The sequence below is a fragment of the Crinia signifera genome, chromosome 11 (assembly GCF_055691185.1).
Source record: "Crinia signifera chromosome 11, ASM5569118v1, whole genome shotgun sequence".
NCBI classification, from domain to species: Eukaryota; Metazoa; Chordata; class Amphibia; order Anura; family Myobatrachidae; genus Crinia; species Crinia signifera.
Genome location: NC_139227.1, coordinates 59,605,328 through 59,893,685, shown reverse-complemented (window position 1 = coordinate 59,893,685; position 288,358 = coordinate 59,605,328). Strand labels below are relative to the sequence as shown.

At 45.3% G+C, this 288,358-nt stretch overlaps 2 protein-coding genes and 1 long non-coding RNA gene across 5 annotated transcripts; all 3 read left to right on the top strand.

The window, feature by feature from the left end:
* The first annotated feature begins 37,075 nt into the window (after positions 1 to 37,075).
* On the top strand, positions 37,076 to 45,714 carry LOC146045907 (uncharacterized). Of its 2 annotated transcripts, none has more exons than XM_083165030.1 (3): positions 37,076 to 37,653; positions 40,384 to 41,317; positions 44,754 to 45,714. In XM_083165030.1, exons 1-3 carry the CDS (start codon positions 37,311 to 37,313, stop codon positions 44,956 to 44,958), a joined length of 1,482 nt encoding a protein of 493 aa, XP_083021156.1. In that variant the 5' UTR covers positions 37,076 to 37,310; the 3' UTR covers positions 44,959 to 45,714. The 2 variants fall into 2 exon arrangements, with proteins under 2 accessions (XP_083021156.1, XP_083021155.1); XM_083165029.1 differs by having other exon boundaries at positions 44,751 to 45,714.
* A 61,101-nt stretch (positions 45,715 to 106,815) lies between these two features.
* On the top strand, positions 106,816 to 113,771 carry LOC146045656 (uncharacterized). The gene is made up of 3 exons (XR_014465541.1): positions 106,816 to 107,602; positions 112,723 to 112,835; positions 113,533 to 113,771. It is a non-coding gene; the product is annotated as an uncharacterized LOC146045656 (long non-coding RNA).
* A 19,420-nt stretch (positions 113,772 to 133,191) lies between these two features.
* ACTN3 (actinin alpha 3) lies at positions 133,192 to 269,714 on the top strand. 2 transcript variants are annotated; one of them, XM_083165272.1, is made up of 21 exons: positions 133,192 to 133,540; positions 183,835 to 183,949; positions 203,879 to 203,998; positions 210,644 to 210,730; positions 216,923 to 217,010; positions 237,186 to 237,264; positions 238,429 to 238,510; positions 238,599 to 238,684; positions 238,823 to 238,915; positions 241,032 to 241,262; positions 241,567 to 241,714; positions 243,668 to 243,818; positions 245,678 to 245,786; positions 245,896 to 246,036; positions 254,682 to 254,864; positions 254,969 to 255,103; positions 255,336 to 255,515; positions 258,374 to 258,520; positions 260,237 to 260,302; positions 264,821 to 264,979; positions 268,256 to 269,714. In XM_083165272.1, the coding sequence occupies exons 1-21, from the start codon at positions 133,409 to 133,411 to the stop codon at positions 268,412 to 268,414; spliced, it is 2,691 nt and encodes an 896-aa protein (XP_083021398.1). In that variant the 5' UTR covers positions 133,192 to 133,408; the 3' UTR covers positions 268,415 to 269,714. The 2 variants fall into 2 exon arrangements, with proteins under 2 accessions (XP_083021398.1, XP_083021399.1); XM_083165273.1 differs by lacking the exons at positions 133,192 to 133,540; positions 183,835 to 183,949; positions 203,879 to 203,998; positions 210,644 to 210,730; positions 216,923 to 217,010 and adding an exon at positions 236,423 to 236,443 and having other exon boundaries at positions 268,256 to 269,713.
* Positions 269,715 to 288,358: the final 18,644 nt, after the last annotated feature.

Genomic DNA, 288,358 nt, shown 5'->3' with positions numbered 1-288,358 from the left:
ATAAAAAATGATGCTACTTAAGTGTTGCTTACCAACATGTTCATTGCCAGGGGTTCCATGCTTATTGCCAGGGATTCCATGCTCATTGCCATGTGGGATTACATGCTCATTGCCAAGGGGGAATACATGCTTGCGGTAACTGGGGATAGCCGCCGCCGGGCAGAAATGACAGCCATTGACAGCTGGGCAGAGAGCAGGGGGCTGCCTGGCTGTATTCAGAGCACTGCATGTCCCGGCTATTTGTAATAATACCCCTTTCACACCAGAAAATGCAGGGATTTACCCGGGAATATGGCCCCAAGATCATGCAGGGATATTCCTGGACTGGACCGTTTTACACCAGCCTAGTCCCTGCATTTTTTTGTGTGAGGGGGAGAGAAAACAACCCCCGTCCCCCTTTAAACAACCAGCTACATCTTCGGAACCAACTGACCGATTTACATGTAGGCTTCAAATGATTTTGGTCCCGTGAAACTGGGCCATTTGGTTCCAAAGAAATCTGTCAAACAATATGAACAGCCATGAAATTACATTTCAGAAATGAAAAAAAATTGGTTTACCCGCAATATCTCTAGAACCAATGAACCCATATGGACCAGGTATCAGATTGAAGGCCCAGCGATTTGGGTTCGACTGAGATCAACCTCAAGCTTCTGTGATGCCGGAGGGGGAACTGGCAGCCGTTGGAACAGGGTGGAGGTCGGAATTAGCGGGTCCCATGTTATCCTATGGGGAAAACGTTCCAGGTTTGCCTGTCAGTATCTCTGGTTCCCGGGGGGCTACCAACACGGGGCTGGGCTCGTTGGAAAGCTCTGGCCCTCAGCTACAGAATGGGCCTATTTGGAGAATGGGCCTGGAGCTGTAGCTCCATCAGCCCCATTGTTAATCCGGCCCTGGGGGCAGTGAGGGGGGGACATTATAGACACAGGGGCAGTGAGGGGGACAATATATAAGAAACTGTAAATAAATAAATAAATAAATAAATATACACACGGGGACAGTGAGGGGGGACAATATACACACAGGGGCAGTGAGGGGGGAGGAAATATACACACGGGGCAGTGAGGGGGGGACAATATACACAATGGAGCAGTGAGGGGGGGGACATTATACACAATGAGGCAGTATGGGGGGGACATTATACACAATGGGGCAGTGAGGGGGGACATTATACACAATGGGGCAGTGAGGGGGGGACATTATACACAATGGGGCAGTGAGGGGGGGACATTATACACAATGGGGCAGTGAGGGGGGACATATCCAGCAGTGGCCGCCAGAGCAGCATTGGGGCAGCGACGGGACAGGAGACACAGGGAGGGAGCGGCAGTAGCGGCAGCCGGAGTTAACATGTTGGCAGGGGAGAATGGACACAGGGGCGCCGCTCCACAATTGAAATCAATGCCTCCAGCGTGTGTCTGGTCACACACAGCGTGACAACCTCCCAGCCGCGGCTCTCTTAAACAGCTCCATGACACCCTCCCCAGGTGACCGCACTGTGCACAGCTATATAACCCCCTGGTGTGACTGGTGTCACCTCATCAGCGGCCATCTTGGTACACCCAAGTGAAGCTTATTAATTACTCCGCATGCGCAACAAGTTGAAAACCCCTATCTCTATAATGGGGCATGTTTCACTAAATTATAAAAAAACTGTACCTATCTGAAAAGCCTAAACCCCAAAAGGCACTACACTGGGACAATATCTACCTAATAAAACAAGCCCCAAATCTCAATTGTTCCTCTACCCTGAGTTATGCCTTCCCAAAAAAACCCTCATAGACTAACATGGGTGACAAGTTGTCATTTCTGAAGTGGCAGAAAAAAAACTGACAGTTGGAAGTTTAGATCGCTCCCAATTGCTCATTTTTTAATATTTCGCCCTGAAATGGCATGCAGCACCGGTTGACGATTCTACGCATACATGCCAAATTTCAGCTCAGTACGTCCAGTCACTTTTGAGGTGTAGTCCCTCAAACACCATGCCCCCATCCGAAAAGTTCCCTATGGGAAAAATCCGTTTGTTGGATTCAGCCTTAATATGAGGGGACTACCGTGCCCTTTTAATACACACACACACACACACACACACACACACACACACACACACACATATATAGGATAGTGAAGAAACAACAGCGGCACTCTGGGGATTTTTAGAAAAAATATATTTTCAGCAAAAAAAGCTTCCAACGTTTCGGGGTATGTGACACCCCTTTGTCAAGGTTATACTTGACAAAGGGGTGTCACATACCCCGAAACGTTGGAAGCTTTTTTTGCTGAAAATATAATTTTTTCTAAAAATCCCCAGAGTGCCGCTGTTGTTTCTTCACTATCCTGTACTTCTGTTCCTGAAGGCACCTGGGTTACCTGTACTGCTGGAGGAGTGCCAGGCCTACACCTCTACCTCTATATATATATATATATATATATATATATATACGTGTAGCAGGGCCGGGCACAACCTCCGGGTATGGTTGCTCAGTCGGGTGCCCTCGTCAGAGTAGATACAGACTTTTGTAGAGATGGACGCGGCACTCCAGGCTTTGGTGAACAGCAAATTTCTTTATTCGAGTGAACAAGTAACGTTTCAATGCAACAGCATTATCATCAGACTCCTGAGTCTGATGATAATGCTGTTGCATTGAAACGTTACTTGTTCACTCGAATAAAGAAATTTGCTGTTCACCAAAGCCTGGAGTGCCGCGTCCATCTCTACAAAAGTCTATATATATATATATATATATATATATATATATATATATATATATATATGAATCCAGTTAGCCAGCACCCTCCTATATCAGCATATTCAGCTACCGCGGTGCACAGCCCCATATATATTCATACAGACCAGTCCAATCAGGGGGCACCCATCGGGTTTGACAGCTGTAGAAATTCACAGGAACGCCAAGTTTTGCAAGCTTTCGGATTTTATTATCCTTCGTCAGGCAGCATACATAGTACAAAGACAAATTATCACACACAAGTGCTCACCTTAAATGTGCTGAAGAGACCAATGCAGCGTGTGGGGCTGGCTCAGCGTCCGGAAGCAAGTCGCCGGGAGGACTTCCGGGCATTCCCGTCCGTCACTTCCGGGTTGCCGTCCGTGCACTGGTAACCATAACAACCGCACAAACATACTGCGTCATACACATCATTGATAAATAACCATAACCATGGTGACAATAATAAAAGACAATTTTTAAAAACAGAGAACATATGTATCAACAATACACTTATAGATAGAGCATCTCAATATAGATTTAGTGTCCCAGCCGGGATCATTTATAACCTGCATATTAAGCGTCTGGCATCTATAAGCGGGGCACATTTTAGCTCAAAAAAGCAATAACATATTATATCACAGAAAGTTTTAATTACTTGGATCACAGAAAGATATTTAAATTTAACTGGTCATTAAGACCACGTGGTTTAACAGTGTCTAGGGTGAAAATCCATTTTGCCTCTAGACGTAGTAATTGTTTATGTCTGTCCCCCCTCCTCTTATTAGCAGGGACATGGTCAATAACAATGTGTTTAAAATTAGCCATATTGTGTCTGGCCTCAAAGAAATGATGGGCTAAAGGTTGATCTGAGGGTTTACCTTTTAATGCATGTCTAATAGAAGTACGATGCATTGCCATGCGTTCTTTAAAACATCGTATCGTTTTCCCAATATAGCAAAGGCCACACGGGCACTTTACCATATAAACAACATATGAACTATCACACCCCAATGGATAACGGATAGTAAATTTTTTCCCAGTATGAGGGTGAAAAAACCATTTAGAGGCGATCATATGCCCACAGGTGGTACATCCCGTGCATTTATGACAACCGGGACTTCTCACCTGTCGCATAGGGTCATATTGGGCAAGAGGTGTAACATCTGTATGGACAAGCCAATCTCTCAAATTTTTGCCTCGCCTATAACTAGACATAACCTTGGTGTTTTTCAATTTAGGCAATTCTCTATCAGTAGAGATGATTGGCCAAAGTTTTTTTGTCTGTTGCCGTACAGTGTTGCTAGATAAATTGAACTGTTGTACCCAGTGGATGGTATCCTTAGTTGATTTCTTGGCAGAACGTTTAAGTGTTTCTGAGCGGTCAATTAACGCTAGTTTATTTTTGGCTTGAGATAAAGTCGACAAGGAATACCCTCTAGCCACAAATTTGTCAGACATTTCCTCAATTACTTTGTCTAGTGTCAAAGGGTTACTAACAATTCTTTTAGCCCTTAAAAACTGCGAGTAAGGGAGACTATCCAAAGTACTCATTGGGTGAAAGCTTTCTGCACGCAACAACGTGTTACGGTCAGTCGGCTTCACATATAAAGTAATTGAGGAAATGTCTGACAAATTTGTGGCTAGAGGGTATTCCTTGTCGACTTTATCTCAAGCCAAAAATAAACTAGCGTTAATTGACCGCTCAGAAACACTTAAACGTTCTGCCAAGAAAACAACTAAGGATACCATCCACTGGGTACAACAGTTCAATTTATCTAGCAACACTGTACGGCAACAGACAAAAAAACTTTGGCCAATCATCTCTACTGATAGAGAATTGCCTAAATTGAAAAACACCAAGGTTATGTCTAGTTATAGGTGAGGCAAAAATTTGAGAGATTGGCTTGTCCATACAGATGTTACACCTCTTGCCCAATATGACCCTATGCGACAGGTGAGAAGTCCCGGTTGTCATAAATGCACGGGATGTACCACCTGTGGGCATATGATCGCCTCTAAATGGTTTTTTCACCCTCATACTGGGAAAAAATTTACTATCCGTTATCCATTGGGGTGTGATAGTTCATATGTTGTTTATATGGTAAAGTGCCCGTGTGGCCTTTGCTATATTGGGAAAATGATACGATGTTTTAAAGAACGCATGGCAATGCATCGTACTTCTATTAGACATGCATTAAAAGGTAAACCCTCAGATCAACCTTTAGCCCGTCATTTCTTTGAGGCCAGACACAATATGGCTAACTTTAAACACATTGTTATTGACCATGTCCCTGCTAATAAGAGGAGGGGGGACAGACATAAACAATTACTACGTCTAGAGGCAAAATGGATTTTCACCCTAGACACTGTTAAACCACGTGGTCTTAATGACCAGTTAAATTTAAATATCTTTCTGTGATCCAAGTAATTAAAACTTTCTGTGATATAATATGTTATTGCTTTTTTGAGCTAAAATGTGCCCCGCTTATAGATGCCAGACGCTTAATATGCAGGTTATAAATGATCCCGGCTGGGACACTGAATCTATATTGAGATGCTCTATCTATAAGTGTATTGTTGATACATATGTTCTCTGTTTTTAAAAATTGTCTTTTATTATTGTCACCATGGTTATGGTTATTTATCAATGATGTGTATGCCGCAGTATGTTTGTGCGGTTGTTATGGTTACCAGTGCACGGACGGCAACCCGGAAGTGACGGACGGGAATGCCCGGAAGTCCTCCCGGCGACTTGCTTCCGGACGCTGAGCCAGCCCCACACGCTGCATTGGTCTCTTCAGCACATTTAAGGTGAGCACTTGTGTGTGATAATTTGTCTTTGTACTATGTATGCTGCCTGACGAAGGATAATAAAATCCGAAAGCTTGCAAAACTTGGCGTTCCTGTGAATTTCTACAGCTGTCAAACCCGATGGGTGCCCCCTGATTGGACTGGTATATATATATATATATATATATATATATATATATATATATATATATATATATATATATATATATATATATATATATATATATATATATATATATATATATATATATATAAATGTGAGGCAGGCTGCATTATTTATTATTATTTCTGGCACTTTACCTCCTGTGGCTGCCCTCAGAGTCAGCAGTCAGACTTTTTCTGCTGCTGACTGGCTGCTGCTGCCGCCGCTGCCCATCAGGTCCGGCTCCCCAGCCCAGTGCACAAAACAGTCCGACTCCTGGACGCTGCTGTAGCTGGGGAGCATCACGGGTAGGCAGCGCTGCCATACTTCATCCAGACCGCGGGAGCAGCTGTGTGCGCTCGCGCATGCGCACCAGCCCTCCCATGGCCATTTTAACTTTGGGAGCAGCCGAGGCCGGCCGCGGCCATCTTCAATTAGGGAATAGTGCTACGGCCGCGGCCCAGCACGGAGACAGCTGTTCAGCGGGCCGCGGCCCAGATAAGGAGGATGGGCGGCCACTTCTGCTTTAAAATGTGCCGGCCCACCGGGAAACAGCCCGGTTTCCCGGTGGGCCAATCCACCCCTGACTGTGTTCAATATAAAGATATCCAAGTACTCTCATTTATTTCAACCCTAAATACCACTATTGATGACTGGATTACCCAAAACAGTCTGATCTTGTATGTCAAGCAGTGATAGGCCAGGTCAGTACTTGGCTATTTGACTCCCAAATAATACCTGTAAGGTTACAAACAGCAGGTAAAATGGTTTAGCCATCATATTTTACTCACCATCACCTTCATATCTCTGTTAACACAGGCCTCCTACCTATTCACAATTTCGAACAAGAGTGGTATTTCTGATCCACCAAGTCATATACGGTTAACCAATATCACCAGATATAATCTTGGAGCAGTTGGTGACAATGTTGGACCCATATTAACAAATTGAAGGGGTTATGTAACCAGTAGAATTACATAGGGTCTGCATTGCAGACTCCGCAATTATTTTTCAACACACCTCCAGCTACCGGCTCATGATTTATCTTAATTGTGTTTGTTAAGGGTAAAGTGGGCCAGAATGAGGCGGAACTGCATTCTGTCAGTTCAAATTTGAGGCGGAACAGTCTGTCTGCCCACCCACCAACAGCAGCGCAGCAGTGGTTAAGCATAATCTAGCCTGTGCATAGTTTTTCCACTATGCACAGGGCAGGGCCGGCCTGCCCATTAAGCCAGGTACATGGCTGAGTAAGGCACCACAGTGAGCAGAGCGCCAGGCAGCCTGGACCATGCCTCCCGCAGATTACCTTCTCAGCAGGTCCACCTCAGCCATGCCAGGCAGATTGATCATGGCAGCATCACAGGCTCCTAGTCACTGCTGCTTAATAAAATAAAAAAAAACCTGCTGAGAATATGGGTCACTATGTGTGTTAACATGCATAATATGAACTGGGCTTCTATTGTGTTGTCACTTATTTTTTGTGATATTACACCATTTTTCTAGGGGGTGTACGCTACTCCTTACGTGCGTTTGGGTAGTGGGGCACAAATTTATAAATTGTAGGGGGTCCCAAAAAAGCACCAGCCCTGGCTCTGCCTGCTTGGAGGTGTGGGGGGTTGGGGGCGTGTCGGCGGGGTCAGTGAGTTCCACCACCTCCCAATGACCACTTTAAGGTCTTAACTAAACAACATTATTTCAACTACAATTTCTCTGTGTGGCCATAATCCCCAGATTTTCTCTGAGCGAAATTGTAGTTGAAATAATGTGGTTTAGTTAAGACCTTAAAGTGGTCATTCTGGGCATACCATGGACATGGGAAGCACCTTCTTGGCTTTCCACTGAATGGATTTGGATGAGAACTTCAGATTGGTATGGCAAATGGTCTGGGATGCCTTTTGAAGTAGCCAGGACCTCTGTCCGATGTCAAGTTGGTGTACACCAGGCAGACCTTTGACCCAAGTAGCGTCCTCTGGGACGTACACGAGATGGATTTCGATGGAAATGTCACAGATGGATGACAAATGATTTGGGATACCTAACTATGTGCTTGGGTTCCTCATGTGACTTTCTGTTGATGGGAGCAATGCAGAAAATTGACACAGGGAGCCTGTTTTGAGTCTTTCAGTGGGCAGTTTCTTTTATTTATATCTATAGTCTATAACTAGTGTGCTAGCTGGCTGTAAGGAGAAATCTGTGCTGACTTGCACAGGGATTGTGGTTATAATTGGATTTATGGTTCAGAGTGAATGTCTTCTGCGTAAACCACACCTTGGATAACAATAGCACATGAAAAAGGAAGTTAAAAGTTGTCTTGCATGGGCATTTTAAGTGTTTAACAAACTTTCTGGTACTTATGTATTATCTGGACTCCCATGTTAAATGCACCCCATTTTTTCATACCCCTACTATCCAACTACGCATGGAGTTGATTTTATATAGTGTGGCAAACGCAGCGAGCCACCGTGCCTGAAGCGTGGTGAGTGCAGCGAGCCCCGCGAGGGGACGCGGTTTCATAAGAAAAACGTGAGTCCAGATATTACATAAGTACAAACTTTCTCTTTCTGATTTTATCTTGGATTATTGATTAGCGACATTGATCCGCCGCGGATTTTAACACAGTACTCTCACAGTCTCCGACACGCCGTCTCCCTTGGAAGTCAGCCAGCGGCTCGTCTGAGGTCCTGTGGTGCCTTGGAAGGTGGTAGGAGTTTTGCCTGGGTGTTTAATATTGAACCTTGTGGTAACCAGCCCACAGTGGTTACCCGCTCGGTATGCGTCTTCATTGATTTTATGTACCTTACACAATTTTGTGTTTTATTAATAAAAAAAACTGTTTTACACTATGAAGTGCACCTCTGTACATGTAGACATCCTCCACTCTTCACATGACACTGTAACCAAATCAACCAGCCCCTTCCTCCTCACACACACTTACTAACAGCATAAGAGTAAAAGAGTAAAGTCCTACTTCTGTGTCCAGTGGTAGCACACCCTAATACTATTTAAGTATACAAAAAACTCATTATATGAAGTCCTGAGGGTCCTTTAATACCACATGACTGTGTAAAATTTACAAATCCTGTGCGACTGACCTTCCCCCATACCCCCCACCCTGTTTTTTGTTACTAACAGCATACAAGTGACAACTGGTACAGATTCCATGGGAGTTCACCCTAAACTCACCATGCCATTTCAGCAGAATGACTCCCTGCCGACGGCTCCAAGTCATTAGCTGTAGCAGTGGTCGTTTCCGGCGACCAAACTAGAGGGACCAGCCAAGGGGTCTGTGGGTCCATCCTGGAAGGCCTATCCGCCCCCGTGCAATGCTTCCTTCCATTGGAGGAGGAGCTACTGCTGCTTGTCATGCACAGCAGACCTCCAGGAGCAGCAGCCATACTTGTTAGGGGCAGACAGGAGCTCCATTCCCCCCACTGTGAATACCCACCCGGCACACTGCTCTTGGTCCAGGCGCTACCGCTGGCGGCTCAGCGATGTCAGCAGCGGCACTAATTATAGGATGCCTTATAGCTTAGCCACCCTTACTTAGGCATAGGCAAATGCCCTAGGCAATTGCCTAGTATGCCTATGCCTAAGACCGGCCCTGGGCTATCCAATGTATTGTTCTGGGGGGGGGGGGGGTGGCGGCTCTCCAAGCACTGTCAGTAATCCACCGAAATAAATGATGCGGCTAGGCTGTCAATATGGAGGGGAAGAGGGGTGGCACTCGCAGAAAAAACTCAAACCACACCAGGTGGATATAACCCAACATTTCAAGGCTTAGGTTGCCTCTTTATCAAGGTGCTCAAACGTGAAAATCATTACATCAAGTGAACAAACACATTAAATACCTGATACAGTCCTGTCGGGACTCGCGGCACGGGCCGGCACCTCTGGCATCTGAAGATGACGTCACTCGAGTTCCGTCCCGGCCGGGAGCCCGAGAAGGGGATACCACATCTAAATATATCTGAAAAATATAAAAATTGCAATGCAGCATAAATGTCGAGTGCTAATGTGCTTCAAATGTGCTAAAAAATTTGCTGCATTGCAATTTTTGAACTCAGGTGTGGGATCCACAGGAAGTATCCGATCTTGATCTTGATGGAAGCATTAAAAGATTGAGGATCGAAGGTCGATCTGGGTTGAATTTTTTTTAGCTGAGGAGGTATTGGAGGCATGAGTGTGGGGTTGGGTGGAGTCTTATGGAAATATTCCTTTAGTTTTAGTTGGCGAGATAGCAGTTGTTGTTCAATACTTCATTCTAACTTCATTCTTGTTGAGCGATGATGAAGGAATAAAAGACAATCCTCTAGCCAACACTCTGGATTGCGGCCGCCTTGCATGTACCTCCCTCCAGTCTGTGTCTGAGATTCTAGTCCTTTTCAGGACTCTGATGTTATAATTATACCTAAACTTGTGTCTGTAATACTAGTCCTTTTAAGGACTCTAATGTACCATTATGTACCTTAATGTATGATACTACCCTTCGGGCAAAGACCTAACAGCCTGACCCGCCGGGGGACTCCTTTGAGCACCGCTGAGGGGATGAGACGTAGTCTCTGGAATAAAGCCAAACTACGTTTAATCCAATTATATATATGTACCTGAACCATTTAGCGGCGCAATAATTCTATATGCATTTGAACTATCCCCGGTATTATAAACTGCAGCACAATACAGAGCTGCCACCCTATTTAATATACACGTGCCTGTCACAATAAATAAATACACTCACGGCAAAGTGTTCACATGGTTAATTTGGCAGTATCACACAGGTCTGCCATCCCACCACTGAATCTGCCTGTTAGTTTACAATCCCGAAAATACATCAATTCGTATTCCTAAAGATGGAACATTTGTATTTGTATTTACAAATACGAATGTCTACACCATCGATAGAATACGACAGGAATCACCATTCAAAAGAATGGTGGTTCCTGATTTACTAAGCAGCCGTACTGATAATACGGCTGCTAAGTGGTGTAAAACACCCACGCAAATACGACAGGAAAATACACCTTGATTGTCCTGTCGTATTTGCTTTAAGCCTGCACGGATCAGTCAGATCCGTGCAGGCTTTAGTGTAAAAAAATATAAAAAAAAAACCGGAGTGGGGTACCCCCCACAGCCGTAACCAGCACCAGGCTGACAGAGCCGGGGCCGGTAATTAAAAATCAGGGAACCCGACAAATAGGGGTTCCCCGATTTTTAACAACCAGCCCCAGGCTCCAGGTCCGGGGCTGGTTCCCAAAATACGGGGGACAAAATGAGTAGGGGTCCCCCGTATTTCAAGAACCAGCCCCAGGCCAAACCAGCCAGCAGGGTAATGCCACAGCCGGGGGGAGACTTTTTATACAAGTCCCCCCCGGCCAAAGCATTAATCCCTACCGACCAGTCAGCCTGGCCAGGGGCCCTGGGGGAGTGGGGACCCCCTCAATGAAGGGATCCCCCCCCTCCAGGACTTACCTGACCAGGCTGAAGCCTGGTGCTGTCCCCGATGCCCCTGGGCGGTGGGCATCGGGCTGATTCAAGTGTAAAAAAAAAGATTAAACTATTGTTTTTACTGTGGCAACACAGGACACCGGACACCAGGACAGAGGGCTACCTACGGGATCAAGAAAGGTAAGTATCAGTATGTGTGTAATGTATGTATTAAACTTTTATTTTCATTGTGTCAGTGTGTTTATTGTACTATTTTTTTAACTGTGGAACTACAAGTGCCAGCGGGCCCTTTAATGCCCAGCAGGCTGGGACTTGTGGTTCTCTAAGTCCCAGCTTGCTGGCACTTGTAGTGCCACAGTAAAAAACAATCGTTTGTTCTATTTTTTACACCGCTATCAGCTCGATGCCCACCGCCCAGGGGCATCGAGGACAGCACCAGGCTTCAGCCTGGTCAGGTAAGTCCTGGAGGGGGGGGCCCCTTCATTGGGGGGGTCCCCACTCCCCCAGGGCCCCTGGCCAGGCTGACTGGTCGGTAGGGATGAATGCTTTGGCCGGGGGGACTTGTATAAAAAGTCTCCCCCCGGCTGTGGCATTACCCTGCTGGCTGGTTTTGCCTGGGGCTGGTTCTTAAAATACGGGGGACCTCTACTCATTTTGTCCCCCGTATTTTGGGAACCAGCCCCAGAGCAGGAGCCTGGGGCTGGTTGTTAAAAATTGGGAAACCCCTATTTGTCGGGTTCCCTGATTTTTAATTACCGGCTCCAGGCTCTGTCAGCCTGGTGCTGGTTTTGGCTGTGGGAGGGACCCCACGCCGTTTTTTTTTAAATATTTATTTATTTTTCAATTTTTTTTTACACTCTGCAGCCTGCACGGATCTGACTGATCCGTGCAGACTGCTAGAAACATTCGTATTAGCGGCCGTATATATGGCCAGCTAATACGAATGAATACGACATCGGAGGGTTAACAAAGCAGTCGTATATGACTGCTTTGTAATTTCCCCTCCGGAACACGACTTTGCATACGACTGAAACAGTTGTATGCAGTCGTAGGTGAAATACCAATACGAAAAACTAGGTTTTTCATATTGGTAAATTTCCCCCATTGCAACAAAAAAGGCCAATAAAACTCTAGCATGTATTAAAAGGGGCATGGAAACTAGGGATTCAAAAGTAATTATGCCTCTGTACAAATCATTGGTTAGACCGCACCTCGAATACGGAGTACGATTCTGGGCCCCACATTATAAAAAGGACATCATAGAATTAGAAAAAATCCAAAGAAGAGAAACAAAGTGTATTAGGGGAATGGAGAATTTAAGCTACGAGGAGAGATTTAGCAAGCTGGGACTATTTACACTAGAGAAGAGACGTTTAAGGGGGGACATGCTCAACATGTACAAATATATTAGGGGCCAATATAAGGAACTGTCAAACACCCTTTTTTCTGCTAGACAGGAATCTAGGACGCGAGGGCACGAGTTTAGATTAGAAGAAAAAAGATTTTGTTCATCTAGAAGAAAATATTTCTTTACAGTCAGAACAGTCAAACTTTGGAACTCTCTTCCTGAAGAAGTGGTGTCGGCAGACACTATAAATACGTTTAAAATAAGGTTGGATAAATATTTATTGGTTAAAAACATCCACGGGTATGAATAAGTAACAAAATTTGTCTTTAAAATATCAGAACATACTATACAACAAGGGATTAGCTACTATAAACATAGGTTGAACTAGATGGACGCAAGTCTTTATTCAGCCTCACCTACTATGTAACTACTGACTATGTGCTAAGTCATATACATTAATATATATATATATATATATATATATATATATATATATATATATATATATATATATATATATATATATAAGCCTGATTGCACCATGTATCATCTGTACCATGAGTAGCTATCCTTTTCCTGTTTTATATTGATTTTTTGCATTATTTTTTGCATATGCCATGTCTCAATAAATGTTTTGCATTTTTAACTAAGATGTTGCTGGCTTCTTAAAGTGTACCTTTATCATAACATTATATGAGCTACAGCATCCATTTTAATTGTTGTTAGCGTGTGCAACCTGGTCTCATGACATAGATAGATATATAGATATACAGTGCTCAACGTGGGGTGGTATACACCGGTACGGCATATCGCCACTTTGAGAATAGTAATACATTGTATCAGGCTGAGATGCAGAGGGACTGGCTGAGGTGGTTACCCTGCAGAGAAACTCCTGTGGGCTACGTGAGCCGGCAACTCAGGAGCAGCGAGCTAAGAAAATCGTCTTGAAGCAGACCTCTCCGACCTCGCTGCCACCAGGGTGCCGCTCAAGGCGCCGGGTCCAGGAAGTTTTTCTCTGCCGCCAGGCTGCTGCTCAAGCACGGATTGTCACTGGCCTGACAGATGCACACCCAGAACCAGGAATCCCCCTGCAATCAATGACAGCAGCACACTTGTAAAAGGACTGGGAATCTAGAGATCATGGGTATCACTGCCAGGCTGCCTGTCCCTGTGTGCTCTGTGGGGTGATACTGTGTCCATCAGCTGACCGCAGGTGGAGCTGCCCCAGTACTGTGGCTTCACATATGCTACTCATCAATGAGTAGTAGGTACTGCAGGCAGTCCATACAGTAGCAGCTAGAGAGTGGTTCTTATAAAAGCTTCTAGGACAGAATTAAATCACACCAAACACAAAGACAGTGCATAAGACAATTTTTATATTCTTTATTCACTTTCTTTCAACACTTTAGACATTTTCAATGATATCTCGCTGGCTTTTAGTAAAAAATAATTTTATGTACATTTTAATAAAATTTCTGGTCTGTAAATATCCCTTGCAATATAAGCCCTTAAATACGAATAAACAACTAGTCCAATGAGTGCCCAAATTTAGGAATATATTTTTCTCTCTTGATTCTGTATGAATATCTAATATTCCAGGGAGCACCTCCAAGAACACTTTCATACAGTGAAACATAGTCTGATCTATCCGGATAATATTATTAGGAATGGACTAACAAATATTAATAATAGAAGAGATCAAAGATCTGGCGACTTAATCCCTTGGGTATCGGTCGTATATGTCTGGGGTACCCAACCCTAGTCCTCGAGAGCTACCAACAGTGCATGTTTTGCAGGTCTCCTCACAGAATCACAAGTGAGCTAATTAGCTCCATCTGTGTATCTTTTAACCCCTTCCCGACAATTGACGTACATTTACGTCATGGTCGGGAAGTACTTCCCGACACATGGCGTAAATGTACGTCATGGCATTTAACTGTCACCGCGTCTATAGACGCGGTGACAGTTTCAACATGTCTGCTGTCCCTGACAGCAGACATGTCCGTGCATGCCCAGGGGGGGCTGCGATGCCGCCCCCCCGTTGGCGATCGCTGTGATTGGCTGTTCAGTGTGAACAGCCAATTACAGCGTTTTCTGTGTCACCGGCGAATAACGTTCGCCGGTGACACGCGATCGGAGGTGATTGGTGCTGTAAAGTACAGCACCAATCACCGCGGGGTGTAAGGGTGACACTGGTGTCACCCCACCTCACCCCGCCCGCCCCCAAAGGCCGTGATTGGTCCGTCGGACCGACGGACCAATCACAGCCATGGAGGGGGGTTTAAACTAACGGTGACTGCACTGCAGACGCCATTCCGGTCTGGAATTGCGTGCAGTGCGGTCACCGTGCCTAGCTGCCGCGATATACTGACCAGAACCTTGCAAAATACTTACCTGATCCTTGCAAATATCTTGCCTGCTTGTAGTGTGCTGGATGCTTCCTGGATCCTGTTACTTGTGACTTCCTGTGTTGTGAACTTGTGCTGCTGCAGTGTAATAGCGTTAGTTAGATAGAGAGAGATAGAGAGAGATAGTGTCAGAGAGTGCTATATTTTGTGCTGCTGCAGTGTGATATAGTTATAGAGAGAGAGATAGAGAGAGATAGAGAGAGATAGAGAGAGAGAGATAGAGGCCTAGTGACAGAGAGTGCTATATTTTGTGCTGCTGCAGTGTGATAGTTATAGATAGAGAGATAGAGAGAGATAGAGAGAGATAGAGAGAGAGAGATAGAGATAGTGACAGATTGTGCTATATATTTTTTATATAACTGACTGCTGCCCCCCCTTTTGTGCTGATCAGTATAAATTAACTGATCAGCAACTTTTTGGGGGCGCAGGTTTTTTTTTATATATATATATATACCTGTCACTGCTGCCGCTGCAGTGTCATAGAGTGTTAGATAGTGAGAGATAGAGAGAGATAGTGACAGAGAGTGATAGAGAGTGCTAAATTTTGTGTCTGCTGCCCCCGCCTTTTGTGCTGATCACTATATCTGAGGTGATCAGCAACTTTTTGGGGGTGCAGAGGTTTTTTTTTTTTTATATATACCTGCCAGTTGCACCAAAGGTTGTGCACCTGCTGCCCCTCACTGGTAATCAGTGTCGCATCACTGATCACCTTTTTTTTTTTTTGTGTGTGCTGTGGGGTCTTTTTTTAATTTTTTTTTTACACACACTGTGATTTTGTGGGTGTCCTGTGGCCGCTGTGCGCTGATCAGTGACGTACATCACTGATCATCTTTTTCGGCACAGGGTTGATCTATTTTTTTTTTGATCAAATTCCTGTTGCCTTTGAGCGCTGTTCAGTGACGGACGTTACTGACCAACATCTGTGCTCAATTTTTGGCGCAGGACCTTTTTTTTTTTTTTTTTTTTAACCCCTTCAATTTTTTTTTTTAACCCCTTCAATTTTTTTTTTAACCCCTTCAATTTTTTTTTTTTTTAACCCCTTCAATTTTTTTTTTTTGTATAAAGTATTTTTTTTTTCTGCACTACATACACACTACACACTACATACCCCCCGGGTTGAAATAAAGTTTGTACCCCCCCCTACACTATACACGTGTTGAAACATTTCACTACCAGTAACACAAAAATAAAAATGGCATCCCAAATGTCATCCCAAATGTCATCCCAGTCATCCAGAAGAATGTATTCAGTGGAGGAGGCATATGCCATGCTTGCTTCTGACTCTGACACAGCCAGTGATGCAAGCGGGGAATTTGAAGGATTCGCCTTAAGCTCCTCTTCCTCCTCTGGTGATGAGGGTCCCCCTCAAAGACGCCCCCGTAGAGCAGCTGAGACCCCCCCCCCAATAATTGATCTCGTATGGACCCCACCACCAGACAATTTTGAGCCCCAGGTTCCTGAGTTTTTGGCCATGCCAGGAATCCAATTTGATTCCACAGGTCTCAGAGAAATTGACTTTTTCAAATTATTTTTCTCTGATGATTTTATAAATTTAATGGTGGACCAAACTAATTTATATGCCCAGCAGTTTATTGCTCAAAACCCCACGTCATCATTTGCTAGGTGGACCCCTGTAGATGCAGTAGAGATGATGACGTTTTGGGGTCTGGTGTTTCATATGGGCATAGTAAAAAAGCCAGAAATTAGGCAATATTGGAGTACAGATGTTCTGTACAGCACCCCATTTTACCGTATGGCCATGCCCCGGGCTCGATTTGAGACGATCCTTAAATTTTTGCATTACAACGATAATGCACAGTGCCCACCCAGAGATGATCCCACCTTTGACCGGCTATTCAAAGTCAGGCCGGTCATTGATCATTTCAGTGCCAAATTTGAAGACATGTACATCCCAGATAAATTCATTTGCATAGACGAGTCCCTTATACATTTTAAAGGAAGGGTTAAATTCCGCCAGTACCTTCCCAGTAAGAGGGCAAGGTATGGCATAAAAATGTATAAGCTGTGTGAAAGCACCTCAGGGTACACTCACAGGTTTAGGGTATATGAAGGGAAGGATTCAAGAATTGAACCGCCAGAATGCCCCCCCTCCCTCGTAGGTGTTAGTGGAAAAATTGTCTGGGATTTAGTGCACCCCTTCCTGGATAAAGGTTATCACCTATGTTAATGGTGATTAAAATATAACCAGAGTGACGATAAGTGAAAAGCGTTGGTTACGTAATAAGTCCGCAACCAACGTACCCTTTATACCTAACTACGTGCGAACAAAGCGTAGCGCAGCGTAGCGTACCTTTTATTGTATTATGTATACCAAGAACCAATACCTTATTCAGAGATTCCTTCGCAGTACTTTGTCTCTAATCTGCGAATATACCTTATCGGACTGTGTCCGCAATATACCTTATCGCTATTATGCGAATAAACAGACACGACCACTGAATAGGAATAAGGAGATTAGAACTCCGTAAAAGGTTTGTATTTAAGTCCCTAATGGACAAAAGGGGGTTACAGAAATAAGAATAAACAGGTATAACAGGTGATACAATATACTAACAATGAATACTAAACAGACTCTGCTAAGGGGAGAGAAAACAGATACAAGACACAATCAGCCAATCAATACAATAAGGATAAATACCGTTAATGCAACCGTTTACCGTGGTCATCTAGTATGCGAAGCGCAGTCCGGTCAGAGCTCACTATCGTTCAGGAATGAGCGATAGTCCGGTAGGAAGGTCCAGGGAAAGTAGATGTGCCGAAGAGAGCGAGCCTGCTCCGGGTCGCCTATCTTATAGGGTCAGAAGGGGGAGGTCAAAGGCCATTCTCATTGGTCAGAGATCATATGTCCGGTCCACTGTGATTGGAGGTTAGACGCTGTACCTGGTCTGACCAGGTGCAGGGGAGTAAACTTTAAGAGTCCTTTGTTTGGTGGTTTCGGCGTCAGCAAGGATAAGAACCGGTTTGAACTAGTTTCCTTTGTTAACTACTTACAACAGAAACTGTCTCTGGAATATGGATTATGTCCATATCTCTCGGGCAATGTACATTGCGATATATTCGCAATGACCGGAATACTTCGCATAATGAGCTGAACGGAACGGTACTAAACACGATACAGATAGATGTATGCAGGGCTAACTAAGCTATGTGTGGCGTTCTAAACCTTTAACTATATTTTACTTAGGGTCAGTATGTATTTATGAATTTATGTGTGATAGTATGGCTACTCTTCTGGTCCACTTTGCCACGCATACTCGGGTATGGAAACTTTATTTGCGCAACTCTGCGAACCAAAATGGCGGCCATACTAACCTAAAATGGCGTGTGTGTAACTCGACTTCCATAGTCCACCCTTTAACAGTAATTATAAAACTGTTACAATATAAAACATTTCACACGACAATACAGAAATTCATAATCCTAACAGAGAAATTGGGATACATGAATTAAACATATAAGGGGAGTAAGCCATCTGCTCTCGGCCGATCCAGGATCATGGATAAACGATGGGCCGCATTTATCGAACAACCTACTCAGGGTCACGAAGGATAATGTACAATTTTGGGATAAAAATAAAAACAGGGGTGGTTACAACATATACACGTTCACAAATATGGTTTCCTTAAAGGGAGGTGGTTTCGATTTTAGGGTCATATACCAAACCCTGGTCTTCCTCTGTATCTCTCGTTCTTACACTCATGATTTCGGTACGTTTTGTCTTTCCCCGGGTCACCACCTTTATACATTTGAACAATAGCACAAAGACTATGATGGCACCACCGATACAGAGAAGGAGTTTTCCTATGCTAGCTATGATCCCTTGCGCCCATTCTCCTAAACCAGAGAACCAGTGCATTGGATTCAACCAGGAGGTCCATTCACTAACTTTGTTACCTATTTCTGCCAGGCTGATATTATGTTCCCTTCTAAATTCCCATTTAAGCTGAAGAATCTCATCCATCCGGTGATCGATGATTTCTTCTGGGTCTTCAGTATTGTTGGTGATGTATGTACAACATTTCACCCCAAACTGTGTAGAAAGGGTGACACAATATCCTCCTGTCATAGCTGTCAGATAGTTCAACACCATCCGATGTTGGACCAGCTCTCTTTTGTATGCTTGCAACTCTTTTCCAGTGTATCTAAAGGTGTCATCATAAATCTCAGTGATGTTATCTATCAAGCTGGCTAATGCTTGTATATATTTAAAATTTATGACTCCTCTGGCGGTATGGGTGATATCTAAAGCAATGAGGAGTTGGATACCGAACGACTCGTGTATCATTTCGGAAGCTAGGGGTTCTTTCCTGATGGTTAAATCCCTTTTATGGATTTGGTCATAATGGGTATGAGTGTAAGGAGGAGAAATACCTCTGTGTATGTTCATCATCTCATCATGTGTGAGGGTCATCACTTCCGGTAACACTCTGCCTAGATAACAAATACCAACGTAGTTCATGGAGAGCCATTTGTACGCCCTCCTACCACAAATATAATAAACATCGTCAGGGAGAAAATAGGGGACAGAGTATTTCATGATCTTGTCACACATTATCCATAAGAACATCCCCGTCCCCTGTTCCCTGACTTGTTCCTCACAGATTTCTGGCTGTAGGGTTACATTACAGTAGCCGGCTGATACTCTGCCGGCCATCATTTTACTTCTCTTCACCGTGTAGACATATTTATAGTGTCTCCCACTGGTTCGGATTTTTAACAACAATTCTTTATCAATAGGCTCTCCATCTGGACGCTGGGAGTAAGTTATTGTCTGGTTATGCCATGTCACTTCCCAAGTACCAATCGCTCTGGAACTCGAGAAGTTCATACATACCAGGGACTTATCCACTTGGTATGGGTGTAATCTAAGACTAGGGGACCTGGTATACAGGTATCTCTTATCCAATGGCCTCCCCTTATTTAATACGCTTATCTCTGAAATATTAAGCGGGTATGGGACTAGGCCTACACTACTCCTTTTATGTAGCACTTGTGAACACACCCAGCATTCTGTTTGGTTTAAAACCTTACCCACTAGTGAGTGGTAATCACTCAAGGGATGTCGGCTGGTAGTTGCCTTACTTGTCGACTGACATCGCTGGATGCATTCTTCTTCCATTTTAGGTTGACAATATCTACAGACACAGTACTCACCAGACAATAACTCATCACATAGCCCTTGAACTACGTTTCCCTCATACCTTTTACCTTCTCCTGTCATGGGCAAAGTGTCAAGCTGGTTTAGGGATTCTACCTCACCCATATCTGGGTCCATTATTACACTGTCAGAACTCCGCTCCGATCGCTCTAGGATGTGGCAGCCACCGAGTATCTTTGGGTGAATAAAAGAACACAGAAAGAAAACAAAGACATATATGCATAGCTGTGAACCTTTTGCTTGGAGTCCTTCCATCATCTCTACCAGGGGACTTTTATTTTGCTCTGCTCTTAGACCTTTGTTCGCTCAGGTTGCTCGACCTTGGCTGCTTCTCAGTGTTCCCGAAACAATGCTTCTAGCGACACTTCTTCTCTCTCGCTCTCTGCACACTGGGACTCTGGGTTACTGGCTTTCTTGCAGTGGGACGAATGTATCCAAGTCTCTCTCTCTGCGACTTTAATTGATGTAGTGCTGGTCAACAAAACTTGGTACGGTCCTTCCCAACGGTCTATCAAACAACCTGAGCGTAAAAAATTTCGGATCATAACAAAGTCTCCTGGTTTAAGATTATGACAATTCTCTGTAGGCATATCAGGGTTCAGTAATTTCAGCTGCTTTTGTTGCTCCCTTAGCTGTTTGTTTAGCTTTAGGAGATACTGTACAGTTAGCTCATTGTTACATTTGAGATCATCCTGTGGGTCTATCATGATGTGTGGCTGCCGACCAAACAATATCTCGAAGGGGGACAAGTTGAGCGGAGTCCTGGGAGTGGTCCTAATGCTATACAGCACAATAGGCAGTGCCTCTGGCCATAACAACCCTGTTTCAGCCATAACTTTACCCAATTTGTTCTTAATAGTACCATTCATTCTCTCAACTTTGGCGCTCGCCTGGGGACGATATGGAGTATGAAGTTTACCACTAATCCCCAGGAGTTTACACATGATTTGGAAGACCTCTCCTGTGAAATGAGTGCCTCTGTCACTCTCAATGACCTTTGGGATACCATACCTACAGACAAACTCCTGACATATTTTCTTTGCTGTAAAGGTAGCAGTGTTGGAGGCAGCGGGGAAAGCCTCCACCCAGCTAGAAAACATGTCAACACAAACTAATACATATTTCAAATTCCTACAGGGTGGTAACTGTATGAAGTCGATTTGTATTACCTGGAAAGGGCCTTCTGTAGGAGGGATGTGGGATGGCTCTGTTGGGATGGCTTTTCCAACGTTCTTCCTCAAACAGGTGAGGCATGACATTGCCACTCTACCTGCTTGAGAAGCGAACCCTGGTGCACACCAGTAGGCCTTTACCAGCTTGCACATACCTTCCTTCCCAAGATGTGTCAGCCCATGGGCCGCCTCGGCTAGACTAGGAAGGTATGCTCTGGGGGCCACTGGTTTCCCGTGTCCATCTCTCCAAAGTCCGGTAGACTCTTGGCCACATCCCTTCGACTTCCATACTGCTCTTTCCTGTGGGGAACACAAATTCTGCATGTCTATCAGTTTGGATGTGGATACTATGTTCAGTGTACAAAGGTTGGTAGGATGGGTGAAAATATTTACAGGGCATGCGGCCCTTTTCGCTGCCTCATCAGCGCGGCTGTTACCAAGTGACACCGGGTCCTTCTCTGATGTGTGAGCTTTGCACTTGATAACAGCCACTCTGTCTGGAAGCTGAATAGCTCCCAGAAGTCTCCTAATATATGTCGCATGCGCCACTGGTGTGCCAGCCGCCGTCATGAAATTTCGGAGGCGCCATAGGGCTCCAAAATCATGGACTACTCCGAAAGCATATCTGGAGTCGGTATATATGTTGACTGATTTTCCTTGGGCCAGTTCACATGCTCTGGTTAGTGCCACCAGTTCCGCTACTTGTGCTGAGTGAGGTGGTCCCAAGGGTTCAGCTTCCACAATACCTTCTCCATCTACTACTGCGTAACCTGTGCACAGCTCTCCCGTGTCCGTCTGTCTATGACAGCTACCATCTGTGAATAAGGTTATGTCTACCTCACTTAATGGGCTGTCGCTTATGTCAGGACGTGCTGTGAAGGTCTGATTCAGGTAGGACATGCAATCATGTTTGTCCTCACTCTCACTAAACTCTGCTTTACCATATTCAGCAACATTCCCATCACCCTCCACCCTTTGTGCCTTGGAAGGCACATGAGGAAGGAATGTGGCTGGGTTTAGTGTGTTGCATCTTTTGATGGTAATATTTACTGGGGCCATCAGCGCCAGTTCCCACTTAGTGAACCGTGCTGAGGACACATGACGTGTTTGGGCAGAATTTAGGAGGGCAGAGACAGCATGGGGAGCATGAACAGTTAAATCGTGTCCCAACACTACGTCCTCACTCTTACTTACTAGTTGTGCTATTGCAGCCACACTTCGTAAGCAAGTTGGGAGTGAGCGTGCTACTGTGTCCAGCTGGCCACTGTAGTACGCTATTGGTCGGTTGGCATCACCATGTTTTTGTACAAGCACTCCTGCCGCACACCCACCTGATTCAGTTCCGTACAGTTCGAAGGGTTTCCCATAATCTGGCATTCCCAGTGCTGGGGCCTTTGTTAGGCTCACCTTTAGTTCCTCGAAAGCCAGCTCAGATTCCTCAGTATGAGAGACCCGATCTGGCTTAGTTGAGGAAACCATCTCTTGTAGTGGTAATGCCAGAATAGAGAAACCTGGGATCCAGTTGCGACAGTATCCACACATGCCTAGGAACGTACGGATCTGATGCTGGGTCTGTGGCAGTACCATATTCTGAATCGCTTGGATTCTGTCGTCGGTGAGGTGTCTCAGCCCTTGGGTAAGGCAGTGGCCCAGATACTTAACCCTGGTCTGGCATAATTGCAGCTTATCCTTTGATACTTTATGTCCTGTCTCTGAGAGATGCATCAGCAGCTGTCTAGTGTCATCCACTGATGACTCCAGTGATGCAGAACACAACAATAAGTCATCAACATATTGTATCAGTATCGAACCACTCATGGGTTGAAAGGATTGTAAACAATCATGCAAGGCCTGGGAGAAAATGCTGGGGCTGTCTATGAACCCCTGGGGGAGTCGTGTCCAGGTATACTGTACTCCTCTGTAAGTAAAGGCGAACAGATACTGGCTGTCAGGATGCAAAGGGACGGAGAAGAATGCTGAACACAAATCAATGACTGTGAAATGAGTACAATGAGGTGGGATTTGCATTAGTATGACAGCTGGGTTTGGCACTACGGGGAATTGGCTCTCAACTACCTTGTTTACCCCTCTTAAATCCTGCACTAGTCTGTAGCCCCTCCCCCCGCTCTTTTTCACAGGAAAGATGGGACTATTGGCCGTGCTGGAAGTTCTAACTAGGATTTCCTGTTGGAGCAATCGTTGGATCACTGGAAATATTCCTAGCTCAACTTCAGGTTTTAAAGGGTATTGCGGTATTTTTGGGGCTATCCTGCCTTCTTTTAAGCGGATTTCTACTGGAGCTACATTTGCCATTAGCCCAGCGTCCTGTCCATCTTTAGTCCAAAGGGAACTCGGTATTTGTGCTGTAATTTCAGCTACCCTAGATGGATTTGATTCTACAACAGTGGAACACAACATTAGCCTCTGAGGACTATCCAGCATATCTTGCACTTCTTGTGTAAGATTTCTAGGAGTGTCCAGAAATACCCCATCGGGGGTGCAATAGATGACACATCCCATTTTGCATAGTAAATCTCTACCCAAGAGGTTAGTCGGGGCCGCTGCAGCCAACAGGAAAGAGTGTTTGGTATGCAGAGGCCCGATTGTAACCTCCGCTGGTTTCGTCAGTGGGTAATGTTGTATTTTTCCTGTTACCCCAATTGCCGCTACTGATTGGTTAGTGAAACCCAAGTGAAGAGGAGTGTTGAGAACAGATCTGGCCGCCCCTGTATCAACCAAAAAGGTTTGCCTTACTCCAGCTATATCAACCTTCACCTGAGGTTCTTCTCCAAGGTGTTGAGTTAATCTAACTGGCTGTAGGATACAGGTATGACCTGTTTCCTATTGTCTGACCTGCGTTGCCCTTAGCACAGTGTCAGCCATCAGATGGGGAGGAGGCATGTTGCGTGACCTGTCTGTCTCCTCCCATTGTCTAGGGGCTGGGTATCTCCGTGTCTCACCTCTGTGAGATTCCCATTCTCGCTTATGTGTTTGGTAACTCCTGGGGTTTCCTGCCCTACAATGAGCTGAGTAATGACCTTCCTTATTGCAGTTGTAACAGATAATTGGTTTTCTACCTGTGTCCCTGGTGTTTCGTGGTTGTTGGTATGCAGCTTTGTTTGGGGCATTAGTAAGGGCTTGGATGCTAACCATCATCAGTTTGTCAGTTTGCAGTTCCCTGTGCTTCTTGATGTTGCGGTCGTGGTCCACAGCAGATTCCCGTAGGGCATCCACTGTCATTCCACGCCAATTTGGAAAAGAAGTTTGGACTCTGGCTCTCAGGTTTTCCCTAAGCCCTTCCACCAGCACAGAGACAATCATCTCCCTCAGGTGGGGGTCGTCCTTAGGCTCGGAGACACCAGTGTACTTTGATACCTCCAGTAAGGCCTTTGTAAAATAATCAGCAGCAGTTTCGCCATCTTTCTGTTTGATGGTGAAAATCTTGCTATATTCTACTGCCGCAGGAAAATATACTCCCAACTGTAAGTTAATCAGGCGTATATTCTCCTGGTTGATCTCATCATTTATCTCCTTGTCCACTTTCAATCCACTATCCTGAATGAATTTCGGGATGTCAATGTGAGTGGGGAGACAGGCCCTCAACATGATTCTCCAATCCTTGTTGGTGGGCTCATCAGAGTTTCCTAGATCCCTTACAAATTTCCGGCACACTGCCAGATCTTTCCTTGGGTCAGGGAAATCTGTAATGATGGACCGCAGCTCTAACCGTGTCCATGGGTTTAGCATGGTCATCTTTCTGGTAGGTATCACACCCTCTCTGTCTGCCTTACCATAGGGAACCTCCAGTGTGCGTACAGGGTATGTTTGTACCACATTCGCATTACTGGGACCTGCTTGGGAGTCAATTGTGTCTGTGCTGTGTGGTGCATCATTACCTGAGTCCAATACTATGCTGTTGGCATCAGCCGTCTCCTCCTCCTGTGCTGGGGCCTCAACAGCGGGTTGAGCTTTTCCCTCAATCATATTAATTGCATGAGAGACGGCCAGTGCCAACAGCTGCTCGTTTTCCTCTCGGGCTTCCTTGTAAGGGGATAAGACAGGGTACAGGTTAGCAACGGATACATTATTACTTATTCCTTTCTTATGCGTCATTATCCCCTTCGGCACATATGGGGGTGGGGGAGCTGTTCCTATTGTGGCGGCGGTTGCATTTATATTGTGGCTGATTGCGTCAGGTATTGCCAAACCTCTGTTTCCCCATTGTTCCTGTCCTTCCTTCTGCCACAATTTAAGAATATTTATATGCTTCACTCTCTCCTTACGACTGGAGAGTAGGCATATTTCATCTTTTACTGCCGATAAGATTTCCGGATCGAAGCTACCAACACTGGGAAATTCTAACTTGCTGCCTTGTGTCATTTTTCTCCATTTATTTTGGTAAACAACTGCGAGTTCACCGTGCTTCTTGCACATAATAAAAGCAGCCGATCCTTTTGGCCGGCTTGCTTCCTCCCTAACATGCACGTTATCACAGCGTGACCCGTTATTACCCATAGTTACAGGAATAAACGTTCACAGCTTAATAGATATCGGTGGGTTATTACTTATCTGAGAGCTCCCCAAACACTCACTTCTACAGCTTCCTAGAACATCCCACAGTCAAGCAGGTGCGAAGGATACGAGGTATGATACTCAATCACCAAGTCTTTCAACTAGCAGCGAACTTCTAGCCAACTTGCTTGATGCGGCACAATTTTTCCAGGGTATAACAAACTTGTTTTCCTATACCCCCAAAAATCGGATTTCTAAAGTAGCTAATCGGAAACAAGTGCGTTCCGATGTATCTTCTTGTACCCTCCTAGCGGAATCAATTCCACTGAAGGGGCAGTTCCTATGGGCACGTCGTCACGTGAACCCTAACCTTGTCCTACTTGGACTGTCCTACACTGGACTACACTGCGCTTGAGTCGTGTCGTCACACACCCGTTCGCCTCAGTTATTTTTCACACTGGGCGCTGGTTACACCTTGGTCTTATGCATATATTTGAAATATTTCTGTACAGAAAATCTTCCCAAGTTGGTAGCTTTTCACTGGATACTTATGCAGGTATAAATCCCTTATAACACTCTATAGGAATCTATTAAAATAATGCTTGAGTTGCTTGTTTAAAAAAAATGAACAAAAAGAAAAAACTTATTTTCTTTTATTAATCACCGCCTCATTCGCAGTATATTGCTATACTGTTTAAATAAAGCTAGTGGTTAAATACTGTTCACCTTTGCGTTCCTATGTGTGCTGCATGTGCAGTACCAATGAACAGCCACGTGTGTACATGCACTGTTCACAGGCCGCCGATGAATCGGCCACCCACGTGTTCTATAGTGTATTTGCAAGGTTGCACTCGGGTTTCGCTATACGCAGTAATTGCGCCTAAATGTGGAATAAATCCCTTAACTCCGTCCGAAAGTTACGTATCAAGATGCGAAATAAATCCCGCACTTAATCCGTAAATCACGTACAAAGATGCGAAAATTTCCCGATATGGGCACGTGCGCGCGCACCTTGCGTAATACACAATAGACGCTTTACGTTACTGCAAAAGGTCCAGGACTTGTCGCCACGTGGCGTGGTCCCTGTTTTTGCGGTAACTAACAATAAACAATTATAGTTTTGCACAGAGGGGATCCTCTATGTACTATAATAAACACAGATTCCACGTGTGCGAACCTTATCGCACGTGGTACATATACTATAATAAACAAGCAGCCCAAGACACTATACCCCGTTAAACTACTTGTGGCAGGCAGAAGTACAGTCTACTAAACACTTAGGTATGATATGCTTTAACACACGTGGCTTTCACTTATTGTACTCCGGGTTCAGCGCTAGCACTTCCCGAACCCCGCACCGCCGCGGACTCGGCCTATCCAGCAATGGAAACAAATAAATACTTCCACCCTTTTGCTGGTATAGGTCGGGTCGCACGCCTGGTACTGAGTTCTGGAATGTGGAGCGGACGGACGATGCCCCCAATTGTTAATGGTGATTAAAATATAACCAGAGTGACGATAAGTGAAAAGCGTTGGTTACGTAATAAGTCCGCAACCAACGTACCCTTTATACCTAACTACGTGCGAACAAAGCGTAGCGCAGCGTAGCGTACCTTTTATTGTATTATGTATACCAAGAACCAATACCTTATTCAGAGATTCCTTCGCAGTACTTTGTCTCTAATCTGCGAATATACCTTATCGGACTGTGTCCGCAATATACCTTATCGCTATTATGCGAATAAACAGACACGACCACTGAATAGGAATAAGGAGATTAGAACTCCGTAAAAGGTTTGTATTTAAGTCCCTAATGGACAAAAGGGGGTTACAGAAATAAGAATAAACAGGTATAACAGGTGATACAATATACTAACAATGAATACTAAACAGACTCTGCTAAGGGGAGAGAAAACAGATACAAGACACAATCAGCCAATCAATACAATAAGGATAAATACCGTTAATGCAACCGTTTACCGTGGTCATCTAGTATGCGAAGCGCAGTCCGGTCAGAGCTCACTATCGTTCAGGAATGAGCGATAGTCCGGTAGGAAGGTCCAGGGAAAGTAGATGTGCCGAAGAGAGCGAGCCTGCTCCGGGTCGCCTATCTTATAGGGTCAGAAGGGGGAGGTCAAAGGCCATTCTCATTGGTCAGAGATCATATGTCCGGTCCACTGTGATTGGAGGTTAGACGCTGTACCTGGTCTGACCAGGTGCAGGGGAGTAAACTTTAAGAGTCCTTTGTTTGGTGGTTTCGGCGTCAGCAAGGATAAGAACCGGTTTGAACTAGTTTCCTTTGTTAACTACTTACAACAGAAACTGTCTCTGGAATATGGATTATGTCCATATCTCTCGGGCAATGTACATTGCGATATATTCGCAATGACCGGAATACTTCGCATAATGAGCTGAACGGAACGGTACTAAACACGATACAGATAGATGTATGCAGGGCTAACTAAGCTATGTGTGGCGTTCTAAACCTTTAACTATATTTTACTTAGGGTCAGTATGTATTTATGAATTTATGTGTGATAGTATGGCTACTCTTCTGGTCCACTTTGCCACGCATACTCGGGTATGGAAACTTTATTTGCGCAACTCTGCGAACCAAAATGGCGGCCATACTAACCTAAAATGGCGTGTGTGTAACTCGACTTCCATACCTATATGTGGATAACTTTTACACCAGCATCCCCCTGTTTAAGGCCCTTGGTTCAAGAGGTACAGCAGCTTGCGGTACTGTGCGCAAGAACCAAAGAGGCCTCCCAAAAACGCACATTGCCCAAGTAATGAGAAGGGGTGAAAGCAGGGGAATATGCACCGAAAATATGTTGTTGGTCAAATATAAGGACAAGAGGGATGTCCTTATACTGACAACAATTCACGGAGACAGTACCACCTCCGTCCCTGTACGAGGTACCAGTACCCACACCTCAAAACCTAATTGTATCCTGGATTACAATAGGTACATGGGCGGAGTGGATCTTTCAGATCAGGTACTGAAGCCGTACAGTGCCCTGCGGAAAACAAAAATCTGGTACAAGAAGCTGGCCGTGTATATCATCCAGATGGCACTGTATAACGCTTACGTGCTATTCCGTTCTACCGGCCAGAGGGGGACATTTATGCACTTTCAAGAGGAAGTCATAAAGGGCCTAATATTTGGGAACCAGCAGGCAGAGGGCCCCAGTACTTCTAGTACTGGCCCCCGTATTGTACCAGGGCAGCATTTTCCTGTTGAAATCCCCTCCACTGGAAAAAAGGGCAGGACACAAAAAAGGTGCAAAGTTTGCTATAAAAAGGGAATAAGAAAGCAAACTATTTTCCAGTGTGACACTTGCCCCGACAAACCCGGCCTATGTATAAAGGAGTGTTTTAAAATATACCACACATCTATGGATTTTTAGGTTCATAATTTCACCGTGCTTCGGGGGTCTTGCTAATGCCACATAGCACCCACCATTCATTCCACCAGAATCTGAGCCGCAAAATCCAAAAATCACTCCTTCCCTTCTGAGTCCTGCCATGCACCCAAATGGTATTTTTTGGTCACATGTGAGGCATTGCCATACTCGGGAGAAATTGGGGCACATATTTTGGGGTGCTTTTTCTCCTTCATACCTTCTGAAAATTTAAAAATTTTGAGCCAGAACTGCATTTTTGTGTAAAAAAATGTAATTTTTCATTTTCACTGCCCACTTGTATCAAAATTGGTGAAACCCCTGGGGGTTTGAAATGTACACTATACCCCTAGATGAATTCCCTGAGGGGTGTACTTTGCAAAATGGGGTGACTTGTGGGGGGGTTCCACTGTATTGGTGCAACATAGCACCCACCATTCATTCCACCAAAATCTGTGCTGCAAAATCCAAAAATCACTCCTTCCCTTCTGAGTCCTGCCATGCACCCAACTGGTATTTTTTGGTCACATGTGAGGCATTGCCGTACTCGGGAGAAATTGGGGCACAGATTTTGGGGTGCTTTTTCTCCTTCATACCTTCTGAAAATGAAAAATTTTGAGCCAGAACTGCATTTTTGTGTAAAAAAATGTAATTTTTCATTTTCACTGCCCACTTGTATCAAAATTGGTGAAACCCCTGGGGGTTTGAAATGTACACTATACCCCTAGATGAATTCCCTGAGGGGTGTACTTTGCAAAATGGGGTCACTTGTGGGGGGTTCCACTGTATTGGTGCTTTGGGGGTCTTGCTAATGCGACATAGCACCCACCATCATTCCACCAGAATTTGTGCTGCAAAATCCAAATATCACTCCTTCCCTTCTGAGTCCTGCCACTTTTTGGTCACACATGAGGCATTGCCGTACTCGGGAGAAATTGGGGCACAGATTTTGGGGTGCTTTGTCTCCTTCATTCCTTCTGAAAATGAAAAATTTTGAGCCAGAACTGCATTTTTGTGTAAAAAAATTTAATTTTTCATTTTCACTGCCCACTTGTATCAAAATTGGTGAAACCCCTGGGGGTTTGAAATGTACACTATACCCCTAGATGAATTCCCTGAGGGGTGTACTTTGCAAAATGGGGTGACTTGTAGGGGGGTTCCACTGAATAGGTGCAACATAGCACCCACCATTCATTCCACCAAAATCTGTGCTGCAAAATCCAAAAATCACTCCTTCCCTTCTGAGTCCTGCCATGCACCCAACTGGTATTTTTTGGTCACATGTGAGGCATTGCCGTACTCGGGAGAAATTGGGGCACAGATTTTGGGGTGCTTTTTCTCCTTCATACCTTCTGAAAATGAAAAATTTTGAGCCAGAACTGCATTTTTGTGTAAAAAATGTAATTTTTCATTTTCACTGCCCAGTTGTATCAAAATTGGTGAAACCCCTGGGGGTTTGAAATGTACACTATACCCCTAGATGAATTCCCTGAGGGGTGTAGTTTGCAAAATGGGGTCACTTGTGGGGGGGTTCCACTGTATTGGTGCTTGGGGGGTCTTGCTAATGCGACATAGCACCCACCAAAATTCCACCAGAATCTGAGCTGCAAAATCCAAAAATCACTCCTTCCCTTCTGAGTCCTGCCATGCACCCAAATGGTATTTTTTGGTCACATGTGAGGCATTGCCGTACTCGGGAGAAATTGGGGCACAGATTTTGGGGTGCTTTTTCTCCTTCATACCTTCTGAAAATGAAAAATTTTGAGCCAGAACTGCATTTTTGTGTAAAAAATGTAATTTTTCATTTTCACTGCCCACTTGTATCAAAATTGGTGAAACCCCTGGGGGTTTGAAATGTACACTATACCCCTAGATGAATTCCCTGAGGGGTGTAGTTTGCAAAATGGGGTCACTTGTGGGGGGGTTCCACTGTATTGGTGCTTGGGGGGTCTTGCTAATGCGACATAGCACCCACCAAAATTCCACCAGAATCTGAGCTGCAAAATTCAAAAATCACTCCTTCCCTTCTGAGTCCTGCCATGCACCCAACTGGTATTTTTTGGTCACATGTGAGGCATTGCCGTACTCGGGAGAAATTGGGGCACATATTTTGGGGTGCTTTTTCTCCTTCATACCTTCTGAAAATGAAAAATTTTGAGCCAGAACTGCATTTTTGTGTAAAAAAATGTAATTTTTCATTTTCACTGCCCACTTGTATCAAAATTGGTGAAACCCCTGGGGGTTTGAAATGTACACTATACCCCTAGATGAATTCCCTGAGGGGTGTACTTTGCAAAATGGGGTGACTTGTGGGGGGGTTCCACTGTATTGGTGCAACATAGCACCCACCATTCATTCCACCAAAATCTGTGCTGCAAAATCCAAAAATCACTCCTTCCCTTCTGAGTCCTGCCATGCACCCAACTGGTATTTTTTGGTCACATGTGAGGCATTGCCGTACTCGGGAGAAATTGGGGCACAGATTTTGGGGTGCTTTTTTTCCTTCATACCTTCTGAAAATGAAAAATTTTGAGCCAGAACTGCATTTTTGTGTAAAAAAATGTAATTTTTCATTTTCACTGCCCAGTTGTATCAAAATTGGTGAAACCCCTGGGGGTTTGAAATGTACACTATACCCCTAGATGAATTCCCTGAGGGGTGTAGTTTGCAAAATGGGGTCACTTGTGGGGGGGTTCCACTGTATTGGTGCTTGGGGGGTCTTGCTAATGCGACATAGCACCCACCAAAATTCCACCAGAATCTGAGCTGCAAAATCCAAAAATCACTCCTTCCCTTCTGAGTCCTGCCATGCACCCAAATGGTATTTTTTGGTCACATGTGAGGCATTGCCGTACTCGGGAGAAATTGGGGCACAGATTTTGGGGTGCTTTTTCTCCTTCATACCTTCTGAAAATGAAAAATTTTGAGCCAGAACTGCATTTTTGTGTAAAAAATGTAATTTTTCATTTTCACTGCCCACTTGTATCAAAATTGGTGAAACCCCTGGGGGTTTGAAATGTACACTATACCCCTAGATGAATTCCCTGAGGGGTGTAGTTTGCAAAATGGGGTGACTTGTGGGGGGGTTCCACTGTATTGGTGCAACATAGCACCCACCATTCATTCCACCAAAATCTGTGCTGCAAAATCCAAAAATCACTCCTTCCCTTCTGAGTCCTGCCATGCACCCAACTGGTATTTTTTGGTCACATGTGAGGCATTGCCGTACTCGGGAGAAATTGGGGCACAGATTTTGGGGTGCTTTTTTTCCTTCATACCTTCTGAAAATGAAAAATTTTGAGCCAGAACTGCATTTTTGTGTAAAAAAATGTAATTTTTCATTTTCACTGCCCAGTTGTATCAAAATTGGTGAAACCCCTGGGGGTTTGAAATGTACACTATACCCCTAGATGAATTCCCTGAGGGGTGTAGTTTGCAAAATGGGGTCACTTGTGGGGGGGTTCCACTGTATTGGTGCTTGGGGGGTCTTGCTAATGCGACATAGCACCCACCAAAATTCCACCAGAATCTGAGCTGCAAAATCCAAAAATCACTCCTTCCCTTCTGAGTCCTGCCATGCACCCAAATGGTATTTTTTGGTCACATGTGAGGCATTGCCGTACTCGGGAGAAATTGGGGCACAGATTTTGGGGTGCTTTTTCTCCTTCATACCTTCTGAAAATGAAAAATTTTGAGCCAGAACTGCATTTTTGTGTAAAAAATGTAATTTTTCATTTTCACTGCCCACTTGTATCAAAATTGGTGAAACCCCTGGGGGTTTGAAATGTACACTATACCCCTAGATGAATTCCCTGAGGGGTGTAGTTTGCAAAATGGGGTCACTTGTGGGGGGGTTCCACTGTATTGGTGCTTGGGGGGTCTTGCTAATGCGACATAGCACCCACCAAAATTCCACCAGAATCTGAGCTGCAAAATCCAAAAATCACTCCTTCCCTTCTGAGTCCTGCCATGCACCCAACTGGTATTTTTTGGTCACATGTGAGGCATTGCCGTACTCGGGAGAAATTGGGGCACAGATTTTGGGGTGCTTTTTCTCCTTCATTCCTTGTGAAAATGAAAAATTTTGAGCCAGAACTGCATTTTTGTGTAAAAAAATGTAATTTTTCATTTTCACTGCCCACTTGTATCAAAATTGGTGAAACCCCTGGGGGTTTGAAATGTACACTATACCCCTAGATAAATTCCCTGAGGGGTGTAGTTTGCAAAATGGGGTCACTTGTGGGGGGGTTCCACTGTATTGGTGCTTGGGGGGTCTTGCTAATGCGACATAGCACCCACCAAAATTCCACCAGAATCTGAGCTGCAAAATCCAAAAATCACTCCTTCCCTTCTGAGTCCTGCCATGCACCCAAATGGTATTTTTTGGTCACATGTGAGGCATTGCCGTACTCGGGAGAAATTGGGGCACAGATTTTGGGGTGCTTTGTCTCCTTCATACCTTCTGAAAATGACAAATTTGGATCCAGAACTGCATTTTTGTGTAAAAAAAATAATTTTTCATTTTCACTGCCCAGTTGTACCACAATTGGTGAAACCCCTCGGGGTTTGAAATGTACACTATACCCCTAGATGAATTCCCTGAGGGGTGTAGTTTGCAAAATGGGGTCACTTGTGGGGGGGTTCCTAACTTTTAGCATCTTATGGTGCCTAGAAACCTACATGGTGCCTAAAAAATAATCTCATAAAAAGGAGGCTCCAAAATCAAGTAGGTGCTCCTTCTATTATGAAGCCTGTGGTTTGGTCAACGTGCACACTAGGGCCACATATAGGATATTTATGAAAACAAAAGAATTGGGGGAATCAATTTTTAGTCACATTTCTCTAGTAAAATGTACTGTGTTCCTTAGAAAAATGTATTAAAATTGCAAATCTGCAAAAAAAATGAAATTTTGAAATTTCACCTACACTTTGTTTTAATTCCTGTGAAACACCTAAAGGGTTAACAAACTTCCAAAATGCTGTTTTGAATACTGTGAGGGGTGCAGTTTTTGAAATGGTATCATTTATGGGGGTGTCTCACATACAAGTCCCTCAAAGTCACAAAGTCACAGAACTGAACTGGTCCCTAAAAAAATCAGTGTTTGAAATTTTCTTGAAAATTTGAGAATTTGCTATTCATATTGTAAGCCTCCTAGTGTCCAAAAAAATTAAAAGGAAGTTGAAATAATGATGGAAACATAAAGTAGACATATGGTCTATGTTAGTTATTAACTATTTTGAGTGGTATGATTATTTGTTTCACAAGCAGAAAATTTAACATTTTGCAAATTGCTAAATTTTCCATTTTTTTACGACATTTTGGTATTTTTCACAAAAAAACACAGACTGTATCGACCCAAATTTACCACTAATTTGAAGTACAATGTGTCACGAAAAAACAATCTCAAAATCACTGGGATAAGTAAAAGCAAAAAAAAGTTATCCCCACTTAAGTGAGACATGTCAGATTTGAAAAAAAGGGCTCTGTCAGGAACGCAAAAACTGGCTCTGTCAGGAAGGGGTTAAAATATGTCAGTGATTAATGAGTGCAGCAGCTAGGTTGTCTGAAAAATGTGAACTGTTGGTAGCTCTCGAGGGCTAGGGTTGGCTACCACTGGAATATGTGATGCTCAGTGGTGCACCCCCGAGTTATTACATGTCATATTTGAAAGGAGAGAAAAAGAAACTTGGGTGGGGTGCACTCTAGGTCCCCCAACTGAAGTTATTCTGTTAAATTATATATAAATATAATTTAACAGAATTAATGCAAATACATACATTGCAATACATTAATGCAAAAATTATTTCCTAATATATAGTGCAGCTCCCCAAACACATCCTTGTTTAATAACCTTTTCTCCCCCTCATTTCTGATTTTGACTCCTTCCAAAAACCTTCGGTACTTGTGTATTATAACGGCGCCCACGAAATCGGCCGAAAATCGGCCGCAAATCGCATGGAAAAATCGGATGCGATTTTGCGGCCGATTTTTGGCCGATTTTCGGCCGATTTCCGTCCGATTTTCGACCGATTTTTCACTTTTTCCGGCCAATTTGCATGCTGTTCCATTATTGCAAACCTTGCACACCCCCGATTTCCATGGTAGTGCATCGCATGCAATATAGTGGCATGTGATGCATGCCATGCGATGCATGTGAAGCGATTCGATTTGTAATTGTACAATCACCCTGATGGGTGCTTACAATGTTAAATGCACCGCCATTGTTAACGCCACCCCCACTATCAACGCCAACCCGAAGCGTGGCGAGCGTAGCGAGCCCGCGAGGGGCGGCGGTACGCGTCCTCCGACCTTTTCATACCCCCACTATCCACGTCGGCGTGGAGTTGATTATAGATAGTGTGGCGAGCGCAGCGAGCCACCGAGCCCGAAGCGTGACGAGCGCAGCGAGCCCCGCGAGGGGACGCGGAATACATGTAAAGTAATCCGCGTCCCCTCGCCACGCTTCGGGCTCGGTGGCTCGCTGCGCTCGCCACACTATCTAAAATCAACTCCACGCCGACGTGGATAGTGGGGGTATGAAAAGGTCGGAGGACACGTACCGCTGCGCTCGCCACGCTTCGGGTTAGCGTTGATAGTGGGGGTGGCGTTAACAATGGGGGTGCATTTAACTTGCTGGCATGCGTTGCTATGCGATATTTAATTGTACAATCAGGGGCATTTTCCCGAAAATCACATCGCATACCATCGCATAGTACCTGGGGGTGTGCAAGGATGGAATAACATGCAAATCATCAGGAAATGGCCGAAAATCGGCAAAAAATCGGCCGAAAATCGGACGCAAATCGGACACAAAATCGCATCGCAGATCAAATCGGCCAAAAATCGCCAGAAAATCGGCCGCAAATCGGCCGATAAATCGGATGCGATATCGGATGCGATTTGGATTAAATCGGGCGCCGTTATAATACACAAGTACCAAACCTTCTTTTCCCCAGGAGAAGGGAAGCGTATCTATAATGGATGCAATGTATGCGGTTCACACAGGCCCCTGAGTTCCAGGGGACCCACACAGTGGCCATTTTTCTGTTGATCTGCGCATGCATAGTGGAGTCTGAGAGCTCCAGTGCTCAGACTCCACAGTGAAGCGGAGGTTCATGCATGCACAGTAGGGTCTGAGCACTAGAGCGCTCAGTCCCTACTGCACTTTAGATTTCAGTTTGAACACACCTCATCCAAATCTAATGCTGCCCATACACTTATGCAATAAAAGAGCCCCCTTACAGCACCCGATGTTGCATACCATCTTAAGATGGCACATCAGGTGCTGGAAGAGGGCGGCGTTGTAGTGTAGCGCTAGCGGACGGCGGGGGTCAGCAGAAATGTTTAAAACACTGGGCAGCCCTCTGATTGGCTGAGTCAATCAGAGGGCTGCCCAGTGTTTTAAACACTTCTGTCGGCACTGCTGACTGACCCCCGCTAGCGCTACTTCTAGCGCTATGCTACAATGCTATCCTTTGCCTACCCTCTCCCATGCCGCCAACAGTCCCTCCGGTCCCCTCTCTTCAAACCCCACTCTACTTTCCCTCTGCCCCTTACCTGCAGATAGCATTCGAGCATTGCATGTGGTTAAAATCCACATACGATTCCTGCAATTCGATAGATATTATGTTTGCGTTGAATATCGTGTCTACGCACGTGCCCGTGCATCGTTTCCAAACTTCCCTTGAAAATGCAATAATTCCATTTATCAGCCAGATGTGGTTTAAATCGAATGATTGCATGCAATATCTCACAAGTGTATGGGCAGCATAACTCTCTCTGCACACATTACATAACGCTTGTGCTTAGCAGCCTTAGCTAATATCCTCCTCAGTTACAGGACAGTGTACTCCAGTCCAGCCTACTGCTCTGCAACCAGTCACATGACTTGGCCTTCCCCGGAAGTCTCTGTGTAAGGTTTGGTGAGGTCATCCGGGCTGGAGAAGCCGGAAGTCCTGGCTAGCATAGTGCGTATGCGCAGTGAGCGCTAGGCGGAAATCTGTTCTCTGTTGTCGTTTTAGCGTGTGGCCCCGGGGCAGACTCCCGCACACAGCGTATATCGCGCTCTGAGAAGGGGGTAACATCAACGTTTCCGCTTGAATTTGTTTAGGAGAATACAGCGGCGCATCCGGGCATTTTCGTGCCAGACTGTCTCCAAAATGAAGGACACCATGAAGATCTTCGTCGGTAACGTGGACGATCGGACCACGCAGAACGAGCTGAGCGAGCTTTTCGAGAAGTACGGGCAGGTGGTGAGCTGCGCGGTCATGAAGCAGTACGCCTTCGTCCACATGCGCGGAGTGGACCGGGCCACGAAGGCGATCGACGGCCTGAACGGCTATGAGCTGAACGGCAAGAAGATGGTAGTGGAGCTGTCCAAGCCCAGGCCCCAGAACACGTGGAAGATCTTCATCGGCAATGTCGGTACCGGTTGCGACGTCAACGAGATCCGTGCCATGTTCGAGGTGTACGGGCGCGTGATAGAGTGCGATGTGGTGAAAGGTAATGATACCGGGGAGCGAGTGAGTTAAAATGGCGGCCTGTATGTGGCGGACACAAGATGGCTGCTGTGGCAGTAGCGCCGTCAGATCAGGTCTGTTAGGAAACTGTTAGTAGCTCCTGCATCCTGTACAGCACATCGGTGTCCCAGGTCCCTTACCACCCTGCATCTCGATTCAGCTATTTAGGACTTTTTTTTTTTTTTTTGTGGTGTTTTATTACCATTTAAGTGTTATAGGTGAGTTCATTTCAAAGTGATGTGCCAGTCTGGAAATGGCACCACCATAAATCCCCTGGTATGTGCACAGGTGGGCGTTGCTGCTGTGATCAGCAGCATTACGCGTTATCCCCATAGTAGCTCAGTTACAAAAATGTCTTTGGATGTGTTTGCTTGTCCGTACTAAATATTTGTACTGTACCATCTTTGAACTGGATGCATATTCTGTAGCACTCCAGGTGATACCCATGATGTGCCGCCATGACTGCACCTGAACTCCCCCTGGTTTTGTATCATAATAATGACCTTTCATTAACCGCCCCATAGTCCTGAAAAAAGAAAATATGCAATCCTGGAGCTACCATATGTTCAGCTTATGTACACACTGATTATTGCCCTCCCATGATTACATATTATTCTCTTAAAATCTCAGTTTGTTGGGTTCTTAACATATTGTTGGCTATGCTTTGGGAAGAGTAAAGTAATCCTGGGTACACATCAGGGTGATGTGTATCCCAGCCAACCTGAGGACCAATGGTATGATGCATTGTACAACTGTATACACTGCACAAAGTGCTGTATATTCATCCACACGCCGTCAGCAGTTGCCATTTGATGTGCAGTACCTCAGATAGGACAAACCCACTGATAATAGCTGGTACTGTGCAATCACTAATACCCCTTTTCCACTTGCAGAGCCGGGTCATACCCGGGAATGTGTTCCCGGGAATGTACCCTTTCACATTGCACTCAGACCTGGGATTGACCCGGAACAGCCCCATTCACACTGCTGATCCCAAGAAATCCCTGCAAATACACATGCATGTCATTAGAGCCCAAGAAAGCTCCAATCAGCGGGTACGGGACCATTCACACTGACCGCATCCCGTGTCAATTCCGGGTCCTACCCAGGTCAGGACCTGGGTCCTACCCAGGTCAGGACCTGGGTAGATATCCCGGAATGCTGAACACGGGATATTCGTCCAAGACCCTTTCACACTGAGCTAAATCCAGGGTTGATGCGTGTTCATGTGCAAAAACCCGGGATATTTTTGCAAGTGGAAAAGGGGTATAGTTGTCTAGGATGATACATACCCACTTTTCACTGACTGACCTGGAGATCGGCAAACAATCAGACACTTGAACATGGGTTCAAATAAAATATAAGATGACCAAAATCAGAACTAGTTTGTGTTATTTTAGATGTTCGTGAATTATTCTCTTGTTTGTCCATCCATTGGAATAGGTATTTGTTTAGGCAATGGCAAAGTACAGAATTAAGTTACGAAAAAACTTATTCCAAGTTATTTTTAAATGTCCGTATCCACGCACACATTTTTTGCACGGCTTATCTGCACCAGTGGTGGGAAAGTTTGTAGAAATAAATGGTTTGTTAGCCAAATGCCCATCAGATTATATCCTATGTCGCATATTTAATGTACCTTATGACCTCTAAACATGGGGCGATGGGATCAGTGTGCTGAGCAATCTAGTTCAGCACAGATCGCTCAGCACAAAGCACTGCACCAGCGATGAGCGATCTGTCATGGCCAGTGTTCTCAATTGAGGGAACACTGGCAGTGACTAAATTTTTACTGCATGCAGTATAAATCTGGTCAGGCGGGGGCCGTCGCCCATACCCACAGAACAATCTATGTTTCCTTTGCCCAGTGTGTATGGCACATTAGTTAAATACTTTTGGCAAATAAAATAATACAAATGATCCAGAACTTAACATTCTGTTATATAAAATGACCTAAATATAAAAATTATTTTTATCTTCTGCGGTTACAGCGCTGTTCTCTTCAGCATAATCCCTTCAGTGTAAGTGTTTGCGTTCCTCGTTCATGCAAAATAGGCTGCCTAAGCATATCTTGCTCTGAGTTGGCGTCCCAAGCTAAATGTTTTCATTAAAGTTTTCCATTTGAAATTACTTAATATTTTTTTGTTATAGGAAACAAGGAATAAATAAAGGCTTCAAAGCAATTACTGTATTGCAGTATCAGAAGTTAAGTTTTGGCGTGAAGGTGAACTGAAACAAAGGGTATAATCTTCGAGTTGGGTTTTTTTTGGCATGCTTTTAGTGTTCAGACTACGCTGTTTTAACAGGGCGCCACATTCTGCCCAAACAATAAATGTAAAAATGCGCCCTGCCCATTTTAGGGGTTCTGCCTTAAAACAATCTGCCCTCTCCCTTGCTGGCGCTGAGTGGATAGATCTTGGGACAACCCAGTACTGACATCTGGGGCATGCCAAAGAGCTGGTCAGACTGCCGCCCAATTGTGACATTGGCATGGTTGTGCCCCCACACTGGCAGGCCATGCTTTCTTTCATCTGCAAAATGCAGTGCCCCTGCTTCTTAGCGGGGACACTATTTTATTGCCGCAATAGTCTGTCATGCCCCATTAGTATCTTATCAAACGTAGATTTGAAAATGAAATAGAACTTTATTCGTGTTAGATGATTCACGTTTTATAACTTATTTCTTTTCCTCCCCCTGTATGCTACTTCATCAGATTATGCGTTCGTTCATATGGAGCGAGAAAGTGAAGCTAGGGAAGCTATCGAAAATCTGAATGGCAAAGAGATAAAAGGCAAACGGATTAACGTGGAGATGTCCAATAAAACTACGAAGCCCAACTCTAATGGTAGCTCCCATGGCAGTCGCCCTCGTAGGTCTCATGAATATAGAGATATGCCACAGAACCGCACTGAGGCATATGACCGCAGGAGAGCAGCTGAAGCAGCCTATGCATCCTATGCACTAAAATCACAATACGAGCGATATGCGGGAGACTCTGCGCGATATGCCTATGAAAGCAGAGCACGTCCTCCTTCCCCATTATACTACTCTCGTGACAGAAGTCCGCTGCGGAGGCCTCCTGCAAGTGCATATTATGAGGCACTGACCTCAAAGTACCGTTCTCCGGCATCAGGGTATGGTTCCTTTTCATCAAGCTTTGAGAGCCAGGCAACTACTTCATCAATGTCTTCTGCGTATGGAAGTCGAGCATCTGCACTTGGATCTGCTTATGGAAGTCAGACAGGATACGAGAGCCAGCCTTCTGCATATGGCACAGAACCCCCATCTTCCTATGGCTCCCAAAGTTCTGTAGGCTATGGGGCACAAGGATCAGCTGTGCCTGCCGCTTATGGGTCACAAGTGTCATCAGTGGTGTCGTCCTATGCCTCTCATACCGCATCCAGTGCTTATCCTTCTCAGACTGCTAATAACTCATTTGCGTCGTCACCTGCGCAAGCTGCTGCATATCGTCCGCAGCAGCAGAGTTCTGGCTATGAGTCTTCCCAAGTAACAGGCCTTGGACCACAGTCTGCTTACTCCTCTTTGCCAACACAAGCAGAAGCGCCGATATATGAGCGTGCTCGTCTTTCACCGCCGCTAAGCACTGCTGCCGACACCTACAATAAAACGGCAGAGGATTATAAAAGGTATGTAGTTCACCAAGTATTGCAGAGCTTTAGGAGTTTATTTACTAAGATGGGATTTTTATTTCAGATGGAATTTTGCCCTTTGCATCCAATCAGATTATACTTATTTATTTGGATGGTTGCCCATAGCAACATCCCATCATCAGTAGAATTCTAATCTTAGCAAATAAACCCTGTAACGCTTCAGGTATACTTGACCTGAAAGTTAGAGTTGAGTCAAAAGCACTAATTCGTGTCTAATCGTGGTTTGGTCATTTATAAATGTGCGTTTCTACACAGCAGTAAGCTGAATAAAGCAATGCATTTTTTATGTCTGACTAGTAACTTCTTATTACCGGCTATCCTGCAGTAGTGCAGGACACAGTTACTTTTTAGTAACTGGGAGCCCATGTCCAGCTAATCTCCCTAGTAACATCCACTTATGCGAATGGCTAAGCACGCGGTTGTTGTGGCGGAATCAGAGAATGGCTATGGTTCCTACTAGGACGTAGTAGAAGAAAAAATCCTTTAGGGACACACATCTTATTAGATTTGATATGGAGTGTAGCATAGAATTTGATGGCTGAAAACTGCTTGGCCCATCTAGTCTGCCCTTTTCCATTTATATTTAGGGTATGGGTGTTTAGGTTGACACAGGAAAAAGGTCGACATGGTAACAAGTCAACATGAGTTTTTTGTGTGTTTTTTGGGGGAGTATCGACATGGACATAATATAAGTATGAGTCCCTCGGATGCTTTGGGCACACTATTATATCCTCCCTCTTTTCCCCCATATTCTCACGCTATTTCCCTTTGGGGAATAGCGTAAGAATATGAACAAGTAGTTGGGTTTTTTTCTTTTTTAAATCACAAAAAAAACAACTTGTCAACCTTTGACCATGCTGACTGTTTTCCATGTCGACCTTTTTCCTGTGTCAACCAATAGTGTTTAACTTTTTGACTTGTCGACCTGAAAACCCATACCCTAAAGGTAAATGGAAAAGGGCAGACTAGTTGGGCCAAGCAACCTTAAATTGTTGATCTAACTAACGTTTTGTAGTATGCTTTAGGTGTTAATCAAACTTTGGGGCCACTAGTAAAAATAACAAATATTGTCAACCCCTAACATTTGAGAAAGAAGCAAGCATACAGAAGTAACTTCTTTTGCATGGCCGATATCAGAAAACACATTTTCCTTAATGACCTGTGTGAATACAGTGGGAGACCATGTAAAAGTAACTTCTGCATGCTTTATTGTAGGCTGAGTTCTCTTAAGGTACATACACACTGGGCATTTTTGCACAGCGATTTATAGTGAAATTGCTGGGCTGAAAATCAATCGGTGCATACACAGTGACCGTTTTTAGCCCATCTAATCAATTTTCATGTGGTGGACGACTTAGGATGCTATGGAAAGCCATCCACACAGCTGTTAATACTAGCAGGTAAGCAGCAGGCGTTGTTGCCCATAGCAACCAATCGTCTATCATTTTCTAGGATGCAAATGGGAAGTAAGACTCTGGTTGCTATGAGCAACCTCTCCTCTTCATTTTAAGAAGCTTTAGTAATTTACCACTCAGCTAGCTGGTCAGCAATCGGCCTAAAGGTTGTGGCAATTTCCCTTCATCCCACACAATAGACTACTTAATGAACAACTGAATTGCATTATACTGCTGCATACGATATCAGCTGCTGCCTTGTGGCACAGTCTAGCATAGGCATGTCTAAAATCGGGCCCTCTAGCTGTTGTGAAACTACACATCCCAGCATGCCTTTCATAGTTTTAGCATTCCCTAATAGCAAAACTGTGGCAAAGCATGACAAAACTTGTAGTTTCACAGCAGCTGGAGGGCCATAGTTTGGACAGGCCTAGCCTAGCAAATGTCACGCCGGAGTACGCACTAGGTACTATGTACTATTTAGCATTTCAGTAAGGAAAATTGTTCTAAGGACAGATACAAAAAAATGCAGCCCAGTAATTTTTTTTTTTTCAGGTACAAGGTGCAGTTATTTGCTGATTTAATAAAAATTTTAAAAACAACATAAGCCAAATAGTCTCACAATTGCGGGATCCTGCAAGAGTAAGCCCCAGATATTTAGGATCTAAAAACAAAATTTAGTCTTATTCAATCCTGAATTTTATAGGTTTTAATAATGAGTTAAGTAATTTTACACATGAAATGAAAACAAAACTATGAAACCTATCATTATGCTTGTAAACTATTACAGATGTGTAGAACGCATGATTATAGAGGTGTAGTGGTGCCACTTACCCCTTCCATACCCAGTGTTGCTACGTTAGAAAGGGGAGCTTCACCGGACATGGCTAAGTGTTCCAATTTCGGGGAACCAGGAAAATTGGGTTGACATGGAGACTTCCTGGTCTCCATGTCAACTCCTACACTGTGACAGAAGCAGAGTGCTACACATTGTTACAGTGAAGTACCTGGCTCCTGTCATTAAGCACTTCGGTGTTGCCACTTAGCAGGTGACATCTGGTTGTTGGCCGCACCAGCCTTGTGATGTCACTACAGTTGTGTCCTGCTATTGCTTTGCAGTGTTTGGATCCTGTGATGCACAGGCAACGTGGGGGTGCAGTCCTGCGGCTTTCACATAGAACCGAATAGATCGCTTTTACCCGTGAATGTCAGAAGCCGGCAGTCTTGGTGCATATTCTATTCAATATTTTTGCTTTGGCACATATTAATGCTTTTACATTTGATCACTTGTGGGCTGTGACATTTGGTCCCATAAACACTTTGAGGAGGAAGCACTAAAAAGGCCAAAAATAGTACTCCATCACACTTGTGGGTGAGCCATACAAATAGGTATTTAAATATATACTTTGCCCAGGGCTCTTCTGGGGGTACAGGGGAAACAAACTCCCAGTGAGCTCTGCTGCCTGAGGCCCAACCCCCCTCCTAGGGATCAGATTACAGACTTTGCACTTAAATTATACATATGTTAACTTTTACTATTGAGAAAGAAGGTGTATTGTGGTAAGCCAAGCCTCTGTGGCACCAGGCCACCCCACCTGTGGAAACTAACAACACCGCTAAGCATTGGCCTCCACCAGTGGCCACTACTACTACATTCTCCTGGTGGGCCTTTCATGTCCCAGGGATACATTGATATTGGCACTGAATTGGTCCAGTTACAGTGTATACTGGCTGTTTATCGAAAAAAATAAAAATATAAACTGTTTAGGGGAGCATACCTATGCTTCACAATGTAGTAATTATGAACTATTATCAAATTATTATGAATAAGGAAAGAATCTTAAACCTGCAGTGACTTGAAACCTGAGCAAATTGTAGGTTCCATTTAATGGCCATGGTGTTTTTATTGTAGGGTTTACATACAATTTTTTTTATATTCTTGTCTTAGTGTGGTTTTAATTGCATTTACTTTTATTTTCCGCCTCCCATTAAAGCTTCCTTTTGTGTCTCGACAGCAGGCTTGCTTCTGACCGCCGTTTCTCTGAATTATCTGATTATCGCCGTTTAACACAAGAGTCACAGGATCCCTTACGCCGATCGCCGCCTAAATCTCAGCTGGACTACCGCCGCCCATCAGAAATGCAATCTGATTATTCTCAGTATGCTTCTTACAATGATTATTTAAGAGCAGCACAATTTTCTGGCTATACTCGCCGTATGTAATAGTGTTCCTCAGTGATTAGTAATTATGTAGGTTGGTGTTTCCATTTTCTGATTGAGTTAACATAAAAGGGCAGGTTTTTATAATTTTTTTTTATTTTTTTAACCTACTTTTTGGTTAATCTGTTTATATTCAGACATCTATTTTGGGGGGGGTCGGGGAGAGGGCAACAAATCGAGAAGAATTCTTGATATTACAGCTCGGCGGTTTCCATATAGAAACAAGCAATGGTAAATTATCATAACATCAGGAAGTAATTTGTACTATTCAACAAATAATGCAGGAACACCCAGAAGTTTAAGTTGGAGTATTTCCATTCCCATAGTCGCATAGCAAAATGCTCTACCATAATTATCTGAACATTTCAGCTGCATTCAGCAACTGTGCTCGTACTATATGTAGAACATATTTCCCCTTGGAGACAAAACCATTAAATAATTAAAAAAAAATACAGAAGAATGTATTATCATTTTATGCTTTGCAAAGAATTAAAACCACAACAAGAGAAGTTTTTAATTGACAGGAGCCAAATTGCGCTTGGGTTATGTTGAAAGTAAATAAATTTATATCTAGCACAGTGTGGTCTGTAGATCAGCACTTGTATACAAACCAGACCTGTGCTAGAAACACCACAGCAGACAGCGCCACCCCAGACAGGAAACAGAAACTGCATCGGTTTTCAAAGAATCAACACTATATAGTGTTCACTCTAGCATTTAGAGCGGGCAGGGCGCCGGGGGGGGGGGGGGGGGGGGGCGCGCGGACCGGGCATGCCGAAGTCACAGCTGGGGGCGGGCCCAGACGCCATGTCATCATAGGGGGCGGGCCCGGCCACGTCCGGCCCCTCCGAAGTTGCTGTGCTGCCGGCGGAAGCACCGGGCATCGCCGTCTACAGCGGCGCTGGGCTCCCCCGTGCCCTCATTCAAAAATGCTATTTTTTTGGGCTTGTGCTTGGAGTGAGCACACTCTGGATGAACAGTTGAATTGTGTGCGGATCTGTCGTGTGTGTGTATGTATGTGTGTGTGTTTTTTTTTTTTTTAGATGTAGTTGACTTGACATCATTTTACTGCTTTCTTTATTTTCAGTGCTACATGTCGCTTTGAAACATGCTTGCAACAACATTTTCTGTAAGGTTTGATTCATGACAATTTAAGCACATTAAAGAAAACCACCTTTTAAGCATTTACACTTTCCAAATGTTTTGTTGAAGTCCACTGTTACTGAATGACTTAAGAGTTGGTGGGCAATTAGGTGTTTTATGTAGCTCTACAGTAATTTCAGAAAACGTAGCTTGCGGAACTTCGACCTAACTTGTGAGTGTTATTATGCAAAGATTTTAAGTAGAGCATGTGCTTTAACTCAAAGCAACTAATAAGATATTCACTTTCATAAGTATGATGAAGCTGTAAGAAGGGATTAGGTATGTGTCAGCATTGCCACTGATATGGGATTCTGGGGCTGTTAATTCCACTGCCGGCATTGTAACTGACGCCCTTCGAAAGGTGAACATGGTGAATTGTTCAGTTTTCAGCACATAATTTTATTGCACAATGTTTTGCCTTTTTCCTATAGTGCATCCTCTTTCCCAGGTAAATGATGGTCATGCACGCGGCGCCTACATGTAAAATACAATTTTATTTGTCAGACAGGTACATCTCTTATCATTTCTCCATGGTCCAGTTCTGATGGAGAAGTGAATTCAGTGGTGGACAGGGTCAGCATGGGCACTCGGACTGTCCTGCGGTTATGCAGCAAGTTGCAAAGCACTTTGTATATTCTGACACCTTTCCATCGTAGGCTGCATTAACAATATCAGAAATTTGTGCTTCAGTATCTCTTCTTTGGGATTGGACCGGGCTGGTTTGTCTTAGCTTACCAAGTTCATCAGTGAGGTTTGGACCCCCATAACCCTGTCACCAGTTGATATTGCTTGGACCACTTTCAGTTGGAATTAACCCCTGCATACCTGGAACACCCCACATGACCTGTTTTGAAGATGCTATGACCCAGTGGTCTAACCATCAGTTTGGCACATGTCTGAATTGCTCAGGTACTTACATAAGCACATTTTTCCTTAATCAAACACATCAACTAAGAACTGAGTGTTCACTTGTGTAATATATCATAAAAATTGTGTGTCCCATATCTCAGATAGTATGCTTTAATCCACAGCTCTCAACTGTGTGTGTTTATCTTAAATGTTGTCACCATTAACTGCTTAACACATTTGTGGCATTTCTCCAAAGGAAATCAAGTATTATAAGTATTCTGGAAATTCTGAGATTTCATTTATGAAATTGTTGCACCCCTCTGTCCAGTTTATCATTTTAATGGGGTTCAAGGCTGGAGACTGCTGGGCATTTCATTATTTGAAATATTTTCCATAAAAGTAGATTAGATATGTTATAGAGCAGGGATGGGGAACCTTCGGCCCTCCAGATGCTGTTGAACTACACATCCCAGCATGCCCTGCAACAGTTTAAGGTGGCCATACACACACAGATTTATCTTCAGATCTGGCTGGTTGGGACAAAAACATGGTTATGGATGAAAGCAAATGACAGTTGACCATTTGCTTGGAAATGCTGGAAAACTAACAAACTGTCCCTCGTCCATAACCATGTTTTTGTTCCAACCAGCCAGATCTGAAGATAAATCTTAAGGGCCCCATACATCAGCAATTAATTGTGACAATTTTCAGATATGGAGATGATTGCCACAATTAATTTTAGATGTGTGGGCTCCCCCTTTTGGCAATCCCAATCAAAATCGCCAATCGATTGCTTAATCAGGTTTTTAAACATGTTTAATAATCTGGTATTATCTGCAGATCTTTTTTATGTGTGGGCATTCCCAATTCATCTTCTCCATCTATTTACATTATGAACAGCAATCGATTGGGCAATTTCCAGATATAAAGATGCAATATTTAGATGGAAAAATCTGCCGATCACTGAAATAAATCTGTAATGTGTGGGCAAAATCAGATAGATTGTAAAATCCATTTATCTGGCCAAAAAATCCCTGTATCTGGAAATCCATAAATCGTGATTGCTGAAGTATGGGGCCCATTACTAGTGTATGGGCACCTTTAGTATGGCCAAATATCAAAACTGTTGCAGGGCATGCTGGGATGTGCAGTTCAACAACAGCTGGAGGGCCCAAGGTTCCGCATTGCTGTTATAGAGGTTTGTTTGGGTCCTATTTTTGCACTTTGGATATACCATTGCCCAACTTGATGTAGACCATACATAGACTGTTGCGTGACCTTTTTGTTTTATTGTCTAAATTACTCTGCAGATTGCTGAATGATCCAGCTATTCCCAACATAATTGACTATTTCCACTAATCCCCCCCCCCCCCCTCTTACAAAAAAACTTAGTTTTTTTTTTTTACTTAATATATAAATAAAAACTTGTGTGTTTTCCATAAGCCACCATCACAAAATAACAACCACTATTGTAAGTAACAAGTTATTAATACAGTGGTGTTAAATAATAAGTCACCCCTTAGATACAGGGTGAAATATTTGATTCTTTTTAGTAAAAGTTTTTTTCTGTGTTTTTATGATCTGTGCTATAAATCCAAACAATAAAAATTGTTTTGATCTATTCTGATTATATTTATTTTTAATAGTTGTATTGATAGCTCTTTCGTTTGATTATGATACATTGTGTATATGTACTAAATATGAAATTTCGGCACCCCAATACGATTTTTGATTGTATAAGCAGCCTAATGTGTGCTTACAATGTTAAATGAACCCCCACTATCAACGCGAACTCGAAGCGTGGCGAGCGCCGGAGGTACGCGTCCTTCGACCTTTTCATACCCCTACTATCCACGTCGGTGTGGAGTTGATTTTAGATAGTGTGGCGAGCGCACGCATATTACTTTTCATGTATTCCGCGTCCGCTCGCTGCGCTCGCCACATTATCTAAAATCAACTCCACGCCGACACGGATAGTGGGGTTATGAAAAGGTCGGAGGACGTGTACCCTCGCTGCGCTCGCCATGCTTCGGGTTCGCGTTGATAGTGGGGGCATTGAACATTGTACCCATCAGGGTGGTTGTACAATAAAAAATTGTATACCATCGCATTGTATGCCATGCGATACAATTTTTTTATTGTACAATATCGCATACCATATTTAGTCTTATGGTATACGATGCGATGAGCGCCATGCTAGGAAACAAGTACCGAAATATCAAATATAGCTGTAAAAATGTAATGTATAAATACCAGTAGACGCAGACTGGAATAGGATACATTTGATTATAATGAAATCGCAAAGTATTACCTGACAACTTCTCCATCATTTATTTTCATGATGTTTCAATTTTGGTCCTATATGAGACATTTGTAAGAGCACTTATATGATATGAAATGAAACTTTTTACAGCCTAAGAACTCCTTTATGGTAGGTTAAACATTTTTTCTAAAAATACTGGTTAGTTTAGCCTTTTGCAAATATCACTGACACATTTTAATAGTTTTATGACATGAAGGTTCATTTTCTATAAGTTTGGCATTTCTAAAGATGCAGAAACTAAAGCAAGACACTTAAATAGTTCTAGTACAGCATAGCCTTGCAAGGATCTTGTACCATAGGAACCTGCTTCAGCATTTGCCCTTAATCTGAGGTTTTGCATACATAAACTAAAGAAAATATGTGAAGGTGCCTATACATGGTACAATTATTGTATGCAGTTTGGACTAGATCGCATTGCATACGTTTGGCAATGCAATGAGATGCGATCTAGTACAAAAAATGTATGTGCAGCACATGTTTTTTATGCTGTTCAATGTGATTGTACCTACCGTGTATGGGACACCTTAAGGAGCTAGGGATTGGGATTGTGCGATGTAAGTTTCAGCAGCCACCACCACCGTGGAGGAATGCCACAATACAACAAGAAGAAAAAAGGACCATGTGGCGCTTAATGACTCATGCAAAACAATGATGGTAAAAAAAAAAATTCTTACATTTATTTAAGGATAAAAAACAGAAAACATAAAAAATATGAAAAGTATTAAATCAGTAGACATATAAATAACCATCCGGGGGTATCTATCTTTCTTGCATCACATGCATCCCCACATGCCATACCGTGGCAACTGCCCATAGGGGAGCCGTTGAACTGCATACGATAAATATTATGCTTTCTTAGCATACGATCTATCTTATGCGACCCCCAACTACTAAATTTGACAAATCTTACGTGCAGCACTTGCGATATCGGAATCTGAGGTTAGGTACATACAATTTCCGCACCTTTCACACTATTACTCCCCTTGATCCGTCGGAATCCGGTGTGAAGGGCGCAAATCTTATTTTATGGTCAGCTTTAGTTCAAAGGTTCCGAAACCGTTGGCACCCTAAAAGTTCAGGTTTTAAATATCTGTTTGGGCACAGATTACTTAATTAGTATTTCAGTCAGTTTTATTGAACCATCTGTGCTAAGCCATGCATATAAGTAAAACTTGTACTATTGGGGTTTCTTGAGTACTGTGTTTGGGAAGCTCTGCCTTATGGGGCAATTACAGACCCATTTCTAAGTGATCTGACTAGATTACTTAGAAAAGGAGCATGGATTGCCCTGTGTGTAGGGCCCCCACTGATGCGCGGTCCTGCATGTTGCTATCGCCTGACTAGATGTCTACTGCATGCAGAATAAATCAAGTCATCACCTATGTTCTCTCTTTTGAGAACATGGGCAGTGATCTGCTTAACTAGGTTGCTTGGCATAAAGCTCCCATCACCCCATGTGTACCATGGTATTAGTTGATCTTTACTCAAGGGTGCAAAATGTTTTTCAGTCTGATGTGAGGCTGGATCAATGTTTTCTTTACTAAATAGGGGAGCAATAGAAAGCTGTAGGTTAGCGACAAAGAAAGTGTAGCTTGGATATATAGATTCTCCCACCACAGCCCTAGGGGGAAATTGACCAAGATGAGAGTACTATTTCACATGGGATGTTGTTATGGGAAACCAATCAGAATCTGCTTATTATTTAGCACCTTCTAGAACAGTGATGGCTACATGACACTCCAGCTGTTGTTAAACTACACATCCCAGCATGCACTGCTACAGGTTTATTATTGTAGTTCAACAACAGCTGGAGTGTCAAGGTTAGCCATCACTGTTCTAGAAGATAATAGTATATGATTGGTTGCCCATAGCAACATCCTATTTGAAATAGAACTCTGTCTTAATATTCCCCACCTAGGGTCAGTATACAAAGAAAACACACTAATCGTGTAATAATGGATCATAGTATGTCTGAGATCTAGGTTATTTATATATATATATATATATATATATATATATATATATATATATATATATATATATATATATATATATATATATATATATATACACACAGTCGGGCAAAAAAGTATTTAGTCAGCCACCAATTGTGCAAGTTCTCCCACTTAAAAAGATGAGAGAGGCCTGTAACTTTCATTATAGGTATACCTCAACTATGAGAGACAAAATGAGGAAAAAAAAATCCAGAAAATGACATTGTCTGATTTTTAAAGAATTTATTTGCAAATTATGGTGGAAAATAAGTATTTGGTCAATAACAAAAGTTCATCTCAGTACTTTGTTATATACCCTTTGTTGGCAATGACAGAGGTCAAACGTTTTCTGTAAGTCTTCACAAGGTTTTCACAAACTGTTGCTGGTATTTTGGCCCATTCCTCCATGCAGATCTCCTCTAGAGCAGTGATGTTTTGGGGCTGTCGCTGGGCAACACGGACTTTCAACTCCCTCCAAAGATTTTCTATGGGGTTGAGATCTGGAGACTGGCTCGGCCACTCCAGGACCTTGAAATGCTTCTTACGAAGCCACTCCTTTGTTACCCGGGCAGTGTGTTTGGGATCGTTGTCATGCTGAAAGACCCAGCCACGTTTCATCTTCAATGCCCTTGCTGATGGAAGGAGGTTTTCACTCAAAATCTGACGATACATGGCCCCATTCATTCTTTCCTTTACACGGAGCAGTCGTCCTGTTCCCTTTGCAGAAAAACAGCCCCAAAGCATGATGTTTCCACCCCCATGCTTTACAGTAGGTATGGTGTTCTTTGGATGCAACTCAGCATTCTTTCTCCTCCAAACACGACGAGTAGAGTTGTTACCAAAAAGTTCTATTTTGGTTTCATCTGACCATATGACATTCTCCCAATCCTCTTCTGGATCATCCAAATGCTCTCTAGCAAACTTCAGACGGGCCTGCACATGTACTGCCTTTAGCAGGGGGACACGTCTGGCACTGCAGGATTTGAGTCCCTGGCGGCGTAGTGTGTTACTGATGGTAGCCTTTGTTACTTTGGTCCCAGCTCTCAGCAGGTCATTCACTAGGTCCCCCCGTGTGGTTCTGGGATTTTTGATCACCGTTCTTGTGATCATTTTGACCCCACGGGGTGAGATCTTGCGGGGAGCCCCAGATCGAGGGAGACTATCAGTGGTCTTGTATGCCTTCCATTTCCTAATAATTGCTCCCACAGTTGATTTCTTCACACCAAGCTGCTTACCTATTGCAGATTCAGTCTTCCCAGCCTGGTGCAGGTCTACAATTTTGTTTCTGGTGTCCTTTGACAGCTCTTTGCTCTTGGCCATAGTGGAGTTTGGAGTGTGACTGTTTGAAGTGTTGGACAGGTGTCTTTTATATAGATAAAGAGTTCAAACAGGTGTCATTAATACAGGTAACGAGTGGAGGACAGAGGAGCCTCTTACAGAAGAAGTTACAGGTCTGTGAGAGCAAGAAATCTTGCTTGTTTGTTTTTGACCAAATACTTATTTTCCACCATAATTTGAAAATAAATTCTTTAAAAATCAGACAATGTCATTTTCTGGATTTTTTTTCCTCATTTTGTCTCTCATAGTTGAGGTATACATATGATGAAAATTACAGGCCTCTCTCATCTTTTTAAGTGGGAGAACTTGCACAATTGGTGGCTGACTAAATACTTTTTTGCCCGACTGTATATATAGTACTTATGTAGTATCTGGGCTGCCGATTTTGTGATTGTATGCCTTACCTTAAGGCATACAATCAGATGCGATGCGATTCGATGCGATTTTGCATAGGATTCAATGTTAAGAAGGTCCTGTTCATTTCCCCACTATCCAAGTGGGCATAGAGTTGATTTTATATAGCGTGGCGAGCGCAGCGAGCCACCGAGCCCGAAGCGTGGCGAGCCCCGCGAGGGGACGCATATTTCTTAAAAAGTATTCTGTGTCCCCTCGCGGGGCTCGCCACGCTTCGGGCTCGGTGGCTCGCTGCGCTCGCCACAGGTTTATATCCAACTCCATGCCCACTTGGATAGTGGGGAAAGGAAAAGGACCCCTTTTTCCCATTGAATTCTATGTTAAAATGGACTCAGACCATTTTAACATTGAATCCTATGGAAAAATCTTGACCATCGCATCGCATACGATTTGGTCGCATGCGATACGATGCGATGCGATCCGATTTCTAAATCGGAAGCCCAGATACTACATAAGTACCATATATATGTATGTATGTGTGTTTGTTCCAGCACTCTGAAATGACTGGAGCAATTTACAGTATACTTGGTACACACATGACTTATAATCTGGAAATAAAAATACTGTGGGGATCTCGGGCCTAAAAAGGGGTAAGTGGTTCCGGGAAGGAAGATATCCAACATAACTCTGCAATGCCTGGAGCAATTTACACCAAACTTGATACACATATAATTTAAAAATAATGTATGGTTTAGACATCCCTAGCCACCCCCATTGGCGTCCCGGGGACGGGATCCGCCCTCTACACAAAATGGGTCAGGAAAGCAAGATATCCAGCATAACAAAATACGGTACATATGAGTTATCCGGGCGCCCGATTTCTAAATCGGGTCGGATCGGGCACATCGCATCGCATGCGACCATCGGATGCGATGCGATGACCCGATTTTTCCATAGGAATCAATGTTAAAATGGACTGAGTCCATTTTAACATGGAATTCAATGGGAAAAAGGGGTCCTTTTCATACCCCTACTATCCAAGTGGGCATGGAGTTGGATATAAACCTGTGGCGAGCCACCGAGCCTGAAGCATGGCGAGCGTAGCGAGCCCCGCGAGGGGACATAGAATACCGTCCCCTTGCGGGGCTCGCTTCGCTCGCCACGCTTCGGGCTCGGTGGCTCGCTACGCTCGCCACAGGTTTATATCCAACTCCATGCCCACTTGGATAGTAGGGGTATGAAAAGGACCCCTTTTTCCCATTGAATTCCATGTTAAAATGGACTCCGTCCATTTTAACATTGATTCCTATGGAAAAATCGGGTCATCGCATGCGATGCGATATCGCATCGCATCGCATCTGATTGTATGCCTTAACTTAAGGCATACAATCAAAAAATCGGGCGCCCAGATAACTCATAAGTACCCAAAATACTGTGTGGGTAAGATAACCCCGTGGAGGTCCGTGGGTCATGGAAGCAAGATATCCAACATAACTCTGGAGAAATTTACACCAACCTTGCTACAGATATTACTTACAATCTGGAAAAAAATTAATGTGGGGGTTAAGACACCGCTAACATCCCTGTGGAGGTCCTGACGCCCCCAAAATGGGTCTGCCTACTACGTAAAGTGGATCAGGGAAGCAAAATATGGAAAGGTGCATAACGGGGTAGAGAACATTGATTTGGTTCCTATCGGGTTACGACTACTTAGACCCACAATGTTGCCCACCAAACCATAGGAATGGTTAGTGGTTAAGATTACAATAAAGAAGGTGGGAATGGTGATTGGTTGTGCAATTAGCACTCTTCTTTATTTTAAGCATAACCAAACGCAGGCAACGCCGGGTACCTCAGCTAGTTAATGTATAAATGCCAGTGGATTCTTTATTCATTCATACGAAAAAATACAACCAATCAACTTTGCAGCTATCAGTAATACCCCTTTCACACTTGCAAAAATATCCTGGGTTTTTGCATATGAACGCGGATCAACCTGGGATTTAGCTCAGTGTGAAAGGGAATTGTCACCGCATCCTGTGTTCAGCATTCTGGGATTTCTACCCAGGTCCTGACCTGAGTAGATTCCGGAATCGACACAGGATGCGGTGAGTGTGAACGGGTATTCTGGGTCAGCGTGACCCAGATCCGTTCACTGCAGTGAAAATACGCCGCTGGGAGGTGCTGACATCTCCCAGCGCCGCTCCGGCTAAGCCTCCAGATGATGCCACCCGCCCGACTTCATTCCGGGTAGGGTGGCCAGTGTGAAAGCACTTGCAAGCCGGGTCACGCCCGGAACTTAGAACCCGGCTTGCAAGTGTGAAAGGAGTATAAATCAACCTGCCTTTCACCCTGTTGCAGTACGGATGGTGTAATGGTTAGCATTACTGCCTCACTGAGGTCATGGGTTCAATACCCACCATGGCCCTAAAGGTGCGTACACACGGGGCAATATATTGCTCAGCAATCATTGCCCCGTGTCCCGTTTTCATCTGCGACCAGAGATGGTCGCAGATGAAAATTTAAACACTGCTGGGTGAAGAGGCAGGGGATGTCGCTGGTCGGAGGAGCATGCTCCTCCGACCAGCGACCATTCAGGGGCTGAAAACAGGAGCGCGCACCCGGCGATTTATCGCTGGTGCACACTCCAATCACTGGCAATATGGTCGCTCAGCAACCATATTCCCAGCGATTTCAGCCCCTATTGCTCCCGTGTGTACACAGCATAACTGTGCAGAGTTTGTATATTCTCCCTGTGCTTGCGTGGGTTTCCTCCAGGTACCCCGGTTTCCTCCCACAACCCAAAAATATACTGGTAGGTTTATTGGCTCCCAAAAAATGAACCCTATAATGTCTGTGTGTACATGTGGTAGGGAATATAGATTGTACGCTCCACTGGGGCAGGGACTGATGTGAATGTTCATATATTCTCTGTAAAGCGCTGCGGAATCTGTGTGCGCTATATAAGAAACTGCTAATAAAATAAATAAATAATAATGCGAACTTATCTGTATTTAAATATATGTTCATATTAAGGCCCATACACACTAAAATATATTGCCATCAATATCGTTCAGAAAAGGGGCCTCTGAGCGATATTGATGGCAATATCTTCTAGTGTGTATGCCTAATTTCGCTCAAGCGACATGAGCAATATTCACCTGAAGATGCTGCCTGGACCCAGTCAAATTACCTTGAGCGGCTGCTGCTCTTATATTCACCATATTCCGTTGCAATTTACAACCAACACTATGCAACACTATGCAACCAATTGCTATATCTGTGCTTTCAATTCACGGCCCCCGTTGTCGGCATTGCAGCGGTTGGGATTCCAGCGTCTGTATTTCAACCGTCGGGATTTCATACTGATCCCGTTGCTGAGGTTCCTGGTAATGCCTGTAGGATTAAAACCACTGCTTCCTCCATCTGTGTCAGCGAAGGGCAGATGAACGCTGATGTCTGAGGGCAGCATGGGTAGCTCCCATTGGATTGCTATTCAGGCAAAAATACAAGGAGATGCTGCAGACGGAACCGGAAGTGATACAACGTGGTTCATCTTCACAGCATCGAGAGACTTCTTCCTCTTCTGCCATTGAAAATATTGTTTTCAAGTATCCCCAACCAGTCTGCAGCGTACCCCCCGAGGTACACATACCCCAGGTTGGGAAACACTTCTTTAGATGCAATCCAGAGACAGCTGTGCTGGTCGATGTGCTATCACAACAAATGGGGACTAAAATGGGAGTTCTATTTCACATGGGATGTGGCAACCAATCATTTTCTATCTATTATCTTCTAGAAGGTGCTAAATAAATAAGAATTAAATTCTGATTGGTTGCCCATAGCAACATCCCATGTGAAATAAAACTCCCTAATGTTAACAACAGTTTAGGGGAAATTTACTAAGTATTTGAGCAGCTGAACAACATTAGTAAACCAGTATTTTAACGTTTAGCAATTACAATTTCATTATGCTCTTAGCCCAGTGGTTAACCTCGATCCTCAGGACCCCCAACAGTGCACGTTTTCCAGGTCCCCACACAGAATCACAAGTGAAATAATTAGCTCCACCTGTGATCTTTGAAAATGTGTCAATGAAGAACTAGTGCACCTGCCCGGTGACCTGGACAACGTGCACTGTTGGGGGGGTCCTAAGGCCCGAGGCTGAGAACCACTCTCTTAGCCTAAATACGTTTTTAGTCTTCTTTCAAATACACAATGCACCACAAATTATTTTACCATTTATCTCTCCTTTTATTTCACCCAATCCAGGTCCCACTTGCCCACGTTAAGACGGCTACATCCAATCAGGATGTATTGGTTGAGGTAATTTTCCTTAGTATCAGAGAGGAGCCGCATTTGTCAACACATATGCGGCTCCTCAAGTGCATTGGTCCTGGTATAGTGTTTATTGTTTAACCCTTGGATTGCTGCTGGACAAGGGGACTTGCGTGCGTGGAAGTGTGGAGTGGTACGTGTATGGATGTTGGAATAGTGGTGTGTTGCATGTCTGTGAATAAAATTGTACTGTTCTGGGTGTCAGTGTGTATTTATTTTAACATTGGTCATGCTGTGAGACTAGTACCAGTAGGACCATTAATAGCCCACATGCTGGTCAGCACAACCCAATGTTAATTCTATTTTTTATTTTACACTAAAAATCAGGGTAAATACTGGCTGATTTTGCATGTAGCCCAGAACTGTTATACCCCTTTTACACCAACGAATAACCCAGGTCGGACCCAGGTCAGCGTTGGTGTAAAAGGCGCCAACCCAGGTCCAGTAACACTGGTCTCCTACCCAGGTCCTGACCAGGGTTGAACACTGGTTGGACCTGGGTCGTAGGCGGTGTAAATGGTCCCAACCCAGGTTGGGACATCCAGGTAGTGCTGAAAGGATACCAGAAGTGCTGGATACCTTTCCAGGTACTCTTTACCTAGAACGGCGCCCACGATGTCCATCGCGGTCATCGGGGGTAAAAAATTGCGGGCATTGCATGCACTAAAAAAACGGGTGCGACGCGATGCCCGCGATTTTCCCATAGGGATCAATGTTAAAAGTGTGATTGGACGCGATTTTAGTGTTAAATGCCTCAATGCCCGCGATTTTTACATAGGAAACAATGTTAAATGGGCCACAGAGCCCTAATAGTCCCCCTGAAGTCTTAAATGGCCCCCACAATTTTTAACGCCACCCCACGATCAACGTGAACCCGAAGCGTGGCGAGCGCAGCGAGCCCGCGAGGGGCGGCGGTACGCGTCCTCCGACCTTTTCATACCCCCACTATCCACGTCAGGGTGGAGTTGAGAATAGAATAGTGTGGCGAGCGCAGCGAGCCACTGAAGCGTGGCGAGGGGACGCGGATACCTGTGAAGCCCGCGAAGGGACGCGTTTACCTGTGAAGGTATCCGTGTCCGCTCGCCACACTTCGGGCTCGGTGCGCTCGCCACACTATTCTATTCTCAACTCCACGCCGACGTGGATAGTGGGGGAATGAAAAGGTCGGAGGACGCGTACCGCTGCGCTCGCCACGCTTCGGGTTGACGTTGATCGTGGGGTGGCGTTAACAATTGAGGGGGCCATTTCTGACTTTAGGGTGACTATTTGGGCTCCGTGGCCCATTTAACATTGTTTCCTATGGAAAAATCGCGCCCATTGAGCCATTGAACACTAAAATCGCGTCCAATCACACTTTTAACATTGATCCCTATGGGAAATCGCGGGCATCGCATCGCACCTGTTTTTTAGTGCATGCGATGGTCGCGATGGGCGCCGTTCTAGGTAAAGAGTACCCCTTTCCACAGTGCGCTGCAGTGGCAAAAGACAGCAGCCAGGAAGGATATGGGCAGTGCACACAGAATTCATAATTGGATGCAGTATCATTTATATAATTTTTTTTTTTGGGGGGGGGGGGAGCACATGGGAGATTCGGTCTGCTGCTGCAGGGGAAGGGGCTGGGGAGAGCACATGGGAGATGCTGCACTTTTATACCGCTATGTGTGCTTGAGCACTGAATAAAACTTTTAGAAAAATATTTTACAAAATAAACAAACCAACATTTTTCAATGCTAACTAGTCATGTCTTTTCATTTTTATTTTAAATCATTGAGGGATTTTTAAGGTCATCCATAGGGAAAAGCAGGGCTGACCCAGGTTCAGTGTAAACAGTGCAGACCTGGGTCCGACCTGGTTCACAGTGCTGTGTAAATTGGGTATGAAGCTGGGTCCAACCCTGGAAACTCCTGTGTTCAAAGACCAGGGTCCGACCAGGGATTTTGGTGTAAAAGGGGTATTAGTTAGCTTTATTTTTACACTACAATTTAGATTTCCGTTTGGACAAACCCACACAAATCTACTGTAAATTTCTATGCCCATGTTTCTTCTGCCCCACCTATAGTGCAACACTGTTTTGCCCTTATGCACAGTTACTTGGTTTTTTTTTTAGCTTTACTTACAAATAAGTATCAGGTTCTAAATGTCATACCTTGCTTACGGGGGAAATGTAGACTAATAGGATGGCCTTTGTGGTCTGCAGAAATGGTAATCATACATTGCCAGGGAAGTCCAGAAACAGGGCATTTTCTCCCTGAAGGAGAGGGTTAGGTCGGCAACCATGACTTTGAAATAAAACCCCACCCAAATTTATTTCTCTTATGCGCATGTTACATCTGCCCCTCCTGCAGTGCACATGGCTTTGTCCATTTCAGAAGGAATTTGCCTTTGCGAGTGAACTAGAATAAGGGCCATAGTTAAAGAAGATGTATCAAACAAAAGCAAGTCAATACATTACTTAATGTATATTATTTCTCTTTCCATCCTAATTGATTAATTATCTGCTTGTTGTATATGGGACATTTTGAGAACTAATGCTGTATAACAATGCCAATTTGTCATTTCTGCATAATATTAGGACTATTTGGATCATGACAGTGCAAAACAAAAGATCGTTGCTGGAATTTTCTTTATTGAGTTGACATTACTTATCAAGAAAACTTCTCACTAATTGAGAACACTGAACCCTCTCCCCTTGATTAGGTGAGTTGTTTAAAATCAGACCTAGGAATGTTCAGGCAAGCTGTGTACACAAGGGGGAGATATATTGCTCAGCAATATATTGCTGAGCAATATATTGCTCTGTGACTCCTGTTCATCAGCGACCAGAGATGGTCGCTGATGAAAAAGAAACTGCCGGGGGAGCCTGGCAGTGGAAATCAGCTGGTCGCAGGAGCATGTTCCTGCGACCAGCGATCACTACGGGACTAAAAACGGGAGCACGCACTCGGCGATATATCGCCGGTGCACACTCCCATCGCGGGCAATATGGTCGATCAGCGACCATATTTCCAGCGATATTTGCAATAATCGCCCCCGTGTGTATACACCTTTATACACACTGTACACCACGGGCCCGATTCAGTATCGGGCACGGAAGTGCAAAAATAGCCATAAGGCGTTTTTTCTTCTTTTGCACGCAAAGTTTCCCAGAAGGATGCAATCATTTTGACTGACAGCAGGGGCAGCAACGCAGCATGGTCAGGGTTCGCAAATACTTATTTATTAACGGTTTCCTATATAGCGCATACATATTCCGCAGCGCTTAGTGAGTATTTTACCGGCTTTTGTAGAGTAGGGACAAATTTTTCAAATATTGATGTGTCACGAGTGTGTGCGGCTTCTCTAGAATGTTCAGGGGAGGAATCACTTAATTATGGTCTCAGTGGTGATGTGGTGGCAGAGGAGAAGAGCTTATAGGTGAAATGTGTGCCAGGGTCTGCCAGTGCTGCACGTGCGAGGAGGATGCTGTGGAGAAGACCCAGGAGCGTAGGAAGGGCGGAGCCGGTGGAGCACAAGCTCCGGGCGCTGGAAGATCACAGGGGCACCGGAGCCGTGCACCGCCGACTCCCTCGCCCGCTCCCCAGCTCTCCCATCCGCCCGCTGTGCCAGGCTGTTTAAGAGGAGGTCAGGGCCGACGCTGAGCAGCGCCTGCAAAGCAGGGAGGCACCGGGCTGGAGATGCGCTCCCACTGCTCCGCTGACCCTGCTGCTGTGCGCTTCTGCAACTGTCTGTGCTGCTCCTGTCAGTGTCAGCCTGTATGACAGTGCAGCGCAGGCAGCCTTTGTCACTCTTCCTCTATCTGGCGCCTAGGTCCTGACTCCTATGTGACCAGCAGCCTCTCTCCCTCCACCCACTTCCAACAGTGTCCCGGGCCAGGCCCCCACCTCCTCCTTCCCTCCCTACGTGTGCCTCCCTACCAGGCAGGCGCTGAAACAAGAAACCTGCCACTGTTTCCCCTCAGCCGGGGTGCACTCGGGGGGTGCACTCGGGTAGGCACCCATGTCACTATTTACTGGTTGCTGCAGGTCCGCGTTTGCACAGTCCGGAGTTTTTTTTCTACTGCGCATGCGTACCATTCGCTATGCGCATGTGCGGCATCAGCACACCGCTGACGAACGGACTGTCCCGAGCAAAAAATCCTATCCGCAATCGCATGGTGACAGTGGACGTGGTGTGGGCATTTTTAGGGGAGAGGCCAGAAAACTGGGCGTATACCTGGGCATACATGGGGGTGTACACTCAAACTACACGGAGGGACAACCGCCTCGCTTGACGAGCGCACCGTGCATTTTGGGGCAAAAACAGTCAGACGCCAAAGAGTGCTCTATACCACTCTATAGCTGTGTACACACGGGGGCGATAGGGGCTGAAATCGCTGGATATATGGTCGCTGGCAACCATATTGCCAGTGATGGGAGTGTGCCCCCGCGATAAATCGCCGGGTGCGCGCTCCCGTTTTCTGCCCCATTCTAATCGCAAGCTCCTGCGACCAGCTGATTACCTCTGCGGCACCACTGGCAGGGATTCCCTTTCATCAGCGACCATCTCTGGTCGCTGATGAAAAGGAGACGCTGAGCAATATATTTCCCCGTGTGTAGGGGGCTTTAGAGTTTCCGCCTGAGTACGGCCGCCCTGGTCTGCTAATTAACGCCAATTACAAGTAAATTGCATACACCTGACTGCAATATTAAGCAATGCTGCAGGCTATTAAGTGAAATGCCTCATTTCAGTACCTGCAAGCCAGAAATACATAGGAAGGTTCTCTTTCTACACTTCTCACCATTTAAAGGTTGGTTTATTTTTATGTAGTATTAATCCAAATACACATGTTTCAATATGTCCAATTAGTCATTTTGTAACCATCTACACCCTTAGTGTAAGTGTGTTTTCCATCTTTAGAAAGCAGGATACACAATTCATAGGAGTCGACATGTGTCAACTTTTTCACTGCAACACAAACATACAAGTCTAATTTATATTTTAAACACATCTATCACGTCTAACACCAACAATGTGTTTTTGGGTCACCATTTCTACTTGCAATGTTTGTTAAATGTCGTAAGCTCATGGACACTATTTTGCCCACAATCTCACTAATATTTACCTTGGACATAAATTTTTAACTTTGCTATCTCCTAATAACATTATTTATCACACTCTGTATGTAAGATGCCAGGAAGCACATTATTGCAATCACATATCTCTAGCAAAGGTTCCCAACATCTGCCTATCAGTCTGTAATGTCTTATTTGTTACAATATTAGATGATGTTTGCACACAAACCATTTTGTCATGCTTGGTCGACTGACACATCTTCACCTATGAAAAACCATCACTGTTTGTGAAGGGAGCACACATATGCATTCCTCGACAAATGTCTCATTACCCCCATGTTTGCCTACCTGACCCACTCCATGATTGAGTCAATGCTCTGGTCCTGCAGTTAACTGATAATGTATGAGTAACATCACCTGCAGGGAAACCGCTTTCTCACCTATTAAGTAGCTCAGCACAGGTGCTGGTAAATGGTGGAGCTGAACATTTTATTCCTCATGGAGAAGGTCAGCAAGGCACACATGATCAAGACATCACTTCATCCTCCTCAACACCATACTCAATGATGTGTATGTACACACAAATAATGTATTTAGGTTACACAAGGAACACAATAAATTACACATCAAACACATGCTTTTAATGGTGTCAAATAGTTTTTATTGCTGTTAAGCATCACAGCGAAATTTATATTTTTGAAAAAGAAAATAATTATAAAATGTCATATAAAAAAAACAACCAGGCAGAACAAGAAGTGCCATTACATGAAACATGTGAGACACAGCAGGTGCATGGTGAAATGAAAGCCCACACCAGCATCCGACCTGCATCATCCAGGAATAATGCTAACCAGGATCCACAGCATCAAACCAATACTCTGTATTTCCAGATTGCACATACAGGATGTGACCCACCACAGCAAAGGACAAGATTTGGGGCCAAATCACAGATGAAGTCTATAAGGTGACATGATAACATTACTTCCGCCCTCTTTTCCCCTTGGTTGATGGGGACTTGGGGGCAGCGGGTTTTCGCCCTCTTCTGACGGTGGGCAGTGGAGGGTCGTCTGATGATGAAGGTGGTGGGGTAGCTTGGGGTGGGGCTGCAGATGGGATTGCTGCGTGGCCCGCCATAAGCGACTTGGCGGTGGTGGCAAGGTCTGCCAGAATGTCATTCTGTCAGCTGGACTGCTCCAACAGATTAGTCGTGGCAGCCACTCACTCCGCCAGCAATGCGGCTCACATGGCCGGTGCAAGGGTCCTTGGCACCCTAGGCAAAACCTCTGCCAGCCCCCCCCCCCCCAATTATTTATTCCGTGAGGGCGCGCGCGCACACACACACACACACACACAGCCATTCAGGGACTCATCATAGACACATAGATTTTAACCCACTCCCCCAGGCAGTTAACCCCTTGAGTGGTGAATTTTGCTGGGGCAGGACAAACCTACCAGGGCAGGTTTGTCCTGCCCCAGCAAAACCCACCACAGGAATTTGTAGGCTTCTCACCTCTGCTCCAGCGTTAGTACGCCGGAGCTTCCATGCCGCCGCTGCGCTGTCCGCCTTTGCCGGCGCCTGTCACTTTCAGCAGTGACGTCGGCTGCAGGCTGGGGGATGATTGCGGCGGCTCGGAAGGACTCGGGTGCCTGAGCGCTCCTGAGTCCCCCCGAGCCTGCCGCCGACGTCACTGTAATATGAGTGACAGGCGGCTAGCGGGGCGGGCGGCAGGGGATCGCCAAACCAAAGGTGATGGGGGGGACGGGGACAAGGTTTGTGGCGGGGGGTGGGCACTAGAGGTGCTGCGCCAGTGGTGCACACCTAAACACCACTGGCGCGCACCTATTGTATGTAGGTTAAGTGATTAAATGATAAATAAGTGGCGCCCGCCAGCGCCCTAGGCAGCTGCCCAATGCTGCCTAGTGGTAGCTCCGGCCCTGGCCGCTCATGATGGGCCCCAGTCTCCACCCCTTGCTGCAATATCGTGTTAAGCAGCTGGCTGCCAATGGGATCCCCTGAAGTTGGGGGATCCTGTGGGCGACCTGATGGTGGAGCTGCTGTACTGGTGGGCATGAAGAGGAAGGGTCCGGTGACTCAGGACTGTCCGACTCGGCTATGGTAAAAAAAAAAAAACATATAAAAAAAAACATATAACAACATATGTGGGGACCGCAGCTGAGTATTTAGCCAATGTGACACACACGCTGATCTTTCCAGGCAATATATAAGCAGCATTTGCTGTCTTTTTGACCTGGATTTCATTATCACTTGTATGAAGATACACCTGTACTTAAAAATATAAAAATATAAGAGCTACTAAAAAATTGCGGATGTGTGCCAATCACAACATCGCACCATCCCATATATTTTCAGCCATTCAGGCTGATCTTTTCTTGCCCTTCTTGATAAGGTGATTACAACCTAATGCCTCGTATATAAGGAAAATAATGTACAAGATATGAGACTGGTGATATTTGACTTAACCAGTACAAATTTACAGATCTGAGCATCATATTATCAGTGACAAATAAAGTTTATTAAAACTCATATTGGGCAGTGGGGCCCAACGTTGTGAGGATTTAATTATCCTTTTTAATTACATGTCAATGTATGTATGTGTGTATATGTATTGTGTCCTTTTATTTTGCTAAATTTTATGAAAGATTAAATAAAAGTTACATTTTATATATCTCTCCTTTGGTGCACCACATAGAGACATGCTCTAGTTTTTTTATTCTTCAAAAATCCTCCTTTGCTCTAAACTCATGTCCAGTGGTAGCACACCCTTACTGTAATGGTACATGTTCCAAATATTGCAATGATTAAAGGGGTCACCAAACTTATTCAGAATCTTACTCCCCTGTGTGATTAACACCCTCTTTTTGTGTTTTCCTGTTACATTTTCATTATTATACGGTTAATTTTTTGATTGTGCAAATTAATATGTTCAGGCATTATACTGAGTATTGTATCTTAGTGGGCTTTTGAAGTTTGAACTGAAGTTTTCAGGATGCAGTGAGGGAGGAGTCTGCCTCTCAAAAACCATAGCATAGGTGCTTGGCTCCTACTGATCCTACTACATCCCATGGTTAAGCTGTGTCACCAGGATGGACTCCGAGAAAGGGATTTGAACGGTAAGTTCTTACAAAAATCCCCTTTTCTATAATAAATGTGAGCAACGCTGGCATTTTTAGTGGATATTTTGAACATCTTTCACAGATGTTCATTCAAAGTGTTAGTAAGCCATGGTTTACATCTTAAGTCTAATTGAAGCGCGAGAGGTAGCTAGAGACAATTCAACTAGGCTAGTTCTAGAGTTTGGTTAAGGTGTGATACAGCAGTTTTAGGGTGTCACAAAGAGGTGGAATTCTATTGAAAATGAATTCAGTTAATATATCTGTAGTTTTCAGGAGGCTAGGTAGTCTTCAGTAACAGTCTTGTGAATACAAGATCAAGGCAGAGGCCATGCTGATAATTAGAGGAGCCAGTCCACAGTAGGTAAGTGAGGACATTAATGAGAGTAGTTGGGAGACACAAGGAGAATGTGGACTATTAATAAGGATATTGCAATCACCTTTGATCAATAAGGATATTGCAATCACCTACGATTAGTGATGAAGCTTGGTTCCACGATGCCCGGAGCAAGGGCATGTTCCCCCCCCTGTTTTATTTCTAAATAAAGAACTTGAGCTTACTTATGGCATGCCAATTTCAAAGAGTGTGTACCATAAAGCAATTTACACATAATACCCCACAGTGTAATGCCCATTACAAATTGTCACACATTGTAATGTCCATTACGCAAGAATGCATGGGCGTAAGAACTTAGGGCCTTATTTTGGTTCATTCTTTCTGACAAAATCCTTCTTAGATGGACAAAACCATGTGCACTGCAGGGGGGGCAGATGTAACATGTGCAGAGAGAATTAGATTTGGGTGAGTAATTTTGTTTCTGTGCAGGGAAAATACTGACTGCTTTATTTTTACACTGCAATATAGATCTCACTTTGAAGTAAAACCCCACCCATATCTAATGCTCTCTGCACATGTTACATCTGCCCCACCTGCAGTGCACATGGTTTTGCCCATCTAAGAAGGATTTTGTCAGAAAGAATGAACCAAAATAAGGCCGTTAGTGAGCTAGAATTTTTTTAAGAGGCCCACTAGATCTCTCACCCACACACACAGATCCACCCACCCCCAGACCATCCCCCACACTTGCACTGAGGTAAAAAAAAATAAAAGCACACCCATTGGCTACCAAATGTAAAAAAATAAAACCACAACACTAGATAGATAGATAGATAGATAGATATGAAACCTTTTGTAATATATACTGTATATATGCAAGTTTGACTTACCACATGACTGGGACTGGGAGAAGCTGTCCCAGCACTGTGAATGTTCCTCACTCATTATGAAGATAGCACACATTTCAGGTGCTGGGGTTGCAGGGAGCCCTAGAACAAGAAAAAGGGGGGAAGGGAGTATTGTGGCTGCAGTGGGGAGAAAAGATTGTAGCTGAAAGGGGAATTCAGTGTGAATGGAGGGAACTGACTGCATGGGGTGGAACAGTTTGGGTATGCAGGGGAAAGGATGGAGGAGGGCTGCAGTTTACCAGGGATAATGGGATTCGGGTTACAGAGGAGGGGGATTCAGACTACAGTGGGAAGGCGAGCACTGGCTGTGGGGAGAAGAAGGGGTTTGGTGTGCAGGAGAAAGAGGGAGGATGCCGTTGCGCTGCAGGGGGAAGGCATGAGATTAGGCTGCAGGGGATAGTAGAGTAGTATGGATGGACTCTGCAGTGGACTACTGAAGGCATTATTATGTGTATAAGTGGCACTTCTGGCATTGTTATAGGTAAAAGAGAGGCTACCACTAGGCATTATGTGTGTAAGCCATACTTCTACTGTGGGCATTATGTGTAAGGAGCACTATTATGTAGTGTAACGTGAATAAGGGTCACTACATGCAGTGTAATGTGAATAAGATTGTGCTACTGTGTGGTGTAATTTAAAATGGGGGTACCATTGTGTGTCCACCCCCGTTTTTTGTGAGACTATACCTTTTTCTTCAGCGCGAGCCTCCCTTTGTAAAGTATGAGAGGGCAAAAATGTATAGTTTTCAGGGGGGCGCCAAACACCCTAGCTCTGATTCGGTGTCTGTGATTCAGACTCTTCTGTGATTCAGACTCTTGGGGTTAAATTTAATAGGATAAGAGATTCAGAAAGCAGCAATCATTTACACTGCAAAATCAAACTGGTTTTGCAGTGTAAATGATTGCCGCTTAAAAAAACCTGGAGATTTCTTACCAAATCTCTCACTTTATGAATCTCTCATCCTATTAAATTTCACCCTTGGTTTCTAAATCGGACTGACTGCTGAACTATAAAAACAGCTGCTAGTCCAGGACTGGATCTATATTTAAATCCCTCAGCAATGGGGAGGAAGGAGCCATAGTTTGCATATGTGATGAGTTAGAAGAGTAACGGAATCTGGAAGTAAACGCCACTGGTTAGATTGGGTAACAGATCTGAAGGATTTTTAAAGGGCAGAGGATTTTTCAACAGGTCATTTAAAATAATAATTGTTCTTGTCACTAAATTTGCAGATTGGGTACAGTGCAAAGTGTTAAGCATATAAACTGTCCACATAAATACATATTAACACATCTCATTTATTATGTTTTATATGTTAAACACATCTGATTTATAGTATTTATATGCATTTATTCATTGTTGGGATGATTCAAAGATTTATTAAATTTTACATTTTCGCAAACTCTGATATTAATTTACGCATGCACAGAAGTCACACTGTGCATGTCCAGATCTGGGTCTGCAATGTCAACTGCATGTGCCCCAAATCCACAGCCTTCCAAAAAGTGGTGACATGTCAGCCCCATTTTCTGCAAGTGATGAAGCCAGTAACCAGGGGCTGGCTGGCAACTTTTAGCTTGGGGGGCAAGTCCAGAGCACTGGCCCTTAATTAACAGCGCATGAGGCAGAGCATGCTGGGATTTGTATTTCCACAGCTGGAGGGCCACTTATTCTTTTTAAATGAATAATTAAGAGCTCCTCCTACTAGGAGTGAGGATTATTATTATTTTTTTTTTGGGGGGGGGGGGGGGGGGGGGGGATAATTTAGGTAGTCATGCTTCTGTGGAAGGGCTCACTTAGCCTGAAAGCACACTCAAGCAAAATCAATCACCACCGAACGGACTGTGCTGCACTGATGGCTCCAGGGTCATCCTTGGCATCCAGCAACTGTATTCGCTTGTGAGGTAAAACTCTGTCAGTCCAGCAATAAGAGATCCATTGCCCTATGGGTTACATGCTTGTTTTTATGTCTTAAATGTGAGTGCACCAATAAATTGTTATATGTTTTTTATCCAATATTGCACCATCAGTTTTTATCAAGTCCCTATAGGAAATGAAGGACTGTGTTGTAAAATATGACAAGATATGCGCTGTGATTTCGCTTATATGTGAGTGGACTGTGTAAATTAAACGCTATCACGCGATCAGACAGTATTTTACTGTGGTATTTTTTGTCCTTTTGAGTTTTTCAGATAATGATCTGCTGTGACCACGAATTTGCAATTAATTGCTGTGTAAGTGTTCCTATAGCATTCTTAACTCGCCAGTGGGTGCACATATTATTCATTTTTAATTTAGGTAGTTACAAAAATGAATCTGTAAAGGGGTGGTTCTGGATGACATCACAGCCCCTAGTAGCAGGGGGGCTGTGTCATTAATAAGTATTTCTGTGGCTCGTTGTTGAAGCTATGCGCTTAGCTTTCTCATGCTGAGTCTCCGCACACAAGCAAAAGATCCAACTTGTGTGGCAGCACAGCTGTATCACACTTTGCTTTGTAAAGAATTGGACCTACAGGGCTACAGTAGCCCTGTAGGACAGGAGAAGGCTGACAAATCATGAGAACATGGCTCAGTGGCGTAAGTACAGCACCGCAGTCACGGGGAGGCGCTGGGTAAGTGCAGGCGCCGGGGGGCTGCGGTGCTATTATGATGCCCCATCCCCCGCAGCTTTACCTATGTTCGCTGCAGTGGTCCCGGCTCCCCTGGCTTCATTCTGATGCTATTTCGATGGGCTATCATAAAATGTCCGCCCCCATATAGCAAACTGTTCTATGAAACTGTCTGCTGTATGGGGGCGGCCATTTTGTGATGGTCCGTGTTTAGCATCAGAATGAAGCCAGGAGGGGAGCCGGGACAGCGAATAAAGGTAAATTTGCGGGGGATGGGGGGGCATGGGCGGCCGGGGTGGTGGAGGGGGGGGCGTGCTTTATTATCGGCGGGGGGGGGGTGGGGGCGCCCAAATTATAGTTACGCCGCTGCCATGGCTGCTGCCAACAGGCAAAGTCAGACCAGAGCTATGCAAGGACGATACACTACACAGGACCACCAGAGCCATTTTTGGTGTTTAAGGTGGCCCGCGGCACTCCTCTATATGGCACCCTGTCCGCTGGCCCAGCCTGCCTCTGCCAGTGAGACACAACTTCACTGGCCCCTAGCAGTGTGATTTTGTAAGACATCCACGATCTGATCTGAGGACTACATGTCTGTCCTGAAACTTTGGGACTGCCCTGCGAAAATCAATATCTTTAATTTCTTTATGTAGTGCACACATATGCAGCATTGGTTTAATAGAGAATATTTGGCAATTCACATCAGTCCCTGCCTCAGTTTATAGTCAGCATTATGAGCCTAATTTAACATGGATTGCTAAAGAGAGAATTCTAAATCCGTTTGCTCATCAAATGACTGCCCAGCCGCAATTAGCAAATAAATATTCATGTGCATAACAGTTGCATAGAACTTAGTCACAGTTTGATTGACAGGAAATAGCTTTTATTGGCAGAAACATTGGGTGGGTCTCTGATGTTAGCAATGACCACTTCCAGCATGCTTCTCTAGCAGATTAATGAAAGTCTTAGATTGGCGCAGATAGAAAAAAACTTTCGTTTTTGCAAATGGATCTGCAAATACATTGCTATTTGCAATGCATTCGCAATTATGCAAGGGTCTGTGATTTTTTAATCACCGCCAATCTAGAGATTCATGCTGAATTAGGCCCCACATGTACATACACATACTGTATACTATGGTTATTTTTTGTTGTCAAAATACAATTCACCTACCAGTATGTTTTGGGATTTTTAGGAGTAAACTGGGTACTTACCCATAGAACATCCCCACGTGAAGTATACATGGGGATACTAAGGATACTGAGGGTATGCAGTCGATGGGTCGACACTAATTAGGTTGACACTCACTGGGCGAGATTTAATAGAGTGCGATTTAAAAAAAAAAAAAAAAAGTCAGAATGCGCACATTTTTCGAAAATCACACAATTAATAGGATGCGAATTGCGCTAAAAATCACACTTTTTGCCATACAAATCTCACGTTTTGTCCTGTCGGTTTTTTTCTCACACTTCGCATCCAGATGTTTTCTCATTATAAAGTATACAACTCGCAAATTAAATAGGATATTATTCATGATTGGCGGACGGAGGATACATACCTACTTACGATTCAAGGTAAGTAAGTATATGTACGGATGGGCTGTGGGTGTAATTTATAGTAAGTTATACTTTTATTGTGTGTGTGTGTTTTTATTTCACTATTTGTACTTGTGTGGAACTACAAGTTCCAGCGGGCCCTTTAATGCCCTGCATGCTGGGACTTGTGGTTCTCCAAGTCCCTGTATACGGTGCAGGCTTGCTGGGACTCATAGTTTCACAGCAATACACAATAGTTATTTATATTTTTACATATTTATCATCCAGATGCCCTTTGCCCAAGGGACATCGGGGACACCCCCGGGCTTCAGTCAGGGCAGGTAAATTCTGGAGGGGGTTAGGGGTGAATGCTTTGGCCAGGGGAACTTGTATAAAATGTCCCCCAACCCCCCCCCCGGCTGTGGCATTACCCTGCTGGCTGGTTGGGCCTGGTGCTGGTTCTTGAAATACGGGGGACCCCTACTCATTTTATCCCCCATACTTTGGGAACCAGTACCGGCCCTTGAGCCTGGTGCTGAATTTAAAAAATCAAGGGGGACCCTATTTCCTTTGCCCCGTGATTTTTTTAAACCAGGACCAGCTCTTTGAGCCTGAGGCTGTTTATGGTTAGGAGGGGGACCCCACACCGTTTTTTCTCTTCATTATAATTTACACAAAAGCACACATTACCATGTCTCCAAAATCACACAATGTCCTAAAATTTGCACATTTTCATGAATAAAAATCGCACCATATCGCTTTTTTTGCCGCAAATGTGCATCTCATTAAATAGTCGAATTCTTCAATGTGATAAGGTGCGATTTCGGAACCTTACTCCTATTAAATCTCACCCAACACCTTAAAAAGGTTGACAGGGACAAAATGTTGACACAAGCAATAGTTAGACATAAAAAAGTTCGACATGTGTTTTTCATGGGTTTTTTTCCAGGACAGGTTTTTTTTCATACTTAACTATCGACTTGTACAAAGAGGGAGAATCTAACAGTGTGTCAAGTGCAGTTACGCACTGTGCCCGTAATGGTATATTTATACGGCGTCCATGTCTACTTAAGTTGACAAAGACAGCAAAAAATTTAAAAAAAAACTTATGTCGACCTTTGTCATGTCAACCTTTTCTATGTAGACCTATTGCTCGTGTTGACCTTTTTCCGCGTTGATCTAAGCCAGTGGTCTCCAACCTTTTTCGGGGCGGGAGCTACTTGCGACAAAATAAACCGCCCGAAGAGCTACTAAATTATTATTTTTTTAAAAATCTGCATATCCAAAAAAATGCCCTTTACACATTATGCCACACACCTTAATGCCCCTGACACCTTATGCCACACACTGCAATGCCACACACTGCTATGTCCAATATGTCACAAACATACCTCCCAACATGAGGCAGAGGAGAGGAGACATCTAGAGGGTTCACCTACTACCAGGGGCAGATCCAGGATAAAATGACAGGGGGGGGGGGCACCATGATAAAAAAGGGTTTGGGTGGGGGAGGGGCGCTGTTAGTGGTGCCAGTGTACATGCTAAGAGAGCGGCAGGAGAGGGTGGGAATGGAATTAAAAATAGGCCCTGGCATTTAAAGTACCCAGGCCCACCATGGCGACAAAAGTGAAGGATGTAGTTGTGCGCGCGCCGAAGGCGCGCTCCGGAAAAGGGTGTGTGGCCACTCAACAGGGGGCGTGTCAACACCATATACAACTTCTACACATTATGCAACAAAATACTAGACCCCATTATACTTGCCCCTTACACATGATGCCAAATGGAATGAGCCAAAATTCAAATAATGCCACATGGATTGTGTCAAAATTTACATAATGCCACATGGATTGAGCCAAAATTTACATAATAACACACACGGATTGAGCCAAAATTCACATAATGGCAAATGGATTGTGTCAAAATTCACATAATGCCACACGGATTGAGCCAAATGCATAAAATGCCATACGGATTGAGCCAAAATTCACATAATGCCACATGGATTGAGCCAAAATTCACATAATGCCACACGGATTGGGAAAAAAATTCACATAATGAAACACGGATTGAGCCAAAATTCCCATAATGCCACATGGATTGAGCCAAAATTCACATAATGCCACACGGATTGAGACAAAATTTACATAATGCGACATGGATTGAGCCAGATTTCACATAATGCCACACAGATTAAGCCAAAATTCACAATACGCTTCATAAACAGGAACATTGTCCACCAAAGGCTCGCATTAAACATTTACACCATAATGTCCATTACACGTTAAGTTACACGCCATTATGTCCATTATGTGTTATGCCAAACACCATAATGCCTATTAAAAATTATGCTACATAAGTGCTGCTTCTCTACATGCTCATTGCCAAGGGTTCCATGCTCATTGCCAGAGGTTCCATGCTCGTTGCCATGTGGGATTACATGCTCATTGCCAAGGGGGAATACATGCTCGTGGTAAATGGGGGACAGCAGAAGTGATAGCCACTGACAGTGGCAGAGCCTGGCTGTATTCAGAGCACTGCAGGTCCCGGCTATTTGAAATAATACCCCTTTCACACCAGAAAATGCATTCCCAGGTTGGCCCCTTTTACACCAGCCTAGTCCCTGCATTTTCTGGTGTGAGGGGGAGAGAAAACCACCCCTCCCCCCTTTAACCAGTTATCTAATTTAACCACCTTTATCTTCGGAACCAACTGAGCCATTTACATGAGACAAGTATTATATTGAAGAACTTTTGAGTAGGCTTTGAATGATTTTGGTCCAGTGAAACTGGAATGTTTGGTTCCAGAGTAATCTGCCTTCAAAGAACATGAACAGCCATGAAATTACATTTCAAAAATAAAAAAATCGGTTTACACGCAATATCTCTGGAACCGATTGACCGATTTGGACCAGCCTGGTATCATATTGAAGGCCCGATTTGGAATGGAATGAAATCAACCACAATCTTCTGTGATGCCAGGGCGGGAACTGGCAGCCGTCGGAACCGGGTGGTGGTCGGAATTGATGGGTCCCATATTATCCTATGGGAAAAAAACGTTACAGGTTTGCCAGGCGATATCTCCGGTTCCCGGGGGGCTAGAGACACGGGGCTGGGCTCGTTGGAAAGCCCTGGTCCTCAGCTACAAAATAAATGACAGGGGGGCACGTGCCAGGGTTCCCTCCCCCCTGAATCCGCCACTGCCTACTACCGTGGAACTCCTGCGAGGCTACATCCCCCATTTTTTCCAATATGAGGGCATGGTCAGCTCTCTAAGAGCTGTAGCCACATGGGGTGCGGCCATGGAAAATGGAGGTGTGATACACATATGCCCCCAATAGTACAGTGCCAGATACACATGACCCCAATAGTGCAGTCCGTGATGCCCATTATACCTATGCCGCATACTGTGATGCCCATTATAAATATGCCTCGCACCGTGATGCTCCATTATACATATGCCCCACACCTGGATGCTCATTATACATATGCCACACACATGATGCCCATTATACATATGCCCATTATACAGTACATATGCCCCACAATGTGACGCTCCATTATGCAAACGTCCCACAGCGTGACGCTCCATTAAACATATGCCACACACATGATGCTCCATTAAACATATGCCACACACCGTGATGCTCCATTAAACATATGCCACACACCGTGATGCTCCATTAAACATATGCCACACACCGTGATGCTCCATTAAACATATGCCACACACCGTGATGCTCCATTAAACATATGCCACACACCGTGATGCTCCATTATACATATGTCACACACCGTGATGCTCCATTATACATATGTCACACACCGTGATGCTCCATTATACATATGTCACACACCGTGATGCTCCATTATACATATGTCACACACCGTGATGCTCCATTATACATATGTCACACACCGTGATGCTCCATTATACATATGGCACACACCGTGATGCTCCATTATACATATGGCACACACCGTGATGCTCCATTAAACATATGCCACACACCGTGATGCTCCATTAAACATATGCCACACACCGTGATGCTCCATTAAACATATGCCACACACATGATGCTCCATTATACATATGCCACACATGATGCCCATTATACATATGCCACACACATGATGATCCATTATACATATGCCACACACATGATGCCCCACAACGTGATGCCCCATTATACATATGCCCCACACATGATGCCCATTATACATATGCCCCACACATGATGCCCATTATACATATGTCCCAAACATGATGCTCATTATACATATGTCCCACACATGATGCCCATTATACAGCAGTGAAAGCTGTATGCGGATGGGAGTCACAGGCAAATGCTCTCTGCAGAGTTTAAAAAAAACAGCAAAGTGACAGTTACCAGCTACGGGAGGTGGTGGCGCCAACGGCATGGGGGTGAAGGCGTGTAATCTCCTGCTGGGAAGTTACCTCACGCCGCACGATCGTGGAGTGGCAGGAAGTCACTTTCTGACCTCCTGCCTCCAAGCGAGGAACCAATACACGCCGGCAGGAGGTCACTATCTTGCGCATTTGACCTCCTGCCGAAAAGTGACGCCGCGAGCTACCGCATAACACCCGGAGAGCTACCCGTCGCTCGCGAGCGACGGGTTGGCGATCCCTGATCTAAGCCATATTGACCTTTTACAGTGTCAATCTATGGCCTGTAGACCAATAGTGGTTGACCTATTGAGCATCGACCTTAATTAGATTGACCATATGACCCATACTGAGACCTTAGTGCTGTGAGGCACTAAATCATTACACCAACCCACCAGTATCGGTAGACAGTGATAGCAGAGGTATGGCATTATCCAGAGTTGCACGTTTAGCCAGTAGCGCACGCAGGGGGGGTTTCTGAGTACCCAGAAACCCCCCCAGGAGTCTAAGGACCCTAGGCTGAAAGCCTCTTTCCATGGGTACAAGAATTTAAAAAATCGGCCATGGGGAACCGGAGATATCCGACTTTAAAGCAGTGGTCCCCATCCAAGCCTGTTAATTGCTCTTCCCAGTCAGATATTTCAGGTTCTGTCTGACTTTAGAGTTTTTCTGAGGGTATATTCCAAAAGCTGGGACTCTCCCCCTTTGATGGACATTAGTAGCATGTCTCTACTGTTCCCAAAATCAGAGATATCAGCCTCCCAGCAGCTGGTTACTGCTCCAGCTCCACACACCTGGTATGTAGTTTTATATACTCGTTGGCAGATTGCTCTGCCTCCTGAACTCTGATCCCCTAGTCCTGAATACCATTTGGTAGGTGGGATTCTCTAGTTTTTAATTCCATTAAAATCTAAAAAATGTATTTCTGGGAACTGGAGATATCTTTTGAATAATAAGCCCACTCCACTATACACCCCTCCTCTGCGTATTAAACATACTCTACCACCCTGGAAGTTATGTATCAGGGCCCCTTCATTCAGCCCAATGCCCCCTTCTCCCACCATCTGTGCAGTAAAGGGGTAATTAGTGGAAATTACTGATCCAGGCCCTACATGCTGAGCGGTTGATATAATAACCCCTACCACCTGCGGGACATCAAAGCTTCCCCCACCCCTACCGCTGGAGGATCGGTAAGTGCCCCAATACATTGCTATGCCCAAGGGTCTACACTGCTGTTGACGCCCCTGTATGTATATGTATGTATGTATGTACATATATATATTTTTTTATTATTATTATTATTATTTATATACATTTGGTCTATCTATAATACTTTAACTGGCCCGGCATATACTGGGTCACCTAAGTGTCCATCTCTGTGCTTTGCTCCGCCCCTCTGGAAACCCCCTTCTGAAAATCCTGCGTTTGCCACTGTTAGCGACTACAATTGTGGCCACTTTCTGTGCTCAGACATAAATGTGAGTATCTGTCATTACTCATAGTTGGCCACATCTACGGAACACAGGCCATGCCCACGTTCCGTTAGGTATTTTTCTCCCATCTCTTTCTGCGCTTCAGCAAGAGAGTTGCAAAATGCCGGCGATAACCGGATATTATCACTGACTGTATTTATATCTGAGCTGTGTTCCCCAGACTACTGTATACAGGGGACATCACAGGACTGTATGTCGGACAATAATAGGATGTTATACTGAATAATCCAAACAGTTTATTCCATTAGGTTGAGTATGTGTGCCACTGGAGGGAAATATTCCCTCGTGTTATGTAAATGACTGTAATACCTTCACAAAGTTTTGTATACTGTATCCCATACTGTTACATACGCATATGAGGGCAACAAGATAGTTTTCTGGGCATAGGAGAAACTGGTATGGAGGATCAGCATTGCCCGTGGTTACGTCACTGCCTCCAAGTCCTGTTCTTAGTAAACTGCGATGGTATCATGAATAAGAACTTGTGACTCTGATGTTAATTAGGGCAGTCTTCCCAAATATGTATTACTTAAATATTGAAAATAACTGTATATGTGGAGACAAATGGTCTGGCTAGAAGTGACCAAATGCTTAGATTATAATCTGTTCATTTTGTGTATAGTCTTTGTTTCAGGAATCAAAGGGCAAGGGCCTCATACAGGCTAGTTAGAAGTAGAGACAACCGGTAGTAGCTGACCAATACCCTTCCCCCAAGGTCTATGGGTCAGTCTCCAGAGAAGAGATCTGTTCACATGAAGGTGTGAAACCCCTCACCTACACAAGCTTCAAAGCCAGATGAAAGGAGCGATGTAATCAGCCCCTGGACAGGTAGTAGTAGTAGTACGTTTATTTATAAGGCGCCGCAAAGTGTCCGCAGCGCCGTACATAGCAAACAAGAAAAAACAAATTACAAGGTAACGTACAGGGTGTGTTGAAAAATACAGTATAAATAGGGGTATAGCTGGTAGAACTAAAATCAGCATCAGTTCAGAAGTAGGTGTTAAAATTGTCGAGGAGACTGAAGATGAAGTAGAGGAAGGGAAGAACAGGACAGGAGCACAGGTGAGGTAATGAGGTAGGGTGAGTACGTGAGGAAGGAGGACCCTACTCATAAGAGTTAACATACTAAAAATAGGTGGGTGGACGAACGAAATACAATAGGATAAGTAGGAACGGAGGGGAACGGAGGCAGGATAGGAGGATCAAAAGAGGTTAGGAGGAGGGATAGGCTAGTCGAAAAAAGTGGGTTTTGAGGGAGCGCTTGAAGGAGGTAAGGGAATCAGATAGCCTGATGGGTGGCGGGAGGTTGTTCCAGTGCAGGGGGGCAGCGCGAGAGAAGTCTTGGACACGGGAGTGGGAGGAGGTGATTAGGTGAGAGGTCAGTCAGCGGTCAGCGATGGAGCGAAGAGGACGGGAGGGAGTGTGGATAGAGATCATTGAAGAGAGGTAGGGAGCTGTGAAGGAGGAGAGAGCCTTGTAGGTGGTGGTGAGGAGTTTAAAGAGAACTCGGAAAGGAATGGGGAGCCAGTGAAGAGATAGACAGAGGGGGGAGGCGGAGGTAGAGCGGCGGGAGAGGAAGATGAGCCTAGCAGCAGCATTAAGAATGGATTGGAGAGGTGCGAGGCGGGTGAGAGGTAGCCCAGAGAGAAGGATGTTGCAGTAGTCAAGGCGGGAGATGACAAGAGAGTGAATGATAATTTTGGTCGCATCAGTGGAGAGGAATGGTCTGATGCGTGAGATGTTGCGTAGGTGAAAGCGGCAAGACTGTGAGAGAGCACGAATGTGGGGGGTGAAAGAGAGGGAGGAGTCAATGATGACACAGAGGCAGCGCGTTTGGTCGGTGGACGTGATCTCGGTTTCACCAATGCTGATGGAGATAGTGGGAGAAGAGGGGATGTTCGGGGGATGGAAGATTAGAAGTTCAGTTTTAGCCATGTTTAGTTTCAGGAAGCGTTGGGTCATCCAGGCTGAGATGGCCGTGAGGCATTCGGAGACCTTGGACAGGAGTGATGGGGATAAGTCGGGGGAGGAGAGATAGATTAGGGTATCATCAGCATAAAGGTGGTAATGAAAACCATAGGAGCTGATGAGGGTGCCCAGAGAGGGGGTGTAGAGGGAGAAGAGGAGAGGGCCAAGGACTGACCCTTGGGGAACACCGACTGGCTGCGGGGTAGTAGGAGAGGAGGAGCTCGGAGTGGAGACGGAGAAGGAGCGATCGGAGAGGTATGAGGTGAACCAGGAGAAGACCGTGCCAGTGATGCCAAAAGAGCGGAGGGTATTGAGCAGGAGAGGGTGGTCAACAGTGTCAAAGGCAGCCGACAGATCAAGCTGGATGAGGATAATAGGAGACCCTGTTACATTCCTAAAACTGCGTCCAGCATTGGAAGGGTTAATAATTCCTGAGAGAGGGGGAGAGGGGTGCCTTTGGGATGTAGGTTGGTGTTTGCAGGGAGAGAAGAGAGAGAAGTGAGTGATAGTCAGCACTGGGAGTTGTGGACTGGCTTGTCCTGCCCATCTGAAGCTAACCTGAGGGGTAATGTGGTAAGGTTCTGATAACGTAACTAATACTGATGGCCTTTCTGTATACAGTGGCGGAACTACTGAGGGTGCAGGGGGTGCAGCTGCTATGGGGCCCGGCGGCTGGGGGGCCAGATCGATAGCAAGCACTCCCCTGCACCTTGTTTAGGTTTTTAAAAAATGTTTAAGGGAGACGCTGCCGGTAAAGTCTGAGCTGCTTGCCGCCGCCGGAGTACAAAGTAAGGAAGAGCCAGGCAGGGGGTGCGTGTCCGGAAGAGAGACTCTGCGAGGAGGAGGGATTGTCTCTCTGCCTGCCTAGCTCTGGCAGGGCAGTGGGACTGACAGTGTGGGGTCATGGGTGTCCATGGGAGGGATCGCGTGAGTGAAGTGCGGTGGTGGCTGTGTCCAGAGAGGCACAGCCACTCACTGCAGCCGCTACCTCCCCTAACCTCCCACTGGCTTCCGTTGATACCCTTCCCGCCGCACCCACTGTGGTCCCCGGCAACCCCCCATCCCCTCCCCCCGTCCCCTCCAGGCTCATCGTGCTCACCACTAGTGGAGACAGCGCAGCAGTATTTTGAATCTACTGCTGTCGGTGAACTAATCACTGCTCGCAGATCAGCAGTCCCTCCTGATTGGCTGCTGGTCCATGAGCTGTGATTTACTTCAGGAGAGCGGCAAATTCAAAATTCTGCAACACTGTCTCAACAAGTTTGGCTGCCAGTTCCCGATGGCCCTGAAGCAGCACACACATCTGCCCCCCCACTCCTGCTTTTGTCGCATTATTACATGGACCCCCATGCTACACATGTACTGCCCAGCAGTAAGGTGATGGCGCACAGGCCTCTCTTACTCCCACACCTTTGAAGCAGTGATGAGCCGCGGTGCCTGAGAAGCAGCATGGGACAGTATAAGAAAGAACGTTGGTAAGTTTGTAATTGTTGCATAATGTGTAATGGGCTTTGCGGTGTGTCACATAATGTGTAATGGGCTTTGCGGTGTGTCGCATAACGTGTAATGGGCTTTGCGGTGTGTCGCATAACGTGTAATGGGCTTTGCGGTGTGTCGCATAACGTGTAATGGGCATTGCGGTGTGTCGCATAATGTGTAATGGGCTTTGTGGTGTGTCGCATAACGTGTAATGGGCTTTGCGGTGTGTCCATAACGTGTAATGGGCTTTGCGGTGTGTCGCATAACGTGTAATGGGCTTTGCGGTGTGTCGCATAACGTGTAATGGGCTTTGCGGTGTGTCGCATAACGTGTAATGGGCATTGCGGTGTGTCGCATAATGTGTAATGGGCTTTGCGGTGTGTCGCATAACGTGTAATGGGCTTTGTGGTGTGTCGCATAACGTGTAATGGGCTTTGCGGTGTGTCGCATAATGTGTACTAGGCTTTGCGGTGTGTCGCATAACGTGTAATGGGCTTTACGGTGTGTCGCATAACGTGTAATGGGCTTTGCGGTGTGTCGCATAACGTGTAATGGGCTTTGCGGTGTGTCGCATAATGTGTAATGGGCTTTGCGGTGTGTCGCATAATGTGTAATGGGCTTTGCGGTGTGTCGCATAATGTGTAATGGGCTTTGCGGTGTGTCGCATAATGTGTAATGATCATTGCGGTGTGTCGCATAATGTACAATGGGCTTTACGGTGTGTTGCATAAAGTGTGAGGAGCATTACCCTTTGAAGCGAGGCCACACACCTTTTTTTTTTTAGAATGTATTCAATCTTCATTTTTTTAAATATCTATTGGAGGGGACATTTTTACTGTTCTCACTAATGGTGGCCACACACAGTGAGATGCGCACTGATAGAGACCTGAGTTAGGGGGGGCCCCCATTATAAATTTTGCTATGGGGCCCACAAAGTTCTAGTTACGCCCCTGTCTGTATATATTGTATATAGACTGTAATTGCTGATTTTACATGTATAACTCATGTGTAAAATAAAGGTAATACTTTTGTACCTTTGCTATTGTGTATTCCTGTGTGATCTTTGGAACTCGGAAGGCTTATGCGAGAGGCATAAGTCGCGCTGCGCAGCTGCATGACCCCGGGATCCTCACATACAGTATGCTGCCACACTGTTCCCACACCTGTGTTCCACACATATTTGCACAAGCCCAGTAATAAGTGCAAAAGATCTGTCTGAATCGTATTAACCCTTTGAGTGGCAACATTGCCGTGAGAGATCCTGAAAATGCCTGTTAAAAATGCCAGTGCACCTCACTGCAACTGTGAGCAATGCGGGGATTTTTAACAGATATTTTCAGGATCTCTCACAGCAATGTTGGCACTCAAAGGGTTAAGAAGCATAATTTGTAGATACAGTACACTTATTTACAAACATATTTGGTTAAATCAAACAGTGCAAAAAGAGAAAGTAATTGAAAAAATATGTAAAAATAGAAAATAATGATATTTAAAAAAAAAATACATAAATGTCTATCTGTAGATTGAAAAATATATATAAATCTGCAAGTATCAGAATGGATCAGCAGCTAATAACTTCCCATGGTGGGATGCTCAGGGCCTCTGCACTGTCATACAAATTTACTAACCCTCATATAAACATCTCTTTACATTTGATCAGGCACATACACAATATAACTTTTTACAATCCTGGGATTTAGCCTTTTTTATACCTCCCAACTGTTATGCTTTCACGGGACAGTCCCTTTTTTGGGACTGTCCCATGCCCTGCCCAGAGCCACCAGTGTCCCGCAGTGGGGGGGGGGGGGAGGTACTAATTACCCGGGCCCAGGCTTGCTGAAGGGGCCCCGCAGGGGCCCTGGTTCGACCCCTCCCCTCCCCCTCCGTCCCTCCCGGGTAGCAACAGCATACCTCCCAACTGTCCCGATTTTAGCGGGACAGTCCCGATTATCGGTGACTGTCCCGCTGTCCCACCCGCGGCCGGCAGTGTCCCGCCGGCGGGGGAGGTTGCCACGGAAGATAATCAGTGTAATACCTCCCGCAGCAACCTCCCCCGCCCGCGGGACACTGCGGGCTGTCACTGCTGTGTGCCTGCCTTTCGGCGCTAGTGTGTGCGCATTCATTACCGTCCGCTCGCTCCCCAATCGCCGCGGTGCTCCCTGGGGCACGGGGAGGACGTTCTAGCATATGTGCGCATCCGCCGCATCATCGGAGACACAGCCTGGGCTGCAGTGTCTAACCCATTTCTCCCCCTAGCAGCTATTGTAGCTGCTACTAGGGGGAAAACAGTACATCGTCACGGCAGCGATGTCTGGCCCCGCCCCCTATGACGCGTGCCACCCAGCCACGCCTCAGTCTGATTGTTAGAAGGATCGTGGGCTGGCTGGCTTCTCTCTGTAAGCTGGGGCTGGCGTTTCTTTACTGTTCAGCTGCCTGAAGTTCACGACTAGTAAGCACAAAATAACTATTTATTATGCCAGATACTGGATATTTTAGATATATAGATATATAAATAAATATATTTATTTATTTATATTTATTTATATATATATATATATATTTATATATAGATATATGATAATGTGCCCTGTATAGTCATATAATTATCATATAGCTATATATAAGTGTATATTCAATGCTGATGGCGAGCTTGGACAGCGAGCAGCGCTGCCTGCTCGCTGTCACATCTCGCAGGGTCAGTATTTAACTGACCCCCCCCTGCATACGCCGCTTCCTCCTCGCTTTTTGTAGCGAGGGGAAATTGGCGTATACGGCCGTTGAAACAGCGAGACTCTCCGCTAAATGCAGTGGGCTCCCTGCATTCGCCACAAGCCTCACTGTTAGGGAACGTTGAATACAGGGAGCGGCTGGCGAGGGGGTTAAACAACGATGATCACTTGTTTTCTGCGATCCCAGCCGTTCAACCCCCTCGCCGGCCGCATTGATTATGTCAAGACACGCCCAGTGGGTGTTACAAGCCACGCCCATGGGTGGAATAAGCCACGCCCCTTTCGGCGCGCCGTGCAGAAGTGTCCCTCTTTCTGATTTTCAAATGTTGGGAGGTATGCAACAGTAGCAAACACTTCTACAGCATGTGCTGTGCTGACAACAGGCTCAGCATGAGTGTCTCACTGACAGCGTGAGAGGTCATGCCGAGCCTGCTGTCAGCACAGCACATGCTGTAGGTGTGTGTTGTGTCTGAGATTACAGTTTTCTTTCACCCTCCTCTAAACATTTTGGGGGCGTGGCCTAACTGTGGCAGGTGCCCACACCACACACACTTAGGCCACACCCCCAAAATTTTACCGGGGCCCGGCGTTCCTCTTGGCTGCCCTGGGGGGGGGGGGGGGGGGCTGTTGGGAGTCCCCCTTGCTGCTGTTCTGCTCAGCAGAGCAGGGGTGAATATTCAGAGGGGCTGGGGGCATTGCCAGCAGCTTACACAGGACTGGCCATGCCTGTAGTAAAGGAAAATGGGGGCATGGGCTGCGTCCATGGCATCCTGCAAGGCCATGCCCCTTCTGCAGCAGCCACACCCCTCTGCTGCATGAGCGTCACAATCCTCCAATTCCAAATGTTGGGAGGTTTGATTTTTACAGGCTCAACATTATACTAGTAAGGTACAGTATAATGTGTCTCCCTTGAATTGGAACAATCCATTGGATGCTGCTTTCTTGTCTGTTGCCTATGCTTACAGAGCTATAACGCTTTTCCATTGCATGTTTTGAAGCTCTTATTTTACAGATACATTCTCCATGGGCATCAAGAATGTCAGACAAGTTTTCTGGATATATCAGAGACTACTATTTTGCAGTCTTTATTCTCTCTCTAAACACATACTGCTTCCACATACTGTATAAAAAAAAAATGTTCTAATGAGAGGGTATCTCTCTCCCAAGCGTTGCCACATGGTTGTTATTACAAATTCTTCTGCATGTCCAAAATGTGCCCAGATGGAAGCATCTTTATATCTGGCTTTATAGGACTGTAATGTCATTAAGAAATTCTAGATTGAGGTGAAAAGATTTGCTTTAGATGAGTTGGTGAACTCCAGCTCCAACCCCGATGCCACCAGGTCTTTCGTGTGACAACGCGTCCGTCAAGGCCGGGAGAGAGCAAGGGTGAAGCTAAGTAAACCCCTACAAGGGATGGGGAGATCCCAGAGGCCCAGGGGAGTAACAATACTCAGGAGATGATCCACTAAAAGAAGAGTACACACAGTGGTGACTTATCTGGAATATACACACAGTGTGGGCGCAACAATGCACAGGGATGGAGTAAATATAAATAAGCCCCCAATGACCACACACGGAGGTTAACTACCACAAGGGCAGTACCACCCGACAATGCAGGCCCACTAGCACAGATACAGATGTTATACAATGCTGAGAGGGAGCAAGATGCAGGGAAACCCTGACTTATCTGAGATGGATGGAATACCACAGATGCAGGCAGACTGTAGAAGCACTGGAGTCCCTGAACAGGCAGATGACAATGGCAGGAGAATATCCAGGACACAGGACCAACACTGGGGAGCAGGCACAGCACGAACCAGGACACCAAGAACGCTATAACTGGCGTCTGTTCCCAGCAGACGCCAGCTATTTATTTGAATAGCGCGCCCTGGTTGCTGACGTCAGCCGCCGGACGCTTGGGCGGTGTGGTTAAGGACTGACCCTGGGAAGTCTCAGGAGTAGGGGCAGGCGTATTAATCTGGGAGCCCGTAAAGGGTTTTAGGCATCCACTCATACATGAAGAAGAGCTGAAGGCGTGATAATAAAAAGTCTTTATTGAAGAAAACACAAGACAGTAGTACTGGTAACGGAATTGCAGGTGCAGGTAACTTATAATGGAATTGCAGGTGCAGGCAGCTGGTCACATAATTGCAGGTAACTGAACAGAGACCACAGGAGCACAGGTGCCGGAAACACAGAGACCACAGGAGCACAGGTGCCGGAAACACAGAGGAAAGACCACAGGTGCCGGAAACACAGAGGAAAGACCACAGGTGCCGGAAACACAGAGGAAAGACCACAGGTGCCGGAAACACAGAGGAAAGACCACAGGAGCCGGAAACACAGAGGAAAGACCACAGGAGCCGGAAACACAGAGGAAAGACCACAGGAGCCGGAAACACAGAGGAAAGACCACAGGAGCCGGAAACACAGAGGAAAGACCACAGGAGCCGGAAACACAGAGGAAAGACCACAGGAGCCGGAAACACAGAGGAAAGACCACAGGAGCCGGAAACACAGAGGAAAGACCACAGGAGCCGGAAACACAGAGGAAAGACCACAGGAGCCGGAAACACAGAGGAAAGACCACAGGAGCCGGAAACACAGAGGAAAGACCACAGGAGCCGGAAACACAGAGGAAAGACCACAGGAGCCGGAAACACAGAGGAAAGACCACAGGAGCCGGAAACACAGAGGAAAGACCACAGGAGCCGGAAACACAGAGGAAAGACCACAGGAGCCGGAAACACAGAGGAAAGACCACAGGAGCCGGAAACACAGAGGAAAGACCACAGGAGCCGGAAACACAGAGGAAAGACCACAGGAGCCGGAAACACAGAGGAAAGACCACAGGAGCCGGAAACACAGAGGAAAGACCACAGGAGCCGGAAACACAGAGGAAAGACCACAGGAGCCGGAAACACAGAGGAAAGACCACAGGAGCCGGAAACACAGAGGAAAGACCACAGGAGCCGGAAACACAGAGGAAAGACCACAGGAGCCGGAAACACAGAGGAAAGACCACAGGAGCCGGAAACACAGAGGAAAGACCACAGGAGCCGGAAACACAGAGGAAAGACCACAGGAGCCGGAAACACAGAGGAAAGACCACAGGAGCCGGAAACACAGAGGAAAGACCACAGGAGCCGGAAACACAGAGGAAAGACCACAGGAGCCGGAAACACAGAGGAAAGACCACAGGAGCCGGAAACACAGAGGAAAGACCACAGGAGCACAGGTGCCAGAAACACAGAGGAAAGACCACAGGTGCCAGAAACACAGAGGAAAGACCACAGGAGCACAGGTGCCAGAAACACAGAGGAAAGACCACAGGTGCCAGAAACACAGAGGAAAGACCACAGGTGCCAGAAACACAGAGGAAAGACCACAGGTGCCAGAAACACAGAGGAAAGACCACAGGTGCCAGAAACACAGAGGAAAGACCACAGGTGCCAGAAACACAGAGGAAAGACCACAGGTGCCAGAAACACAGAGGAAAGACCACAGGTGCCAGAAACACAGAGGAAAGACCACAGGAGTGCAGGTGCCGGAAGCACGGAGGAAAGACCACAGGAGCGCAGTTGCCGGAAGCACGGAGGAAAGACCACAGGAGCGCAGGTGCCGGAAGCACGGAGTAGGACCACTGGAGCGCAGGTGCCGGAAGCACGGAGTAGGACCACTGGAGCGCAGGTGCAGGAAGCACGGAGTAGGACCACCGGAGCGCAGGTGCCGGAAGCACGGAGTAGGACTACCGGAGCGCAGGTGCCAGAAGCACGGAGTAGGACCACTGGAGCGCAGGTGCCGGAAGCACGGAGTAGGACCACCGTAGCGCAGGTGCTGGGAGCACGGGATAACAGCAACCGGGGCACAGGTGCAGATAGCTGAGATCTGCGGTGGTGAAGGTGGTCACAGGTGCAGGAACTTGGAAGCACGTGCACAGGTGCAGGTGAACGCTGGTGCAGGTACTTGGAATGCAGGAACAGGTGAACACGGGTGTCGGTACTGTACTTGGAAGCACGCAGGTGTAGGAACGCTGGTGCATGGTCTTGGAATGCAGGAACAGGTGAACACTGGTGCAGGTGCTTGGAAGCATACAGGTGTAGGGGCACACTGGTGCAGGTACTTAGAATGCAGGAACAGGTGAACACAGGTGTAGGAACGCTGGTGCAGGGTCTTGAAATGCAGGAATAGGTGAACACTGGTGAAGGAGCTTGGAGGCACACAGGTGCAGAATGCAGGTGGAGTACAATAGGAATGGTAGCTGATGGTAACAGCTGGCTTGGAGACTGCCTGGAAGCACCAGGAGACAGTGCCCGAGCAAAGTAGGGAGTCAGGCTGTGCAGGAGCTGGTATAGCACTGGAACACAGGAACATCTAACCAAAAGGTTGACAATGGAAGCTCTGACGAAGTGCAGGAGTCCTCCCAGCACTTTTATACCTGTAGGTGGGAGGAGAATGGGCTGGCATATACCCAGGAGGGAAATCACAGTGGATTGGCTGGGAAAGTCTGTTTGCTTGCTGCATGGCTGAGGCCTATAATGAGAGAAGCTGTAGTGAGCTGAGGCATTAGGAAAGATTGCTTCACAGCTGCAGCCTCAGGTAATCACTGGAGAGACTAAGGAATATGTGCTGTGATCTGCACACAACCCATCCTGAGGATATCCAGACTTAGGAGCACAGTGACAGTTTAGAGAGCCTGGATCGTAACAGGCGGAAGTTCGGGCAGTTGTCTAGCAACGCCCGACGCTTCCTCCCAAAGCTGCCGGGGAACATGGCGCTGCCCGCCGCGTCTCACGGCTACGGCACTGTGAGTAACAGCGATGCCCTCCGAAGCCTGCGGACGGGTGGGGGCGCCTAACAGTTACATTAATGGGATGGGTGAACTTTTGCCAGAAACAATAAGTGCTAACATTGCACCCAAATTCAAATACTGCCCAGTTACCTCAGTGGATGTGGAATGGTCCTTTTCTACTTATAAAAAAATTTGGAGTAATCGAATACACAATCTTACTACCAAACATTTGGAACAGTTACTGATTGTTAACATTTTCAGGAGTAACAAAAAAATAACAAAATAAATAATTGTTAATTCATATTAGAGATGTGCATGTCCCGATTTACCCGGATCTCAAAACGGGATTGTATTGGCTATCCGGCTGTCACATGTTTTGGAGCCAAAACATGTGACAGCCGATCATCACCAATAAGATGCTGTATTGAGATCCGGGTAATTCCGGACCTGCACATCTTTAATTCATACATCAATATGTTATTCTACTGCCTACTAATTGTATGCTGAAATAAAAAATGTAAAATTGCTATATATTTTTTTATTTTTAATTTAGCATATTTTGAAACTTTTCATGCATATTTTACGTATTTGTCATGAATATTTCAAGCTTTTTATGTTGCATATAATCCTGTCTCTAGTAATCTCATTACATATTTATGGCATTTGAACAGTAGTAACTTACCTCTTGACTTTGATAAATATGTTTTAGAATAATTAAGCTGCAAATATACTTTAAACAAAGAGATTATTATTCCAATTCAGATATATGTAGACAAATTGGTAAAAGCTGCAATGAGATGCAATAGTTATAAATGTATCAGTCAATAGACACAATTAAAAACCTAGCAGCATCTTGCTACATGCTGCTACAATGTATAAGGTGTGCCCAAATGAAAAGGAGACTTTTGCTGTAGCGGCGTTGTATCTAATCGCAGTGGGTTATTGTGTTTGCCGATAGATGACATGGCATTTTTCCCAGTTGCGCATGTGTAGTGAATAGCTTCACCTCAGTTTCTTCATTCCTGGAAAGTTGTTTTGCGTGGTCAGATGCATGATGGATTCCTCCAGATAAGCACAAAAGAGCTGTTATTCAATTTCTTTGTGCAGAAGGTCATGAAACATCCTCCATTCAGCCCCGATATCGCCCCATGTGACTCCCATATCTTCGGCCTCTTAAAAAAAATCTCTGAGAGGTCAACGGTTCCCCTGTGACAAGGTGGTGCAGGACACTGTGGAAACTAGATCCGTCTGCAACCCTGGAGTTTCTACACTGAAGCCATCCACTCCCTTCCTATGCGCTGGGATCATTGGTATGGATCATTGGGTAGACACCACTAGGTTGACATGCAGGAAGGTCGACATGACTGAAGGTCGACATTTGTTAGGTCGACAGGGTCATTAGGTCGACATGGGGAAGGTCGACTGTCAAAAGATATGGGGTTTTTCACTTTTTTATGTTGTGAAAGTTGACACAGTCAACATGGACACTGAAACGTAGCGCTTCCCCTCACATGGCAAGCTGCGCTCACCATGCTTCGGGCATACTCTCTTATTCTCCCACCACGCCCTAGTGGATGGTAGGGCATGAAATACCGCCTGTCAGCACATGTTCGCTCAAAAAAGTGAAAAACCTCATGTTTTACAGCAGCTAGGTTGTCTGGAAAATGTGAACTGTTGGTAGCTCTCGAGGACTGGAGTGTGCTACCACTGATCTAACCCATGTTGACCTTCAGTTATGTCAACCTTCCTGCATGTCGACTCACATTTAACACGTTTTGAAAGGTACAAAAAAAGTTAATTCACCAGTAATATACCACCCATTCCCTGGTACCTAGCCTGCGTGGGCAGCGCGGTCCATACTCAGGAGGCAGCGGGGTCCATTTGGAGAATGTGAAATCATCAGCAGGGTCCCTGCTGGGGATGGGAACTAGACCGCGCTGTCCGGACTCCCAGTGCCCCCGCTACAAACTGCACAGACAGCGCAAGTGATTCATAGCCCTCTGCTCTCCCCTCTGCTGCCTGTGCCCCGGGAGACAAAAGAGAACAGCCCGGAGAGCGCAGATACACGGGGGAGTCTCCATCATGTACCCCCATCCTGGGGGTACTAGCTGCTGCTGCCATTGGGATAGCCCAATCGCAGGAGGGACACCATGCATGTACTGTAGGACCCAGCCGGGGATTGGGCACAGTGACACCTCATCCTCGCAGCTCTAAGACCCCGCTACCACCACTGCTGCCATTGTGCTGGATGCGCTGAGCAGGTACCAGGGGAGGGGGGGAGCAGGGGTACCAGGGGAAGGGGGTATCAGGCAGCAGCTCACAGCATATAGTGCTATGTAACATATTTTGAGGTTCCTACCGGTGCCATTGGTCGCTTTTGTTGTTATAAACTTTATTATATTAAGCACTACTTTATTAGAAATCTGGTAGGAGTTTGAAGCTTACACTTCTACACTGTGCACCTCTTGGGATTTTACTACAGGGCTGAATTAAGGTCTGTGGGGGCGGGATGCGGTCATTGGTCAGAATGCATTTAGGTCTACAGTCATTAGGTCGACCCCACTAGGTCGACTGGCAGGAAGGTAGACCTGACTTAAGGTCGACATGGGCCAAGGTCGACATGACTTAAGGTCGAATTTGCATAAAGGTCGACATGAGGAAGGTCGACTGGTCATAAGGTCGACATGGGTTTTTCACTGTTTTTTGAGCCGACATGTGCCGACAGGCGGTATTTCATGCCCTACCATCCACTAGGGCGTGGTGGGAGAATAAAATAGTGTGCCGAGCGCAGCGAGGCACCGTGCCCGAAGCATAGCGAGCGAAGCGAGCGATGCGAGGGTCCGATTCTCATTGCCAACTGTGTCCATGTCGACTGTGTCGACATTCGGATCAAAAAACAGTGAAAAACCCATGTCGACCTTATGACCAGTCGACCTTCCTCATGTCGACCTTTATGCAAATTCGACCTTAAGTCATGTCGACCTTGGCCCATGTCGACCTTAAGTCAGGTCGACCTTCCTGCCAGTCGACCTAGTGGGGTCGACCTAATGACTGTAGACCTAGAATCATTCTGACGAATGATCCCAACCCGTGGGGGCCCCCCTCCCCTGGTACCTGGCAAGTGTGGGGATCCAGGCAGCGGGGTCCTTGCAGCGCTGGGGAGGCAGCTTGGGGTCATGTATAATCAGCCACTCTTACCACCTTTCCGCAAATCTAGATGTACCTTTAGTTTGTGTCTTTTCTGTAATTAAACTAAACGATTGTGCAGTATGTATACAGTAAACATCATTAATATGTTTTATGTGGCTTTTTATGCTGAATAAAAATAATGATGTTTGGTAATTTCACGTTATCCATGGCTATTTGGCCACCAGATGGCACTATTCAATTTTCCATTACTGAGTACATTATCTTATAGACCTTTGCGTGAATGTGTACAGTGATTTTAAAAAACAGTGAGGTTAGATGATGTTCCAACTGTTTACTAAAGCATATCATGAAAAAAAAGTACATATACTTTTTAAGAAACAAACTGATGTACTGTAGTAATGTATGATGAGAAGAATCCCACAATCGTGGAAAAGTTCAGAAAGTAGTACAATGGGTTGAAAAAGTTCAGAAAGTAGTACAATGGGTTGTAACCTAGCGGCCAATCAGGAGCCGCAAGGCGGCCAATAGCGGCATTCGGGAGGCGGGGCCGCGCGATGTACACAAACACAGTGCGGCTCATCTGTCCAGGCTGGTTTCGCTTGGTCGGTTTGTTTTTTTGCAAAGACCCTTACCTGGACTACGTCGCCCTGGGACAGGTGAGTATGGTTTCCTTCCATAGGTTCCCACATGGATTTTGTCGGACTCCGGACGCCGACGCCATCGCCGACATGGACAGCGACGTCGACATGGACCAGAAGACGAAACAGGACATCAGGACCAGGGCAACCTACGGGAAGAAGATAGGTAAGTATCAGTATGTAAGGGCTTTGTATGTATTAAAGTTTTATTTTAAGTGTGTGTCAGTGTGTTTTATTTTACTATTTTTAATACTGTGGAACTACAAGACCCAGCGGGCCCTTTAATGCCCCGCAGGCTGGGACTTGTGGTTCTCCAAGTCCCAGCTTGCGGGGGAGGCTTGCTGGGACTCATAGTGCCCCAGTATTAGACAATAGATTATTCTATTTTTTACACCACTATCAGCTCGATGCCCACCGCCCAGGGGCATCGAGGACAGCACCAGGCTTCAGCCTGGTCAGGTAAGTCCTGGAGGGGGGGGACCCCTTCATTGGGGGGTCCCCACTCCCCCAGGGCCCCTGGCCAGGCTGACTGGTCGGTAGGGTTAATGTTTTGGCCGCGGGACCTTATATCATAAGTGTCCCCCGGCTGTGGCATTACTCTGCTGGCTGGTTTGGCCTGGGGCTGGTTCTTAAAACACGGGGGACCCCTAGTCATTTTGTCCCCCGTATTTTGGGAACCAGCCCCGGACCTGGAGCCTGGGGCTGGTTGTTAAAAATCGGGGAACCCCTATTTGTCGGGTTCCCTGATTTTTAATTACCGGCCCCGGCTCCTTCAGCCTGGTGCTGGTTACAGCTGTGGGGGGGGACCCCACGCTGTTTTTTTTTTTTAAATATTTTTTTTTTCTATTTTTTTTACACTAAAGCCTGCACGGATCTGACTGATCCGTGCAGGCTTCTGCCAAATACGACAGGGAAAGCAAGGTGTATTTTCCTGTCGTATTTGCGTGGGTGTTTTACACCACTTAGCAGCCGTATTATCAATACGGCTGCTTAGTAAATCAGGAACCACCATTCTTTTGAATGGTGATTTCTGTCGTATTCTATCGATGGTGTAGACATTCGTATTTGTAAATACAAATACGAATGTTCCATCTTTAGGAATACGAATTGTTGTATTTTCGGGATTGTAAATCCCGAAAATACAAATGTGTAAAAAATAGGTGTATTTGTGCCTACGAATACACCTATTTTTTACGAATCCATTTTGGTAAATTTCCCCCTATATGTCAATTTGTAATCCTCAGGAGTCTTGGTGGTGTCAGGGTAATGGGCTTCTGAAAGGCTCTACGCGTTTCCCTGGGAAAGGTCTCCCAGCTTCCTCAGGAGCAACTTGCTCCTGAGGAAGCTGGGAGACCTTTCCCAGGGAAACGCGTAGAGCCTTTCAGAAGCCCATTACCGGACAAGCTACCAAAACATTTATTTACCATCTCAATATGCATCTGGAACCGGCCACCTGGTAATATATTGCTGCTTATATTAGAGACCTTTTAATTTTTAATAAATCATTTTAATATCCAGAAACCGTCATTCTCCGAATAATTTGAGAAACAAGCCAGCGCTGGTTACGCTTTCTTTTTTCCAAGTATCAGTATGTTTGTTTTACGTATGTATTAAAGTATTATTTTTCTGGTGTGTCAGTGTGTGTTTATTTAACTATTTTTTTAACTGTGGAACTACAAGACCCAGCGGGCCCTTTAATGCCCCACAGGCTGGGACTTGTGGTTCTCCAAGTCCCAGCTTGCAGGGTAGGCTTGCTGGGACTCATAGTTCCACAGTTAAAAACAATAGTTTATTCTATTGTGTTACACACAATCAGCTCGATGCCCACCGCCCAGGGGCATCGAGGACAGCACCAGGCTTCAGCCTGGTCAGGTAAGTCCTGTAAGTCCCCAGGGCCCCTGGCCAGGCTGACTGGTCAGAGGGTTAATGCTTTGGCCGGGGGGACTTGTATAAAAAGTCTCCCTCCAGCTGTGGCATTACCCTGCTGGCTGGTTGAGCCTGGGGCTGGTTCTTAAAATACGGGGGACCCCTAGTCATTTTGTCCCCCGTATTTTGGGAACCAGCCCCGGACCTGGAGTCTGCGGATGGTTGTTAAAAATCAGGGAACCCCTATTTGCTTGGTTCCCTGATTTTTAATTACCGGCCCTGGCTGTCAGCCTGGTGCTGGTTACGGCTGTGGGGGGGACCCCATGCCGTTTTTTTTTTTTAATTTATTTTATTTTATTTTTTTACACTGAAGCCTGCACGGATCTGACTGATCCGTGCAGCCTTAAAGCCAAATACGACAGAAAAATAAGGTGTATTTTTCTGCCGTATTTTCGTGGCCATTAGCGGCCGTATTTTGTATATGGCCGCTTAGTAAATCAGGAATCACCATTCTTTTGATGGTGTAGACATTCGTATTTGTAAATACAAATATGAATGTCCCATCAATAGGAGTACGAATTGACGTATTTTCGGGATAGTAAATCCCGAAAATACGAATGTGTAAAAAAAAAGGTGTATTTATGCCTACGAATACACCTTTTTTTTTACGAATTTAGCTTAGTAAATTTCCCCCAATCTATCAATTCTAGATAGTTTTACTTGTTTTTTTATCAATGTTAGACCATTCTTTAGATATCAAATCCTTCATTACTTTATGAACAGGGAAGTGACAACCTTTTTTTGACCTATCTTCAAATAATATATTATCTTCTTTAGTGGGTACTGGATCTTTAAACTTCATGGTCTTATATATAGCTTTAATTCCAGGAGAATCCCAGAATCCGGGAGACTGGAAAAGCCTCCGGTAGGGTTGCCACCCAAAACAGGAGAATTACGGAAATCCGGGAGAGGTAGCAACCCTAGTCCTGCCCCAGTGTCCTATATCATCCTTATGTGTATCTTGCCTTTCTTTTTCCTCTTTTGCCTGTGTCTCTCATTGCACATCTTTTTAGCAGAGGCACCAACATCTATCTTGCTTCTGGGCAACTTGAATGAATCTGCGCCACCAATTGGAAATGTGTGGATCTGTGTGTACAGATGTAAGCATTTGTGATGAATGCAAAGCAGTGGAAAGGGTGCATGCAAGTATCTGGTGTCTCACCTCAGGTACTAATAACTGTGCTTTTGCACAGTATTGTAGCATCATACTAAAGAAGATGGCTGCAGTCTGTACTTCTGCATAGAGTGGCATATCAGGTCTAAGGTTGTACCTCCCTACAAACTCTTGGTCCATATGCATAGCTGGTATGCACATAAGGCCTGATTCAGAGATGTTACATGCTACTGAGCGATTATTGGCAGTCTGATCATGTGCCACCATAACATTGCACATGCGTTAAGGGGCCACTGCAGTCCTGCTCCCAATGAGGATTTAGTTACTTGGCAAACGCAGGCGTGTCATGGAATATGCATAAGCCTTATGTACAAAAACATGGCTCCTGCATCACTATTGCTGTGTTCAGTCTGTGTATTTCTAGGGCTACTCCTAAGCCTGATGTTCTTCATTCTTGCACATAAGCTGTGAATGTGTATGCAATTGTAAATGATTTGTGATAGCTGCAGCCAAAAGCCATGATCTGGGATCCATAATGTGAATCTGATGTATTTGGTTTTTGTATTTTAAATTGCTAGTTGGTACATTACATTAATACAGCAATTCTCCATAGAGTCTTTTATGTAACATTTTTATTTATTTTAGTTAATTAATTTTTTTCTATATTTTGAAAACAATTTAAGAAAGCTTAATTATAATTTTCTTAAAAAAATGAATATTATATTCATTGTTGTTGTGGGGCCCCTAAAAGGCACATGGCATATAGGCCCTGATTCAGGATGGCTCAGTAAGCAGCGAACATCACAGCTTATCCTATCACCTGAGACGCCGCCTGGCCAAATAGCCAGCACCCTGCCGCCGTGCAAACTGACTTTCATTTACAAGCGCAACAACGAAGACAGGGTGGGTGGCTGACGTCCTATGACATGGCCGGCCCGCGTACTAATGGGTACACCCAGTGTGTTCATGGGGATGCCCATAACATGCTAGGCGTTTTCATGGTCCAGCATCATCACCGTCCCTGTCCGCCCCTGGCCCTGCCTCAACTTAACGAATGGCGTGGCGAGTGTGTAACTCACCAAAGCCATTTGTTGCTGGGGTCTACAAATATGTGCTTGCACACAAACATCATAACGGGGCCGAATTTGCCCTGTTACGAGTGAAAGTGAATCAGGGCCATAGATGGGATGTTGCCCATAGAAACCAATCAGATTATACTTCATATTTATTTAGCACCTTCTAGAACATAATAGAGATTGGTTGCTATGGGCAACATCCCATCTGCAATAGAACTCCTATCTTAGTAAATTTACCCCTGAGCATCTATCTCTGAATTAGGCCCAGAGTGGAGACAGCAGCAGTGTGCACTGATCTCTTACATTTAAAGCATTGAAGTAAATATACCAATTCAAATCCTAGAAGACAATTGTAATGACATGAAATGTATAGTCTAAATGAGGCTGCATATGTTTGTGTGTACATGGTTTATTTGATAATCTGTCGACCTTTATGATTAAATGTCAGTGAGTGCAATGTGTACTGCCTCATCTATGGTGTGTGATGTAGAGTACCTTTATTATAGGTGTAGAATAGATCATTCAGCTAAGGGGAGAGGAGGCTATACTAAGGACCTCATTCTGGTCTGTTTGTTGATCCGCGTTCATTCGCACGGGGCCGATGATTGTGCTATGCGCATTTCTGTGCATGTGCATGCACTGTGTGCGTGCACCCACAGCAAACAAATTGTTCGCTGGGTGCACACACTCAAACTTGTGGGCTTAGGGCAGGGAAAGGCGGACTGTTCCATTAGCCTATGGCTGGGGTAGCCAACCCTAGTCCTCGAGAGCTACCAACAGTGCATGTTTTGCAGGTCTCCTCACAGAATCACAAGTGAGCTAATTAGCTCCATCTGTGGATCTTTTAAAATGTGTCAGTGATTAATGAGTGCAGCTGTGCAGCAGCTAGGTTGTTTGGAAAATGTGAACTGTTGGTAGCTCTCGAGGGCTAGGGTTGGCTACCACATACCCTCCAACATGACCCATTCCATTAGGTACAAAATGCTCTGCTCCTGGACTTCCTCTTAATGTATAATTGTCGTCACCTGTGGTGAAACACCTTTCTCATCAATTAACTAGCTCACCACAGGTGATGCCAATCATACATTACCAGGGAAGTCCAGTAACAGAGCATTTTGTACCTAATGGAATGGGACATGTTGGAGGGTATGCTACCACTGGCCTATGGGAATGCTGTGCATTCTCATGCTAATGCGGTCGTGACGGACATGTTGGGGGCAGGCCAGGGCCGGATTATAATGGGGGCACAAGGGGTCAGTGCCCCTGGGCCCCCCTCTAGCTAGGGGCCCCCTGTGGTTGGCATGTATTTAAAAAAAAATATATATATTTTTTTTTTTTAGCTAAAGGTTTTGTGCATGGGAGTGGGGTAGTGCTGCAGCTTCACCTATCTTCCATTGTGACAATGATTAATGGTGCTGAGCATTGGGAGTCAAGTGTGCAGTGCATTACTGGGAGTTGACTAAGTCCCATGACACTTTGCACCAGAGGGCAGAGACTGAGACGTTTGTGCTGAGCTCTGATTGGTGGAGCTCATTACATGCTACTCAGGCCCATGGATAACAGCAGCAGCAGCCTAGTCATGGGAGGGTTTTTAATCAGAGGCAGCACTAGGACTGTGAGGTCTCCTACAGAGTACACTTTGCACCAGAGGGCAGAGACTGAGACGTTTGTGCTGAGCTCTGATTGGTGGAGCTCATTACATGCTACTCAGGCCCATGGATAACAGCAGCAGCAGCCTAGTCATGGGAGGGTTTTTAATCAGAGGCAGCACTGGGACTGTGAGGTCTCCTACAGAGTAAGGTGCAGAGGGACAAACACAGGCTTTTCATGTATGTATGTATGTATGTATGTATGTGTGTGTGTGTGTGTGTGTGTGTATATATATATATATATAATATATATATATATATATATAATCTAACCCCTGAATTTACCCATTGACCAAGTTTATACTGCCTTTACTCTGTGTTTTGACAGTGTAATATTGCCCCATGCAGTTTGCGGCCAGTAATGACAAGTGCAAGGGGGCCCCCCTGTCTAAAGTGCCCCGGGCCCCCCGAAGGCTTAATCTGCCACTGGGGCAGGCAGCTGACATCACTGGATGTGTGCATGCATATGTAAGGTTGCTCAGAGCAACCTTACATGTGCGTGCACCTTCCGCATCTTTAAACGGTCAGCAACCATCAAAAGATATGGGAGGGTCCCAGTGGCATGCAAATGAATGTTTATGTAAAACATCCATTTGCAGCCAGTGCAATCTTATGCACCTTGCGAATGGTGGGCTGGTGTACCACCATTCACACAGCAGGATCTGGTTCACTCGCAAGGATGCAAATTTGCATCCGAGCAAATGAACCAGAATACCCCCCTCCTCCTCTCTCTGTCCCCTCTTCTCCCCTATGACGTCAGGAGGTCCCTTAGCCCACTTTAATTTAGACCTTACTAGGGGGTGTCAGGGAAAGAGAGAGGGAGAGAGGGAGGAAGAGGGGTGTCAGGGTAGGGAGAGACAGTGCTAGGTAGAGAGAAATGGGGCAGAGAGAAAGAAGTAGAGACTGTGAGAGAGAGGGAGGAAAGAGAGAGGGGATGGATAGAGAGCAAACTAGAGGCCCAAGATGGGGGAGGGGGGGTGAGAGGGAGGGAGGTAAGGGGAGTTGATGGAGAGCAGGAGTTTGAAAGGCTGACAGGCATCACTTTTTACCCCTCCTAACTCCCTCCAATGTAATGCTGGTCAACTGAACCCCACCCCAGCGCTAGTCTCCTGACCACAGGGCCACAGCCTCTGGACCCTCACTCCCATTCCTGATCACACCTACTGCCACACTGTCATAATGTACCTGTTGCATTGGTCCCCTGCTCCTGCCAGCGCCGATCCTCAGCTCCTGGTGGTGCTAGTCCCCTGCGCCTCACCCGAGCTGGTCTCCTGGTCGCCACCTACAGCCGGCCGTCATCTGCCACTGAGGGTTAACTGCTTCACCGTTGAAGGGGGTATAGGTAGCGGAACAACACTATTTAAAAAATAATAATCTGAAGGGTACAGGGGATTGCTTTAGGGCCCCCCTAAACCTCCGGGCCTCATCGCAGCTGCAGCCCCTGCACCCTGTATAGTTACGCCACTGTGTTCAGGAGTCAGGAGCTAATTTTGCACAAACTACATTTAAAAGATGATTTTTGCTCCTTACCGAGCCAATAAGAATCAGGCCCAAAATGTGGCACTGCTACCCCCAGATTTGGGCCCAGAACAGAACAAAAAAGGCATAGACTGTCTGAAGAAGCGGGCAGTGGTCTCATGGAAACGCATAGAACTGAGGTATGCTAAAACAATGACTTACAGTTGAATACAATATGGGTACTTGTGTATTAGCACAGCGCCCACGATTTCCATCTTATGGCATCTTATACAATTTAAAATTGTATACCATTGTATATGGCATACAATGAGATGAGATACGATTTTAAATTGTATAAGCACACTAATGGGTGCTTTCAATGTTAATTGGCCCCCTATAAGATTTTTAATTGTATAAGCATATTGAGAGGGAAGCTTGCAGACTAAAGTGAAGCTTGATTACTTAAGTGACTTGTGAGTTGGAAACTCACTCTGTTTTCTACCACATCCTCGCAAATCTACTACAGACGCTGTCTGTCCTCCCAAATCCCTTTGACTGCTCTCACTAACCTACCCTCTCACCTCTGGTCCTCATGGCTGTTAATCTCTCAACTTCACTTTCTCCAACCGCTCCTCCCCCCTCCCATCCCATACCTATCCTGACCACTCGCCCCCGCACCCCCACCCTCCCAACGACCCCCCCTCGCTTTGCAATCCCAACAACCTTATCTACATAAATACACAACCCACCCCCCCTCTTTCCTGTGCACTATGGAACGCCAGATCCATCTGCAACAAACTCCCTGCCATCCATGACCTATTCACCTCTAGAGCATTCCACCTCCTTGCTATCACCGAGACCTGGCTCTCCACCTCTGATTCTGTCTCTCCAGCTGCTCTCTCCCACAGTGGCCTCTCTTTCTCTCACACCCCCAGGCCTGACGGTCGCCAAGGTGGCGGCGTGGGTTTTCTCCTCTAAGCCTTTTGCACCCACAGTGTCATTCACCCTGAACCCTCTCTCCTTTTCTCCTCCTTTGAGTCTCACTCTATCCGTCTATACTACCCCTACCACCTCCGTGTCGCTGCAATCTACCGCCCCCCCTGGCCCTATCTCCCAATTTCTTGACAACTTTGCCGCCTGGCTTCCACACTTCCTCTCCTCTGACCTGCCATCTGTCATTCTTGGTGACTTTAACATCCCCTTGGATAACCCTGCTGATCCTGGCACCTCCAAACTCCTCTCTCTCTGCTCCTCTCTTGGCCTATCTCAGTGGACTACCTCTCCCACCCACATCCAAGGACACTCCCTCGATCTCGTCTTCTCTCGCTCTTGTTCCCTTACTGACTACACTATCTCGGCTTTTCCGCTTTCGGACCATCACCTCATCTCCTTCTCCCTCACTGCTTCCCCCTCTCCCACCCCCCTCCCAAGTGCATTGTCTCACGGCATAACGTCAACACACTTGATCTTGCTGCCTTCTCAAACACGCAGTGTCCTCTTCTCGCCCCAATCGTCCTCATGTCCTGCCCGAACCTCGCCGCCTCCCTCTATAATGACACCCTATCTTCGGCATTGGACTCTGCCTGCCCTCCCTCCTCTATCCCCCTTCGATGCTCCAACCCCCAACCGTGGCACTCGCCTATCACCCGATTCCTTAAAAAGTGCTCTCGCACTGCTGAGCGCTTCTGGAAGAAGTCACGCTCCGTTGCGGATTATCTCCATTTCAAATTCATTCTTTCCTCCTTCAGCTCTGCCCTTGCTCTGGCCAAGGAATCCTACTTTAAGTCCCTCATCCTTTCCCAATCATCCAATCCCCGCAGGCTCTTTGCCACCTTCAACTCCTTGCTCTCCCCCCCCCCTCCAGCTCTTCCGTCCTCCATCTTAGCCGCTGATTTTGCTACCTATTTTTCAACCAAAATCTCCTCTCTCAGGACTGCCATCACTGCTGCCATGACCTCACCCTCTCCCTCCTCCCCTCCTACATCTCCACTCCCCTCCTTCCAACCCCTGTCCTCATTTTATCCCACCACTGCTGCTGAAGTCCACTCTATCCTTCAATCCGATTCTCCCTCCACCTGCCCGCTCGATCCTATCCCCTCCAATATTATCCGTCGTTTCAGTCCATCAGTCTGCTCTCACCTGGCTCACCTCTTTAATCTTTCCCTATCCTCTGGGATCTTCCCTTCCTCCTTCAAACACGCTCTTGTCTCCCCAATTCTCAAAAAAACAAATCTGGACCCCAACTCTCCATCCAACTACAGGCCCATCTCCCTCCTCTCTTTTGCCTCCAAGCTCCTAGAACATCTGACCTATAATTGTCTCCTAAGCCACCTTACTGCTAACTCCATTCTAGACCCCCTGCAATCCGGGTTCCGCCCTTTACATTCCACTGAAACTGCCCTGACCAAAGTCACTAACGATCTACTATCGGCTAAATCCAAAGGCCTCTTCTCTATCCTCATCCAGCTTGATCTGTCGGCTGCCTTTGACACTGTTGACCACCCTCTCCTGCTCAACACCCTCCGCTTCTTTGGCATCACTGGAACGGTCTTCTCCTGGTTCACCTCATACCTCTCCGATCGCTCCTTCTCCGTCTCCACTCCAAGCTCCTCCTCTCCTACTACCCCGCAGCCAGTCGGTGTTCCCCAAGGGTCAGTCCTTGGCCCTCTCCTCTTCTCCCTCTACACCACCTCTCTGGGCACCCTCATCAGCTCCTATGGTTTTCATTACCACCTTTATGCTGATGATACCCTAATCCAGTGGCGTAGCTACAGGGGTCGCAGCGGTCGCACCTGCGACCGGGCCCCTGAGCCAGGGGGGCCCAGCCCCCACCACTGTCCGGCCGTCCTGGATGAGGGTAGTAAATATATTATATATATTACATGTAACACACACAGACAGGCATCATTGCGCGCTGCCGGCTGTACTTATGCACGGTGTCAGTCTGTGTGAATGTCACACAGGATCAGCGCAGGGGCTTATTCCTATTAGCGCACGCACGTTCCTGGGTTACATCAGAACTGCAGGTTTCGGGGTTCCCGCCTTACCCTTGTGTGCCCAGAACGGGGCCCGGGAACCTGTACACACAACACTCACACTGCACGGCGGGGAATCCCTCGGCGGCTGCATATGAGTTTACAGCGGCAAGTCCCCCCTCCCCGGAACGCCTCTCACCCTAGCAGCAGCAGCAGCAGCCGCCCGGAAGAAGCCGGCATGCCCTGCAGGAGCGCGCACTCCCGGGAACTGACATTACCAGGTGGGGACGCGCCGCGCGGGCACGCTGGCCTGGTCTCTGTAACTGGGAGCGGGAGGTGGGGTGGACAGGAGAGGAGGAGAGAGCGCACTCAGCTCTTCAAGTGGAGGCAAAGGGAGTGCTAATACATCCCGGAGAGTGGAGCAGCGCATCTCCCTTGGGTTTTGGGGTGAGTGACAGCGGCTACAGGGGGCAGATTATTACAGTGATGTGTAGCGGGGAAACTTCATACCTGCAGCTGGAAGTTGCCGCTGGTGTGTGTGCAGTAGCCACGTAAGGGGTGAGCAGAGAGTACTATGTATGCAGGGGGCAGGTGAATGACTGCATGAGCCAGGTAAGGGATGAGTAGGGAGTGCTGTACAGGCAGGGGGCTAGGTGTACTGTAGGAGTCAAGGGGTGAGAAGGGAGCACTATGCATGCAGGGGGGCAGGTGTACTGCACGAGCCAGGTATGGGGTAAGTAGAGAGCGGTGTGTGCAGGGAGCCATGTAAGGGCTGAGTTGGGAGCGTTGTGCAGGCAGGGGAGCAGGTATATTGCAGTAGCCAGGTAAGTGGTGTGTGGGGAGCAGTATGTAGGTAGGGTGGCTTGTGTACTGCAGGAGACAAGTAAGGGGGGTTACAAACTGGGGGTTAAAAACTGGATTTTAATTTTGTTGTATGTAGGGGGGCCCCAAGCTGACCTTTCGCACCAGGGCCCATGAACCCTTAGCTACGCCCCTGCCCTAATCTATCTCTCTTCCCCCGACCTATCCCCATCACTCCTGTCCAAGGTCTCCGAATGTCTCACGGCCATCTCAGCCTGGATGATCCAACGCTTCCTGAAACTAAACATGGCTAAAACTGAACTTCTAATCTTCCATCCCCCGAACATCCCCTCTTCTCCCACTATCTCCATCAGCATTGGTGAAACCGAGATCACCTCCACCGACCAAACGTGCTGCCTCGGTGTCATCATTGACTCCTCCCTCTCTTTCACCCCCCACATTCGTGCTCTCTCACAGTCTTGCCGCTTTCACCTACGCAACATCTCACGCATCAGACCATTCCTCTCCACTGACGCGACCAAAATTCTCATTCACTCTCTTGTCATCTCCCGCCTTGACTACTGCAACATCCTTCTCTCTGGGCTACCTCTCACCTGCCTCACACCTCTTCAATCCATTCTTAACGCTGCTGCTAGGCTCATCTTCCTCTCCCGCCACTCTAACTCCGCCTCCCCCCTCTGTCTATCTCTTCACTGGCTCCCGATTCCTTTCCGAGTTCTCTTTAAACTCCTCACCACCACCTACAAGGCTCTCTCCTCCTTCACTGCTCCTTACCTCTCTTCACTTATCTCTATCCACACTCCCTCCCGTCCTCTTCGCTCCATCGCTGACCGCCGACTGACCTCTCACCTAATCACCTCCTCCCACTCCCGTGTCCAAGACTTCTCTCGCGCTGCCCCCCTGCACTGGAACAACCTCCCGCCACCCATCAGGCTTTCTGATTCCCTTACCTCCTTCAAGCGCTCCCTCAAAACCCACTTTTTTCGACTAGCCTATCCCTCCTCCTAACCTCTTCTAACATTCCTATCCTGCCTCCTTTCCCCTCCGTCTCCTCGACAATTTTGACACCTACTTCTGAACTGATGCTGATTTTAGCTCTACCAGCTATACCCCTATTTATACTGTATTTTTCAACACACCCTGTACGTTACCTTGTAATTTCTTTTTTGTTTGCTATGTACGGTGCTACGGACACTTTGCGGTGCCTTATAAATAAGCGTATTACTACTACTACTACTAAGCACTCTAATGGGTGCTTACAATGTTAAATGCACCCCCACGCCACCCCCACTATCAATGCCAACCCGAAGCGTGGCGAGTGCAGCGAGCCCGCGAGGGGCGGCGGTACGCCTCCTCTGATTTTTTTCATACCCCCACTATCCATGTCGGCGTGGAGTTGATATTATATAGTGCCCCGCGAGGGGGCGCGTTTTACTTTACATGTATTACGCGTGCGCTCGCCACGCTTCGGGCTCGGTGGCTCGCTGCGCTCGCCACACTATATAAAATCAACTCCACGCAGACATGGATAGTGGGGGTATGAAAAGGTCGGAGGAGGCGTACCGCCACGCTTCGGGTTGGCATTGATAGTGGGGGTGGCGAGGGGGTGCATTTAACATTGTAAGCACCCATTAGGGTGCTTATACAATTAAAAATCTTATATAGGGACCAATTAACATTGAAAGCAACCATTAGTGTGCTTATACAATTTAAAATCTCATCTCATCTCATTGTATGCCATATACAATGGTATACAATTTGAAATTGTATAAGATCGGGTCCCATCGCATCGCATCTCATCTCATTGCATACCATATTAAGCCTTATGGTATGCAATGCGATGGGCGCCGTGATAATACACAAGTACCCAATATGTACAGGGTACATAACCACAGCTAAATGAGCAGATGACACTGGAGGAAAAGTATCAGTGTGGCAGAAAACCACAGGACTTGGTGCTATCAAAGATGATTTAAGTAAGAGAAGGAAAAGGCGGTGGGCAGACAAACAGGGGAAGCATGCATACAAAGCATTCAGCAATACCAACCCTTCATATATCTGAAACCTCGTGTCGATGTTGGATTTTTGGCGATAAATAGGAAACAAAGTGGCGTTTTCGCATTTTTTTCCCACAAATCGTCCAATTAATAGGGTACGCAACGGGCCGTATTTTGCAAATTTTGTGCGATAAATCGCACTTTCTAAAAGTACGCAAAAAAAATTGCATTTATTTCGCTCCAGATGTTTTTGCACAGAAACGTATACAAATCGCTTATTTAATGGCATGCGCAAATTGAAATCGCACTTTTGAGGTGTCTATATATCGCACTTTTTTCAGACCAGGTTCTGATGGGCGAATTGGCCCAGAACTAACTTTGGTCAAGTGCACAAATTGTTAATTTGCTCACAGGTGTTCACATTTTTACTCATAAACTCCCCTATATATACCCCAACATCATTAATGACACCTGTGAGGGTTTTAGACATGGAGATTTTGCAGAGTGGTTTGGAGTTGGCTGTATGTGGTTATGCCTATTTGGGGGAGCTGCGCAGGAGGAGGGAGGAAGCTGCGCCACAGATCCAGGTACCCCGACCACTGCGTGCTTCACGTAGGTATCATGCTAGGCTGTTCCTGGACTCCCTCTCGGATCAACAGGTTGTGGGGATGTTTCGGCTGAACCGCATTAACCTGTTGGATTTATATGAGCAGGTGAGAGATGATTTGGACCCTTGGGGTGCCAACTATGCAGTGTCTGGGCTGCAGAAATTAATATGTGCCCTCTACTATTTGGCCACAGGCTCCACTCAGTCTGTGACCTCATGGTCGTTATGGGTCTCACAAGCCACTTTCTCAAAGCATTTCAATCAAGTGTTACTTGCTTTAAAGAAGTTGTGGCGCACATACATCAGATTCCCACATTCTGAGTCAGAGTGGCAGGACCTTAAGGTGGCTTTCTATAAGCTCTCAGCATTTCCTAACGTGCTGGGAGCTATAGATTGCACACACATTGGGCTTCGGGCACCGCACGTGAGGGGACACGTGTATGTCAACAGGCGTGATCGGCACTCCCTGAACGTGCAGGTGGTATGTGATGCTACCGTCAAAATACTAAGTGTAGTTGCAGGCTACCCAGGGATCTGCCATGACGCGTAGATTCTGAGGCATTCAGCCCCCTTTGGGACCGATTCCAGGAACAACAAATGCCAGAGGGCTGGCTACTTGGTAAGTACATTTTTAATTATTAAAATCTCTACCCTTTATTGGTCGTGTTAAAAAGTGTAATGGAAAAACATAATAAATTATGGTACTCTTTACCTAGTACGGCGCCCGTCGCGGGCATCGCGGGTACATTTATGTATGGCCGCGACGCGACCAACGCGATGCCCGCGATTTCCCATTGAAACCAATGTAAAACATGAAAATCGTGTCGGTCGCGTCGCGGCCGGCCATAAACGTACCCGCGATGCCCGCGACGCGATGCTCCCGATTTCCCATAGGAAGCAATGTTAAAAGCCGCGATGGACCCGATTTTAGTGTTAAATGCCTCAATCCACCCGATTTGGCCATAGGAATCAATGTTAAATGGGCCACAGAGCCCATTAACCCTTAAATGTCCCCCCAAATTTTTAACGCCACCCCACGATCCACGCCAACCCGAAGCGTGGCGAGCGCAGCGAGCCCGCGAGGGGCGGCGGTACGCGTCCTCCGACCTTTTCATGCCCTACTATCCACGTCGGCGTGGTGTGAGAATATAATAGTGTGGCGAGCGCAGCGAGCCACCGAGCCCGAAGCGTGGCGAGCGGACGCGGATACCTTCACAGTTATACGCGTCCCCTCGCGGGCTTCACAGGTGTCCGTGGCGACCCGGACACCTGTGAAGCCCGCGAGGGGACGCGTCTACCTGTGAAGGTATCCGCGTCCCCTCGCGGGGCGCGCTGCGCTCGCCACGCTTCGGGCTCGGTGGCTCGCTGCGCTCGCCACACTATTCTATTCTCACACCACGCCGACGTGGATAGTAGGGCATGAAAAGGTCGGAGGACGCGTACCGCCGCCCCTCGCGGGCTCGCTGCGCTCGCCACGCTTCGGGTTGGCGTGGATCGTGGGGTGGCGTCAAAAATTGGGGGGGACATTTAAGGGTTAATTGGGCCTAATTCAGGGTTAATATGGCCAAATCGGGTCAATTGAGCCATTTAACAGTGAAATCGCGGTCAATCAGCCTTTTTAACATTGTTCCCTATGGGAAAATCGCGGTGATCGCGGTCATCGCGGGCATCGCGACCATCCAATTTTACCCGCGATGCCCGCGATGACCGCGATCACCGCGATTTTTACCCGCGATGACCACGATTTTGATCGTTGGCGCCCTTCTAGGTAAAGAGTACCTAAATTATTTTACTCCTGTGGAGTGTCCCTATAGTCTGTTAAATATACCCACAACTCCATTAAATCCTCATTAACATTACAATGGCCATTAATTGTGGCTAAAATATGCTGATAGCTGTTGTTACAACCAGTCATTACCAACAGTAGGTGTTCCCTGGACTAATGTGCATATTGTTTTACATCTAAAGTGCCACTGTAGTGTGTACTCCCCTCTGATATGTGATAAATGTAGGTGGAACCAGTCCCTCTACTTTAACAGTTTGACATGTGTATTGCTGTTGTCCCACTTACTCATGTTAGCCCAATGCACATACCTTACCATATACTGCACTGACCTCATCTTTTCTGTAAAGGGGACTCATGATATGGGTATCTTCCGTGGCTCATGACACCTCTGCAATCCCCAGAAGGCCCTGCACAGCACCGCTATAACGAATCACGTTGCCACCCGCAATGTTGTGGAACGCACCTTTGGGGTGCTGAAAAGTCGTTTCAGGTGTTTTGATCGTCCAGGCTTGCTGCATGTTACACAACATAGCCCTCTCACAACCATCCTATGTGGAGGATTACAATGCAGCAGTCGTGAAGGAAGCTGATACTACCACACCTATGGTAGTGAGGGGTACGCAGAGGGGGAATCTGATGCGTACAGAGATCATCAGGCGCTACTTCTCAGGTAATGACATGTGCACTTTATACTAACATGTACCTTTGATGTAAGTGTCCTCATCTATATAATAAGTTGAAGAGTCTGTGTGCGTGTGTGTGTGTGCGTGTCCGTCGCATTGCGGACACACCGTGGCACTCAGAGACACCAAATTTGGCAACAAGATACCTCTGGACCCGGTGGAGCCGTTTTTGGGAAATTTCACTTAGAATTTTAAAAAACACCAAGTTTTTCCTTCATTGATGATCTGTGAAACCGTGGACGAAGGAACAACTCCACACCTGATTTCATTGCTGTCATTGAGTATGACAGACACATTCTAACATTATGGTGAAGACTTTAAACAATTAGGAAATAATTGAGGATATACATAGACCACACATAACACACACACACGTACACGCACACACAGTACACCACATACGCACACATAGCACACAACACACACATTTATACGTAGAGCACCTCACACACTTAAGCTGTGTACACACGGGGGAGATAGGGGCTGAAATCGCTGGAAACACACCGCATGCAGTACAATACAAATCCATACACACTACAACACACACCCCAAAACAGTACAACAAACACACAACTCCTGGCTTCAATCAATTCTATGGAGACGGACCACAATAAAATGGCCGCCCCATAAAGCAGACAGTTCTCTGAAACTGTTTGCGGTATGGGGGCAGCCATTTTATCGTGGTCTGTCTGCATAGAATTATTAATTGAAGCCAGGAGGGGAGCCGGGACGCGCAGACAGGTAAGCCTGCGGCGATGAGGGGGGGGGGGTGGCACCGGCGGCCGGCGTGGGGAGGGGGGAGGCGCCCCCCATTAACGGCGGGGGTGGGGAGGCCGGCGGGGAGGGGGGGAGGCGCCCCCCCATTAACGGCGGGGGGGCGCCCCAAACCAAGCTACACCACTGAGAACACACACACTTAAACATTGCCAGGATATGCACAGCACACTACACACACATATATACGTAGCGCACCTCACAAACTTACACATTCGGCAGATATACACACAACACAACACACACATAACACACAACTCACAGTACAACACACACCAACATTCACTACAACACACACCCAAAAACAGTACAATACACAGAACACACACTTAAACATTGCACAGATACACACACATAACATACCTCTAACAGCACAACACACACCCACATTCACCACACACACCCAAAAAACAGTACAACACACACAAAACACACATTTAAACTTTGCACAGATACACAAAGACACAACACACACATACTGTATATACATAGCACACCTCACACACTTACGCATTGGACAGATACATTCAATATAACACACAAAACCACATACATTACAACACACACACAAAAACAGTACAACACACACAAACACACAGAACACATAAAAAATAATTTGCCGTTTATTTAACAGTCTGTATAGGCAAATAAAAACTGTACCTAATGTACCATTTCTACTTTGTTCCCCATATCCGTCTCTCCAGTCCTCCAGTTGCACTGAGAAATCTTTGCCCTGGCCAATGCACCCATTGATCAATAAAAAGTGGGTACACTGCACTCACCCTGTTAGTCAGTTGGATATCAGGCACTGCTCTGCCTTAAGGGTTTCCCAGACTCTTTTGGTTCATAGATAATGTTTGGTCGATGGGCATGAGCGCTGCATGCATTTGTTTGAATGTTATGAGTGTAAGAAGTTGAAGAATAAGACTGAGATGAAGATTTGTCATGTTATAGTGTACAATTTACTCAATAAATCGTGAAAAAAATATGTGTACATAGAAGTACAATCAAGAAATGAAAGTAGGATTCAAAAATAAATTATGATTCAAACTGATAATTGTTTGGATGGCGGTGGGTTGCGAAACAAATCTATACTTGGAGAGGGTATGGATATTGTGGGCATAATTGGTGTTTGGTACACCTACAGGGGGTACCCAGATGATGAGAAATTTTCACTACAGTGTCACCGTAGGGGGATTTCCAATTGGGGTTCAGGTGGGCTTTTAGGGACCCCTTTACAATTCCGTTGGTCTCTTCTCCTGGAGCCTATGGTCTCCCTCAGTGATTGACTATCATTAAGGGAGACCGTAAGCTCAAGGAGAAGAGACCTACAGGATTGTAAAGGGTCCCTAAAAGACCACCTGGACCCCAATTGGGAATCCCCCTATGGTGACAATGTGACCATGACACTGTAGTGAAAATCCCATCAATTGAGGGCCCCATGTAGGTGTAACAAACACCAATTATGCCCACAATATCCATACCCCCACCTATAGATTTGTTTCACAACCCACCCCATCCAAACAATTATCAGTTTGAATCAGAACTTATTTTTTAATCCTAATTTCATTTCTTGATTGTACTTCTATGTACACTTAAATTTTTTTCACGATTTATTGAGTAAATTGTACACTTTGTAACATGGCAATTCTTTTTCTCAGTCTTATTCTTCGACTTCTTACACTCAAACCTTATCAATGCACCCATTGATGATTGTGATGGCTGGATCAGTGGATTGGCTCGGCGGGTGTAGGAAAGAATTTGGCCCATTGCACCCATTCCCAGTGGGGCATTACAGTGGTGCGGGTAGCGTGCGTCGCGTCATGACATCATGTGGCCAGGCCCGTGGACCTGCTCCTACACTCAGGGGCTGCCCCACTGTTTGGTAGAGATGCCCGGTGCATGTGCTTTACAGATCCCCAGACCTCAGAGACTGCTGCAGGTTCGGTGAGGGGAGTGGCAGGGAACAGTGAATTTTTCATTAATTATGGCGTGGTAAGTAACGCCCACCCCGGTCCCTTCGCACTCAGCGCCTGTAATTACACACCCTAGAACTGTACAATTTGAAAGTATAGAAATGGAGGTGTGGCCACGTCCCTTTCTGATTTTGTACCGATTTCTGACCCTCAGATGTTGGAGGATATGTCATACAGTAGGTGCTAAATCTCAGGAGTGGATGTGGAATTCATCATCACATACAAGTTATCAACTCAGGAGCGTTGTGTTTCAAACAACAACACCACACCTGATTTCATTGCCGTCCTTGAGTATCAATGCAAACACATTCTAACATTATGGTGGAATCTATAACAAATTACAATCTTAGGTCTTTGGCACAGCATACTGTAAGATGACATTTTTCAGCAATTTTGGAAATAAAGAAATCCCAAGGGTTTCCCGGGCAATGCCGGGCGGGTCAGCTAGTATACAATATACCAAATACCATATATTTGCTACAATATTTAGGGGAGTAGTCACAGGCCTACAGGCAAAGCTGGTGAAGCTGAGCTATCCCTTGCTGAGTTCATACTGGTAAGTACATTATTCACATCTTGTATACCAGTGGTGGAAAAATCATGGGTCTCCAGGTGTTGTGGAAATACACGTCCCAGCATGCCCTGACACACTTTAAGCAATACATTCTATCAAATTAGTGCCAGAGCATGGTGGAATGTGTACTACCACAACAACTGGAGGGCCATGAGTTTGACACCGCTATTGTTCACCTAGTTTATTTAGAAGTAAACCTCAAAAGGGCAATGTACACCCATACCTCTGCGCTATGATGAAAAAATGTGTATTTTATTCTTTATAAAATTGTAAATCTCAATACTTTATAAAAAATGATTTAATAAAATGTTACATATAAAATTAGATAATTGGACTCCTAAACCCGTTTAGATTGTACTGCGGTTTGGTCACACACAGACCTTTCCACTAAGAGACCTAATATACCATCATTCACTATACATCATTATAGCATTGCAAATAATAAATATAATTAAAAATGAGTAAAACAACAGTACACCAAATAATAGATAATGGATAAATCAATAATACCACAACTAATATAAAACGAAGCAAGGCTCAATTTCAATGATGAAAGATGGGATTAACCCTCACAATGTTAATATTTGTTAGATTCGATTGTTAATATTAATGCAGAGTGAAAAGATGTTTCTGTTAGTATTTATAGCAACAGCACCCTGCACATAAAGGCAGGAATTAATTTGAGTGAGAGAGTTTTTAGTGTGATATAATTACTACCTCAAATGTCCTTCCATGTGTGCACAATTGTATATAGACAGGTGGCCACCTGATTCGTTTTGGATATTATCGGTCCCCGGCTTAGTTCAAATTCCAGCCATATCTGGGTCCGCAATCCTGGAAGTCCTTTGTCCAAAGCATAAACTGGTACCAGAAATATAAGAGCAAGATGTAATGCGTTTCTCCGCCTATAAGCACTCGGCGGCTTCCTCAGAGAAGTAATGGCATTACTTCTCTGAGGAAGCCGCCGAGTGCTTATAGGCGGAGAAACGCGTTACATAAGTACTGCCTTATTTATGCCCAATAAGAGTTTCAGTAAGGGTGGCAATATGACTATTGTGTTCCCGTAGGGCATTACTAATGTCTGCCAAACGCGTGTCCAAGATAGTAGCCATCCGGACTTGTTTGCCCACAGCAACACGTACACTGGTGGTCATTTTTTTTACTTGCTGAAACAAGTTACGGATGTACCCTTGTATGTTTCCAATTTGTTGGCTTTGCATGGCCATAAATTCTAGCTTACTTTTAAAATTATGCAAAGAGTTAGCTATTTCTGCTGCGGAAGTTGGTGTGTGGGGTGATTGTGTGGGTGGGGGTAGGTTGGGTAGTAGTACAGATGGAGCCGGCCTGGTCTTTACAGGGGATGGCGGCAGTATTGCCAGCCACCACCCCTGCCAGCCGCCACCTGTATCTGCGAAAGGGGACACGTGCGCACGAGATGCGTCCCCTTCTGACGGCGCTTCGTCCGCTTCCCCAGGGTCCCCGCCACCTGGTCGGCGGTCACCCGGGGGGGCCTACCGCCTCCCAGCACCCTCACTAACCCTGTCCGTCTCCCTGAAGCGGAGACGGACAGGTTCCTGTCGCCCCGCCACCCAGAAACTGAGACGCGCGTGAGACGCACGCTCGTCTCAGTCAGATGGAGCGCCTTCTTGTTGGCGGATTGTCAGCGGTGACAGTCTGGCGATTCGCCAGCAAGAGGGAGCCCGGCTCCCTCTGTACGTTTATTTGGGTGTCAGCACAGTTGCTCCCTTAGCAGTCTGTGATGTTGTGATGATTTCTTCTTCAGGTGTAAAGGACTCCACTGGCTGTAGAATGATTTCCATTTCGTCCAGATTCATTTCTGAAGATTCTGTGAGTTGCAGCCCTAGTTGTGATGTTCCTGTGGATACAGATAAATTGGTAAGTAATGAAGCATTCTAGTGCAGTATACTCAGGGGCGTAACTAACTATTTAGCACCCCCCCCCCACACACACACACACCTAACCTGCCCCCCCTTCTTACCCGCGGTCTGCGTCTCGCCCGGCTCTCTGTCGGGACCTTCCTGACGTCACGGTCCCGGCCGGCTCCTGCTGCTACAATGAAAACGGACTCTTAGAAAATGGCTGCCCCCATACTGCAGACAGAAAACTGTCTGCAGTATGGGGGCAGCCATTTTCTAATTGTCAGTTTTCATTGCAGCAGGAGCCGGCCGGAACCATGACGGCCAGGCAGGTCCCGGCAGAGAGCCGGGCGAGACGCAGACCGCAGGTAACTATAGCCCCGTAGCCCCCCCGGCGGCGCCCCCAATTTCTCTGTGCCCCCCCACCACCGCGGGGGCTGCGGAGCTATAGTTACGCCACTGAGTATACTGTATGTGCAGTTAGATGTAACTAAGGAGTTTGGAGGGTTATGTCACATAACATTGTATTTACACATGTACCCCCTCACTTAATGTAAAATTTACATTGCTACGAAGTGTAATGGCTGGGTCAGAATACATTCATTTCCGTTGGTATGTAACAGCAGGAGATGAATGTAATGTAGGATATTTTTAATATGACATGGGTGTGTGTACTGTATATGTAATGGTGTCCTTTTTTATTTTATTACCTGCAGCCTCAGGATCGCCGTCAATTGGTCTGTTGCACTGTGGTGCAGTAGCACTTCGGGATGGATAATCTGCAAAAGAAATGATGGACAGCCGTTAAACATATGGACCAGCATGCATATTTTTTTTTTTTTTTTTAACTACAAATACTCACATGGGTGATGGGCAATATTTTTTTTCAACCTTCTATTACTATTGTTTTTAACAATATAAGTGACTGTTATAATAAATATTTATTTAGCGTGTACACTGGCCGCAAATCTGCTGTATGTAGGCGTTTAAGCTATAACAACATGACACCTATGTTTTAGCCCACAGGCATGTTAACCTGCAACAAACACTGCTAAACTTTAGTCTAAAACCAGCAGTTGTGGAACTACATGGCCCAGCATCATCACCAAATTCTAACTCTGAGCATGCAATTAATGCAGATTGACCCTGCTGGGATATGTAGTTCCACAACAACACTATTGTTATGCTAAGATTACAAGAGAACATTACAGTTATAAAACATTGCAATGTATATTGTAAATGAAATGTGGGCACACTTACCTGTTCTGGGTGGCGTGGGTGGCCAGAGGCGTAGGGAGGGTGGAGCCGGCGGAGCACCAGCTCCGGGCGCAGAGACATCAAATGGCGCCGAAACCGTGCAGCCTGCTCCCCCACTCCCTCCCTGCACTGCCCAACCCCACTCCTCCCCCCTCACCTATGAGTGCAGCGGCAGCGCTGCCTGACGCCATTCACAGCCCCGTGCAATCTGTTTGGCTGCCGGAGGCGGGAGCTGCGTCTTGTTAGATTGAGTGACAGGGTGCTGCTGGGCTGGCTGAAGGTAGGGGGCGCTTTTTACAGAGGCAGCCTATAGTTCCTCCCAGGCAGTGCTCCGTGGCTGTGCTCTGTGAGAGAGAAAGCCAGGAGAGGGGAGAAGCAGCTGACGTGAGGATGGTTAATGCTGGGGGGCTCAGGGGTTGTCCTGATGTTTGAGGGTGGAGGGTGTATGCTATGTTTACATATTGTGCATGTGTATGTATGGTATGTGTGTGTACATAATGTATGTATGTGTACATGATGTGTGTGTGTGTGTGTGTGTATATGGTATGTGTGTGTTTTCCTGATGTATGTACTGTATGCTTGCATGTGTCTGTTGTGTACATGTGTGTATGTATGCTATGTGTGTACATAATGTATGTATGCTATATGTGTGTTTGTGTGTGCAAATAATGGATGGTATGTGTACATGATGTGTGCAGGTATAGTATGTATCGTATATGTGTGTGTGTAGGTTATGTATGTGTATGTACATGGTGTGTGTGTGTATGAATGGTATGTATGTATTATGTATGTAGGTATGTGTACATAATGTGTGTGTGTACATGATGTGTGTGGGTATTTGTGTATCTATAGTTATGTGCATGTACAGAAACCCACCCATGAAAACCCTGTGTTTGCCCCTGCTCCCAGGAGTGCAGCGGCAGCGCTGCCCGACCCCACTCAGTGAAGCCACAGCGTGTGCAGCTCTGCTAAGAATGCAGACGCAGAACATCCACAGTGCGGGCAGCGCTGCCTGACCCCCCCCCCCCCCTCCTAAACAGAGCAGCGGATCCCCTCCAGTCAAGCGGCGGGCTGGCACTGGGGAGCAGGGGATAATGAGGCAAGCAGCGGCCAGTGGACGGACCAGTAGCTGAGCAGTGGCTGGTGCTGAGAACCAGGAGACCCACAGATGCTGGTGAGAAGACTTGCCTCCCATACTCTGTTCCCCTGTCATTTCATCCCAATTATCTAACTCCCTCTTGCCCCTTATCACAGCCCCTCCACCACCTCACCCTCTCTATTGCCCCTGTTGTTTCACCCCCCTCTCAAGTAACCCCTGGTCACCTCACCCCCCCCCCCAATCACCTCACCCCTTTGCCCAACCAAGCACCTTACCCTCCCTATCACTCCCCTGTCGCCTCACCCCCTCTCACCTAACCCCCTTTCACCTCTTCTTCCATTACCTTACTTATTCGCCCCCTGTCACTTCACCCTGTATCACACCCCCCTCTTGTGCCGTCACCTCACCCCTCTCTAACCTCTTCCGCACACCATCTTTCCTCTTTTTATCTCTCTTCCCATCCCCTTTTCTCTCTCCTGTTCTCCCACCCACTCAGTCTCCCTCTCCCCTGCTGTCCACCCCCCCACCGCTGTCTCCTCTCTCCTTACTCTCTCCGACTTGCCACCTCTCTTTCTCTCAACGCTCACTCACCAACTCCCCCCCCCCCCCCATCTGTGGCTTTATGTGTAATGGGTATTATAAAGTTTGCTAAAATGTGCAATGGGCATTACGGTGTGTGGTATAATGTTAGGCTGCGTCCCCCAAGAGCCCCGCCTACTACAAATGGGGGGGCGCAAAACAAGCCCTTGCTCCGGGCACCGTGGCACCTAGCTACACCACTGTGGGTGGCCTATGTGTATCGGCCACATGGAGTCCAGGAAGCACCTCTGGTGGGATGATCCTCTTTAACTTTCTCTCATAGGAGGTGTATAAGACACGTTTGGGGCTTCCTCCTCCAGTCCGGGTAGCCTGCTTCAGCTCAGTGGCCATTTTGGCCTTCTGCTGCCTTTTTTTGTTGTTGAAACGCTTCTTCACATTTCTGACGACACGTTTAGGGTTACTGACTGCATTGACCGCCTGTGTTATGGCATTCCACATGGCCCTCTTGCGCTGTGCAGTGGTTCGGTTGTTATGTTTGCCCTGCAGCCTGTCATATACAGGGATAATTGCCCTGACTAGTGTGGCATTTTCTTCATAAGAAAAACGCACCTTCCGGCCACTTTGGGTGCGGCCACTTTCTACCTCCTCCAGCTCCACTATGGCCATGTCCCCCTCCTCCTCCAGGCCAGTCTCAGCATCCTCCTCCTCCTCCTCCTCACCTCCATCTTCATCCACCTAAAGCCAGTCTAGGTCAGAGATGTGGCCCTCCTGCAGCTCCTCCTGGGACTGTGTAGTGAAGAGGTCCTGTTTTAGGGTATGGGATGGGGATGCAAGAGGATCCTCCACCTCCTCCTGCTGGGCCTGCTCCTCCAGGGTCCAGGCTGGGCCTGGCCTTGCTGCCTGCCACACTGCTGCCTCTACCTCTGAATGTGCTGGTGTCAGCATTCCTCTGCTGCCTCTCCCCCTGGCTCCTCTTGCGCTGCTGCTGCCTGTCTGTGGGCCACTGCTCCCTCTGCCACCACCACTTGCTGCCACTCTTCCTCTCACAAGCATACCTCCTCTCCATCTCCTTATTCCCTAACAAAGATTAAAATGGCACCAGTGCCCCTTTATATAGGGGGTGTGATGCATAATGGAGGGGACTTAGGTGGGCCAATAGGTTAGGGGGTTATTTGTCATGCGGAGGAAGTTTTGTAATTCTCACTCCGGTTGGCCCTAAACTCGCACATGACCGGTGGGACAAATCGCACTTTTATGTGTCATAATATCGCACCACAACGCATCTCTTCGCACTTTATCGCACTTTTTAGCCGCTTATTCGCATTCCATTAAATATGCAAATTACACGGGAAAAATGCGAAAGTAAAAAGTGCGATGTGCGGTGATATGGTACAATTTAAAAAATTGCGAAAAACTCGCATTCTATTAAATGTCACCCCTGATTTTTAAATACTTCCCGATGATGATGCTCACTCCTGTCTACAAGACGGTTATGGTATAAAAAATCTACAGTGTCTAGGTCTACAATCATATGATCGGCCACTAATGGTCAACAATCACAAGGTCAACATTGAAAAGGTCGACGGTCCGAAGGTCGACAGTTAAAAGGTCAACAGGGTCAAAAGGTCGAAAGGTAAAAGGTTGACATGGTTAAAAGGGCGACATGTTGACATATTGCCTGTCGACCTTTAGACCCTGTCGACCTATTGTCTGTCGACATTTAAACCCTGTCAACCTTTTGATTGTCGACCATATGACTGTCTATCTTGAGTCATTCTATGATCAGTCCAGATACCCTACAAGACTTCTTGTTCTGCTACCTACCAATACAATCCACTACAACAATTTATCACGCTATACCCAACTTTCAAACTGTATTTCCCTGAGAATCTAGCCCTTTACTAGATCTTACTTTTCTCTCGCTAATACTTTTTACTCTGTTTACTACTGTCCCAGAGCCTACGCTAAGCAATATATGTACTATGGGGTGATTCAGGTTCACTCACAAAGCACATTTGGTTTGCTAATGGACAAAACCATGTGCACTGCAAGTGGGGCACATGTAACATGTGCAGTGAGAGTTAGATTTGGTAGGGGTTTGTACTTCAAACTGAAATATTTATTGCAGTGTAAAAATAAAGCAGTCCGTATTTACCCTGTACAGAAACAAAATAACTATCCAAACAATATCCAAATCTAATGTGGGGTACACACCAGGATGACCCGCTCACGATGCATGATGTGAGTGGGTCGTCAGTGTTTCTTCCGACCCGCTCACGATGTGCACCGTGAGTGGGTCTGATCTGATGGTGACCCGCACCCGGGAGCATGGTCGATTGCAGGTAGGATCTGAATAACGACCGACCGACCCGAGGGACCGCGCATCGGATCGGTATCGGTCCACACCAGGAGAGAAAAGGGCCCAATCACCACACAATCTACATCCAATCGGTCGGAATTGGGTCTAGATTGATGGGATTGGACCCTTGTCATCCTGGTTTGTACCCAGCATAACTCTCTGTAGTCCCGGGTACAAACAACACAGTTCCTGAATTTGAATAACGGTCCCATGATGGAAATTCTCGCATGTGGATTAGGCCCTAACTTTAGTGTGCACACTTATTTATGTAGGCCAGCAAATATTAATGGTTAACGGTCCTCATTCAAATAGGGACAGGTAAGCTCCTGTTCCCTGGGGTAGCTCCCTGTAAGGAATACAGGAATACTACAAAAGGAGCCTTATTCGAACACTGGCCTTGGCAAAGTGGTCAAGGGCCCTGCAACTTCAGAGCACAGCAGGATTCCCTTAGAGGGGGAATTGGGCTGCTGGGTAACCGGGGATATAAGGGGTCCTTGTGCCTTCAAAGACTTTGGGAATCCTCCCCACAGGGTGGCAAAGTGCAGGATGGCAGAGGGAAGGGCAGTGTTCCGGGAGACAGGGCCTCTGAGGGTGTCTTGCCTGTGTTGGCTGTGTGCGGGTTAGACAGATGGCATAAAGTACCTGTGGTGTCTGCTTCCGTTGCCGGATCCCGCCAGTCGCGATTCTGCTCCCGGCTCCCTGGATGCTGGGCCGTCCTCTGCCTTACCGCGCTGCCCTCCCACGCTGGCTCTCAGTGGCGCCCGCTCCCGGGTATAACATCGCCCGGCTCTCCTGTTCACTGCCGCACACATGCGGCGGCTCTCCTTCACACTGGCAGCCGCTGTCAATCACTGCCAGGATCTCTCTTGCGCGCCCACTCTCCTCTCTAGCCCGGCGCTCACAGCACACTGCACTGCTGTTCTCTGGGCAGTACGGCATCTTCCTCCAGCACGCTTCAGGCTGCACGCTCTCTGCTTACTCCTTATGTGCCAGCCTCTCACCACCCTGCAGGGCTGACCTCCTAGCTTCCTGTCACGCTCTTCTGCTCACTCCTTACTGGTGCTCCCAGGGCAGCCAATCAGGGGGGTTTCAGGCACCCTGCACGTGAAGGTGAGCTGGGTTCTTTAACCCCTCACAGTCCTGCAGCTTCCACAATAAAAGAAGGTCCTTGAAGCAGCATTGGCTGTAATGTTAAATCTCTTTGGGGACACAGGGGCACAGGGGGTATCCTGTAGTGGGGTGCAACACACACACACACACACTTGTCCTGTAAACAGTCATTCACACACACACACACACACACACACACACACACACACACACACACACACACACACACACACACACACACACACACACACATAGAGCCGGCCCTAGCCTAAATGACGCCCTAGGCAAGATTTTGGCTGGTGCCCCCTAGCACTGCCACTAGTTCCGCCTCTGACCCTGCTCCCCTTTCCCAGCACCATCAACCCTCATCATAGCAGTCATCATTTTGGTGCTCCTACCCGCAATATTTTAAATAGAAACAGTGCACACATTCAGTGTGCAGCCCAAACAGGAGTGTGTTCTTGCTGGGAAGGGGCATGGCCACACAAAAGTACCCCCAATTCAAATTATGCCACACAGTAGTGCAACTTTATTTACATTATATCATGCAATGGTGTCCCTTATTCACGTTACATCCCACAGTAGTACCACTTTACCTTATATACATTACTCCTCACATTATTCACATTATACCCTTAGAAAAAAATCCTGAGAAAATATTGTATTTTAAGCACCTCCATGGCCACACTGCAATCCAGCACAAAGCAGTGTGTGCTGGGCAGAGGAGAAGAGCTGCAGCTGCTGCTGTCACTTAAGGGGAGGGGGCCTGGGGCCCCCACTGGGCCCTTCCATCAGACTTTGGCCTGGGTAATTTGTACCCCTACCCCTTTCTCTCGGCACCCCTGATAATACCCCACAGTAATGCCCCTTACACATGACACACATTATTAATGTCCTTATAACCATAATGCCCCTTAAACATTATGCCAACCTTTATTAATGCCCTTCATACACATAATGACACACATAATGCCCCTTACACATATGTTGCCCATTATTAATGCCCTTATACACATGACACACATAATGCCCATTACACATATGTTGCACATTATTAATGCCCTTATACACATGACACACATAATGCCCATTACACATATGTTGCACATTATTAATGCCCTTATACACATGACACACATAATGAACATTACACATATGTTGCACATTATTAATGCCCTTATACACATGACACACATAATGCCTGTTACACATATGTTGTACATTATTAATGAATTTATACATGACACACATAATGCCCCTTACACATATACCGAACACTATTGCACAACCAACAAACCCACAGACAGCACTCGCACAGCCGCTAACACTGTGACCTCTGCCTCTGCTTGGATACAGATGTTTCCTCATACATTTTGACTCAATAGGCCATGCAGCTCCTGGCCAGTTCTGCTAACGTTGGGTGCATTTTTTGCAGAAAATTCGTCTTATTTGCATTGTTATGACCAGCACACACAAGGAGCTTCCTATGATAAAAATGATATGTGGCATGAATATATTCTGTGTGCGGACTGTGGCTGTACCTGCATACAGAATGCTATGTTACAGTGATTTCCATGAATACACTATTTCATATGCAGATACAGCCTCACTCACACACATAATATAGGCATGCTGCATATTATTTTAATCAGCAGAAGCTACTGATGCCCCTAGGCATTCCAAATGCCCTAGGCATTTGCCTAGTTTGCCTATGCCAAAGGCCGGCTCTGCACACACACACAAAAGGCACAGAACATATCTTAAACAAATGCAGCAGCTCCTTGTGTTGCTTGGGGGGAAGAGCTTCCTGTGTGATGCAGCACTCATAGGGAAGGAGAGGACTGCAGGACTGTGGATTTATTGGTGTACTCCGGTTCCTGGCAGGGGCGGATTGGCCTGGCGGGAAACCGGGCTGTTTCCCGGTGGGCCGGCACATTTTACAGTAAAAACGGCCGCCCACCCTCTCCAACTCGGCCGCGGCACGCCGCACGGACACTTCCGTGCTGAAGTGGCACAGTGACCTAACTAAAGATGGCCGCGGCCAGCCTCTTCTATTCCCTAAATTAAAATGGCCGCGGGAGAGCTGGTGCGCATGCGCGAGCGCACACAGCCGCTCCCGCGGTCCGATGGCTGGGCTGCAAACTTGATCCACCCCAGCTGGCAGCAGCAGCAGCGTGCAGTGATGTTTTGCGCGCTGCGCTGGGGAGTCGGATCCCATGGGCGGCGGCAGCAGCACCAGGTTGAGCCAGCCCAAAAAAGGTCTCCATCTGACTCTGATTGCAGCAGAAGCAGGTGAATGGCACTGGATGAAATTATAATCATTTGTGGCCTCAGGGAAGTGTGTATATATATATATATATATATATACATATATGTGTATGTATATACATGTGTATGTACATATATATGTATGTATATACATATATATATATATATGTATATACATATATATGTATGTATGTATATATATGTATATACATATATATGTATGTATATATATATATGTATATACATATGTATGTATGTATATACATATATATGTATGTATATATATATATATATATATATATATATGTGTATGTACGACAGTGGTACGGCACTCCAAACTACAGATGAACGTCCAGCCTGAACACCGGGCTGGACGTTCATCAGCACAAAGGCACACGTGACCTCTGACGACAGTCAGTTGTCCGGGTAACTTGCTGTTGTCTGACCCAGCGTCCATACAGAAAACAGCGAAGGACACTAGATTGTGCAGAATGCTGTGAATGCAAAGTGCACACATTATGGAATACTAATGGTACTGTGCATGGTGTAACGTTAAGTGCAATATAAGATTAACGTACATAATTATGCACTTTGCATTCACAGCATTCTGCACACTCTAGTGTCCTTCACTGCTTTCCGTATGGACGCTGGGTCAGACGCCAGCGCGTTACCCGGACAACTGACTGACGTCAGCGGTCACGTGCGCGTATGAGCCGACGGACGTCCAGCGGTTTCCCTGCACAAGTCACATAAGTGTGCTTTTCTATTTGAATGTAGTTTATTCATTTATCTGTTGGTTTTGTTCTGCACTTCACTTATTTATTTATTATTTATTAACAGTTTCTTATATAGCGCAGCCGATTCCGTTACAGTGTCTTATATAGCGCAGCAGATTCCGTTACAGTGTCTTATATAGCGCAGCAGATTCCGTTACAGTGTCTTATATAGCGCAGCAGATTCCGTTACAGCGTCTTATATAGCGCAGCAGATTCAGTTACAGAGTCTTATATAGTGCAGCAGATTCTGTTACAGTGTCTTATATAGCGCAGCAGATTCAGTTACAGAGTCTTATATAGTGCAGCAGATCCCGTTACAGTGTCTTATATAGCGCAGCAGATCCCGTTACAGTGTCTTATATAGCGCAGCAGATTCTGTTACAGCGTCTTATATAGCGCAGCAGATTCCGTTACAGTGTCTTATATAGCGCAGCAGATTCCATTACAGTGTCTTATATAGCGCAGCAGATTCCGTTACAGTGTCTTATATAGCGCAGCAGATTCCGTTACAGTATCTTATATAGCACAGCAGATTCCGTTACAGTGTCTTATATAGCGCAGCAGATTCCGTTACAGTGTCTTATATAGTGCAGCAGATTCCATTACAGTGTCTTATATAGCGCAGCAGATTCTGTTACAGTGTCTTATATAGCGCAGCAGATTCCATTACAGCTTCTTATATAGCGCAGCAGATTCCATTACAGCTTCTTATATAGCGCAGCAGATTCCGTTACAGTGTCTTATATAGCGCAGCGTATTCCTTTACAGTGTCTTATATAGCGCAGCGTATTCCTTTACAGTGTCTTATATAGCGCAGCAGATTCCGTTACAGCGTCTTATATAGAGCAGCAGATTCCATTACAGTGTCTTATATACCACTGCAGATTCCGTTACAGTGTCTTATATAGCGCAGCAGATTCCGTTACAGCGTCTTATTTAGCGCAGCAGATTCCGTTACAGTGTCTTATATAGCGCAGCAGATTCCGTTACAGCGTCTTATATAGCGCAGCAGATTCCGTTACAGTGTCTTATATAGTGCAGCAGATTCCGTTACAGCGTCTTATATAGAGCAGCAGATTCCATTACAGTGTCTTATATACCGCTGCAGATTCCGTTACAGTGTCTTATATAGCGCAGCAGATTCCGTTACAGCGTCTTATATAGAGCAGCAGATTCTGTTACAGTGTCTTATATAGCGCAGCAGATTCCGTTACAGCGTCTTATATAGTGCAGCAGATTCCGTTACAGTGTCTTATATAGCGCAGCAGATTCTGTTACAGTGTCTTATATAGCGCAGCAGATTCCATTACAGCTTCTTATATAGCGCAGCAGATTCCATTACAGCTTCTTATATAGCGCAGCAGATTCCGTTACAGTGTCTTATATAGCGCAGCGTATTCCTTTACAGTGTCTTATATAGCGCAGCGTATTCCTTTACAGTGTCTTATATAGCGCAGCAGATTCCATTACAGCTTCTTATATAGCGCAGCAGATTCCATTACAGCTTCTTATATAGCGCAGCAGATTCCGTTACAGTGTCTTATATAGCGCAGCGTATTCCTTTACAGTGTCTTATATAGCGCAGCGTATTCCTTTACAGTGTCTTATATAGCGCAGCAGATTCCATTACAGCTTCTTATATAGCGCAGCAGATTCCATTACAGCTTCTTATATAGCGCAGCAGATTCCGTTACAGTGTCTTATATAGCGCAGCGTATTCCTTTACAGTGTCTTATATAGCGCAGCGTATTCCTTTACAGTGTCTTATATAGCGCAGCAGATTCCGTTACAGCGTCTTATATAGAGCAGCAGATTCCATTACAGTGTCTTATATACCGCTGCAGATTCCGTTACAGTGTCTTATATAGCGCAGCAGATTCCGTTACAGCGTCTTATATAGAGCAGCAGATTCCGTTACAGTGTCTTATATAGCGCAGCAGATTCCGTTACAGCGTCTTATATAGTGCAGCAGATTCCGTTACAGCGTCTTATATAGTGCAGCAGATTCCGTTACAGTGTCCTATATAGCGCAGCAGATTCTGTTACAGTGTCTTATATAGCGCAGCAGATTCCATTACAGCTTCTTATATAGCGCAGCAGATTCCATTACAGCTTCTTATATAGCGCAGCAGATTCCGTTACAGTGTCTTATATAGCGCAGCGTATTCCTTTACAGTGTCTTATATAGCGCAGCGTATTCCTTTACAGTGTCTTATATAGCGCAGCAGATTCCGTTACAGCGTCTTATATAGAGCAGCAGATTCCATTACAGTGTCTTATATACCACTGCAGATTCCGTTACAGTGTCTTATATAGCGCAGCAGATTCCGTTACAGCGTCTTATTTAGCGCAGCAGATTCCGTTACAGTGTCTTATATAGCGCAGCAGATTCCGTTACAGCGTCTTATATAGCGCAGCAGATTCCGTTACAGTGTCTTATATAGTGCAGCAGATTCCGTTACAGCGTCTTATATAGAGCAGCAGATTCCATTACAGTGTCTTATATACCGCTGCAGATTCCGTTACAGTGTCTTATATAGCGCAGCAGATTCCGTTACAGCGTCTTATATAGAGCAGCAGATTCTGTTACAGTGTCTTATATAGCGCAGCAGATTCCGTTACAGCGTCTTATATAGTGCAGCAGATTCCGTTACAGTGTCTTATATAGCGCAGCAGATTCTGTTACAGTGTCTTATATAGCGCAGCAGATTCCATTACAGCTTCTTATATAGCGCAGCAGATTCCATTACAGCTTCTTATATAGCGCAGCAGATTCCGTTACAGTGTCTTATATAGCGCAGCGTATTCCTTTACAGTGTCTTATATAGCGCAGCGTATTCCTTTACAGTGTCTTATATAGCGCAGCAGATTCCATTACAGCTTCTTATATAGCGCAGCAGATTCCATTACAGCTTCTTATATAGCGCAGCAGATTCCGTTACAGTGTCTTATATAGCGCAGCGTATTCCTTTACAGTGTCTTATATAGCGCAGCGTATTCCTTTACAGTGTCTTATATAGCGCAGCAGATTCCGTTACAGCGTCTTATATAGAGCAGCAGATTCCATTACAGTGTCTTATATACCGCTGCAGATTCCGTTACAGTGTCTTATATAGCGCAGCAGATTCCGTTACAGCGTCTTATATAGAGCAGCAGATTCCGTTACAGTGTCTTATATAGCGCAGCAGATTCCGTTACAGCGTCTTATATAGTGCAGCAGATTCCGTTACAGCGTCTTATATAGTGCAGCAGATTCCGTTACAGTGTCCTATATAGCGCAGCAGATTCTGTTACAGCGTCTTATATAGAGCAGCAGATTCCGTTACAGGTTTGTATATAGCGCAGCAGATTCTGTTACAGTGTCTTATATAGCGCAGCAGATTCCATTACAGCTTCTTATATAGCGCAGCAGATTCCATTACAGCTTCTTATATAGCGCAGCAGATTCCGTTACAGTGTCTTATATAGCGCAGCGTATTCCTTTACAGTGTCTTATATAGCGCAGCGTATTCCTTTACAGTGTCTTATATAGCGCAGCAGATTCCGTTACAGCGTCTTATATAGAGCAGCAGATTCCATTACAGTGTCTTATATACCGCTGCAGATTCCGTTACAGTGTCTTATATAGCGCAGCAGATTCCGTTACAGCGTCTTATTTAGCGCAGCAGATTCCGTTACAGTGTCTTATATAGCGCAGCAGATTCCGTTACAGCGTCTTATATAGCGCAGCAGATTCCGTTACAGTGTCTTATATAGTGCAGCAGATTCCATTACAGCGTCTTATATAGAGCAGCAGATTCCATTACAGTGTCTTATATACCGCTGCAGATTCCGTTACAGCGTCTTATATAGCGCAGCAGATTCCGTTACAGCGTCTTATATAGAGCAGCAGATTCCGTTACAGCGTCTTATATAGCGCAGCAGATTCCGTTACAGCGTCTTATATGGTGCAGCAGATTCCGTTACAGTGTCTTATATAGCGCAGCAGATTCTGTTACAGTGTCTTATATAGCGCAGCAGATTCCATTACAGCTTCTTATATAGCGCAGCAGATTCCATTACAGCTTCTTATATAGCGCAGCAGATTCCGTTACAGTGTCTTATATAGCGCAGCGTATTCCTTTACAGTGTCTTATATAGCGCAGCAGATTCCGTTACAGCGTCTTATATAGAGCAGCAGATTCCATTACAGTGTCTTATATACCGCTGCAGATTCCGTTACAGTGTCTTATATAGCGCAGCAGATTCCGTTACAGCGTCTTATATAGAGCAGCAGATTCCGTTACAGTGTCTTATATAGCGCAGCAGATTCCGTTACAACGTCTTATATAGTGCAGCAGATTCCGTTACAGCGTCTTATATAGTGCAGCAGATTCCGTTACAGCGTCTTATATAGTGCAGCAGATTCCGTTACAGTGTCCTATATAGCGCAGCAGATTCTGTTACAGCGTCTTATATAGAGCAGCAGATTCCGTTACAGGTTCTTATATAGTGCAGCAGATTCCGTTACAGTGTCTTATATAGCGCAGCAGATTCTGTTACAGTGTCTTATATAGCGCAGCAGATTCCATTACAGCTTCTTATATAGCGCAGCAGATTCCGTTACAGTGTCTTATATAGCGCAGCGTATTCCTTTACAGCGTCTTATATAGCGCAGCAGATTCCGTTACAGTGTCTTATATAGCGCAGCAGATTCCTTTACAGTGTCTTATATAGCGCAGCAGATTCCTTTACAGTGTCTTATATAGCGCAGCAGATTCCGTTACAGCGTCTTATATAGCGCAGCAGATTCCGTTACAGTGTCTTATATAAAGCAGCATATTCTGTTACAGTGTCTTATATAGCGCAGCAGATTCCTTTACAGTGTCTTATATAGCGCAGCAGATTCCGTTACAGCGTCTTATATAGCGCAGCAGATTCCGTTACAGCGTCTTATATAGAGCAGCAGTTTCCGTTACAGTGTCTTATATAGCGCAGCAGATTCCTTTACAGTGTCTTATATAGCGCAGCAGATTCCGTTACAGTGTCTTATATAGCGCAGCAGATTCCGTTACAGCGTCTTATATAGAGCAGCAGATTCCGTTACAGTGTCTTATATAGCGCAGCAGATTCCGTTGCAGCGTCTTATATAGTGCAGCAGATTCCTTTACAGTGTCTTATATAGCGCAGCAGATTCCGTTACAGTGTCTTATATAGTGCAGAAGATTCCGTTACAGCGTCTTATATAGTGCAGCAGATTCCGTTACAGCGTCTTATATAGTGCAGCAGATTCCGTTACAGTGTCCTATATAGCGCAGCAGATTCCGTTACAGCGTCTTATATAGAGCAGCAGATTCCGTTACAGGTTCTTATATAGTGCAGCAGATTCCGTTACAGTGTCTTATATAGCGCAGCAGATTCTGTTACAGTGTCTTATATAGCGCAGCAGATTCCATTACAGCTTCTTATACAGCGCAGCAGATTCCGTTACAGTGTCTTATATAGCGCAGCGTATTCCTTTACAGCGTCTTTTATATAGCGCAGCAGATTCCGTTACAGTGTCTTATATAGCGCAGCGTATTCTGTTACAGTGTCTTATATAGCGCAGCAGATTCCTTTACAAAGTCTTATATAGCGCAGCAGATTCCGTTACAGTGCCTTACTGTATATAGCGCAGCAGATTCCGTTACAGTGCCTTACTGTATATAGCGCAGCAGATTCCGTTACAGTGTCTTATATAGCGCAGCAGATTCTGTTACAGTGTCTTATATAGCGCAGCAGATTCCGTTACAGTGTCTTATATAGCGCAGCAGATTCTGTTACAGTTTCTTATATAGCGCAGCAGATTCCGTTACAAAGTCTTATATAGCGCAGCAGATTCCGTTACAGTGCCTTACTGTATATAGCGCAGCAGATTCCGTTACAGTGCCTTACTGTATATAGCGCAGCAGATTCCGTTACAGTGTCTTATATAGCGCAGCAGATTCTGTTACAGTGTCTTATATAGCGCAGCAGATTCCGTTACAGTGTCTTATATAGCGCAGCAGATTCCGTTACAGTGTCTTATATAGCGCAGCAGATTCTGTTACAGTGTCTTATATAGCGCAGCAGATTCCGTTACAGTGTCTTATATAGCGCAGCAGATTCCGTTACAGTGTCTTATATAGCGCAGCAGATTCCGTTACAGTGTCTTATATAGCGCAGCAGATTCTGTTACAGTTTCTTATATAGCGCAGCAGATTCCGTTACAGCGTCTTATATAGCGTAGCAGATTCCGTTACAGTGTCTTATATAGCGCAGCAGATTCCGTTGCGCGTTACAATAGTAGACAGTGACAAAACAAACTGGGTAACAGACAGACTTGGAGGTAGGAGGGCCCTGCTGCAAGCTTACAATTTATAGACTTATGTTCTAGTATGCCGTCAGTCGTCCTGAGGAAGGAGCTACGGCTCCAAAAATGTTGACATACTGTATGCACTGACTTTTTTTGCACAATGCTTTGACGTTTTAATACACTAATTTCTATTTGGAGAGTGCCGTCTCCTGTTTTCTTTCATTGGAAAACACTATGCTTCTATATTAACCATTCTGGAAGGCACCCCAAAACTATTACATTGGCTGGATCTGAATGCCGGCCCCTACCAATTCTATATTTATATAGATATATATATTTTTAGATCGATCGATCTATCTATCTAATCTATCTTTTTATATATATTTACATTATGCCTTTGATAAAGGACCTTTTTTTGATTGATTTGGTCCACCACATGTTCACACTTGGGACTGATTGTGTGCGTCTGAGCAGTTCACACAGCACTGGCCATGCCCTCACACCAACAAAAATTATGCCCTCAAAATTTTGGCGCGTGCCTGCGGCACGCGCATCTATACCTTTCTGTGCCTTTCTACGCAGTCAAAGTTGGGAGGTATGCATTAGGTGTGAGGGGCATTGCAATGTGAGGCATAATGTGTCAGGGGCATTACAGTCTGCAGCATACTATAGTATAGTTTTTTTTTTGTCTCGAGTAGCTCACGCTCAATTAGGGTTGGATACCACTGTATTAGTGCAATGTAGTTGTTTAGGGCCAGATTCTCTAAGCTTCAAAAGTGATAAAATGGAGAGTGATAAACAGACAGCCAATCAGCTCCTACCTGACATGTCACAGGCTGTGTTTGAAAAATGTCAGTCAGGAGCTGATTGGCTGGTTCTTTATCACTCTCCATTTTATCACTTTTGAAGCTTAGAGAATCTGGCCCTTATTCTGTCATGTCCGTGTATCTGGTCATTGGCAAGCAACAGAGTCTGTGTTGCTGTCTACTTTTGGTGAGGTCTGATGACGTCACCGAATGAACGTGACTGCTGAGAGTGGGAAGTTCTGTGTCCTAAAGGGCTTCTGATAGCTGTGATGGATGTGGTATTTATGTAAGCACTGATTATGCACTGTAAAATTTCAGGAAAACAAAGTTTCCCTTTTGATAAAGCTCTGAGAAAAGAGCATCCTTCCCTATCAGCAGACCCCGCCTCTCAGCAGACCCCGCCTCTCAGCAGCCCCCGCCTCTCAGCAGCCCCCGCCCCCTATTAGGGCTGCTTCCAAAAATTTCCCGGGCTGGTTTTCCAACCCAATCCGCCCCTGGTTCCTGGTGCCCTTTGGCAGCTGCTGGCCCTGTTTGAATGCTTTGAAAATATTTTGTTTCCACTTTCTGTCAGAAGTCGATATGCCTCATTAATAATAATAATAATAATAATAATACTAATAATAACACTTCCAATTTTCTGAAGCAAAGGACATTTTGTCACGGTCTGCCCGTGTCGCTTACCGGTCAGGGTGGTTCGGTGGGATCTGGTCCAGGCGCATGGTCCCTGGCGCTTGAGCAGGGCGGCAGGAGGGCTTGGGCAACCACCACTGTGCGTGGGTGGCGGTGCCCGCTCTGGCTGGTCGCCTTGTGTCGGCAGAGGGTTTCCTGGTCGGGATCCCGGCTCTGTTCCCTCGGTCTTGGCGGAAGTGATGGCGGGGCGGCGCCTGCAGTGCTCCCGGCCGCCTGTGGAGACTTCTCTGACACAGAGTAACATGAGGGAACTCAAGGTGAGCCGCAGCGTCTGCAGAAAGATGCCATTTTGTTGAAGTCCTCCAATAGCAACTCGGGGCTGAAGTCAGCAGCCTATCAGAGACTCCCCAGGGGGATAAAAGACTTCTGTTTGTAACAAGCTGGCGCCAGTGCTTCACTTGTCACTCCTTAGGGAAGTTCAGCGTCCTGTGCTCTTCTGACAACCTGTGCACCTCCAGCATCTTGCTTGGGTGCAATTTGCCCTGACTACCTGTGCACCTCCAGCGTCTTGCTTGGGTGCAATCTGACTACCTGTGCACCTCCAGTTTGGGTGCAACCTGCTACAGCCACCTGTGCACCTCCATTGTGGGTGCAACCTGCTACAGCCACCTGTGCACCTCCAGTTTGGGTGCAACCTGCTACAGCCTCCTGTGCACCTCCAGTTTGATTACAACTTGTTGCTGATTCCTGTGTATCTTCAGTTTCCTGTTATCTCTACCGTAACCAGTGGCGTAACTACCATGAGTGCAGGGGGTGCAGCTGCTATGGGGCCCGAGCTGTTTCCAGGGCCCGCAGCTCCCCCTGCACCCACTGAAGTCTGCCATCAATGTTCACCAGTTATCCCTCTCCCTGCCGGAGAGTGTGGTCAGTAGCAGAGCCTGCTCCTCCAGTCCTGGCCCGCAGAAGCAGCAGCCACAGAGGATGTAGCGGTGGCAGTGTCCTACCTCAGCCACCACAGTTTTCACTAGCGTAGCCTTATCAGGCCCCACTTCGGGCACCGTCCAAGACGCAATTCGCGGCAATTTAGGGGGCGGAGCTTAATGCCGGGAAGGCTCCGCCCCCATCAGAGACCTTTGGCTGACTGCTCAGGCAGGCTGCTTTTTTTGAGGTAATTAATTTTCTCTCTCCTCCCCTATTTCGTCCTTTACACCTTCACAATCACTCAATACAACTCTATCAATCCAAATGTATATGAAATAGCTGTCTGCTACTGTAAGTAGGGTCGGCTGACAAATTACTGTGGGTGTAAAACTGCTACTTCATTGTGTGCATGTGAGACACAGTGTCACTGTGAGTCTAAGTGTGTAACCCCTTCCCTTTTGTGTGACACTGTGCTTCCCTCCTCTCCCCACCTTGTGTGACACTGTATACCCCCTACCCCTGTGCCTGTGACACCCTATAACCCCCTCCTTAATGTATGTGACAGTATACACACCCCCTACCCCTGTATGTGTGTCTGTGTGTGTTACACCATGTACCCTCCTATGCCTGTGTGTTTGTGATGCCTTGTACCCCCAAACAACCTGTGCGTGTGTCACCCTATACACTGTACCTGTGTACCTCCACTGTAGAAGGGGGGCCCCTTAAAAATTTTGCTATGGGGCCCACCAAGTCCTAGTTACGCCCCTGACCGTAACTACTTCTGGGACTAATCTTATGTGCCAGTGTCTACGCGCTCCGAGCTCCTCCCAGGTCCCCGTATGAGAAGGACCTATATACGCCCTGCTACCTTCCGAGCCTCAACTGATCCTAATTGTCAACCGGGCCCACAGAATCCTCAGGTACTGACACATTTCTAGGCACACTTTCAACCCTGTCATCGAAACGTTCTATGTTCTGGTTTTAATTTAAATTAAATTATCTCTCTTAGAATTTGGTTAATCTCAAATGCAAATGTGTAGTGTTTCCATTAACATTTTGGGGAGCATTCATTGTGTTTCCAGAGATGGGAAGGGACCCATCTATTGGAAATATATACAGGCTGTTATGAGCTGCCTCTGACATAACTGTAGCCTGACTCATGTATGTGTGCAATCTCACGTGTCAAATAATTAGGCCATTATGTGAACTCACCTTAATTATTCACCAAGCACCTTATTTCTTTAGCACAAAATTAGGATGTTTCCCAGATCTGATATCTGCTTGCAAAATGACATGGTACACTAAGGGGTACATTTACTACTACTACTATTATTATTATTATTATTAATAATAATAATACTAATAATACTTTTATTTATATAGTGCTCTTTCTCCAATTGGACTCAAGGCACTTAACAGAGTGAATGTAATACAGTAAAGGAACAATGAAGTACAATAGTAAATTTAATTACTAAAATGGGGAATCTATCGAACCTAACGACCAATCAAATTTTACTTCTTATTTATTTAGCGTTTTCTAGAAGATAATTGATAGATTCTGATGGTTTGCCATGAGCAACATCCCATCTTCAATAGAACTATCATCTTAACAAATTTACCACTACGTGTCTAGATAAGCACTGCTGTCCCTATTACACACAAACCCATTCGCGCTCACCTGGTTTTCGCTATAATCTAACTTTACTAAGAATTAATTTTATAGATAAACTAAACTCCTCTATGTAGAGCAACAACTGATTTGATTTTTCCTATTTTTTTTCATCATTTCTGTACTCTTAAATGATGTAGATTCTTAGTTATAGATTAAAAAGAATCAGAAGTAACAAGCCTTCAACGCAGTATCAAAGTCACATACGTGCTATTTAGAGGGTCTGTTTGTTTTAGTGCTAGACTATTCTTGGACATTGAAAGTGCTTGCAATTTAAGAGTATGCCAGGGGTAGGGAAGAGAGCAAGGAGAGAGAAGTCTATTTCTGTATATGTGACATCATAGCAGATATCCCGTACAGTAGCTCAGAAAGATCTTAAGAGCTAGGAGTTACAAAGTGAAGTAGGTGACAAAGACCTTTAAAAATTAGGACTACAAATGTGATATGGTGCAAAAAAGTGTAATAACCCTATAAAAAAACTTTTGCCAAAACTCCCATGAAGCCTAAACTCATAGGGCAGATAGACCAGGAGGGATTTAGTGAGACCACCCACTCACCATTTATGGGTGGCTATATGACCACATGGTACCCAGCTGATAGTACTTATGGGCAATAGGTCACGTGTATCATTTTTGACCAGGGACAGCAGGCTGGAAGGAGGAAGCAAGAGGCTTAAAGAGGGGATTCCTGGTTAGAACTCCCAACTACACACCACTGCAATAAAGTGTTAATAAGCCATAACCTGCTGGCCAGGAGTTGCAGGATCTTTAATTCCAGACCCAAGAGTACTTACAGAGAGAGAGAGACAAAAAGAAGTGAGCGGAGGGGAAGGGAAAAAGCAAAGATGACTACCATTGACCCACATCTACAGTATACCAACTCATACAATATGACGGAAGAAGAATATATGATACAGGAAGATGACTGGGATAGAGACCTACTCCTGGATCCTGCATGGGAGAAGCAACAGAGAAAGGTAAAATCCTTTGGAATTTCTTCAATATTTTTTTTTTATGACTGGTGGCAGAAATTGTATACATATAATGAATGGAGTGTAACATTAGGAAAAAACTTGTTTATTCAGTCTGCAACAAATAGATGTGATTTTTACACTTTTATGGCTTTGGTTAAGAAAACAGTAGTGTTTTTTTTTTTGTGTACTCTAATAAAGCAGTAAGAATGTGTCAGACTGACTGTACCGTCTGCCTAACAGTCAGATTAACTGGTCACTGAACAGGTGCCTACACCAGACCTCTCCCACCCAACACATGCAGCACCCCTCCCTGTCCTTAGCCTAGTTCAAGATGTTCCACTGATGCTTTTTTTGGAAGGAGTGGGCTCAGCAAGTGTGATGGATAGTAACCAGCCCCTTCATTTCAGTTAGAAGCCTGCAAGGTGATCCTTGTAAGGGAGGGGGCATAGGGGTGGGAAAAGAGTGCTCTGCATCTGTGGTTTTGGGAGCAGCTGGACCCTTCTAATAACTCTATGAGAGATGATGCCTTATAGGTTAGTGACATTTTCAGTAGAAGGTGTCATCACGATGTGGAATGTATGAGGAGGGTGATCAGGTGGCAGAGCGGAGACTTTATCGTTGGGTTATGACTTCAACATACAGATATAGAGGCAAGGATGGCTATCAAATCTCTAGTGACATCAGTCTAGTCACTTTATCTGCAAGTGACAGAAATGTTTAGAATGGTGCTAAACAGTGTCTGATTCACTATACATAGGGAAGCCTCCAGTTTTCCACAGACATAATCAATCTAATGTTTTCTAAAACAGGTACACTAGCTGGGCTTAGCAGTAATTACCTTTAGATCTCTGTTATTTAAGAGGTCATTGTACTGCAATACACAATTACACCTACTACTGTACTACTGTGGTCTGGCGGCTGTAACCACAATGAAATCTAGGGATAAATGCAGAGATGTATACAGAACAATGGTTTATGTACATTTGCAAAGTTTAGTGAACTGCACATGTGCAGATGGGGTTCTGCATTGTCATTTTAAACAGGCCTGGGTCTGTTTGAGGGGCCCAAGTCTGCTCCTCCTTCCTCTGTTGCAAGGAGAGAATTAACTAATTGCCGCTACAGCAGACTCTCTCTCTCTCTCCATTCCAGCACGCGCTTCACACTATACCTCCCAACTGACTTTCTTTTCGTGGGAACATCCCATTTTTTTGGGACGTTCCCGTGTTCCGCCCAGGGCCTGCAGTGTCCCGGGGGGGGGGGGGGGGGGCAGTTGGGAGTCCCCCTGCCATCCATGTCATTCCTGCAGCCAGAGGGGCTAGGGGCATGACTAGCAGCTCACAGAGCCGCTGGTCAGGCCCCCACAGTGGCAAAAATGGGGCCTCGCTAGAGTATCATGGGTATAGGCCACGCCCCTTGCCGCTAGAACATTTCCCCAAAATTTTGGGCGTGCACCTTTGACACGTGCAGCGTCCCTCTTTCTGCTTCTCTAATGTTGGGAGGTATGTCACAGTGCTGTGTGCTGAGCGGGTGAGAGAGGCAGCTGCAGCGGCAGCCTGTCCTCTACTTCTACCTGCATGCGGGTCCTCCTCCCATTGGCCATGCCTCTTATTTTACTGGAACCCGGCTGACATGTCGGCTTCTCTGTTCAGGACTGTAGGAAGCTACTTCCTGCCTTTCACGCAGTCCAGTTGAACTTCTTGGGCTGCAGCCGATGCAGTCCATAGAAGCCGTGGATTACGCAGTCACACCATGATGTCTACGCATGTGCCAGCGCCGCCAAGAGGGGGGGGGAAGCGGGTACATTTTACCTGGGCTCGGGCCTGTCAGGGGGGCTCGAGACAGGACACACACTTTAAAAAAAATAACTTTATGTGGGAGGTGGGTGTGCCGGGCCAGCCGTGTAGCGGCGGCAGGAGTGCGGGCGGAGGCGGCCTGGCGCCGGGTGTAGCGTGAGATCAGCTGTCATTAACTGAATGTGTGTGAGTGTGCGGCTGCAGCTCAGCGGCAGCAGTCGTCCACCGCCGCTGCGGAGCTCTGCAGACACTCTCGCAAGATGATTATTTCATCATCTCTTGATTCTGTTTGTGTCTGCAGCAGCTGCAGCAACCTGGGACCGGATGCTGCATGTTGCCTGAAGGGGAAGATGTGTCTGTGCTATGGAGGAGCTCAGGAACACTGATTTCTAGCCAACCCTGTATAAAAGGCTGGCTGTTGTTCATCTTTATTAAGTAAGTTTTTCTGCCTGGCTATTAAATACATAGATACTGTGATTTGATGTGTGTGTATATATATATATATATATATATATATCACAGACAATAGTGTTATATAGCGCCCTTATACAATTTACTAGGTGATTCCTGTCTTTCCTTAACTTTATAAGACCATAATCGACATAAGTATTTTTCAAATAAAAAACATTTATTTAAAACATTTAAAACAAATCAAACTTTGTCTTGAGATTGAATCTTGTATCAGAATTTCTTTAGATTATGGATCACAATAGAAACCCTAAAAGGTTTTTTTTGAGTAGCTACTGCAGTATGTGAATTTAATGTGTTCGTCTTCAGTGTTGATTCAGTCATCATGTTATTGAATTCTTCGATGGTGCCGCTTCATACCAAGAAAATATCAGAATTTGATGTTTTTATACAACTTATCTTTGGTGAAGAAAAGATTAGTCTCCACATCCATCATGAAGGAATTAGCTTACGTGGGGGCTACATAAGCCCCCATCGCACATCCTTGTTGGATGTAGATATCCTTGTTTAAGACTAAGTAATTTCTAGTTAGTACCCAAGTTTAGTAATTCAAGAAACAATTCTGGGTCCGGTCCATTATACAAAGTATTGTTGGTTAAAAGTCTCTTAAATGCTGCCAGTCCTCGTGAATGCGAATGCGAAATACTTGTATAAAGATTGATAATGTCTATTGTACAGAGCAAAAGTTGTTGAGAGGTGAAGTCAATTTTGTGGAGTTCAGTGAGAAACATGCTGGTGTCTTTGAAATACGTGGTACCCGTCTGTATTAGGGCCTGTAGGTACGTGTCCAGATACTTAGAGACCGCATACATAAGTGAGCCTCTAGCGGCTATTATAGGTCTTCCAGGTGGTTTTATGAACTGTTTGTGAATTTTTGGCACCAGATACAGCACTGGGATCGTGGGCGATTGTGTTTATTAGAGACTGATGGTCCCGTTCTGTTATAGCTCTGGTGATTACTCCTTGTTTTAATACTTCGTTGAGCTCCCCGATGAACTGGTCAGTGGGGTCCACAGCTAGTTTTTTATATACAAAGGGGTCTCGAAGTTGGTTGTTTGCCTCCATCTTTGTGAGGTTTCTGTGGTTAGTCACCACATTCTTAGCCTCATTCTCTGAAATGCTTGTTATGATGGAGGTAAACGATTTAATTGCATTGTTAGTTGAGAGTGGATCAAATAAAATGGTGACATTTTAGGGGCTCTGCACACACTAAATGAACTGATAATAAATAGTGGAGATTTGGTTCATGAATTGATCAATGCATTTAAGCCTGCAGCCCCCTTCACGGGACCCCACTTTTTTGCAGGTCCTAACACTATCGCTGAAAATGGCTACAATACACATAGCTATCACATCAATGTTTGATTCCAGGCATGCTATCTGGTCTAAAGCTCACAGCACACTATGATTTTATATGTGAGCAGTTACCAACACACCTGTCACTAATCATCTAGGGAAATGGTTAACATAAGCTATGGAATCTTAGTTAAAACAGGGTGCATGAGAGAATGTGACCACAATAAGACTAATTTAAAAAATTAATCTAATAAACAATATATACACTATATACACCGAAGGGGGCTGCAGGCTTAAATGCATTGATCAATTCATGAACCAAATCTCCACTATTTATTATCAGTTAATTTAGTGTGTGCAGAGCCCTTACAATGTCTATATATTGGACAGGGAACTCAGTAGTTGAAAGGAGTTAGTGGGTGCGGTTTATCTCAACATTCCTATATATATATATATATATATATATATATATATATATATATATATATATATATATATATATATATATATATATATATCTAGAGAAAAACAGGTGTATCAATCAGTGCTAGTTTGCAGTCCAAAGTCCAGCAAATACAGGATTAAATCCACCCTAAAAAGAACACTAAGTCCCAATCCGGACTGCAGCTCACTCCAAACGATCCCAGGACTCATAGGATCAATAGACAATCTGCGAAAATACAATGAAAGAGGAGCGCTCCATAGTGTAAAGCTGTTGTTTTAATAAGCATAAAACCAATGCTCCGGTATAGTCAGAAATGGACTCGTACCGGATATAAAACAGGTGTGGGCTGGATACCACAAGGTGCAATATATACAAGCCAGGCAAAAGCTCCTACCACCGTCCGGGGCACTGCAGGCACATGCGCAACCTGCCGGGCTCACAGACTGCAAGACACGGCGTTCCGAGAGTCCTAGCAGGAACGGGGGAGGCAGGGGATGCCCGGCACAGAACGAGCTGTCGTCACCAAGCCCCGCCCTAACGCGTTTCGTATAAGAACTATACGTATAAGAACTTTCGTATTCACGCCCTCTGACGAAGTTCTTATACGAAACGCGTTAGGGCGGGGCTTGGTGACGACAGCTCAGTGGTTCCCTAACTGTCTGCCGTGGCACCCTGGGGTGCCTTGTGGGACTTGCAGGGGTGCCCTGGTTTGGTGGTCCAGGACTAATTAAAGTTTTGTTATGTCCATTATAATAGTCAAATTGTCGACAAACAGAAGTGAATCCTGTCCACATAACTGACCCTAAGGATGAGATTTAAACACAATTTATTTACCTTAATATTTGTTTTTGACTTTCTCAATAAGAAACCTTTAGCCTAGGAGTGCTGCGAAAACATTTCTGATGCTTCAAGTGCCGTGATTCGTGTACCCACCTTAAACATAACTAGAAAACTTTGGGCCTAATTCTGAGTTCCAAGCAAAGCAAATAAAAACAAGTACATTTGTACTTGGAGAAACAACATGGAGTGAGGCTGCTCATGCATGTAGATCACAAATGCTGGACAGATTACATTTCAAATTGTAATTTAGTTTGGTCATGCCTCTCTCAAATCTAATTTTATTTGTACAAAATAATTTTTGCCCGTGTGTATAGTTGGTTATTTCCGCTTTGCTCTCAACTCTCATTCAGGCCCTTTACTCCTACACACAGGTGGATCGGTGAGTAAATTACTGCAGGGGTTTGAACACATAAATGTGGCAGATCCCCTGGGGCTGCAGATTAGGGTGGCCAATCCCAGAATCGTAATCTGCGGGATGCTGGGATTTGGCCCTAAATTTTCCAGGATTGGAGTTTTCAATACAGGGATTTTGGACTTTGACTATACATGCGCAGTCTAATGCCGAGCAGCATCTCATCACCCACTCAGACACTGCCCGGCTGCTCCCTTTGCCGGCGCACCGATGCACTCCCGCACCCCTGTTCTGCCAACTCCCAGCCCATGTAAGTAAATGTGTGGTGCGGCTGTTATTTGGGGTGGCAGGGGTGTTTTTTTTATTAGGGTGGCCAGTCCCAAGATCCCGATATTCCCAGAATCCTGGGTTGAGCATTTTTCAGTTCAGGCCTTCCTAATTCCAACTAGTTAAACTAATGAACTGCATATCATATTTATCAATATTATTTATACTAAGATAATGTGAAGTCAGGAGTTCTCACAAGATTTTCACATTATTTACTGTGTAGCTCAGTGAATATATTTTCTCTGTGTGATAACTGTACTGCTTGTATTGCCTGCCTGGCTGTTGCGGCGTCCAGTGGCGCCACTGATGGCTGTCTAAGCACCCTGCAGCTCGCGAATATATGTTCCCTGTGTGAATAACTGTATGAATAAATGTTCCCGTGGCTCCACTATACATGTCCATCACCCTCCCCAGGGTACATGTAGCATATACCTGTATGTCTCATGTATATCTGTACTGTCACTTTTTTTAGTGTTACCTACCTGGCTGATGCACAGCAATCCAAATCAAATTCCTAGTATACGCAAGTATTGGCATATCTACTGATTGATGCAAGGTGTGCGGTGCACAGGGGCCCACCCTCCACTCATAAATGATACTTACCCCTCTGGATTCACGTGGCAGCAGGCACTACAGGCAGGAATCACCAAAAAAGGGGTGCACGTGCGCAGTAGAGATGTCGTTGGGACAGAAAGCCAGGGTCTACAGTGAGAGGAGGCAGGGCTGGCAACAGAAATCTTGGGGCCCCATACATTTTATCTTTGGGGCTCCCCACCCCATCAAATGCTATGAAGCCCCTCCCATGCTAGAACATAAACTGGACACTCTCCCTCATCCCACAGCCTGCGCTTTAACACACTGATGCACAGGGCGCTAGTAATGTTGGGGCCCGGGACTGACCTTCAGACCGGGCCCCCAGCGGCACCCCCCCCTTGCGCACGCCGGCACCCCCCCCTCCTCGCATGCAGCACTCCCCCCTCGCGCACGCCGGCACCCAGCCAATTACTATTATTTACCTGCGGTGGTGGCAGCACAGCATCTTCTCCCTCCGGGCGTCGGGACTCAGACAGAGCACTCACTGCACAGTGTAGCCTGCAGAGCGCCAAGCCCCTCTGTATCCTAGGCTCGGCGCTCTGCAGGCCGCACTGTGTATTGTACGTGCCTGTCCGCCAGCGCCGGGTGGCATTGTGTGGGTGCGGGGGTGCCATGCCACTGTGGGCAGCTGCCCGGGCCCCTCCAGAGGCCGTGGCCCAGGACAGCTGTACTCCTGGCACCCCCCTGTCGGCGGCCCTGCTGATGAACTCCCACACCCTGCGGCCTGCGCTCTATCACACTGACGCCCTCCCTCATCCTGCAGCCTGTGCTCTATCCCACTGATGCACTCCTATACCCTGTGGTTAGCATTCTATCACACCGATGAGCTCCATCCCCCTGCGACCTGTGCTCTATTGCAACCGACGCGCACCCTCACCCTGCGCTTACTCACCCTGTGGCCTGAGCTCTCAAACTGATGTGCTCCCTTATCCTGCGCTATATTACACCGACGCACACCCTCACCCTTTGGCATGCACTCTATCACACTGACGCACTCCCTCACCCTGTGCTCACTTAAGCTGTGGCCTGTGCTCTATTACACCAACACACTACCTCACTCTGTGGCCTGCGCTCTATTACACTGACATGCTCCCTCAGCCTGTACTCTGTCACACTGAAACGCATGTAAAAATCACAACGTGTATGGGCACCTTTACTAATCTATTTTATGCACATTAAGCTAAAAAACCCAACCTTAATTACATTACATACTAAGAACATTTTCTATGCGGATGAAGACAATACAATTGTTTCTCATTATAATTTCCAATCAAGGATTGGAAATCGGTTTAATAATCTTTATTTAGAAGTCATTCTAAACCGCCATTTAACTTTTCAAATAGTTTCCTGTGAGTGTTTGCATCAGAAATTGTCCCTATCCCTTGTCAGATGGCATGTCTCACCAGAAATCCTATTTCTAGGGCCTATTGCTTCCCTTTCAGATGAAAAGAATGACTAACATAGGACATTATTATATACAACAGTATGCAACATAATGGGTGACATTTAATGAGATGCGAAAATGTGATTTGTGCGATTTTTTTTGGCAAAAACATCCGTAATCGCCCATTATCACACTTTTTTATCCGGAATACGCACCTCAATAAATATGCAAATTCACGGCAAAATGCGATTTCAAAAAGTGCGATAATGGGTGAATTAAAAAAATTACTAAAAATAACATCCTATTAAATGTCACCCAATATGTGCAGTGTGAATCTGAATTCAGTATCTATGTATGTTGAAAGAAGGTGCTTGTTTCCTAGCAGGTCGCCCAGATTTCTTACGTACCCGAACGTAGTGAAATCGCATCGCATCACATAACGTTATAGTAGCATGCAATGCAATGCGATGCGATTTTCCCATTCCCGCACCCTGTCATTCCCGTCCCCTGTCAGATCCTCTCAGAAATCACTCTGAGGTGATATTCTGTCAGGAGAAGAAGCATACCTCAGAGCTGGTGGTGATTTATTGAGATTATTGAGAAAGTTATTGTGATTATTGAGATGGCTGCATCTATGACCATGTTCACGCTGCCTCAGATGGAGGAGGAGGCTATCGCCTTTTTTCAAGTACACAATCTCCTTCTGGTGGTGCAGAATTGTGCGAATGGCCACATTATCCGCCGTTCTGTGAAAGAATGCATGTGGCGCTGCCATGTGAAAGCGTGCCGGCTGAAGGTGAGCCTGAGAGCAGCTCACTGGATTCCTGGGTGCCGCTTGTCCTTTGTCACCCTGGTGCGCTTTATATACTCATGGGCCCAGGAGCTGACATCCATTGAGTTCTGTCAGCAGCAGCTGGACATTTCAAAAAAGACGGCTGCTTTATACAATAGATGGATGCGGGAGGTGTGTATGTTGGACCTCATGGCGCAGCCACATCGCCGTATCAGTGGTCCAGGCCACATCGTGGAGGTCGACGTGGTCATGTTCTTCAGGAGGAAAAATAATGTTGGCTGGATGTTCCCACAGCAGTGGGTTTTGGGGGGAATTTGCAGAGAAACGGGACAGTGCTTCCTCACGATGGTGCCAAGACGCGATGCAAGCACATTTATGGCGGCTATTCTGGAGAATGTAGAGCCAGGCACCACAATTTACAGTGACTGCTAGAGGGCGTACAGCTCTGAGCAACTGGAACTTTCAAGTCAATCATAGATTTATTTTGATAGACCCGTCGACTGGGGTGCATACCTTATATGTTGAACGAATGTGGGGCACGTGCAAATGGTGCCAAAGAGGTAAAGCACGCCACATGCTCCATTCCTATCTCCAGGAGTTCATGTGGAGAAAAGCATTGGGTGGGGATAACCCATTTGAGAGATTCCTGGGAGCACTTACCCTCCTTCCTAAGGACGATTAACTGATTTTAAAATCGTTCTGCTTTTTCATATATTTAAGTAAATGTACAATTCTTAGTTAACACATGTCATCATTACTGTGTCAGCTGTACAGTGGTGCAAGTAGAATTTTTTTCTTGGTGGTACTGATAGCCTCCACCAAAAATGGGCGTGGCCATGTGTCATGAGGGGGCGTGGTCACACAAAGCTAGAGGAGTGACTAAATGGCAATAGTGGCATGGCATCAGGAGACAGGGAATGAGAAACAGGGAATGACTGGGGGTGGGTTGGCTCTTGCTTGGGGGAGAGCCGGGCAGCTTGTGCTTACAATTGTGGAGCCTGCTCTTCATGCTGTCGGCGCTGCTGATGCCTGTCAGTGTGACAGGCTAATTCAGCGGTAGCCGGTAGCTGCATACAGCACCAATCATAACGCTCGGTGGGCGGGCTGCGGATGTATTATATTTAGACTTAAAATAAAAATAGAATTGACAGTGGGTCAGGAGGTAAGTGGTACTGCGTACCTGCAACATATTTCTTACAGGTACTCCGTACCATGCCGTACCCCCTTACTTGCAACACTGCAGCTGTAAGATTTTGCAAGTGTGAATGTGTTCCTAAAACACCACCACTATCCACGCCACCCTGAAGCGTGGCGAGTGGCGGCGGAACGCATCCGCCGACCTTTTCATACCCCCACTATCCACGTCGCCGTTGAGCTGATTTTATATAGTGTGGCGACCGCAGCGAGCCACTGAGCCCAAAGCGTGGCGAGCGGACGTGGATTACTTTACATGTATTCCGCGGGCTCGGTGGCTCGCTACGCTCGCACAATATATAAAATAAGCTCCACGGCAACGTGGAGAGTGGGGATATGAAAAGGTCAGAGGACACGTTCCGCTGCGCTCGCCATGCTTCGGGTGGCGTTGATACTGGAGGTGACGCTAAACAATGACATAGGTGCTTTCAATTTTAAGCACCCATCCCATGTCATACTAAGCACACATCATCTCATCCCATCACATCTCATAGTAAGCACCCATCATCACATCTCATGGGTGCTTCAACTTTGAAATATCACATCGCATCGCATCGCACCTGGTGCCCTGCGATTCCATGCGATATTTCATTGTATAAGCACTCCTGTGCATTTCACATCTCATCGCATGGGTGCTTCTACTATGAAATATCGCATTGCATCGCATCGCACCTCGTGCCCTGCGATTCCATGCCATATTTCATTGTATAAGCACTCCTGTGCATTTCATATGGACATCACATCGCACACCACTATACACGCTGCGCGATGCGATTTCACTACGCAAAATGCGTACTAGGCGCCCTGCTAGGAAACAAGTACCTGTAAGAGTTATCCCCTGACAAGAGCTTTAATTTTAACCACTGCATTTTTAACATCCAGCAGATGGACACACAAATATGTTTGGAGTAGACCTATTATAGTGTCCATAAATAATAATGTAGTGATGTAATTAATTAGTGGAATATTCTGGGGCATTATAAGTAGTATATGTTAATTAATTGGTCAACTAGTTTAATGTATTATTCAATCCAGAGGCAGAAAAAAACACCCATGTCATTTTTGATGTAGATTACTTGGACAGATCGTTATGGATGCTTTTCTTTCTCCTGGTTCTATTGAGAATATATAAAATAAGATTTCTTTTTCACCCACTGGATTGTATAGTAAAAACCTTAGATACCATTTGAAGTGGTTGCTCTACCACTACATTTTTTACCACTACAAAGGGTGTTGTTTACTTATTGTATTGCATTTAGGGGTGTATGTATTAAGCCTTGGAGAGAGATAAAGGAGACAGAGATAAGGTACCAGCCAATCAGCACCTAACTGCCATGATAAAGCTTTATGAAAATAACAGTTAGGGGCTAGTTGGTTGGTACATGGAGTGTGATTCAGACCTAAATTCAGCCTCGTCCGCGATGGTGGGGGTGTGCGAATGTGCATTGGTGTATGCAAAATTTTCCTTCCCCAAGACCGTTGCCGGGTCCTGTTTATTGGATTTATGGGGAGTGCCAGAGTACCAGATGATTGGGCTGCTGTCCTACTCACTTCATATATCGAGAATTTCGTGGCACCCCGTCGTTGTTTCTCAGCAGGAGTGCTGGATCCCACATTGTTCTGTGTATACATATATATATATATATGTTGTGTAGAGTGTTTCATTTATACCTGCAAGTGCCGCCAAAACCCCCAGTACTTCTGTGTGTATATATATATATATATATATATATATATATATATATATATACATATATAGATGTGCTCACGTACATCTTGGTTTTACTGCACCATGTATGGCACAATATGGCACAACTTGGACTCTGCAAAAGTCACCCTTTGTGATTTTTCAAAAAATTTGCTTCTCTAATCTATTACTTTATACAAGTTCTACTGCTTCAGAAATTTTTTGACTCTATCAACTTGCTACATTTGGAAAAACAGCTAAGCCGTGTTTTACATGTGACAAATTGAGAAAAAAAGCCAAGATTTATGTGGACACATCTGTATGAATATATATATATATATATATATATATATATATATATTTATACACAATCAGCATATAGCCGGCACTATTCAGACTTAGGCAAACTTCAACCCGGTGCCCACCAATTCACAAGTGGCAGAGACTTGAGAACCAATACAATACCAAACAGCAGTGTCACTCAGGTCAGGAAATGAAGCAATGGAGACGGCGGTCTTATCAACGTTTCATTTTCTAAACAAAAATTTCCTGATGAAATTTTCATTTAGAAAATGAAACGTTGATAAGACCGCCGTCTCCATTGCTTCATTTCCTGACCTGAGTGACACTGCTGTTTGGTAATATATATATATATTGGAGGGGAAGGGGATTTTGGAAATGCTTCTGCACTAGATGCATAAAAGTCCATTATTGTGGTCCCCAAATGTCAGTTTCTAGGTTCAATTACGTGAAATAACTGGAATTGGGGGTGCTGCCAAAGACAATAAATTGATACAAGAAAAAGAGAAAGAAAAAGGATCCTTTTTCTGTCTCTTTTTCTTAGTATATATATATATATATATATATATATATATATATATATATATACTAGGAGATTCATTGCGCCCTACGGGCGCTCTTCACACCGTCGTAAGGGGCTCCGCCGTCTTAACCTGTAAACTCTTTTATTGCATAATATATGGTTTGCATTATGGCCGTCACGTGGGCGGAGAGGGTTTGCAGGTGTGGGCACAGTTGGATTAAGGCCTTGGGCGGGCTGGGGTGGTAAAAGCAAAGGAAAGTTTTTAGGGTTAGACTGTGGGGGTTTAGGTTGCGGATAGATTTAGACACTTAAAAGGAGGTTAGCATTAGACTGCTGGCCAGTGGGTTAGGTTTAGGTGGTGGGGTTGTGACTTGAATTTCTGGTACATCACAGCTGCTATATAGTACGGGGATGCGGTCATTTGGTCGAATGCATTATGGTCGAATGTCATTACATCGAATCCATTAGGTCGAATTGCTAAAAGGTCGACATGATTCTAGGTCGACATGGGAAAAGGTCGAAATGATTCTAGGTCGAAAGGTCATTAGTTCGACAGGTCATTAGGTCGACAAGGTCATTAGTTCGACATTGTCTAGGTCGACATTCACAAAGTCGACATGGGGTTTTTCACTGTTTTTTGAGCCGACATGTGCTGACAGGCGGTATTTCATGCCCTACCATCCACTAGGGCGTGGTGGGAGAATAAAATAGTGTGCCGAGCGTAGCGAGGCACCGTGCCCGACGCATTGCGAGCGCAGCGAGCGATGCGAGGGGATGCAGTGCACTTTAAACTGTGTCCATGTCGACTGTGTTGACATTCAGGTAAAAAAACAGTGAAAAACCCCATGTCGACTTTGTGAATGTCGACCTAGACAATGTCGAACTAATGACCTTGTCGACCTAATGACCTGTCGAACTAATGACCTTTCGACCTAGAATCATTTCGACCTTTTCCCATGTCGACCTAGAATCATGTCGACCTTTTAGCAATTCGACCTAATGGATTCGATGTAATGACATTCGACCATAATGCATTCGACCAAACGATCCCAACCCATAGTACGTGATACAGTACACAACAGTAGAGCACATTTTACACAGCATGCCACAGTGATATATATATATATATATATATATATATATATGTGTTTTGGGAATCCTCACACTATTTATTGGGTCATCACAGTTGTGCTCACTCCAAGGCACAAGACCATCAGATAGAATTTTTTTAAAGGAGGGCACTCACCAATTCGCAGATAAAAATTTTCTTTTTATTCAGTTCATTAAAATATTGAACTCAAGTAGTTGTCATCAACGTTTCGGTCCGCATTTCAGACCTTCATCAGGACAGACATTGGGGCAACAAGAGATCTTACTCCAACAGAGACCTCTGTTGGAGTAAGATCTCTTGTTGCCCCAATGTCTGTCCTGATGAAGGTCTGAAATGAGGACCGAAACGTTGATGACAACTACTTGAGTTCAATATTTTAATGAACTGAATAAAAAGAAAATTTTTATCTGCGAATTTGTGAGTGCCCTCCTTTCAAAAAATTATATATATATATATATATATATATATATATATATATACATACACAAAGTATATATATCGTTTTTATATTTTAAATGCACATACCAAGTGGAAAGTGATTTTAGTAAAAAAGAGAAGTTTGGAGGAAAGACACAGCACCTCTGTAACATTATAAGTTTATTTTATAGCTTAAAATATTTCATGTTATTACCTGGTTCTCCTACAGTATGTTCCCTTCAGTTCCCTTCTTTTCTCTTATGACATTGGCTCACTTTGCATTCCCATCTTATTATTCTTGCTTGTCTTATTTGCTTTATATATTTCCGTTCATCACATTATTGTCTTTTTAGGAAACCCATTTACAGGTATTAAGGTAAATGTGAAATGTATGTGATGTATGTTTATGCCTCTCTTCCCACCCCCCTTGTGTTCCCTGCTTGATGCTGCACTGTTACCACAAAAAATTCCAAGCATTCGCAAGTATACCTGGCCAATAAAGATGATTCTGATTCTGATTTTATAGTCCACGCTCTATCAGTATCCCGTTGAAAGATTTACAGTAAATAGGTCAACCTTAAATGGTTGACATGTTGAAGATAGGGTCAAAAGATTGACAGTGCTTTAGGTCAACAGTTCAAAAGGTCGACACATGTTTTTTCCCCAACTTTTCATATTTGCCATCTATTGTGGACAACGACTGAGAATAATAACCTTATCCAAAGCATGGCGGGCGAAGTGAGCCCACAAGGGTACACATTTCCCCTAACTGACTCACATAGGGTGAAACATACAAAAGGACACCCAAAAAACAATTTTCGTGTTGACCACTTCAATGCCGACCTTATTGACCCTTTGTGTCTGTCAACATTACTGTCTACCTTTCCCACATTGACCTTTTCATCATGTCAATCCTTTGATGTCAACCTGTTCACTGTCTATCTTTATACAGTAGATTTATTGAACCACATCCCTTTCAATCAACTGTTTCTTAGTATTACTGCAATTAAGTATAGGGAATCTGTTGCCCCATTTATGCTACTAGAAGTATAGCTTACCAATTTATCTAGCTCTAAAGAGCTTAGGTTTTGAATGCATTCACCTTGCACATCCATTATTTGCAGGATCACAACCTGCAGCTCTCTCATCAGCCTTCTATTATGTGTATTATGTTGTAGGTGTTGCCGTGTAGAGCAGGAAATCCACCAATAACTGATTACAGATTAATGAGAGTTACCTCCACTCAGTATTTAATACATGGGAATACGTACACATCCAAGCATAGGGGCCGATTTATGTTTTTGCTGGTGGGTGCTCAAGCCAAAAATATAGAGGAGCGACTTCATGGGGAAGGGGGCGTGGCCACAAAATAATACCAATTTATATTACGGAGCACAGTTTTCTCCAATATTCAAATTACGGCAACAGAGTTCCACATACATAAATGCCCCCACAGTGCAGGTACATAAATGCCCTCATAATGCAGGTACATAAATGCCCCCACAGTGCAGGTACATAAACGGACAGAATATACTCTTCCCGGCATACTGTTTCCCAGGTGGCCGCAAACTAGCAAGTTAATATAGCGGCCCAGCAGCGGGACTCGGGCCCGTGGATGCTCATCAATTTCCATGGGTGCTCGGGCCCTTGAGCACCCACAGAATCGGCACCTATGCATCCAAGAGACTACAGTACAGCTGCATTATATAACTATCCTCAAAGATTCTGACCCTTTAAACATAACTGTGATAAGCAGCATGTTATTCCTATAGGGAATGAATCCTCTAATTGGCATAAGCATGTGGTATATAGCTTGTCATTTTTCCCTGTTAGGATCACTGGATGAGGTGTGAATGGTCACATAGCTGCGTTGTGAAGACTTCTGACAGATGTAACCATGACACTGATCCTGTATCTAAACTATTTGCCAGTTATCTATATTTAACCTCCCTCGTTACATAGAACACATTCATTTAGCATATTTTCTTCCATGTATATTAACAGTACAGGCAACATTCCCTACAACATAGGGAAATATGTATATTCTACTGCTTTCTAGCCTTGAATCTTATTATTGTGTTGTATATTAATTAGTCTTCCAGATAACTAAGAAAGAACTCAGTGTGCACCCACCATATATTACTGTTATCACCTTCATTCATACATACATAAATAAGGTGGTAGTGAATAAATTGCGCAAAGAATGGTCGTTGTCCTCCGATGCTTAAGTTGGCAGGCTGAAGGCCACACAGTGACATGTAAACATAAAGGCCTCCAGCTATTGTTGAACTACGCATCCCAGCATGCCTTGCAACAATTTTAGCATGGCCAAATAGCAAAACTGTTGCAGGGCATGCTGGGATGTGTAACAGCTGGAGGGCCAAAGGTTCCCCATCCCTGGGCTACATAAATCAATCTACACTGTTTAGCCATAATGGCAATTATACATTATGCTGCACACCATGATGCCAAGTACACATTACGCCTCACAACGTGATGCTAATTATACAATACGACGCGCACCATGATGCCCATAACACATTATGCTGCAGACCGTGATGCCCATTACACTCCACACTGTGATGGCAATTACACAATACTCCCCACACCATAATGCCCATTACACATTACCACATTACACAGTGCCACAGACGCATTCCAAAAATTGGGTGTGGCCATGGAAAATGGGGGCGTGATACACATATGCCACAATAATGCAATTCCAGATACAGATATGCCCCCCAATAGTTCCAGATACACATATGCCCCCACAGTGCCAGATACACATATGCCCCCACAGTGCCAGATACACATATGCCCCCACAGTGCCAGACATACATTTGCCCCCCACAGTGCCAGGTATGCCCCCACCATTGTTGCTGCTGATACCACCATCTGCTGCTGCTTCTTTTTTGAGTGTGTGGTTGTGGTGGGGGGGGGGGGGGGAGCGGCGTATGCACCTTTCCTGCCCTCACCCCAGTCCGGTGTCCACGGGCCCCTGCTGCCTGTCTCCTTCACTGTTGCTGATGTCGCTGCCACTTATTTATTATTTATTATTATTTCTTATATAGTGCAGCATATTTTGTAGCGCTTTACAAAAGGAAACAGTGATACAACAAACAGGGTATTGACAGACAGTCAAAAGGTAGGAGGGCCCTGCTCTCAAGCTTACAATCTATAGGGAAATAGACATTGATACATAAGGATAGGTAATCTATATTGTATTAATTTGACCAGAATGCAAATGTTCCTGGTGTGCTGTAAGATACAGTGACCCAGCAGTTTGGTCATTGGTCAGGAGGATGGAAAATGTGAAAAAGAAAGTGTGGACTGTAGAGTGGGGATGTGATTAGATAGGAACGGTATATGACAGTTAAGTGGCTGATTCTGGAATTTGATAAGGTTGACTGAAGAGGTGAGTTTTCAGGGAATACTTATAGGTTTGGAGACTGGAGGAGAGTCTTATTGTGCTTGGGAGGCCATTCCACAGAGTGGGTGCAGCCCGAAGAAAGTCCTGCAATCAGGAATGGGAACGACTAATGAGTGTGGATGAGAGATGCAGATAGTGTGGATGAGAGACGCAGATCTTGTGAGGAGCGTAGAGGTCAGGTTGGAAGATATTTTGAGATAAGAGAAGAGATGTATGTTGGTGTAGTTTGGTTTATGGCTTTGTGTGTAAGTAAAAGAATTTTGTATTGAATACGGTAGAGTACAGGTAATGAAGAGACTGACAGAGTAGCTTTGTAGATGATGAACGTCTGGCTAGGAAGATTAGCCTCGCAGCTGCATTCATGATGGACTGTAGTGGTGAGAGTCTGTATTTGGGAAGGCCAATAAGGAGACTATTGCAATAATCAATGCGTGAGATGATGACAGCATGGATTAGAGTTTTTGAAGTGTCTTATGTAAGGTAAGGGGGGATTTTAAATATGTTTTTTAGGTGCATGTGGCATGATTTTGAGACAGATTGAATGTGGGGAACAAAGAAAAGTTCAGAGTCAAGGATAACACCTAGGCAGCGAGCTTGAGAGGTAGGAGTGATTGTCATCTTCTCAACAGCAATAGAGATATCTGGTTGGGAACTACTATTTATTGGTGGAAATATAATTAATTCTGTTTTTGAAATATTAAAGTTTGAGGTGGTGAGATGACATCCAGGATGAAACAGCAGAAAGGCATTCAGAGACACGGCTCAATACAGATGAGGACAGACCCGTAGAGCATAGGTAGAGCTGAGTATCATCTGCACACAGATTATACTGAAATCCAAAAGAGCTGATTAGTTTGCCAAGAGATGAGGTATAAATTGAGAAAAGTAGAGGACCTAAAACTGAACCCTGAGGTACTCCAACTGAAAGAGGTAGACAAGAGGAGGTAGAATCAGAGAAACGAACACTAATGGAGCGTTTAGATAGGTAGGATGAAAACCAAGAGAGGGCTGTGTCCTTAAGACCTAGTGATTGTAGTGTTTGTATGAGAAGTGTGTGGTCAACAGTGTCAAAAGCAGCAGAGAGATCTAGAAGAATTAGTAGTGAATAGTGGCCTTTAGACTTAGCAGTGACCAGATCATTCACAACTATAGTCAGTGCTGTCTCTGTGGAGTGTTGGAAATGAAAGCCTGACTGAAGCAGGTCGAATAAGTTGTGCAAGTTAAGAAATTGTGTGTAGTACAGATGGAGCCGGGCTCCCTCCTGCTGGCGAATCGCCAGTCTGTCTCTGCTGGCGATCTATCTGACTGAGACGCGCGTGCGTCTCACGCGCACGCGTGTCTCAGTTTCCGGGCGGCGGGGTGACGGGAACCTGTCCGTGTCCACTTCAGGGAGACGGACAGGGTTAGGGGGGGTTGCGGGGAGGTGGTGGGTACCCCGGGTGACCGCCGACAAGCCGGCGGGGATGCTGGGGAAGCGCCGTCGGAAGGGGACGCGCGCACATCTCTGCCGCCATCCCCTGCAAAGACAAGCCCGGCTCCATCTGTAGGTAAGTCTTTGAAGTAGTTTGGAGGTGAATGGAAGTTGAGAGATGGGAAGGTGGTTTGAGAGAGAGCGTGGGTCAGAATTCTGTTTTTTTTTTCAGAATCATAGTAATAACTGCATGTTTGGACAATGAAGGAAAGATACCAGTGGAGAAAGAGAGGTTACAGATTTTAGTTAAGGTTGGGAATGGATGTGCACAGGAGACAGAGATTTACTTATTTGTGAGGGTATAGGGTCAAGAGGAGAGGTAGTAGAGTGGAAGGAAGAAAAAAGCACAGATACTTCATCTTCATTCATGGGATCAAATGAAGTGAATGTGTCAGAGGGCTCAGGTAGGGAATTGTGCTCCCCTCTCATCTTCCAAGGAGACAAGAGGGGAGCGCATAACGCGTATCTCCTTCCCTTCAGTGTGTCCACTGTCCCTGTGCCTGGGGCAGTCAGCCAATCATACCTCACAGGCTGGTTCCTGATTGGCTACTGGCCCGTGAGTTCTGATTAGCTCATGGGCCGGCAGCCAATCAGGAGCTGGCCCGCAAGCTCTGATTGGCTGATGGCCTAGTCACAGAGACACAGTCAGGGGAAGGACTAGGAGAGATGCACGATGCTCTCTTCTCCCCTCTGAAGGGAAGCGGTGGCAGGGGGAGCTGGCACCACGGCGCATATAACAGTGGCAGCTGCATTGGACCCAATTGCATGTCATACACAATTTGGGACAATTTCTCATCCTGATCTGTTGGAAAGTGTTTTGTTTGGATAGACTCTTGTCATATAAGCAAAGTTTAATAAATAGCTCAAAGAAATCAAAGCTAGCAATTGCATTTGCTATTGATTAGGTAAAAAAAGACATGATAAATAGACACAAAAAGGGTTGAAAAGGAAAATGATTAGCTATGGTCAGTACAACTTTTCCTATTGAGTGTATAACTTCTTCAATGTAGTCAGGCCAGCTCATCTCTCATTCTTATTGGTGTATTGTAGACAGACCAGTATAGTGATCTCATGTAAGCAATAATCTATAGGAATGTGAGTTGCTTAGCAAGTCTATCTGCCTAAATGTTTCAAAAAATTTTCAAAAAGCATTTTTTATTTCCCTTTCCTGTAGACACATAGCAATGACTGATACAAATTAATTATAAAGCACACTCATATACAACACAAAGCAGCGAACATGTAATCTATTTATTGAAGGTAGACGTTTTTGCTACAACTAAACGCGGGCGTTTATTGACTAAACAGATTAATACACACAATGAGCACCCTAGGCAACGAGCATCAACAATGTTATGGATAGCAGATGGTCTTTCAGGGGTTGAATATCCCTATCATTGACTTAGAAAAAGTCCCTGTGGCCATGTTTAACTATGGCCTGATTACTGTTGTTGATCACCAGTAACAATAATAGCAGATAAGAAGAACTCCAAAATAAATGGAGGCACCCTAATCTTAAATAGAGAAACCTTCAATCATTCTGCTAGTGAGTTAAAATAATAATTCCAGCCAGGGCCCCTATGAATCACCCATTGCCTTTCCCAGTTTACAATTTTACTTTTGCACACTATGGGATCCACAATGGGATACATCCCGACTCTTCTCTGTTACATACTGACATAAATAACCCTGGTATGTACCTAGAAATGCCAGTAAATCCCAAAGTACAGCTCTCAGGATAAGAGCTGTCCTTTGCAATAGAAAGACTTCAGGGTTTAGTCCCAGGAAGCCCAGAGTAATGCGGCAGCCACTAGAGGTGCTGGGAGGGATCTTTTTTTAACCATCTCTTTAGATATATTGGGACAGGGGTCCATTAGTATAGCTGTAGTACCAAGCTTGCCTACCTATTAAGTTACCTCTCAAGGAGAACCTTTTGGGAGGCAGTGCCAGACTGTCAGTCACTAGGTGAATTCATGCTGTTAAGCCCTGCCCCCCATACAGCGCTGCAATTCCCCAGTAAAGTCTCCTCATCCTGCCTGCTTCACTAGAAATCGGGTGGGATCTGGGAAAACAGTTTTTTCTTTAATGGGTGTGAGCAGGGCAGGCGACAGGGGGGGTCAAGGTGTAAAAGTGTGACGGGCCCCAGAGTTATGAAGGGCCCCAGAGCTTCCATGCCTGGGCACAGCCACTGCCTGTACTAGCTGGCCTGTCAGTGACCCTTGCGGGCCGTCCGTCTACTGTGCACCCTCTGTTTTTGGCTGAGTCTGACTGACTCACTGTGTGCCACTGCCATCTACTGTGTCTGCACCCTGCCACTTGGCGCTTAGAGCCATCTACTCTGTGTGTGCGCTTGACCTGGTGCTGCAGGCGCACAGCCATACCCACCGCTGGTGCTGTTGCCTCAGTCACTGGCTCCTGTACTTTTACTGCGCGGGTCATCTGTACTGCACTCTGCGAAAGACCTGCCCTGGCTGCTCATAGTGCTCAGCATTCTTTTGTGAAAGTGACAGGCCAGCAGCAGCTGGAGCCAGCAGGAAGCAGCAGCCAGGAGCCAAACCAGCAGGACTGAGAATGAGAGAAGTCTGCACCTGAAAGCAGGATCTGGAGCAGCGAAAGGTTAAGGCTCATGCAGAAGAGCATTGTGTGGATTTGGGATTAGGTGGGGGGCCCCAGAAATATCATTGTACAGGGCCCCAAGATTTCTGTTGCCGGCCCTGTGTGTGTCTCCCGTAACTTGCGAGAGAGTTGCCAAGTATCTGTAGTACATGATGTCAATAAACCAGCATCACCAGTTAATTATCTGCACTGTGCATAGTTTGAATCATCCACTGGCGTGTGCCTATACAACTCTTCAAATAGCAACACCTGCACACACATCACTCTCAAAATAATATGTGAACAATTGTCTTATATATACATTCGCATTTGAACACCCTGTGTTTCTTGGGCATACCCATGAAAACACGAGCAGCCGCCTGCCCAGTTCTCGGATGGCGCAAGTCTGTCTTGACATACTTCTGCAACTTTTGCACTGAGACACTGCCAACACCACTGGCACCCCCAACCTGAGTACAACACTGGCAGCCATCACTGCAGTGAGAACACTGCAGTTACTGATGCACTACAGACATCATCAGCATCACACCAGGACTGACACTGCCAGCACCCCCCACTGAAGACACGACACCAGTCATAAGTGACCCTGACCCTCCAGGAGGGCCGACGTTTCGGTCTGACTCCAGACCTTTTTCAAGGCCCCACTCTCTCCTCATTAAGTGCATAACCCCATTGTAGGATGTGAATCTTTAAATGCCCCTAAGAGTGTCCAAACACAGCATGTCGGAAAACCTGGATAACTAATCCTCTGTCATAACAGTGCTATTATATCAAGCAACCATGTAGTGGCTATAAAGAGTCCATAACAAAATAATCCAACTTGCCTTTTACATTAAACCAACTGCCAGCACGCCGCTGTTCTCCGGCGTCCGGAGCACACAGCGGAAATGCGTCATTTGACACTACCGCTCGCATCACTATGTAGAGAATAGGTGTGTTGCGCCACTTGTGTGTCCTTAATTAGTTATATATGTAGGCAATGTCCCCTCACTTTCACAAAGGGTGTGCAATAGATGAAGATGCGGTAGCTAATTGCTCATTTTTAAGTATTGTCATTGCCATCCTGCACTAATCCGACCAAATATAACATAAATGCTGGCCACTTAAAACTGAATAAACCTACACACAAAAGAGTTTGGTGTATGTATAAAGATAAATAAGTATATATATAAATATATATATATAAAATTGAGAGGATGTATATAAATATAATTTTTTAAAATTTATTTATACAGTACAAATATTGAAAAAAATTAAAAGATTTTTTTTTTTTCTAAAAAAATTCAAAGTTAAAATAAATTAACTGTGCTGTCTTTTCTTCAGGTCAAGCATACTGTGCACTTTGCACAGTATGCTTGACCTGAAGAAAAGACCGCACAGGTCTTGAAACGTTGTCGCTGCACTGATTAATATGCTGTAAATATTGCTTAATACACCAGCACCTTATTGCAAACCCGTTGGAGTGCCGCCTGTTTCTTATCCATTGCTTTAATAAGGTTCTGGGTGAGAGTCTGCTATATATATATATATATATATATATATATATATATATATATATATATATATATATATATATATATATATATATATATATATATATATATATGTGTATGTATGTATGTATGTATGTATGTATGTGTGTGTGTGTGTGTGTGTGTGTGTGTGTGTGTGTGTGTATAGCAATAATAAAGGCAGCATCACTCCAGGGGTCTTGTATGAAGAGATTTAAGTAAAGAATATCCAGTAACATAGCAGGGTCAACGTTTCGATGCTCTGCGCATCATTTTCAAGCCTGATACAAACATACAAACCCTGTATATAGAATTAATATATATCGGCTGCCACATTGTTCTTACATTGAAAGGACCAGATGGATATTGTTTTTATCGATAATTTATATGTCAAGTTATATATTTTCCTTTCTGCAATCATATATAATGATTTATAAAGATTAATTGAACCATTTGTATATTATTTTACATTTATTATCTTTCTCATAAGTTACAAACATTAATTAGGCTCATGGTAAGGCTTAAATATGACACAGTTCCTTTTTAGAAAAAAAAATCTAATTGTATTGATTCAGAGAAAGTCAAAGTAGAACCCCAGCTGGCAATTTAGCCTAAAAAAGTGAATTTTTTTTTTTCTTGGCTTCCAAAAAAATTAGTTGGATATATTCCATGCACTTATAAAACCCTCTCTACTCATGCTATCTGCATATAACTTTAATTTTAATATAGTAATACATTTTTATATTACAAATCTACTCTATACACCCCAATGATGTATACTATACTTAATGATGTATTCTATCCTTACACGAGAACTCTGATCGCGGGATAGAACCATAAAATGGGATATCTATACGTGTAGGTTCTGCTGTATGGGGGTGGCCATTTTGTTGTGGTCCTCAGCAGAAGAACGGAGCCGCCGGGACCAGCGCAGCGCGATATGTAAGACTGCGGGGGAGGGGGTTAGTGGGTATGGGCACCCCCCCCCCTAACGGCGGGGGGGCGCCCAAAACGTAGCTACGCCACTGGTCCTGGCCCTTTGATGAAAAAAGAAAAAAACTATAAGCTTGACATCAATGGTGGGAAATTATCTGGTGAATCAGCCCCAATGTGTGCAGGTATTTTAGGAGGTAACAGTTGAATTTATTTCAAGTGATGCTAAGTGTGAGTAACATATATGTGACATAACTAGTTGTTTATATAATGACGAGACTTAAAAAACACAACTACCTGATCTACAGATACCTGTAAGATCAACTTGTCACCTAAGTTTATTGCCCAGCTCTAAAAAGGCAATAAGATTTAATGCCTCTTTGATGTCACAAAAGGCATTTAGCAGTGAAGTGCAGAATACCTGTATTTCTTTTGTTTTATATAGCAACTAAATATGCATCAAAGCAAATTATTTTTTTAATACCTATAAGAAAAGATGCTGTGTATTTCACAATCAGGCTGATGAGAATAGTCAACATATCAGCTGAACATCGAACATTAGTAATCTATATTTATAGTTTGTAGGATTTCTTAAACAAAAGATATCTCCTTTTATACAATACCTGATTAAAGTATGTTGTCTGAAGTATCTTGGACTAATAAACAATTCATTTACAAATTTAACTTCTTTTAGTAAACTCCATAAATAATCTATTCGCAAATCAGAACAAGGGCCTATACCAGCTGCTGTGATTACCTACGTGGTGACTTATTGTACATATAATACCTGTAAAAGCACCCACCACATGACACCGCCAGGGGAGCACACCATATTATATTGGCTGTGTATCCCTTCACATTACACCAGCTGGTATGCCACTTCCAATATAGCAACAAAGATGACAATTATTTTACACCATCAGGTTGTATCATGACTTCATCCAGTGGTTGCACAGTGCTCCTTTAGGAACATTTGGCAGAGGCACAATAATGGAGCCCAGTGCCAATATTAGTAAGATAAATACTGATCTGAGCCCCGTTACTGAGCCTCTGTAAAACATTTAACTAGAAGCCAGAATTTATAATGGCTCATGGATGGACCAAACTTCACGGGGCCCCCTGATTCCCACAGGCTGGTGCCCATGTTAGAGAAGAGGGGAAAGATATATGCGTATAATCGCATATATCCAGAGAGCGCCACACAATTAGGAATAATAAAAATTAAATTTATTTATATATAAATGCATACAGTATAAAACTATATCACTGGTACAGACTTATAAATGGACAATAAAGGAAAGAAGGTATAGAAAAAAAACATAAACTCCTTTCTGAATAATTCCAGCAGCTGATTGTCCTGGTAATCAACAATTCAAAGAACTCTCCTTATGCAATGAATGGAAACATTTGAAATTGGTATCTCCCTGTGTGAAGTCATGAAATATCAATTTGTTAGAAGACAAGCAAAGGATTGATAGCCGGTATTTATATTTGTAAGTCTGTACCAGTGATATAGTTTTATACTGTATGCATTTATATATAAATACATTTCATTTTTATTATTCCCAATTGTGTGGCACTCTCTGGATATACAGTATGCAATTATTCGCATATAGCTTTCCCTTCTTCTCTAGTGTTCTAATTAACAAAGAATCCAGTTTGTTATTTGGGAGCAGCCGTTAGTTTTAATATATATTAATCAATTTTTTCCAAGGGTGAACCTATAGTATTTGCGCCCGATTGGGTTTATCTTAACCTAAAGCTTTCTGGTGCCCATGTTGCCTTATGGGAAATCTGTGCCTGCCAACATATGACACATGGTGAAGGGACTGTTGTGCTATGTAGCCCTTTTGGCAGTGTGTATTAATCAAGTTATAACTGCCATTCATTCATTCATTCATTCAGCTCAGCAATGTGGTTTTCCTATGAGCTATTTCAAAGATGGAATCTTGATGTGTTTGGGACTCTCTATAAGCATGAAGTTAACTTCAAGTAATCTTATTGTCTAACTTAGGACTTCCTTCATTTATTTTTCTTTATAAAGAGGTTTACACCAGCCCAGCAGTCTCACATTCAGCATCTTTAGTGACCTTCTTCATTTACTTTTTATCTATCTCATATTTAGAATACTTAATCTGTTCTATTTGAGCATCAGGTTATTTACCTTTGTGTTTATGGCACTACAATGGCCATTTGCAACCTTAATTACTACAGACTCCATAAACTGCTCCATTTCAATCTGCATGATAAGTGCAATTAATGCTCAGGATAGTTCTTTATAATCAGAGTTGTAACCATGTGTGGGCAGCTGGAGCCTAGGGTGCAAATAATGTGGGCACTATGAGTTCTGGTGAGTTTTAAACCCCATAGGGGGTGATTCTGGTTAGCTTGCTTAGCAGCATAAATTTGCTGCTTAGCGTGTTATCTAATGCCGGCCGGAGGATGGATCTATTGCATAAACATCCATTCACAAGGGAGCAAATGTTGGCAAAATCCTTAGATGGTCGCAAACCATCTAGACTGGCTTATATTTGCAAGTGTTTGGGACACAGACGGGCGGATGCTTATGTCCAATGACATCAGCCACCCACCCCTGGCTGCCTGCCTGCATTTGCATGGGGACGCCCAGTATTTTCCTGGACATGCTTACCATTTCTATGGGTATATCCTGGAAACGCTGAGTGTCCCCATGCAAACGCACCCTGCTTGCCTCGATTCCGCTCCCCCAAGTTGCCGAAGGAGTCTGCACAGCAGCCCTGCACATGCGAAGAGCGCAAACATCGGTCCCCGGTGCGAATACGTCAGGGACGATCAAATTAGAATCAGGCCCTTAATCCCAATCAGTTATTTTGTCACTAAATTATTCAGTCAAACTGCAAAATGGGAAGGGTTGAGATCATTTGGTCTACAGCATGATGGTCAACAGTCATTAAGTTGACACCATTAGGTCGACATGGGTATAGGTCGAAAGGACGTTAGTTCGACAGGTCGTTAGTTCGAAAGGTCATTAGTTCGACAGTTCGTTAGTTCGACAGGTCATTAGTTCGACAATGTCTAGGTCGACATGGGGGTTTTCACTGGTTTTTTTTTAACCTGAATGTCAACACAGTTGACATGGACACAGTTTAAAGTGCACCGCATCCCCTCGCATCGCCCGCTGCGCTCGCTCGCAAGGCACGGTGCCTCGCTATGCTCGCCACACTATTTTATTCTCCCACCACGCCCTAGTGGATGGCAGGGCATGAAATACCGCCTGTTGGCACTGTTAAAAAAAAAAAAACAGTAAAAAACCCTGTTGACCTTTTGACTGTCAACCTAGACACTGTCGAACCAATGACATGATGAACTAACGACCTGTTGAACTAATGACCTTTCAACCTAGAGCCATGTTGACCTTTTCCCATGTCGACTTAGACACATGTCGACCTTTTCCCTTTGTCAACCTAATGGTGTCGACCTAATAACTGTCGACCATCATTATGTAGACCAAATGACTGCATCCCAATGGGAATTAGTGTCACAGTAACAAGTGGAAATCTGAATTCTCAGCAAAAGTTTGTTTAGTCCAAAGGGGCAGAGTGAATTAGCCTCAATATTTGTACCTGTGTGTCACCCACTGTAACATTAAGTGCAGAACCTGGCTATGTCCTAGGAGCCAGCACTGCAGCCAAGGTTTAGGTTTTAATTATATCCATTCTTGAGCACAGATGATTATATCATCTCAGTTCTTTTGTTTTAGCCATATGCTTAAGCATGAATTTCCTTAAAACCTGGACTGTTAGTGTGCCTTTATGATCAAGTTTGAGAAACAGTGCAATATAGGAACTGGCTTGACATAAAGGGCCTTATTCTGGTCAATGCGTAATTTTCCGAATTCTTTCGGATGGCGTTTTTTAGCCGTCTGCGCATGCGTGGGCAACGCTATGCGCATGTGCCACGCACGGTGACCGTACTCGTTCTCACTAATACCGTACAGAAAAGTGCACCGCATTCACTCGGGAAATATGGGCGTAATATGGGCGTCATTCGGAAGTACACAGGGGCGTAGTTTCAAAGTGGGCTAAACTGGGCGTAAACATGGGCGTACACGAGGGAGTGCACTAATTCTGGTAGGCGTGCATTCACCAATAACAGCACACATTTGGGGATCAAATGAAAAATTTATTACAGTTAGGGAAAACATAAAATTTTAAGAGCATGTTATTTGGCACATGCCAGTTCAGATAATAGTTGTGAGTTTTGCGTTAATACACCACATCGGTGTGTACGGGCAGGTTCCCGTCCGTTCTGACGCTGTAAGACCGTGCAGACGCTGTAAGACCGTGCAGAATATGTGTGTGTCCACCGCACACGCAAGGTTTGGATGTCGTCCGTAAACACGCCCTCTTCTTAAAGTGTGAGTCGGTCCGAATGCGGAGGACCGGTGGGCGTTTCTTCGTACGATGTCCGCACAGCGTGGCGTGCGGTCCGCTCCGAAATAATTCGGAAATTTAAGCACCAACCAGAATAACCTCCAAACTGTCTAGCTTCTCACACTGAGGCAGATCTATTAAGCCTTAACAATGTGATAAAGAGTGATAATAGTCCAGCCAATCACCTGCTAACTGCCATGTAACAGGCTGTGTTTGAAAAAAGTCAGTAAGGAGCTGATTGGCTGGACGTTTATCTCTCTTTATTACCCTTGCATTTATCTCTTGTTAAGGCTTAATACATCTGCCCCACTGGCTCTGAGGTAATTGAGCAGATAAGGTATATACTGATGGATAAGAGACAGTTGGTATAACCTAATAATAGACACTGTGTAAAACACAGCATGGATGTGGCAGGATTGTATCCTCTTTGCTACTACGGTACAGAGCTATAGCGCTTTTCCATTGCAAATTGTGAACCTCTTATTTTACAGATACATTCTCCGCGGGCATCACTAATTGGCAGACAAGTTTTCTGGATATATCAGAGACTACTATTTTGCAGTCTTTATTCTCTAAACACATACTGCTTCCACATACTGTATAAAAAAATGTTCTAATGAGAGGGTATCTCTCTCCCAAGCGTTGCCACATGGTTGTTATTGCAAATTCTTCTGCATGTCCAAAATGTGCCAAGATGAAATAATCTTTTTATCTGGCTTTATAGGACTGTAATGTCATTAAGAAATTCTAGATTGAGGTGAAGTGATTTGCTTTAGATGAGTTGGTGAACTATCTCCCACTGACACCAGAATGAGCGGTATAGGGGTATCCTCTGGGGACCACTCTTGTGTCTATGGGATGTAAGAAATTATTGATCGTCTTGATAATGGTGAAGATTTTGTCTTTGTGATGTCGTCGATGACAAATGTACTTTAATTCTCATCCACCCAATTTTTCTATTTTACTTGATAATCTTATCTTTTTTCTGGACCTTGTGTTGCATCTTTTTGTTGAATGATTGCTATTTAAATGTAATCTCATTACATATTTATGGCATTTGAACAGTAGTAACTTACCTCTTAACTTCGATAAAAATGTTTTGGAATAAGAAAGCTGCAAATATACTTAAAACAAACAGCTTATTATTCCAATTCAGATATATGTAGACAAATTGGTAAAAGCTGCAATGAGATGCAATAGTTATAAATGTATCAGTCAATAGACACAATTAAAAACCTAGCAGCATCTTGCTACATGCTGCTACAATGTATAAGGTGTGCCCAAATGAAAAGGAGACTTTTGCTGTAGCGGCGTTGTATCTAATCGCAGTGGGTTATTGTGTTTGCCGATAGATGACATGGCGTTTTCCCCAGTTGTGCATGTGTAGTGAATGGCTTCGCCTCAGTTTCTTCATTCCTGGAAAGTTGTTTTGCGTGGTCAGATGCATAATGGATTCCTCCAGATAAGCGCATAAGAGCTGTTATTCAATTTCTTTGTGCAGAAGGTCCTGAAACATCCTCCATTCAGCCCCGATATCGCCCCATGTGACTCCCATTTCGGACCCTTAAAAAAAATCTCTAAGAGGTCCACAGTTCCCCTGTGACAAGGTAGAGCAGGACACTGTGAAAACTAGATCCGTCAGCAACCCTGGAGTTTCTACACTGAAGCCATCCACTCCCTTCCTATGCGCTGGGATCATTGGTATGGATCATTGGGTAGACAGCAATTAGGTCAACACCACTAGGTTGATATGCAGGAAGGTCAACATGACTGAATGTCGACATGTGTTAGGTCGACAGGGTCATTAGGTCGACATGGGGAAGGTCGACAGTCAAAAGACATGGGGTTTTTCACTTTTTTATGTTGCGAATTTCGACACAGTCAACATGGACACTGAAACGTAGCGCTTCCCCTCGCATGGCAAGCGAGTGGATGGTAGGGCATGAAATACCGCCTGTCAGCACATGTTCGCTCAAAAAAGTGAAAAACCCCATGTCGACCTTTTGACTGTCAACCTAGACACTGTCAAACCAATGACCTGTCGAACTAATGACCTTTCGACCTAGAGCCATGTCGACCTTTTCCCAGGTGGACAGTTAATTCTTCACGCCCAGGACCTACCAGTGTAGACCACTAACTTAGTATGGACTTTTTGGCCCCAGGTACTATTTCCCACAGCCCCCCCCCCCCATTGCTCTTTTGTGGCGGACACTGCTCCCTGGACCCCTACAGTGGTTTATCATCCATCCAGCCACCAGTGTTTGAGGAAGCCAGTCCAAGTGCGAGGAAGCCCAACTTCTCCTCCCCACGCAATTCTACTTGGCGGACACCGCTCTCTGGACCCCTTGGTGGCATATCAACATCACTGGCCACCAAAGTAAGAGGACACCATTTATTGCGGAAGCCATTGTTTTCCTCCAATGGTATTTACAGTTCCGTATAAAATAGTGAGGATCACCATCAAACAAAAAGAGGAGCCTATTGAACAATAAGGTTGCCTATGAACCGGTAAAGTGCACTTACCTCTGACCCTATTCCTTTCTGGGCCACTTTCCACACCCTGGACTCCAACCCTGTGACGTGAATATCTTTATTTTATTCTTAATTCATGTAATTTACTGTGTTTTATTGTAATTGTTTTTATGTGGTCTTATATATAGTGAAAGTAAAATCGTAACATTGTGCCAAACACTTGCCATTTGTTTTTATGGTTTAGCGCTGGTCACATGCCTTGTGCGTGACTGTTGCTGTGTGTTTTTCTTGATGAGGACTGACACCCGCTTTGAGCAGCGGCTTCATTTTAGAATCCCAGCTATTGTCATAGCGCCTGATTATTCCTTGTGAATTTTTCCTTCTTTCCCCATGTCGACATTTTCCCTTTGTCGACCTAATGACTGTCAACCATCATGCTGTAGACCAAATGACCGCATCCCAATGGGAATTAGTGTCACAGTAACAAGTGGAAATCTGAATTCTCAGCAAAAGATTGTTTAGTCCAAAGGGGCAGAGTGAATTAGCCTCAATATTTGTACCTGTGTGTCACCCATGTAACATTAAGTGCAGAACCTGGCTATGTCCTAGGAGCCAGCACTGCAGCCAAGGTTTAGGTTTTACTTATATACATTCTTGAGCACAGATGATTATATCATTTCTCAGTTCTTTTGTTTTAACCATATGTGCCTAAGCATGAATTTCCTTAAAACCTGGACTGTGCCTTTATGATCAAGTTTGAGATACAGTGCAATATATGAACTGGCTTGACATAACCTTATCACACTGGGGCAGATGTATTAAGCCTTAACAAGGTGATAAAGAGAGATAAAAGTCTAGCCAATCACCTGCTAACTGCTGTGTTTGAAAAAAGTCAGTAAGGAGCTGATTGGCTGGACATTTATCTCTCTTTCTTACCCTTGCATTTATCTCTTGTTAAGACTTAATACATCTGCCCCACTGGTTTTGAGGTTGTGGAGCAGATAAGGTACCGTATATACTGATGGATAAGAGACAGTTGGTAGAACCTAATAATAGACACTGTGTTAATGACACAGCATGAATTTGGCAGGATTGTATCCTCTTTGCTACTATGGTAGTAGAAACAGCTGTGACCATTTTGTGCAGACATTTCTGCAGCCACTTTTACTATTTTGTGAAAGACATTTCCAAACATCTGAAGTGGAGAGAAAGATTTTAGCACATTACATGAAGACTGATATCAAATTTAAACCAAAATACTATTCCTGATGGTGAATTAATGATGGTTTGTTTTATTCAATCGCTGTAACACATCAGTAGCATATGAATGACTAGAAACAGCACAAACAGCACAAACTGGTTATTAATCATCTATTCTATACTGTCCACAATATGTTGCTTTTATGTAACCCCTTTCAGAGGCCATCATTCCATCACATATAATTCACACTGAGTTATTTAGCCTAAAATATGCAAATGTATAATGTGCATGCAGAGAAGAATCACACACCTATGTCTTTATGCAGATTTGTTATTGGAAACATCTTACGCTTGGCAAGGCAAACAGAGGGGCATGCAGACACTCACTTACATACACGTACATCTAATGCAACCACTTTGTTATTTAATTTGGGGTGCATTAACATCTGTGATATCAAGTACATTCAGGGTCTATAATCAGTGGCGTAACTACTAAGGTACTTGTTTCCTAGCACGGCGCCCGTCGTGCTTAATCGCATACCTTAAGTTAAGGTAACTTAAGGTATGCAATGGACTCGATGGACGCGATTTTCTGTCAATTAAGAGCCTTTATTGCCGGCAATAAAAAAATTGTGTTGATCTCGTCCATCGCATGCCATTATAATGGCATGCGATGCAATCGACGCGATCAACGCAATTTTACATAGAGAACAATGTTAAATGCCCCCAATGGATCCGATTTTTTATTGTATTCACACACTTATGGGTAATTTGTATGGGAAATGGCCCCCCATTGTTAATGACACCCCACTATTGACGGCAACCCGAATCGTGGCGAGCGCAGCGAGCCCGCGAGGGGCGGCGATACGCGTCCTCCGACCTTTTCATACCCCCACTATCCACGTCGGCGTGGAGTTGATTTTATAAAGTGTGGCGAGCGCAGCGAGCCACTGAGCCCGAAGCGTGGCGACACGTAATACCTGTGAAGTAATGCACGTGCGCTCCCCACGCTTCGGGCTCGGTGGCTCGCTGCGCTCGCCACACTTTATAAAAACAACTCCACGCCAACGTGGATAGTGGGGGTATGAAAAGGTCGGAAGACGCGTACCGCCGCCCCTCGCGGGCTCGCTGCACTTGCCACGCTTCAGGTTGGCGTCAATACTGGGGTGGCGTTAACAATAGGGGGGGGGGGAATTTGACCCATACGGGGGGGTATGCAATAAAAGTTGGGGTGTATGGTGTATTTTACATTGGTCCCAATGTAAAATTGGGTCTCAGGGACCATCTTACATTGATTCCAAAGTAAAAATCGTGTCGATCGCATCGCATGCTATTTGGTTGCATGCGATGCGATCGACGCAATTTTTTAGGTCCCGATCAATGCAATTAAAATCGCTGGCGCCGTGCTAGGAAATTAGTACCACTACTAAATTTGTGCCCCCCCCCCACGTAAAGTATAAAAAACAAAATTACTTAGTCTGCGCAAAAATAATGTTGGGTCAGATCCATTGCCCAGCCCCAACTGTGTATCATTTTCAATGACAGGAGTTTGCAGTAGATGTTATAATGATAACGAGGGACTGTCATTGCCATAAACTGATTTTGTCATTGAAATATGGAGGGCACGGTAGCATTTTATAATAAGAACTGGGACACAGTAATGTGGCACAATATGAATATAGTTTGGCATAATATGATTTCAGGCACTGTAACGTGAAATTATTTGAAATTGAGTACACTCTATTAGGAAGGGGTGAGGCCAACTGTTAGTGAGCTAGAGCTAAAAGTAGGTGGCACATGTGTAGAGGAAGTGTGGACATGAGCAGAGTAATGTTAAGACATTTGGAACGGCCTTTTCATTGTTTTGGAGGGGACATGTCTGCAGGCATAGAGCCTTGAACATGGCTCACAGCAATGGTGGCATGTTCATGCGGGAGACATGACTATGAGTAAAGTGGGGGGAAGATATTTGTGGGCACCTTTACTTTGTGTTAAGGAGGAGGACACCATGAGCCACGGACATAGCTCTCAGAAGCATTGGCATGTGGTTATCCAGAGCGATATGCAAATGGTTCTAAGGGGTCTCTCTCTATGTAGGTCCTTTTTGACAGCTTGTTTGGAAAATTCACTGTGTCTATTTGATTACAAGATTGCAGAAGATTTGTGTTGGTAGTAAGATATCAGGATAAATTTATGTACAGTATTTAGTTTCAGTGTGTTCTGCTGACAGGTATGGGGCGGTATTCAATGTTGATTCCGACTGTGAATATTTCTGACAATTGTAACGTCTGTCATTCCAACTTCAACAGACGAAATTCAATCTTTTGAGTGTCAGAAACGTTCCAACAGTCGGAATACACGTGAATTGTCCAATTCATGTATATTTTGTTGAAAGCAGGTGCTGGATTTGAGAATCCAGTGGCTGTTTTCGACATTGCAGATTCGACTTTTTAAAAAGTTGAGTCTGCATGGGCTTTAATTTGGTTGGAACTCGGTTATTTTTTAAAGGATAATTAGCGTGATTGACAGTTAAGCAAGTTAAGGAGCATTGTGCACTCCAGTTGGTTCCAATTTTAAATGTGCAGCAAGATTTAAAGTTTCTTAATTCTAAATTCCTGTATAAAAACAGTTACTCAGTATTTCTTCACTGCATGCACAAGTAGCCAGTATGAATACACTTGGTTTATTTCAGGAGTAAATTGCTCATTTATGCCCCATGTTTCCAAATCAGCATCAGTTTATATTGTCTATAGCCCAGCATTGAAACTGCCCAGCATTCATACTGAGCTCCTGATTCTGGTTGGCTCAGAGAGGCCGCCCGATGAACACCCCCACCACCGTTTCCCCTCACAACCGTGTAACAAAGGTACATCGCCTCGTATGCCGCTGCTGCAGGAGAAATCATTCCATGGTCACTGAGTTTTATTAGCGGGAGCCAGGACAAAGTCACCCGTGAGAATTCCCAGCATTTTAATTCGGGGCAGGGGCCTAATTTGGATCACTGCATGTGATCCAGAATCGGCCCCTGAATTTCAAAATTCCCGTGCTACTTGTAATAGAGTAATTATATTTTAAGACCAAAAACATCCCTGCAGTATCCAGAAGGGGCAATATGAATGAAATAAGTTATTTATTTTTATACTGAATTACTGTATGGTGCTAATTCAGAGGACGATGCTGAAGGCACTGCCACAGTGTATTTGCAGTGGTGCAAAGGTATGTAAGAGCCACAGGAGGAGTTTTATGTAAATAGACGGTCATTAAACAATTTTGGGATCCGCTGCTGGACTGAAGATGCAGCTTCAATTCTACTATAAAACATTGTACATTTGAATAATCCTCAGGTTACTTGGGTTGTACGGCAATCACGCTGAACATGCCTCATTTTCTAGAATGCTTCTTGACGGTGTCCTCAAATCCCAGTGGCATGTCATGATCAACAATTGTAATAAAGGACACATGCAAAATGCTTCAAATTTTTCAAATAATTATAACACTGAACACAAAAAAAAAAAAAAAGTTGTTGCTGGAGAAGGTAAACATTATTACATACTATAAGATATTGGTGCTGATTTAGAGATGGGAGTAAAACAACAAAAAAGGACAATTCTTACAGGGTAAAAAGGTATTTTTCTTTTACCACAAATATGAGATACTGTACCTGTATTGTTACACAGTATTTACAGGTCAGCTAAGACAGTGCATTACTATCTGTAAGGGACTAGACCCAATAATTACAATTTCTTGTACCCCTTTTACACCCAAATCCCCAGTCTGACCCAGAATTTTTTACCATACATTTTGCTGGGTTGTACCTGGCTTAGAGCCTGTTTCCTCTGCACCATAGTCTTGGGTTTTTCATGGGTTGCCTCCGTTTCCACTTAACCCTATAAAACCTGGAAAAGCCCAGCAAAACCTGTATTTGCCATTAAAAATGACATCAGCAGCCAGCACCCCAAAAGAACCAATCAGCATCCTTTGGATTTACCTGTATATGAAATGCCTAGTACGAGCCATTTCCCCCTGCAATGACCAATCTGCGTCTTTTGGATTTACCTACATATAAAATCCTGGGTAAGAGCTGTTTCCACTGCTCGTTATCTGGTTTTACCAGCTAAAAACCCTGCTCATTACCTGAAAAACATCTCAGGTCACTAGACCCAGGATTTTTTTCTTGTAGCCAGTTCCACTGAGCTGTTTCCCTGGAATTTAGTATATCTAAAGTGAGGCGCTTGGTTCTAACTAATACAATTAGTTTCCGGCTGCACTTTAAAAAGATTGCTTGACCCTTTATAAAAACGAAAACATACGAAATATATTTAAAATGCGCCAGTAAGAATTAATTAAATATTAATTATATTCACTTAATCAAACATTATTCACTGGCCAGTAAGAATGTATAAAAATACAGTAATAAATTGTAAAAAAATGGTGCACCTTGCACTAGACACATATAACATAAAAATCCCTTACTTTGTGGGTACTAGGTGGATTAGTAGCACTGTTAGAAACTGTTACATTAATCGTCCATCTGTTAGTGGTCTTTTGGGTACAATTAAATGGCCATTTCTTAATGTTGTTATTACAGTCCTTTTTTAGAAAACAGCTTTGGTAGCAAAACTTACTGTCTGGCCAGACTTTTGTAAGAAATATCTGCACCCAGGATAAGCTGGTGCTTATCCAATGAAATGTGCAGCTATCTCTGGGGTCCTTCTGGCAGTTGGTTGTTTGTAAATGTCCAGGCAGGTAGGTAATCAGAACCCGATGTTGCAGTTTTGATATCAATGTGGTTGACGCGTTTCCCCGCCTGTTGTTGCTTTCAGCGGCCTCCTCAGAACCAGTTGATAAAAAGAATATAATTCATATTTAATTAATTCTGTCTGGCGCATTTTATATATATTTTGTATGTTTCCCAGGAATACCTGACAATTATCTGTTTTTTTTTTTTAAAGTGAAAGAAATGGTATTATTGTCACTATACGATAGGAAAATAATCTTAATCTATATTAATACACTGTAACCTACAGAAACAGGTGTATTTCATGAACCAGGAGCCATCCTGCAAACTTGCAGTCTGTTGACCACCCATTTGCTAGCGCTCTCAGGCTATACTACAGATCCCTCTCCCGCTACCTTTTGTTTAAAATAGCCCAAAAGCTACAGAATTATTATAATTATTACAATCCCAAAGAAAAATGTATATACTCAGCCACCTAGGTGGGGAGGGTATATTTCAGGCGCTTCTGGGTGAGTTGTTTTGGTAAGCTTTTGGTAAGCTGCTCACACCGTGGGGAGGTCAGCCCCCAGAAAAACACACGTAGCACAAATAGAAAAAGGGTGGTGGAGCGCTAAGATAATAATACAGTTTTGACAGATTATGACCAATCGGGTAAAAATATGTTAATTTATTCTTTTAACTATATAAACATAGATAAAATATAGGATAAAAATAGCAATTGCATAATTAATAACAACAACAATTTGGTGTACAGCCTGAATGGGGCTCATGAAATTGGGATTGATAATTGCCTCAATTTCTCACTTGTTCCTATGAATACTTCCACGGATGGATGAATTATTATTACAATCCCGCCTCAGAGCCAGAAGAATCACTAATATTATATACACTATATAAGAAACTGTAAATAAATAAATATTATCAACATTTAATGCATATAAGCTCGTATGAAATTCTAGTTACCATAACGCTTTGCTTGAGTCTATAACACTATATGTGCCCTATTTTATTGGTTTCTACACATATCTAGATTGTATTCAATCAAATGTGCATGAATACCATTCTGTTTTCAGTATAAAAAGGAAGCCAATGGTTTTGTGTAACAATTACTAGAATTTCCAAAAATAAAAAATATTGTGGTTTTTTTTACATTCTATTTGCAACAGTTACTGTGTTTATTACCACACAACATAAACAGTTTCCAATTATTGCAAAATAGATTTCTTATGTTATTAATTACACACTATTATTATCTCTAAATGCTGCATGCCAATGTCATTGCATTTAAATGTATGTCATTATTTTATTATTAGATGATTGTTTAATTACTGAAAGCGTTGGATGGTTTAAAAGATACAGTTATTGAGAATTTGTCTTGTAAAGATGCTAGTCTGAGCTATAATGGTTTGCGTGTGTAAGGGGAGTAGCAAGAGGAATCCAGCATCATGTAACAGCTGCTATTCCGGAGTGGGGATCCTTTAAAGGTAATGTCTAAATTAGCTCAAGATTCCCCCCTGTAGAGGAGGGATAGATGTGTGTGTGTTGGGGGGGATGAGGTCACTTGGATATTTCTAAAGGAAGACCTGGCTTAATTAGGATATAGGATGGAGTATAAGAGCCAGGAAGATACATTTAAGATTTAGAAAAGAGGCTTAATTGAAGCCTTTTTATGAACCAGGAGGAGTTTGGAATTTATTGGTTAAATAGTTAATATTCCATCAACACAGTGTACTTACTGTACCATTTATTTTTACTATTTATTAACAGTTTCTTATATAGCGCATACGTATTCTTGAGCACGGGGAGAATATACAAACTCTCCACAGTTAGTGCCATGGTGGGTATCGAACCCATGACCTCAGCACTATGAGGCAGTAATGCTAACCATTACATCGTGTTTACAGCTGACATGTACTGTATGAAGTCAAATCCCAACATAGGGCCTTTTTGAGGTTCAGGCAAAAAGTCAGAAAATCACAAACCGGAGATTTTTGGACAAATATCACAGGCTCAAATTTCACATCCCAGAAGGATGCAATCACACTATGATTAAAAAACAGTGGGCAGTGACGATGCAGCATTTTGGGGAATGGTCCAGACAATGCAGGCATGTCTGTACCATTTTCAGGGCGGTTGCATGACATCACATGCAGTCAGTGCAAAGGGAAAGATGGCAGCTGCGCACCTGCCTTTGCAGACAGGCTGCGCCGACAGGAGTCAATCCTAATCACCACAATCAATGCATTTGCATGTAGTGCAACTATATAGATGTACCAATATAGCAGATAATCACAATACATCTACATGACCGTATTGCATACACAGAGAAGGCTGATTTACAAAGGGCTGATATAATAGTGTTATTGCAACTGCTATTATTCTTTTACATAAGGTTTTGAGCTCAGCAGTGAGTATGCAATGTATGGCTGGACAAAACATGTAGGGGAGGTCATAGGGATTTTGACAGAGCATGATGGGCATTTACAGTAGAACACTCAGTTAAGCAAGTGTGCAGTATTTCATTGAACTAAAATGAGGAGAATGGTACATTGTGTCTGTTAATTGCAGAGGATCGAACCCAAAGTGTGTACACCTAGATATGTAATGCTGCTTTCCCACTGCAGAAACGGGTAAAGACCTGGTATGCTCATATTTAATGAGCGGCTCCGCTACTTCCCATTCGCGGCAGTGACCCCCGCCGTCGCCGATGAAATTACAATATCCTAATGGACCCACTTCCTACTCCTGAGCACGGACCTGCCCGGATCCCCAGTGCCCCCGCTGTCTGTGCACCAGCTGCAGCCTCCTCCTGCATCAAACTCCTGCATGATGCTTTCATGCATCAGTCCAGGACCTGCGGACTAGGAGCCCTGGCACGCCTGCTGCCTACTCTGCCTACCGCGCTGCCCTGCTGCCCAGATGGATCGCTGCCAGGTACCAGGGGGGGGGGGGGGGTTCAGGGGTACCTGAGGAGGGGGGGCAGAGGTACCAGCTGCAAGGTACCAGGGAAGGAGGAAGACTAGTGTGGGATCTTAAATACCATTTAAGACCCTTTCCCACTGCCAAAAAAAGGGTCTTAAATGTGTAGGACACTGCTTTTTACCCATTTAACAAATACCGGTATTTGTTAAAAGGATAAAGCACCCTGGGGCTTTCACACTGCAGCTCTACCCATTTTAAAAGGCTAAAAAAACGTCAATTTACCGTTTAAGAGCTGCAGTGGGAAAGGGGTATTACAGTAGCTGTTTGCATTTATGTTTGGGTAAATGCAGAGTGAGAAAATTGTTCAGAAACATACCTCTCAACATGACCCTCTCTAGGAGGGACAGAATGCTCTGTTCCTGGACTTCCCTCTTAATGTATGATTACCATCACCTGTTCCATTAATTAACCTGTTCCGGTTAATTGATATGAAAGGCGCTTCAGTACAGAGGATGGCAATTATAAATTAATGGAGAAGTCCAGAAACAGAGCAATGTGTCCCTCCTGGAGAGGGTCATGTTGGGAGGTATGCAGAAATGCTTTGTACATACTAAGAAACCTGTCCAAACCATGTCTTTTTAAGTTCTCATTTAGTTATTTGTATGTTATGTGTAAGAGCGGTATTATGAATAATTGCCAATTCTATAATTACTGTTCTTCTGATACACTATGTTATCATTTTTGTAACAATGCTGTTACTACTGTATTTGAAAATGAATAAATTATCTTTAAAAAAAAACCCGTCCGAGTACATATGTGCCTATGCAGGTATGCATTTGTAGGCAGAGTACAAAAGAGTGTTCATACTGGCCAAACTGGATACATGCAGATGACCAGCGGTGACGATCCCGACAGGGGTCAGGTAAGCATACTTACCTTCCCCCTGACCCTCATCCTTATTCCTCCGTCCCTGCAGCCTAGCCATAACCCTCCCCACTAGTGCTATCTATAACCACTTTATCCTGCCACCTAAAGCTAACTTCCTTTACCTGTAGCCTAACCATAGACCGATCTTCTAAGGGCCTAAGCCCTAACCATCCCTTCAGCCTAACCCTAACCCTGCCCCCCTGCAGCCGAACCCTAAGCCCCCCAGTACTTAAACCTACCCACCCCTCCTTTCCTTGGCTAACCCTAACCCGTCCCATTTTAAAACGTCTCTTTTTATGTCCATTTTTTTATAATGTAGCACTTTAGATCTGTTTATTAAATACTGTACATATAATCTTTTAATGTTCCTTGCTGCATAGTACGCTATTTTGTTTGCTTTTACTTAATAGATACAACATATATCCTCCTTTTTATGGTTCTTTTAGACACCTTGGTCGCTGAACCCCACACACACACATATATAGAGATATATATATATATATAGATATCCAAAAGACAGGCACAATCCTATAATCAAAACGCCAACCGCGGTGCTTCCAGCCAAATATAAATAATATAGAGTCCAACGGCGAGCACCCACGGACAAAGAATAATTCACTCAAACACAGTGAGTCTTCACAAGCTTTCGGGCTTTATTATGCCCATTACCTGACGAAGGGCATAATGCGACATATATACATATATATATATACAACAGGCCACGCCCCTTCCCCTATATTTTTTCCATGAGCACCCACCAGCAAAAACATAAATTGGCACCTATGGGTGTGCTCCCCCCTTCCCCATACTCACAATAAGGACTGTGTGCGCTTCATGAGGAAGGAGCATGGCCACATGGTACCAATTCTCATTATACAACACAGTACTGCCACCTGTACACACTGTGCTAGTTAGAGCACTTATAAACATTGCACCAGGTAGTGCACCTTAGAAGCACTGCGCCAGGTAGAGCTCCTTACACCCACTGCACCAAGTACCCACTTGGTACTTGGTACTCCTTAGTCCCACTGTGCCGGATAGAGCCCCATTGTGCTGGCTAGAGGCCCTTAGGCACACTACATAAGGAAGTGCCCCTTAGATAGACTGCGCCAGGTATAACCCCTTAGAGAGACTGCGCAAGGTAGTGCCCCTTAGACAGACTATGCCCATCTAGTGTGCCCCAACTGTAAGCTCCACAGAATATGCTACACTATATAAGAAACTGTTAATAATTAAATAAAATAAATAAATAACTGGAAGGTATATCATTACATCTATCCTAAGACCCTGGAGATGCTGCAGGGGAGGGGGGGGGGGGGGGGGGGGCAGAGATGGAGCATGTGGCACTGCCTGCAACTTGTATAGTGGGTGCACTGTTGTGAGCGGTGTTGAGGGTGGTGCTGCCAGATGGTTCGCCCACAGTGCATATGCGCTGTGGGCAAAGTACCACTTGCACACAGGTACTGTAGTTATGGCCCTGCTCATCACCAATCATGAAATCCTGGCTTCTAGGATAGCATTGCATTAAATGTATTTTCTTTTTTAAACTACTACACTCAACAGCTTACAGAACTTCTCTTTGTGACATTCCCACTCATTCCTAAGAGGGCCTGTCCTAGGAAGGAGGCTGGGAGCAATTAAAGGTATTTTGGACCTTGTTTTATGTTGCCATATTATTACTGGCTGTGAAGGGGCCCCCATAACAGTTCTCGCCTCAGGTCTTCAACAATGTAGGTCTGCTACCAATCATGACCATTCTTTGTATGCTCCTGGCGGCTCTGCAAGAGCTCTACTGGTTTCATGCAGGGTGACATTCCAGAAACCAGGCAAGTGAAACTGAGGTGACATGGGGAGTTTTGGAAGGGAGGGGGGTTTTGAATTTTTGCCTATGGTACTGAGCAGCAGTGGCAGATCCACCAAGGGGCGACTAGGGGCGGTCGCCCCTGGGCCCCCACACATCAGGGGCCCCCACACTCCAGGTGGGCGGGTGGCAGGCAGCGGGGTCCCTGGGGTCCGGGCAGTCCTGGGAAGCCAGGTGGTCCCTGTGGTGCCTGGAGAGTCAGCGACCTGCTCTCTTGTCACACTGTCTCCGGAGGGACCCACCCCGCTCTCCCCACCTGATCACCCCGTGTTCCAGGTGCCATGAAGTGGCCATGCCTGTGCAGCAGCTCCGACTCCGATGGGCAGCGAGAATCAGGGACGTGCAGTCAGGGGAGGCAGGGGAGGCAGTGCCTCCCCTGTCATAATGATGTGAATAATAAAAAGAAGATATATTTATATATCTTCTTTTATTATTTTCATCATTTCTACCTCTCCCCCTGCCTCCTACCATCCTACACTGCTGCATGTGAGGGTGGGAGGCAGCGGGAGAGGTGCCTCCCGCTGTTAACATTAAAACACCGGGCAGCGGGGGGCGGGTAGGGGTGGGCAGGGGGAAGGGTGCAGCAAATGAATGGGGAAGCGGCACTCATACTGGTGCCGCAATGACAGGGGCACCAGTATGAATGCACGCCCCCAGATGTGATTGGGTCAGCGGATCCAGTGATGGATCCGCTGTCCAATCACACACATGCAGCAGCGTGACAGCGTGGAGTCCGGCGCCGCTGTCACCGCCGAGGAGAGGTGAGAGGGGCCCCGGGGATCATCAGGCGTAGATTCATAGTACCTCAAAGTCGCCCATGCCGCCGGTGGCACCGCTGACCTGGGAGTAGGGGAGGTCGGCAGCGGGAGGTGTATCATTATATTCCTCCGCAATTGCGGCTGTGAGGAGGGGATTCTGGGAGGTCCGCGGTGCAGGCTGGGCGGATGAAGCGAGGTGGCAGAGGTGCACGGCAGGTGCTGGAGCTGGGTGGGAGGGAGGTGCACGGCGGCCACTGGAGCTGGGAGGGAGTGAAGTCCGCGGCGGGAGCAGCAGTACTTCCCAGCCACGAGCCACCCCTTAAACAGAGCCATCGCAGTGACCACTGGGCTGCTGGAAGAGGCACAGGCAGCAGGTGCTGGAGGACCCAATGTATACTGCACCATGAGACCACGAGCAGACTGCCAAAGTTTGCCCTGGAGCCCTGAACAGTCTACAACGGAGGAGGTGCATACTATCATAACTGTGAGTATCTCTGTGCACCATGTAACTGTACCATGGGGGAGGAAGGGAACTGCAAAATATGTGGAAGGGGATTTAACGGTCTACTATGGCGAGGGGGCAATTGTGTCTCAGGGGAGGGTGGTTAAGTGTATATCATTGGGAGGTGGGTATCTAAATTATCGTGTTCAGGCTCATTATGGGTAAGGGACATCACTGTGGACATTATGCACAAGCAGAATTACTCTGGGAATTGTGCACAGGCAGCCAGTACTGTGGTCATTGTGCATAAGTGGCAATTTTGTGGGCTGTAGGGTGAGGGATGACCTTAGTGTGATAGAGTGCAGGCCGCAGGGTCAAATAGTGCGTCGAAGTGATAGAGGGCAGGCCAAGGGGTTAGGGAGGGCATCAGTGTCATAGATCGTAGGCTGTGGGGTGAGGGAGTGTGTCAGTGTGATAGAGCGCAGGTCGCAGGGTGAGAGAGTGTGTCAGTGTGATAGAATGTAGGCCGCAGTGCGTCCAGTTTATGTTCCAGCATAGAGGTGGGGGGTGATAGCGTTTGAGGGGGTGGGGGGCACCTAGAGATATCCGTGTATGGAGCCCCAATAGTTCTGTTGCCAGCCCTGCCTGCCGCCTGTGCCCGGCCGCTGCATATACCATATAGCATGGTATGCGGGCGGGCGAGGGTGGGGGGGGGTTGGGGGTTCCGTGCGGGGAGATCAGTGCCTCCCCAGGCAATGACCTCACCGCACGTCACTGGCGAGAATAACTACTCCAGTGAGTGCTGCGGGGGGGGGGAGGAGAGGAGGGGGGTGAGAGGAAGGGGCCTCACAATTTTTGTTGTCCGGGGACCCCACAGACCTTAATCCGGCCCTGCTGAGTATTCTTAGGATTCTCTTTATTTTATAAGAGTAGGCAAGTATGACTTCTATGAAACTGGGAAATCAGTTTTCTGTCTATCTATATACAGTCCTTGTGGGTGATGGATAGCCGTCAGCGACTTACAGCTTTTATGTAATCATTGTGTAAATAAACTATTGCTATCATTAGCCATTACATATGAATCTTACAACAGCACCATTTTTCTTACCCTATGACAACATCACGAGGAACTTGTAGCCTGGTAAATCATGCAGAACTAAATTGAGTTGTAGATGGAATGTAGCCAGCAGTTTCTTACCTGTGGTGTATGGAGCACTGTCCCTCCATATCTGTGATGGGCTGGGAGTATGGCACATGGCTATGATGCCACAGCTAAGGGCCACATTCTCAGAAGTAGAGGATGCTAGATACACAAAGGAGGTCATTCTGGTTGGCTCGCTAAGCAGCGTTAGTTCGCTGCGTAGTGAGCCGTGTTACACCACCCGTGTGCGAATACCCACCCCCCCCCCCCCCGCTGCACGGAAAATGTACCCTCCATAACTGCAAATGGATGTTTTTTATAAACATCCATTCGTAGGCTAGCATGCAGGCCGAAATCATTCAATGGTCGCCAACCAGCAAATGATTTCTTCAGTGCTCACAAATCTAAGTCAGTCTCTGCTGAGTCCAGCTCAGAGAACTGGATGGGCAGCTGAGGTCCGGTGACTGCTCGCCCACGGAAGGCAGGTATCTGCCCGCATTTTCATGGGCAATCCCCCTGTCCGCCTCCTGCACGCCTTCCTTTTGCGAGCGCCACGCAGACTATGCTAGTTTAAGCATTAAAACCATGCACATGGGCAGAGGTTCACCATCGAACCCTGTGCGAAGGTACAAGGGAGTTCTCTAACTAGAATGACCTCCCAAGTCCAAGAAGGGATAAGTGGCCCATTTCAGAGGTATGATTGATGCCTGGGTGCCACCACAGCTTGCTCTGCTCCTTTTTATCCATTACAGTCACTTTGTTATCTAGTAAGTAAGTATAATTTATATAGCACACTTTCTCCAACAGGACTCAAGGCGCTTTTGCTTATATATGAAGACAGCTCATATCATGCACATAATTGAGTTGTATTACATTTCCTTACCTTGTTATTTATGATAATAATACAGTTTGAGTGATAATCATATATAGTACACATAGAAATTAATCAGTACAGATATTCTTATATTCTGGGTAATAGTCCATTGTGGTGCCAAATTATTTTGCATGATTATGTTGCTTTTACAGTTTTGGTAAACACTATCTCATGTTATAATCCATGCATTATGATTAGAGTGAGTTGGGACTGTCCATTATATGTACAATGGGTTGGATTTAGCCAAAACACAGTGGGGGAAATTTACTAAAATAGGAGTTGTATATAACATGAGATGTTGCTATGGGCAACCAATCAGAATGGACTTCTTATTTATTTTGAACCTTCTAGAGGATAATACATAGGGCGGGATGTTGTAACATCCGCGGCCCCCTTCGCCGGCTACCGCATTTTTAATAACGGCATATGCTATAACATATGCCGTTATTCATGCAAGGGACAGCTCTTGCGGTAAGCGCTGTCCCTTGCGATGCGGTGCCGGCGCTGGACTTCCGGGTCTGTGACCCGGGAGTCCATCTGCGCATGCGCAGACCCCGGCGCCGGCCGCAGGGCACGCTGGGAGGGATCCGTGACGGATCCCTCAAACAGCGCTGCGGTAAGAAGCCCATAGGCTTCTGCAGGGATTCGCCAGCTTTAGCTGGCGATTCCCTCCGCAGCGCTGACACTGCGGAGGGGGCATATAGCATATAGAAATGCGGTAGAAACCCCGAAAACGGGGTTTTTACCGCATTTCTGCTATATAGCATCCCGCCCATAGTATCTGACTGGTTTTCCATAGCAACATCCTATGTGAAATACATTTTAATAAATTTCCCACACAGTCTTAATCTAGTCCACATGGTAGCGATCCAGATGAATGGAGATAATCCACTGTGCACGGTAACAATGCAGACGAAATGGTGATAATCTAGGGGGTATGGTAATCATTTGTCCTGAATGGTGCAAATCCTGCCCTGGAACTCGTTGTTATCACTGTGCCGATTAAATGTGCCTCTCGTAACTGCTTTCTAATTCTCTGCATTAAAATGATTGGTTAAATATGTAATCACACCAAAATGTCATGCTTCAGGGAGTAAATCATTGTAATTAAATTGAATATATATTCATGATTTACTGGCTGAATCTGAGATGTGGGAGGCAATGTTCTAAATAGAGCATCTCTAAACTATGCAGGAAGATGCTACTAGCAGACTGCAGACAGTAATAGGATCTCCCACCTGTCCCTCCATTTGGTATGGGGTAACCAGCTCTCTCATTCCAAGATGATGTACAGTGTACATCCCACAAACCCTCTTTGGGACTCTCCAGGATACATTACCCTATAAATAGGCTTCTGGGAAGCTGACAGATTTGCAGGGTTGGCCACAAAACCTCAAAAAAGTCATATTTAAAGACACATCAATGTTAGTGGTAGTGCTGTTTAGTTTAGTTTTTTTTTTAAACAAAAACCATTGAATATATTACATTTATACTATACATAAATTATACAATTCTGTGTGTGTGTGTGTGTGTGTGTGTGTGTGTTTGTATAAATATATACACATATATATATATATATATATATATATATATATATATGTCTAGTGTCCGTGAGACTCCTAAACACTACCATCTGCTGGCAGAGACTGAAACTACATCTTTCTCACACATGCACAAACACGGAAGGTAGTAGACTAGCTTTCGAAGCTTTTGCTTCCAGCGGTCTTAGATACACAGATAGATTGATAGACATCGATACACAGATAGATTTATTAAATAAATAAAGAATGTTTCTGAATGGGCTAACACAAACTTAATTATTGTTATTATTATTATTATTATTATTATCATTTTTATTGAATTTATTGGACATTTTTTTTAGAGTCCCAGGTTGTGTGTGTGGAATACACATGCATGTATGGTGTATTCCACAGTATATGCATGATCCAGCAAGCCAGGTCACACATTCACAGATGCACCACTGCCAGCCTCAGTCTGTATTGCAAGACAAATAAAGAAATAAAGAAAAGTTGGCATTTAGTTGGGAGCTATCCAGTGTGAACCATGATACTGACATATATTCAATTATAAGAATGAAGTGAAAGTTCCTTGCTATTTAATGTAAAGGAACCGGCTACTCTGAATGGGTGTGGATCATTAGATCGACCACAGGAAGGTCGACATACATTAGGTCGACCACTGAAGGTCCACAGGCCTTAGGTCGACAGAGTCATTAGGTTGAAACAAACATTAAGGGGGGTATTCAATCTTCGGGTCACGGCAGACGAGCTTGCTCGCCTGCCGTGAACCAGTCCCGTTCTCGGTCAGCTCGACCGAGAACATGCAGGCGGGATTCAATGTCCCGCCTGCAGCGGGACGAGAAGGGGGCGTGGCCGCGAGTTGCGGCCGGGAAGTGACGAGATGCAGCCGGCAGCTCGTCACTTCCCGGCTGTTCTCGGCAGAACGAGCCCGACAGCTAGAGATGTCGGGCTCGTTCTGCCAGGAAACCCTGTTCAATGCTGTCGGGGAAGACAGCATTGAATAGGGCCCGTCGAGCATCTCCCCCACGGGAGATGCTCGACGGCGATTGAATATCCCCCTAAGCCTAAATTAGGAAGGTCGACAGTCATAAGGCCACTCTGAAAAATTCCCTACAGAAAAACTATCAGACACTGTACCACTAATTATAGTGAGGTATTGGCAATAGTAGGTTACTAATAATATATACATTGTTTTTACAGGTGCCACATAAAAATGACAGTGTTTTTATTGTATTGCATATTGTTTTTATACTGAGCTTATATATACCCATCACGGTTTACTTTTTATTATTAATTAATGTGTCTAGATCCACAGAAATAATAATAATGATGATAACATAGCACAATAGCAATTTGAACATCTCTTAACATCAATTACTAGAAATGTGTAAACATACTATACCTCTTACATAATTGTCATAAGGAAAATGCTTTGAACCTCAACTTAATAAACAGAAAACATTTTTAAAGCACCCAAAATAGTTTTGTAAGAATCACGTGGAAAGAGGAAGCACTCCATGAAGCAGCGTGCTTCCTCTATCCAGAGCCAGATTAAGGTCTAAATGGGCCTGGAGCTGAAAATGATCAAGGGCCTATTATGAGCAATAATAGGGGTTGTGGCCAGCACCTAATAATGTGGGGGTCGTGACCAGTGTTCTGGTTGGGTGGTCAGCTCATGGGTGTGTCTCTATTTGTGTAAATACTTTCAACTAATTATATATGCCTGGAAAAGGCAGGGAGATATATTGGTGGGTGCCCTCCAAAGGTGCACCCGCAGGATGCCGATGTCCTAAGATACTTGCAGGGTGAGGCAGCACTCCAGTCATAAAAAAATACTGAAAACCGAAACTTGGTAGACAATATGTCAGCACCTTTTATGTGGTAACCTAAGTTTACCACACCATATACCCCTTATACAAATCATGCAACACAATAGTAACCCCTTATACTGTACTTGCTTCTTACACATTATGCCACATGGAATGAGACAAAATTCACACCGATTGAGCAAAAATCCACACTATGGCACACAGATTGAGTCAAAATTCATGTTATGCCATACAGATTAAGGCAAAATTCACATTTTGCCACATGGATTGAGCCAAAATACACACTATACCAGGCATATCCAAACAGTGGCCCTCCAGCTGTTGTGAAACTACACGTCCCAGCAAGCCTTGACATTGTTTTAGCATTCCCTAATTGCAAAACTGTGGCAATGCATGATGGGACTTGTAGTTTCACAGCTGGAGGGCCATAGTTTGGACATGCCTGCACTATACCAAACAGATTGAGCAATAATGCACAATATGCTTCATAATTAGGGGCATTGCGCGCCAAAGGCGCACATTAAAACTTTACACCATAATGCCCATTACATGTTAAGCCTCACACCATAATCTCCATTATGTATTATGCCAAACACCATAATGCTTATTAAAAATTATGCTACATAAGTGTTGCTTACCTACATGTTCTTTGCCAGGGGTTCCATGCTCATTGCCAGGGTTTCCATGCTTGTTGCCATGTGGGATTACATGCTCATTGCCAAGGGGGAATACATGCTCGTGGTAACTGGGGGACAGTCGCCACCGGGCAGAAATGACAGCCATTAACAGCCGGGCAGAGAGGAGGGGGCTGCCCGGCTGTATTCAGAGCACTTCATGTCCCGGCTATTTTAAATAATACCCCTTTCATACCAAAAAAATGCAGGGAATATGGTCCCAGGATCATGCAGGGACATTCTCGGACTGGCCCCTTTTACAGCAGCCTAGTCCCTGCATTTTCTGGTGTGAGGGGGAGAAAAAACCACCCCCGCCCCCCTTTAAACAACCAGCTATATCTTCGGAACCAACTGACCCATTTACATGTAGCCTTCGAATGATTTTGGTCCCGTGAAACTGGGCCGTTTGGTTCCAGAGAAATCTGTCCTTAAACAACATGAACAGCCATGAAATTACATTTCAGAAATGAAAAAAAAAAATAGTTTTACCTGCAATATCTCTAGAACCAATGAACCCATATGGACAAGGTATCAGATTGAAGGCCGAGCGATTTGGGTTCGACTGAGATCAACCTCGAGTTACTGTGATGCTGTAGGGGAAACTGGCAGCCGTTGGAACCGGGTGGAGGTCGGAATTAGCTGGTCCCATGTTATCCTATGGGGAAAACAGTCCAGGTTTGCCTGGCAGTATCTCTGGTTCCCGGGGGGCTAGCAATGTGGGGCTGGTCTCGTTGGAAAGCCCTGACCCTCAGCTACAAAATGGGCCTATTTGGAGAGTGGGCCTGGAGCTATAGCTCCATCAGGCCCATTGTTAATCCGGCTCTGCCTCTATCCACATGATTATAGATCAGTAAATGCCACAGTTCCTCCTAGTTGTGCTGAAAATGCAGGGAGGAATCAATAGATTGAACAATTATGTATCCACTGATTGCTCTGATACTACTATTCATACATAATGTTCTATTTACATTTTGGATACTACCTATATCTCATTAATTTTTAACTATGCTTTTTTATGCAGACCTTCACAGCCTGGTGCAATTCTCATCTTAGGAAAGCTGGCACGCAAATTGAGAACATTGAGGACGATTTCAGAAATGGGCTTAAACTGATGCTTTTACTTGAGGTCATCTCTGGTAAGTAATGCACATCAGTTGATAACAACAGAAATCCTATAGCTGATTTAGGACAAAATAATAATAATAATTATAAAAAAAATTCAAATGCTTTAATAAACCAAAAAAATAAATAAAATCATTAGAGACCTTAACCATTTGATTGCAAACATCTCTTTTAGAGATGTGCAAAATATCCACTAAAAATGCCAGCATCGCTCACATTTGTTATATAAAACCAAATAAAAAATAATGTTGTGTAAAAAAAGATTATATATAGATTATATATTTCCTATATAAGGTAAATATTACAGGTCATATTGATGAATAAAAATGTTTGCTTGACAATTTTCCCATCTAGTTTGACAAATTCACTTGGCACTCAAAGGGTTAATACTGTATTTATAGATAAATGTACCCAATAGACTGAAACCACTTCTCCCATGACTGAATCACCCCCTGATCAGTGTGTTTGATCTCTGGTTGTGAGTCAAAGATAACACCTGATGTACCACTGACCAGATTCACTCAATCTACGCACTCTAAATAAGCACTTGATAGAGTGAGTGCCCTATAGATTGTAAGCTTGCGAGTAGGGCTCTCCTACCATATTGACTGTCTGTAATGACCCAGTTTGTTTTATCCCTATTTACAAATTTTGTAAAGTGCAAAGGAACGTTCCTTGCTATTTGTGGATAGCATTTCTTAAATAGAAACAGGGGTGTGTTCGGTACTCTTTACCTAGAACGGCGCCCGCGATTGGCATCGCGGGCGTCGGGGGTAAAAAATCGCGGGCATCGCGGCCATCGCATGCACATAAAAAACGGGTGCGACACGATGCCCGCGATTTTCCCATAGGGATCAATGTTAAAAGTGAGATTGGACGCGATTTTACTGTTAAATGCCTCAATGCCCGCGATTTTTACATAGGAAACAATGTTAAATGGGCCACAGAGCCCTAATAGTCCCCCTGAAGTCTTAAATGGCTCCCACAATTTTTAACGCCACCCCACGATCAACGTGAACCCGAAGCGTGGCGAGCGCAGCGAGCCCGCGAGGGGCGGCGGTACGCGTCCTCCGACCTTTTCATACCCCCACTATCCACGTCGGCGTAGAGTTGAGAATAGAATAGTGTGGCGAGCCACCGAGCCCGAAGCGTGGCGAGGGGACGCGGATACCTGTGAAGCCCGCGAAGGGACGCTGCGCTCGCCACGCTTCGGGCTCGGTGGCTCGCTGCGCTCGCCACACTATTCTATTCTCAACTCCACGCCGACGTGGATAGTGGGGGTGTGAAAAGGTCGGAGGACGCGTACCGCCGCCCCTCGCGGGCTCGCTGCGCTCGCCACGCTTCGGGTTGACGTTGATCGTGGGGTGGTGTTAACAATTGTGGGGGCCATTTCAGACTTTAGGGTGACTATTTGGGCTCTGTGGCCCATTTAACATTGTTTCCTATGGAAAAATCGCGGGCATTGAGGCATTGAACACTAAAATCGCGTCCAATCTCACTTTTAACATTGATCCCTATGGGAAATCGCGGCCATCGCGGGCATTGCATCGCACCCGTTTTTTAGTGCATACGATGGTCGCGATGGTCGCGATGGGCGCAGTTCTAGGTAAAGAGTACCGTGTGTTCTTGCTTCGAAGGGGCATGGCCACACAATAGTACCCCCAATTCAAATTATTCCACACAGTAGTGCAACTTTATTAACATTATATCATGCGATAGCGTCCTTTATTCATGCTACATCACACAATAGTACCACTTTACCTTATTACCTACATTACTCCTCACATTATTCACACTATACCCTGAGAAAATATTGTATTTTAAGCACCTCCATGGCCACACTGCAACCCAGCACAAAGCAGTGTGTGCTGGGCAGAGGAGAAGAGCTGCAGCTGCTGCTGTCACTTAAGGGGAGGGGGCCCGGGGCCACCACTGGGCCCTTCCATCAGACTTTGGCCTGGGTAATTTGTACCCCCTACCCCTTTCTCTCGGCACCCCTGATAATACCACACAGTAATGCCCCTTACACATGACACACATAATTAATGTCCTTATAACCATAATGCCCCTTAAACATTATGCCAACCTTTATTAATGCCCTTCATACACATAATGACACACATAATGCCCCTTACACATATGTTGCCCATTATTAATGCCCTTATACACATGACACACATAATGCCTGTTACACATATGTCGCACATTATTAAAGCATTTATACATGACACACATAATGCCTCTTACACATACAGTATGCTGAACACTACTGCACAACCAACCCACCCGCAGACAGCACTCGCACAGCCGCTAACACTGTGACCTCTGCCTCTGCTTGGATACAGATGTTTCCTCATACATCTTGCTCAATCGGCCATGCAGCTCCTGGCCATTTCTGCTAAGTTGGGTGCATTTTTTGCTGAAAATTCGTCTTATTTGCATTGTTATGTGACCAGGACACACAAGGAGCTTCCAATGATGGCTGTGCTTGCAAACGGAATGCTATGTTACAATGATTTCCATGAATACACTATTTCATATGCAGATACAGCCTCACTCACACACAGAATATAGGCATGCTGCATATCATTTTAAACAGCAGAAGCTGCTGGTGCCCCTAGGCATTCCAAATGCCCTAGGCAATTGCCTAGTTTGCCTATGTCTAAGGCCGGCTCTGTATTAACAGTTTCTTATATAGCGCATACATATTACGCAGCGCTTTACATAGAATATTTGAACATTCACATCAGTCCCTGCCCCAGTGGAGCTTACAATCTATATTCCCTACCACATGTACATGCACACACAGACATTCTAGGGTTAATTTTAGTTGGAAGCCAATTAACCTATCTGTATATTTTTGGATTGGGGGAGGAAACCGGAGTACCCGGAGTAAACCCACGCAAGCACGGGGAGAATATACAAACTCCGCACAGAAAGAGCCACTTGACTAATACAGCACACATGGCAGTACTCCATGAATTATTTGGCAGACTTGGCTCACCCCTGGACTGATATGGCACACTTAGCATCACCACTAGTTCCTAGTTCCCATCCTCTGCAGGGACCCCTCCGCTATCTGCCCATCTGGCCCCCTGGTTCCCATCCTCTGCAGGGACCGTACAGTGTAATCAGACAGGGAGACAGCCTGATTCACCTGCCTGATTACATGTGGTCAGAATACCGTTTCATACCCTTTCACACTACACACTGAAACGGCTAGGACACTGCTTTTAACCCGTTTTGAATTACCGGTTTTCTTAAACCAGTAAATTCAGAATGGACCTTTCACATTACAGCTAGAACCGTTTAAAGCCCTTAAAAATTGGCAATATACTGATTTTTAGCTGAAATTTGAAAGGGGTATAAAGGTACCCATACACAGTACAATTATTGTATACAATATCACATCTCATCGCATTGCATAGGTTTTGCAATGCAATGAGATGAGATCTAGAACAAAAAGTATGTGCAGCACTGTGCGATGAGATGTGTGTGACGGGAGCGCGAATCTCATCGCACATAACAATTGTAGGTACTTGTGGAGTATCACGGCTCCCACGACCTGCATCGTATGCAGATCGTATGCTAAAAATCGCATCGCATCGCATGTGGCATACGATGGCATACGATGCGATGCAATGTTTTACCGATTTTTGACCATTTTTGCTCAAAAATCGTATGCCATCGAATGGCATCGTATGCCATATGTAGTGGCATACGATGCGATACGATGTTTTACCGATTTTTGACCATTTTTGCTCAAAAATCGTATGCCATCGAATGGCATCGTATGCCATATGTAGTGGCATACGATGGCATACGATGCAATACGATGTTTTACCGATTTTTGAGCATTTTAGCTCAAAAATCGTATGCGATGGCATCCGATTTTGCATTGAAATGCATCAGAATGCATTGAAATGTGTATTAAACTTGTGAAATGCCCCCAAATGCCATTTTTCATAGTGCACCACCCCCACTATCAACGTCAACCCGAAGCGTGGCGAGCGCAGCAAGCCCGCGAGGGGCGGCGGTACGCGTCCTACGACCTTTTCATACCCCCACTATCCACGTCGGCGTGGAGTTGAGAATAGAATAGTGTGGCGAGCGCAGCGAGCCACCGAGCCCGAAGCGTGGCGAGCGCAGCGAGCCCCGCGAGGGGACGCGGATACCTGTGAAGCCCGCGAGGGGACGCGTATAGCTGTGAAGGTATCCGTGTCCCCTCGCTTCGGGCTCGGTGGCTCGCTGCGCTCGCCACACTATTCTGTTCTCAACTCCACGCCGACGTGGATAGTGGGGGTATGAAAAGGTCGTAGGACGCGTACCGCCGCCCCTCGCGGGCTCGCTGCGCTCGACACGCTTCGGGTTGACGTTGATAGTGGGGGTGGTGCACTATGAAAAATGGCATTTGGGGGCATTTCACAAGTTTAATACACATTTCAATGCATTCTGATGCTTTTTAATGCAAAATCGGATGCCATCGCATCGGATGCCATCGTATGGCATCCGATGCAATCGCATACGATTTTTGAGCAAAAATGCTCAAAAATCGGTAAAACATCGTATCGCATCGTATGCCATCGTATGCCACTACATATGGCATACGATGCCATGCGATGGCATACGATTTTTGAGCAAAAATGGTTAAAAATCGGTAAAACATCGTATCGCATCGTATGCCACTACATATGGCATACGATGCCATACGATGGGAGCCGTGATACTCCACAAGTACCCAATTGTACCGTGTATGGGCACTTTAAAGCAGAATCAATGGTGTGTCAGTTCATAAACAGTGGATTTCAATTTTATCCTCCTCCTGATTAGTAAACTGTTAGTGGTGTTATAGTCAATTTGTGTCTAGACCAGTCCTCTCACAGCTGGTCCTCAGTATATACTTATTGTTTAATCAGTAATTGGTTAGTTATGCAACCAGTTCGTTATAACTAGAGATGAGCTGGTCCGGATCCCCGAGATCCGACAGATCCGAATATTGGGGATCCGGGCCAGATCCGAGCCGGCTCGGGTGTTCCCGCCTGAATTCCGGACCAATAACGAGGCCGAACGTCATCATCGCGCTGTCGGATTCTCGCGGGAGCGGGATCTTATAAAAGACGCACGCGCACCCGCCATCTTCACTCCAATCTTGGAGAGGGAAGAGGGTGGTTGGGAAGCTCCGTGTGCTCCGTGCTGTGCTCTGTGCCATGTGCTCCGTGACCTGACCTGTGCCCTCACTGCCCTGTGCTGTGCTCCGTGCCATGTGCTCCGTGCTGTGCTGTGCTCCGTGACCTGCCCTCACTGCCCTGTGCTGTGCTCCGTACCATGTGCTCCGTGCTGTGCTCCGTGACCTGCCCTCACTGCCCTGTGTTGTAGACTTGTGGCCTGAGCCCTGTAGTGTGATTTAACCCCTTCCCGCCGCAGCCTGTTTTTACCTTCCTGACAGAGCCCTTTTTTTCAAATCTGACAGGTATCACTTAAGTGGGGATAACTTTTTTTTGCTTTTACTTATCCCAGTGATTTTGAGACTGTTTTCTCGTGACACATTGTACTTCAAGTTAGTGGTAAATTTGGGTCGATACAGTCTGTGTTTTTTTGTGAAAAATACCAAAATGTCGTAAAAAAATGGAAAATTTTGCAATTTTCAAAATGTTAAATTTTCTGCTTGTGAGACAAATAATCATACCACTCAAAATAGTTATTAACTAACATAGACCATATGTCTACTTTATGTTGCCATCATTATTTCAACCTCCTTTTAATTTTTTTGGACACTAGGAGGCTTAAAATATGAATAGCAAATTCTCAAATTTTCAAGAAAATTTCAAACACTGATTTTTTTAGGGACCAGTTCAGTTCTGATGTGACTTTGAGGGACTTGTATGTGAGACACCCCCATAAATGATGCCATTTCAAAAACTGCACCCCTCACAGTATTCAAAACAGCATTTTGGAAGTTTGTTAACCCTTTAGGTGTTTCACAGGAATTAAAACAAAGTGTAGGTGAAATTTCAAAATTTCATTTTTTTTGCAGATTTGCAATTTTAATACATTTTTCTAAGGAACACAGTAGATTTTACTAGAGAAATGTGACTAAAAATTGATTCCCCCAATTCTTTTGTTTTCATAAATATCCTATATGTGGCCCTAGTGTGCACGTTGACCAAACCACAGGCTTCATAATAGAAGGAGCACCTACTTGATTTTGGAGCCTCCTTTTTATGAGATTATTTTTTAGGCACCATGTAGGTTTCTAGGCACCATAAGATGCTAAAAGTTAGGAACCCCCCCACAAGTGACCCCATTTTGCAAACTACACCCCTCAGGGAATTCATCTAGGGATATAATGTACATTTCAAACCCCCAGGGGTTTCACCAATTGTGGTACAACTGGGCAGTGAAAATGAAAAATTAAATTTTTTACACAAAAATGCAGTTCTGGCTCAAAATTTTTCATTTTCACAAGGAATGAAGGAGACAAAGCACCCCAAAATCTGTGCCCCAATTTCTCCCGAGTACGGCAATGCCTCACATGTGACCAAAAAATACCATTTGGGTGCATGGCAGGACTCAGAAGGGAAGGAGTGATTTTTGTATTTTGCAGCTCAGATTCTGGTGGAATTTTGGTGGGTGCTATGTCGCATTAGCAAGACCCCCAAAGCACCAATACAGTGGAAGCCCCCCACAAGTGACCCCATTTTGTAAACTACACCCCTCTGGGAATTCATCTAGGGGTATAGTGTACATTTCAAACCCCCAGGGGTTTCACCAATTTTGATACAACTGGGCTGTGCAAATGAAAAATTACATTTTTTTACACAAAAATGCAGTTCTGGCTCAAAATTTTTCATTTTCATAAGGTATGAAGGAGAAAAAGCACCCCAAAATCTGTGCACCAATTTCTCCCGAGTATGGCAATGCCTCACATGTGACCAAAAAATACCATTTGGGTGCATGGCAGGACTCAGAAGTGAAGGAGTGATTTTTGTATTTAGCAGCTCAGATTCTGGTGGAATTTTGGTGGGTGCTATGTCGCATTAGCAAGACCCCCGAAGCACCAATACAGTGGAAGCCCCCCACAAGTGACCCCATTTTGCAAACTACACCCCTCAGGGAATTCATCTAGGGGTATAATGTACATTTCAAACCCCCCGGGGTTTCACCAATTGTGGTACAACTTGGCAGTGAAAATGAAAAATTAAATTTTTTACACAAAAATGCAGTTCTGGCTCAAAATTTTTCATTTTCAAAAGGAATGAAGGAGACAAAGCACCCCAAAATCTGTGCCCCAATTTCTCCCGAGTACGGCAATGCCTCACATGTGACCAAAAAATACCATTTGGGTGCATGGCAGGACTCAGAAGGGAAGGAGTGATTTTTGTATTTTGCAGCTCAGATTCTAGTGGAATTTTGGTGGGTGCTATGTCGCATTAGCAAGACCCCCAAAGCACCAATACAGTGGAAGCCCCCCACAAGTGACCCCATTTTGCAAACTACACCCCTCAGGGAATTCATCTAGGGGTATAGTGTACATTTCAAACCCCCAGGGGTTTCACCAATTTTGATACAACTGGGCTGTGCAAATGAAAAATTACATTTTTTTACACAAAAATGCAGTTCTGGCTCAAAATTTTTCATTTTCACAAGGAATGAAGGAGACAAAGCACCCCAAAATCTGTGCCCCAATTTCTCCCGAGTACGGCAATGCCTCACATGTGACCAAAAAATACCATTTGGGTGCATGGCAGGACTCAGAAGGGAAGGAGTGATTTTTGTATTTTGCAGCTCAGATTCTGGTGGAATTTTGGTGGGTGCTATGTCGCATTAGCAAGACCCCCAAAGCACCAATACAGTGGAAGCCCCCCACAAGTGACCCCATTTTGCAAACTACACCCCTCAGGGAATTCATCTAGGGGTATAGTGTACATTTCAAACCCCCAGGGGTTTCACCAATTTTGATACAACTGGGCTGTGCAAATGAAAAATTAAATTTTTTTACACAAAAATGCAGTTCTGGCTCAAAATTTTTCATTTTCACAAGGAATGAAGGAGACAAAGCACCCCAAAATCTGTGCCCCAATTTCTCCCGAGTACGGCAATGCCTCACATGTGACCAAAAAATACCATTTGGGTGCATGGCAGGACTCAGAAGGGAAGGAGTGATTTTTGTATTTTGCAGCTCAGATTCTGGTGGAATTTTGGTGGGTGCTATGTCGCATTAGCAAGACCCCCAAAGCACCAATACAGTGGAAGCCCCCCACAAGTGACCCCATTTTGCAAACTACACCCCTCAGGGAATTCATCTAGGGGTATAGTGTACATTTAAAACCCCCAGGGGTTTCACCAATTTTTATACAACTGGGCTGAGCAAATGAAAAATTACATTTTTTTACACAAAAATGCAGTTCTGGCTCAAAATTTTTCATTTTCATAAGGTATGAAGGAGAAAAAGCACCCCAAAATCTGTGCCCCAATTTCTCCCGAGTACGGCAATGCTTCATGTGTGACCAAAAAATGGCAGGACTCAGAAGGGAAGGAGTGATATTTGGATTTTGCAGCACAGATTCTTGTGGAATTTTGGTGGGTGCTATGTCGCATTAGCAAGACCCCCAAAGCACCAATACAGTGGAACCCCCCCACAAGTGACCCCATTTTGCAAACTACACCCCTCAGGGAATTCATCTAGGGGTATAGTGTACATTTCAAACCCCCAGGGGTTTCACCAATTTTGATACAACTGGGCTGTGCAAATGAAAAATTACATTTTTTTACACAAAAATGCAGTTCTGGCTCAAAATTTTTCATTTTCATAAGGTATGAAGGAGAAAAAGCACCCCAAAATCTGTTCCCAAATTTCTCCCGAGTACGGCAATGCCTCACATGTGACCAAAAAATACCAGTTGGGTGCATGGCAGGACTCAGAAGGGAAGGAGTGATTTTTGGATTTTGCGGCTCAGATTCTGGTGGAATGAATGGTGGGTGCTATGTGGCATTAGCAAGACCCCCGAAGCACGGTGAAATGATGAACCTAATAATCCATAGATGTGTGGTATATTTTAAAACACTCCTTTATACATAGGCCGGGTTTGTCGGGGCAAGTGTCACACTGGAAAATAGTTTGCTTTCTTATTCCCTTTTTATAGCAAACTTTGCACCTTTTTTGTGTCCTGCCCTTTTTTCCAGTGGAGGGGATTTCATCAGGAAAATGCTGCCCTGGTACAATACGGGGGCCAGTACTAGAAGTACTGGGGCCCTCTGCCTGCTGGTTCCCAAATATTAGGCTCTTTATGACTTCCTCTTGAAAGTGCATAAATGTCCCCCTCTGGCTGGTAGAACGGAATAGCACGTAAGCGTCATACAGTGCCATCTGGATGATATACACGGCCAGCTTCTTGTACCAGATTTTTGTTTTCCGCAGGGCACTGTACGGCTTCAGTACCTGATCTGAAAGATCCACTCCGCCCATGTACTTATAGTAATCCAGGATACAATTAGGTTTTGAGGTGTGGGTACTGGTACCTCGTACAGGGACGGAGGTGGTACTGTCTCCGTGAATTGTTGTCAGTATAAGGACATCCCTCTTGTCCTTATATTTGACCAACAACATATTTTCGGTGGATTGTGCCCTGCTTTCACCCCTTCTCATTACTTGGGCAATGTGCGTTTTTGGGAGGCCTCTTTGGTTCTTGCGCACAGTACCGCAAGCTGCTGTACCTCTTGAACCAAGGGCCTTAAACAGGGGGATGCTAGTGTAAAAGTTATCCACATAGAGGTGATAACCTTTATCCAGGAAGGGGTGCACTAAATCCCAGACAATTTTTCCACTAACACCTACGAGGGAGGGGGGGCATTCTGGCGGTTCAATTCTTGAATCCTTCCCTTCATATACCCTAAACCTGTGAGTGTACCCTGAGGTGCTTTCACACAGCTTATACATTTTTATGCCATACCTTGCCCTCTTACTGGGAAGGTACTGGCGGAATTTAACCCTTCCTTTAAAATGTATAATGGAATCGTCTATGCAAATGAATTTATCTGGGATGTACATCTCTGGAAATTTGGCACTGAAATGATCAATGACCGGCCTGACTTTGAATAGCCGGTCAAAGGTAGGATCATCTCTGGGTGGGCACTGTGCATTATCGTTGTAATGCAAAAATTTAAGGATTAACTCAAAACGAGTCCGGGTCATGGCCATACGGTAAAGTGGGGTGCTGTACAGAACATCTGTACTCCAATATTGCCTAATTTCTGGCTTTTTTACTATGCCCATATGAAACACCAGACCCCAAAACGTCATCATCTCTACTGCATCTACAGGGGTCCACCTAGCAAATGATGACGTGGGGTTTTGAGCAATAAACTGCTGGGCATATAAATTAGTTTGGTCCACCATTAAATTTATAAAATCATCAGAGAAAAATAATTTGAAAAAGTCAATTTCTCTGAGACCTGTGGAATCAAATTGGATTCCTGGGATGGCCAAAAACTCAGGAACCTGGGGCTCAAAATTGTCTGGTGGTGGGGTCCATACGAGATCAATTATTGGGGGGGGGTCTCAGCTGCTCTACGGGGGCGTCTTTGAGGGGGTCCCTCATCACTAGAGGAGGAAGAGGAGCTTAAGATGAATCCTTCAAATTCCCCGCTTGCCTCACTGGCTGTGTCAGAGTCAGAGGCAAGCATGGCATATGCCTTCTCCGCTGAATACATTCTTCTGGATGACTGGGATGACATTTGGGATGACATTTGGGATGCCATTTTTATTTTTGTGTTTCTGGTAGTGAAATGTTTCAACACGTGTATAGTGTAGGGGGGGTACAAACTTTATTTCAACCCGGGGGGGTATGTAGTGTGTAGTGTGTATGTAGTGCAAAAAAAAAAAAAAGGTCCTGCGCCAAAAATTGAGCACAGATGTTGGTCAGTAACGTCCATCACTGAACAGCGCTCAAAGGCAACAGGAATTTGATCAAAAAAAAAAAAAAAATAGATCAACCCTGTGCCGAAAAAGCTGATCAGTGATGTACGTCACTGATCAGCGCACAGTGGCCACAGGACACCCACAAAATCACAGTGTGTGTAAAAAAAAAATTAAAAAAAGACCCCACAGCACCCTCAAAAAAAAAAAAAAAAAGGTGATCAGTGATGCGACACTGATTACCAGTGAGGGGCAGCAGGTGCACAACCTTTGGTGCAACTGACAGTGCAACTGGCAGCAACTGACAGGTATATATAAAAAAAAAAACCTGCACCCCCAAAAAGTTGCTGATCAGCACAGATATACTGATCAGCACAAAAGGGGGGGTAGCAGACACAAAATATAGCACTCTCTATCACTCTCTGTCACTATCTCTCTCTATCTCTCTATCTCTCACTATCTATCACTATCTATCACTCTATGACACTGCAGCAGCAGCACTGACAGTTATATATATATAAAAAAAAAAACCTGCACCCCCAAAAAGTTGCTGTTCAGCACAGATATACTGATCAGCACAAAAAGGGGGGTAGCAGACACAAAATATAGCACTCTCTATCACTCTCTGTCACTATCTCTCTCTATCTCTCTATCTCTCACTATCTATCACTCTATGACACTGACAGGTATATATATAAAAAAAAAACCTGCACCCCCAAAAAGTTGCTGATCAGTTAATTTATACTGATCAGCACAAAAGGGGGGGCAGCAGTCAGTTGCACACGCAGCACAGCTGTATATATATTTAAAAAAAAACAGCACCCCCAAAAAGTTGCTGATCAGCACAGATATACTGATCAGCACAACGGGGGGGGGGGGGGGGGCAGCAGACACAAAATATAGCACTCTCTGTCACTATCTCTCTCTATCTCTCTCTATCTCTCTCTATCTATAACTCTATCACACTGCAGCAGCAGCAGCACAACACAGGAAGTCACAAGAAGTCAGATCCAGGAAGCATCCAGCACGCTACAAGCAGTGATCAGGTGATCAGGTAAGTATTTGCAAGGATCAGGTCAGTATATCATGGCAGATAGGCACGGTGACCGCACTGCACGCAATTCCAGACCGGAATGGCGTCTGCAGTGCAGTCACCGTTAGTTTAAATCACCCTCCATGGCTGTGATTGGTCCGTCGGTCCGACGAACCAATCACGGCCTTTGGGGGCGGGTGGGGTGAGGTGGGGTGACACCAGTGTCACCCTTACACCCCGTGGTGATTGGTGCTGTACTTTACAGCACCAATCACCACCGATCCCTGTGTCACCGGCGAACGTTATTCGCCGGTACACAGAAAACGCTGTAATTGGCTGTTCACATTTGAACAGCCAATCACAGCGATCGCCGACGGGGGGGAGGCATCGCCACCCCCCCTGGGCATGCAGGGACATGTCTGCTGTCAGGGACAGCAGACATGTTTAAACTGTCACCGCGTCTATAGACGCGGTGACAGTTTAAAGCCATGACGTACATTTATGCCATGCGTCGGGAAGTACATCCCGGCCATGACGTAAATGTACGTCAAATGTCGGGAAGGGGTTAACTAACTAGGTGCTGCAGTGCTCACACGCAGGGGCTGCAGTGTCCACTGTCCAGGGGCTGTCCTGTGGCCCGTGCCCTGATGTGATTTATTTAGCCCTAAGCCCTGTGTTGTGATTTATTTTATTTAGCCCTGAACCCTGTGTTTTTTTTGTGATTTAACTAACTCAGTGCTGCAGTGCTCACACACAGGGGCTGCAGTGCTGCTGAGTAGTACACTGTGTACAGGGGCAGCATTAATACAAGGGGCTGTGTCCAGTGTGACGGCCTATATCTTATCCATTGTCCAGTGTCACAAGTCACTAACGACATATATCCTGTGTCCTGTCCTGTGTGACGACTGACGACATATCCTGTGTCCAGTGTGACGACATATATCCTGTGTCCAGTGTGACGACATATATCCTGTGTTGTGCTGCAGTGCTCACACGCAGGGGCTGCAGTGTCCACTGTCCAGGGGCTGTCCTGTGGCCCGTGCCCTGATGTGATTTATTTAGCCCTAAGCCCTGTGTTGTGATTTATTTTATTTAGCCCTGAACCCTGTGTTTTTTTTGTGATTTAACTAACTAACTCAGTGCTGCAGTGCTCACACACAGGGGCTGCAGTGCTGCTGAGTAGTACACTGTGTACAGGGGCAGCATTAATACAAGGGGCTGTGTCTAGTGTGACGGCCTATATCTTATCCATTGTCCAGTGTCACAAGTCACTCACGACATATATCCTGTGTCCTGTCCTGTGTGACGACTGACGACATATCCTGTGTCCAGTGTGACGACATATATCCAGTGTCCAGTGTGACGACATATATCCAGTGTCCAGTGTGACGACATATATCCTGTGTCTAGTGTGACGATACTACCTCAGATACTACCTTGCAGACTAAATAAGTGCTGCACGAATCGCCCACTGCTCCTTGGCTGAACATGAGGAAGAGTGCTCAATCAAGCCAAACAGGGGTTTTGGTACTTGATTGGATCTTCTACCAGAGGAGCGCAGCTACTAGTATAGCTTTGAACGAAGATCGGTCCTTCTCTATTGGGGAAGAATAGATGTCATCAGTGACATCCAGAGTATATCCTCCTTTTGGGATAGTATGGATGGATTGATAAATGTTTGGGAAGAAGTAGTCCCAACAGCTGCTGATGGTCAGTGTACTAGACCAAGTGCGTGCCTTCGGGAGGAACACATGTAATGTGGTGAAGTGGTGAGGGAGGAAATGGAAAACGTACGCCTAGCCTGTCTGATCAAGTTTGATAAGGAGGTATCTTCACAAACCACGTGACCTCACGCCAGATAGGGGTCTTGTTAGATATTAAACTAATCAAATGTTCTCTTCTCTTGCTAATGGTGTGGAGGTTCTAAAAGAGGAGTGCAGCTACAAGGGGGGGGGGGGGGGGTATTAAACTGCCACAATGTCTGCCCCTGTAGTGCTGCTCTGCTTCCGACATGTGCCAGGTTGGAAGTGTAAGGTCCACATGTATGTGATGCCCACTGCTGTCGCCTAGCTTAGTCATCCAGCTACCTCGGGATAACCTTATGGCCCTACTACAGTAAATGAAAACGATTTTGTGAGCTGTGAAGTGATCAAAATTGTCTATAAATGAGTGGAAACTAATGTTATTGAGCTTAATAACACTTTAGGGGCAAAAAGAGGCCTGAAAACTATTATTTTAGCAATTTTTAGCATTTTTCCAAATAAATCCAGATCCAAAACCAAAACCCGCAAGGGTGGTTTTGCCAAAACCAATCCAGATCCAAAACACGAAGGGAGATCCAGATCCAAAACCAAAACCCGAAAAAGTGGCCGCCGCACATCTCTAGTTATAACACAGTCTCTATTTAGTGATGAGAAGGTTCAGGGGAGGACTGGTATTTTAAACCAGCCTGGAAAACGAGGGGGCGTGGTCAGGGGATACTCCCGCATCATATATCACTTCCCCCCCTCCCGGTTGACCACGTCCCCTCACCAGATTTCCCCACCACAGTTATGCTGCTGGCCAGGGTATATGAAAGATTAGGGTTAGGCTGTGGGAGGGGGGAAATGGATAGGGTTAGGCTACAGGTGTTTGTATATGGATATGGTTAGGCTACAGGTGTGTGTATGGATAGGGTTAGGCTATGGGTGTGTGTATGGAGAGGGTTAGGCTACAGGTGTGTGTGTGTGTGTGTGTGTGTGTGTGTGTGTGTGTGTGTGAATAGGGTTAGGCTACAGGTGTGTGTATGGATATGGTTAGGCTACTGGTGTGTTTGCATGGAGAGGGTTAGGCTACAGGTGTGTGTGTGTGTGTGTGTGTGTGTGTGTATGGATAGGGTTAGGCTACAGGTGTGTGTATGGATAGGGTTAGGCTACAGGTGTGTGTATGGAGAGGGTTAGGCTACAGGTGTGTGTGTGTGTGTGTGTATGGATAGGGTTAGGCTACGGGTGAGTGTGTATGGAGAGGGTTAGGCTACAGGTGTGTGTGTGTGGATAGGGTTAGGCTACAGGTGTGTGTATGGATAGGGTTAGGCTACAGGTGTGTGTATGGAGAGGGTTAGGCTACAGGTGTGTGTATGGATAGGGTTAGGCTACGGGTGAGTGTGTATGGAGAGGGTTAGGCTACAGGTGTGTGTGTGTGGATAGGGTTAGGAAGGGGGAGACACCTGGCTGACAGAGTGATAAACATTGGGAAAGAGGAGGTTAATGAATGAAGGGGAGACACTGAGCTGGGTGGGAAGAGACAGTGAGATAGGAGTGGAAGGGAAAACCCTGGGCTGAGGAAGGGGGATCACAGAGTGGGGCAGATGTATTAACCCTGGAGAAGAGATGAACTGGAGATAAAGTGAAAGTAGAAAACCATTGTTTGGCATCAGCCAAACAGCTGTGTTTGAAATATGACGGTTGGAAGTTGATTGGCTGGTGCTTTATCTCCTTTCACTTTATGGTACTTGTCTAGTTTCACGGCGCTGCCGCCCTGCGCACACTCTGTCTCTGAAACTTGGCAGCCTGCCAGAGGCTCTGTTTACCTGTTCGCATGCCGCTGTAGCTCTGTCTGACTGTGCGCGTACCGCTCTAGCTGTAAGCTACGTATTGTCAGCTTACGTTATCAGCATAGCGCCGGGCAGTAGCAGTAGCAGCAGCACACTGCCCAGGCGCTGACAGGTCACTGTGGTACTTGTAGTTCCACAGTGAAATAGGCAGCCCTGCGCACCGCTGACAATGGGGGCATGTAAAAGTGGACACCCCGGCACACCGCTATCAAAGGGGGAGTCCCCCATGCAGACGCTAAATTTAGATGCAAAAGCGTCTGAAACCCGGACTACCTGCTAGCCGCTAACAAGCCGGGGTCTCTGGACTTAGGCGCTAAAGCGTCTGAAACCCGGACTACCTGCTAGCCTCTAAGAAGCCGGGTTTCTGGACTTAGGCGCTAAAGCGTCTGAAACCCGACTACCTGCTAGCCGCTAAGAAGCCGGGGTTTCTGGACTTAGACGCTAAAGCCTCTGAATTTAGTTGGGTCTAGGGGTACATCTAAATTTAGACGCTAAAGCATCTAAGATAAAGTGTGGTGAGCGCAGCGAGCCACCGAGCCCGAAGCGTGGCGAGCGCACGCGGACACCTGTGAAGCCCGCGAGAGGACGCGGATAGCCTGCCAGCTGCGTCCTCCTCTCTACTGCTGCTGCAGGGACTATAGCAAAACATTCCTGCCGCTGCCAGCTGCCCAGTCCCCAGCCCTGCCAGCTATTTTTAGGTAACCTAAGCAATATGTATAATATATATATATATATATATATATTTATATATATATATATATAGATCCACAAAGCCTGCACTCTCACCTACAACCTATGCAATGGGTGGGGTGCCTTATTGGCACACAGGTGGGAACCTGTAGCCAAAAAATACAAACAATATCCTATTTATCAAAAATAGAAAAAAGCACTCTCCACAGAAAAAGATTAGGCATTTAAATAAAGAAAAAAACCTGTTTAACTGGTTCAATCTCCAATCTCCAACGTTTCGATCACAGCAGCGACCGTTGTCAAGGAGTGAGATCAGCCAATGGTAGTGATGCAGCATATACAGCGTGAGCCAACAGAGCAATCTCCAGGGGATGCTGTGATCGAAACGTTGGAGATTGGAGATTATATATATATATATATATATATATATAGAAGAGAAGTATAGAGTGCGCTAAATACAATTCAACAACTTAAAAGAATATAAACATTTATTTTTAGTCTTCACAAAGACTTCAAATATAAAAGGTACAGCTGGTCTGTTATTGATACAGATGGTGTTGTAGGCCCTACAACACCATCTGTATCAATAACAGACCAGCTGTACCTTTTATATTTGAAGTCTTTGTGAAGACTAAAAATAAATGTTTATATTCTTTTAAGTTGTTGAATTGTATTTAGCGCACTCTATACTTCTCTTCTATTTCTATTTGCCTATCCGGGCCCGGCTAACAGGGGTCCATTAGAGCTGCTGCTTTCACCACCATCTCGGGCGCAGTAGGGGAACCTTTTTCTGTGATATATATATATATATATATATATATATATATATATATATATATATATATATATATATATATTTCAAGTTCAGCACTCACACAATCAGATGCAGTCCGTGTGGCTAGACTGGCTTCACTGTGACTGACAGTGACTTTCTAATGTAGGGAGCTGAAAACAGGTGTTGTCAGTCGCACAGATATTACTAGGTTTAATTACAGAAATGGACCCTCAATGTGTGGTTTTAAGCAATGAATTTTTTATATATAGATGCGAGGGTGTGCTACCATAGACACGAAGAGGACAAGTTTATAAGTAAAGGAAAGAGTGTCTTTTTATGGTGCACCTGGAGAAAAAGTAGTTTGTAAAACGTCACTTTTATTTAATTGGTTAAAATAGTTGCGAAATATATAAAACAATTTTAGACAAGACATGAGACAAACATTTAGTGATATAAAAAAGGATAAAAATCCTTCACCTAGTGGGAACCCCACTGCCTGATCTCCCAAATGGTTGATGTTGTGTTGCTGCTGAGCTGTGTTTTTGTAATAATCATTTATTAGTAACGTGGTTCAGGGTTACTGAAATAATCTACAATGTTGCAATAACACCCTGGGCTCTCTTAAGTAGCTGCTGGCAGGCGTCTGAGCACGGACACAGTTCCGTCTCAGCGCTGCTGCTGGCTTACTGGAGCTAGTTGAATCACGTATTTAGTTCTCCCACAGAGCTGCATTAAAGGGGTGCTTGCATGCACTCCCTCGCTCTAGTGGGTTTAGAACCAACAGGGACACTACCGGTTCTGGCGCCAGATACCGTGTCAGTGTCGGAAGATAGGGGACCGTGTCCAACGGTGACCCCTCACGCAGCCAACAGTTCAAAAATATAACAATTAGTAAGTGGGGAGGGGAGAGTGGGGTATTAGACACACTAGGTGTGTAGTGTCGAGCGTACGCTTTCGCAAAAAAGCGGGTCCTGAGGAAGCTTTTTTGCGAAAGCGTACGCTCGACACTACACACCTAGTGTGTCTAATACCCCACTCTCCCCTCCCCACTTACTAATTGTTATATTTTTGAACTGTTGGCTGCGTGAGGGGTCACCGTTGGACACGGTCCCCTATCTTCCGACACTGACACGGTATCTGGCGCCAGAACCGGTAGTGTCCCTGTTGGTTCTAAACCCACTAGAGCGAGGGAGTGCATGCAAGCACCCCTTTAATGCAGCTCTGTGGGAGAACTAAATACGTGATTCAACTAGCTCCAGTAAGCCAGCAGCAGCGCTGAGACGGAACTGTGTCCGTGCTCAGACGCCTGCCAGCAGCTACTTAAGAGAGCCCAGGGTGTTATTGCAACATTGTAGATTATTTCAGTAACCCTGAACCACGTTACTAATAAATGATTATTACAAAAACACAGCTCAGCAGCAACACAACATCAACCATTTGGGAGATCAGGCAGTGGGGTTCCCACTAGGTGAAGGATTTTTATCCTTTTTTATATCACTAAATGTTTGTCTCATGTCTTGTCTAAAATTGTTTTATATATTTCGCAACTATTTTAACCAATTAAATAAAAGTGACGTTTTACAAACTACTTTTTCTCCAGGTGCACCATAAAAAGACACTCTTTCCTTTACTTATAGACTTTCTAATGTACTGTAAGTCTTACCTGCAATTCACCCGCAATAAAGGCAATCTCTGCATTGTACAGGTGCCGGGACCATGGTCAACAGCAGGGATGTGGTGGGGGTTACCCTGCAGCGTGGGCTGCAGCAGCTCCCCTCCTTTGGTCAGATCGTAGCTACTGCTGTTAATGACATATGGTTAATGTATCAAACAGGGAAAAGAGGGGAGAGCTGGACCAGTGGAGAAGTTGCCCATAGAAATCCATCATCTTTGATGTAACATTTGTCAAGTGCACTCTATAAATGGTAGGTTGATGCTGGTTGGTTACTATGGGACACTTCTCCACTGGTCTACTTCTGCATTCTTTTCACTGTTTGATACATCAACATCATGACCCAAATGCTACCCTCCCGGAAGCTGCAGGAGGCTCATGCTTTTTGGGGTTTTTAGTTCCCCACAGCCCCGGTGGCTCTCCTGCATTCTTCCCACTTCTTAGTGAAGCGTGCAGGATTGCATGTTACTCACTGGCAATTGCAGTAGCTGCGGGAAGTGTGCAGTGCTAAATGACTGGATTGCGTAATTTAGTTACACTCTCACATGTGAATTGCAGTGTTTTCATACTCTCTGGGCATGTGTTATTTGCCCAACCTACAGTGAACATGGTTATGCCCATTTAAGAAAAAATGTGCTTTGCGATCAAGTCTGAATTAGGCCCTATGTCAGGCTGCACTCACAGTGTAAGAAGCAGTAGGTTTAGTGGCGTATAAAATAACCTTTATATTATAATCAGTGAAGGATCTACCAATGGGCGACTAGGGGCGGTCGCCCCGAGGCCCCCACACACCAGGGGCCCCCACACTTCAGGTGGGTGACAGGCAATGAGATCCGGGCAATGCGTCCCTGGGGTCCAGGCAGCACGGGTGGGCAGAGGGTCAGTCAGCGACAGGGTCCCTGCAGCGGGGAAGCATTGCAGCAGTGCTGGGGGATAGATGCTGTGTTCTCCCACTCACCTACCAGCACCACATCTCCCCGCTGCCCTGCTCTCTTGTCACACTGTCTCTAGGGGGACCTACCCCACTCTCCCCACCTGATCACCCCATGTCTTAGGCACCTTAAGAGTCAGTGCCTGTGCAGCAGCTCCGACTGCGATGGGCAGCGAGAATAACTAGTGAGTGCTGCGGGGGGAAGGGGGGTGAGAGGAGAGGAGGTGGCCCCCACAATTTTTGTTGTCCAGGGCCCCCACAGACCTTAATCCGGCCCTGATTATAATGCAATTTCATTTGTTGATATATAATTGTTGAATTCTGTGTTCTTACAGGAGAGAGGCTGCCAAAACCAGACAAAGGAAAAATGCGATTCCACAAGATTGCAAATGTGAACAAGGCTCTGGACTTCATTGCCAGCAAAGGAGTGAAACTGGTTTCTATTGGTGCTGAAGGTAAGTGGCAGCCCAGGAGAGATACAGCAAATTAGGTTTTATCTAATATAAAGTACATTTGTAATGACTCATTGGTAGAAGATCATTCAGTGGTCTAAAAGGTGTGGATCATGGAGTCATTTTTTTTTTTTTAAATGTCCAAATTCGCACATTTTCAGAAAATTGCACATGTAGTATTGTGTGTTTTGCTGTAAAAATTGCACATTTTGACGTGACCAAAAAAATTGCACTTCAAAAATCGCATCCAGATGTTTTCTCATAGAAAACCTCAAAATTGCACCATAAACATTACCCCCCAAAAAATAGACCAGGTCCCGGCTGGCGAGTTTGAAAGAATCAAAAAAATAAATAAAATGGCATCCCCCCAGCATAACCAGCCCCAGGATTATTGAGCTGGTACTGGTTTCCCAAATACGGGGGACAAAAAGACTGCTGGAACCTGTACGAGGCTCCAGCAGTGATCGATTCTCCGTTTTCTTCCCCCTGGACCCTCTACTGAACAAGCGGACCGATCCAGCATGGGAATGAGGCATGTTGAGTATAGTGTGATTATGTGTATGTTTGCGTGTGTGCATTTTAGTGAATAAAGTTGTACTTTTCATCAGAGCCGGCCCTAGCCAATTTGATGCCCTAGGCAAAATTTTGGCTGGTGCCCCCTAGCACTGCCGCTAGTTTCACCTCTGGTCCAGCATCCACCGCCCAGCAAAGCACACATAACCCAGCAGCACAGATGCCATTTTCTGCTAATTCACACATGGGCGATAGAGGTGTCCTCAAACAGCATGGGAGCACCATGTTTCTGGAGACTGGAACTCCAAAAAACATGAAATATGAATATGGGCCACTATGTGATTTTTAAAGTAAATATGGGTCACTATGTGCTGTGTAACATCATTATGGGTCACTATGCGCCGTAACCATATTCACATTACACATCACGTAGTGACCCATATTCACATTACACAGCACATAATGGCCCATATACACAGCACGTAGTGACCCATAGTCACATTACACAGCACATAGTGACCCATAGTCACATTACACAGTGCGTAGTGACCCATATTCACATTACACAGCATGTAGTGACCCATATTCACATTACACAGCACATAGTGACCCATATTTACATTACACATCACATATTGACCCATAGTCACATTACACAGCGCATAGGCCCTTAGAGGCAAATTCCTTCTCAGATGGAAAAAATCATGTTCACTGCAGGTGGGGCAGATGTAACATGTGCAGAGAGAATTAGATTTGGGTTGGGGTTTTTCTTCAAAGTGAGATCTATATTGCAGTGTAAAAATAAAGCAGTCAGTATTTTTACTGCACAGAAACCCAAATCTAATTCTATCTGAACCTGTTAAATCTGCCCCCCTGCAGTGCACATGGTTTTGTCCATCAGAGAAGGAATTTGCCTCTAAGAGTGAACTAGAATAAGGCTCATAGTGACCCATATTCACATTAGACAATGCATAGTGACCCATATTCTTATTATACAGCACCTAGTGACCCATTTTATATCCTAAGCGGGGATGAATTGGGTAATTCAGTATTCGAAAAGGATCTAGGTGTCCAAATAGACAACAAACTAGGGTGTAGTGCTCAATGTAATATAGCAACAAAAAAGACCAATAAAACTCTAGCATGTATTAAAAGGGGCATGGAAACTAGGGATTCAAAAGTAATTATGCCTCTGTACAAATCATTGGTTAGACCGCACCTCGAATACAGAGTACAATTCTGGGCCCCACACTATAAAAAGGACATCATAGAATTATCTATAGAATATAATCCAAAGAAGAGCAACTAAATGTATTAGGGTAATGGAGAATTTAAGCTACGATGAGAGATTAAGCAAGCTGGGACTATTTACACTAGAGAAGGGATGTTTAAGGGGGGACATGCTCAACATGTATAAATATATTAGGGGCCAATATAAGGAACTGTCAAACACCCTTTTTTCTGCTAGACCGGAATCTAGGACGCGAGGGCACGAGTTTAGATTAGAAGAAAAAAGATTTTGTTCATCTAGAAGAAAAAATTTCTTTACAGTCAGAACAGTCAAACTTTGTAACTCTCTTCCTGAAGAAGTGGTGTCGGCAGACACTATAAATACGTTTAAAAAAAGGTTGGATAAATATTTATTGGTTAAAAACATCCACGGGTATGAATAAGTAACATAATCTGTCTTTAAAATATCAGAACATGCTATACAACAAGGGATTAGCTAATATAAACATAGGTTGAACTAGATGGACGCAAGTCTTTAATCAGCCTCACCTACTATGTAACTATGTAATTTTCACATTACACAATGCATAGTGACCCACAGAGTCGTAACTCTGGTAGGCAATGGAGTCATCTGCCACCGGGCTCCAGCTCCCAAGGTGCCACCTCTCCTCCCCTGCAAATTTGAATAAGTTAATTAAAAGCTATTGATATCGCTTCTGTGGCTGACTCCCCTCCTAACATCATCTTTGCAAGTGTCACACCATGTATTAGAACCCATAACCTGTCTTACTGGAGACAGACTTTACTGAGTGATCTATGTGGGGGGCACCAATATTTATCTTGCCACCGGGTAACCGGGACAAACTTATGCCACTACCCATATTCACATTACACAGCGCATAGTGACAGATATTCACATTACACAGCACGTAGTGTCCCACATTCACATTACACAGCATGTAGTGTCCCACATTCACATTACACAGCGCGTAGTGACCCATATTCACATTACACAGCACGTAGTGTCCCACATTCGCATTACACAGTGCGTAGTGACCCATAATCACATTACACGGCGCGTAGTGACCCATATTCACATTACTCAATGCATAGTGATCCATATTCATATTACACAGCACGTAGTGATCCATAGTCATATAACACAGTGGGTAGTGTCCCACATTCACATTACACAGCACATAGGGCCTTAATCTAGTTGATTCGGTCGGATGCATATTTTCGGACAGGAACCGAGTGTTCTTAGCCCCGCCTTCCGTACGGATCGCTCACACCGTCCATATGCGGTAAGACGCCGACCGAACGGACCGCGAGTGGATTTTTCATGTGAACACCTCCTCCATCTCTGGGAACCTCCCCCATCATTCGCCGACCATCGAATGCAGGACCGAGTGGGCAGGCAGCACCGAGTGCTCCAGACCACTCGGGCATTTCTCCGTGCAAAAGCAGGGATATGGGCGGGCAGCTGGCATCCGGCTATGTCATATGTCCGCCCCCCACATGTGCGTCACGGCCGCATTACCATACATACGCCCAGCGTTTTCATGGGAACGCCCATGAAACACGGGGCGTACGTATATGGTAATGAGCCCAAACAGCCCTTCATGCCCCTCTCCACCCCTTGTTCGGATTGTTTTCAGTACAGAATTCACGCCGTATTTGGACGTGCACGTCATTCGCACAGGCGTCTCTGCACTTGTGCAAACACCAACCATCGGCCGTCCGTCCACATTCGGAGCCATCTTACTCAACCAGAATAACCCCCATAGTGACCCACAAGGGTGTGACAACATTTGGGACAGAACACAAAGGGGGTGTCATACATTATAGAAGACAGTGACTCAATGACTGGGATAGAACCGAGACAGGGTGACAACATTTGGAACAAAACACAAAGGGGTGTCACACAGTGAAATAACACAGCAGGGCTCACACAGGGGGTGACAATATATGGGACAGAACACAAAGGGGAGGGGGTCACACAGAGGGGTGGCATTTGGGACAGAACACAAAAGGGGGTGACACAATGGGGGGGACAGAGGGGGAGTGACAACATTTGATACAGAACACAGAAGGGATGCCACACAAGGGGCATCCCTCCCAGTGTCTGCCAGGAAGATGTAGTGGGTGACAGGGTCGTTTCTGTGGGGCATTGTAGTGGGTGACAGGATCGAATGTGTGGCAAAGGTCTCATCACAGCACCCCTCCCCCCCAGCCCCTCTTTCCCCAGCACCCCCCCCCCCTTTTTTTTTTAAACTCTATCCTCCATTCAATAATCACATGGCACTGCAACACATATCACTCCCCTCAAAAAAAGTGCCCTCTTTTCCGCTGATGGTCTTGCGGCTGTGGCTTGTCTGAAGTGGTTCGTGTGGCTCCTCAGCTGAATGTCTTCATGTGACTGTGTATGGAAAGCTGCAGGCCGGGTCTAAGGGGGTGGAGCTTGTGGTAATCACTCTGGGAGTGCGGAATGTGGAGTGAGGTGTACAGCTGACAACAGCATCCTGGCGGTCTCTGCAGAACCCACTGTTGTTACTTCACTCAATGCAGCCGGTCTGACTCCTGTCCCCTGCCAGGAGTTACCTGCTGCAGCAGCTGCTGCAGACACAGATTTGTGAGATGATGAAATCATCATCTCGCGAGAGTGAATGCAGAACTCTGCAGCGGTGGACGGCTGACTGCTGCCACCGCCGCTGCACAGTGCACACACAGCACAGCTCACTAAGGTCTCAGACCAGCAGTCTGCCTGGCACACCCGAATCTCCAAGCCGGCACCAGCCGTGGACGGGCACCTGGTGAGCAGGCACGCAGTTCAGCGGCGCTTTAAAACGAATGCCCCCCCCCCCACACTGATTACCACTAAGGAGTCGCCCCTAGGCACAGGCCAATGCCCTAGGCAATTGCCTAGTTTGCCTATGCCTAGGGCCGGCTCTGCTTTTCATGGTGTGGCATGACAACACAGGTTGTTGAAGCCCGGTGCTGCCTCTAAAATATGGGGGGACCCCAGTCTTTTTGTCCCCCATATTTTTTGGAACCAAGACCTCTCCAAGAGCCCAGTGCTGGTTTCTTAAATACAGGGTGGACCCCATCACCCCCCCCCCCCCCCCCCATATTTGGGAAACCAGGACCGGCTCATTGAACACGTCTTTTTTTTCCACTTTACAATAAACCGCACATTCTCGTTTCTGAAAATCGCAAGTGATTTCTGATTTTGTCTACAAATTCATACCCAATTACATTTCACCCATATTGTTGATCTTTTGACTGTAAAACTAGACACAGTTGACCTATAATCCAGATCCCAGACTAACAAATGACAGATTTGCTTTTCAAAAATACATGAGAGTAGTTATAAGAAAGTAATCTCTGCAGTCTCCATTTTTTGCCTGAATTAGATCTCACTAATATACTGTCACTAGTCTGTAATGCACTGAGTAGACAATATTGTACATCTGCGTTTGCAGCCATGCACACAGGGGAACTTTTATTCGACCATCGAATGAATCCCCCCATATACAGCACCACATAAGTTGAGATTTACTCAGCGCTGTGGGGAGACCGGGACCTCTCTCTCTCTCAATGACCAGGAGCTGCCTGTGTTTTCAGGGGCGCACCAATATCCAACGTGCTGCCCACAAATGGCCGATGGAGGTCAATCAGCCAGCCTAGGGCCTGCAATCACAGGCCATCGCTGGCTGCGATAGCACCGATGGCTCATATGTGCACTGTGGACCGTGCACATGCATACCCTCCAACATGACCCATTCCATTAGGTACAAAATGCTCTGTTTCTGGACCTCCCTGCCAGTGGCAGTTGCAGAGGCGGGGCTGCAGCACAGTCCAATAGTCTTATAGGGGAGCCACACCTAATGCCACTCCAAACATCACTGTCCTGGACTCACTAGCAGTTGATCCCCCTCTTTGAATTTTGGGCTGTGCTGGAGTCTAATCTATGTAACTGCCACTGGCAGGGAAGTCCAGGAACAGAGCATTTTGTACCTAATGGAATGGGTCATGTTGGAGGGTATGCACATGTGTGACCCTCAATCGCCAGGGCTGCAAATTCGCAGCTCTGTGATTAAGGGCCAGAATCTCTAAGCTTCAAAAGTGATAAAATGGAGAGTGATAAACAACCAGCCAATCAGCTCTTGCCTGACATTTTTCAAACACAGTCTGTGACATGGCAGGTAGGAGCTGATTGGCTGGCTGTTTATCATTCTCCATGTTATCACTTTTGAAGCTTAGAGAATCTGGCCCTAAGTCTGATTTGGGCCCTCTGTCTCCACAATAACTGTATTTTATCTTGTGTCGCGATCACACTGCATAGCATCAAACTATGGGACTGATTTAGACATGTCCCCTAGGCTTGCATATACTGGAACGCCCACCCCACCCCGCGTGCCATCCGCATTCCCTTGGTAGCATGCAAGGGGATATGTATGAGAACACATCCCCTCGCATGCGGACAAAGGAGAGAGAAATCATGTAACGTAAGTCACCACCCCTAGCAGATGTCGACCCGCCTGCGTTTCCATGGGAACGTCCAGCATGTCCATGGTGAAGCTATAAAGCACTGGGCGTCCCCTGCTGCCGGACGCTGCCAGCCCCCTTCCCTCTCGTGCCCGTGCGAATGCCTCGGCGGTTGTGTGATACTCACAGAAGGCGTTCACTTAGGTGGTCTGCACATGCACATATTCGCGCATGTGGATGTGTTGACCCCCACCATTGGAAAAGGGGCTGAATTCAACCCCATCCGATGGGGTCTGAATTAGGCCCTATATTATTTGATATGGATACTTGACAAAAAAAATAGAAACAAATGTAATAAGAGTTATACGTACTTTTTTGTTTTGTTTACTATCTTATTGTTCCTTTTTTCATATACAGAAATTGTTGATGGCAATTTGAAGATGACCTTGGGTATGATTTGGACTATTATTCTGCGTTTCGCAATTCAGGATATTTCTGTTGAAGGTAATTAGACAGTGTGTTAATCGGATCTTTGTGCATGTTTACAACACTTTATGTTACAAATATGCTACTTTAGATTTTAAAATACTGTACAATAATTAGATGTCCACGACAGGGAGAGGGCAGCAGTGATGCGTGAGGGTAGGAAGTGCCTTACCTGCCTACCTTTTCTGTACATCTCTGATCAAAGCTCACCAGATTTAGATCAGGATTTACTGCTGCCTCTCTGGAACTTGTTAAAATGGCACAAAGCCACAGCATAGTCCATGATTGCCGGGTGGGGGAAGGGGGAGTGGGGCACAGTTGGAGGAGATGGCGATGCTCTGCAGATCAACCAGTGATTGTTAAATAGATGCTGTGCACACGCAATTCTACAGTGCAAAAAAAGAGCCCTTTATTTTAGTTATTAACAGTTTCTTATATAAGCATATTTCATTTTGCTTTACAATAGACCAGAGATCACACCCACCAACTTAAAGCTCCACCTCCTTTTGTGTCTGCAGCCGTAAAAAGTCAGTGGAGACTGATTTATATTTGTGGCTACCGACATAAGACAGGGTGGATGGCTGATGTCATGTGATGTCAGTTGCTCGCCCCCGGCACATTGTTTCCTGCCTACATGTATATGGGAATGCCCAGCATTTGCTTAGGGATGCCCACCGCACTCCTCATCCTGCCCGCAATCCCATGGGAACACCACCCTTACATATGCGTGCTCCTTCACCATCATTCGATGGTCGGCAACCATCGAAAGATGGGGGAGGTTCCCACTGGCATTCGAATGGATGTCCATATAAAACATCCTTTTGCAAGCCTTGCGAACGCATCCCATGTACAAATGGGTGGCGCCGACTAACTATTCACAAGGTGGGGTTAGAGTGACTCGCTAAGATGCAAATTTGCATCCGGAATAAGGGCCATAGTGTATAGGGGTCATTAAGTAGAAATTGGCTTGTAGAGAATGTGTGTAAGACACAATAGATGATCACACGCAGTATATACGGCTCTTCAGATAGGACTCAAACAAGGTACCTAACTGTTTTAATTGTAAGTTTCATAAGGGGAGATGTACCAAAAGTTTGAGATAAATAAAGTGGATAAATTACCCATAGCAACCAATAATCTTCTAGCTACACTTTATCTGTCATAGGGCAGTATTCAATGTGAATACTGGCAACGTGCAGCGAATCCTGTTTAGGATTCGCTGCACATTCGCCACTGCTCGCCGCGTTCCGGAGCCTCGCCGGCTCCGGTATTCAACGAGTCAGAGGCTCGCTGCCCCTGACCGGCGAATTTGAGCTCCTGCGGCGGACGCTGCAGGGAGCCTGAGGATGGTGGCAGGCAGGGAGATGGAAGTCTCCCTGCCTGCCCCAGAACATTTGTGGGGGGAGATGGGCTCTCCGGGTGCCAGGCAGCACAGGCTGCCCCCCGGGGGTGCCAGCAGGGGACCGGGTATATTCACTACACCCGATCATGCATATGTAATGATCGGGTGAAGTGAATATATGAATATGTAATGAGCGGCTCTGCTCCCGGCCCCCTGCTGGCTGGTCTGTGTAAAAAAAAAAATATATGTATATTTTTAAATTAAATATATATTCATGTGCTTACAGCACATGAATAAAAATAGCATGGCCCTCCTCAGAATAAAATTCCAGATTTTTTTACACCAATTTGAAAATAACAAAACACTTTATTTTAAAAGTTCACCTTCCACTTCACCATAAAAAGATAGCGATTGCTACTCGGTGAATCATGGCGAAAAAAACCTTGAAATGTATTCGCCATCTGGTCATTGAATAGGGTGATTCACCGTTTTAGTCAGAAATTTGCCTTACAGCACAAAATCGCCATAAAAACATGGCGAATCAGCCTCATTGAATACCGCCCATAGTCTAAAGTATGACAGTAAGAAGGTGATTGGTTGCTATGGGTATCTTCTCCACTTTATCTCTTTCAAAGGTTTGATACTGTAAATCTCCCCAATGGTCCTTTCAGCAAAGCAGGCATCCGGGAGTCACTTTTATAAGAACTTCGCTCAACACTGTCAGGATAACTAACAAGCTTCTTTAATTATAATAAACTATCAGGCCACAACCAGCATGAAATGATTTAAGTCTTAATTTTATTGTGTGGTGCCCACCAAGGAACCAGTGCCCTAAGCTGCAGTCTAATCAGGCACTACTGATTGTCAACATAATGACTTATGTTGCCAACCAAAAACATTATACACTGAAATAATAGGGGTAGAGCAGCCATCAGAAGGGGGGGATGACTACAGGGGCTGTTTTGGCCTCGATCAGAGGAGTAGATGTATAAATTGACCCCACAGTAATGAATTCTATTTTTTTACTATTCCAGAAAATGTATATTTACTTATTTAGCCAGTTGTTTGTAAACTTTTTGAATAACGGTGCTCTAGAGCAGTGGTTCTCAACCTCAGTCCTCAAGGACCCCCAACAGTGCACATTTTCCAGGTCTCCACACAGAATCACAGGTGAAATAATTAGCTCCACCTGTGATCTTTTAAAATCTGTCAGTGAATAATGAGTGCAGCTGTGCACCTGCTGGGTGACCTGGAAAACATGCACTGTTGGGGGTCCTTGAGGACCAAGGTTGAGAATCACTGCTCTAGAGTATCAGAATTATTTTAGAAAATGTTTTTTTTCTAAAATTAGGTAGATTGTGTTTATATGTCTTCCTTAAAGCCCCATACACATGGTGCGATTTTAGCCATTATCACCGGGGATATGGTCACTAAGCGACCATATCCCAGTGTGTATGGGACGACTGTCCCCAGGAGTATGCTGCCACGACCAGCCCTGGGGTGGTCACTGGTCACAGAAGCATGCTCCATGTGCACAGAGCTTCACTCTCAGTGCAATTCTGCTGAGCGACTAAATTGTTGAGTGTCCCATTTTCAACAGTGACCAGCGATGGTCATTGATGAAAATGGGGGAAGCCGCTGGTCGCCCTGTACGCATGGGAATATGATCGCTCAGTGACCATGTCCCTGACAATTTTGGCTGAAATTGCCCCGTGTGTATGGGTCTTGAGATGCGCTGTGTTTGCACAACGCTCTTGACCTGACTGCCTGGCTGCCGCTCTTAAATTCCCCCTTGGCAACGAGCACTTCAATCCCCCTGGCATCGAGCATGAAGCCACTGGCATTGAGCATGAAGCCACTGGCTTCGAGCAAGAAACTCCTAGTAAGTAATATGTAGGTAAGCAGCACTAATGTGGCATAATATGTAATAGCCATTATGGTGTGTGGTATAATATGTAATGAGCATCACAGTGTTTGGCATTATGTGTAATGGACATTATGGTGTGCAAAATCAAGAATAGAATTTTAGCAAAGGTTAAAAAAAACATGATGGGGCAAAGGGCAGGGCAAGGAGCGGACCACTGTAAAGGAATCTCTCAACACAAAGGAGGTAAGAACAATTTCATTATGGCAGTAGCATATACATTGCTGGCGCAGGTGAATGGATTTATCCCTATGTGCATGGCTGCAAATAAAATTGTAGCTATGCACATGGGCGGGATTTCCATGGGCAGGGGGGCATTTACCTGATCACTGGGCTCCAAATATATGCAGCCCAGCAATCCATTCTGAATCAGGCCTCAAGAACAAAAATACACTGAATAAAATGGCAGCTGCTGCCACTCTTGAATTCAAACCCAGCACATTATGTAAATAGCCTTTTATATGAAAGACTTTTTGCAAAGTCTTTCTCCTGCTGAAAATCTCTTGCTCTTTGGGGAAAATAGCTCAGTGTGTACGCACTACTTTGGCGAAAGTTATATTTTTCAGAGATTTTGGCAAAGTCTTTTGAAATGAAAATCTCCTCGTGTGTGTGGGCCTTGAGATTCAGATATGTGGCAAGGGACAGGATTTGCTTCATATAATATGTGGCTGCCACATATTATATGATTGGCAGCCACCAACACTGGCTTTGTCTATAAACAGATTGGGTACTTATGTATTATCTGGGCTCCCATGTTAAATGCACCCCATTTTTTCATACCCCTACTATCCAACTACGCATTAAGTTGATTTTATATAGTGTGGCGAGTGCAGCGAGCCACCGTGCCCGAAGCGTGGCGAGCGGACACGGTCTCATAAGAAAAACGGGAGCCCAGATATTACATAAGTACCACAGATTAAAATAGACCTGGACTTTTAACCCAAGGCACCTCTGCAGGCAGTGGCGTAACTATAGCTCCGCAGCCCCCGCGGTGGCGGGGAGGCGCAGAGCAAGTTTGGGCGCCGGGGATCTGCGGGGCTATAGTTACCCGCTGCTGTCTGCGGTACCTGCCTGCCGTGCCGTGACTGCCGTCACAGTCCCGTCTCTCCTAGCGCTGGCTCCTGCTTCTATAATGAAAACGGACACTTAGAAAATGGCTGCCCCCATACTGCAGACAGTTTTTTGTCTGCAGTATGGGGGCAGCCATTTTCTAAGAGTCACGTTTCATTATTAGCAGCAGGAGCCAGCGCTACGGAACCGTGACGGCTCGGCAGGCAGGTACCGCAGACAGCAGCGGGTGGGCAGGTATGGGCATGGGGGGGGGCTGCCGAGGGGAGGGGGAGTGGTGGGGAATTTTTTTTAGCGGCGGGGGGGCGCATTATAAGTAGCTACGCCACTGTCTGCAGGTGTCCCAAGGCACCAAGAGTGCCATGGCACACAGTTTGGGAACCACTGTATTAAGCTATTTGTGTATAGATGTCAATCATTTTATGTCACGCATGTCCAAACTGTGGCCCTCCAGCTGTTGTGAAATTACACATCCCAGCATGCCTTGCCATAGTTTACCATTCCCTAATAGCAAAACTGTGGCACGGTATGATGGGACTTGTAGTTTCACAACAGCTGGAGGGCCATACTTTGGACATGCCTGTTTTATGTGGTAGGATGACAGGAGGCCAACAGTGACAATGCCACCAGTCAGTCACCATCACTATGCCAGTACCGGGATTCCGACACAGGTGAAATATTACTTGCAGCATGCTACCCCTGTGGGCGATATAAATTAAAACATATTTCTTACCAGCATGTTTAAAGCTATAGCACTCAAATGGCTCACATGCTCTAAATAGCATTTCATCCATGTGGGGATTCAGGTGTTGTCATAGGGCCAGATGTAATAAGCTTGAGTTATGAAATGGAAAGTGATAAACCACCAGCCAATCAGCTCCTAACTGTCATGCTGATTGGTTGGTGGATTATCAATCTCCATTAAATCACTTTTCAAGGCTCAGTACATCTCGCCCATAGTGAGGTCATTTTTGGTAGAACAGAAGGTGTAGTGGTTAGCATTACTGCCTCACACCACTGAGGTCATGGCTTCAATACCCACAACAGGCCTAGCTGCGTTTTGTTTGCAGTTTCTTCCCGTTCTAGCAGGGGTTTCCTCCCACGGTCCAAAAATGTACTGCTAGGTTATTTGGCTCCTGACAAAAAAATTAACCAGTGTGCAAGTGTGTACATAGCAGACTAGATGTGCCAAGTGTTCTTATATGTAATCAAACTCTGTTTCTAAATACGTATATAGCTACTCTCATCTTGGCTGCCATTTGCCGGTAGTGCCGTTTGGCACAGGAAGTTGCAAGCTGCATCGGGTTGTGAGATAATGTGGGTGCGACTTTGATGCATGTGCGTGGCTGTAGTTGTTACACTTTGCCAAGCATGATGTACCTGCAACATGGCGGAGATAAGATGAGGCTGGCTATATCCGTAACATAGGGCCTTATTCTAGTTCACTCTTTCTGACAAAATCCTTCTTAGATGGACAAAACCATGTGCACTGCAGGGGGGCAGATGTAAAATGTGCAGAGAGAAATAGATTTGGGTGAGTTATTTTGTTTCTGTGCAGGGTAAATACTGACTGCTTTATTTTTACACTGCAATATAGATCTCACTTTGAAGTAAAACCCCACCCAAATCTAATTCTCTCTGCACAAGTAACATCTGCCCCACCTGCAGTGCACATGGTTTTGTCCATCTAAGAAGGATTTTGTCAGAAAGAGTGAACTAGAATAAGGCCCATACTGACTTGTGGCATTGTTACTGTTGACCCCCAGTACCCAAATCATATGTTTTGTAGATATTATGTTGCAGCAGTTCAACTGACTACACATGTTGTCTCATTTATACCTCACTTCAATATACAAACATTCATTGTGCCCTTTAGAAACATCCGCAAAGGAAGGTTTGCTGCTCTGGTGTCAAAGGAAGACTGCTCCCTACAGGAATGTCAACGTGCAAAATTTCCACATCAGGTAACATCATCTGCAGGAACATGAAGCAATTCATTGTAAGCTAGTCATAAATACTTATAGGAAAATGTTACAGCAATATGATCATATCTCTAGAAATGGTAAGAAGGGACCTATGCAGGAGACACACACTAAGGGGGATATTCAATCTCCGGCGAGCACCTCCCATCGGGGAGATGCCCGCCGGGCCCTATTCAATGCTGTCTTCCCCGACAGCATTGAGTAGGGTATCTCGGCAGAACGAGCCCGACATCACTAGCTGTCGGGCTCGTTCTGCCGAGATCAGCCGGGAAGTGATGAGCTGCCGGCTGCAGCTCGCCTCTTCCTGGCCGCAACTCGCGGCCACGCCCCCTTTTCGCTCCCCGGCAGGCGGGACATTGAATCCCGCCTGCGTGTTCTCGGTCGAGCTGACCGAGAACGGGACTGGGTCACGGCGGTCGAGCAAGCTCAACTGCCGTGACCCTGACAATGAATACCCCCCTTAGAATTAGTTTTGACTATAAAATAATCCATTAGAGATATCTTCTTTGCATTATTTTAATCATTTTATAGTCAGATCTCTGTAGTAAAATGTGGCATATCAGACTCCACACTCCACAATGCAGCGGAGGTTAGCACTCTACTGCTCAGACCTCACAGCTTCCGGCAGAGTGGAAGGGCCCGGTTGGAGGAGGCTGCACACAGGCCTCCTTATCTCTTAAGACGCCCCTGCTCATCTGCTTAGGGTTTCCGCACATCTTTGTGCAAAACTCACCAGATTTCCAGCAGGATATATTGGTGGACCTGTGAATTATGCCAGCATGAACCCTTGGGCTAATATATTGTGTGTATATCTGATTCTGGGACTAACCAAACGTTCCTGATATATATATACACGAGGGATTGACGCGGCACTCCAGACCAACTTTCAAAAACGTTAATAACTTTATTGTGCTCAGCAACGTTTCAATACATGTGTATTATCTTCAGGCTCCCTGAATACACATGTATTGAAACGTTGCTGAGCACAATAAAGTTATTGAAGTTTTTGAAAGTTGGTCTGGAGTGCCGCGTCAATCCCTCGTCTGTATACCCTGTGGATGAAGGCACCCGACGAGGAACTGTACCCAGGTGTTGTGCCCGGCGCTCCCCAAAGTCTATATATATATATATATATATATATATATATATATATATATATACAGTATATATAGCCATCGCAGAACTGGGATGGCTCTTATAAAAGGAACCACCCCTTCTGCCATTGGGTCAATTGTACACACTGTGAATCTGGGTACGAGCCGGGACTGGAGGTCTTTGACAGTTTGAGCACACCCACTCTAATGATTGTAATGATGGCCACTCCCGGAAGTAGCGGGTTGCATCTCATGCGTTCCACTGGCCGGAAGCCGCGCCAGCGTGCGTACCACGGCCAGGAACGCGATGCGCTTTTGGCGCCGAATATTGATCAGTTGAGGGGTATAAATAGCTAGGACTGGGAGTCTGCAGGTTGTGGCTCCAATCCCATGGAAAATGATCCTGTTGTCTATTTTTGAATACTGCTGGACTTGAACTCACTCCTTGACAAAGGTCACATTGGTGATCGAAACGTTGGAGGAGGATAGGACCTCTTACAGGTTTTTCTTAAATTCCATCTTTTATTATACTACAGATTTTTCTGAATTAAGTTTGTGGCAAGTGCTTTTTTTCAACCTAATAGTATGAATTTTGGTTGTACGTTTGGACGCAGGTAAATCCTGTAGCCTATAAAGGCACCCCACCCATTGCTTATAGGTGAAAGTGCGAGTGCAGGCTTTGTAGATCTTTATATATATATCATCTGCAGTGGATGATAGACCATGAGTTCCATTATATTCTACTAAAGGCCTGTTTGAGAAAAGGCGATCTGTCCCTCTGCCGAATGAATTGATTTTAGAATTTTTTATGAAAATCGATGCTGCATAATCGTGCATTCTATTAGGATCCACCTGAGATCCTTTTATCATATATCAGAAGTGGTTTCATGTGTAGTGCCTTTACACACTACACAAACAAAATACTCAAAGTCACCCCTGAGGAAGTCATTGGTTGTTTCCTTGTGTCATATGAAAGCAACTAACTTCGAACAAATGTTAAAAAGTTTTAACACATTATTTTATGAGATTGTGTATTAAATTGTCTAAACTGTGATATGTGTCTGTAAATCATTACAGTTTTTACTTATTATTGGTGGTGAAGAGTTAAAATAGTGGCGCACTCTGTTTCTGTTTTCTATCTATTCCCATCTTTCCCCCACTAACAGGGGGGACAAATTGAGTTGCAGCCGAAAAAATGCTCTGAATAAGTGCATTGAAGGGGTACCCCATCGAGATTATATATATATATATATATATATATATATATATATATAGCAGGAGTAAGCGGCACTCGGAGACAGTAGTAAATGGTGAAATCCAAATACGTTTCGGAGCTCGCAGGCTCCGTCGTCAGTTGAGAGTAAGCACTCAACTGACGACGGAGCCTGCGAGCTCCGAAACGTTTTGTTTCCTGCACATGGAATAAATATTCCTATTTGGATTTCACCATTTACTACTGTCTCCGAGTGCCGCTTACTCCTGCTATATATCTCTGGAGGACGCTCACCCTCTGGCTAGAGGGCACCGGAGCAAGTCACTTTTGGCATTTCCCCAGTCCTGAGTGCCGGCCTCCTCGTCCTGTATATATATATATATATATATATATATATATATATATATATATATATATATATATATATATATATATAAGTCCAGCAATGAGCAGCACATCCTCGACAAATTCAGCATACAGGGGGTGCCATCCAATACTCTCCAAGGGTTAATAGATGCGTCCAGACGGCGGCACTCACCAGAAATAAATTCTCACAGAGGCAGTAATGTCATCAACGTTTCAAACCTTTTAATAACGATTCTTCATCAGGATATACAACATACAAAGCACATAAAACAATATTTATACATACCCCAATCAAAACTATACCAATCACCGACATTTGCTGCTGGCACCATTCAGCCGACGTCCAGCGTCAGCGTGACCCGCGCTCAGTACATCTGAGGGTGCTCCTCAGTGTGTAAACGTGCACGTTCCAAAAAAGGAAAACTCCAATTAGTCACAATTAATGAAGTTTAATGTTAAAGTGACAGACATAAATAAATGAAAAAAGGCTTACATAAAGAGCAATGTACCTGTTCTGGTATTTAGAGTCTCTCAGCGCGTTTCATCACTCACAACGCTTATTCAGGGCTGAACTTCATCAGGAGATGAATTTGAGCACCAAATGTAACAAGGAATCACATGCACTGGATAAAGCTGAAGTCTTGGTCTTTATTTTGTAGCAGGTACACAGCTTACTAGGTAATCAGCATATGCAAGAAGGGTTACAGCATTGCAGGATACAGGTTTCAAAGCATAGTACAAACTCATCAGAAAGCTCCAGTAGTCCCTAACATAGTCCACACCCCTGCGTATCACTTGGGTAGCTATTCTAAGCAATGACCCTACACTTTTATTAGGAAGCCACAGTTGTTGCTCAATCAGCCCAATATTGATCACATCAGTTTTTCTTCTGGATCTTCCACATGTGAAAAGATGAATAACGTAATGACTGCCATAGGAAAGGAGTGAATTAAACATCCAAGGCTGTGTGTACACTATGGAGCATGGGACTCGGAGCCAATAGGAAAACAGGGGAGGGCAGAGTTAGCTGGGATAATAGGAACAGGGAAGGAGGAGTCTTCCTCTTTTCCCTGTGGAATTTCTGGTGAGTGGAAGCTTTTGTTTTTCCCCTCCCTGACCCTGCTATAGAATATAGCCCTAGGTTTGGTAACTAGCCTTTGATCTATAGACATTGGTATTTAGGTAGACTTTAGCTAACCTTTAGGGACAAGGGGTTATACACTAGCATTGTGCACTAGCTTTACACTCAAGATTACAAAACATATGGGAGAATTTTGGTTGTTAGTCTGCGTGCCCAGATTGTTCAGTCCAAATTATTAGCCCAACTGTTTAACTGTGTGCCCCCCTGCACCCCTGAACGATGGCATCCGCCCGCAGCGCAGGTCCCAACCACCCGCATTATTTGCTGGGGAGGCCGGGCCTGCCCGCTCACCCTCGCAGCCTACGCAATCGTCCCGCTGCTGGCAAACAGCGTCCCCCTCCACGCACCTTATCGGGCGGTACTGCGGCAATGGACACATCACCGGGGTCGCTGCCTCACCGCTCCATGTCCCCTCTTACCTCCGTTCCCTGGCCGGATCATGAGAGAAGCGGCGGAATTCTAGGCCGGGCTGAGCTTCAAAGCCTCAGAGCCATCGCTCTGTTCCCCACGGCGCCCCGCTGCCTCCACGCAATGCCGGTCCATTAGCAAGGCACTGGACAGTGCTGCGGCGACCGACACATCAGCTGTGTCGCCGCGGCACCGCGCATTGTTCCCTCATACCTATGTCCGCCTGCCGGGTCCCTCTATGGGAGAATCCAGGGCTGCCGTACACACCCGCCCGGGGATGGCGGAAGGAAGGGGGAGAGCACAGGCAATCACGCCGCTGGGGGGGGAGCGCCGGAGGGAGCCAGGCCAGCAGAAGCACCACGGCTCCAACCGGCAAGGCCTCGCAGGGAGCTGGAAGCCACGGTTCAAGGGTCAGCGGGGGGTTGGCACGGGAGAAGCTGCGGGGGGGGGGGGAAGTAATGCCAGCAAGAACAACAAACGTAACAGGGGGAGTCGGATCAGCCACTAGAGGGCGCTGGCGGCACGCACTCACCTCAGACTCACAGGGAAGGGGTAAGGCAGAGGAATTTGAGGTGGGAATGCGGGGCTCAGAGGCAGGGGAACACTCCAGGTCTTTTCTAAGGTCTGGTATTGACTCTAGATCAATCCCACCTGCCCCCGCATTGGACCCCTCACTCCTCTCTGTTTCCCTTAAAAGGGGCCCTACATGGCAGGGGTTTTAACACTACTGATGGAGGGATCTTCAGGGAAAAATAGGAAGGAATAGGAAAGCAAAGGTAGAGATGGGAGAAGCAGCGCAAGAGAGCCCTGGCAGGGAAAAGGGGATAACTCGGACTGCCATGCTTTACAGTTATCCGTTGGCCCATCCTGTCTGCCCGATTAACCTGACAGCATGTTTTTAGAGTGTGTGAGGAAACCCTGAGTAACTGCTGGAGGCACACATGACACTGTTATATTTTGCCTCAAAATATCTGCTTCGGGCCTCCCCTACATTGGGATATAAGGCAATTTAAAAACAAAAATAATAATAATTCCCCTCAGAGGTAGCAGTACACACCCAGGCTTCTAGGCCACGTGCACAAGCTCTCCTTATAGGGAACTAGACACGCCTTGGGGTGGGGCATGACACGCCGCCTCATAAGGCACCGTGCTAAAATTATTCAACCAACTAGCATCTCCCTGAAACTAGTAGCAAAGTAGCCTCGTATGTCCCAACCGCTGGTCAGGACACGGAGGCCACATAGATGTCATATGGCAATTGATTGCGCCCCTGACAGGGACCCCCTAGGTTTTTGGCCACCACCAGGACGGACGGCATTAGGTTTTTATACTGCTACAATTGTAAAAAAGAAAAAGCATGCTGGTACAGTATGGTTTTTAAACGGTGGGACAAGGTATTGCAATTACGCAAAAACCCGGCTAGTAGCAGTGATGCTAACCACTGTACTGCCAAACTGCACAGATGCTGCCATATTGCCCACTGGCAGCAATTTCCTTCTATAATTGATACGTTTGAATATTGATTTAATTAATTATTTAGAGTTTCCCATATAGTGCAGCAGATTCTGTTGTGCTTCACAGTTGTAGACAGTGAGAAAACAAACTGGGTACAAGTTAACAAGGTAACTTGTCATATTGTCCACTAACAGCAATCTCTTTCTATAATTGACACGTTTGCCCTTTGTGTTTTGTATGTCTCAATAAGATCAGCCGCAATCCCCAGGTATATAGAAAAAGGCGTTTGGCTCAGGGATCACCGTGCTCCAGTGCATTTGTCTGGAAGTTGCAGCCTTATAACGGCATAAGCTACATAATATGATGGTGGAAGTACAGGGCAACGCATAATGAGTTATTTAAAAGCAATAGCCTTTAACTGTGAGAGCAGCTATATTCTAGGACAGGAGTCAAACTTCCTTCTACAATTGTCACATTTGCGCATTGAGCTATTGATTTGCAGTTTCCTATATATCGCAGCAGATTCTGTTGCGCTCTACAATCAGAGACAAGGGGAAATCAAACGGGGTAACAGCAGACAGACTGGGAGGTAGGAGGGCCCTGCTGCAAGCTTACAATCTATAGATATCCTGTCATATTGCCCACTAACCGCAATCTCTTGCTATAAGTGACACTTGGCCCCTTGATGTGATATGTCTCAACAAGATCAGCCGCAATCCCTAGGTATACAGTGGTTAATAAAAGGTGTTTTGTCTCAGGGATCACTGTTATCCAGGCATTGGTCTAGAAATTGGGGCCTTATAACGGCATAATAAATAGATGACATAATATGACAGTAGAGGCACGGGGCGCAGCACAATGAGTATTGAAGAGCACTAGCCTTTAATGGTCGATTAGCTACATTCTAGGACAGAAGAGCCGCCATCTGCTACTCAGATCTGCTATTAAATAACAGCAACGGAAAAATTATGCCGTGCTCGGCCGCAGAACACAGAAGTGAGGTGCATGGACAGAGCTAGGTTCCCGCTCAGATATTCCCTAGGGCTTGGCAACAAGCAGCAACATAGGTAAAGCTAACACCGCCAGCATTACAATATTAACCAACAGTCCCAATTATAATATTCCACACTCATACTGGTACATGCATGGGTGCTGACAGCAGAATGAGCTTTAGTGGGCATATGCGTCCATATGGAAGGAAATATAGAATTTAAGATCCAGGGCAGTGCGCTATGGGTAAAAGGTTCCCTAGAAAGCACTATGTTATATGGGAACAATATGAATCACCGCTAACACATAGATAGTAGCAATTGCAGGAATACATACATCAGGATGATAGTATCCTTCAACCTATTATTCACTAGCCATAGCGTAAGGGGCTGGCGTATATGGCCATATGTCGCAATACCATATTAACATTTTTAACCCACCCCCCAATGCCCTACTTCACCCTCTGCGGATCGCACTATATATTAGGATATAACATAGCTCCAGCATCAGGGAAGTGTGAGGGCAGTAGGACAGGGACCAGTCACATGTCTCCACAGATGACAAATGGCTCGAGAAAACGTGGAAGGAATGGAAAATCGAATCCAAATCGAACACTGAGGTTGATGAGGTGTGAACAGCCGAGTCAGAGCAAGCAGGTGACGGTCCTTCCAGTGGTGAGACAATGTTTTTTAGTGTTCTTCCCTTTCTGCGCATGCTGGGCCTCACACCAGCCACTCTTGATAGGAAGGGTCCGGAAGTAAGTAGCACGGCCAGGGCTCCCAAGGGCACAGCCAGCCAGGTATGCCAGTAGGCGGGCGAGCAAGCAAGGACACAGCAATAAGAGCAGGAGGGCGGCTTGGCCAGGGGTGGTCCAATACGGCTACACCACAGATACGCGAGGCTTGAAAGAGAGCCGCAGGCACAACAGCCAATTACAGCTATACGTCATGGCCCTTTCTTTCTAAAGGAAACACGGCTTAATGTGGAAGCTCACAGATCAGGGGGCCCACGGCCATCGCTACAGGGCAACCTTCACAATGGTTACAGCAGCCTTCAGCGGCGCAGTATTGTAATCCCTCTTACTTAACTACAGTAAGGGGAGTAAGTGGGGCTAAAAAGGGACATGCCGACCTTAAGGGGGCTAATGCATACTAGCGCAGCAGGGAAGCTGCGGGCCCTGACCTGTAAGTGGTCAGTTGGCCATGGGCACAGCATGGAAGCTGGGGGCCCACGACCTTGACTGGTCTAACGCATATTAGCGCAGCAGGGAAGCTGCGGGCCCTGACCGGTAAGTGGTCAGTTGGCCATGGGCACAGCATAGAAGCTGGGGGCCCACGATCTTGACTGGTCCGATGCATATTAGCGCAGCAGGGAAGCTGCGGGCCCTGACCTGTAAGTGGTCAGATGGCCATTGGGCACAGCAGGGAAGCTGCGGGCCCTGACCTAGAAGTGTGGTACCCATTTAGCTGGATGTTGCGCTGATGCCTTGAAGGTTGGCCTCTCCCTAAGGGAATTCCGCACACACTCTCACAGAATAGGGGCGGCTACAACCACGGCAAGGGCAGGCCGCACGGCGGAAGAGTTTGAGGCTTTAGGCCGATGGCGTTCCGCTTGTTACAATAAGTACATCTGCCCGCATCTACTGCCATGAGGGCAGTGCGCCAGCCTGATTGCGCTAGCGCTTGGGTGGATGTTTGTATGTCAAGTGTGCCCATCCTACTCGGGGATTAACTACGCTCTGTTGTTGGGCAGAGCGTCCGGAGTTTTCACGCTTTTTACCTGAACTGACAGACTGAATTCTATAGTCAATAGTCCCTCAGCAGGTCCAGACGTTTTTGTCCTCCGGCCGAGTAATCCCCATTCCCCAGAACCCTTCCCCCTTTGTGTCAGAAATGGGCGTTCTATTGGTACTTTACCAAATTATATGCAACCAAAATTGGGCATCAGAAATTTTTATTTTCTTTGGCAGATCCTCCTAAAATACGCTAACATATCATAGCCTTACAAACCAGTGCACAATTCTTGTACCTAGCGCAGCAGGGACGCTGCGGGCCCTGACCGGTAAGTGGTCAGTTGGCCATGGGCACAGCATGGAAGCTGGGGGCCCACGACCCTGAGTGGTCTGATGCATATTAGCACAGCAGGGAAGCTGCGGGCCCTGACCTGTAAGTGGTCAGTTGGCCATTGGGCACAGCATGGAAGCTGTGGGCCCATGACCCCGAGTGGTCTGATGCATATTAGCGCAGCAGGGAAGCTGCGGGCCCTGACCTGTAAGTGGTCAGTTGCCCATTGGGCACAGCATGGAAGCTGTGGGCCCATGACCTTGAGGGTCTGATGCATGTTAGCGCAGCAGGGAAGCTGCGGGCCCTGACCTAGAAGGGGTCAGTTGGCCAAGGGCACAGCATGGAAGCTGCGGGCCCTGACCTCGAGTGGACTGATCCACACTAGCGCAGCAGGTAAGCTGCAGGCCCTGACCTGGAGCGGTCCGGTGGCCTTTCCCGGTTAGAATCCCCTATGTAATGAAAAGGTAGGCTCAGAGTTGAGGAGGATCTATTTCTAGGAGCGTCCTTATGGTGCTCTAGTCTGGTGGCGGGGCGGGGGTGTCCTGGGACCAGGACCCCCGCTTTGGCGGGAAAGAACGGCTGATTAATTGATTTAGGCCTTCAGTAAGCGATGTTTATACATCACATCGGTTGTTCTCGGTGCGCTCACCTCCATTGACTATAGGCCTGCGCTAGATCTCCCGCTCGGGGGGCAGCGAGACCACCCAGTCGGGTGGCAGTCAATGGAGTAGGTGGAGCCATACCGCTTGTGTAGGGAATACGTCATTACATACGTCAGTCGTGGGGTGGAGCTTAGATCACTAGCCGTTCTTTCTGGGCCACCATTTAATTAAGGAATTCTAATACAAGCAATTAGCTTAAAGTGTTTTCAATAAATTCAGCTAACAATTTCTGCCAGATCCAAGTCTCCGAGTCGTTATTTCAGGTTTATATAAGCAAGTGTTGAAATACGAAAATGTATACATGCACAAGGTCACACATCAGCTGCTAGGATGTTTAGAATAACGTAATGACTGCCATAGGAAAGGAGTGAATTAAACATCCAAGGCTGTGTGTACACTATGGAGCATGGGACTCGGAGCCAATAGGAAAACAGGGGAGGGCAGAGTTAGCTGGGATAATAGGAACAGGGAAGGAGGAGTCTTCCTCTTTTCCCTGTGGAATTTCCCACCCTACCCGCCCTATTACGATTTAGTAAGGGGGGGATAAAGGGGGGCTGTAAACGCGTTGGCTGAAAGGCGGGAAAGAACGGCAGATTAATTTATTTAGGCCTTCAGTAAGCGATGTTTATACATCACATCGGTTGTTCTCGGTGCGCTCACCTCCATTGACTATAGGCCTGCGCTAGATCTCCCGCTCGGGGGGCAGCGAGACCACCCAGTCGGGTGGCAGTCAATGGAGTAGGTGGAGCCATACCGCTTGTGTAGGGAATACGTCATTACATACGTCAGTCGTGGGGTGGAGCTTAGATCACTAGCCGTTCTTTCTGGGCCACCATTTAATTAAGGAATTCTAATACAAGCAATTAGCTTAAAGTGTTTTCAATAAATTCAGCTAACAATTTCTGCCAGATCCAAGTCTCCGAGTCGTTATTTCAGGTTTATATAAGCAAGTGTTGAAATACGAAAATGTATACATGCACAAGGTCACACATCAGCTGCTAGGATGTTTATCTGTCCTATATATATATATATATTAAAGAACCCCTGGCAGAGAGAAAGTTTCAAACTGACTCTGAGCAAGTTACATGGGGCCTTATTTTGGTTCATTCTTTCTGACAAAATCCTTCTTAGATGGGCAAAACCATGTGCACTGCGGGTGGGGCAGGTGTTACTTGTGCAGAGAGAATTAGATTTGGGTGGGGTTTTACTTCAAAGTAAGATCTATACTGCAGTGTAAAAATAAAGCAGTCAGTATTTTCCCTGCACAGAAACAAAATTACTCACCCAAATCTAATTCTCTCTGCACATGTTACATCTGCCCCCCTGCAGTGCACATGGTTTTGTCCATCTAAGAAGGATTTTGTCAGAAAGAATGAACCAAAATAAGGCCCATGGTGAGGATTTTGACAATGCCATATCTAATTCAAAGAGCTGTCTGCAGAAATATTTTAAGGGGTCATTAGTCCTTTGAAAAGTACTGCATGTGTATTGTGGTCTACAGCTTCACCACTGGTTTTGGCCTATGGTAACCTCAATCGACCACATAAAGCATTATTATTTTAACCCTTTGAGTGCCAAGTGAATTTGTCAAAATCGGTGTGAAAATTGCCAAACACAAACATTTTTTATATATCATGATGATCAGTAATATTTACCTTAAATAAGAAACAATCTTTTTTTTACACATTTTTTATTTGAATGTATATAACAAATGTGAGCGACGTTGGCATTTTTAGCAGATATTTTGCTCATCTCTCACAGAGATGTTGGCACTCAAAGGGTTAAAGTCTGTCTATGAGAATAACTATGATACATTTCCTCCAAACTCTCAATGAAAGGGGTAGGACCTGTATTATCCTCCAGTGGAAATAATTTAACTTTTGGTTCATAATAGTCCCAATACTGTACTTTTATTCCTGGAATCATTTTATATATAGCTGTGTCGTCAATAAAGTTACTAGCCTGGAACAGCACATGATTTGTTAACGAGCGATATTCTGAGCATTGGCTCTTCCCAAACTTCTGCCCAAACATGTGGGCATAGATGCATCAGTATTCCTATACAGAGAGACACAGACTGACTGGACCTTAAACTCTTTCATTCTGATGCCTGGTTAGAGAAACCTTTCCATTCCTTTGCAGTTATGACTCCTGCAGTTATGACTCCTGCTCAGAGGCGTAACTAGATCTTTGTGGGCCCCATAGCAACATTTGAAAAGGGGCCCCCCATTGCGCCTTAGGTGAGCAGAAGAGTGAGGAAAGTGAGATATAAACAGGGCATCAGGAAAGAGACAGAGAAACAAGAAAGAGCGTGACAGAGTGGAGAGAGACAGCTTCCTGGGAAATTAAGGAATTGGAAAAAGAGAGAGCAGAGGAGGGAGCAGCAAAAGAGAGAAAGGAATGGGTGCACTCAGGAGTGAGAGAGTGTCAGATGGTGTCAGGGAGAGACAGAATGAGAGAGAGAGGGGGTGTTAGGGAGAGAAAGGGGGTGGCAGATAGAGAGAGAGCGCATGTCAGGGAGTAAAAGAGAAAACTAGAGAGGGTGTGTCATGGAGAGAATGAGGGACAGGGAGAGAGAATTAGATAGAGAGAGGGAGAGTGGGTATCTGAGGGAAAAGGGGAGAGAAAGGGAGAGAGACAGCTCCAAATAGGAAGAGAGGGGTGGGGGAGAAAGAGGAGGATGGGGGAAAAGGTGAAAGATAAGGAGGAGAGACAGAATAGGGTCAGAGAGAGATCAAGAGAGAGACTAGGGACAGAAAGTGAGAGATATAAAGGGGTGAATTCAATACAATGCGCTGTGAATAGCACCGATAGCTGTTCTAATCAGTGCGCTGCTAATTCCAACTAGTGTATTTCTGCTTGAACCCTCCTGGGATGTGAGCAGAAATCCAGCAAAAGTAGGGTGGCGATGCTGTTCTAAGCCCTAATGTGGCACAAATAGCATCGCTGCGGGGCATTTTACTTGAAAAATCTGATACTCGCAACTACACACCCTTGAGTACAAGCATTCTCCAATTTAGCGTGCTGACTAAAATAGCCCCCCACTCCCCAATGCTATTCACTGTGTACCATAATGAAACAACCTCAAAGAGACTAGGGGCAGAGAGATGGAGTGGGAGTGTGAGAGAGGGTTGAAAGGACAGGGGGAGAGAGAAAGATGGGAGAGAGAAGTGAAACAGAGAGGGGGGCAGGAGGTGAGAACGCAAGAAATATGGAGGAGCCAGTGAGGGTAAGGGAGAGAGAGGAAATAAGTGGACACAGAAAGGGGGGAGGGGGCAGGCATCATCTTTTAACTTCTAATCCCATCCTCCCCAGGTACATTATGTACCTTGCGCTGTCCCCCTCCTCCTTCAGTGCAAGCAGTGCTTTGTACTGGTCCTGCAGCAGTGGTGGCGTGTGTCCTCCTCAGTGCTGCGTCTCCTGCACATCGGCGCTGGGTCTCTGGTCCATGTCGGTGCCGGGTCTTTGGTCCTCCTGCATGTCGGGCAGGATTTATGTTTCTTTTCCCGGCAGCGCCAGAATGGGGTAGGAGTGCTGGATCAGCTGGTCCACCTCTGTCCTCTATCTACACTGCTGCGTGACCACCGCCGCTGACCGGAGGTTGAGGGGGAGGGTTGGGGTTTCCACAGGGCAGCCGCGCCGCACCGCTGCAGCCACAGCCCTCGCGGCACTACTTTAAATGTAAAAAAAAAGCCCACTATTATGATGGGTGCAGGGGATAGCGTGCTTGGCCTCGGGCCCCCGAAGTGGCCGGGCCCCATAGCAGCTGCACCCCCTGCACCCTCCATAGTTACGCCACTGCTCCTGCTGATGGAATCTGCTTACTAGGGAAAACCATGGAGTGCCCATCTGCTGGTATCAGTCTGTGATAGAACTATTTTTACCTCATAGGATAGCTAACGTGTTGCCTTTACATTATGGGTAACATAAAACAAATTATAAGGTGTGCCCAAATGAAAAGGAGTCTGTTGCTGTAGTATCCTTGTATCTAATAGCAGTGGGTTAATGTGTGTGTGCCTAAAGATGGTGTAGCGTTTTTCCCAGTTGTGCATGTGTAGTGAATGGCTTCGCCTTAGTTTCTTCATTCCTGGAAAATGGTTTTGCGTGGTCGGATGCATAATGGATTCCTCCAGATAAGCACAAAGAGCTGTTTCTAATTCTAATTCTACATGAAAATCAGAAATACAAATCATATGCTACCAGCATCTTCTCTCATCTCTGAGAAATCATTATAATAAGGAGAATTGGATTTATTTTATAATTCAAGGGACAGCTTTTCTACACATCATATTAAACACATATCCAGTAAAGTATTATTATACTGAGCATATTTAAATATTACAGTAAGTGAAGTTGAGGTTTATTACTTCTCTCAAATAAGTTTGAACTTAAAATATATTGTCTGTAGAATTTAACAGTGTTTTATCCCATTATTTGGATAGTTAGGTAACAAAAAATAAAGCTTGGTTTAATTTTTAGTAGAGATGTGCGGCGGCCACTTTTTCGGGTTTTGGTTTTGGATCTGGATCTCCGTTTGTGTTTTGGATCTGGATTGGTTTTGGCAAAACCACCCTTGTGGGTTTTGGTTTTGGATCTGGATTTTTATGAAAAAATGCTAAAAATGGCTAAAATAACAGAATTTGGGCCTGTTTTGGCCCCTAAAGTATTAATAACCTCAATAACATTAGTTTCCACTAATTTCTAGTCAATTTTGATCACTTCACAGCTTACAAAATTGTTTTCATTTACTGTAGTTGGGCCAAAAGGGTATACCGAGGTAGCTGGATGACTAAGCTAAGCGACAGCAGTCGGCATCACATACATGTGGACCTTACACTTCCAACCTAGCAGAGCAGCACTGCAGGGGCAGAGAGGGTGGCAGTTTAATAAACTATCCCAAAAATAGAGAAATGCTCCAAAGAGCAAATACAAAGAGGTATCGGCCTTGTCATGACTGGTGGTAGCAGCTTCAGCACTTCTATCAGGTTGCTGATCTCCCACTATTTCCTCCTCCATCATCCTCCAAAAATGTGTTTTTATTTTATTTAATACTTTTATTTATTTTTCTTACTTTACACTGGACACAGCCTGTCACACTGGACACAGCCCCTTGGACACTGGACACTGCCCCTGGACACAGCCCCTGGACACTGCCCCTGGACACTGGACACAGCCCGTCACCCTGGACACAGCCCCTGGACAATGGACACAGCCTCTGGACACAGCTCCTGTACACTGGACAAAGCCGTCACACTGGACACAGCCTCTGGACACCGCCATTGGACACAGCTCCTGTACACTGGACACAGCCTTCACACTGGACACTGCCCCTGGACACTGGACACAGCCTGTCACCCTGGACACAGCCCCTGGAAAATGGACACAGCCTCTGGACACCGCCCCGGGACACAGCTCCTGTACACTGGACACAGCCGTCACACTGGACACTGCCCCTGGACACAGCCCCTGGACACTGGACACAGCTCGTGTACACAGCTCCTGTATACTGGACACAACCCCTGTACACTGGACACAACCCCTGTACACAGCCCCTGTACACTGGACACAGCCCCTGTCACACTGGACACTGGATATATGTAGTCACACTGGACAATGGATATATTTCACACCGGACACTGGATATATGTCGTCACACTGGAAAATGGATATATGTCACGCTGGACACAGGATATATGCTGTCACACAATGGTTACATGTCACACTGTACACAGGATATATGTCGTCACACTGGACATTGGATATATCTGTCACACTGGACACTGGATATATGTCCTCACACTGGACACTGGATATATGTCCTCACACTGGACACAGGATATATGTCATCACACGGGACACAGGATATATGTCGTCACACTGGACACAGGATATATGTCGTGACTCGTGACACTGGACAATGGATATAGACCGTCACACTGGACACAGCCCCTTGTATTACTGCAGCCCCTGTACACAATGTACTACTCAGCAGCACTGCAGCCCCTGAGTGTGAGCACTGCAGCAATGAGTTAGTTAAATCACACAACACAGGGCTCAGGACTAAATAAATCACAACACAGGGCTAAGGGCTAAATAAATCACAACAGGGCACGGGCCACAGGACAGCCCCTGGACAGTGGACACTGCAGCCCCTGCGTGTGAGCACTGCAGCACCTAGTTAGTTAAATCACACTACAGGGCTCAGGCCTATAAACAGTCAATGACTCAATACAAGTCTACAACACAGTGCACGGAGCATAGGGCAGTGAGGGCACAGGGCAGGTCACGGAGCACAGTACAGCACGGAGCACATGGCACGGAGCACAGCACAGGGCACACGGAGCTTCCCAACCACCCTCTTCCCTCTCCAAGATTGGAGTGAAGATGGCAGGGCGCGCGTGCGTCTTTTATAAGATCCCGCTCCCGCGAGAATCCGACAGCGCGATGATGACGTTTTGCCTCGTTTTCGGTCCGGAATTGAGGCAGGAACTCCCGAGCCGCCTCGGACCCTGACCCGGATCCCGAGTTTCAGATCTGTCGGATCTCGGGGATCCGGACCCGCTCATCTCTAATTTTTTGTATCTTAATAAGCATCTATTTATCCAGACAATGGTTAGATTTATTTGTGCAGTGGGCAGTAGAATAGAAGGACCATGAAAATTATGGTTCCAATAAACTGCATGAAACCAGAGCAGCATTGTACCTAAGATGGCCTCTTTTGCCATCTCTGGAAAGGAAACCTACAGAATGTCCACAGTATTAGGGGCATCCTGTACCTGTCATTTAAAGTTTTCATGGCAGCCCCAAAATGTGTTCCTGCATTACAATAGGTTCCAGTCCTGTCCGTCGGTTCCAGCCGACTCCAGTTGTGTCTCCGCTTCCAGCCATCCATCAAGTTGCCTCAGTAACTGTATCTGGGGACTATGTAAAAACCGGACCGGACCAAACCCCGGACCGCCTGACCGGACATCAAAATCTACAATTCGGGGCTTGTAGTATCCGGTCCGGGGGGTGTCCCGTCCGGGGGGTATCTTGTCCAGGGGTGATCCCTTTGATAGCTATCATCAGGGACATGGGGAAGTGGAGATTGCAGCCTCCCCGTGTGGTCCGGACCGTCCGGTTTTTGCTACATGCCCGGACCATACAGGGAGGCTTTATTTTTCCCCTCCTCAGTTTAACTTACCTTTCCTTCACTCCAGAACTTTTCTCATTCAAGACTTGTCTTTTCTCATTCAAGACTTGTCTTCAGGCATACTCTCCGTGGGAAAACCCCATTAAGCATCCATTCTTTCTCTTAGCTACTACCACAACACCTGATCCAAATCAGGCCAGACTAAGCCCTCAGGCATGACTCTGTGCTAAAAGTCTCATTAGGGGTGAGCGGGTCCGGGTCTCCGAGAACCGGACCCGCCAGAATTCCCTGATACGAGCCGGGATCCGACACCCGATCAGGCATTAATGGCAGATTCAGATCCCAGCACAAGGCCCAACACCGTATTCCAGTCGTCCGATTCTCGCAAAACTTTGATCTCATATAATGCACTGAGCACGCGGCTCGGTGTCATTATACAGGATGCAAGCCTGTTAGCTGCGCGCTCTGCTGGTGTGCTCTGCATTCACTGTCTTTACTGGATCCCATTGTTACTGCTACCCAACTACAGCACTGTGCCTGATGGCCATAACCCCACTGTGCATAATGTATTGTGCCGGCTGGCTATAACCCCAACGTGTATACTCTACTGTCTCTGCTGGCCATAACCCCACTGTGTATATGGTACTGTGGCTGCAGTCCATACCCCACGGTGTATACAGTACTGTGACTGCTGTCTGTTCCCCACCGTTGTCAACGCAAGTTTTAAAAATGTAAAAACACTGCAACCCCACTGTGTATACTTTACTGTGACTGCAGGCTATACCCCACTTTGTATACGTTAATGTGACTGCTGGCAATACCACACTGTATATACTGTGTATATATATGGGGGGGCAGTTAGGAGTCCCCCTAGACTAAGGGAATAGAGGCTGTGTGAAAACGGGGGCGTGGCCCGACAGCACCCACATTTGCATAGACCATGCCCCCTTTTTTGGATGTGCCCGCAGCTCCGCCTCACGAGTGTCCCTCTTCTGTACATAAAGAAGTTGGGAGGTATGGTATATGGTCCTGTGATTGCTTTCTGTACCCCACTGTTGTAAAAGAAGTTTAAAAAAACACAAAAATCTGTCCAGTAAAATCTGCCACCCAGCCAGTGGCGTAACTATATAATTTGCGCCCCCCCCGCCAAAAAAATTTCGGCGCCCCCGCCCCCATACCTGACAGAGCCGCATCTGCCTCCTTCAGCTCCGCTGCTCCAGTCTCCGCTGCGCTGCTGCCCGGCCGCATCTGTGGTCACTGTCCCGTCACTCGCTCCCGGCGCCGGCTGATAATGAAAAGTGACTCTTAGAAAATGGCTGCCAAAACTGTCTGCAATACGGGGGCAGACATTTTCTAAGTGTCACTTTTCATTATCAGCAGGAGCCGGCGCCGGGAGCGAGTGACGGGACAGTGACCGAAGATGCGGCCGGGCAGCAGCGCAGCGGGTAACTATAGCACCGCAGCCCCCCCGGCGCCCATAGTTACTCTGCGCCTCCCCGCCACGGCGGGGGCTGCGGAGGCTTAGTTACGCCACTGCACCCAGCTCAGCCTTAGTTAAGGCAGATGCAGTCAATGAGACTGGACTGGCTTTACTGTGACTAGCAGTGACTTGCTATTGAAGTCCTACCAGTCAGTCACCCACAGTAAGGCAAGGAGTTCACTGCATCTGGGATTGTCTGGGCTGCAATAGGCAGAGAGCTAGCTTCCTGCCTTGCTGTGTAGCCCAAGCCAGCTTCTATGGGCTGCAGCCGATGTACTGTAGCCCATAAAAGCCAGGGGTATACTCAGTACCATCACCGATACTGCGCATGTGCCGGGCTGCAGTGAAGAGCAGTGGTCAGCAGCAGGGAGTGGGACCCAGCAGCAGGAATCGGCACTGTTAGGAGTCATCAGTTATGACTCCTATCTGTCTTGCCTGTCATAGGTTATTTTCTGCTTGTTTTGGGAATTGACTCTCTGGCAGTGGTCAGCCTGTGCTATTCCAGCCTAGTCATTTGTGTATTAAGTATGCACAAGTGTTTTATCAGCCTGCTGGCCTGGATGCTGCACAGCTGCCCTAATCACCTGAGGCCTTTATAAGGCATCTTCACCTGCTTAGTCCTGCCAGTTATAATCTCACAGTCTGAGCTTATAGTCCTGTGCTGTGTGCATGCTTGTCAGTCATAGCTCCTGGTTCCAGCCTTGTTCCAGATCGCCTGTTTGTGGAAGCATTTGGTCTCCTGGTCCTAGCTGTGCCTGATCTCCAGAATCCTTCCTGGTTCCTGGATATCCTGCCTGTCAGTCCTGTCTGGTCCTGCCTGCAGCTAAGTCAGGAAGGGAAGCGGTCATCTATTAGAATGAACTTAGGTCTACAGTCATTAGGTCGACCCCACTAGGTCGACTGGCAGGAAGGTCGACCTAACTTAAGGTCGACATGACTTAAGGTCGAATTTGCATAAGGTCGACATGAGGAAGGTCTACTGGTCATAAGGTCGACATGGGTTTTTCACTGTTTTTTGAGCCGACATGTGCCGACAGGCGGTATTTCATGCCCTACCATCCACTAGGGCGTGGTGGGAGAATAAAATAGTGTGCCGAGCGCAGCAAGGCACCGTGCCCGAAGCATTGCGAGCGTCCGATTCTCATTGCCAACTGTGTCCAAGTCGACTGTGTCGACATTCGGATCAAAAAACAGTGAAAAACCCATGTCGACCTTATGACCAGTCGACCTTCCTCATGTCGACCTTTATGCAAATTCGACCTTAAGTCATGTCGACCTTGGCCCATGTTGACCTTAAGTCAGGTCGACCTTCCTGCCAGTCGACCTAGTGGGGTCGACCTAATGACTGTAGACCTAAGTTCATTCTGACAGATGTACCGGTTCCGTCAGGGGTTACCCTGCTGTATCCTCTGTTAAATTTATTATATTTCTTTATTGGTCACCCCTGTGCTTTGTTGCGCCCACACTGTGAGTTATTCCATCCTAATCACCAGTGTGTCCTATTTCATTTGTGTGTCATCTCTCGAGTATTGTTACTCCCCTGGGGCTTCTAGGATTTCCCCGTCTCTTGCGGGGTTTTAGTTAGTTTGTCCCCTTGCTTTCTCCCGGCCTTGGCGAATGCGTTGTCACACATAAGACCTGGTGGCATCGGAATTGGAGCCAGACTAACCGGCTCCTTCGAACGCGGCTATTAGAGGTGAAGCCTAGCTCTGCACGCGTCCGTCAATTCCAGTCAGAGGCAACAGAGTTAGGGGTGACGGGGAGACTCCCAGAGCCCTAACAGGCACCCAGCCAAATTGCCAGCGGCAGCCCCCCTCCTACAATAATGTAGGAGCCGCCGTTGCTCTGGGGGATATCCTATTATCAGCAGTATTTCATAACTATGAAAAGGTTCAGTGGGGGCTACTCTATACCCAGACATTCTTTGTTAACGATTTAAACGATATGCACATTGATATTGTTAACTATATCATTATCATTATTGTGCATATCCTTAACTTTAAATCTTCTACTGTGTACGCACCTTTAGACATGGGTTTTATTCCAATAAGCTTAGAAATTTTGTTTTAGTCAATTGCACAAAAAAATGTAATCTTGTTTTAAGACAGAGAAATCATCAATTTTTTTTCTCCCTTTCCACCCATTGTATAAAGCTGGAAGGATGGCCTGGCATTGTGCGCTCTCATCCATAGACACAGGCCTGACCTCATTGACTACTCCAAGCTCAGGAAGGTAAAATGACACACTTTTCATTGTTTGTTTCTGATTTCCAAAGAAACCCTACTGAAAGTTTTTATTAAAATGCATTTAATAAATCTAGGAAAATATCAATAATACTTATTTGTAAATGTAATGCCTTCTCTGTTTTTTTTTTTTCTTGTGTTTTCTGTTTATTTCATAATCGTTATTTCTTTAAGGTTTGTATAATAAAACTGACTAGATACATTTAGCCAGTAATATTTATAGTGAATATTCACTTTTGCATATGACAGTCAGACATACATGTCTACTCTTCTGGGTCCTGTGGGAGGCACAAAATCTTATAATAGTAGTCCCAGAAGAGTGGGTACCCCGCTCCAGCATCCGTTCCACTTCCTAGTCAAGTAGGCAGAACAGGGAGATAAATAGAAGGGGGCAGGGCCTTGTGATGTGTCTCTATGGTAAGTATGCAGTAACGAGGTGCCATATTTTAAATGTTATTGCTTACAACCAACAAAATCTTCTCAGCTAATAATTGGGTGTTATAGCAGAGTAATAAATTGAATTAGTTGTTTCCCAAGTACAAACACTGTTTTGGGCATCGAAGTTTGATGTTTCAGGATGTATTATGATCTTTGTAGACATTGGCCCCCTAAATTGACTAGTTACCCACTTACACTATGAGTTTATTTACTCATTTGTGTTTATATGACTGAAATTTGAAAGGGTAACATTAGATATGGTTTACTAATGAAATCAGTGCCCGGGTAAAATTGAGGCATGAACAGGATCAGAAGCAACGGTCTTTGCTTTTAAAAATCTTGTTTTCCTTTTTTTTTTTTGGCATTTCCTGTACACCTAATTATATATTCACAGGTGTTTTCAATATAATAACCAGGGCTATTTTTCAGCAGGAACTGAGGCCCTTATTCTAGTTCACTCTTTCTGACAAAATATTTCTTAGATGGACAAAACCATGTGCACTGCAGGTGAGGCAGGTGTAAAACCCCACCCAAATCTAATTATCTCTGCACAAGTAACACCTGCCTCACCTGCAGTGCACATGGTTTTGTCCATCTAAGAAATATTTTGTCAGAAAGAGTGAACTAGAATAAGGGCCTCAGTTCCTGCTGAAAAATAGCCCTGATAATAACATTTGCTATCTTATAATAAAACCTCTTGCCCAAATCCCCATAGGATGACCCTATTGGTAACCTCAACACGGCCTTCGAGGTAGCAGAAAAGTTCCTGGATATCCCCAAGATGTTGGACGCAGAAGGTATGTAATTAATATTAACCAAACCTTTAGAATACCAAAGGATGTTCGCGTTTCCATCAAGTTACTATTTTGTTTCTCTTCTCTGCAGATATTGTGAATACACCCAAACCAGATGAGAAGGCAATTATGACGTATGTATCCTGCTTCTACCATGCGTTTGCTGGAGCTGAACAGGTAACAGTTTAAAACTTTTATAAATCATAAAATGAAAAGAAAAAAAATTCTTATACATTGCATAGAATTTATTTTATTAACTTGGAGTAGTTACTGTACAGTAATTCAAGGATTCACTGAAATGTCATTATTTTACAGGCTGAGACTGCAGCAAACAGGATATGTAAGGTTCTTGCAGTGAACCAGGAGAATGAGAAGTTGATGGAAGAATATGAGAAGTTAGCAAGTGAGGTCAGTATGTGAAGACCGTACCAGGGGTGGATTGGGAATTAAAATTGGCACTGGAAACATTTCTAGAGGAGGCCCTACGTAAGTGGCACCAAATCCAATGTAGACAGGAACAACACCAAAAAAAAAATGGTAATAACACATCACAACACCTGTGTCGAAGCTGTTGGTGTCCATATGCTTTGCAATCTAGTGGCCTCCAGTTGTCTAAGCTGCTGTGACAAACCACACATCTCCACATTTCAAATAATACCCCACTTCCCCCTCATTGATATAAACCTCCATCAAGCAGACAAACATGTCATTACCATAATACTCTGATTGTCACATAAAATGATGACCCCACCCCAGTGGAGTCCAGAAACGCCCTAAAAAATGTTACTTCCCTGGATAGCACCCACCCTGGGCCATATGCACTAAGCTTCAAAAGTGATAAAAAAGAAGAGTGATATACAAACAACCAATCTGCTCCTGCCTGACATTTTTCAAACACAGGGGTAGATTTATTAAGCTCCGTGAAGTGATAACGTGTCTGGTTTTTATCACTGGCCAATCAGCTCCTACCTGTCATTTTTCAAACCAAGCCTGTAACTTCACAGTTAGGAGCTGATTGGCCGGTGATAAAAACCAGACACTTTATCACTTCACCAAGCTTAATAAATTTACCCCACAGGCCCTTATTCAGATCTGAACGCAGTACTAATTTGATCTCAAAATGGGCAAAACCATGTGCACTTGTAGGCACCTGCAAAGGGTTACCTTGTGGGGTGCCGGCTGGGTCGTGCTTCCCCAATGTGGCGGATCCTAGTCTGGAGTCTTCTCGGGATGCAGGATGGTGACACAGAGCAAGAAACAATGGTATTGGTTTGACCTTTTATTATAAAATGGCCACTGCAAACGTCAACCTCTTACTTTTGACGAAACGGGAATTTCACAACATCACAATGCGGTAAATGCAATATACCATACGCTGTGCATAAACAACATTAATACACTAGGTAATGTTCAAACAATAACCATGTATCCTCAACCGACTATGGGATCACTCAGTACCCGGCCTATCACTGTGGCTCGGGGAGCCAGTACTAACCTCCGCTAAACTGCGAGCATGTACACTATTTACGTTTGAATACAGTGATGGTGCCAAATGCGAGTGAACCTTATTACACACTGTATATTCACAATTTATGTCAGCAAATCACCAGCAGATAAATACACAAGCTAACCTGAGTACCCGGGTACACTATCTGTTGCCTAAGACCGGTCAGTCCCGTTGTAGGGCCTATGCATAGGACTTAAGGTAGTTGATTACTTCTCTTGCAGATCCTATAGGGGGGGTCACAATTTGGCGCTTGGCCCACAAGGTGGTGGTATTGTTCCACAGGAGATCCTTCCCATTCACTGATAGGGGTAGTTGGCAGTATGGCCAGGAGGCCCAGGAGCCCTTATAGTCGCTTATGTTTCCTTGCGTAAATGAACGTGACAAATGGGGTTTCAGTAAGGGTGCTCTTCTCACGGCAGCGTGCAGACTAAACCAGTCAGAGTCACTCTATGGGTCTCTAGTAGGTGCAGTTAAGTGGCTACACAGCCAACCAGGTTACACAGTTAATGTTGCAGGGGGACAGGTCTCTTCCTCTGTGTCCCTCTCTCTACACTGTACAGGGATGTCAGTATCACTTGCCCCAGGGGCAGACTTACAGTTGGGAGGCACTTTCTGTGGCTGGTTTGGGGTGACTCACTCCATGTGTTTTCCCCTTTTTTTATTAAAGCATTTATACTGAAACACAAGGTTGGTTTTGCCATGTGATTGATTGGCGCTTGAAAAAAATGTGAAAGCTTTATCAAAATCTCTCATGTTCTGATTCCCACACCCTATTACATTTGGCCCATAATATATAGTTAATGTTCTTTTAATTACTTTTGGCAAAATATATTTATTAAATTAGAAGTTCAAGGAAATTATATATTTGTGCCAGGTTAGAGTAGAACAGAACTATTTAAGTTTGTTAGTTGGTAGTTTATAATAGATTTGCACAAGCTAGACCTGTAAATATTTCCATTATACATTTAAACTAATAAATTAATAATAACTAAAATAATCATCCACACTTGTCCTAAGCTCCTGGAATGGATCCGCCGCACCATCCCCTGGTTGGAGAACAGAACCCCGGAGAAGAACATGAGTGCTATGCAGAAAAAATTGGAGGACTTTAGGGACTACAGGAGGGTTCACAAGCCACCCCGTGTTCAGGAGAAGTGCCAGTTGGAAATCAACTTTAACACCCTTCAAACCAAGCTGAGGCTCAGCAACCGCCCTGCATTCATGCCATCTGAGGGCAAAATGGTTTCTGTAAGTATGGCAGCAGCAGATAAAGCATGGCTTTATAGTAAGTTACCACTTACTGTATAGAGTTTGGACTGGTTGATCAGCATACAACTTATATTATCTTCAAGTTACATTAAGAATAATTTTCTTTTTAGAATTACAATTTTATAACTCTTAAGTACCACAATAAGAATCCACACTTCACAAAGCATGTGCCCTAATGATTTCCTTTTTAGAGAATAGTGACTTAAATGCTATACCTAGCAGAGGAATAGTGAAAGTATAAATGGCTTTATTGTACTCATTATTCACACATGTTTTTCTATAGGATATTGCCAATGCATGGAAAGGTCTGGAGCAAGTAGAGAAAGGTTATGAAGAGTGGCTTCTGCTGGAAATCAGGAGACTGGAGAGATTGGAGCATTTGGCAGAAAAGTTTAGGCAGAAGGCTACACTACATGAGTCCTGGACTAGAGGTCGGTAAAAAATATTTATGACCAATGCGTTTCATGAGATTTTATAGCAAATCCTTAAATCAGTATTTTTCTCTAGTAGGCTCTAAATTGTTCTAATTTAAAAGGAAAAAACTCAGTGGCATAAGTATCGTGCGGCAGCCACTGCAGCGGCTTGGGGGAGCCATCGTCGGCTGGGCACACAGAAAGTACCTAACCCAGGGGTTCCAAAACTGTGCGCCGCAGCTCCCTGGGGTGACGCAGCGCTATGACAGGGGTGCCGCAACCAGCACACACATAGTGGCAGCCAGCAGCAGCATGTCTACAGCGCAAGCAGGATTAGGCGGCATGCTGGAAGTCGACCTGGAGTGGGATCAGGACTCAGAGCCGGAGGGGGCTTACATGTGACATGTGGTGGTCCAGAGTCACAGCAGAGACTCACTTGCTGTGCTGCAGCTGGCCGCTGTGTGCTCCGGGGCAGGAGGCTGTGCTGCAGGCCAGGGCTGGAAGTTGGGACCTGTCTTCAGCCCCTGTGCACAATGACTGCACCAGGCCAAGAATGCAGGCTGCTCCCTGCAATAGCCTGGCCGCCTGTCAGATCACTATCCCTGGCCTCATTCTGAGAGGTCTGCAGGGGGCAGAAAGGGCAGTGGGGTCTGCAGGGGGCAGAAAGGGCAGAGGGGTCTGCAGGGTGCAGAGTGGGCAGAGGGGACATTCGATGGTGAGTGATTTTTTCCCCCCTGTGCACAGGGGTGGGGGGATTGAGCTTGGCAGGGCAGCATTTACCTTCTGCAGGTCTGAATCAGGCTCTTGGTGCAGCCTCAGCCAGCAGTGGCTGTGTCCCTCTGTGCTCCCTTTCCCTTGTGAGGATGGGCCCCAGCGTCCCCACACGTTGTCACACTCTTGAGTGACAGTGCACCAAGTCAGGGTCTCCGCACGCTGTGTGACTGTCAAAGCAGCATGCCCAGTGGTATGTGTGTGTGCAGCGCCGCTGGAGTGTCTGATACAGCGTGCCCCTACCTCACTCAGGTAGGGGCACGCTGCCCTGTGCAGACTTCAAGCCTGCAAAAGAGACCTCCATACTCCACTCCATCCATCATCCTTCTACAACAGGAACAATAAGTAGCCTGAATATTAAACCTGTGTATCCTGCCTATATTACATGCTATCTGTATTAACTACTGCTACACCTGCCTGTGATATACATACATCTGTTGTTCTACATACCTACAAAGTTAACCCTTTCATTTAATTTCCCTGTATGGGGGGAGGGGGTGCCACAAAGTTTTTTTCATAGGGGGAGCAAAATTTATAGTTACGCCACTGAAAAAAACTAATGTCGAACTGACTATGGCTGGGTACACCTGACTGACATGTTGGATTGCCCACCATCGCACTAACCGAATGAGTGGCTGATGAAGGTAAGCATACACACTTATCAATCGGATGCTGGTCAGGAACCCTTAGCTGGGCAGGCATTTGAATCTTCCCACCCTGCTGTGACATCAGTCCCATGAAGCAAGTGTTACGAGTGCATACCTCCCATCTGTCCCAGTTACCGAGGGAACGACCCGGTATTTGACCTTTAGACCCTGCCGACCTTTTGACTGTCGACCAATGGTGGTTGACCTTATGACTGACTCTATAATCAGCCCGGATACCTGCAGGAAATGCTTACAGATTACCATAAGAGTTTGTCACTACTTTTGTGTGCAGGCTTGTAAATGTAAACCATGTTGCAAAATTGAGTATAGGTTTATATTCAGAACTGTTGTGTTATATTTTATTACACCAAAATAAGTACTCTATAAATTTATTGGTTAATCATAGTATAAAGTGGTCTCAGTGATTTCACAAACATGTTTGACTCTTGACTACTTTGTTTAGCAAACCCCATAAGTAAAACGGCTGTGGTAAAACAGACTGGTGAAGTGCCACCATCATGTCTTGTAATCTCTGCACCTTTACTCTGTGCAGGAAAGGAAGAACTGCTGTCACAAAGAGATTACGAATCCGCTTCTCTTATGGAGATCCGAGCACTGGTGCGCAAGCACGAAGCGTTTGAGAGTGATTTGGCTGCTCACCAGGACCGCGTAGAGCAGATCGCTGCAATTGCTCAGGAACTGAAGTTAGTTGGGGTCATTTTATATTAATAATTTTCATTCCTTGTAGATTAATATTTATTTATTTATTAACAGTTTCTTATATAGCGCATACATATTCCGCAGCTTTTATGGTGCTGGATGTGGTGTTAATACAGTATGGACATAAAACATAGGTTGGATCATGGGGGTTAGATAAATGGACTCTCATATAAATAGTTTTTCATGACTGTATTTATTAGAAAGCTTTCATTAAATATTTTTGCATAACCCACACCATACGATACACCTACCCTTTGTACGAAACCCCCAATTTCATGACGGTAATGCCCCACACCTCTTCACAAGTTGGAGAACTGCAGGACTACAAAGAGTTGGACAATTGATAGACTCTCACACTCATAAACCACTCAACTTTTCAGAAGCCTCTAAGAACTATCCAATAATAACCACACTTAACTTAAATTTTATTCAAGCCCAGTCCTACGCAGACAAAATCTCTAAACTCATCCCAGAAAGAGACTGGAACAATGATTTTGACAACGTGCTCCTAGCTCCCCCATTACCTAAAAAAGCAATCTCCACTTACTACAAATTCCTCAGAAAGACCATAGATTACTCATCGCAAAAAACAGGCCTTAACCAATGGCTAGAACACTTCCCCTCCCTCACATCGGAAACCTTGCTAAAAACCCTGGAGACCTCAATAACGATATTCCCAATGGCCAAATTTACGGAAATGTATCTAAACATCTTCCATAGATCATACATCTCCCCCTCACGAGGGTTTCAAATGCAAATACTAGAATCCCCAAAATGCCCTAAATGTCACCACCCCCAAGCAGACCTATACCATTGTTTTTGGGCTTGCCCACAGGTTAAGAGATTCTGGACAGAGGTTCGTGACTTTTCCAATGAACACCTGGTAAATTTCACCCCGCTCACCCCGGAGTGGGCCATATTTGGCATCCTTCCGGAAGGGACAAGAGTCCCTAAACCCATTAAAAAATTAATGCTAGCAATCTCATCCGCTGCCCGCAAAACTATCCTACAAGTGTGGATCCAAAATTCCACTCCAGCCTTGGCAATGTTCAGGGATAAACTGTTTTTTATTTTCCACATGGATTGGTTGGAGGCCTCCCTCCAAAAGGACTCGCGAACAAAACAGCTCTTTGCCACTTGGAAAAGTTATATGGAAACCCTACTCACATCAACTAAACAAACTCTCCACCAATGCTTCCAAAATACCCGCTGGTACGAAGAACAGAGATTACTCAATGACCCCCCCTAGTCCTGGATTAACCTATTAACTCTTTTTGTTACGACTACGGTCTTGAACTCATGCTACAAAAATGGGAAATTCTATTGTTACTATGTAACCCCTCTCTGTATACTTGAATCTTTAAAATATGTCTCTCATGCCTGAAAACACAGAAATGCATTCTGTATTGTTTTGATGCTTTGACTCAATAAAAAAGTTTTAAAATAAAAAAAAAAATATTTTTGCATATACAAAATAATACATCAGACACACTACAGTACATACAATTTCATTTTCTGCTAATGCAAATTTTTAAACCATATGGAATGGATATGTATTCTGCTCAACTAACATTGTTTTATATACTACTGTATATACTTGCATGTATATAAGTTTTTTTTCTTACTGGTGATAGAATAAATGATATAATGACCCACAGACTTCCCTAGTGTAACAGGTCCTCTAGTGGCAAATGTAAATAATGAAATTTTTTGTAACTGAAGTACCTGTCAGGCATTGGATGGCTTTTGCTTAATTCACCTATAATCTTATAACAAGTATGTGTAATGTTTGCACAAATGCATTTCAGCTGCCTCTTAACAGCTGACTTTTCTGTCTCACCAGTGAGCTGGACTACCACGATGCTGCAGCTGTGAATAGTCGCTGCCAGACAATCTGTGACCAGTGGGACACTTTGGGCACCCTCACTCAGAAAAGGAGAGATGCTCTTGAGGTAAATAATGCAGCCAACTACCACAGCCATAATTTTCAATGTAATAAAATATATGTAATGTAGTAATATCAATAAAAATAATACATTAGCAAATGGTTTTATTTCACAGCGTGTAGAAAAGCTCCTGGAAACCATTGACCAGCTGTACCTGGAGTTTGCCAAGAGAGCAGCACCATTCAATAACTGGATGGATGGAGCCACAGAAGATCTGCAAGACATGTTCATTGTACACAGCATTGAAGAGATTCAGGTGAATAGACCTTGCGTACACACTGGCCAATATATATATGCCGTTTGATTGAATGTCCGATATATCGATTCCCCATCGGCCAGTTTGTACTAGTGATACATCTATGAACATCAACAAAGCAGATGCATTATATAGAGATATATCAGCACATCGTGCTGTGTGTACAGGTGATCCGCCAACCGCCCCTACAGCTATGCTGGGGGCCGCCGGTGATTGACAGCTCAGTGAGCGGGAATGCGCCCTCCCAGATCGAGCAGTGTAAATGGAGAGCACGCTGCCTAATTTGTCTGTAGATATATCTACAGATCAATTGATCTGCAGATATATCTGTTAGTGTGTACCCAGCATTACTCGAGGCCGAAGCGTGGCGAGCCTCGCGAGGGGACGACAAAAATGACCCGAAGCGTGGCGAGCGCACGCGAACTACATGTTAAGTAATCCGCATCCCCTCGCGGGGCTCGCTGCGTTCGCCACGCTTCGGGCTCGTTTTGTTCATATTGCTCAGTGTCTCCTTTTCATTAGCAATGAAAAGGAGACTCTGCTAGTCACTGGGCGGGGGGGGGGGTGACCCGAAGGCAGGAGGGAGGAAGCAGTGACACGGAGTGGGGGGGAGGGGGGCGAGCAGCAGCTGACGCTGCTGCTGTCACTTTGAAGGCAGGAGGGAGGGAGCAGCGGCACGGGGTGGGGGCAAGCAGCAGCCGCTGTCACTTGGAAGGGAGCAGGGAGGGAGCAGCATCACGGGGCGTCACTTGGAAGGGGGGAGCAACAGCAGAAGGGATCTCCCCAGCGCTGACCTCCTGCTCAGTGCCAGGGGAAGCAAATAGTCGGAGCGACCGGCGATCACTAGGGAGTTCACATGGGAGCACGCAGCTGGCGATTTATCACCAGCAGCACTCCAAGGGGGGATAGCTCACACTATAAAATCAACTCCACGCCGACGTGGATAGTGGGGGTATGAAAAAAGTCAGGGGACGCGTACCACCGTTGAGTTAAGTTAAGGCATGCATCGGGCGCCCAGATAATACACAAGTACCGAAATTACTCCTAAGCTGTGTGCACACGAGGGCGATAGGGGCTGAAATCGCTGGAAATATGGTCGCTGGTAACCATATTGCCAGTGATGGGAGTGTGCCCCAGCGATAAATTGCCGGGTGCGAGCTCCCGTTTTCAGCACCGTTCTAATCGCTGGTCGCAGAAGCTCGCTCCTGCGACCAGCTGATTACCTCTGCGGCACCGCTGGCAGAGGTTCCCTTTCATCAGCGACCATCTCTGAAAGCAATATATCTCCCCCGTCTGGATGAAACTACTGCAGATGTTACTTAAAAACTGGTGGGGCCAGTTGTGACCAGTACCTCTAGCATCCAGGGGACTGGCACATCAGGCTTAGTGGGGGCTAGCTGGGTCACAGTCAGCAGGAGTAGTAGGGGGAGTAAGAGGCAGGCCACATGCACTGGGCCCAGCCAATGAGAGGAAGCAGGGGTGAAGTCACTGGTCAGGCTGCAGGGCCGCCTGAAGTCAGCACTCAGTGTAGCTGTACTGTGTAGTGTAATATGGCTGTGTGCTGCCTAAGTATTGCAATAAGTTATATCACAGTATAGTGGCAGCCGGGCCAAGGCACATTACATTCCCCGGCTGCAGGAGGGGAGTGGGGGGCTGGTCTAGGGGAGTGGCAGCAGGGTGTCTGGTTGTAACTTTCCCTAGCCACTATGCGGCCTCTTTGTCACTCTGTGACTGTGTGTGGGCGGAGTCAAAGGCTCTGATAGGCTGTTAGCCTATGACTCCACCCATGACTCCACCCAGCGTTATACACACAGTCACAGACTGACAGTTCTAGCTAAATATATAAGATATATATATCTAAAGGCCATTACTCACTACTTATTCTTCTAGATCTTTTCTACTGTATATCTAATCTGCCTCCATGTAACTTTTCTCAGCATACTGAGTGATGTATTCACTATATAGACTTATTGTTACTGCCACTTGTCTGTTGCTTGGACCGACCAATGCTTGCAACAGCAACTCTGGAGGCTTTTACTCTTCTCCATGAGCAGTGGCGTAAGTTCGTCCATGTCGCCCGGAGGCAAGGTAAAAGTTGGTGCCCCCCCTAGATAGATAGCTAGAGAGAGGGAGAATGAGAGATGGGGGGGGGGGGGGGGGGGAGAAAGAGAGCAATAGAGAAAGAGAGAAACAAGCATGTCAGAGAGAGGGATGAGGTGAGAGGGGGATCAGGCAGAGACAGGGATGAGGTGAGAGGGGGATCAGGCAGAGACAGGGATGAGGTGAGAGGGGGATCAGGCAGAGACAAGGATGAGGTGAGAGGGGGATCAGGCAGAGAGAGGGATGAGGTGAGAGGGGGATCAGGCAGAGAGGGGGATGGGGTAAGAGGGGGTAATTGAGATAGAGATGGGTGAGAGGGGGGTCAGGCAGAGAGAGTGGGGGGGTCAGGCAGAGAGAGATAAAAGAGAGTGGTGGGCACCAGCCTGGTGCTGCTAAAGCATGGATGCAGGCATTTAGAGCCAGAGTGGGAGGTGGGCTGCTGCGTGAGGGTCCATCTGGGTGTGAAGTGACGGGGAGGCATGAGGGGGTGACATGTACCTTCCAGCCCTATGTCTTTGGGCTCGCTGAACTGCTGCTGGTGGTTCATGTTTGTGGCTTCGGACTCGATCAGTCCTGCGGGTCCGGCTGAGCGGGGGGAGGCCTCAGCAGGGTTTGCGCAGCGGCTGCAGCCTGGTCCTCTCCTGCGGTGTGTTGCAGATGAGCTGCTGGGGAGACCGGAGGGGGTCGACGACAGCGATATTTGCGGAGTTTGGATGCCTGTCGGGGGAAGGAGCAGTGAGACTTCTTCCCGGGTGGGAGGCTGGGCTGACACTCGGTGAGCGGGGCTGGTCTGGGTCCCGGATGCCAAGAGCCTGTATGCAGTGCTCAGGGACCGATCTATACTTTACCTCTGTATCCGTCCCTGAGTGGCATCCGCACTGGCATCCGGACTGTCTCCTGCCCGACTCCCAGCTTCTTGTCACTGTGTTGGCTGGCTCTCATGTGCTCACGCCACTGTCACTCAGTGAGTACAGCGGCAGCCAACCAAGTGACAGGGAGGACTGGGGGGGGGCATCGCCGCTGCATACATTAATGGTACTTCACTTGCGGGCAGCACCTTAAATGAATGGAACACGAGGGGCAATGGAGCGAGCCAGTGCCCCCTTTAAGGCTGTCGCCCGGCGGCAGATGACTCCATTGCCTCCGGGAGTTCCGCTACTGCCCATGAGGGTGATTGTGGTGCCCATTACCCATTTCTTGCTGCCTGCCACTATTTAGAACTATTAAAACAGAGAAGATGTGGACAAATCCTATAGAAAGTTTGATACATTATTATTTTGTATTACTCATAAAATATATATTGATTATTAAATTTAGTGTGCACACACAACTGATGCTGAAGTCCTGAACAGAACAAAAACACAACTACAAGAGGTGGATCTTGAAAAATAAAAAAATATTCAGTGTTGATGCATCCTATAAAGTATATGTTGATGTTAGAGCAGTGGTTCCCAAACTTTTTTGAATCACGGCACCCTAGAGTATCAGAATATTTTTCAGGGCACCCCTAGGCCAAAAGTTTGTTACCAAAAATAAATATCATCCTTAGGTCCAGTTATATGGTGAAGAAAATTATTCACTAGTGTTTATCCACATATTTTATAATTGAAAGCCACAAGCACTGATTTTGCCTATTACATTGTACATAAATAATTTGAATTGGTTCTGGATCAACAATCTGAGGCACCCCTGCAAGTGCTCCGAAGGCACCCCAGGGAGCCAAGGCGCACAGTTTGGGAACCACTGTGTTAGAGGATACTTCCCCTTTAAGATGGAATTCTGTGATCTAAAGAACCAAGGCCCTTATTCAGATCTGATCGCAGTACAAATTTGTTCTCAAATGGGCAAAACCATGTGCACTGCAGGTTGGGGAGATGTAACATGTGCAGAGAGAGTTAGATTTGGGTGGGGTTTGTTTAAACTGAAATCTGAATTGCTGAGTAAAAAAAATGCAGCCAGTATTTACCCTGCACAGAAACAAAATAACTCACATAAATATAACTCTCTCTATACATGTTACATCTGCCCCACCTGCAGTGCACATGGTTTTGCCCATTTTGAGAACAAACCCTGGCACCCCTGCAAGTGTGCTGAGGCACCCCAGGGAGCCACGGCACACAGTTTGGGAAACACTGGTATACACATTGAGTTGGAGCAGCACACCTGTACTGTAAGTATTGTGCGGTGCTCACCAAAGGGCCAAAATACAAATGTCGACTGGTGGCGGCACACGCTAGAAACAGAGTGGCATCCATGATGTGACTCCGACTCTGGTTCTAGCATGTGCCGCCACCAGTCGACATTTATATACTGTGTGTGTGTGTGTGTGTGTGTGTGTATGTGTGTATATATGTATGTATATATATATATATATATATATATATATATATATATATATATATATATATATATATATATATATATATATATATATATATATATATATAAAAATATAAATATATAATCTCCAGTGGGAGCAGCACTACCGGCAATGCAGATAGAAATTTTCCAAGGGTGCCTTCCAGGGATCCCAATATCAACTCTGGGACCGCAACATAGAACCTCTGTATGGAGGCACTCCAAACAATGAACACACTGCACAGTGATTATGGTAATGATGTAGTGATCACTGTGCAGTGTGTTCATTGTTTGGAGTGCTCCACACAGAGATTATATATATGTGTGTGTATATATATATATATATATATATATATATATATATATATATTTATTATTTTATTTTTTTCACAAGCAGGGCCATATTCCCCTTCCCTCATGTGCTTTTGTTCTCTTACGTAAACCATCTTCGATGGCACCAAATTCTGCGGTTTACTGCCACCCTAATACTAAATTCAGTGGCGTCTGCTGTCTCGGCTATGTTTATATGTCCTCCATTGTCTTTAACTGTACATGTGTGTGTATCTCTGGGGGGCCCAGAGATATCAATGTACCGGGCCCCAACATTTCTGTTGCCTGCCCTGCCAGTGTCTGGCCTGTGCCGTCCAGCAGTACTCACTCTGTCATCCTGGCACATACAATGACACTGCAGACAGTTCTTCCTTACAGCGCTCCATTGTGCACTCTGCTTCTGTCATACGTGTAGGCTGCAGGCCATTTCTCCTGCATGTCGAGTTTCCCACCAGTTCCCAGTATGGGCATAGCCATATTGGATTCATCCTCTGCCAATCCTGCAGGTGCAATTCCAACATCATCCTGCAGTATCCAGTCACCATCATCCTAACACTATAAGTGTGCTGGGAGAAACACTATACAGCTAGTGCAATGATGTCAACAAAGTAGCTGTGTCCTTTGGGTCTCCTGTACTTCTGCTGTTTGAAATAGTGCAGAATCTCCATCCTGCTGCACAACCTGACTCCTTCCAGTACCCTTACTGGGAAGCATCTTTGGTTACAGCCAAAGTCTAACTCCTGTTGTATCTGCTATCATTCGTAACATTTGGTCACCATCGCATTATCATCACTCATCATCATCAATCACTGCTCCCTACATCTACTACCTGCTCATCTACCCAGTACCATCCATATCTTCCAGTCACCATTCAGAGAGTCAACCTTGATATCAGCCAACATCTGTGTGCCAACATCGGTAACAGTCATTATGAGTGGACTTCTCCCATGCCTGTGTTAGTAGTATCTGCCTGAGCCATTCATGCTTACCTGGAGTGCTCCCTCATTGTCTCCGACACACCATCGATGGGCAGCATTGTTCAGATCTCCGCATCTCCCCGGTTCCAGCCAACTTCCATTCTCTAGATGCTCTAAGGTTGTTTCTCCTGCTCCAGTTGTCTCCAGTATCCTCTGATTCCAGTTACTACATTTACCTTTGGTTCCAGCTGATTCTGATTCCGTACTCCATATCCATTCTGCAGTCACACCTTCAACTCTGAACTATCTCCATATCTTGAGGGTTCCTCTCTATGTGGACTATGTTTATTAAAGAACGAAGCTTCCACTTCGTTCCAGTCCCAGACCAGAGTTACCTTTCATATGTGACAGTTTGCACTGGATCTGGCCAAAAGACAAGAACACACGACAAGCACTATCCAACAACTTACAGCCCCTATTTACCACCAGGAGACTGCTCAAGGACAGGTTATTCATGCACTCTAAGAACTGTCAACTGGGCCGGATAATATTCTAACCACCCTTTATGGCTCTGGGGCTCATCAAGTAGTGCAAGGGTTATCTTTGCCCTCCGCAACCCCGTCTACCTCTCATTTCCATCTACGTACTCCCACCAAGTTCGAAGGGCTCAAAAGTCAAGAGCTGTTGTTGTTTCTTCAATCAATCCAAGATCCACTTCAATCAATCCAATTACTTCTCCACTGATCATACCAAGGTTGCTTACATTATTTCCATATTCCCTGGCTCAGCATTAAATTGGGCATTTCATCTCTGAGAAGGTTATGATTCTCTACTATCAAATCACAAGGAGTTTGTGTCGACATTCTCCCGCATCTTTGACGAGCCAGGGCAAAGAACATCCGTGTCCTTCGATATTCTTCATCTGCGGCAGGGGTCCAGAACTACTGGATAATACCTGGTCCAATTTCAAATCCTTGTTTCGTAATTATCTTGAAACAACGAGGCCCTTTATGCAGCTTTTCAGGTTTATCAGACTGGTTTATCCTGCCCTTTGTTACCTTCTAAGGATCCAATCCAACAATTCCCGGTTATCTCCCGAGGAGCGCAAGAGACATCAGTCCGATCACCTCTGCCTTTATTTTGCAACTCATCACATTTGATCATTTCCTGTCCCGAGCAGTTGGGAAACTCCAAATCCTAGCCCACAGGGAGAGGGTGAGCTAGGAGTGATTACTTCCTCTCCATCCACAACTGACTGTATCCTTCAAGTCTCCATACAAGTATCTCAGCAGTCCGCTCTCTTGGACTTTTTATGTAAATGAAAACCTACAGTACAGTATAATTTTGTTGAAATGTTTAATACTCTTATGATGGATACACACTAACGATTTTTTCTTGCATCGGGAGAATGATTTTGGCCATGCACACTGGTCGATCATTCATGATATCAGTGACGTCACCTGCCCCCAACTCTGTATATGCAGTCACTGACGATATTGTAAGATTGAGCTGCATGTACAGACAACAGGGAGATCATTAACAACCTGCGTCTGCGCATGGTTAACAATATTGACTTTACACACTGGATGATATATATGTGAAAACATCAACGATATCGATATTGTCCATATCATTGATGATATATCACCAAGCTTTGCTGACAGTCTAATTGGACATCTCTTACTAGTGGTCAAGTAAAATGAACAACAACATAACCAAGGCACATACTGTCAACTGTCAAACATACCTACATCCTCAGCATGGGGGTCACTGTGGCATATGGGCAATGGGGTCTCTGTGTGGCATAATGTGAACTGGAGACATTACACTGTGTTTAACACAGTTATGGTGCCGGGAGTATTTACACTATAAACTTTTGGTACTTATGTATTATCTGGACTCCCATGTTAAATGCACCCCATTTTTTCATACCCCTACTATCCAACTACGCATGCCCGTGCCGAAGCGTGGTGAGCGCAGCGAGCCCCGCGAGGGGACGCGGCCTCATAAGAAAAACGGGAGTCCAGATATTACATAAGTACCAAACTTTTTTATAACATTGCCAGCATATTATATCTGAAATTTCATTGCTAGGGACCCTCATGAGTGCCCTGATGCACTCTCAAACCTTAATATGGCTTAATATATCTCTTCTGCACGGATCACTAGCTCCCATTCACTATTACAGGACTTTCATTGGGCTGCTCCCACCCTATGGAATGCCCTTCCATGCACAATAAGACTCTCCACTAGCCTCCAAACTTTCAAGCATTCCCTGAAAACTCACCTCGTCAGGCAAGCTTATCATATTTAAGTTCTACACGCATAACCCTCTGAGGCACTTGTGTATTATATAGCTTTTCTTCTGGACTTGCAACTTGGTGTGACTGCTATGCTATTACTGGTGCCTGTCCTTGTGTTTCTCTCCTATATCTCTTTAGATTGTAAGCTTGCAGCAGGGCTCTCCTACCTCCAAGTCTGTCTGTTGTTACCAATGTTTTTTTTATCACTGTCTACTATTTTAAAGCGCAACAGAATCTGCTGCGCTATATAAGAAACTGTAAATAAATAAATATGGCCCTGTCAATAGTACTAAAATATTTGTTACTTATTATTTTGTTAAATGCATTACAACACTTACACTATGACTTGCAATCTTACTTTGAGACGAGAAACACTTTAATATCTAGAGCATTTTAGTTGGGATGCAGCCAGGGAGTCAGCAGTGACAATGTCGACATGGTTAAAATTATGATGCTATCAATGTTGCCATTTGTATGAAGTCAACATGGTTAGCATTGTGGTTTCATTAGGGTTAGAATGACATGGAACCGACATTACACCAGTGCTGACATAATCAATATCAACATGATGAGTGGAGATGCTTTCAGTTTAATAACATTTGGTTATATGATTTTGTTTACTTATTTTGTATTACAGAGCCTTATTACAGCACATGAGCAGTTCAAGGCTACCCTGCCTGAAGCTGACAAGGAAAAGATGTCAATTTTGGGCATCCAGGCTGAGATTCAAAAAATTGCTCAGACCTATGGAATTAAGTTGTCTGGAATTAACCCATACACCAACCTTACCCACCTCGATATTGGCAATAAGTGGGAGACGGTAAGTGAATTGGGTATAAAACTAATAGCTAGCATGAGCCAAGTAAAAAGGTTTGGAGAATGGAAATACAGAAGCTATGCTTACTACTTGTTCATGCCAAACAGGTGAAACAACTGGTTCCCCACAGAGACCAAACCCTGCAGGAGGAGCGTGCCCGTCAACAGGCTAATGAACGTTTGCGCCGCCAGTTTGCAGCACAAGCCAACGTCATTGGGCCCTGGATCCAGACCAAGATGGAGGTAGTGATATTTTAGGCCTAAAGGGCTTTTCTTACCTGGCTTCCTACACAACTCATTCTGTCACATAACTACTATTGCCACTCATTGCAATACTATAACACTAACTTAAGGAAGTATGAACAAGCTGCATTTTTTTGCAACTCTAAGTTCAATTAAATCCCAGGAGAAACCTTAACGAACACTAATCATCTTTGTGGATTTATGGTTCCTGTATTTATTTCCCCATGATTAGGAGATAGGTCGCATATCTGTGGACATTAGCAGTTCTTTGGAAGACCAGATGAACCATCTCAAGCAATATGAACAGAATATCATCTCCTATAAGACCAACATTGATAAACTGGAGGGAGATCACCAACTCATCCAAGAATCTCTTATCTTTGACAACAAACACACAAGCTACAGTATGGAGGTGAGGAGCATGAGGAATGTTGTTGTGCTGTAACTTGAAGATACAGTAGCAAATATACAATATATTAATTCACTATATTTCCCACTGTTGATATAACTTCAAAGTAACTATAAGCACTTATACATTTTGCGATGCAGAGATTAGCAAAATGTTCTAAATTTAGTAAGACAAAGAAATCTGATTTCTTGTAAAGGGTCTGAGACTTTTTGGGCAGCATTTGTTATACCACATTTGGTGTCACTCTACTTTCTGTGTGTTCATTCCAAGCCAATTAGGTCTTCACTTCCCTAGAGGCAGTATTGCCATCTAGAAGAGATAGGATAGTGGTCCATCTCTGCTCTGCCATGCATCAGAGGTAACATGAAATAAAATATGGAGACTGTCTTTACTGGGCCCAGCTGTGACCTCTGAATACCCTATGGAATAAGGTCTTGGAGTAGATTTCAGAGGGTAGAAAGTCAGATATTTTCATTGCAATGGTCCGTGAAAAAAAGATCGAATGTGTGTGGTGTTGGTTTGAGTGTTATTGGTGGTAAAAGAGACACCGTTTGCACTTGCTGATTAATTTAATGTCTTGATCCAGATATCACCCCTCCCAAAGTGTCTCTCAAGAAAATATGCTGTGCAATGTTTCTTCTTCTTTCTTCTAAAGCATATGCCATTGATTATAACAACTGTCAATCAACCACAGTGTGGGCTGTTGTTGTTGGAACTCTGGCTTAGCCCTGGATGTGGTTCTGATTACCATCAGTGGCTAATACTTGTGCAGTTTAGTGCTCTGTGCACATTCAGTATTGATCACTACTCAGTACTACCTATTGCTCCCTTAATGAATATTGATCTCCAATTAAAATAATTTGCAAATCAAGTGATTATCGAATGACTGTGCATGAATACCATACACATAGCACATTGCAAGGGTAAATAGTGACAGAAAATGGGTATGGATAAATAAATAGAATCCATTAACAGTTTGACTGACAGGAAGCCGGCGTTTGGGGGTGGAAACCTGCTGTTTTCTGGGAGTAATTGGAAAATGTAGGCGTGCCCAGGCATTTTTGTGTCTATGATGTCAGTAGTGCCACAGACCACAAAACCTCTTCACTGGTTCAGGAACTTGTATGGATTTGTGAATGGATTAGTGATAGTTATTAGTTAACAATTAGCAATTCTCTTGGCATTTAGCAAGTGGCATTTTCTTTTTCTGTCTGGACGGCAGATTACCCCTCACAGACAAATGCAAATTCTCACATTAGTGATCCATGCTGAATTAGCTCATATGAGCCTAATTCAGGGCCTTATTCTAGTACACTCTTTCTGACAAAATCCTTCTTAGATGGACAAAACCATGTGCACTGCAGGTGGGGCAGATGTTATTTGTGCAGAGAATTAGTTTTGGGTGGGGTTTTACTTCAAAGTGAGATCTACGGTATATTGCAGTGTAAAAATAAAGCAGCCAGTATTTACCCTGCACAGAAACAAAATAACACACCCAAATCTAATTCTCTCTGCACATTTTACATCTGCCCCCCTACAGTGCACATTGTTTTGTCCATCTAAGAATGATTTTGTCAGAGTTAACTAGAATGAGGCCCTTAGAGAGCTACGCTAATGCAGCTGCAGATATCAACAAGTGCAGCTGCCACCCAGAAATGAAAAGAGACACCAACGAATGTGACCACAACTCATTTGCATGTGCATACGCATACACAGCCTATACGTAAGAACAGGAAAGGTTAACTGTGCCTGTGTTCACGCTGATAATGGCTCAGTTCTGTGAAACATTGACTTTGCATCCATCTCTGAATAAGGCCCTATAATGACACCAATATGAGTATTTGTCATTTATACTGTATTTTGTATATAACAAAATTCCTGTCAAAGTCCAACTCCTAAAGAATCTTGCATTTTGCACATGATCTTGAATTCCACAATTAAAAGTAATGTCCAATAATGCTTTAGGCAATGTGTTTCTATGAATTACTATCCATGTTTTTGTATACAGAAGAGATTAATTTTTAGCAACTTTTTAGCCTGTGAATGGAGTCTTCTGTTTCAGCCACAGGTAAATCATTGGTACTTGGTTCCTAGCAGGGCGCCCAGATTTCCTGCGTACATTAACGTAGTGAAATCGCATCGCATGGGCATTTTATAGGGTGTGCGATGCCATTACAATAGCTAAACAGTAATATCATTGTATGACATACAATGATGTTTTACGCCCCCCCCCCCCCCCACTATCCACGCCACCCCGAAGCGTGGCGAGCGTCGGCGGCGGAACGCTTCCTCCGATGTTTTCATACCCCCACTATCCACGTCGGCGTGGAGTTGATTTTATATAGTGCGGTGAGCGGACGCGGATTACTTTACATGTATTCCGCGTCCCCTCGCCACGCTTCAGGCTCAGTGGCTTGCTGCGCTCGCCACACTATATAAAATCAACTCCACGCCGAGGATAGTGGGGATATGAAAAGGTCGGAGGGCGCGTTCCGCCGCCCCTCACGGGGCTCGCTGCACTCTCCACACTTCGGGGTGGAGTGGATAGTGGAGGGTGCCTAAAACCTCTTTGTATGTCATAAAATCATTTTATTGTATAGCTAATGTAATGGCATTGCACACCCTATAAAATCGCACGTGATTTTGCGGGAGGTGCGATCCGATGAGATGCGATCCCCTGGGGCATACAGAGCAGGGAACAAATTACATTAAAAAATCGCATCGCACGGCACTAAAATGGCCCATGCGATGCGATGCAATTTTCCTATGCAGAATAGTCCACTAAGCAATTTGCTTAGTGGGCGCCCTGCTAGGAAACAAGTACCAAATCATTTTTACATTGGCATTTACCTTTCCTTTAGCACATCCGTGTGGGATGGGAGCAGCTCCTCACTACAATCGCTAGGACCATCAATGAGGTTGAGAACCAGATTCTAACTCGTGATGCCAAGGGCATCAGCCAAGAACAGATGAATGAGTTCCGTGCATCATTCAACCACTTTGATAGGGTAAGTCTGTTACTCACCAACAAGCTGAATGGACAATACAAATGCATACTTAATTTATAACTATTAGCTTTTATAGAAGTATAGAGTCAATAATACACAGTTCTTCCTCTTGTAGAACAATGCCATTTAATCATTTTAGCTGTAAAATGTTTCATTTATCCTTTTATATGCAACCAAAATCCATTTAAGCCTTCAAACACAGTATCTAAGTAAAAAGTCATATTTAACATAAATGTGCTCAAATTTTCTTTAGAAATTTTATTTAAAAAAATAAAATAAGTGAACAGAACAATCAGCTTGGTAATGATTTACTTATTTATAAAGAACTACATAATTACTATGAGGGGAATGGCAACTTTTTCTCCCACCCCATTCACTGTAGTAATTGTCATCCTCCTAGTCATCTATGGCTCAGGCGCTGCAGAACCCTTGTGGTAAAAAAAGAAGTGATGATGATGATGATAATAAGTCCAATAATTCCCAAGTAGACTTTATTAAAGTCTCATAACACAATACTATCTAATGCAGTGGCGTAGCTTGTGTAAGGTAGCCCCCGCCACTGCTTGGGGGAGCGGGGGCTGTGTGGGCGCCGGCTCCCGCTTGGAGAGGCCAGACAGAGGATCCAGAAAGCTGAACAGGGAGGGAGCAGAGAAAAGAGTGTCCCACCCAGACCCAGTATGCTACACTGACAGCGTGCAGTCTTTTTCTCCAGAGCCCTGCTGGAAGTTGTAGCGATATGTGCCGGCAGGGTGGGAAGCGCTGCTGACTTGGAAAGTTTCAGCTTCCGGCCCGGACAGTCTTTTCAAATTCAGTAGCGCTTCCCGCCCCGCCGGCACATACCGCTACAGTACAAGCTGTCTACCGCCGCCCGCATCATCCCCGCTGCTGCACATAGGTGAGGAGGTGGGGGTGACTGTCGGTCAAACAGTCTGCTGGGGGCAGTGTGCAGCACGATAGCAGCCAGTCCCGGGGGAGAGGATGTCCAGGTGGGCACGGTGCTGGGTGACGGGCAGAGTGTTCTACAGGGGATGGGTTCTGCCAGTAAGCTCGCTGGGCTCTCCCTGCTCTGCCTCCCCAGGGATGCCTCTGCCAATCACAGCTCTCCCAGCCATGTGTGTGGCAGACAGATGACAGTAATTAGAAGCAGGTTGGTGATTCACCCTTTTCTGCAACCATTCATTTAAATTAAGTCCCACCAGGGTGGTCAGTGTGGACTAAGGGGGGCACATATAGGCATGTGGTGGGAAGGTACCGGGGGGGACAAAGAGTGGCATGTGGTGAGAAGGGACCATAAGGGACACAGATGCATATAGAGGAAAGGGACCAGGGGGGACACGGAGAGGCATGTGGTGGAAATGACCAGGGGGGACACTGAGAGGCATGTGGGGAAAATGGACATGGGGAAAGACAGAGAGGTTGTGTGTATGGGGGGGGGGGCGCCTAAAAATATTTTGGCTTGGGGGAGCATCATTTATAGTTATGCCACTGATCTAAGAGTGTTGCCTACAGGCAATAGGGGTAAGTATTGTGTGAAAGCACAGACAATAGGATGCCAAGAACCAATAGGAGCCATGAATATGAAAAATCATCATTTTAGGACCAGAAAATAGAATACCAAGGATGAAATAAAGAATAAATGTATACTATTAGCCTCAACAATACTTTTTTTGTCTCCATTTTTTTCTAAATAAGAATGTATTTTCTTTTTGTCTACAGAAGAGAAATGGTATGATGGATCCTGATGACTTCCGTGCTTGCCTTATTTCCATGGGATATGATCTGGTAAGACTGTGAATCAGCACCTTCCTATTTTAAACTTTTTTATTTTTCAGTTTCAAGTAGTATAGTAGACTGGGACATGAAGGGCCCACTGGAGAATGCAGTTGTAGGGGCCACTGGGTAGCATTAAGGAGAGTTTTCAGAAGAACTGTGGCTAGCTGCATTGCTTTGCCTAAAAAGTATTCTGTGCATGGGCTGGGCCCTTGATAAATATAGATATATAGTAAATATTGATAGTGCATCATGATAATGTACACATTAGCAACAGCAATGCACTGCAGATACAACATAGTCCTGTGCAGTGTAAGAAAACATATGTATAAGGTATAATTCAAGTCAGGTTTGGACTGGCTGATAGGTGTACAGGGGAATCCCCCACTGCTTTGGAACCGATCATCCTGCTCTAGGGATCAGGTTCCAGACTGTGTATTTGAATTGTAAATTCTAAATATGTTATCTTATATTGAAGAGGACTATGGCGTATTTTCAAAATTGCATTATTGTTATTAATCTGGTGCATTTTCATGCATACAAAACATATATATTTTTTGAGAGGCCAGTCTATGCCCTTTCTGTTGGTTAGGCAAACCAAATGCGGTGGCTGGGAACACCCCAAATATGGAGCCTTCTACTTAAATTCCTCAGGTGGGCCTTTCATGCCCCATGCCCCAGTCTGACACGGATTCATGTGCACAGACTGAAACCTGATCCCACATACATAGTAACATAGTAATTAAGGCTGAAAAAAGACGTCAGTCCATTCTGTAGGATGAGGAGCCCCTAGGCCCACCCAGGGTTTCCCCAAACCTTTATGGGGCAGCCCAACCCTGAGTACACCAAAGAGTAATTGAGAGGAGAAGGATAATCCGCATTGTCAAAACTTATATATTGTGCTTCTCAGATATTCCCTATTCGTTATATTTTTGCCATATAATCGGGCTTGTATTTAGGGAGGTGCTACCCAGGAATTAATACAAACATGCACTGAAGAAAATAATACCTACAAGGGGCACTCTAAGCTGACTGTTTTGTAAATACAGCTATCTTATACCTTGCGAAATATATTAAAAACATTGTGACAAATGTGAATAAAGTGACAAAAAATATTAAAATGGAGCTGGCCGTCATGTGCGTGTCTTTAATTACAGAACAATGACTGCCCTGCAACTGTGTGATGATATTATAGTACAAAAGTGTTCAGTTGACTATAGTTATGTCTTTTGCTACTGATCATCTAGACTCAGTGATTCGCTTGTTGTTGGATTAATGTAGTGCTACAACTACAATGTGTATGGTTGACTCCTGCAACTTTGTTGCACTCTGCAATTTTGTATCACTGGACTATTGGGATCTTATGTAGTGATACAGAACAATAGACTGCCATCAATTATTGATAGATGATCAGCTTAATGCGGGGAGTTTAATGAATGATACAATTGATGCACAATCATCATGCCTGCTGATTATCAATGCCACGTATTAATATTCCCCTGTGGGATCCCGTGTCAATATCATTGAGACAGCCACACAGAAAGACTGCAGCGTTAATATCGGAATGTTTGCTACCAGCTGATAAGGGGTTCTTGATGATATTGGTTAATCAACTCCACGTAATCACTGGAGATTTTATGTCCCCATCAGCTGGCACATGGTAAAACCACTGCAGTACTGTGTCTATATAGTAAGCATGTATTGTGCACATAAAAATATTTATATTCACTCCTCCAATTGACTATAATCACTTGACATTTGCTCAGTGTGTCCAGATATAATAAAACACTGGGCTGCTGTTGTACCCCCCGTGTTTATATAAGTATACAGCGGTATGACAGCGGGTTTGGGTGCTTGCGTTTGTGCCTTAAGTACTGTGTCACAAGTACCAAACTAATAAATCAACACACAGTGCAAATTACAATTATATGCTTAATGCATCTACAGTACACGCTCCACGCGATCAGCTACTGCCAGGCGGGATCGGTCACATTGACTATGTGCAACGCATCCCCCTGGATAGCCTGACGTACGTTTCGCAGTTACGCTTAATCATAGGTCCAACCCGGTTTATGGGTTGGAGGGGATTATAACAGGACTCTCAGCCTGTCAGAATTGATTCTGCTAAGAGTGACGTGATCATTGTCCAATGAGTGACCAGGTTGGTATTAGTACGTTTGTTCTGCCTCATTGTGTGGCGTTAATTATATTCTCAAGTTGAGTGGCAGGTTTGTCTTCCAATAATAGTAGTTAGATTTGCGGTTGGGATGTCATTTAATAATAGATTAATCCCACTACCTGTATTTTTACTATCTGCCACGTGAATTTCAAGTGTTTCATATTAATATATTTATGTGAAATGTGTGGATGTCAGTCCATCTGTATCTGTGAGAGTTTATCATGTTATTAAATAAATTTATTGATGACTGAGGAAATGAGGAGTGGATTTTTTGGTTTTTAATTTTAAATATTTTATCCAATTATTTCTATGATCATCTAAAGAAAAATGTTGTTGGTTAATTGGGATGTGCAATGTGGGTGAAGTCTTATATTTGTGCACATGACATCGTGTATATTATACAGTGTGAAAAGATAAGATAGATACAGTGTATATTGGGATTATATCCATTAGTGTGCAAAATTGCTGTTGTCCCTATTACTGTTTATGCAGAGGTGATATTCCTTATAATGACTGTGATAAACAAGTGAAGTGAATAAAACTAATATAGTGTGAGTGAATAAAACAAAAAATTGAAGGTGCAAAAAGGTGTATTGTCATAAATGATTAATTGATTTAATCCCCAAATTAACACAATTATTGCAGGGCCTTATATTCCTGCATGAGTATGGTGACTGTTGTGGGTTGTCGGAACTACGACCCTCTTTCCTAACCATTTCACTTGCTTGTGGTTATAGTGTTTCCATAACCACTATTGGGGATGTAGTGGGGATTGTGGGGATCCGTCTTTCAATATTTAGTCATGACCGCGGGTCTAGACGGAGAGATGGATTCATTTTATAGATCTGACATCCTATGACAAATCATCTAGATGGTATTTATTTTAATTTTAAGGAAGAGCGCCACGATTTATTAATTATCAGGGTAATTACCAGGATTTTTATTATTGTTTTTATTTGGATTTATAAGAAAGCTCAAATTCATGTATTCATTCATCCCTGAGGGTTGTAATCCACCTAGGATGAATGTCCAATAGCTTTCCCTTTTTAAGAGTGCAAGAGTGCTTACCTCCTCTTATTCCAAAGTGTATTTTTTCAATCCCAAATGCTCTCAGAGATTGAGATTCTGCTTGGTGATGGTCATGTAAATGTTTGGCCACTGTTCTAAGTTGCTTGCTTATGTTTTGCCATATCCATTTTGGAATTTCTCACAGTGCCGACATGTTCTAGAATCCTCTGTTTTAAGGGTCGCGTGGTCATTCCTATGTACTTACGATTGCATGGACACATAATGCAGTATACTACACCTGTCGACTTACAGTTAATGAAGTCTCTTATTCTTATTTTCTGTAATAAGTGGCTTTAATCAAAGAGTAGAAATTATGGTACTTGTTTCCTAGCAAAGCGCCCATCGTACTCGATCGCATACCTTAAGTTAATGTCCCCCCCATTGTTAATGCCACCCCACTATTGACGCCAACCCGAAGCGTGGCGAGCGCAGCAAGCCTGCGAGGGGCGGCGGTACATGTCCTACGACCTTTTCATACCCCCACTATCCACGTCGGTGTGGAGTTGATTTTATAAAGTGTGGCGAGCGCAGCGAGCCACCGAGCCCGAAGCGTGGTGAGCGCAGCGAGCCCCGCGAGGGGACGCGTATACCTGTGAAGTTATGCGCGTGCGCTCGCCACGCTTCGGGCTCAGTGGCTCGCTGCGCTCGCCACACTTTATAAAATCAACTCCACCTGACGTGGATAGTGGGGGTATGAAAAGGTCGGAGGATGCGTAACGCTGCGCTCGCCACGCTTCGGGTTGGCGTCAATAGTGGGGTAGCGTTAACAATAGGGGGGACATTTCAGCCATGAGGGGGGGTATGCAATTAAATTTGGGGTTTCTGGGGCTTTTTACATTGGGCACAATGTAAAATTGGGTCTCAGGAACCATTTTACATGGATTCCAATGTCAAAATCGCATCCATCGCATGCAATTTTTTCGGTCCCGATCCTTGCGATACAAATCGCAGGCGCCATGCTAGGAAACAAGTACCGAAATTATTTATCCCTAAGCTTGCAATTGTTTCAGCTGATTATGATGCTCAATTTGTGTGGCACTTTTAGCCAATGTTTATGATTTTTTTTTTTATAAATTGGTTCAAAATGCAAAATAGCTAAATATTACAAATTTGGTTGACTCTTGATTTAAACATCTCAACTATTATAGAAGGTATTACAATTTTGACGTATATGTTCATTTTTACAACTGTGTTAATTTATATTCCTCTTATGATTAGTTTGTTTGCTGGTTTTAATTACAGTTATTCCAATATCTCAAAGTCCTGTTTTTTTCTCTTCCTAGGGTGAAGTCGAGTTTGCTCGTATCATGACTTTGGTGGATGCTAACAACACAGGAGTTGTCACCTTCCAGGCCTTCATTGACTTTATGACCCGGGAGACAGCAGAAACTGACACTGCTGAACAAGTTATGGCTTCATTCAAGATTTTGGCATCAGACAAGGTCAGTGAATTAGCCTACCAGGAAGAATGTGACATGATTCAATACTGTGTGGTCAAAATACACAAATATTAAAAATAAAGGTCTGCTCAATGGGCCATCTCAACCCTCACCTCAATATACTCCTGACTTCTGGGAATCATTAATCTATCCGCAAGCCCCCTCCCATCTTATAACATCTCTGATTAAACCCATTTCCTTGGAAGAGATGACCAGAACTATAAAAAATTTAAAGGTTGCCAAAGCCCCGGGCCCTGATGGCTTTTCTGGTGATTATTACAGGGCCTTCTCTGACAAACTTGCCCCCATTTTGGTAAATGTTTTTAATCATATTCTTCAGAGCACCACACTTCCCCCTCATTTCAACTCAGCCATTATAAAAGTACTCCCCAAGCCGGGCAGAGACCTTTCCAATCCAGGCTCATATAGACCCATTTCATTGCTAAACTGTTATAAAATTCTAACGAAAATCTTAGCTGACCGTTTAAGCCCTATAATGCCTCATATCATCCATCAAGATCAAACCGGGTTTATTACAGGTAGACATTCGGTGAAAAATATTCGGAAAGTACTCGCAGCCACCCAGGCATTATACACAAACAAGTGCTCTGACTCCCCTAACTTAATACTATCTATAGAAGGCCTTTGATCTAGTTCTCTGGCCACACCTATTCAACACTATGCAGAAATTTGGAATACCCCCCATCTTCATTTCTTTTCTCAAAACTCTCTACACTTCTTCCTCTTCTCAAATAGCTTGTAATGGTTTTCTATCCCCCCCCCTTCCATATCAATAGAGGTACAAGACAGGGATGCCCCCTTTCACCCCTCCTCTTTGCTATTGCTCTCGAACCCCTTACTTAAGCCTTACAATCAGCTCCTGAGTACGCTGGCATATGCATTAATCACATAGAATTGAAACTAGCCCTTTTTGCAGATGATATGCTGTTATTTGTCTCTAACCCCGTCTCTTCCATCCCAGTAATAACGAATGTAATATCATCTTTCACCCCGAAATCAGGCTATAAGATAAATGTTAGTAAATCTGAATACTCCCAATTACTCCATTCTCACCCACTATAGCATCCCACCCCTCAATGACCCAGTTTAAAGTACAAAATTCTCACATCAAATATTTAGGAGTCTACATAACTAGAGACCCATATAGCCTATACAAAACAAATTTCACTCCCCTAATACACACGATCGAGAATCAACTGGACAGTTGGACCAAACTCCCCCTATCCCTCTTGGGAAGAGCCGCGGTAATTAAAAGTGTGATATTTCCACCCTTCAAATGCTCCCATGTATCCTTCCTAAACATGACGTCATAAAAATAAATAAATTATTGTCAAGGTTCCTATGGAATGGTAAAAGATCTAGAATGACTCTGAACAAATTACTGAAAACAAAACAGGAAGGAGGGCTTTGAGTACCTAATTTCTAAGTATACTCTTGGTCCTCCCACTTCAGATGCATCTCTGATTGGTTATACAACACGGCACACTATATTGATCCCCTATTAGAGAATTCCATATTTGATCCCTTTTCTCTCAGTGCTCTACTGCATACCCCCCTGAAATCAATTCCTCCACATATATTGAATCATATATTATTTCGAGGTTCTTATGATGCCTGGCTCCAGATCCACAAAACTTTATCTAGAAACCATACCATCTCTCCCTTCATACCAATTTGGGGAAACCCAGACTTCCCCTCATCCTTGTCCAATCCCACATTCAACATTTGGAAAAATTAAGGTCTCGAATTAGCCACAAAACTATTTGACCCAGGTGGCACTGTCTTTTCATTCGAACAATTAAAATCCAAATACGACTTATCCAACTCACACCTTTACATGTACTTACAGGTCAGGCACTATATCACCCCGAAAATAGCATGTATACTCTCTACCCAAGAACCAGACCCTCTTGACCCACTATACCAGCTTTTATACAATAACAAATTCAAAATGAAATTCTTATATAATATTATACTCTCAACCCCCACTACCTCTCCCCCCGCTCCCCTCATTCATTCATTATCACAAGATATACCCAGCATCAATACCTCAAGGAAACTATTTGGCTCCTTTACTAACACATTTAAAATACTCCAATATGCCTACTTACAGGAAGTGCACTATAAAACAATACACAGACTATATATAGCTCCAGCACAAAGTAAGCACATGTCCCCGATGGCTACCGGGTCTTGTCCAAAGTGTGGAATTAGAGATGCCAAATTCTTTCACTGTTTTTGGTCCTGTTCCAAAATACTGAAATTCTGGCGTAAAATCTTCAATTTTCTTACCAAAACAGTGTTTAAACATTTACCTTTAGACCCAATGGTCTGTTTGTGCCTTTATTTTGATGATTGGATATCTACCTACCATTGTTCCTCTATAGTCCCCTTTCTAACGATACTTTTCACAGTAGCAAAAAAACTAATTTTGATCCACTGGATCTCCTCATCCACGCCGACAATTTGTGGTCTTCAAACTAAACTATTCCAACTACTGTTATTTGATAAACGTTCTTGGATGTCCACAAAGGACCCTTCCCCAACCTCCTTTATACGGAAATGGTACCCATATATCCTAACTTTTGATGAACACCGAAAAGCATTAGCGACTGCTCATATCTCAACAGAAGATATTGATGCTATTCTGGCCTAACGTACTGAACTTTTGTAATCCCAATTTGTACTAATCTTGTTCACCAGTCTCAACAACTAAATAGAAGCTGAAAGACACATGCCGACGTGTTCCCTTAGAAATGTTGTTAAGTCTCTATTTGCTGTGTTGCAGGCTCTATACGCATACACCCCCCCCCCCCCCCCGCTCTCCTCTCCCCCCCCCCACATGTCACCCCTTCTGTGTCTTGTGGCGTCTCAATATGTCTCCCATCCTGGTTCTTTATTAAACTTTTAGATATAATATATGTATAAGATACGGTTAATACGGTTATTAAGTACACTATTGTTGATATTGGTTTGTTATATCATTATGCGATCATACCTGGAGACGCCAATTATGTTGGATATCTCATTACTCTCTAGCTCCTGGACTATCTCTAGATATGGAAACACAAACTATATATTATCATCGCATTTCTGATTTGTATCACTCATTAAGGATCATATTTTATTTAATTACTGTATTTACCTGTGATTACATGTCATCTTTCTGAATATCACATAAAATAATAAAAAAAACTTTTAAATCAAAAAATAAAGGTCTGGGCTATAGTCTTCTTACCTGTTGTCTTTGTTTTTCAGAGCTACATCACTGTTGATGAACTCCGCAGAGAACTGCCTCCAGAGCAGGCCGAATATTGCATCACCCGTATGACTCAATACATTGGTGCAGATAGCATTTCAGGAGCTCTGGATTATATGTCCTTCTCCAGCGCTCTTTATGGAGAAAGTGATCTGTAAAGAAATACCTCCCCCCCCCCACTTCCCTTGACTGTTCCCCTTCCCTATACCTTCAAATTTTACCCAAAGACGAAAATGACCTTCTTAAAGTGTAGCAAAGTGCCAAATAAAATGTATATAAACACTTTGTTGAACAAAAATAGTTGAAAAGTACACACCAATATTTAACTTGAGTTCAAACATCATTGTCTATTTATAAAGGCACCACAAACTCTGCAGCACCGGACAGTAGGCGTAAGAAACCATATATACTGTAAGAACAAGTCATACATAACACAGAACAAATATATAAGATGTTGATGAAGAAGGTGGGTAGAGAGGACCCTGTTTGTGAGAGGAATGTCATCATCAAATAATGTTATTTACTGTATAAGATTAAAAAAAAGAAATCAAACATTTGGATTTTCATTATTATTGATCTTCAGATCATTAATCCACAGCAGGGAAGGCCAAACCAGTCCTCGATCTACCAACGATCCAGGTTTTCCAAATCACCTAGCTGGTGCACAACTGTAATCATTACTAACTGTCACATTTTCAAACCTGCTGTATTCATTCCTACTATAGATAAACAGGTTCCCTGAAAAATATGAATTGTTGGTAGATCTTGAGGACAGGTTTTCACACCCCTGATCCACAGTAACAGAACTATAATAAGTTGGATCCACTTTGCTGTGTTTATTCAGTTTTCTGTATGTTCATTAAGGAAATAATGCAAATTGAATTTATTAGTTCACCTATTGCCAAATGAGGAGTCAACTGTGGTGGACGTGTGACAATACCTGCAAGTATTTCTCTGCCACCCATGTCATTACTGCATTATGCCAAGTGGGCACTATATTTCTGTGTTTAAGACCCCTCAGAAGGAAATAATGTCCAAATACATTTTACACGCTGCAGTAATTTGGAATCATATTGTATTTCTACGTTCTGTAAATGCTGCAAAGCCCACAAGTGTATATATACATTTTGTATTATTGATATTTTCCATGAACTTAGCATTTGTAGTTAAGCTTTACAGGCATATAGCATCAAGTATTATTTTATAACATACAGATCCCTTAGTGCATCATAAGGTCATTAAAAATGGTAAAAAAAAAAGTGGGAATGAGTTTAGGATGACATAATTATCAAGCCATCAGTGACCCGAAATATGTCAGTAATGTACCTACAGTACTTAACGACGTGTGGTGTGTGGGAATGGTTCAAGAATGTTTTTCTAAAGCATAAAATTGTGAAGCCATTTCTCAGGCCTACTCCCAGGAAAAGTCCTCTGACGATTAGAGGAAATAAATGTGAATATTTAATGGTTGTACAGTTTGTTTTATTCTATGCAGCAGTTCAAAGACTTGTACACACAACTTGTGATAAACAAAGCCAGAGGCATATTATTAAGGCGCCTAGTGAATTATGTTGCTTGGCCTATACCTTTACTTAACTCTTATGCCTAGAAATAACTCACACTGAAACACCTTATACTATAAATAAGACACGGACACCAACTGCGTAAGTTTAAAGGTCATGGAATATTTATTGTAAATGGTATGACCCTATTGGGTAGAGCCTGCGCTGTGCCAGACATGCCACCCCCTCCTATGGCCTGCGCCCCATGGAAGTGCCCAATGCCCCACCGCATTGAGTCGAGACTGGCAAAGGGGGGGCAATACCACACAGAGACCACCTGACATCCCACCTGAGTGCTGTTCGAGAGCGCCTTCTCACCACTGCCTCAGTTCCAAAGATCCCGCTGGGTCACCACACGGAACCAGGATCGGCCACCCAAAACAAACAAAACCTACACTACCAAACTAACCTAAAGTAGAGAAAATATCCTGTAAGAACACCGCCATATGGGAGTCCGAAAGATGAACTCGATCAGGCCTGTATCACCTGGTGGTCTCCTTCACAATAGTGGGGTGCCTGACTGCCCTACCGCCCCTAGACACCACATACCGGGACACGGCGTGGTTCACCTTCCTCCTGGCCCCCTCTATGGCCACCACGTTCCGACAACCACGCTAGTGGAAGCGGGGAACGATGTCGGACCACACAATAAGCAGACCGGGCCAGCGTGACTCTAGCCGCAACAGGTCCGACTCAATCTGTATAGTAAGGGCAATGCCAGGCCACTTGACTAAATCATTGCCCCCCCAGGTGTACAACCAAATCATCAGGGAGGCCCCATTTACGGGCTTTGGCAGACAACAAATCCCACAGGCCTTCCCACTGCAAACCCCTTACGCCGAACCAATGAACAGCTCGGGCCCGAGACAGCACAGGAGCCGTGGCGGCCAATGGGTGCCTAGCAGCCCAGAATACAAATGAGTGCCCCACTAACCAAACCCTGCCCAGAGTCATTGAGTAAGGGGGGGCTGAAAAAAAGAAACCTACTTGTTAGCATACAAATGATATACTGTAACACAACTAAAAATACATCGACTATAGCCCAAGTGAAGGGAAAACCTTAAAAAACCTCCAGTGAACTTTGAGGGACAGCCAATTGAAATTAAGTCCACAGTCGGAGGAAAAAGTCAAAAATTCCCTTCACACTGTCGATTCTGGAACACTACCCGATCCAAAACCGATTGTAAACTAAATGTTTTCGGGCCAGCGCAAGGGGCGCTAAACTACAATTTATCTAAACGAATATACTTATATATATACTTATAAACTGAAGACTTCCACCTCCCTACCGCGTGAATGGAGGATGGTGGAAGCCCTGCAGCAGCCGCGCAAGTCGCTGCCCCAATGCAGAACGAATGCATTCCAAAATCCCGCTCCCGCAAACCTAAAGCCGCCACATGTAGCCGAAACACAGCCGCAAACTGGAATCGGGTCAGAGGCAACACGTCACTGTGCGCCAGAAACGGCATGACGGCACCCAGTCCGCGGGAGACGTACTCCTGCCAAAGAGACAAGACAGATAGCCTTTTCGCTGTGAGCCTTCAAGGTGACCCAGGTGCCCTTGCCCATTTGATCTGTCTTAGATCTCCTTATCCTGCTCAGGATCTACCCTTCATGAAAGACTACGTCTTCCTCGAGAAGGCCAGAGCTGGACTGCTTGCTAGAGGCAACTAGTTCGCTTACGCGGAAGGTGCCAAAAAAGGCAAATGAAAAGGCCACCCTGAACAGTGCCGTTTCAAACTCATTCTCAGCTACCATAGCTAAACACTGCTCTAGGTCCCCAAGCATGCGCTCATCATTGGGCCGACGGGAGTCCGGAGCTACCGGTCGCACCTTGGCCCAACCCTTTATGGCTTTCGCCAGCACAAAAGACCTAGTGGGATCGGGCTCATTAAGCAATGGAGAATGGAAAGCTATCCCCGCCAAAGCCGCCGCCACAGCCGACTTCGACCTACCCTTTTGGTGGTGATCCCACACAAATGCGAATAACCGGTCCTCGACCAACTTACCGCTGACCTCGGGCAAAACCCAAAACGTGGACCAGTCCCTCCAAGCATCCCCGTAAGCTCTACGCGTGGAAGAGGCCAAGGAAAAAGAAGGGCCAGGGACGTCATGCCAGCTCTATGACTTGCCATACAAAAGGGGGACAACTGAGCCCAGTTGGAGCAGCCTTGGGGGCCAGATTGCGAAATCTCATGAACTGGAACCGCGAGAGTGCGTCCGCTATGCTGTCATCCACGCCCGGGACATGCCTAGCTCTGAATTGAATATTGCACCGCAAACAATGCAACACCAGGTACCGCAATAACCATAAGGCCTCTGGTTATTGATGGCATGAACCACCCCTAAATTGTGGCACCAGAACACAATGTTCCGATCCTCCAAATTGGCCGGACCATAATTCGGCCGCTACAATGATTGGAAACAGCTTAAGCAGTAACAGGTTGACAATGAAACCCCGGTCAATCCAGGGCCGCGCCCATGGGGCGCAACACCATTCACCCTGAAAATAAGCCCCGAACCTGGTGGAGCCCACAGCATCCATGAACAGCTGCAGCTCCACGCTAGAAGAAGGGTCTGCAGGCCACAGCAACTCCCGATTAAACTGCTCTAGGAAACTGGACCAGACCCCCAGGTCATCCTTAATCTCCCGACCTAGCCAAACCGTATGGTGGGGGTCCCTGACCCCTGCCGTAGCTTTCTCCAGTTTATGGCAGAAAACACGCCCCATCGGGATAATGCGACAAGTGAAATTGAAAGATCCGAGCAGCGACTGAATCAGCCGCAGCCGAACCCTCCCCTTCCGCCGGCACTCCCTGATAAGAGCCTGCAACTTAGTCACCTTGTCATCGGGCAACCTACAGCAGCCCTCTGCTGTGTCAATTTCAATGCCACGGTACGAAAGTATCCTAGGTGGGCCCTCTGGTTTGTCAGCAGCTATGGGGACCCCTAACGACCCAAGTATATCAACCGCACCGGCCAGAATGCGTGCACAGGTGTCGTCATCTCCTGGTCCCACAAAGAGAAAGACATCCAAATAATGAGCTACACCGCCGCAGCCCATACCTTCCTGTATGCACCTGTGTAAGACGTTACTGAATTTCTCAAAGTAGGAGCAGGAGACCGAACACCCCATCGGCAGGCATTTGTCTATGAAAATGCCCCCTTCAAGCCTGAAACCCATGAACCGGAAGGACTCGGGGTGAAGTGGGAGCAGGCAGAAAGCTGACTCTATGTCCAGCTTCGGCATGAGGGCCCCATGACCAAAACCCTTGACCATGCATAGTACCTCATCAAACAGCAACTGGTCATCCGGAATGGCGTCGTTGACGGAATGCCCATGGGGGTAAGCAAGTGCTGAATCAACCTATATTTCCCCAGTGTTTTCTTGGGTACCACACCCAATGGGGAAAAACATATGCAGGGAAAGGGGTCGGCCAGGAATGGACCAGCCATCCTGCCCAACTCCACCTCCGTCTGCACCTTCTGCCATACCACCCCAGGGAACTCCCTCGCTGACTTAAGGTTCCTATGGGACACCACTAAGACTGACTTGGGAAGGGTAATCTGAAACCAAAAACTAAACCATTGAACAAAAACTGGGCCTCAGCCCCTCAGCCTTGGCTAACCTGCAAGCCAACTTGGCTACAACTATGGGGGAAGGTGCATTGTTGCTAGCCCCAGCATCTTCCTGCTCAGTGTTCCTTGCTGATGATTTGCAAAATTTAGCTGGGTGTCCAGCCCCGCACCACTGGCACTCGTGCTGAAAGCGACACTTAGCTGCCCTGTCACACTTGCTGTCATTGAAGGCAAAACACCTCCCCATACCGCTGTGCTTGGCCCCGGGCTTTCCCCCGAGAAAGGGCTTCCTGCCTGTGGGATGGCTAGCCCTTCCCAATCACCTTTAACCCTATTTCCAGGCTAGCGGTGGTGCCTACTCGTTCGCCATTATATAGCATTGCATTTTGATTTCTGTACTTTTACCCACAGGTTATACTAAGCTCAGCCATGTCATGTACCGACTGCTGATCCCGTACCCTGTAAAAGGGCAGCAGCGGTAACTTGACTATAGCTTAACATCAGACACGCTATGAGATCGTGTCACCCTTAAGCTTCACCACGTATACCCGCATATCACTGATGACACAGGGGGTCTATTGTACAGCCACAGAGCTGTTAGATTTGCCATAAGACCCTCTGTAATCTCAGTATCAGTACAGTATATGCCGCAGGGATCCCTGATAATTAAAGCACCTTATGTTGGATACCAGTGTCAACATCGGTAGACAGCACTTTAGTCTACCCATTTGATTAAGTTAAGCCTCAGGCAGCGGCAACACTAGAGCCATCCGCAGCCCACTCTCTGTATATGCATCAGAAGCATATCACTACAATGTATCTAAAGTGAAAATCTGTATATATATGTTGATGTATAATACAATGTTGCAATAAAGGTGTCTTTTGAGATAGACTAACAATTGCCCTCTTGCACTCGCAACTCCATTAAATTTGCTGAGTGACTTACACAGCAAATTCTTTTGCAAAACTTATACTATAAACCATTGTTCATCAACTAGAAGTGGGATACTGCCTCTAGAGAAATACACGCTACCTCATTAGAGATAATACCCTTATGTCGACAGGTGGCAGTTGACACACCACTTACAACCTCTATATTTGGGTAAGACACATATAGGTGTCAGTCACTCTGAATCAAGGATTAATATCATGCTGCAGGAAGGTGTCTGACTACACGTATTGGCCCCTTTACGTACAAAACACCCCCAACCAACAGGCCATTTGGCTAGCACACAGTGTGTCGACTGTGGTAGTCAACACATGACCTTATATCTTTGTCACCAGACACAGTAATCTATTAACCTACCCTAATCTGAAGGTGACAATACGTTATGCTAAGGTGTTTTGAGTGTGCCATATAACTTTCGTTGGGGCTACAGCAAACTTATTTGCAGAGGCCTAAGAGCCAATACACAGTCAGAAACGATTTAAACCCACACATGAGAAGTGTTGCACAGACTGCATTGCATTTCACCTGTCATTTAAGACGACACAGAGTCGACTGAAGAAATTTTGCCTAACCACAGAGGTATAGATTTCCCAGGAGAATATACATCATCCCACGGGAACTATAACCTGGAGGTGATTTGAGGATTCACATACATACTTACCCGCTGCACGGCTCCAGGCATAACTTCTTACATGAGTAATAAAAACACCAAGACACGGTACCAACCCAACAATTTATTTCCTGGTGCATACACACACGTGGATTCTGAGATAAACCTGTCAGATTATACCAGTGCGATACGAGTAGGCCACCGATTTTAAATAAACACACCTATCCTTCCCCCTGTATTCACATATAAATGTTACATGTGTGTTTGTCATATTTCGCTTAGTTTTAAGTAATTATCTAATAAAGGTTAAATTTTATTTCATTTAAGGACCTAATAGGTGCACCCGATAAGGACATACTTTTTCTCTCTCTTTCTTAATTAAGCTATCTCAAACTTGTCCAGTGGTTGCACACCTCCCATAGAAAATACATTGAAGGCTAACGCCATTTTGTGAAAATTCAGGGGGGTCCAAACTTCCTCCAAAATATGATGAGGATCCTGTGCGGATGACCACCTCCCCTTCTGTTACCCTATTTCCACATGCTTACACCCCATTGGCATGGTTGTGGACCCCTCATGGGTGCGACGAAACTTCTCGTCATAGTCGCGCCATGCACTACTCTTATAGTTAATGAACGTCTCGTTAACCAAAAACAGGTAGCAGATGACGTTCAAATGTTCTTCGGGCCTCGTGCTAAGGTAGCAAGAGGCGAAGATGAGGAACCCTTTCAGCCAATTATGAAAGCTCTTGAAAGCGAGATCCCCATTGACTGAGGACTTCTTAGCTTTATCGAAGTCCTTTTTCATGTCTGCGGTGAGGGTAAAGAGGTCCACAAACTTGCCCTTTCTGATCCTGTCCTTCACCCCATTGCGCAAGCCACGGGACGCAGTGATGTTAGAGCAGTGGACCATGTCACCGGCCAGAGGACTTGTCCTTATCCTTACGCTTTGGACCTTTAACCCGGTTTGCTACTGCGTGCGCAACCAATTTAGCGAGTTTGCGCGGGCGCTCGGCAGACCCCTCTTCCCTGCTGCTAGCAGTGGAGTGGTAAGAGGAGGATTCACATAAAGAGGTATCAGTGTTCTCACCATCCGTGGATGCAGCACCCTGCTCAACCGCTGATGTTGCCTGGGTAACCACAGCATCCGACACGGCAGGCACCGAAATTCCATCTGCCGGAACCGACCCGGTCCGGTGGAGGAGGTGATGTGTCCTTGCCAGAAGTGGACGGCGCCGGTTGAGTGGCAGGCTGTTTGGACTCTGGAACCGCTTTCGGTGCTGCAATCGTACTCCTCTGCGAAGAACGGCCTGAGCTCGCCTCCGATCCATCCTGAACAGCTGGCTCTGAGGAAACAGGAAGAACGTGAACACTGGACCGGGAAGAAACAGTAGACCCCTCATCCTCAACCCTAAACCGGCCACTAGTTGAGGCAGGTGCCGGGGGAACCAGGGTGGGCTGCGTGTGAAAAGTCGCCCGCTGAACTGGCGGAGGGCGGTAAGCACCTGCGGGGTATGCCTGCTGCTGAGCAGGAGCCAAATGGCCGTACTGCTGGGGGGGGATACCCCGGGAAAGCCTGACTGTAAGGCGGTGCATGAGGCCCATATGACTGTGGGAAATAAGGGAAAGGTGCGCCATGGCTCCCCGAAGCATGGGCACCCCAATGCTGAGAGGCAGGAGGGGCCAGAAACCTGAGGCAGGAGGGGCCAGGAAACCTGAGGCCAGCGGTGTGGGAAAAGCCCAGGTGGACTGCGCCTGAGGTGGAGGCTGCTGCTGCAGAAAGGACTGAATGCCCGGCCCCACAATGGGAGCGGAGAAACTAGGGCTTGTCGGCTGAGGTAACTGCCCAAAATACCCCGGGTGCTGGGCCCCAGAGGAGGAGCGCCCCCGCTGCCAGAGGGGATGCAGCCCAGAACATAACACATAATTCAGAGATGTTTGGTAACTTCCATGATTGCAGCTTCTCTCAATAGTGGTTGCAGAATATACAAATGCTAATCTCAGCCTACACTGTAGTCCAGGACTCCAGAGTCTACTGTAGCTACTTTCATGAAATCCAGCTAAACATGGCCTCTGAAGGATGTGCGATTGGGAACATGGGAGCATTGTCAGACATGCCCCTGCTGGTTTATTATAAATCTAGTTTAAAGCCTCTTGTGTCTTCTATATTTCTAAATTGCAATGCACCTTATTTACTCTCTATATAGCTTTCCCTTATTTATAAATTGCCCATTATTCTTTAATTTTGCAGAGCACTGGGACAAACGCTGCCCTCCCAGTAACTATGTACCACACTATGGGGCTTTTTCAACAGGGGCCGCATGTGCGACCCCCTTTGCCTACTCAGGATCTGCCCTGCGTACAGTATATGCTGGATGGGTACTGCGTTCAGGGCCGCCACTAGTAATCTTTGGGCCCGGTACTGACCTTCAGTCTGGGCCCCCCCCCCCCACACACACACACACACACACACACACACACACACACACCCCTTGCACCATTACTTACCTAGCCTTGTTCCTGCACAGATGCCTCCATGTCTCCACAGGAGTGCACACTGCACAGTGCAACCTGCAAAGTGACGAGCCCCTCTGTCTGTGTCCTAGGCTCGGCGCTCTGCAGGCTGCACTGTGTATTATGCGTGCCAGGCTGCGGGGCCGCCGGGTGGGGGAGGCGGTATGCGGGGGTGGGAGGCGGCACTGTGCTGCTGTGGGCAGCTGCCCAGGCTCCTCCAGAGGCCAAGGACAGCTGTACCCACAGCACCCCCCTGTCGGCAGCCCTGACTGCGATCATATAGCAGGTATTCGCAGGGAGGGACAGAGCGGGGCGGCCAGCACTTCCAGGTACAGGGCTCCTCTGACCCATTTTGCGGAGTGGCAAGGCCAAGGACTGCACCATGAGGCAAAGTTTCCTTTGCCCCGCAGAATGCCCTGTGACAGGCAGCCTGAGTAAAGGTGGGCATACATCGAGCCGATTTGGTCCGATTTCGGCCGATTGCGATCAATTGGCCCATTAAATCTGACCAAATCGTTTCTTCATGACATGGCATCAGGTCCGATGCGCGGTCCCATGCGTATCGGACCCGGCCCAGGGGTCGGACCGGCGGGACATAAGATCCATCGCAATCAGACACATCAGTGAAATATCGCAGGTGCTTTTCAGTACCTGCGATGTTTTCGGTCCGCATCGGGTCTGTTCAGTAGAAGCGGGCAGTAATGCGCTGGTGCTGATTGGCTGTGTTCTAGATGATTTTGCAGACCTCCTTTTCCTGCTTACGGAGGTTTGCCCCACCTGACTGCAGCGTGCAAGGAGAGAGGGAGGGAGCCAGCTTGTTCGCTGATTTTTCTGGTAAGGTTGTGTGTGCTCGCCTGCAAGGGGGTGCCGCTGCTATGGTGCTCAGCTGTCCTGGCTACCTCTGGTGGCCCGCTTCTCCCCCTGCACCCAGTCATGTAGTAAATGGATAGCCGGGAACAAGGTACACGGTGGTTCAGTGGCTTGATTGTATGCGATCAAATCGCATGTAAATCGCAAGTGTAAAAAGTGACATCAAACCCAAAATCGGATAAAACCTGCCAGGAGAGAAGCAGTAAACAAACAGAGCAAGCAAGCATAGGCGAATCTAGAATTATGGTAATGGGTGGTCCCAGATCTTGACACAATAGCAGGGGGACCTTTGCGCGGCGCAGCCGCGCGGCAAAAAGGGGGCGTGGCCTCATGGGAAGGAGGCGTGGCATCACAAAAAGGGGTGTGGTATTACACTTTAGACCATACACAGTAATGCCCATTACACATTTTAGCAAACTCCGTAATACCCATTACACATAAAGCCACACGCCGTAATGTCAATTCCACATAAGACCACACACCATAATGCCCATTACACATTGTGCCACACATCATGATGCCCATTACATACTATATAACAAACCGTAATGCCCATTACATATTTGCCACATAAGTGCTGCTTAACTACGTGCTCATTGCTAGGGGGTTCTTGCTTGATGGCACCATAGTACCCATTACACATGATGCCGCACACCATAGTACCCATTACACATGATGCTGCACACCATAGTACCCATTACACATGATGCCGCACACCATAGTACCCATTACACATGATGCCGCACACCATAGTACCCATTACACATGATGCCGCACACCATAGTACCCAATACACATGATGCTGCACACCATAGTACCCATTACACATGATGCCGCGCACCATAGTACCCATTACACATGATGCCGCGCACCATAGTACCCATTACACATGATGCCGCACACCATAGTACCCATTACACATGATGCCGCGCACCATAGTACCCATTACACATGATGCCGCGCATCATAGTACCCATTACACATGATGCCGCACACCATAGTACCCATTACACATGATGCCGCACACCATAGTACCCATTACACATGATGCCGCACACCATAGTACCCATTACACATGATGCCGCACACCATAGTACCCATTACACATGATGCCGCACACCATAGTACCCAATACACATGATGCTGCACACCATAGTACCCATTACACATGATGCCGCGCACCATAGTACCCATTACACATGATGCCGCGCACCATAGTACCCATTACACATGATGCCGCACACCATAGTACCCATTACACATGATGCCGCGCACCATAGTACCCATTACACATGATGCCGCGCATCATAGTACCCATTACACATGATGCCGCGCACCATAGTACCCATTACACATGATGCCGCACACCATAGTACCCATTACACATGATGCCGCACACCATAGTACCCATTACACATGATGCCGCACACCATAGTACCCAATACACATGATGCTGCACACCATAGTACCCATTACACATGATGCCGCGCACCATAGTACCCATTACACATGATGCCGCGCACCATAGTACCCATTACACATGATGCCGCACACCATAGTACCCATTACACATGATGCCGCGCACCATAGTACCCATTACACATGATGCCGCGCATCATAGTACCCATTACACATGATGCCGCGCACCATAGTACCCATTACACATGATGCCGCACACCATAGTACCCATTACACATGATGCCGCACACCATAGTACCCATTACACATGATGCCGCACACCATAGTACCCATTACACATGATGCCGCACACCATAGTACCCATTACACATGATGCCGCACACCATAGTACCCATTACACATGATGCCGCACACCATAGTACCCATTACACATGATGCCGCGCACCATAGTACCCATTACACATGATGCCGCCCACCATAGTACCCATTACACATGATGCCGCGCACCATAGTACCCATTACACATGATGCCGCGCACCATAGTACCCAATACACATGATGCCGCACACCATAGTACCCATTACACATGATGCCGCACACCATAGTACCCATTACACATGATGCCGCACACCATAGTACCCATTACACATGATGCCGCACACCATAGTACCCAATACACATGATGCTGCACACCATAGTACCCATTACACATGATGCCGCACACCATAGTACCCATTACACATGATGCCGCACACCATAGTACCCATTACACATGATGCCGCGCACCATAGTACCCATTACACATGATGCTGCACACATAATGCCCCTTACACATGATGTTGCACACATAATGCCCCTTACACATGATGCTGCACACCGTAATGCCCCTTACACATTAAGCCACACATTATGCGTAATGTCCCCACATACTGCCACTTGTAGCGTCCCTTAAGCAATGCCCCCAAAAGTGCCACGTACCGTAAATTTTTATATGAGTCTTCGCTGCTGCTGCAGGGAGAGATGGAGATTGATGCAGCTGCTTCTATGGGGAGAGGAGCAGAGTGCAGCGCAGAGCATGCTCCCACTCCCCTCCTGGTGTCCCCTCTAGCCGAGTGGACATTTGAAATATTGTGCGCGCTGTTGTTGTGCGTGACGTCTGGGGAGCACGCTGGGCGCCAGCACCCCATGATTAATGGGGGGAGGCGGGCTGAGGTGAAAGCGGGGAGAAGAATTGGAGCGGAAGCTGCAGGGGTGACAGTCATTGACAGCTGGGCAGAGAGCAGGGGGCTGCCCGGCTGTATTCAGAGCACTGCAGGTCACGGCTGTTTGAAATAATACCCCTTTCACAACAGAAAATGCAGGGATTGACCCGGGAATATGGTCCCAGGATCCCTGCATTTTCTGGTGTGAGGGGGAGAGACAATAACTCCCCTTTCCCTACCCCTCTTTAACCAACCAGCTATATCTTCGGAACCAAGTGACCCATTTACATGAGACCAGTATCATATTGAAGAACTTTTGAGTTGGCTTCGTATGATTTTGGTCCCGTGAAACTGGGCTGTTTGGTTCCAGAGCAATCTGCCCTCAAATAACATAAACAGTCATGAAATTACATTTAAGAAATGAAAAAAAAAAAACGGTTTAACCTCAATATCCCTGGAACCAATTAACCCATATGGATCCAGCCTGGTCTCAGATTGAAGGCCCAGCGATTTGGGTTCGACTGAGATCAACCTCGAGCTTCAGTGATGCCGAAGGGGGAACTGGCAGCCGTAGAACTGGGTGGGGGTCGGAATTAGCGGCTCCCATGTTATCCTATAGGGAAAACGTTCCAGCTTTGCCTGGCAGTATCTCCGGTTCCCAGGGGGCTAAAGACACGGGGCTGGGCTCGTTGGAAAGCCCCATTCCTCAGCTACAAAATGGGCTAATGGGTGGTCCTGTGCACCCCCGGACCACCCCCTAGATTCGCCTATGCAAGCAAGGTCAGATTTATGGTCAGATAAATCTGACCGGTTTATGCCCACCTTAAGGTTATCAAGCAATTTATCATATGCGATCCTTACTTAATAAGTAGCTAAAGTATGTTAGAAAACACATAATAGCTACATTTAACTGAGAAAAGCAAAAATGTTGATGATTTCAAAACTACACGTATGCTGTTGCTAAAAAACAAATACATTGGCAGAAAAGCAGGGTTGCTGACCCTCCCGCATTTAGCGGGAGTTTCCCGTTTTATGGTCCTTTCTCCTGTTCTCCCGGGAATATATAGGATCCTCCCGTTTTTTTCCCCCTGCCTGGCGAAGAACAGTGACTGCGCATGCGCAAGTCACAAGTGTAGAGGCTGTGTCAGTGACATCGCGCTGCGGCTGTCCTAGTAATGCTGGTGGGGGTTCTGTGGTATCGCTGGCTGCAGCAGCAGCACAGCACAGGGCGGCCTTGGGAGCGGGAGCTGTGGAGAGAGAGCGGGCGAGCAGCGCAGTAGAAGAGGTGGTGAGTAAGCTAGAGGCTGGCTGCTACGGTGCTTGCCTTCTGCTACTCTCACTCAGCTCCCCGGCATCCTTGCTGTTTACTAGCGTTCCTCAGGCTCTGTCTCCCTCCCCCTTCAGACCTCCACACTGCTGCAGCAGCGCAGCTTCATCAAAATTGTTCCTCTCCCCCCTCCCCACTGCTTTATATCATATTTCTGAAGCAATAGGGAGGGGGGAGAGGAACAATTATGAGGGTGCAGGATGAAAGGAAACAATTATTTTTATACAGCTGCAGCAGCATGGAGGGAGTAAGCGAAGAGGAAGGATTTAAAATTTGAATAGAAATGTAATTTCGTTAGCTCCGCCCATGGCCCCACCCCATTTATATCATGATCAATGTCCACACCCTCTATTCTTTGTAACTTGCTGCCAACTCCCGGAAAGGGCACAAGAGAAGTCGACAAGTATGCAGAAAAGTATGAATAAAATGTTTTAAATAAATAATAAAAATTGTCTCTAAATTTATTTATCTTATGGTAGCAACATCTAACAGACCCTCTTCACACAGGAGAGAAAATCTAATAATGCAGGTGTCCTAAGACAAGCTCAGGGAGGACAGAAACCTCCAGTGGAGCAGAAGACCATCAAAATGATTTCTCATGCAGCGGAGGCATGCGAGGAGGAGCATTTTAATTTCACATCCCCTTGCACGTTACTGAGGGGAATCAGCGGTGGTGGGCATTCAGACGGTAAGCAGCTTACTAAGACAACCTGAATTGGGCTCTAAATGCAATCGATGCAATCACTAGGTCTCCAGAAACTAGGTCAACAAGCATTAGGTCGACACCACTAGGTCGACATGCATGAAGGTCGACATGGGATCGCAGAAGCGTCTTTGTGAATAAAAGCTGGAGATCACAGTACGGGCGGCTCTGGTTTCAAGCAAAGATACTAGCATTAGTGCTTACAGTACTTGTAGTGCTAAATTCCTATCAGTGGCTCATAAAAAATATTAAATAAAGCTCACTGGACAGTTATGTATAAAAAAAAAAATTATTTATTAGCACTAAGGGGAATTAGGCTGTCATACATTACAAGTGATCATAGCCGGCAGCATAGAATATAGGCCAGCCCTACATATTCATGCACATTAAGGGGGACATTTACCAAAATGGATTCGTAGAAAAAAGGTGTATTCGTAGGGAGAAATACACCTTTTTTTTTACGAATTTGTATTTTCGGGATTTACAATCCCGAAAATACAACAATTCGTATTCCTAAAGATGGAACATTCGTATTTGTATTTACAAATACGAATGTCTACACCATCGATAGGATACGACAGAAATCACCATTCAAAAGAATGGTGATTCCTGATTTACTAAGCAGCCGTATGGATAATACGGCTGCTAAGTGGTGTAAAACACCCACGCAAATACGACAGGACAGAGGCGTACCTAGATGTTTCTGGGCCCCATAGCAAAAGTTTGTAAGGGCCCCCTATTTAGGAACTGATGGTGATAAATGTATGTAAAACATATTACTTACACAGCAAAGATGGGCCCCCTTCAGCTCCGGGCCCCATAGCAGCTGCACCCCTTGCACCTATGGTAGTTACGCCCTTGCGACAGGAAAATACACCTTGCTTTCCCTGTCGTATTTGCTTTAAGCCTGCACGGATCAGGCTTAAAGCAAAATAAAAAATAAAAAAAACGGCGTGGGATCCCCCCCACAGCCGAAACCAGCACCAGGCTGACGGAGCCTGGAGCCAGTAATTAAAAATCAGGGAACCCGACAAATAGGGGTTCCCCGATTTTTAACAACCAGCCCCAGGCTCCTGCTCTGGGGCTGGTTCCCAAAATACGGGGGACAAAATGACTAGGGGTCCCCCGTATTTTAAGAACCAGCCCCAGGCAAAACCAGCCAGCAGGTTAATGCCACAGCCGGGGGGAGACTTTTTATACAAGTCCCCCCGGCCAAACCATTCATCCCTACCGACCAGTCAGCCTGGCCAGGGGCCCTGGGGGAGTGGGGACCCCCCCAATGAAGGAGTCCCCCCCTCCAGGACTTACCTGACCAGGCTGAAGCCTGGTACTGTCCCCGATGCCCCTGGGCGTCGGGCATCGGGCTGAATCAAGTGTAAAAAAAAAGATTAAACTATTGTTTTTTACTGTGGCACTACAAGTGCCAGCAAGCTGGGACTTGGAGAACCACAAGTCCCAGCCTGCTGGGCATTAAAGGGCCCGCTGGCACTTGTAGTTCCACAGTTAAAAAAATAGTACAATAAACACACTGACACAATGAAAATAAAAGTTTAATACATACATTACACACATACTGATACTTACCTTTCTTGATCCCGTAGGTAGCCCTGGTCCTGATGTCCTGTGTCGTCCTCCAGGTCCATGTCGGCGGTCCGTGTTGTCCTCCAGGTCCACAAAGGGTGAAAAGAAAAACAGAAGGGTGTGTAATAGGGACAAGGGGACACAAAGACCACACACCTCCTACTGACATCAAAATCAATTAAGATGAATCGCCAAGCTCAGGCGAGTGTAAAGCCTATACATGGACGGGTTCGCTACACATAGTAGATTGACCAGGTCTCTCCCGGTATTCACTCCACTTATACCATTTTATATGAATAGAGGAGGGGGAGGAGGAGTACTGTATCTACAACCAGCCGTCTCAAATATAAAGTGTTTGTGAGTGTTATTAATAATAGTTTGTATACTGGGTATAGAATGGGATTTCCACAGTTGTCCAATGGCTGCCTTGGTGGAAATCAGAATATGTCCCAGGAGGTATTTGTCGCAGCTTAAGGGGCCGATTTATTAACATTATTTTTACTAAAATAATGTGATAACGGGTGTTTTCGCACCCTTTTCGCATTATTTTAGTTTCACCTAAATGTATTAAATTTGAATTGTAAGCCTTTTCGCAAATTTATCCCCTAAACCTAATTATCGCAATGTTTTAGTAAGCAGATCGCATTTCACATAATTATAATGGGAAATGTGATCTACTCATATTTATTAAACTTGAATTGTAAAATTAATTCGGAAGGGTCCTGTGTGATAATATCGCCACTTCTTAGAGGCGTTATCCAGATTACATTTTTGATAAGGCTGCTCTAGCAGCCTCCTATAGCAGCACCCTCACCCTCCTCCCTCCCCTATTTGCTTTCAATACAAACCCAGGTGCAGAGAGACCTTTTATTAATCTTATCTAAGCAGTCTGCCTTCATGCTGCTGAAACTTCTGTGCACTGTACTGTGCAGAGATCCCCGCAGCTCTGTCTTTCCCCTGACCCCCCAGCCCCCTTGTGGCTGCTGCCAGGGATTGGAATGTATAGCAGCAGGACAGGGAGAGTGATTCTACAATAAACAGAGACTTCTGTCCGGCTACGAGTCCTGCTGTATATTGACAGCTATGGCACAAGTCAGTGCTGCAGGGGAGGGAGAGGGGACGGGGGAGAGACGGAGCTGCAAGGAGCTCTCCCCCGTACTGTGCTTAAACTTAACTAATAAAAGCAGGAGCTGGGCAGCCAGGGGCCAGGTGCTTCCCTAAATTATTTCTAGTAAAACAGCATAAAGAAACATACATGTGCAGCAGCAGGTGATCTGTCACACGGACGTCCTCCCACCCTCCCTCCTCCTCGCTGCTGCCGGGGACAGGAATGTACTGCAGCACTTCCACACAGGCAGAAGAGCCCATTGTGATTCCTATGTAAACGGGGACTCTCCTGCCTGAGTTCCTGGCTGCTGTACTTTTCCATCCAGAACCACAGCAGCAGCGCTGGGGAGGGAGAGGGGATGGGGGAGAGACGGAGCTGGAGGGCGGACGTGGGAGAAACAGAACTAACCTGCACATGGATGTTTCTTCACTCTGTTTTATTAAAGATATAAAGGGAAGCACCGTCCTGCCCCTCTCCTCTGATCAGCTGCCCCAGCTCCTGCTTATGAGCAGCCGCAGGAGGACACTGTAGTACGGGGGAAAGTGAAAGTAAAAGCCGGCTGGCTAACTTTCTATTAGCTGCGCATGCGCAGTAGGATCCGGGTCCATCACAGTGCGATATTAACGGGGGGAGAGCGGGGATCTGGATTCGCAGGGACAGGGCTTTTTCGCAAGCCCTGTCCTGCGAGATGAATAATGATAAATTCATGCGATGTTAAGCAAAATCGCAATGCGAATTTAATCGTTATTATCACCATTTCATTACCATTCTTTTTACAATTTTGATAAATGGGCCCCTAAGTGAGGAATCGAGGTGTGGTGAAACAAAGCCACAACAGGATCAATAGGGACAGATATCCTAAGAACGTCATTTATGAGGGAGAATACTTCTATCCACAGCCGATGAAGCCGCTGACGAGGAGAAAGGCGGGGAAACGCATCATCACTAACTGCCGTCGCCACCACTAGAGCCTGGGAGATACACGCAGGAGCAGGGAGTCCTAAAAAAAGGCTGTGCTATCGGTAGGACCAGCAGCCGGGGACCCGCTCCAGGCAAGCAAAATCTCACCTACAAGTGGATTACAATAAAGGAGCCCATACACGGTCCGTTGTGTATGGCTCCGTTCTGTACTATGCGATGCGCGCTCCCGCGCATCACATAGTACGGTACAAAAAGTATGTGCTGCACATACTTTTTGTACTAGGTACACATCGTATCGGATCGCAGTGCATGCACACTGCATGCACTAGGGATCCGATCCGATGTGTGCCAATTAAGTCCCAAAAGGATCCGTTAAACGGACCGTGTATGGGCTGCTTAAGGCAAAGCCGCTACATCCAAACGGAAGCCTAAGTATTTGTGCAAAGTCTTTTTGTTTACAGCAGTGCCTGAATGAATGAGCATTTGCAGCTCTAAGGAATCAAGCTATGGTATGATTGATTAATCTGCTTCTAAGCATAACATTACTAACCCTGCGCATCGGTGTGATTTTGGGTGATTTATCCCCACTTACAGGGGCAATTTAAAACAGCGACATTTTGAGTAGACTACTCAGAGTTATACTAATAATTACTAAACCTGTGCATTGGAGTGACTTTGGGTGACCTATCCCCAAATACAGGGGCGGTTCAACATAGTGCCCTTGAGTAGATTATCTACAGCCATATTAACAAATATCAAGCCTCTGTTATTGCCAAAGCCCAAGTGGGTGTATATTGTAGGCTGATCAGCTAATGTACTTGGTCTTTTTATGTTATAGGTTAGGAATTAGTTTTTTAATTATATGTTATTATGTGATATTAAAAATCTCTGTGTACAAAGCTTATAAAATTGTCTCACCGGCCGGTGGCATTGTGATTTAAATTATCTTGTTTAAATAAAACATTTCTATTTTTGGATACTTGTGTTATAGTCCATTAGCGCCGTTTACTTTTTTGTTTAGTTTCTATCCACAGTGGCCGCAAAACTGGGCAATCCCAGAAAATATGTAGAATTGTCCCAATGCACCCACAATGGATGTCGTAGGCCAAATAAGATGTAGCCGCTGTTGGGTAAAGTAGGCCCTGTGGCATAATTAAAACGGGACATCGAGATCGAATCCCACTCTGTATCCTGAAACACTCTAAACAAATCTCTTTCCCATTTAAATTGAGGGGCCAAATGTAATAGGGTGAGAGTTTCAGAAAGTGAGAGATTTTGGGAGAGTTTTCCCATGTTTTTTAAAGCAGCAAATCAATTACATGGCAAAATCAACCTGGTTTTGCAGTGTCATTGATTGCTGCTTTAAAAAAGGGGGAAAACTCTCCCCAAATCTCTCACTTTCTGAAACTCTCACCCTATTACATTTGGTCCATGGTGTCAATTTACCCTTCTTGCCCAACAAAACAATGTGCTGGTACCACAGAGATATACCACCTCTGTGACTAGATGAGCACAATCTAAAGTACATAACAGCAGGCAGACGTAGAATAGTAGATGGTTTAGCCATAATAGCGCATAGCCAATGGCGAATTTGTAGGTATTTAAAAAAATCACCTTTAGGGATACCAAATTGAGACTGTAGTTGGGAAAAGGGAAGTAAGGAATCTGTACTCAAAATATCCTTCAAACATGTAATGCCTCTCTCCATCCAGAGTTCTAGTCGAAGTTCTGGGATGAGGTTAGCAAGAGTATTAATAG

What these genes read in the sequence shown, in the direction of transcription:
- LOC146045907 (XM_083165029.1), top strand. Translation starts at nt 37,311, where the DNA reads ATGAAGGACACCATGAAGATCTTCGTCGGTAACGTGGACGATCGGACC. An exon ending in AGAGTGCGATGTGGTGAAAG is followed by an intron (nt 37,654 to 40,383) that starts GTAATGATACCG and finishes CTACTTCATCAG; the next exon opens with ATTATGCGTTCGTTCATATG. An exon ending in ACGGCAGAGGATTATAAAAG is followed by an intron (nt 41,318 to 44,750) that starts GTATGTAGTTCA and finishes GTGTCTCGACAG; the next exon opens with CAGGCTTGCTTCTGACCGCC.
- ACTN3 (XM_083165272.1), top strand. Translation starts at nt 133,409, where the DNA reads ATGACTACCATTGACCCACATCTACAGTATACCAACTCATACAATATG. An exon ending in ACTACTCCAAGCTCAGGAAG is followed by an intron (nt 237,265 to 238,428) that starts GTAAAATGACAC and finishes AAATCCCCATAG; the next exon opens with GATGACCCTATTGGTAACCT. An exon ending in ACAGCATTGAAGAGATTCAG is followed by an intron (nt 246,037 to 254,681) that starts GTGAATAGACCT and finishes TTTGTATTACAG; the next exon opens with AGCCTTATTACAGCACATGA.